The sequence below is a fragment of the Dasypus novemcinctus genome, chromosome 26, assembly GCF_030445035.2.
Source record: "Dasypus novemcinctus isolate mDasNov1 chromosome 26, mDasNov1.1.hap2, whole genome shotgun sequence".
Lineage (NCBI taxonomy): Eukaryota > Metazoa > Chordata > Mammalia > Cingulata > Dasypodidae > Dasypus > Dasypus novemcinctus.
In genome coordinates this window covers 12,723,936-13,012,293 of record NC_080698.1, presented here as the reverse complement: position 1 = coordinate 13,012,293, position 288,358 = coordinate 12,723,936, and the positions used below count along the sequence as shown (strand labels likewise).

Here is a 288,358-nt window from a genome sequence, read left to right as displayed (position 1 = left end):
CTTTTATATCTGGTTCTTGCCTCAGTGCTCGAGCAAGTACTTCTAAGACAATGTTAAATAGCAGGGGAGAGAGTGGGCATCCTTGTCTTGTTCCTGACTTTAGAGGGAAGGATTTTAGGATTTCTCCATTCTAAAAGATGTTGGCTGTAGGTTTTTCATATATACTCTTTATCATGTTCAAAAAATTTCCTTGTATTCTGATCTTTTGGAGTTTTTTTTTATCAAGAAAGGGTGCTGTATTTTGTTAAATGCTTTTTCTGCATCTATGGATATAATCATGTGATTTTTTTCCTTCAATCTGTTTATATGGTGTATTACATTGATTGATTTTCTTATGTTGAACCTTCCTTGCATACCTGGAATGAATCCCACTTGGTCGTGGTGTATAATTCATTTAATGTGTTGTTGAATACGATTAGCAAGTATTTTGTTAAGTATTTTTGCATCTAGGTTCATTAGAGAAATTGGTCTGTAATTTTCCTTTCTTGTGGTGTCTTTGTTTGGCTTTGGTACTAGGGTAATGTTGGCATCATAGAAGGAGTTCGGCAATGTTCCTTCTGTTTTGATTTTTTGGAAGAGTTTCAGCAGGATTGGTGTTAGTTCTTTCCAGAATGTTTTGTAGAATTCACCTGTGAAGCCTTCTGGTCCTGGGCTCTTCTTAGTTGGGAGGTTTTTAATGACTGATTCTATCTCTTTACTTGTGATTGGTTTGTTGAGATCATCAATTTCTTCTTTCATCATTATAGGCTGCTTATGTGTTTCTAGGAATTTGTCCATTTCCTCTGAATGGTCATTTTTGTTGGAATGTAGTTTTTCAAAGTACCCTCTTATGATAGTCTTTATTTCTGTGGGGTCAGTGGTAATATCTCCTTTCTCATTTCTTATTTTGTGTATTTGCATCTTCTCTCTTTTTTCCTTTGTTAGTCTCGCTAAAGGTTTGTCAATTTTGTTGATCTTCTCAAAAAACCAGCTCTTGGTCTTGTTTATCTTTTCAAGTGCTTTCTTATTTTCTATTTCATTTAGTTCTGCTCTTATCTTTGTTATTTCCGTCCTTCTTCTCCCTGTTGGACTACTTTGTTGTTTTTTTTCCTAATTCCTCCAAATGTGCAGTTAGTTCTTCAATTTTTGCTCTTTCTTCTTTTTTGATATATGAATTTATGGCTATAAATTTCCCTCTCAGTACTGTTTTATTTATTTTTAAAAGATGCATAGATCACACAAAATGTTACATTAAAAAATACAGGAGGTTCCTATATGCCCCACTCCCCACACTCCCCACTTTTTCCACATCAAAAACTTCTTTCATACAGCATGGTATTGGCATAAGGAGAGACATATAGACCAATGGAATCGAATTGAAAGCTCTGATATAGAATCTCACATATACAACCACATAATATTCGATAAAGCCACCAAACCCTCTCAACTGGGAGAGAGTGGCCTATTCAACAAATGGTGTCTGGAGAACTGGATAGCCATATGTAGAAGAATGAAAGAGGATTACCATCTCACACCTTATACAAAGATCAACTCAAGATGGATCAAAGACCTAAATATAAGAGCCAAGACCATAAAAACCTTAGAAAGCAGTGTAGGGAAACATCTACAGGACCTTGTAATAGGTAATGGATTTATGAATATCTCACCAAAAGCACGAGCAGCAAAAGAACTAATAGATAAATGGGACTTCCTCAAAATTAAAGCCTTCTGCACCTCAAAGGAGTTTGTCAAGAAAGTAAAAAGGGAGCCCACACAGTGGGAGAAAATATTTGGCAATCATATATCTGATAAGAAACTTATAACTTGCATATATAAAGAACTCCTACATCTTGAAAATAAAAAGATAAACAATCCATTTAAAAAATGGGAAAAAGACTTAAACAGACACTTCTCCGAAGAAGAAATACAAATGGCAAGAAAGCACATGAAAAAATGTTCCAAATCTCTAGCTATCAGGGAAATGCAAATCAAAACCACAATGAGATACCATCTTACACCCATAAGATTGGCAGCTATGAAAAAAACAGAAGAATACAAGTGCTGGAGAGGATGTGAAGGAAGGGGAACACTCATCCACTGCTGGTGGGAATGCAGAAGGATCCAACCATTCTGGAGAACAGTATGGCGGTTTCTCAAAAAACTAGCCATAGATTTGCCATATGACCCAGCAATACCACTGCTGGGAATATACCCAGCAGAACTGAAAACAAGAACACAAACCAATATATGTACACCAATGTTCATAGCAGCATTGTTCACCATTGCCAAAAGTTGGAATCAACCCAAATGCCCATCAACAGACGAGTGGATCAATAAAATGTGGTATATACACACAATGGAATACTACTCGGCTGTAAGAACAAACACACTACAAACACATGTGATAACATGGATGAATCTTGAGAACCTTATGTTGAGTGAAGCAACCCAGACATTGAAGGACAAATACTACATGACCTCAATGATATGAAATAAACAAGCTGCCCTAGATAGCAAGAGACTGAACGATAGGCTTGCAGGAAATCGGAGGGTGGAGGAAGGATATGAGCCGATGTCTGCAGGGGTGGAATTTAAGACGAGATGGTGGTAAGTATGAACACAAAGAAGAGATAAAAGGGGGGCAAGGGGTTGCCTTTGCTTGGGGCTTTGCGGGTTTGAGGGTGGCTGGGGAGGGACGGGTGGGTAACGTTGCCCAAAAGTGGGGGGAGGGAGGGGTAGCATACGAACCAGGAGAGGGTCAGGTGTTGGTGGAGAGTAAAATGCCGAGAAAATCATATCAAAATATAATAAAGAGGGTTACCTGTTTAGAATGCTCGGAGGGGAGGGTCTGATGCAGGACGGGCTCCTGGGGAATGTCTAAATGCTCATTCTGCCAGAGTGGGTGACACCATGGGGTAGAAACCCAAGTAGTGAGAGTGGGGGTGGACCCACATCCTGGGGAGGACTAATGCCATCCAATAGAGGGAACTGTATCCCTCGAGAGAAAGGGTGGCTCCCAGGGCATTGGGGCAGTTGAGCAAGTTAGGCCCTGAACACTATTCCATCTATCTCTGGAAGTGGCTCCTCAGGAAACGGAGGTTGGCTATCACTGAGGGCACCAAGGTGGAAGGGAAAATGGACGTTAAATGTGTGGAACCAAAGTAAATGGGGGGTAAGAGAGGAGTTTCTTGAGAGTACACAAGGATGGATATAAAACATGTAATATTACACCATAACATATAGGAGATGACAGACTGATAATGTAAACCATAATGTAAAACATAGGATAACTAAAAATGTAAAGAACTGTGTATCCTAAAGTATGCACCATAATGTAAACACAGATGTCACCTTGTTAGAAAGCTAATGTCTCAGACTCTGTACATCACTTTAAGTAAATATGATATGAATAGGGCGTAAGAGTATCACTGTGGAAGGGAAAAGGTTTTCTGGTGGATGTGTGGGAGTGCTGTATATTATATATATACATTGCTGTGGTCTAGGACTCCTGTGAAGAAAAGCTGAATAATTAGGGGGGGGGGGGGGAAAAAGAAAAAAATAGGATGTGGAATTTTTTCAAGTCAACATTCTTTATCTAAGTTCTTTATCTAACTTTATCCAAGTTCTTTATCTATCCTTTAAACTCATCGCTATATGCCATTCCCTAGTAAGGGACCATGACATTATATTGGGCTTCAAATTTCGGGGAGTTCTGGATCACAGAGTGTTTCAACAATGGCAATGGAGGGATACTGGTATGGGATACCAATGACAGGTGATATATGACTGACAGGGAGCTGTACAGAACATATGTCCAGGGTGCATGGTAATGTTTGGATATACTCATAGTGGCAACAATTAAAAACCACAGTAGGGGGGGTACTGGGTTCCTGGCCAGTGGTGCTCTGGCGTGGTCCCTAGGGGAGCAGCGACAGTCTCCCAGGTACAGTGGTGGGGACCGGGAGGGAGTGAGGGTTCAACAGTGAGCCCCTGATACTAATGACTATGCTTGTGAGCTGATAAACCCAAAATAATAACAAGGCCTAGAGCAACTTTGTGCCTGGGAATTTCCTTCTGTCAGCCTTCATGTTACTCAAATGTGGCCAGTCTCGAAGCCAAACTCAGCATGTAAATGCAATGCCTTCCCCCCAGCGTGGGACATGACACCCGGGGATGAGCCTCCCTGGCAACGAGGGACCACTATCAACTACCAACTGATGATGCAACTGGAAAATGACCTTATACGGAAGGTTCAATGCGGATCAGCAGAATATCCATGTCTACATAAAATACCATGACTTTAAAATGCTGTTTGACCTAAAGTAAGGGGGAAATGGAAAGGAGAAATGAGTTTATATGGCTACGAGTTTCTAAAAAAGAGTCTGGAGGCTGGCAGAAGGTTTGCCCTCATGCACAACTGAGCAGAGTCAGAGAGACAGATAAAGCAGATACAACCCCCAGATATTAGTTCCTTTGAGGGCTAAAGAGACCCATGGGAGTTATGGTCATGGCCGATGGGGTTAACTACCAGGGCAGATGGCCCCTCTTTGGAAATGGTGTTTATGTGTGATGAATCTGGACTCAGATGGGATCTCCCTTCATAAGACTTTCATGCTAATGTGCTGGAGGTGCAGTTAATGTTGGGGTTTAAGATATATTTAGGGGATTTGAATCTCTGGACTGACAATGTGATAGCCAGATCCTGAGCCTCAACAGACTCCAGCACCTACAATCTGATTTATTGGACTTACCACACTCAGCTAAGATGGAGGTGAAGAAGGACAACCACCACACCATGGAGCCTAGAGTGATTACAACTGAAAATGGGAGGATTGCATCCAGCATCCAGGTGGAATCTGAGCCTCCTCTTGACATAAAGGTGCAATGGACACAACCAATCCAGTGTCCACATAGAAGAGGTGGCATTGGATTGGGAAAAGTGGACATAATGGACAAAGGGTATGGGGAAAGGCAGGAAGAGATGAGAGGTGGAGGCGTCTTCGGGACATGGAGCTGCCCTGGATGGTGCTTCAGAGGTAATCACCGGACATTGTAAATCCTCACAGGGCCTACATGATGGAATAGAGGAGAGTATGGGCCATGATGTGAACCAATGTATATGAGGTGCAGAGGTGCCCAAAGATGTACTTACCAAATCCAATGGATGTGTCATGATGATGGGAACGAGTGTTATTGGGGGGGGGGAGAGGGGGGGTGGGGGGGTGGGGTTGAATGGGACCTCACATATATATTTTTAATGTAATATTATTACAAAGTCAATAAAAAATAAAAAAATTAAAAAAAAAAAAAAGCTTCTTTCATTAGGGTGGTACATTCATTGCAATTGATGAATACACTTTGGAGCACTGCGACACAGCACTGATTATAGTTTACATTGTAGTTTACACTCTCTCCTTGTCCATTCAGTGGGTTATAGCAGAATATATAATGTCCTGCATCTGTCCCTGCAATATCATTCAGGACAACTCCAGGTCCCGAATATGCTCCCATATCACACTTCCTTTTCCCTCTCCCTGCCTTCAGCAACTCCTGTGGCCACTGTCTCCACATCAATGATATAAATACTTACTCTTAATTGAGGAGGGCTGGAGAAGAGATATATATAGGATATTTCTTTTTTTTTTTAATTCTTTTTGAGATATATTTTTGGATACTTCATTTTTCCTTAATACTTTCTTATTTATAATCTATCTGGGTCAATAACTAAAGTCACAATAATTCTAAAGTAGAATACCAGTAAGTTCACTCTAATCCATTTTTTTCTTATTCCCTCCTTCCCTCCCCCCAACCCGCTATCTGCTCTCTGTGTCCATTTGCTGTGTGTTCTTCTCTGTTGTATTCTCTTTAGGTGGCTCTGGAAACCAATCCTGGGACCTTCCGGAGTGGGAGAGAGGTGGTCATTCTCTTGATCCACTTCAGCTCCCTAGTTCACTGCGTCTCATATTGTCTCTTCTCTGTGTCTCTTTTTTGTTGTGTCATCTTGCTGCATCAGTTCTCCGTGTGGGCAGCACCACTCCTGGACCACCTGCCTCCTGTGCGGGGTAGCACTCCTTGCACAGGGGCCACTCCTTGCATGAGGGGCACACCCCTTTTGGGGCAACACTCCTTGCATGTGGCAGCACTCCACATGGGCCAGCTCACCGCATGGGCCAGGAGGCCCTGGGTATCGAACCCTGGACCTCCTATGTGGTAGGCGGAAGTTCTATCCGTTGAGTCATGCATGCTCCCTCTAATCCATATTTTAGTCCTCCATCCTGAGGATCTGGGGTGGCAATGCCCACTCTACCTCTCAATTGAGAGGGGCTTCAATCCCACATGGCTGGTGGATGGGACTCTTGTGCCCGCAGCTGTAGACTTTCACTTCCTTGGTGCGGTGGTCATCCATCTGCACCTCCTTGTCAGCTGACCTGGGTAAGTCCAATGAACTGGAGGGTAGGTGCTGCAACACCGCTGAGGCTCAGGACCCAGCTGGCATGTGGACAACTGAAAGATTCAAGTCTCCTGGGCAAACACTAACCCTAGCACCGACCACAGTTCAATAAAAGGGACAGGGAAACGGACTTGGCCCAGTGGTTAGGGCATCCGTCTACCACATGGGAGGTCCATGGTTCAAACCCCGGGCCTCCTTGACCTGTGTGGAGCTGGCCCATGCGCAGTGCTGATGTGTGCAAGGAGTGCCCTGCCATGCAGGGGTGTCCCCTGCGTAGGGGAGCCCCACGCGCAAGGAGCGCGCCCCGTAAGGAGAGCCGCCCAGTGTGAAAGAAAGTGCAGTCTGCCCAGGAATGGCGCTGCCCACACTTCCTGTGCGACTGACGACAACAGAAGCGGACAAAGAAACAAGACGCAGCAAATAGACACAGAGGGCAGACAACGGGGGGGGGGGGGGGGGGGGCGGGAATTAAATAAATAAACAAATCTTTTAATAAATAAATAAAAGGGACAAAAGATTATGTGTAGAGAAGTCACATCTGAGTCCAACTCCATCGCACTCAGGAGCACAAATTCCAAAGCACAAATCCCACTGGCAAGACACTGAACTCCAGAGCCATCTGTCATGACCTTAGGACATGGGTGTCTCCGTAGCCCTCAGGAGAACCACTACCTGGGGTTGTATCTACTTTGTATGTATCTGAGATCCTGCTGAGATGTGCATAAGTGTGACTCCTCTGATGACCTCCTGACTCATTTTGAAGTCTCTTAGACATATAAATTCATGTGTTTTTTAGCCATTTATATTTCCTCTTTGGGGAAGTGTCTATTCAAGTCTTTTGCCTATTTTTAAATTGGGTTGTTGGTATTTTTATTGTTGAGTTGTAGGATTTCTTCATATAGTTTGGATATTAAACCTTTGTTGGATATGTGGGTTCCAAACATATTCTCCCATTGAGTAGGTTGTCTTTCCACTTTCTTGAAAAAGTGCTTTTTAATTTTAACGAGGTCTCATTTATCTATTTTTTCTTTTGTTGCCCGTGCTTTGGATATAAAGACTAAGAAACCATTGCCTACCACATAATCTTGAAGATACTTTCCTAAATTTTCTTCCAGGAGTCTTATAGTCCTGGTTCTTCTAGAGAGGTCTTTGATGCTTCTGGAGTTAATTTTTGTGAATGGTGTGAGATAAGGGTTTTCTTTCATTTTTTTTCCATATGGATATCCAGTCTCCCAGCATAGTTTGTTGTAGAGACTATTCTTTTATAATTGAGTGGACTTGGAAGCCTTGACAAATATCAATTGTTCATAATTGTGAGGTTCTATTTCTAAACTCAATTTAATTCCATTGGTTGATATAGCTATATACCAATGGCATGCTATTTTGACCACTGAAGCTTTGTAATATGCTTCAGAGTCAGGAAGTGTGAGTCCTCCAACTTCATTCTTCTTTTTCAAGATGTTTTTGGGTATTCAGGTCCATTTACTCCTCCAAATATTTTGATAATTGGCTTTTCCATTTTTGCAAAGTAGGCTGTTGGGATTTTGATTTTGATTGTGTTGAATCTGTAAATCAATTTGGAAAGAACTGGCATCTTAATGATATTTAGTTTACCAATCCATGAACAGGAAATGTCCTATTTATTTAGATCTTCTTTGATTTCTTTTAGCAATATTTTGTAGTTTTCTATATACAAATCCTTTACATCCTCGGTTAAATTTGTTCCTAGGTATTTGATTCTTTTAGTTGCTATTGTAAATGAATTTATTTCTTTATATCCTCTTTGGATTGTTCATTACTAGCATTTAGAAACACCACTGAATTTTACATGTTGATCTTTCATCCCACCACTTTGTTGAACTTGTTAGCTGTAGTAGCTTTGCTGTAGATTTTTTCAGGTTTTTGTGTATACAGGTTCATGTCATCAGCAAATAGAGAACATTTTATTCTTCCTTTCCAGTTTGGATGCCTTTTATTTCTTTTTCTTGTCTAAGTGCTCTGGCTAGAACTTCTGGCACAATTCTTTAAAACAGCAGTTTTATTGAGATACATTCACATACCATACAATCTATCCAAAGTGTACAATCAATGGTTTTTAGTATAATCACAATGTTGTGCATTCATCACTCCACAAATTTTTAGAACAATTTCATTACTGCAAAAAGAAAAACTCCATAACCATTAGCAGTCACCTCTCAATCCCATTAGCCTTCCCCAGTCCTACATAACCACTAATCTAATACCATCTTTATAAATTGGTTTTTATTTACACTTTATATAAATGGAATCATACAATATGTGGTACTTTGTGCCTGGTTATTTTTACTTAGCATAATGTGTTTTCCCCCCTAATGTTAACATCTTGTAACATTGACATATATTTGTTCAGTTTCAAAGAGAAAACAGTCTTATATATGTAATATTATCCATATTCATATTTCACATGTGGTTTTACTATGCTATACAGTCTTATTTTACATTTTTTAGCTTTCCTTCTAGTAATATAAATGACATTAGACTTTTCCTTTCAACCACTGTCATACCCATATAATAGCAATGCTTGTAACAAACACTATGATGTGCTTTCACCATTTCTACTCATTTCCAAACATTTGCAAACAACTTTTTACCAATCCTGTACAGATTAACACTTCACTTTCCATTCTCTAACCTTGTCCTTGTTCTATTTTCTGGTCACCAATATTCTAGTTATTAACTCCATGAGTGTATACAATATATTTAGTTCATAATAGCAAAATCATACAGTATTTGTCCTTTGTGTCTGGCTTGCTTCACTCAACATAAAATGTTCCATATTCATCCATGTTGTCATATGTTGTCATATGTTGACTTCCATGTTGACTTCATTTCTTCTTATAAATGCACAATATTCCATCTTGTCTATACACCACAGTTTGCTTACCCATTCATTGACTGATGGACATCTTGATTGTTTCCATCTTTTGGCAATTGTGAATAACACCACTATGAACATTGGTGTGCAGATTCCTGTTTGTGTCACTGTTCACAATTCTTCTAGGTATGTACCTAGTAGTGGTATTTCAGGGTCATATGGCAAGTCTATATTCAACTTCCTTAGGAATTGCTGAACAGCCCTCCATAGTGGCTGTACCATTCTACATTCCCACCAACAATGAATAAGTGTTCCTATCTTCCCACATCTTCTCCAACACTTGTAGTTTTCTGTCTTTTTAATAGTGACATTCTAATAGGTGCTAAAATGATATCTCATTGTGGCTTTGATTTGCATTTCCCCAATAGCTAGTGATGTTAAGTATTTTTTTCATGTTGTTTTTTTTGCCGTTGGTATTTCTTCTTTGGGCAAATGTCTATTCAAGTCTTTTGTCCATTTTAAAAGCAGGTCATTTGTCTTTTTATTGTTGAGTTATAGCATCTTTTTATATCATGAATATTAAACCCTTAGTAGATATGTCATTTCCAAATAGTTTCTCTCATTAAGTCAGCTACCTTTTCACCTTTTTGACCAAAGTTCTTTGAGTTGCAAAAGTGTTTAATTTTGAGGAGGTACCATTTATCTCTTTTTTCTTTTGTTGTTCATGCTTTGGGCATAAGATCATAGAAATCGAGGAACAGAGTATGGATTAGAGTGGACTTACTGATATTCTTTTCATGAACTATTGTAATTAGTAATCGAAGAAAATGTGGCATTGGTGTGGAGAAAGTGGCCATGGTGGCTGCTGGGGGTAAGGAGTGGGAGGAAGAGATGAGATGTGGGGGTGTTTTCGGGACTTGGAGTTGTCTTGGGTGGTGCTTGTATGTCCTCCCATGGCCCACTGGGTGGACTGTGGGAGAGTGTGGGCTATGATGTGGACCATTGACCATGAGGTGCAGTGGTGCTCAGAGATGTATTCACCAAGTGCAATGAATGTCTCATGATGATGGAGGAGATTGTTGTTATGGGGAGGAGTGGGGTGAGGGGGGTGGGGAGTATATAGGGACCTCATATTTTTTGAATGTAATATTAAAAAAATAAAGACAAAAAAAAAAAGATCATAGAAACCACCACCTACCACAAGATCTTGAATATGTTTCCCTACATTTTCTTCTAGTAGTTTTATGGTCCTGGCATTTATATTTAGGTCTTTGATCCATTTTGAGTTGGTTCTTGTATAGGAATTGAGATAGGGTTTCTCTTTCATTCTTTTGGTTATGGATAGCCAGTTCTTCCAGCACCACTTGTTGAAGAGATTGTTTTGTTCCATTAACATGGACTTGGTAGGTTTATCAAAAACCAATTGGTTGGAGAGGTGAGAGCTTATTTCTGGACTCTCAATTAATTCCACTGATCAATGTGTCTATTTTTATATCAATATGCTGTTTTTTGACCACTGTAGCTTTGCAATATATTTCAAGGTCAGGCAATGAAAGTCCTCCCACATCGCTCTTCTTTTTCAGTATGCTTTTGGCTATTTGGAAGTACTGTCCCTTCCAAATAAATTTTGTAATCGCCTTTTCTATTTCTGTAAAGTAGGTGGTTGGAATTTTGATTGGTATTGCATTGAATTTATAAATCAGTTTGGGTAGGATTGACATCTTCACAATATTTAGTCTTCCAGTCCATGAAAACAGAATGTCTTTACATTTGTTTAGGTCTTCATTAATTTCTTTTAGCAGTGTTTTGTAATTTTCTGTATATTGGTCCTGTACTTCTTTGATTAAATTGATTCCTAAGAATTTGATTCCTTTTGCTGCTATTGGAAATGGATATTTTCCCCTGATTTCATCCTCAGATTGTTCAATATTAATGTACAGAAATATTGTTGATTTTTGGGGGGTTGATTTTGTATCCTGCCACTCACTGAACTTATTAGTTCAAGTATGTTTGCTGTAGACATTTCAGAATTTTCGAAATAAAGGATCATGTCATCCATGAATAGTGAGAGTTTCATCTCCTCTTTTTCTGTTTGGATACCTTTTATGTATATTTTCTTAATTAATTGCTCTAGCTAGAATGTATAGCACAATATTGAGTAACAGCAGTGATAGCAGGCCTCCTTGTCTTGTTCTTAATGTGTAGTACCATATGATAGTTCATTGCCACTAGCAAGGTAGAGAGCGAGCCCCTCCAGCCCTAATTAGGGAAGTGGCACCTGGACAGGTATCAGGTCATGTTCTTGGTGTGAGACCATCCACACACTGCCCTCTGGTCTGAGGGAAGCACTGGGGTTCAGAAGTCCCTGCCACAATTTCCTCTTAACCCTTTCACCCTCCCAAGCCTTAACAGTGAGGGGGCATCCCCTCCATGCAAACTGCTATGGCACCTCAAAACCAGTGATGCAGCCAGGGTTAGCAACCCCTCCTTTTGCTGTGCCCCTTGTTTCTGTTGCACTCTGTTCCAAGTCTATAGGTTACCATGTGTCCCATTCATCGTGACTGGTGGCACAATTCTTAATGTCCAGAGGAGGTCATCTAATTGCTAAAGAAATGTAAAATCTCTTGCAATGTGCTTGGCTTTAACTAAAGTGCAGCCTCATACACAAAGGTGCTTGTCCGCAGTTCCCGGGGACCTGGACACTCCCTAAGGGTGACCTGCCATAGCTTTGGGGGATGCTAGTCCAGGCCCCTCCGAGGTCAGTTAGGACACCCTTGTCCGTGTTTCCTTTAGTTCCTTGACCCTATTTAAGAAAATCAATCTATGGTAATTGATTAGTAATTCCAATAAATGAGTTGCTAAAACAAATACCATATAATGTGTTTATGTAAACAATGGGATTTTATTGACTCACACTTCCGAGGCAAGGTGAGGTCCAAAAACTGAGGCATCAGCAAGGCGATGATTTCTTCCAGAAGACCATGGGACTCTGGGGCTGGCTGGCAACTATCCTGTCCGTGGCTCTTCTGTCACATGGCAATACACATGGCAGCCTCTACTGGCTTTCCGTCTGATTTTGAGTTTCTCTACAAAGGATTCCATTTATCCAGCTTAAATCCCAGCCTGATTCAGTGGGGCCACACCTTAACTGAAGCAACATCTTGTAGTGTTGTTTTACAATGGGTCCACACTCTCCCGAATGTGGGCTAAGACCAAGAACGTGTCCAAACTGGGGTACACAGTTCAATTTACCACATACACACACATTGCATGCACATGCGCACTCTGGCTGTTCTCTTACATCACTCAGTTTTATTTTCTCCAGGGAACATACCATGCTCTGCCATTATCTTATTTGTGCAATGTTTGCTAAAGTAGAGCCTGCCTCTCGACATTTGGCTTAACTGCTTCTAAGGAAACTTGGTCTTATTCACTCCAGGAACCAAAGTCTGGAACGGGGCTTGGCTCAGACCACCCCCAAATATTTATTGGGAAGAAAACTAGGTCCTATGTGTGAAAAAACCAGGTAGGCACAGGCAAGTGAGGTGTAGGAGTGCCCAAGAGCCTCTAGGAGGCCAAGGGGCTGACTTGAGGTCATGGTCAGAGCCACACTGTCCCCTCTGCCCATCTGAGGACTAGGGTGACAAATTCATCCTGGTCTGCCTGGGATGTCCAGGTATCAAATTGAAAGTCTGCATTTTGGGGACCTCCTCCAACACAGCAAACCAGGAAGGTGGGTCACCCTATGTGGACCCTCCTCAGGAGAGAAAAGGTCTCAAATTCCACCTTACACAAATCTTTCACACCAGAATATAGTTTACCTTGATCACATTACACCTTCTGCCTCAGCCCATAAAGACGCTGTCTCAACATCTCCTTCTCTTCCTTTTTCTTATTCTTGGCCTTTCCCTCTGCAAGTCTCTCTCTCTGTCCTTTACTCACCAGTTCTCTGCTTCTCAATCTCTCTCTCTTTTACCCTTATCTCGCTCGTCCCTTTGTGTCTTTGACTTTCTGCCGTGCCTCATTTCTTGTTCCGCTGCTGTGTCCTTCACCATCTCTAGATTTAGAGGCTACATCCCTGCCTTCCAAAGTGCCTCCTCTCTCTGACCAATCATCCTAACTGTTAATGCTGATCATGGACCTGTTTCCCTCTAAAGTTTGTTTCATGCTCTTCTCTGCTCTGTCTTACAGTTCTCCAGGCTCTCTTGCCTTCTGGTGCTCACGTAAGAGACAATCATTGAAAACTGGAAGGTAGGAGGGAGAGAGAATCCAAGGTATCCTCCTCTCATTCTCTCTCTGTTTCAGGGAGCCCTCTGGGGGTGGCTGCCTCTCTTCATAGCTCTGGATTCCCCAGACAGCCCCTCCCTCTGAGAGTCCATGTGCTGCTGAGCAGGCCTCGTGGCTCCAGCTTCTGCCAGGGCCCTGGGCTCCTGGGCTCTGGTGACACCACCTCCTCCCTTTGTGTCTCCAGCCTTAAGGAAAACAGTGGTGGCTTCTGCTATTGCTAATCTCAGGGGTGTTTCTCCATCATCCCTCATTAGAATTCTCAGCTTTTTCAGCCTGTGTTTTCTCCAATTGTCTCTACTAAATTCCTTCTTTTTGAAATACCTATGGTAGTTGTGAATTTCTGAGTGGCCATTGACTGAAAGAAATACTGCTTTCCATGAAAGCGACTCCAGGTGAGAAGGATGATGCAGAAAACTCTGTGAGGCCAGTGGTGGCATGGATACAAGTTTGTAGGAGTTCTGGGAGAACAGCGTGGCCCTGTGGGGCAGGTATGCCAAGGAACATTCCCTCGGGGCAGAGGGAGAAGCCCTATGCCCAGGTGTTGCTCAAATCCTCAGGAGGAGTGGAAGAGGGCGTGAGGCTTACTGGGCTGGAGCCCCTCAGGCTGGGCAGGGCTGGGGAGTACTGCTTTCCCAGGCCCCTGGGTTCTGATGCAGGCTAGCAGATTAAGGAATCAATAGACATATCTGGAACCTGGCAAGAAACAAATGGCCATGAATACCCCACAAGATGGCTGCTGGAAGAAACTGCGAGAACCCCTATTCAGATGAGCTTTCCTCTGGAAGGCAGGAAAAGCCCTGGATATTCTCTGGGGGTCTTATCATTGGGCCATCCCAGGGGATTGATGGGTGGGATGACCAATCAAAACAGCAAACAACTGGGACTCCTCCTCCAACATTGGCAAAGGGACAGAGTAATTAATGGTTTAAAGAGCAAATGCAAGAGCCAAAGCAGCCCTGTTTTTGTCTTTACCCTTGCCTGGAACAGCGTGCAAGTAAACCTGGGGATCTGTGATCTGTAATGGGGAATTGTGGTCTGTAAATCAGCCCTCTTTATCTCTTTCCAGCCCCTTTCCTCTCTACCTGGGACCCATAATCTTCTATTTTCTCCCATTTCTCTTTCCTCCCTTCCTTAATAAATTACTGGCCTAACTAAACTGGCTTGCACTTAAAATTCATTTTTTGTAGCTTAGCCAAGAACCTAGAAAAAAATCCGGCAACAGTTCCTCACTGTCCTGGCCATCCGGGGACACCCCAGATCCTGCAAAATCACCTTGGGCAGGACGAAAGGGAGCTGGGGGTGGACCCTTGAGGCAAAGACATGGGCTGAGGACCCTCAAGATCCAGAAGAGCATCTTCACAGAACTGACAATTATCCATCAGGGGAATGAAGTAAGTAGGAAGAAATAACAGGAAATCATCAGGAAGCACTTCACACTTTGCAAAGTAACTTCCCATTTGACACCTGGCTGGTTCCTCTCAACCACATGATGACACAGGCCGAGCGGAAATTAGGAGCAGAGAAACTGCTATTCGAGGGCAAAGCCCGGCTGTCAAGGCAGATTGCTGGGCTCCAGGGGCCAGCGCTGCCTTTCTCAGCTGTGTGACCACACGAAGCCTTTACACTGTCATCAGTCAAATGGGGGAATAATTGTTCTGCCCTTTGGAGTTGTCTGCATTTAAAAAATGACCCATATGAAGGGCTCAGCACACTGGAGGCTCCCAGTGTTTGTTTTAGGATAGTATTGTGGGACAGAAGTTGGTGTGGTGATGGGTTCCCTGAAGAAATTCCCTCCCTTATTTGGGCAAAATATTTGGGGACTAAAAAGAAGGAGATGAGACTGGGAGAAGCACTTCACCTGTGCTGAACAGGCCGAGGTGTTACGCCTGGGGACTCGGGTATTTTGGAGAAGTGACGACTTTTCTTATTCGCCCCACCCTGCCACACAGCAGGACTATCCGCGGTAGGAAGGGGAGCGAGCTGTGTCTTACCCCACTTCCTAGAAACCTATTTGCAACAGCTTATTGGAGAGTGAGATCCCAGTGAGGGTGGGCTTGGCGGGCCCGTGGCCTGCGCACGCTGCCCCCTGGGTCCCCGCGCAGAGGGACTTTGAGCTTGAGGGAAGGCTCTGCTCCACAGCCTTGAGCAAGAAGCCTGGTTTTCCCGTTCTGCATTGGCCTCACTAATGACGTAGCCACCGTACGCCAGGGAAGAAGTGGGGGAAGAAGAGACTGCGGCCAAGGAGGGCGAGCAGGTGTGCGGGGCATGCTGGCGCAGCTCTGACTGCTCCGTCTGAATGGGCTTTTCCACAAAGGCTCCTAGGGTCTTGTTAGACCTTTCTGAGGGCAGTTGCTCCGAGGGCATTTACCTACTGCTGTCTCCCACCTCCTGCCCCACATGGGTTAGTGCCCCTCCCGCCCTGCAGGCACCTTCAGCAACGTCTGGAGCAGCCAGGCCCAAGCCCCGCCACCCCCGGCTCCACCTGAGACGGGGAGCGGGAGCAGCCAGGGCCCTTGGAGCCTGCCACCGTCTTGCCGGCTGCGGAGATGCCCCATGGAGGGGTCATCGTGGCAGAGGCCGGGTAGAGCCTTCACAGGGCGGCTGGGGCAGAACAAGCGCCAAGGGCCCCAGAGGCAGGGGGCGTGCAGAGGGTGAGGGTGACAGGTAAGAGGCGTCTCCGTGAAACAGAGAATTATGACGATTAAAAACTAACCAGGAGTCATCCTAAATGATATTGCAGGGACAGATGCTGGACATTATATATCCTGCCATAACCCACTGAATGGACTGGGGGAGAGTACAAATTACAACATAAACTATAATCCGTGTGGAGCAGCAGTGCTCCAAAATGTGTTCACCAAGTGCAATGAATGTGCCACAGTGATGGGGGAGGTTGATGTAGGAGGAGTGGGGTGGGGTATGGAGTACATGGGAACCTCTTATACTTTTCTTAATGTAATATTTTTTATGATCTATGCATCTTAAAAAAAAAGGGCAATTAAATAGAAGAATTTTTAAAAAACACGCCCCCAAAAAACCACCAAAAACTAACCAGGAGAGCGAAGGTGACGTGCACACTAAGCACAACTCAGAGGCTCAAGTATAAGTAAATCTTTACAAACACATGTGTATTTAATCTTCCTGTTGTCAGGGGCAAAGCGTTATCTATTCAGAGCAGAAAACAGGGACGTTGAGGCTCCCTGTGGTTTGCCTCAGTATATTAGGAGAAAATTGATGGAAATCTTCAGGATAGGTCAGGGATTATGTAAAAATTCCCAATGTTACTTTAAGTTCTGGCCCAATCAGACGATTCAGATGTAGTCTTTTACTTTTAGGTGTTTGTACGTTTCTTGGTATGAAATAGCATTGATCTGTTTCTGCTTGAACTTTTTCCCCCCCAAAGCCTCCTTTACCCTCTAAGTAAAAAATGAATTTGGGAAATAAGTTAAAACTGTCTTCTTATTCAGAGATTGGAAAACGCTTGCCTGCAAACACTTCAGTGTGTATTTCCCAAGAACACGGACATAAGGACATTCTTTTACACAACTCTAGCTTTGTAATACCCAAGGCCAAATATGTTTAATATAGTTACAGAATTTAAAATGAATTAAAGTGTATAAGATTAAAACAACCTGTAATTATGAAAACACCATTATCCTTCAAACTTCAAGCAATTAAGCAGGAAATTACTGTACTAAAACAAGCTCCAAGCAATTAGGACGAAAAGTTCTATTAGATTAAATTATATTTTACATCACAAAGTTTTATCTGTAAACTTCTTTGCAGGCAGCTTTCAATTTTGCTCCATATGGTAGCGTACTTGCCCACAGGAGCTGGACAGCCCAGCCCTGGTTGCGTGCCCTCCGTGCCGCTGGACGTTCCACAGGGGTGCGGACGTCTTGCCCGGACCTGGAAATCTGCACAAGGTTGGACGGCCCCAACGTGTTTTCCATCTTCACGCTTGGCTGAGTCTCCCCATGCAGGCATCAAAAGAAAGCATCTTCGACTGCTGTGTGATTGGATGGAAGAGTTTCTTGGTGCCTTAGTTTACCACACCGTTCTCACAAATACCACTCACGGGGTGGCTTGAATGACAAGCTCCCAGTTTCAGGGGCTGGAAGTCAGATCACGGCGTCAGCACGGCTCCAATCCTTGAAATCAGTTTAGGGACGGGCTTGCTGCAGCCGTGGGGCCCCCTGGCTTGTCTCTGTGCCTCTGTCACGTGATGGTCTCCCTCTGCTTGCCTAGTCTTCCGGCTTCTGTGGCTTCTGGCCTCACCCTGTGGCCTTTTCTGACTTGTGAGTCTGACTTCCTTCTACTTGAGGACTTAAGGTCCATCCCTATTCAGTGGGGCCTCAGCAAATCTAAAAGAACTCTCCAAAAGGCCCTGTTTACACATGAGTTCACACCACAGGGGCGTGGATAGAGATGAGAACTTGTCTCACCTTGAGGGTATATAATTCAACCAACACACTTGGGAAAGGTCTGTTTTACCTTCTCTAACCTTTTTAATACCTTGTCTTTGTTTATTGCCAGAGCTCCTAGGTCTCCAAACAAACTGAACAGGCTTCCTTCTTTGTAATTTCTGGCACTGAATAAATTCAAACTCATAGCAAAGTTGCAAATAACCCCCTATACCCTTCAACGAGATTCACCAGGTTTTACATTTTTGTAACAATGACTGTTGTAGCAGTTTGATTTGGTTATGAATTCCAAAAATAGATATTGGATTATGTTTGTAAACTCGTCTATACCTGGGTGTGATTAAGTTATGATTAGGGTTTTGATTGGGCCATGTCATTAGGGCGTTGAGTCCGCACGCCTTGGTGCGTGAGGACTCACAGATAAAAGACATGGCAAAGGACAGTTTTGGAGCTTTTGATGTGAGGGTACTTAATGCTGGAGTATTGATGTTGGAGTTTGATGCTGAAGTCTTAATCTGGAGCCCTGGGAAGTAAGCACAAAGAGGAAAGAGAAGCAAGCCCTAGGAAGAGAGGAACCCTGAGCCTAGAAAGAAGCATTCTCTGGGAAGAGAGAAACCCTGAGCTCAGACAGAAGACCCAGGAAGAAAGGAACCCAGGAAGCCTGAATCCTGGCAGATGTTGGCAGCCAACTTGCTCCAACATGTGGAAATAGACTTTGGTGAGGGAAGTAACCTATGCTTTATGGCCTGGTATCTGTAAGCTCCTACCCCAAATAAATACCCTTTATAAAAGCCAACTGGCTTCTGATATTTTCATCAGCACCCCTTTGACTGACTAATATAACTGTATTATTCTAATATATACCTATATGATTTTTTCTGAACCATTTGAGAATAAGTTGCAACCATAAATCTCCCTTGCCTTCAAACACTTCAGTGTATATTTCCCAAGGACAAGGACATAGGGTCATTCTTTTACATAACTATAGCACAATTTTCAAAATCAGTAAAATGTAATATTATTACAGTACTATTATTTGATCCACAATTCCTGGTCGAATTTTGCAGATTGTCTCAATAGTGTCCTTTCTAGCTATTTCTTTCTGGTGCAGATGCTATCTAGGATCATGTATTGTATTTGATTGTCACATCTCTTTTATTTCCTTTGATCTATAGTACTTCTTCAGCCTTCTTTGACTTTCCTGATATGAAATTCTTCAACAGTAGAAACCAATGACTTTGTCCGCTGAACCTTGATTACAGTTCTCTGATGTTCTCTCATGATTAGAATATGGTGTTTCCTTTTGGTAGGAATACTTCATAAATGATGTGCTCTTCTCACTGCATGCTGCCAGGAGGCACATGATGTTGGTGATGTTAACTTTGATCACTTGGTTAAGCTGGTGTCTGCCAAGCCTCTCTACTGGTTATTTTGCCATCTGTGTTTAATAAAAAAGTTAGTGGGGAAGTACCTTGAGTTGGTAAAATTATGCTTTTCTTAATCAAACATTAACCCATTATACCACACTAATGAAAGAAGTTGTTGATGTGGGAGGAGTACGGGGTGTGGGGAGTGGGGTATATGGGAACCGCTTATATATTTTAATGTAACCTTTTGTGTGATTTATGTATCTTTTAAAAAAAGGTAATAATTTTAAAAAGTAAAAAAAAAAAAATCCAAAACATTAACCCCCTAATTTTAGCATTCATTGATGATTCCTGCCTTAATCAGTTAGGATAGTTGCAAATGATAATTTTCTAGTTCCATTCCTTCTACATGTACTAGTTGGCATTCTCCTCAAAGAAACAGATTTCTCTTCTCCCCTATTCATTCATTCATTCATTTATTAAGTTTTTATTAATAGTATATATTCCTGGGTTCTTATTCAGTGGGTTATAACCTGCTAATGTCATTATTTGTTTTGATGCTCAAATGTCCCCAGATTTGACCAGTGTGAACCTTTAAAGCTGGTTCCTTTTCACAGCAAGTTCATGCTCTTTGGCAAGACAAGGTGTCTCTGAGGGGATTGTGGGAACATGGCCGACGGGTAGACAGGTAAAGCTTAGCTCTTACTCAAACAACTGAGAGGGAGTCAAGGGCTGCCTTGGTGAGTTGCTTCAGGGTACAACAGACCAGGACACTCCTTTACAACTAACAGGAGAGTTGGGGACAGAGAGGAGGAAGCTGAAATAGCAAACTGTGAGTTATTGATCCTCCAGGCTGCTTGGGAGGGGCTCATCTCCCCCATCCCTGAGATATCAGGCGAAGGTAAAACTCCTGGCAAAAGGTATCTGACGAAGGAGACAGACTTCTTCCTCCCTGCCAGCACCTCAAAATATATAGAGAGTGGGGCGGTGGTGGGGGCAGGGGTGTGCTTAGAGTCATCTCGGAGGGTGCTAGAATAAAAAGGAAGCCAGTGAAAAATCTTGAGTTTCTCCCACCTGTGGATGGAAGTGGCACTTATACCCCACCCTCAGGACAAACAGCCTACATGGAGCCACCGGTTCCTCCCACAGTGTGGCAGCAAAGCCAGGAGTTCTGAACCGCAGGAGAAACCCAAATCCGGCACTCAAGAGAAGTGGAGGAACAGATTTATTATGCGCTGGCCCAGAGGAGAGTTAATCTCCAAATTCTGAGTCCCGTTTCTCAGTTTCCATAGGTTTATATAGGATTTCATGTGGGATCAGCATGACTTTTGCTCATTGGCTAATGTGTGGCTGGGTGAAATTTGCAAGCGGGGTTACAGAAGCACAATGCTGGTGCAAGACCGTGCTTTCACAGGCTGATTTACACAAGTGGGAGCAGGAGCCATTTGTTTGATATCCTCCTGCTAGGCCATGCTTTCACAGGGGCAGGAGTGACTCGTTAGATATTTTTGAAGGTTATGTTTTTTATTGCTCAACATTTCCCCCCTTTTGATGCCCCTAAAAGTTTTTTTATGGGGCATCACTTATGCTAAATGGCTTATATTCTCTTAGGGCCAGAACTCTTGCTGTTGCTCTTTGGGTTAATGTTGTTTCAATGAATCTGATAAGGGCATTGACTATGCAGGGGCCAAATGTGACTAACATGAGTAAAGTGATCAGGGAAACTACTAGGGGCAGGAGCCAAGAGGACCATTGTCCCAGATCCCAGATCTATGACTCCTCTATTTCCTTTTTTTTCCCCCTGAATCCAGTCTTGTAGCTCTTTTACTTTGGTATAAACTATTCCTGACTGGTTGACAGAGTAACTGCATTCTTCCCCGAGCAAGATCCTGTCAATAGGTCTGCTGTCGATAGGTCTAAGGCTCTCCTGTTTTGCAGGGCTACTATGGCTAGTGAGTTGACTTGGCTCTGGAGGGAGACTAGGGAGTCAGCAGCTCATTCTATGTCCTTGTTTAATTCTTGGAAGAATTTGTAATAAAAGTTGAGGGAAGAACCCAATCCTCCCAGTCCAGTTCCTATTTCTGTGCCTATACCTGCTCCTATGAGGGTGCTGGTGAGCAGAGCTCATTTGGCCCCTCTCAGTGCAGGTTTAGGGCTTGCTCTGGTTCATTTTTGGTGTGCACCAACACTTCTGGTGTTAAGAACACCGTGATGCAACTCCCTGTCCAATTGGCTTCTAAGCATCTATACGCAGTGACTTTGCACAGGAAGAACGATCGCGGGAGGTTACACAGGGTCAGGTTGTTGGTTAGGGTTTTATTGGTAGTACATAGGCTTGCAGGGGTGGTCCTGACTGATTACATTGCCTTCTGGGTTTATTGTTACATTGTTTTTATTGCCTTCTGAGAGAACTAGGATGTTGAGGGCCATAGGGCCAATAGCGGCGATTACAGTTTTAGTTTTAGTTAAGGTTTGGTTGGGGGTCAACCCCAGAGGAGATGGGGTGCCTATAAAGGTTTTCCTTGAGAGGGGCAGACGCAACCAACAGGTGTTAGAGTCTGGGCGAGCATTAAGGAGGAGGGTATAAGTGGTATTGATTAGCCGCTCCCCCTGCTGAACAGGGGCTAAGAGCTGAGTAAGGTTTTGGAGTTCTGCGAGTTTTACCCGCTGATATTTGGGGCCTTCGGCTAGTTGGACGAGTTTGGAGCAGACCTGTTCTAAGAATTTTTCCTGGGCTTGGTCCTGCACCCCTCCCCCACTGGACATGCCTACTCGTGGGATTTAGGTCCAGCATACAGTCTCCCTTGGGGTACCCCAGGTTTTGTAACAGCTCCAGTATTTCATTGTGCCTGTCCAGAACTTTTGCCTGTTTTCTGAACTTAGGGTAACAGCTAGGATATCATAACACCTTGCTGGCACATAGGAGTAATAATTAAAGGCAGGGACAGGAGACCATTGTCCCTTGAGCTGCTTTAGCCTCTGTATCGCAGTGAATATGATGGCCTTGTAGCACCCGGTACAGTGGGGTAGAGGGTGGCAGTGGCCCCAAGCCAAGGGAACAAAAACAATTTAAAGTAGCAAAGCATCCTACAAGACAAAAGTACATTATTAAGATTAGTGTCTTTTCAGCTACGCTCCAGTCTCTGGGAGCTGTCGCTGCTAGTCTAGTCCCAAACAGTAAGCCGAGCAGTTCGAAGAGGAGTAGGAACCACAGGGAACAGGAGTCCATCTAGTCAGGTGATGGCGATTCTTAGAGGCTCTGGGCAATTTGGATTTTCAAGGGACAGTCAGGTACAGGGTGAGTTGTCCAGTTGTCTTGTTTTTTATTGGAGTGTGCCCTTTTAACTCTAGTATGATGAATCCAAGGGGCAATACCTGAAACTTTGAGAGCAGTGGGGGTTACAAGGATTACAGTATGTGGGCCCATCCAGGGGGGCTGGAGGGCTCCTTTTTCCAGTCTTTTACCCAAACTAGGTCTCCAGGTAAGTGTGGCTGTACTGGGTGGCCTAATGGGATGGGATCCCGAGACAGGACAGTTTTGTGTATTTGGGCCAGGGTTTTTCCCAACTGCTGGAGGGTGGTGTCCTGGCCAGTTTTTCCTAGGAGTCTGAGATTTCCCTGGAAGATTTGAATAATTGGGGATGGTCATCCAAACAGAATTTCAAAAGGCAAATAGCCTGAGGGCCTGGGGGTGCATCCAACTTTCAGCAGATCTACCCACGGGTGTCACTTTCCTGACAGAACTTGGCAGAGGTGGTTTTGAGGGTTGGATTGCTCTTGGACAGTGGCTGCTATGAAAGCCAGGCCATTGTCGCTGCCTGTGGACAAGGGTATCCTGTGCCGGGGAGCTATTCTCAGAGCAAAGCTTTAGTCACTTTTCTTGCTTTTCAGTGCGGGTGGGGAAGGCTTCGACCCAGCCCGAGAAGGTGCCAATTATTACCAGTAAGTACCTATACCCTCGACTTGGTTTTATTTCTGTGAAGTCTGTTGTTAAGTTTTTAAAAGGGGCGGTTCCTGTGTGTTGGTTGCGGGCCACGGCCTGGGGACCTGGGGAGGGGTTGTTTTTAGCAGAGGTTTGGCAACGGCTGCTAACAGTGGAGCAGAGCAAGGTCATCCGGGCAACGTAGTAATATTTCCTGGGCAGGGCTCCTAAAGCAGTCTTCCCCAGGTGGGTGAGCTGGTGGTATGGCTGAACCACGATGTAGGCGGCCCCCTTTGGGATGAAGGCTCAGCTATCCGGGAATAACCCATTTCCCGCTGCGGTTTGGTGCCCTCCTTTTCTCTTTGCCCACTTCCGTTTCTCCCGGGTATAGTTTAGTTTTTTAATGTGTTGCCCTAAAGAGGCAGGTGAGGCACCGGTGGTGGGACTTGCAGTTTGAGGGCTTCCTTGGCTGCCCATCAAGCTGCTTCACTGGCTAGTGCATTTCCTTTAGTAACCACATCCATTCCTTTTTTTTTTTTTTTTAATTGATTTTGTAAAAATATTACATAAAAAAAATATATATGAGGTCCCATTCAACCCCCCCACCCCCACCCCACTACTCCCCCCCCAGCAACACTCATTCCCATCATCATGACACATCCATTGCATTTGGTAAGTACATCTCTGGGCATCTCTGCACCTCATGGTCAATGGTCCACATCATGGCCCATACTCTCCCCCATTCCATCCAGTGGGCCCTGGGAGGATTTACAATGTCCGGTGATTGCCCCTGCAGCACCATCCAGGGCAACTCTAAGTCCCAAAGGTGCCTCCACATCTCATCTCTTCCTGCCATTCCCCATACCCATCAACCACCATGTCCACTTTTCCCACTCCAATTGCCACCTTTTCTCTGTGGACCTTGGATTGGTTGTGTCTGTTGCACCTCTATGTCAAGAGGAGGCTCAGATTCCACATGGATACTGGATGCAATCCTCCTCCTTTCAGTTGTAGGCACTCTAGGCTCCATGGTGTGGTGGTTGTCCTTCTTCAACTCCATCTTAGCTGAGTGAGGTGAGTCCAATAAATCAGATTGTAGGAGCTGAAGTCTGTTGAGGCTCAGGGCCTGGCTATCATATTGTCAGTCCAGAGATTCAAACCCCCTAAATATATCTTAAACCCCAACACCAACTACAATTCCAGTAAAGTAGCATGAAAGTCTTATGAAAAGAGATCCCATCTGAGTCCAGTTTCATCACGCAGAAACACCAGCTCCAAAGAAGGGCCATCTGACATGGCAGTGAACCCCATCTGCCATGACCATAGAGCCTGTGGGTCTCTTTAGCCCTCAAAGGAAACAATACCTGGGGTTGTATCTACTTTATCTGTCTCTTAGACTCTGCTCAGTTGTGCATAAGGGCAATCCTTCTGACAGCCTCCAGACTCTTTTTTAGAGACTTGTAGCCATATAAACTCATTTCTCCTTTCCATTTCCCCCTTACATTAGGTCAAACAGCATTTTAAAGTCATGTTATTATATGTAGACAGGGATATTCTGCTGATCCGCATTGAACCTTCAATTCAAGGTCATTTTCCAGTTGCAATATCAGTTAGTACTTGATAGTGATCCCTCGGTGCCAGGGAGGCTCATCCCTGGGTGTCATGTCCCACGCTGAGGGGAAGGCATTGCATTTACATGCTGAGTTTGGCTTTGAGACTGGCCACATTTGAGTAACATGAAGGCTGTCAGGAGGAAATTCCCAGGCACAGTGCTGCTCTAGGCCTTGTTCTTATTTCAGGCATATAGGCTCACAAGCATAGTCATTAGTATCATGCTCTCACTGTTGGACCCTCATTCCTTCCTGGTCCTTACCGTTGCACCTGGGGGACTGCCGCTGCTCCCCTAGGGACCATGACAGAGCAACCCCGGCCAGGAACCCAGTACCCCCCCAGCTGTAGTTTTTAATTGTTGCCACTATGAGTATATCCAAACATTACCATGCACCCTGGACATATGCCCTGTATAGCTCCCTGTCAGCCATATATCACCTGTCAATAGTATCCTATACCAGTATTCCTCCACTACCATTGTTGAACCACTCTGTGATCCAAAACTTCCTGAAAATTGAAGCCCAATATAATGTCAGGATCCCTTACTAGTAAAATGGCGTATAGTGATGGGTTTAAAGGTTAGATATAGAATACGTGTTGACTTGGAAAAATTCTACATCCTATCTTTTTCTTTTTCTTTTTCCCCTAATTATTGAACTTCTCTTTACAAGAGCCCTAGACCACAGTAATTCATATATACAATATACAGTACTCCCACACATCCACCATAAAACCTTTTCCCTTCCACAGCGATAGTCTTATAACTTATTCATATCATATTTACTTAAAGTGATGTAGAGACTCTGAGACAATAGCTTTCAAACAAGGTGACATCTGTGCTTATATTGTGGTCCATACTTTAGGATATACAGTTTTCTAAATTTTTAGTTATCCTATGTTTTACATTATGGTTTACATTATTAGTCTGTCGTCCCCTGTATGTTTATGGTGTAATATTACATGTTTTATATCCATCCTTGTGTACTTTTGCGAAACTCCTCTCTCACCCCACATTTACTTTGGTTCCACACATTTAACATCCATTTTCCCATCCCCTTGGTGCCCACAGTGACAGCCAACCTCCGTTTCCTGAGGAGCCACGTCCAGAGATACTTGCAACAGTGTTCAGGGCCTAACTTGCTTAACTGCCCCAATGCCCTGGGAGCCACCCTTTCTCTCGAGAGATACAGTTCCCTCTATTTTATGGCATTAGTCCTCCCCAGGATGTGGGTCCACCCCCACTCTCACTACTTGGGTCTCTACCCAATGGTACCACCCACTCTGGCAAAATGAGTATTCAGACATTCCCCAGGAGCCTGTCCCGCATCAGACCATCCCCTCCAAGCATCCTAAACAGGTAACCCTCTTAATTATATTTTGATATGATTATCTCAGCATTTTACTCTCAACCAACACCTGACACTCTCCTATGTTCGTATGCTACCCCTCCCTCCCCCCACTTTTTGGGCAATATTACCCATCCGCCCATCCCCAGCACCCCTCAAACCCGCAAAGCCACCCCCAAAGGCAACCCCTTGCCCCCATTTTATCTCTTCTTTGTGTTCATACTTACCGCCAGCTCATCATAAATTCCACCCCTGCAGACGTCGGCTCACATCGTTCCTCCACCCCTCGATTTCCTGTAAGCCTATCGTTCAGTCTCTAGCTCTCTGAGGCAGCTTTCTTATTTTATATCATTGAGGTCATGTAGTATTTGTCCTTCAATGCCTGGGTTGCTTCACTCAACATAAGGTTCTCAAGATTCATCCATGTTATCACGTGTGTTTGTAGTGTATTTGTTCTTACAGCCGAGTAGTATTCCATTGTGTGTATATAGCACATTTTATTGATCCACTCATCTGTTGATGGGCATTTGGATTGATTCCAACTTTTGGCGATAGTGAACAATGCTGCTATGAACATTGGTGTACATATATCGGTTTGTGTCTTTGTTTTCAGTTCTGCTGGGTATATACCCAGCAGTGGTATTGCTGGGTCCTATGGCAAATCTATGGTTAGTTTTTTGAGAAACTGCCAAACTGTCCTCCAGAATGGTTGTATCCTTCTGCATTCCCACCAGCAGTGGATGAGTGTTCCCCTTTCTTCACATCCTCTCCAGCATTTGTATTCTTCTGTTTTTTTCATAGCTGCCAATCTTATGGGAGAAAGATGGTATCTCATTGTAGTTTTGATTTGCATTTCCCTGATAGCTAGAGATTTGGAGCATTTTTTCATGTGCTTTTTAGCCATTTGTATTTCTTCTTCGGAGAAGTGTCTGTTTAAATCTTTTTCCCATTTTTTAAATGGGTTGTTTATCTTTTTATTTTCAAGATATAGGAGTTCTTTATATATGCAAGTTATAAGTCTCTTATCAGATATATGGTTGCCAAATAATTTCTCCCACTGTGTGGGCTCCCTTTTTACTTTCTTGACAAACTCCTTTGAGGTGCAGAAAGCTTTAATTTTGAGGAAGTCCCATTTATCTATTAGTTCTTTTGCTGCTCGTGCTTTTGGTGTGATATTCATGAATCCATTTCCTATTACAAGGTCCTGTAGATGTTTCCCTACACTGCTTTCCAAGGTCTTTATGGTCTTGGCTCTTATATTTAGGTCTTTGATCCATCTTGAGTTGATCTTTGTATAAGGTGTGAGATGGTAATCCTCTTTCATTCTTCTACATATGGATATCCAGTTCTCCAGGCACCATTTGTTGAATAGGCCACTCTCTCCCAATTGAGAGGGTTTGGTGGCTTTATTGAATATTATATGGCTATATATGTGAGGTTCTATGTCAGAGCTTTCAATTAGATTCCATTGGTCTGTGTGTCTCTCCTTATGCCAATACCATGCTGTTTTCACTACTGTAGCTTTGTAGTATGTTTTGAAGTCAGGTAGTGTGATTCCTCCAATTTCGTTTTTCTTTTTCAATATGTCTTTGGCTCTTCAGGGCCTCTTTCCTTTCGAAATAAATTTCATAGTTAGTTTTTCTAGTTCCTTAAAGAAGGCTGTGTTGATTTTTATTGGGATTGCATTGAATGTGTAGATCAGTTTTGGTAGAATAGACATCTTAATAATATTCAGTCTTCCTATCCATGAACAAGGAATATTCTTCCATTTATTTAGGTCTTCTTTGATTTCCTTGAACAGTCTTGTATAGTTCTCGGTGTATAAGTTTTTTACATCTTTAGTTAAATTTATTCCTAAGCATTTGATTTTTTTAATTTATTATTGTAAATGGTATTTGTTTCTTGATTTCCTCCTGATCTTGCTCATTATTGGTGTACAGAAATGATACTGATTTTTGCACATTGATCTTATAACCTGCGACTTTACTAAACTTATTTATGAGTTCTAGAAGCTTTGTTGTAGATCTCTCAGGGTTTTCTATGTATAGGATCATGTCATCTGCAAATAATGAAATTTTGACTTCTTCCTTTCCAATTTGAATGCCTTTTATATCTGGTTCTTGCCTCAGTGCTCGAGCAAGTACTTCTAAGACAATGTTAAATAGCAGGGGAGAGAGTGGGCATCCTTGTCTTGTTCCTGACTTTAGAGGAAAGGATTTTAGGATTTCTCCATTCTAAAAGATGTTGGCTGTAGGTTTTTCATATATACTCTTTATCATGTTCAAAAAATTTCCTTGTTCCAATCTTTTGGAGTGTTTTTATCAAGAAAGGGTGCTGTATTTTGTCAAATGCTTTTTCTGCATCTATAGATATAATCATGTGATTTTTTTCCTTCAATCTGTTTATATGGTGTATTACATTGATTGCTTTTCTTATGTTGAACCATCCTTGCATACCTGGAATGAATCCCATTTGGTCGTGGTGTATAATTCGTTTAACGTGTTGTTGAATACAATTAGCAAGTATTTTGTTAAGTATTTTTGCGTCTAGGTTCATTAGAGAAATTGGTCTGTAATTTTCCTTTCTTGTGGTATCTTTGTTTGGCTTTGGTACTAGGGTAATGTTGGCATCATGGAAGGAGTTCGGCAATGTTCCTTCTGTTTCAATTTTTTGGAATAGTTTCAGCAGGATTGGTGTTAGTTCTTTCCGGAATGTTTTGTAGAATTCACCTGTGAAGCCGTCTGGCCCTGGGCTCTTCTTAGTTGGGAGATTTTTAATGACTGATTCTATCTCTCTGCTTGTGTTTGGTTTGTTAAGATCACCAATTTCTTCTTTTGTCAATATGGGTTGCTTATGTGTTTCTAGGAATTTGTCCATTTCCTCTAAATTGTCATTTTTGTTGGAATATAGTTTTTCAAAGTATCCTCTTCTGATAGTCTTTATTTCTGTGGGGTCAGTGGTGATATCTTCTTTCTCATTTCTCATTTTGTGTATTTGCATCTTCTCTCTTTTTTTCTTTGTTAGTCTCGCTAAAGGTTTGTCAATTTTGTTGATCTTCTCAAAAAACCAGCTCTTGGTCTTGTTTATCTTTTCAAGTGCTTTCTTATTTTCTATTTCATTTAGTTCTGCTCTTGTCTTTGTTATTTCCTTCCTTCTTCTTCCTGTTGGGTTACTTTGTTGTTGTTTTTCTAATTCCTTCAAATGTGCAGTTAGTTCTTCAATTTTTGCTCTTTCTTCTTTTTTGATATATGAATTAATGGCTATAAATTTCCCTATCAGTACTGCTTTTGCTGCATCCCATAAATTTTGGTATGTTGTGTTATCATTATCATTTGTTTCAAGGTAGTCATTGATTTCTTTTGAGATTTCCTCTTTGACCCACTGTTTTTCTAAGAGTGTGCTGTTTAATTTCTGAATCGTGGTGTGAAATCTGGGCCTCTGTCCCTTGCAAATTTCAGCTTGACTCCACTGTGGTCAGAGATATTGTTTTGTATGATTTCAATCTTACTGAATTCATTCAGCCTTTCTTTGTGGCCTAGCATATGGTCTATCTTGGAGAATGATCCATGTGCGCTTGAGAAAAATGCATATCCTGCTGTGTTTGGGTGTAATGATCTATATATGTCTATTAGATCCAGCTCCTCTAATATACTGTTCAAATGTTTTGTTTCTTTGGTGATTCTCTTTTGAGATGTTCTGTCCAAGGTAGATAGTGGTGTATTAAAATCCCCCACTATAATTGTAGATGCATCTATTGTTTCACTTAGATTTTCCAGCGTTTGCCTCACGTATTTAGAGGCACCTTTGTTAGGAGCATAAATATCTGATTGTTCGATCTTCTTGACAGATTTTCCTTTTCACTAAAATGTAGTATTCTTCTTTGTCTCTTACTCTGTTCCTTTCTGATGTCCCTGGCATTGGATGATGGCAACTCGGCTTGGGTTCCAGACTGCCTCCAATAGTTGACGGATTTCTTCTTTATTTTTGACTTCTTTTCCCCCTGCAGTTAGGAGTCCCCTCTCCTTATAAATTGCTCCATGGATATGTACAGTAGCGCATGCATACTTAGAAGTAGTGTAAATGTTTGCTATTTGCCCAATTGTAGGGCCTGACTTAGTGCCCAGGGTTCTGCTCGCTGTGCAGACCACCCTGTAGGTAGGGGAGCTGCTCCCACTACTTGTTCACCTGTGCTCACTGCGTATCCAGCAAGCCTTTCTCCATCTCTGATAAAACTGCTGGTGTCTGTGAGTAGGGTTTGGTCTGGGCAAGGAAGTGACCTGTTCTGGAGGTCAGGGCAACTGGCATACACTTATTCCACTGCTTCTGCGCAGTTGTGTCAGGAGTTCCTTTTTCAGTTGGCAGGAAAGTGGCAGGATTCAGGGTGCACACGGTTTCTACTGTTATCCTGGCGTTTCCGCAAAGCAGGCCTTGGTAATGAGTGAGCCTGGGGTTGGATAGCCAACGGTGACCGTGTGAGTTCATTAAAGTGGTGACAGCATGTGGCACCATGACATGAATGACTTGCCCAAGAGTGAGCTTGTTGGTTTCTTTGACAAGGGCTGCTGTTGCTGCTAAAGCCCTCAGGCAGGGAGGCCACCGGCAGCGACAGGATCTAACTGTTCTGATGGATGGGCAATAGGTCTCCGCAGGGGCTGACTGTTTGAGTGAGGACTCCTAGGGTCACCTTGTTTTTCTTGCACAAAAACAGGTTAAAGTCCCAAGATACATCTGGACGTCCTAGAGCAGGGGCTCGGCTGAGCTGTTTTTTTAATTTCTTCAAAGGCTTTCTGTTGGGTTATACTCCAGAAGAGGGGTTCTTTTTCTGAGCCTGTGAGGACTTCGTAAAGGGGTTTAGCCATAGCCACAAAACCGGGGATCCAGATGCGACAGAATTCTGCTGCCCCTAGAAATTCACGGAGCTTTCTTTTAGTGGTAGGTGTGGGGATAGTGCAAATTACCTCCTTTTGTTCCAGTCCTAGTGTCCGGTGCCCTTTTGAAATGACGAACCCTAGATACTTAACCTGTTGCAGGCAAATCTGAGCCTTTTCCAGAGACACTTCATAGCCAGTTTGCATTAGAACTTGTAGAAGAGCCCGAGTTCCTTGCCAGCAATTTTCTTCTGTCTCGCTAGCCAGCAGACGGTCATCTATGTACTGAAGGAGACTACAATTTAAGCTTTCCCATGGGTAAGAAGCCAGATCCGCCACCAGGGCTTCTCTAAAAAGGGTGGGAGAGTTCTTGAAGCCCTGCGGGAGTCCAGTCCAAGGTAACTGAGTCTTTTGTTGAGTCCTGGGATTCTCCCATTCAAAAGCAAACAGTTCCTGGCTCTGGGGAGCCACCGAAGGCAGAAAAAATCATCCTTTAAATCCAGACAGGCAAACTAGGCAGCCCCAGGTGGTCGTTGCCCCATTAAGGTGTATGGGATAGGAACTACTGGGTGCAGGTGACTGCAGCATTGTTGACCGCCCGCAAGTCTTGGACGGGTTGATATCTCAACCTGTCATGTCTTTTCACTGGCAGCAGCAGAGTATTCCAGGGCGACTGGCTTTCGATCAAGATCCCTTCTTTCCTTAGTGGTTTATGTGTTTGACCATGTCCAATTGTGCCTCACGGGGGATCGGGTATTGCCTTTGTTGGACTGGGGTGGCCCCAGGTTTTAGGTCTATGATGAGAGGGGCATGGTTCCAGGCCATTCCTGGTGAATTCTTTTCAGCCAGACCTCAGGGTACAGTTCTAATAGCCTCTCTGGATTTTGACTTGACGTTTCCTCTTCGTGCAGTCTCCATTCCTCACTCCAGGGAATGGTGACAAGGAGGGAGAGGCTGGTCCCGAGGCTTAAACTTGTTGACCCCTCAGGTCTAAAGGTGATCTGGCCTCCCAGTTTAGTTAGAAGGTCTCTGCCCAACAGGGGAACTGGGCACTCAGGTAGATACAGAAATTCGTGGGTTACTTCGTGGCCACCCAACTGGCAGGTTCTGGGCTGGCAGAAAGGCTGCTGCTGGACTGATTTCCAGTTGCCCCTATGAGGTTAGCTGTCTTTCCACTAAAGGGGGCAACTGGCATGGTTACTACTGAATATTCGGCTCCAGTATCTACCGTGAAAGTCACTGGTTGGTCCCCAGTGTTTACTTTGACCATGGGCTCATGGGGGCTGAGTTCTAGTAAGCCTGGTCACCCCTATTCGGAGTTGAGTTCCGCTAGCCCAACCGGGTGGTCCTGGGGTTCTGATGTGGGCTATGGGTGGGAGGCTCTTTGTCTCTTCAGAGATCACCTAAACTATCTGTGACTTGTGGGTGTGGGATGATAAAAGACTGCAGTCCTGCCCTTGGTGAGCAGGAAACAGTTTAACAATGCAAGGTCTATAAACTTTAAGTATTCAGGGGAAATGCAAACCAAATATGCTAAAAGCTTATCGAATGCCTGAGGTCCATGCTAAAAGCTTACCTAAGATGTGGAAATATATGCTAATTCAAGCCTATTGAGAACTGAAACAAAAGGACCATTTGGCCTTTCCTCTCTGTATAAAAGGGACTGAAAAATCTTCTTTGGGGCTCGAGATTGAAACAGAAAGTTCCCGAGTCTGGCCAGCCATCAATAAACCATTTTTCCTTCTCAAAATCATTCCTGAGTCCTGGCCTCTCTATACTCAAATAATTGAACCTCTCTCAAATTCTACAACATTTTTGGCGACCACGAAGGGACAACAAATGAAGGCCAGAGACGGTAGCATTTTGCTGCCCCTTCCAAATCCCCGAGGAAGCCGGGAGGACTTGGGTGAACCCCAAATCTGGGCGCCCCTGGATTAAATTTAATCCAGAAAAGATGTGGGCTCTGCCAGAGTCTTCCCGACAAAAATCGAGGGCAATGGAAGTTCTGAAGAGAAAGATTCTGGGAACGAAAAAGAACTCCGAACATGGAAGAAGGTAAGACTCCCCGGGTGAGCACAGTCTGGAAGGCCCTAGCTTTAATTGCTAGGAAGGGGAGGCTGATCACCTTCCAAGAGAACGCTAGTAGCCCCAGAAAGTTGGGGGGAAACCATTCTCTCTAGGCTTGGGAAAAGGAGAAAAACCGGGGAAAAGCCCTGGTGTTTTGGGTTTGTCTAACTGCATGTTAGAATCTGGTACTGGTCTTATATCCACTAAAGGAGTGGAGTCTTGATTTTAATAGGAAGGACTGTTTACAGGTTTCAGTCCTAATGTCCTGGAGAAAAACCGGGAAAAAGCCCTGGTGTTTTGGGTTTGTCTAACTGCATATTAGAATCTGGTACTAGTCTTATATCCACTAAAGGAGTGGAGGCTTGATTTTAATAAAAAGGGATGTTTATAGGTTCAAGTCCTAACGTCCTGGAAATTGGTCTAGATTAAAAAAACAAAAAACAAAAAACAAAAAAACAAAACTTGGTTACAGGAAAATGGATCGGCTTTTCTAGTGGAGCTTGGTCTGGGTGCAAAGTTTAAACAGTGGAAAAAGTCTAGCTGAAATCTTTTGTTATGGTGCTAAATTGTGAATGAATTCGCTTTATACCAAATGTTAAGTGTTCTGAGGTTTGTGATGGCTGTGGGGGCAGCCACGGTGAAAAAAAATATATATAAACTTGTGGGTCAGATTAGTGACCTTTGCGCTTCTGACTGTGTTAGCTCAATGCTAGTGTTGGAGTTGTGTCCTTATGTAAAGTAGAATGCAGTAGAGCTAGAACCCTCCCTTGCCATTGGCAAGGGGGTGAAATGATTATGGGGCAAAATTGAGGAGTCTGGATGTTTGCGCAGGCTCTGCTGTCTTGTCTCTGGTCTGCCCCTTTGCCGGGGCTTGAAGGCCATCTGTATCTGTGTCTGCGCCACACACCCCAGTTTATTGGGGCTGCCCCAGTCAGGGTGGCTGGGTCCCCTGGAGAGTTGCCGAATTTGAGTAGGTTCTGTCTGCCCATTTTGGCCTGAAAGCTGGAAAGGGGGGAGCGGCTTGCCCCTTTCCAGTGAGTCCACACCTTCTATTCATAAGCCGCATTCCTGTTTGATTGTTGTGTACCCGACTGCCTGGAAGGGGGGGAAGTGAAGGGGGTGAAAAGCAGAACCAGAATAAATGCAGTAAAGTTCCCTCCATAGGGTGTCAAAGCCAAAATACATTTGCATTCTGCCCAGGTTCTTAGAAGGTATTGTAGTAACTTTAAGTAAGAGGATGTGTTCTGTGAAGGTAAAATTTGTCTTAAGGGTATAAATAATTACAAAAGTTTTACAAAGCATTGTTTAAATTAAGGTATTTAAATGGCTAATTGCAGAAAGTCATTATTAAACAAAAACTGAATTGATAATAATACTAATAAAAGGTAATTTTATAACAAATTTATTTGGCAGCCAGCCTCCCCTGCCAACTTGCTTCCAAAGAAACTGTTTCTGGTATTACATGCTACTAAGTATTTAAAGTGAAGAAAAGTTCATTATTTTAACAAGCTTGTTTAGTATTAATGGCAATTATATGTTGTAAGAAGTTTGCCAGGTAACTTAGTATGTGGGATATATAGAATGTGTTTTTATTGTTAAGGAAGATGATTTTGTCCTAAGATAAAATGATTGATTATTGGAAAGAGTAGAGTGTGGGACAAAACCTGAATGAATACTGAAATTGTAGAAGGTTTGTGGAAGGAAAATTTTTATGATTAAAATTGAGTAAGATCAATATACAAAGAAAATCTGTTTTATCAAAATAGCTTCTTGTGCTTTAACCTCATCATTTCCTCAGTGTTTGAAAAAGAAAGGGTTTTCTCTTTTAAAGAACATTATATTCTAGAAATCAAATCCTGAAAAGTAGCTTTTTATTTCAAACTAACTGCAAGAGATATATTCTTTTACCTTAAAAGGTGTTACAAAATTAACAGTTTTTAAAAAAATTAATAAAAACTGTAACTAAGTTAAAATCATTTATAAATGCATTTATATTATAAAACAGTGGAAAGATAATAACTGAAATTATAGCTGGGTGAATTTAGCCTGAAATTATTATTTAAGTGTAAACTCTAAACTTAACCTGTCCTTAGTTTATGGTTACTTCAAGCCTAACCTCACCCCTTGCCTTTGCCTATGGTTATTTCATAATAGCTTCTGCCCTACAGGCCGGAGAAGAGCTGGGACATCACTGTCTCCTGTGTCCTGGTATTAGTAACCCTTTCTCTCATGAATTCAAGTGTAAACTAAATAAATTGCTGCCTGATGGAATAAGGTTAAATGACCATTGGAGTTTTATTATCTCCAAAATCAAAAAGGGGGGTGGAGGGGGAGAAGTCTCCTGCCTTGACGGTCAGTGTTCCTAAGAGTGGCAATTCATGAGAGAAACCAGTCTGTCTCCCTGAGGCTTCAAATAGCCTCAGTAAATAAATATAAAATTAACCTTGTTGCTTATCCAAAATTCTGCTAAATTCAAAGTAAAATATAAAGTTCTGAAACAAAAAATAGTGCTAAAGCATTGAGAACATTTTGGTTACAATCCATTAATTAAGAAAGAAAATTCTTGTGTAAAACTGCATAGTCATAGCATAAAACTGCACAGTCATAGTGCAAATTAAGAAGAGTTTCAGGAGTCTTTGAAATGTTTTGCAGTCACACTTGTTTTGTAAGAATTAGAAGTTTAAAGTAACTAAAGTTATGTTTTTGTGTCAAACTATTCGTGTCTGCCTATTTGCTCAAATTGTTGAAGTTAAATATGCAGTTATAAGTAATATATATTTTGGGACCCCAAATTAAGCTAAACAGTATATAAAATAATGCAAATTATAAGTAATATCAATGAGTTTTGTTTCTGTGTCTAACTCTTTGTGTCTGCCCATTTGCTCAGTGTATGTCTTCATACATCAGGATAGTAATATCAAATTAACAAATGAAAATTCTTAAAAGAGCTCTATTCAAATTGTTAATTAAATATGCAGTTATATATGTAAATAAATATTCTTAAAGCCCAAATTAAACTAAGCAGGATGAAAAAGTCATAGAAATCTGATTATAGAAACAATTGGGAAAGGTCCTCCTCTTTGCAAGAGCTTTAAAGGCAAGACTAGGTATGGCAGATTAAATAAACCTATCTACTAGGCTAGGGAATTAAGAATCAGTTTGCCTGGTAATTTCCCAGTTTAAACCTTTTGTCAGCCATAAAATGTAAACAAACAAACAAACAAAGATTAGGTTAGTTTTCACATAAAAGAAAAAAAATGTTGATTGGTGTAACCTGGCGGCCTGCTGCCTCAGTCTCCCACTCCTGGGTTGGACAGCAGTGGAGGAGACCAGTTTAGGCCAGTCCTATGGGCAGTGGAAGGATGCCCAAGAAGGAGCTAAGTCAGTGCCATTTCACCACTAAATTCTATTCCTTATTTGACAAAGGGGAGCAGGTAAAAACTAAAACGGTTGGAATGTGATAGAGGAAGCAGTTAAATCACAAACTTTTGCGTGGGAAAGTTAGATTTCAGATAGCTGTAACTTCTGAAGTATCCAATCTATGGAAAAACAGAGGAAGAGCTTGCGTGCTAGGCTTAGGGGTATAAATTGTGTTGTTTTTCTTTGTTCGGGGCACCAGCCATATCTGGCTCTGCACCCCTTCTTGCAAGACTGAGAATAAATTCTTTTCTTCTCCACAATCTGGTGAGCCTTATTTTCTTCCAGAAGATTTCTTTCCAACAAAATAAAGGTAATTAGTGGCTCTATTAACAAATTTCAGTAAGTAAAAGAAAGTCCATAAAAACTATGGAGAGATCTTTCCTGGTTATGATTAAAAAAATTAAGTAATTGTGTAATGTGTTTTAAAACCTGGTAGTCAGTATGCTTTTAAATTATTAATTTTCATAACTTAAACAAAGAAAAGAAGTTTTTAGCTTCCTGTAAGGGAAAAAGAGAACATTCCTTGCATAAACTATTATGGTTTCAATTTTATTTAACTTGAATGTAATCTCCCATAGTTAATTTATAAACTAAATTAATATTATATGTACGAAATCTTTAGAGTAATGAAAATTTTAAGTTCACATTGGTGAAATTAGGCTAAAGGAAAAAGATTGTAGATATGCTCTCTTAAGTAAATAGAGTAAATTTCTTTCATTGGTAATTGTAATTTAGTAAGTTTATTTAAATATGAGGTGGCTAGTCAATGTGGTTATAGTCAATTATAAAGAGTTTGTAAAACATCTTCCAAACTGAAAATGTTTAAATAGTTCTAGTTCTAGAAGTCATTGTTAACTAAAAAACTTAGATTAGTATTGGTAGCAGAAATAACTTCGTGATAATAAAACCTGTCTGAAGGCCACTGCAAAGTACACATTTAAGTAAATGGTAATAAAAAGTTATCTTGATTATATTGGAAATATTCTGTTTTCATTTTAACAATGAAAAATAATTTTTTCCCCTTTATTACTGAAGTAAAGTACCTACTGTTATCTTCATGGTAAAATTGTGTAAGTAAACAGTCATTTAATATATGATATGTTGCATTAAATTGTTTAAAATATATATATAAAAACAAGGAATAAACTTGAACATTATCAAACTCTTTTGTGCATTCAAACTAGGCCTTGTATACATTGCATTTTGCCTCTCCATGTGAGTTTATTGGCTAGGCTTGTCACTGACCCCTCAATTAAAAATATTTGCTATATCAGCCTCTGGTTCTGCTCCTGAAGTCGATGGGAACTATGTTGCAGTTTCAAGCTCCTGCAGCAGCCAATAATGACTCGGTACAGCCAAGTGTACAATGGATATCACCTCCAGACTGGCACTGTTCCATAGTGCCAGAGAGCACTATGCACCAGGCTAGTAGAATACTGGAAAATCTAAGATCAAGGATGCTGCGACTTGCTTACTGCATTGAACATGCTAAGTGGAGCCATGATAATAAGATACTGTAAGTGAAACTTAAACACAATTGGCATTATGGCCTGCTCTCATGGAGAGATAACATGTAAAGTATTACAAACCTGAAACTCAAAACTAATAATTGCAACTCTGAATCCTTATGCATTAAGTAATACATTAGTTAATATTAAGTGCTGTACTTTTATCCTGTACTAAATATATGCCTAATAATTATTACGTTATCTTTTCTATTTTGGATCAAGTGCAGAAGTATATTAGACATGTTAAATTCCTGGTAAAATCATTTTCTAAACAGTTAATAAACATGTCTATAGAATAAGGTGGCAGTCTCAGCCAGTCTCAGTCAACTTCTATATTCTACTGTACTCTGCTGTGTAGCAAAGGTGAGGCTTGCTTGCTGATGGTGAGTCACCTATTGAACAAGTCAAAATTGCTAGAAATTGTACAATTAAAACCAAGGTGTAAAAAAATCTTTATTCTGTAGTTCTGATCACTCCCACAGGTGAAAACGAAGAGAATTTCCAACTTAGTGTTCTAATCCTGAGTGAAGCCAGTTGCCTTAGGAGTGTCAGTTGACCAGGAGCATCTGACAGAGCGAATGAGTGCCAATCATTGAACAGCTTGGAATGTGTCTTCAGACAAAGCTAAGTGTCTGTTGCAATTTATCTCTAAAGATGAATAACCTAAAAAAGAATATATATTCTGTTCCCACCAGCTTTTAAGAAGGAGTGCCTAACCTTGTCTACCTCTGTAATCCAATGTCCTCTTCTAAAAATGGGTATTCCAAATTTTTAATTAAGTTTGTTTCTTTCAGAGTGAACATCTTATTAACCATATGAAAACTTCATCCAACTTCATACAGAATGCCAGACCCATCTTCCTCCAGTTAAAATAAATTAAGAGTTTTACACCTTATTAGGCAATGACTACAGCCCATGGCCAGCAGGAAGCAGTTACAGAAAAGAGATCATCTCCCTTCAGCACCCCTTTTAAATTAAAGGTGTAAACTCTTCAAGGGTAAAATAAAATTAATAGATGGATCTGGAACCTGACTGGAAATCCATGTGAGGGCCGGTGGCCGCAGGATGACTGCAGGAGGCCCCCGCCCCAGGATTCTGCTGTCCAGATGAAAACTTCTAAACTTTTAAAAACAGTCCTAGATGCTACACTAAAGATTGATAAATAATCAATCAAAACAACAAACAGCCATCCACCTCATAGCTCCAACAGTAATTATGCCAAAGCTTAGCAAGTTAAACTTTGGCAAAGGGGGGAAATGATGTGGGCTATGGGTGGGAGGCTCTTTGTCTCTTCAGAGATCACCTAAACTATCTGTGACTTGTGGGTGTGGGATGATAAAAGACTGCAGTCCTGCCCTTGGTGAGCAGGAAACAGTTTAACAATGCAAGGTCTATAAACTTTAAGTATTCAGGGGAAATGCAAACCAAATATGCTAAAAGCTTATCGAATGCCTGAGGTCCATGCTAAAAGCTTACCTAAGATGTGGAAATATATTCTAATTCAAGCCTATTGAGAACTGAAACAAAAGGACCATTTGGCCTTTCCTCTCTGTATAAAAGGGACTAAAAAATCTTGTTCAGGGCTCAGGATTGAAACAGAAAGTTCCTGAGTCCGGCCGGCCATCAATAAACCATTTTTCCTTCTCAAAATCATTCCTGAGTCCTGGCCTCTCTATACTCAAATAATTGAACCTCTCTCAAATTCTTCAACAGTTCAGGCCGGCATTGTCCTCTGGGAGCATTTCCCTTGTTAGTCCGGCCTTTCTGTGGGAATTCATTTCCCCAGTGTTCAGCTTGTTTACAGTGAGCACATTGATCTCCTGCAAGGGCGCTCTCTTGTAGGTATTTCCCCCTTTTCAGGGTGGCCTTCCTTGACTGGTCAGGTCTGAATTCCCTAGGGCTGCTTCTAACAGGGAGACCTGCTGATTCATTAGCTTCTTTGCTAACCTTTCAGCAGTTTCCTTCCAAGTGATGAATACTTTCTTTGCGACTTCCAGGAGCTGGGAGATGTTCATCCCTGCGAACCCGTCTAGCTTCTGAACTTTCCATCTGATCTGGCACAGCCTGGGCAACAAAAGCTGCATTGACCATCCCCTGGCTTTCTCGGGCCTCTGGGTCGAAGGGGGTATAGATCCTGAAGGCCTTGTAAAGTCCCTTATAGAAATCTCCTGGAGGTTCTTCAGGCTTTGAGTGATGGAGGCCATTTTGGACATGTTTGTGGGCCACCTTGCTCCTTCCCGTACCCCTCTGATGGGGCTTCTCCATACCGCTGAAGGGCAGCCCGCCCCTGATCTGTGTTAGAGTTCCAGGCTGGTTGAGCTTCCAATGCCATCTTTTGGGCCCATTCCTGTATCTCCAAGACACCTGCGGGGCCTGTTCTCACAGCCACTTTCTGGCCTCGGTGGCCCCTGCGTCTCTCCTCCATACTGAACAGGGTTAGGAGGAGCTGGCGGCAATCCTCCCAAGTGAGGCGGTGGGTTTGGAAAATGGACTCCATGAGGTCGATGAGAGCCTGAGACTTTTCTGAATATGAAGCGGTGTGGTGTTTCTAGTTTAAAAGCTCTGCAGTTGTGAAAGGTTGATGAAACAGGAGTGGCCTCCTAGGTTGGACAGTGCCATATGCACCAGTCTGGGCTGGGCTCTGTGTTTCACGGAGGGGCATCTGAAGTGCAGGCTGTGCAGACCAAAGTTTTCTTGCCAAAGGGGTCTCAGGATCCCCCTCACAGGAGGCTGATGGGCCTGGGGAGACTGAAGGTGGAGGAATCTCTGGGAGATCTGCTTGTGGAGGCTCTGGGACAGGGAGATGTCCTAGAATGACTGAAACATACAGTAAGGGTAAGGTGTCTTCCTCTGGAGGTCCTTGTAGAATAATAGGTTTTCAGGGTTTGGCTATTTGAGCTACTAGGACCCTACTCTGACCTTCTGTCCAACACAGAATTAGACCCAAGGGGGCAGGATTTGGGTGATTTCTAACCAAGAATTGATGTAGGGAAACTGATCAGGGTGGCTGGGGGTCCCAGTGACTACATGCCAAACTGTGTGCACCTTGGTTACATCTAGGGCTCCTTCTGAGGGCCAGTCTACACCAAATGTGGGTCATTCCAACTCACACAAGGTCCGGAGAGTTCCAGGGGACATACGGACACCATAATCCCCAGAAAAGCCTTTCTTGAAGTTTTTTAACATACACTCTAAGACTGTGAGTTTGGACTGTGATGATCCCATCCCTGAACCATGTTGCAGGACAAACAAAGGAGGGGGGCCCCTCACGAGGCCACTCAGATGCCCACCTGTCTGTGTCTCTTGCGAGAACTTAGGCTCGTCTAAGCTAAGGCATCTGTGTAGAGTCCAGATTAGCCGTTATGCCGTAGAATGCATGTTGGGGCCCACTCGGACTCCGTAGCGCAGGCCGTGGAGTCACATTCATTCACTCAATCACTCAGAGGTTACACAGTCCGACCCAAGGGACTGCCCTATCCTGGAATCTCAAATCTCAAGATTTTGGGAGGTGATCAGTCTCCCCTTCCGTCTGGAGATGGGCCTGACTGGGACTCAGAACCCCGGCTTTTATCTTTCTGAGGTTTTCTGATTTTATTCAATCCACCTCTCCATCGAGTGAGGCCGGGGTGGAGGCCGCAGCCCATAGGGATCCCTGAAGAAGGCCCTGTCAAGGGGACAGGTGGCGCCGCCTCATTTGTGTGGAGATCTCTGCCTGCCACACCCACCAGTCCCAAACCGAGGCTCAAAGGGCCGGCATGGTTGGGTTTCCTGGTCAGGGAACCAAATGTTGCAGCAAAGCCAGAAGAACTGAACTGCAGAAAAAACCCAAATCTGGCACTCGGGAGAAGTGGAGGAACAGGTTTATTATGTGCGGGCCCAGAGGAGAGTCAATCTCCAAAGTCTGAGCCCTGTTTTTCAGTCTCCATAGCTTTATATAGGACTTCCTGTGGGGTCAGCGTGACTTTTACTCATTGGCTAACGCGTTGCTAGGTGAAATTTTGCAAGTGGGGTTACAGCAGCAGAATGCAGGTACAAGGCCATGCTTTTGCAGGCTGATTTACAGAAGGGGGAGCAGGAGTGGTTTGTTAGATTACAGAAGTGGGGGGCAGGAGTCATTCATTTGATACCGTCCTGTTAGGCCAGGTTTTCACAGGCCGATTTACAGAAGTAGGGGCAGGAGTGACTCGTTAGATATTTTGGCAAGGTTATGCTTTTTATTTCTCAACCAAAGGAGTGTGGTGACAACCTCCCTGGAGGGGTCTGAGAGGGTGAGAGGGGTCTCTTTGTGGTTATTTTAGCCAGCTGAGTCCCTCTTGGGGCTGACGCAGCAGGGATCGGGAAGGGGGATCTCCTCAGGCAGGCTGCCACACCTAGCAGCCTAGTAAATAGCGAAGGCACATGAGAAAGGAGGCAGAGGTAACAGGGAGGGAATAGGGGCTGACAGCTTTCTGAAAAGCCTTGCTAGCCTAAGAAGGCACATTAGCTCAGCAGAAGAGCCCCTGCCTAGCATATACAAGGTCTCCAGTTTGATCCCCAGCTCCTCTCTCTGAGAAGTAATAGAAGGTTATCAAGCAGCTAGTGAAACTATGACAGGGAACATATTAACATCCTCTTTGTATTAGCATTTATTGGAGCTCTTATTAAAAAAAAAAAGGTTCCTTTTTTACTTCCCTTATTTTACTCATTAAAACCTTGCTAAAACCTACAGAGGACAGGCTGCAGGGTGATTGACTTTTGAATAGCAACAGCCTGAGAAGATCACAAGGATCCCAAGAGCAAAGGCTGCTTTTCCCATGTTTATCTTGACTTTTTAATCCTTTTCTTTTTTTCTTCCTCTTTTATTTTTCTTTTTTTTTAAAAAAACAAAACAAAAATGAGCAACTGCTGTCTTGATTTCTTATTGTTATATCCCCCTTCCTTTGTTTCTCTGTTTCTGTTTGTTAGTCTTTTCTCTTTTTGTTTTGTTTCCCAATTTTCTCTATCTATGCTATATCTTTTCCCTCCTTCATCCTTATATTTTCTGTTTTCTGTTGTTGTTCTTTCATTCCACCTCTTAGGGCTTGGTCTTCAATTTTTCTTGTACTCATTTCTCACTCTCTCCTACTCTCTCCATGTTATATTCTCTCTCTCTCTCTCTCTCTCTCTCTCTCTCTCTCTCTCTCTCTTACCCCTTTTCCCTTTCTCTTTTCTTTTCTCTTCTACTTTTTCTTTTCTCCTCTTCTCATAATTCTGGACTTTTAATTCATTCTCTATTTTTCTCCATTCTGTTCCATGTTCCATTTTTTCTATACCAGTTCTCCAATCTTATTCTTCTGTACATCTTTCTTGGGTTAATTATTCAATTACCTATGTCTTGTATGGTCCCTCTCCCACCTTTGACTATTTTCACTACTATTACTTGTCTTCTCTTCCTATCTCCTCCTATTTTTCTGGTACTAATTTTTTTTCAAGGGAACATAGACAATGGCAAAGAAATAGAATAAGAGGATTGAAGTGTCAAAGTGAAACCTTACCACACTCAAAAATAACAAAGTAAAACCATAGAGCAGAGAGAGAAGCCAATCAACTGAATAAACACACCAAGATAAACAGATGACTAGAGACCCAAGAAAACAAAACAAAAACAAGCCATACTAAGAAACAGGAAGACATGTCCCAGTCCAACGAACAAACTAAAAACAAAGAGGAGATGCAGAATATCGAACAACTGATCAGAGCTGTCCAAATATCATGAATCAGCTTAATGAAGTGAAGGAAGAGATTAAGGATATTAAGAAGTCAGTAGGAGAACATACTGAAGAAATTATAACATACATAAAAAGATAACAGATATGATGGTGATGAATGGCACAATCCAAGACATAAAAAATAAAATGGAAGCATACAACAGCAGATTTGAACAGGCAGAGCAAAGAATTAGTGATGTGGAAGACAGTACATCTGAAATCAAACAGGAAATAGAAGAGATAGATAAAAAGAAAAAATCCAGCAGGGACCCAGGGACTTGAATGAAAACATGAAATGCACAAACATACACATTTTAGGCACCCCAGAGGGAGAAGAAAGGGAAAGGGGACAGCAGGAGTGTTAGAGGAAATAATGGCTGAAAATTTCCCAACCCTATGATGGAGATGGATGTACATATCCAAGAAGCACAGTGGACCCCAAAGAGAGAATACTGAAAACAGCAAGAGAAAAGAGAAACATCATATATAAGGGAAGCTCAATAAAATTAAGTGCTGATTTCTCATCTGAAACAGTGGAAGCAAGAAGGCAGTGGCATGACATAATTAAGGAACTAAAATAAAAATACTTCCAGTTAAGAATTCTCTATCCAGCAAAACTGGATATGAGGGAGAGTTCAAAATATTCACAGATAAACAGAATCTAAGAGAGTATGTCAATAAGAAACCTGCACTTCATGAAATACTAAAGGGAGTTCTGAGGGTCGAAAGGAAAAAACAGGAAAGAAAGAGTTGGAGGAGAGTGTAAGAACAACTAAAAACACAAAAAGTAATAAAAACAATATATGACATACATAAACACAAATAAAATATGACTAATCTAAGTAATTCCATGACAATAATAACATTGAATGTTAATGGACTAAACTCATCAGTCAAGAGACAATGACTAGCAGAATGAATAAGGAAATATGACCCATCTATATGTTATCTACAAGAAACCCCCCTTAGACCCAGGATACAAGAAAGCTGAAAGTGAAGGGTGGGAAAACAATTTTACGAGCAAACAATAAAAAAGGGCGGGAGTAGCTATACTAATATCATACAAAATAGACTTTAAATGCAAAACTATTGTAAGAGGGAAAGATAGACATTATATATTAATAAAAGGGGTAATCTTTCAAGAAGAAAAAACAATCATAAACATTTACACACCTAACCAGGGTGCCTCAGAATACATGAGGCAAACATTGGAAAAACTAAGTGGAGAAATAGATGCCTCTACAATTACAGTGGGAGACTTTAATACACCATTAGCACCATTAGACTGAACATCTTGTCAGAGAATCAATAAAGAAGCAAAGACTTTGAATAATACATTAGAGGAGTTGGATCTAATAGACATATACAGAACACTACACCCAAATACAGCAGGATATATTCTTCGAGTGCACATAGATCATTCTCCAAGATAGACCACATGCTAGGCCACAGAACAACTCTCAATGAATTCAGAAAGATTGAAGTTATACAAAGTAATTTCTCTCACCACAGTAGAATGAGGCTGGAAATCAGTAAGGTCCAGGGAATCAGATTAGGCACAAAGATATGGAAGTTAAGTAAACCTTAGACAAAGAGTGGGTCAAGGAAGAAAGTGCAGAAGAAATCAGTAACTGCCTTGAAATGAATGAAAATGACAACACAACATATCAAAACCTATGGGAAACAGCAAAAGTGGTGCCGAGAGGGAAATTCATAGCCATAAATGTATTTATCAAAAAAGAAGAAAGAGCTAAAATCATCAAAGACCTAACGTATACCTGGAGGAATTTGTAAAAGGAAAACAAAGTAACCCCAAGGGAAGTGGAAAGAAAGAAATAACAAAGATTAGAGTAGATCTAAATGAAATAAAAAATAAGAAAAAGTAGAAAAAATAAACAATACCAAAAGCTGGTTCTTCGAGAATATCAATGAAATTGACAAACCCCTAGTAGACTAACAAAGAAAAAAATAGAGAAGATGCAAATACACAAAATAATAAATGAGGAAGGGGATATCACCACTGACTCCACCAAAATAAAGAGTACCATTAGAGGGTACTTAGAAAAATTATATGCCAACAAGATGGATACTTTAGAGGAAATGGACAAATTCCTTGACACACACAAGCAGCCTACATTGTTGAAAGAAGAAATTGATGAAATCAACAGACCAATCACAAGTAGTGAGATAGAATCAGTCATCAAAAATCTCCCAACTAAGAAGAGCCAGGACCAGATGGGCTTCACAGGTGAATTCTACCAAACATTCCAGAAAGAACTAACACCAATCCTGCTTAAACTCTTCCAAAAAAATAGAAGTGGAAGGAACATTGCCTAACTCATTCACTGCCTAACTCATTCTATGACACCAACATACCCTATACCAAAGCCAAACAAAGATATCAGAAGAAAGGAAAAGTATAGACCAATCTCTCTAGTGAAACTAAATGCTAAAATCCTCAACAATACACTTGGTAATCATATTCAACAACACATCAAATGAATTACACACCATGATCAAGTGGGCTTCATCTCTGGTATACAAGGATGGTTCAATATAAGAAAATCAATCCATGTTATGCAGCACACAAACAGACTGAAAGAAAAAAAAATCACATAATCACCTCTATAGATGCAGAAAAAGCATTAGACAAAATACAGCAAACTTTTCTGATAAAAACACTACAAAAGATAGGTATAGAAGGAAATTTCCTCAACATGATAAAGGGTGTATTTGAAAAATCCACAGCGAACATCATATACAATGGTGAAATCCTAAAAGCTTTCCCTCTAAGACCTGGAACAAGACAAGGACGCCCACTATCACCCATCCTATTTAACATTGTATTAGATGTACTTTCTTGAGCACTTAGGCAAGAAAAAGATATAAAAACCATCCAAATTGGAAAGAAAAAAGTAAAAACTCACTATTTGCAGACAATATGATCCTATACATAGTCCTGAGAAATCTACAACAAAGCTTTTAGAGCTTATAAATGAGTTCGGTAAAGTCCCAGATTTTAAGATCAATGTGAAAAATCAGTAACGTTTCTGTACACCAATAATGAGCAATCTGAGGAGGAAATCAGGAGAAAAATACCTTTTACAATAGCAACTAAAAGAATCAAATACCTAGGAATAATTTAACTAGAGATGTAAATAACTTACATGCAGAAAATGACACAACACTGTTAAAGGAAGTCAAAGAAGAATTAAATAAATGGAAGAATATTCCCTGTTCATGGGTAGGAAGACTAAACATCATTAAGATGTCTATTCTACCCAAACTGATATATGGATTGAACAGAATCCTAATAAAAATCAATACATCATTTTTTACTGAATTAGAAAAACTAACTATGAAATTTATTTGGAAGTGCAAGAGGCCCCAAATAGCCAAAGACATATTTAAAAAGAAAAATGAAATCGGAGGAATCACACTACCTGACTTTAAAACAGACTACATTTTGTGTGATCTATGTATCTTTTAAAAATAAATATAAAACATATTTAAAAAAACATACTACAAAGCCACAATGGTCAAAACTTCACAGTATTGGCACAAGGATATACATACTTATCAATGGAATTGAATCAAGAGTTCTGATATAGATCCTCACATATACAGTTATCTGATACTTGACAAGGCTACTCAACTGGGAGAAAATGGCCTCTTCAACAAATGGTGCTTGGAGAACTGGATATCCATATGCAAAAGAGTGAGAGAGGAATACCATCTCACATCTTAAACAAAAATTAACTCAAGATGGATCAAAAATCTAACTATAAGAGTCAAGACCATAAAGACCTTGGAAGTTACTATAGGGAAACATCTATAGGACCTTGTAATAGGAAATGATTTCATGAACTTCACGCTGAAAGCACAAGCAGTGAAAGAAAAAATAGATCTCCTCAAAATTAAAAACTTTTGCACCTCAAAGGAGTTTGTCAAGAAAGTGAAAAGGCAGCCTACCGAATGGGAGAAAATATTTGATAACCATATATCTCACAGGAGTCTATTGTTTATCTCATACGAAGAAATCCTACACCTTGAAAATAAAAAGACAACCCATTTTAAAACTGGGCAAGTGATTTGTTTTGTTTTTTAATTGATTTTTTTAAAAATTATTTTTCTCCCCTTCCCCAACCCCCTAGTTGTCTGCTCTCTGTGTCCATTCATTGTGTGTTTTTCTGTGACCGCTTGCATTCTTGTCAGTGGCACCAGGAATCTGTGTCTTTTTTTGTTGTGTCATCTTGCTGCGTTAGCTGTCCGTGTGTGCGGTGCCATTCCTGGGCAGGCTGCACTTTTTTTGTGCTGGGTGGCTCTCCTTACGGGGTGCACTCCTTGTGCATGGGGCTCCCCTGCATGGGGGACACCCTGTGTGGCAGTTCATCACATGGGTCAGGGAGGCCCTGGGTTTGAACCTTGAACCTCCCATGTGGTAGGCAAATGTCCTATCCGTTGGGCCAAATCCACATCCCAAGTGATTTGGATAGACACTTCTCCAAAGAAGAAATACAAATGGCTAAAAAGCACATGAAAAGATTTTCAACATCACTAGCTACTAGGGAATTGCAAATCAAAACTACAATGAGATACCATCTTACATCCATTAGACTGGCAGCTATTAAAAAAACAGAGGACTACAAGTGTTGGAGAGGATACAGAAAAATGGGAACCATCATCCTCTGCTGGTGGGAATGTAGAATGGTGCAGCCATTGTGGAGGACAGTGTGGTGGTTCCTCAAAAAAATGAGTACAGATCTGCCATATGATCCAGCAATTCCACTGCTGGGTATATACCCAGAACAATTGAAAGCAAGGACATGAACAGATATATGCACACCAATGTTCATAGTGGCATTATTCACTACTGCCAAAAGTTGGAATCAACCCAAATGCCCATAAACTGATGAATGGACAAACAAAATGTGGTGTATACATACAGTGGAATATTACTCAGCTGTAAGAAGGAATACAGTACTAACACATGTGATATCATGGATGAATCTTGAGGACCTTAGGTTGAGTGATGCAAGCCAGACATTGAAGGACAAATACTACATGACCTCACTGATATAAATTAAGAAAACTGACCAGACTCACAGAGCTAAAGCACGGAAGACAGGTTTACAGGAAAGAGAAAGGGAGAAGAAGGTTGTGAGACAAAGCCCATATGGGTGAAATCTATGACAAGGTGCAAATGTGTAGTTGTGCAGTGAAAGGACATGACAGGTGTATAGTGACAATATTGGGTTGGGTGGTACAGGTTTGTCAGGAGGGTAGGGTGGGGAGGGTGGGCTGGATGGTCCATGGAACTGGGGCTAGGGTTGGGGGATTGAGCAGGTAAACTCGAGATTGTACCTGGATGCTAAAATCCTTAACAAAATATTGCTAATCATATTCAATAACACATCAAATGATTTATACACCATGGTTGTACTTGGTTGAAATTACAGTGTCAGGAATGCTCATTTGGCAATATGACAAGGAAGGGTTAGGGTGTTGGATGGGGGGCATCAGGCCAGGGTGCACCTGGGGCAAGCTTTTAGGAAGCGTGTGAGTGATCATTTTGACATAGTGTGTTTCTTCAGTGGGTAGAGAACCACATAATGAGCGGGAAAGTTTTGGAGACCCATCCTAGGGAGGCCTGCTATGTTCTCAGAGGGAGAGGAGTCACTTGAGAGCATCAGTGGTGCCTAATAGGGGAGGACAAATCAGTGTGTCAAGCCCTCAGTGAAGATGCAAGGAACTATGAATCTTGTTCTTCAAGGAGCAAAGCCTGGTGGTCGCTGTGGGCCTGAAGGGGAGGGAGAGAGAGGACTAAAACAGATGGAACAGGGGGCATTTTGGAGGCAGCAGAAGTGTTCTGCATGATCTTGCAATGATGGATACAGACTATATTAAATTTTATTGGATTTTATAAAAGTATATGGTCCAAGGGAAGCAGATGTGGCTCAAATGATAGAGTTTCCACCCACCATATGGGAGGAACTGGGTTCAATCTTGGGGCCTCCTGGTGAAGAATAAGAAAAGAATGTGTGCCCGTGTGGCAAGCCAGTGCCCACATGAGTGCCCATGTGGTGAGCCAGTACCTGCATGAGTGCCCAACGTGAGTGCCCGCATGGTGAGCCAGTGCCACGTGCAAGTGAGTCACGCAGCAAGATGATGACACATCAAAAGAGAGACAAGGGGAGAGTGAAGGTGAAGCATGGCAGAAACCAGGAATTGAGGTGGCACAATTGATAGGGAGCCTCTCTCCCCATCAGAGGTCTCCAGGATCAAATCCTGGTGAATCCTAGAGGAGAGAAAGTGAGAAGGGAAGACAACACAGACAACAAAAACAGTAGGGTGGGAGGAGAGAAAGGGGGAAAATAAATAAATCTTTAAAAAATAAAAATAAAGTATATGGTCCAAAATGTAAACCATAACGTGAACCCATTGACCAATGGTGAACCCATTGACTATGTTTCAAAGTTTGTGTAGCAGTTGTAACAAAAGTACCATCCACACATAAAATGTTATTGATGGGGGAAAGGTGGAGGATGTTGGGTATATGGGAATTCCCTGTATTCTGTACATGACTCTACTGTGACCTAAAACTTCTTTGAAGAAAGAATTTAAAAAAAAAAGTGAGACACTGGGGGAATAAGTGGAAGATAATGACACTGTACGTACAGGACAATATTCTTACAGTGATGAAAGGCAAAACGTCAAAAAAAGGTTTTTTCTTAATATTTTTTAATTTTTTAATATCCTAATTTAAAAATATATTATTTTATTTTTACTTTTTATTAATTTTTCTGTATTTTACTTCTTATGTATAAAACTCATTATTATTTCATTTTCTTATTCCATGTGGCTATATTATTGACTTCATTCTTGAAGGGGTTTTAGATCACAGAAGGGTTACAACTGTGGCAGGGGAGGATCATTGGTGTGGGGTGTCAGTGAGGGGGGACACATGGGAGGAAGTTCACCTGGGTATACATATAAGGCATATAAATGTGTTCAAAGTTTCATGGGGCATTGTCACAGTGGGTGGAGGTTCATACAATAACCAAAAAAACATCAGATTCCCATCTGGGGGAGCTCTGCCACATTCTCTAATGGAACAGCAAGAATGACCCAAGTAGAAGGACAATGACTTGTGAAGGGGGATGGTCCACTGAAGGACCCTTGATATTGATGACTATGCTTATGAGCCTTTGCTCTTGAAATTGAAACTTAGCCTAGTGATGTAGTGTGACTAAGAGTTACCTATTGGGAGCCTCCTTGATGCTCATATGTGGCCTCTCTCTAAGTCAAACTCAGCATATGAAAGGAATAACTTCCCCCAGTGTGGGACATGATTTCCAGAGATAAACCTCCCTGGCACCAAAGGATTGCTACCAAGTACCAACAAGGAATGCATCTGTGAAAAAAAAAGAAAAAGACCTTGACCAAAAGGGGGAAAAGCTAAGGACAAATGCGGTCACCCCTCGGGCTGAAGTGTGGTTTGCTGGCCTGGCGGGGGAGCGGCCGCGGTAGGCCTAATTCCGCTGCCCCCATAATAGGGTGGTTGGTCGGGCCCACCGCCACCCCTGAAGGAAGCTTGGCATGGGCGCAGAGTGCCCTCGGGTCTCCCCTTCTTGGCAGCCATGCTTCCGCGGCCGCCCCTCCTCCCGGATGGCGCCACACGATGCCTGTGGGGCGGCACCCTTCTTCTTCTTTCTCCCTGTGCAGGCGCAGGGCGGAAAATTCCAGTCTGCCCTTTTCCCCTCCCCCGACAGCAGCAACAGCCAGGCGTGGGCGGGAAACTCAAGTCTGCCCTCTACCCCAGCAACAGCAGCCACCAATCCCTAAACCCTGCCCCTTCCCCCAGCAACAGCGACAGCCAATCCCTAACCACCACCCCTCCCCTGCCCAGCACCTCCCACTGACCTTTCTCCGGCAACCAATCGGAGCAGGGCGTGGCTTCGACCAATCAGCCTTCCCCAGCCCCTATAAAACTGTTGCCTCTCCCTCAATAAAGTTGGACTTGCGTGTTTACCTTGTCTCTGCGGTAGTTCTTCTGCCGTGCGCCCTCCAGTCCTGAGAGCCCCCGACAAGGGCCTGGCCTCCCTTGTCCCCAGTTCGTCGCCTGATTCTCCGGGCGACCCCCTCGTCGCCGGCTTCGCCGGGCGACCCCGTCAGCCGAACTGCGCAACCCCTGTGAGACCGATCCCTCGTCTGCTGCCGGACCGACCCCTCGTCCCAAGCTGGACCGACCCCTCGTCCGCAGCCAGACCCCACCTCTACCGACTGAGCAAGCCGTCGCAGACAAATGAGTTTGTATGGCTAAGAGACTTCAAAGTGAGTTGGGAGGTCATCCCAGAGGTAGTGCTTATGCACATCTCAACAGGATTACATTGACAGTCAAAGTAGATACTACCCCAAATAGGGAAGCTCCTCAGGAATATGGAGACATTCAGACCCTATAGTCAGAGCAGGCAGCTCAGGAATTTGGCTCCTTTATAGTGGGCCCTAATCTGGTATTTATGCTCCCCAGTGTGACAGAGTTAGACTCAGCAGTGGTTTCCCTGTGCATGGCTCTTCTGTTTCTATTCGAGCCTATAATTAGTCTAGAGTTGGTAGGTGTACATCCAAGAGACTGAAATCATTGGGCTGTCCGTGTGCCAGCTGAGACCAGAATCTCAACAGGGTTACAACACCTACTCTCCAGTTCAATGGACTCACCCAGGACAACTAACAGGGAGGAGATGATGGACAACATACCAGGGAACCGAGAGTGTCTACAACTGCAAGTAAAAGAGTCCTATCCTTTGGATGTACGGGATAGAAGCCCCCCTCAATTAATGGTGGAGTGGGCATCACCATCCCAAGTCCTCAGTATTAGGAAACCAACTGTGGACTAAAATAAACTTACTAATATTCTACTATAGACTTATTTTGATTCTAGCAATGGAAGAAATGCCATTGTTGTGGAGGTAGTGACCCATGGATGTTCTGGGGTTAGGGAGAGAGAAAAGTAGGTGTAATAGGAAGGCATTTTTAGGATTTGGGAATTATCCTGAAACATTATAATGACAGATACAGGCCACTATATAGCTGGCCATAACCTACAGAGTCGAATGGGAGAAAGTGTAAACTACAATTTAAATTATAATCCATGCTTAGTGGAAATGTTCCAAAATATGTTTATCAATTGCAATGAATCTACCACACTGATGAAAGATGTTGCTAATGTGGGAAAATATGAGAAATGTGAGAAATGGGGCATTGGGAATCCCCTATATATTCTCTGTAACATTTATGTAATCAAAGTATCTTTTAAAAAATAAAAAAAGTGAAACAAAAACAATAAAACAAATTGTCCCCAAATTATCATGGACTTTCCCTGCCTTAGCCTTGGAATCAGCCATTTTTCCAAGCAATACTCATTCTTTTTAGTGGGGAATGGGATTTGGCTTTTTCTTTTGCACTAGAGATTTTTTTTTTTAAGTAGTGCTTTAGTTGCATTTTATTAATCTTTGATGTATCCTTTCATTGCCATTTATTTTAAATATTTCTTAATTTCCCTTCTTTTTTAAACTTTAAAAAAATTTGTTTATTTTCAAGAAACTTTAGATTACTTATATGTTAAATAAAAAATATAGGGGGATTCTCATATGCCCCACTCCCTCCCATTCCCACATTTTCCCACATTAACAACATCCTTCATTAGCATGGTACATTTGTTACAATTGATGAACACATATTGAGGCACTGTCATTTACTGTAGATTATAGTTTACACTCTGTCCTGCATAATTTTGTATGTTATGACAAAATATACAATGGCCTGTATCCGTCATTCCATATGGATTACTGAGAAGCATGTTATTTAATTCCCAAGTATTTGGGGATTTTTAAAGATATATTATTGTTACTCATTTCTAACTTAATTTTGTTGTAGTCAGAGAACATACTCTAAGATTTCAATCTTTTGAAATTTGAGACATGTTCTTGAAATGGTTGTGTATTCTATAGTTGGTGAGTATAATTTCTATAAATATTAAGTAGGTCAAATTCATTGATACTTTTGTTCAGATTTTCTGTATCTTTAGAGTGTGGGTGTGGGTGTGTACTTGTACTATCATTTACTGAAAGAAGATAGTTGAAATTTTGTACCATGGTTATGGATTAGTCTATTTATCTCTTTGGATCTGTCCATTTTTCTTTATTAATTTTAAACCTCTGTTATTTGGTACACATGCATTTAGAATTATGGCTTTCTGATCAGTTGACCTGTTTGCCATGGTGAAATTTCTGTCTCATAATATGCTTTGCTTAAACACTACTTTGATATGAACTGCGCCATGCCACCTTTCTTATTCTTGCTATTTGCAGTTTGCCCATTTCTACCTTTTTTGCATTCAGCCTATCTGTATCTTTATATTTAAAGTGCAGTTCTGGTGCGCACTTTATAATCAGGTCTTCATTATTTATCCAATCATGTTATCTCTGTTTTTAATTGAAATTCTCAATGTATTTACAAATAATGTAATTATTGATATAGTTAGGTTTAAGTCTACCATCTTGCTATTTGTTTTCCATTTCTCCATCCTGTTTTTTTAGTTTCTATGTTGTTCTTTCCTGACTTCATTTGGGCTAATAAAATATTTTCTGGCATTATTTCTTTGAATATTCCCTCTGCCCTTTTCTCTATTTCTTCTCCTTCTGGCACCCCCATAATGCATATGTTGTTGTGTTTTATGGTGTCCCACATGTGTCTTAAACTCTGTTCACTTTTTTTCATTCTTTCTGTTTCCTTTTGCTTATCAGCCTGAATCATTTCTATTGACTTAACTTCAAGTTCAATGCTTCTTTCTCCTGCCAGTTCCAGTGTGCTGTTGAAGCCCCCTAGGGAACTTTTTATTTTATGAACCATGGTTTTCAATTCAGGTAGTGCTGTTTGGTTCCTTTTAATATTTCTGTCTCTTCATTGAGATTCTCATGTGTTCATTCATCATTTTGTTGATATCCTACAGTTCTTTCTCTGTGGTTTCCGTTATCTCCTTGAGCGTATTGCAGATTATTTTTTAAATCTGTCTGATATCCAAAAGCTGGTCTTCATTGTTGGTTTCTGAATTATCTTGATCCTTTTAATAGGCTATCATTTCCTATTTCATTGGTTGCCTTGTAATCTTTTGTTGCACACTGTACATTGTAATATTTTAATGAGCTAACTGTGGGATTTAGACCCTGAGCTGTCTGTTCTTTAAGTTTAAATATAGATAGTGATATGACAGAGATTTCCCTAAGTGCCAGGTACTAGCAAAAACAAACAAATTAATGCAAAAAACACCTTTCACATGCTTTTCAAATTGGCTTTGCATTGGCCGGTGTTCTGAGTTAGCGCTCCTATCAAGAAGATTAGCCTGAGGCAAAAGTGAAGTGCAGAGCCTCTCGGTCTTTTCTGAGTGTTTCTTTTCTGGGCTTTTGCTTGCTTGTGCCCTTAGGAATTCCCCCATGTACAGGAGTTCAAATGCCCTCTCTACTCCCTAGAATATAGATTTACCTCCTTCCCAGATGCCCTATTATATTTCTTAAAGCAGCTGATCCTTTGCCCCAGGTCTCTTTTACTAAATTGTTTTTCATATTGACCCAACTGTTTGCAAGTCACTTCTCTGGGAGGAAGAGAGAAGTTTCCTGGCTCAGTCCCTCTGAAACAGAGCCGAGATCACGGTGGGCACACAGGCTGGCTCCACCTCACCCTGGGAAGGGAATGGCAGAGGGTCCTGCAGGGCAGCAGGACTTTCTCCTATGGCTTTCGAAGCTGTGTTTTCTTAATTTGGCATTCACCCAGCTACTAAGCCCTTTACTGTTTTCCATAGTTTTGAATAGGAATACTATCTCTAAGAGTCCTCTGCCCCTGAGGGGCTTTGGAATGGCCACGCTCAGAGCCAGACCCCAGCAATCTGAAGTAGCTGATGAAGGACCTCAGGGAACTAGGCAGATTAGAAAGACAGGGGACTCTCTTCTCTCCCAGAAAAATAGCTAGAGGACAGGCAGAAATGGTTTGGGAAATAATGCTCTATGTTTAGGACACAAGGGGAAGCTGGGACACCACTGAGAAAAGAGAGGGGCATAGGAAATAAATCTCATGGAAAGACCATGAGTAAAACCTGCAGTGGGAGCCACCAGCACCCTTCCCCCACCCTATGGATCAGACAATATTGAATTCTCTGGCCTTTGGCCAGTGACTAGAAACAGGGGGCCATGGAAATCAACCTCCCCAGGAAATGGGAGAGAGAGGGACACAGCCTAAGGATTATGCAGCTCTTGGACAACAAATTTGGTCTGCTATGTACCATGAGCCTTTCCAGGCTGGCAAGGCCACCCCATTGTTTGCCCTGGGAGCAGGCACAGGACTAAAGAGACCCAACCTTCTCAATCACTGTCTCTACTGACAGGACTGGTTGTCGAGGACACAGAGGGGAGTGGAATTAGTTCCCATCTGGGAAAGGGGAGGGGCTGCCAGCAAAGGTTGGAGAATAGCTCTGAGAAAGTTTGAATTGCAAAGCTCTGAATAGCCTCCGGGCAGGACCCACTGTCACGACCCACTGTCACAATGGTTTGGTTTATGGTGTGTGTAGCCAAGAATATGCTCCCCCCAGTCTTTGAACTGAGAGGGCTGCTGAAGAGCGCCATCTGCAGGTGGACCAAGGAATTGCACATGAGGATATTAAAACTAAGAGGCTTATTCCGGCCTTTATAGCCTTCCTCCCCAAAGCCCTTGGAAGCACATCTGTAACCCACTAATGAGTCCATGGCCCAGATTTGAGAAACTAACAGGGACAATCCTGAAGAACTAGAACAGGTTGAACCAAGAATCAAAGAACGGCAATAACACCTGTATATTCCTATGAAAGAGGGAGGAATTGAGCATCAGAGTAAATTCACCATCATATTCTTTGTATTAGTCAGCCCATGGGTGCTGATGCAAAGTACCAGAAATCTGTTGGCTTTTATACAGGGTGTCTATCGGGGTAAAAGCTTACAGTTACAAGGCTCTAAAGAGTCCAACTCAGGCTGCTTTCTCATCAAAGTCAGTTGCCATATGTTGAAGCAAGAGAGTGGGTGATCTCTGCCTGGTCTTTCCTTCCTTCTTCCTCTTAAGGCTCCATGGACCCAGCTTCTTCTGATCTCAGCTCTAGGCTCACAAAGGACTCATTTCTTTTCTTTTTTAAGATTTATTTATTTTTATTTCTCTCCCCTTTCCTCTCCTCCCCAGTTGTCTGTTCTCTGTGTCCATTTGCTGTATGTTCATGTTTGTATTCTTGTCAGCAGCACTGGGAATCTGTGTCTCTTTTTGTTGCATCATCTTGCTGTGTCAGCTCTCCATGCGTGCGGCCCCACTCCTGGGCAGGCTGCACTTTTTTGCCCTGGGTGGCTCTCCATACGGGGCGTGTTCCTTGCGCATGGAGCTCCCCTACGTGGGGGACACCCCTTAGTGGCACAGCACTCCTTGCGCTCATCAGCACTGCGCAAGGGCCAGCTCATCACACGAGTAAGGAGGCCCTGCGTTTGAACCCTGGACCTCCCATGTGGTAGGCAGACACTCTTTCAGTTGAGCCAAAACCACTTCCCAGGACTCATTTCTTTGTGGGCCTTTCCAGCTGCTCAGCTGCTCTCTTCTCAGCTGCAAAGTATCAGGTAAAGGGTTCATCTCTCTGGGGCTCCATGATCAAAACTGACGAAGTTCTCTCATCTGGCAACTATGCGGCTCTCTCTGTTCTTGTGTGTCTTCTTGAGTGAGTGTCCATTTATCTCAGTCCAGCAAGGGGGCAGGGACACAACCTTGAGTTATGTCCTACTGAGGTATTCATATAAAAACCCTTATCTTAACAGGTAATTTAAGCAAAGACATCTCAGGTGAATCTAAGTCAATCAAAGGGGATCACACCCAGAGGAACAGACCAGTTTACAAACACAATCCTCATTGTGGGATTTCACCAATAAATTCTCAAACTGCCACAGACATGAAGAAGATACTGAGTGAGCACAAAGAAGAATTAGAAAACCTGAACAGAAAAATAGCAGAGCTTATGGAAATGAAAGACACCACAGACAAGATAAAAAACACATTAGAGGCATACAACAGCAGACTTGAAATGATAACATAAAGAATAAGTGTAAGAAAAGACAGAAGAGCTGAAATTGAAGAGAGAGAAGAGCAGAGAGAGAAAAGAATGGAAAAAATGGAGCAGGGGGTCAGAGATTTGAATGATAACACAAAGTGCAACAACATACATTCTATGGGCGTTCCAGAAGAAGAGAAGGGAAAAGGGGCAGAAAGAGTATTTGAGGAAATAATAGGTGAAAATTTCCCAACTCTCATGAAAGAAATGAATTTACATGTCCAAGAAGCACAGTGTATCCTAATTAGTATAAGTGCGAATAGACCTAGTCTAAGACATATACTATTCAGAATGCCAAATGTCAAAGATAAAGGGAAAATTCTGAGAGAAGCAAGGGAGAAGCAAACCATTACACACAAGGGATGCCTAGTAAGAATGCAGATTTCTCATCAGAAACCATGGAGGTGAGAAGACAGTGGTATGGTGTAATTACAATACTGTATTAGTCAGTCAGATGGGTGCTGATGCAAAATACCAGAAATCTGTTGACTTTCATAAAGGGTATTTATTTGAGGTAGAAGCTTACCATTATCAGGCCATAGAGCATAAGTTACTTCCCTCACCAGTCTATTGCCATGTGTTGGAGCAAGATGGCTACCATTGTTTGCCTTCCTCTTCTTCTTGAGGCTCTATGGTTCCAGCTTCTTCCAATATCAGCTGTAGGCTAGGCTAAGTCTTGTTTCTCTCCTGGGGACTGATTTTCTCCAGGCTCAGCTGCTCAGGGCTCTGGTCTCTGCAGTGCAAACTATCAGATGAATGGCTCATCCCTCTTCCTGGGGCCTCCACCATGTCTAATGGGTCCTTTCTCTTTCCTCATGACCAAGCTCCTCTGTGTGCTTAGTCCAACCTCCCTTCTCTGTGGTGTGGTTTCTCTGTGAGCACCCACCCACCAAGGGGGCGTGGACTCAATGTCCTACTGATGTGACCTAGTTAAAGCCTCAATCATTATTTAATCAAGTAAAAGAGAAACCTCTGAATCCAATATAATCTAATATGCCCAGAGGAAGAAACCAGTTCACAAACATAATCCAGTATCTATTTTGGGAAATCATAATATAACTTCTATAGATACTGAAAGAGGAAAATTGCCAGCTGAGAATTCTTTATGCAGCAAAATTATCATTCAAATATGACGGTGAGTTTAAAATATTCACAAACAGAAACTAAAGGGAGTTTGTAAAGAAGAATCTGCATTATGGGAAGCATTAAAGGGGACTTATGAGGGAAAAAAAGGAACATTAAAAAAGAGAAGAAGAGAAAAAAAGAACTAAAAAAAAAAAAAAAAAAAAAAAAGAGGCTTACAGCCAAAAAGAAAAAGACAGGAGAGAGAAGCTTGGAGGAAAGTATAGAAGGCAAGAATATCAGAAAGATAACAAAAACAGTAAAAAAAACAAATGAAAATAAGATATTACATATGAAAACCAAAGAATAAAATTGTAGAAGTAAATAATGCATTTACAATAATATCATTGAATGTGAATGGCTTAAAATTCCCAATCAAAAGATATAGGCTGGGGAGTGGGTATAACTCAGTGATTGAGTGTCAGCTTCCCATTTATGAGGTCCTGGGTTCAATCCCTGGTATCTCCTAAAAAAAAAAAGATACAAGCTGACAGTACGGATAAAAAAATATGAGCCATCCATATGCTGCCTATAAGAGACTCACCTTAGACCCAGGGATACAAATCAGCTGAAAGTAAAGGTTGGAAAAAGATACTCCATGTAAATGGTAACCAAAATATAACTGGGGTAGCTTATATAATATCAGTCAAAACAGACTTTAAATGCAAAAGAGTTATGAGATACAGAAGGCCATTATGCATTAATAAAAGGGACAATTAACCAGGAAGAAATAAGTCATAAGTATATATACACCTAACCAGGGTGCCCCAAAATACATGAGGCAAACTCTGGTAAAAGTAAAGAGAGAAATAGACATCTCTGCAATCATAGCTGAGACTTCAGCATACCACTCACATCATTAGAACAACTAGACAGAAGATCAGCAAAGAAACAGAACATGAACAATAAGATTACATTGCCAAAGGTACTGCCAATGCAAAATACCAAAAATCTGTTGGCTTTATAAAGGGTATTTATCTGGGGTAAAAGCTTACAGTTACTATGCTGTAAAAAATCCAAGTCAAAGTTGCCTTCTCACCAAAATCAGTTACCATGTGCTGAAGCAGGATGGTGGCTGATCTCTGACTGGTCTCTGCCGTCCCCTCTAGGCTTCCTCTTTCTTGAGGTTCTTCTCCTTGCCCATTTCAGCTGCAGGCTGGCATAGGACTTCCTGTATCAATCTCAGGTGTTCTACCCAATCTCGGCTGTAAGCGATTCGGCAACATGACTCATCTCTCCCCTGGAATTTATCTGTTTAAGCCTTCTTCTTTCTGTCACATGGCTGGATCAAAAATGACAGAGCTTGGGTAGAAGATGTGGCTCAATCAGCTGGGCACCTGCCTACCTCATGGGGTGTCCTGGGTTCTGGTCCCAGTGCCTCCTAAATAGTCAAGCAGATGCTGCACCTGCCCCAATGAGCTAGATGCCACACCCACCACAACGACACGGCCCCTGCTGCAACGTTCTTGATGCCACACCACTGAAATAAGCAGATGACTAAACAAGCAGATGTCACAAGCCAGTAGATGCCACAGTCCACAGGGCAATCGCCTCCCATGTGGAAGGCCCTGGATTTGGTTCCTGGTACTTTCTGGAGAAGGTGAGCAAAAAATGAGCATGCGAGAGAACTATCTGGGGGAGGGGAGGATAAATAAGAAAAGTAAAAGATAAAAGTAAAATAAATAAATAAATCTTAAAAAATAAAAGACCAAGCTCTCTCTTCCCATGTGTCTGTCTGGGTGTGTTCATATAAATCAGACCCAGCAAGGGAGCCTGGACTCAACCTGAGTCAAATCAAAAGCCTGATATTAACAGGTAATCTAATCAAAGACACCTCAGCTGAATTTAATGCAGTCAAAGAGTTTCACACCCAGAGGAACAGATTACTTTACAAACATAATCTTTCTCTTTTTGGGATTCATAAATAATCTCAAGCTGCCACAATGTTAAGCAACCTAGACTTAACAAACACATACAGAACGCTGTATATTTTCTTCTCAAGTGCTCATGGGTCTTTCTCCAGGATAGGCCACATGTTAGGTCACAAGGCAGGTCTCAATAAATATAAAAAGGCTGAAATTACACAAGTTCCTTCTCAGATCACAATGGAATGAAAGTGGAAATCAATAATCGAGAGGAAAAAGGTAAATTCACAAATGTGTGGAGACTGAACAACACACTCCTAAACAATCAGTGGGTCAAAGGAGAAGTTAGTAAATATATTGAGGGGAATGAAAACAAGAACACAACTTATCAAAACTTACAGGATAGGGAAACGGATTTGGCTCAACTGATAGGGCATCCACCTACCACATAGGAGGTCTAAGGTTCAAACCCAGGGCCTCCTGACCCATGTGGTGAGCAGGCCCTGTGCAGTGCTGATGCACACAAAGAGCGCCGTGCCATGCAGGCGTGTCCCCGTGTAGTGGAGCCCCATGTGCAAGGAGTGTACCCCACAAGGAAAGTCCACCCATGTGAAAAAACCACAGCCTGCCCAGGAATGGCATTGCACATACGGAGAGCTGACACAACGTGATGACACAACAAAGAGACACAGATTCCTGGTGCTGCTGACAAGAATGCAAGCAGACAGAGAAGAACATGCAGGGAATGGACACAAGAGAGCAGATGATGGGGGGGATGGGGGAAGAGAAATACATAAATAATACATAAATCTTTAAAAAAAAACCTTACAAGATAGAGCAAGGCAGTCTTGAGAGGCAAACTGATAGCCCAAAATGCCTATATTAGAAAAGAAGAAAGAGCTAAAATCAAAGATCTAACTGAACAACTAGAAAAAGAACAGTAAACCATTCCCAAAGCAAGCAGAAGGAAGGAAATAATAAAGATTAGAGCAGAAGTAAATGAAATTGTGAGCAACAACAACAACAAAGAAAAAACAATAGAGAAAATCAACAAAACCGAAAGCTGGATCTTTGAGAAGATCAATAAAATTGACAAACACTGAGCTAGGCTAACAAAGAAAAAAGAGAGAAGACACAAAGAAATAAAATCAGAAATGAAAGGGGGGGTAAGTTGACTACCCTATGGGGGAAAAAAGGATCATAAAGATATTTTGAGAAACTGTATGCCAACAAACTAGACAACCTAGATGAAATGTATAAATTCCTAAAAACACACAAACTACATTACTCTGCAAGAACTACAAGAACCTAACAAACCAACCACATTTAAAGAGATTGAATTAGTCATCAAAAATCTCCCAAAAAAGAAAAGCCCAGGACCAGATGGTGTCACAGGAGAATTCTACCAAGCATTTTGAGAAGAATTAACACCAATCCTGTTTAAACTCTTCTAAAAAGTTGAAGAGGAGGGAAAATTATCCCAAACATTTTTTGAAATCAACATCACCCTATAGCAAAGCCAGATAAAGATATTACAAGAAAAGAAAATTATAGACCAATCTCTCTAATGGACACAGAAGCAAAAATTCTCAACAAAGTACTCACAAATAGAATCCAACAACATATCAAAAGAATTACACACCACAATCAAGTGGGATTTATTCCTGGTATGCAAGGTTGGTTCAACATAAGAAAATCAACCAATGTAATACATCACATTAACAAACTGAAGGAAAAAAACCAAACACATGACCATCTCAATTGATACAGAAAAGGCATTTGACAAAAAGCCAGCATGCTTTTTTGATAAAAACACTTCAGAAGATAGGAAGAGAAGGAAAATTCCTCAATATGATAAAAAGCACATATGAGGGGAAGCAGCTGTGGCTCCATCAGTTGGGCTCCCATCTACCACAGGGGAGGCCCTGGGTTCATGTCCTGGGGCCTCCTTGCGAAGGCAGGATCGCCTGCACGCTGCGGAGAGCTGCTGACCCAGGCGCCGTGGAGTGCTGCCCGGCCTGCCAGTGCCGTGGGGTGCCGCCCGGCCCGCCTGCGCCATGGAGGACTCAGCAAGGTGATGCAACAGAAAGGGAGGCAAGCAAAAATGCAGAAGAGCACACAGTGAATGGATGCAGAGAGCAGACAGCAAGCAAGCCACAAAGGGAGGTGGGAAATAAATAAAATAAAAATATAAATGCAAACAGAAGAACACACAGAAAATGGACACAGAGAGCAGACAGCACACAAAAAGCCACAAGGGGTGGGGGATAAAAAAAAAAGGCATATATGAAAAACCCACAGCCTACCTCATCCTCAATGGGGAAAGTGTAAAATCTTTCCCTCTAAGATTGGGAACAAGACAAGTATGCTCACTCTCACAACTGTTACTCAATATTATGCTAGAAGTTCTAGCTAGAGCAATTAGACAAGAAAAAAAGGCATCCAAATAATAAAAGAGGGAGTAAAGGCAAGTGAATGTGGCTCAAGCAGTTGGGCACCTGCCTCCCACATGGGCAGTCCCAGGTTTGGTTCCCTGTGCCTCCTAAAAGAAGACGAGCAGATGCAACCAGCAGGAAGTGGATGCCATTCAAGCAGTTGGGCACCACATGGGAGGGCCTGGGTTCAGTTCCTGAAAGGATATTTGAAAAACTGAATAAAAAAGTAACAGAGCTCATGGGAGTGAAAGACATGATAGGTGAGATAAAAAACACATTAGTGGGGGGCCCGGGCGCAGGCAGCTAAGCTGCACTAGGGCTGCTGCACCAGCTGTGTGGTGGCCGGTTCCAGCATCACCACTAACCGGGCTGCTCGCCTCCTGCCCAGACGGCCAGCCTGGAGCCTGCAGCACTTCCTGCGCCAGGACCCCTGCAGTCGCCCCAACCTAGCATGCCTTTCATTCCCTTGAGCTCTGTTACTTTCTTATTCAGGTTCTCAAGTACTCTTTGTGCTCACTCAGTGTCTTCTTGATGTCCTTTATCTCTTTAGCCATATTGTCTTTCAACTCATGAATCTGATTTTGGAAATTTGTGTGCATCTTGTTGATTAGTTGTCTCAAATCCTGTGTGTCTTCTGGGGCTTTGATATATTCCTTTTCTTGGGCCATTTCTTCCATTTTCTTTTTTCTTTTTTTTTTTTAAAGATTTTATTTTATTTATTTATTTAATTCCCCTCCCCTCCCCCGGTTGTCTGTTTTCTGTGTCTTTTTGCTGCGTCTTGTTTCTTTGTCTGCTTCTGTTGTCGTCAATGGCGTGGGAAGTGTGGGCGGCACCATTCCTGGGCAGGCTGCTCCCTCCTTCGCGCTAGGCGGCTCTCCTTATGGGTGCACTCCTTGAGCGTGGGGCTCCCCTACGCGGGGGACACCCCTATGTGGCATGGGACTCCTTGTGTACATCAGCACTGCACATGGGCCAGCTCCACATGGGTCAAGGAGGCCCGGGGCTTGAACCACGGACCTCCCATGTGGTAGAGGGACGCCCTAACCACTGGGCCAAAGTCTGTTTCCCTCTTCCATTTTCTTAGTATGGCTTGTAATTTTGTGCTGATGTCCAGGCATCTGATTATGATGGTGAGTTCACTCAGATGATCTGTTTCTCTCTCTTTTGTAGGGTGTGAATGATGGGAGACTGCATGTTGCTACTGTTCTTTGATTTGTGGTTCATCCTGTTTTGGGCCTTTAGGATTGTCCCTACTACTTGCTCAAATCTTGGCCATGGACGCAAGAATGGGTTGTAGACCCACTTCGTAGGGCCTTGGGGAGGAAAAATGCTGGGAAAAGTTTCTCTTATTTCTTTTTTTGTTTTTAAGATTTATTTTATTTATTCCCCCCATTCCCCCCGTTCCCCCTGTTGCCTGCTCTCTGTGTCCATGCACTGTGTGTTCTTCTGTGTCTGCTTGTATTCTCATTAGGTGGCTCTGGAAACCAATCCTGGGACCTTCCAGACTAGGAGAGATGTGATTACTCTCTTGTACTACTCAACTCCCTGTTCTGCTGCATCTTCTTATTTTCTTTCCTCTGTGTCTCTTGTTGCATCATCTTGCCGTGCCAGCTCTCCACATCGGTTGGGACTCCTGTGTGTGTGTGTGGGGATTTCCTGTGCTGGGCGGCATTCCTACACAGGGTAGCACTCTGACAAGGGGCGGCATTCCCGTGTGGGCTGGCACTCCACGAGGGCCAGCTCACTGCATGGGCCAGCTTGCCCTCACCAGGAAGCCCTGGGCATCGAACCCTGGACCTCCTATATGGCAGAGAGGAGCCCAATTGGTTGAGCCACATCAGTTTCCCTCTATTGTGTTTTTAATCTCACTTATTTTGCCTTTCATTCCCACAAGCACTGTTATTTTTTTTCTATCCAGGATTTCAGATTTTTCTTTGTGCTCTCAACAGTGTCTTCTGAATGTTTTAATGTCTTTAGTCATGATGTCCTTCAACTTCATGATTGGATTTAGGAGATTTGTATGAACCTCATTGATTAGCTGTTTCAAGTCCTGTGTCTCTTCCTTTTTCTTTGCTGATGTCTAGGCATCTGATTCTGATGCTGAGTTTACTCAGATCTGCAATTTCTCTCTTCTGTTAAGTAGCTGTTTGTTACCACTCTTCTTTGACTCTTGGTTCAAATTGTTCTAGATTTTGGATTGCCCCTATTTAGCTGCTCAAACCAGGGCTAAGGACCCGGTAATGGGGTGCAGGCCAATTTCCAAGGGCCTTGGAGAGCATGGTAGTAAAGGCACCTGCTTGCCTCTTACTTATTAGTTTTTTCCTTTCCATGCACTTTTCTGGTCTGGCCAGCAGATGGTGCTCTTTGGCAGACGGCTCAGATCAGATCCCAGGTGGTAGGGGTAATGTATTCAGTGAAACTCCTCGAGCATGCAGGTGATACAGAAGCAATGTCCTCAGGGCTGGCCAAGCCTCACATCAGATTTTCTCAGAAGCCGTTCTCCACCTGCACCCTCCCACCCTCTGCCTCCTCAGCAACTAGCCCAGAACAGTAGGGAGGGTGTTTAAGGAGGTGTTCTCATTAGCTCCCTGCCAGCTCTCAGTGCAAACGATGTCACAACCCCACCCAGCCTGGAAATATGCAACCCCTCCAGTAGAGCAGAACAAGTTTGCTGGCCAAATTCTGAATTTTCTGTAGGCTGTGTCCCTCCCTTTCCTCTTTCTTGGGAAAGAGGACCCTGACACCCCTCAGTTCAGCTATTGCAGTCCTCAGCCACTGCAGTACTCAGGCTGCTCTTTATTCCACGTGGAAGGATGGGTCTCCGCTGCCACTTTTTTAGCTCTACTCATGGGATTTTTTTTTTTTTTTTGAGGTACTGGGACTAGAGATTGAACCAGGACCTTGTATATGGGAAACCTGGGTAACTGGTGCTCAACCACTGAGCCACACCAGCTCCCAGGAGTTGTTTTACTTTGTTTTGTTTATCGAGTTTGCTTGCTTGTTTTTGTTTGTTCTATGCATGGGAAGCAGGAGCATAACCATTTAAGCTACGTTTGCTTCACCTCATGGGATTTTTTTTTAATCCTCCCTGTCCCTTGCGGCTTTTTGCTTGCTGTCTGCTTTTCTGTGTTGCTGTACATTCTTCTTAGTCTGTATTTATTTTTATTTATTCTGCTGCTGTCTGCTCTCTGTGTCCATTTGCTGCGAATTCTCTCCTGCTTTATTGCTGGTCTCTCTCTTTTTTTTTTATTTATAGATTTCTTTATTTATTTCTCTCCCCTCCCCCCCACCCGGGTTGTCTGGTCTCGTGTCTATTTGCTGCATCTTCTTCTTTGTTCACTTCTGTTGTTGTCAGCGGCATGGGAATCTGTGTGGGTTTTTTTTGTTGTTGTTGTTTTTGTTGCATCATCTTGTTGTGTCAGCTCTCCGTGTGTGCGGCGCCATTCCTGGGCAGGCTGCACTTTCTCTCACACTGGGTGGCTCTCCTTATGGGGCGCACTCCTTGCACGTGGGGCTCCCCTACACGGGGGACACCCCTGCGTGGCAGGGCACTCCTTGCACGCATCAGCACTGTGCATGGGCCAGCTGCACACGGATCAAGGAGGCCTGAGGTTTGAACTGCGGACCTCCCACGTGGTAGGCAGACGCCCTAACCGCTGGGCCAAGTCTGCCGCCATGGTCTCTCTTTTTGTTGCATCACCTTGCTGAGTCAGCGCTCTGTGGTGCCTGCATACCAGGTGGCTCTCCGAACCATGTGGGCCAGCCTGCCTTCACAAGGAGGCCCCGGGACGCAAACCCAGGGCCTCCCACATGGTAGACGGGAGCCCAACTGATTGGGCCACAGCGCTTCCCTCACCTCATGGGATTTTTCAGCTAGTTGAGAGTCTTTTCCTCTGCCTGTCTCTCTTCTATGTAGTGTCTCCCTTCCCCTGGTGTCCTGAGCCCCAGAGCAGCCCTCCAGGCAGTCTCAACCTGTCCTCTAGCTATCTTTCCTGACTTTATTAAATGTATTTAATAAATTATTAATATTAAAAATTATTAAATTTAATTCACTTTTCTCATCCCTGTGATGCTTCAGCATCAGTAGTTTTGGATTGGATTACGCCGACTATTTATCTTATAGAGATGTTAAAGGTGACGGGTATTTACGTATTGGTGAGAGGTGATGGTCAATGGGAGTCACTATAGGTTTTTGAAGAATACACAAGTCCTCCAGCAGAGGCAGAGGGAGACACTGTATGACGTACGTTGTGGTTTTGCAAGTAATGTTTGGCTTCCCATAGGGTTTGTGTGCACCTCAGGGAGGTGTCCCAATTGTGGTGGTGTTTATCACTCATGGTCTGACAATAAATTCTTGTTGTTTAGGCCAGGCCATATTGTGGCATTTATCATAGCAGCCCTGGCAAACCAAGATACCAGTATTGTTGTCATTGTCTACATCCTCCTCCTCTTCTTTTTCCTCTTCTTCTTCTGTAACAGTTTCGTTGAGACATAATTCCATATCATATAATTCCCACACTTAAAATCTATTCTTTAATAGTTTTAAGTGTATTCGAGGGTTGTGCAACCATCAGCAGTCAATTTTACCACATGTCTAATACCTCAAAAAGAAATCTCGTTCAGGAGTCAACATGGCAGTGTAAGATGTCTCCTGAAAAAACCTCGCCAGAGATTCAGAGAATAAAAAGACAAATCCCACTTGCCTAGAACTCTGGAGGATGGTAGAGACTGGCAAAGCATTCCACAAATGCTGAATTGAAGAAAAAAGAAAGATATCAGGAAGGGAATTTCCATCCTGGTTCCACCATCTGCTTCTCTTCCCCTCACTCATTCCTACACAGCTCGGGAGTTGCTCAGAGGCAGTGGCCTGGGGTCCCTCCCAAAAGGTACATAGAGTATAAAGCCACTCCCTTTGGTGAGTTACAACCCCTTGCATATCCAAGCAAAGGGCACAAGTCCATAGAGACCCAGAGTGGAACACAAGGCACTGAGGAGTGCTGCGTACAAAAGAGCGTCCAGGGAGAGGGAGCGAAAGACCATGGTGGAATGGTGGCTGGAAAGTGGTGCACTGGCTCAATCCAGTTTCTGTTGGCTGCATCACCTAAATATAGAATGGGCTTTTCTAGAGTGACCCACCTTACTGGATTCACACCATCTGGCTCCCTAGAGTAGGACACTGTAAAAGGAAGAAATCAGAGGCAGAAAAGCCTCACAGAGAAAAAAAAGTGTGTGTGGGGGGTGTTAAGCTGAACTTCAGTAAGACAGGAGGGTCCCATAACCAAAAAGTATAAGAAAAATAAACGAGGGAGAGAATTTAAACAAATGATAGGAGCTGGGGAGTGTTTTCTGCACAAAAACAAACAGAACAGATTAAGATTCTTGGAGAAGGAACAGAAGAAAGAAAGCTTTATCATGGAGGTGAAACAATAACACAAAGAGTGCAATTTAAAAACCGTACTGCCTATCCAGGACAAGAATCAGATGAAGAAGAGCTGAGAAACTCTGATCAGTGAAACATGGGCTATTATAAAGGCCTAAATTAAGTTGGACCAAGCCTCAAAGAAGAGCCTTAACACAAAGCCAGTCAACAATAACATCTAGACAGAGGGAGGAACTGACCTTCAGAATTGACTTATCAAGATAATCAGATGCCCAGACCTCAGCAAAAAATTAAAGGCACACTGAGAAATAGAACAGGAAGAAATGTCCCAGTCAAAGGAATAAATAAGAGCTTTGAGGAGACACAGATTTTGGGAAAATAATCCAAGTAGCTTGAACAAATCTCCAAAATCAATTCAAGGAGACTGGGGAAAATATGACTAAAGAGATAAAAGATATTAAGAAAATGTATGAGCATAAAGAAGATTTTGAAAGTATAAAAAAATAACAGAAATTACTGGGATGAAAGGCAAAATTTTAGAGATTTAAAATTTATTAGAGAGAAGAAGAACAGGTGGCCACAGAGAGTGACTGAAATATCTGTTCTTTAGGCCAGGATTGCGGAAGTGTGATGCAATTTGCCAAGCCCACTCTGCAGATGGCTGGACCACAGACACGAGCTCCTCACCACTCTCCTCTCTGCTGCTTCCCTGAGTGGAGCCTGTGCCTGTCTCATTCTGCCTCATTCCATGGAGGGAAGGCAGCACCCTGTTCCTGAGGAGGGGCTGGATAGCTGCAGCAGTGGCAGCAGCTGCCTGGGACCCCAACCTTGGCTCCTGGCCAAGCAGCGGTGGAGGCCATAGTGGTACAACCAGGACTGAAGGTGGACACAGTCAGTGTGGCACAGAGGTGGCAAAGGCAGATATACCAGTATTAATGGAAAAGTAACTAGAACTTACTCTGATGAAAAAATCAAGGACCATTAAGCAACATCATGCAGGAGAAACCTTTGCTTTCAAATGAAGTTACCAACATTTAGAATTTCTATTTATTCTAAAGTTCCCTTAACTACTAATCAGAGAAGGAAGGAACCTGCTAAGAGATCACTAAATACTAAATTTCTACTATAGAAATAAATGAGATGTTTCCATAAATGGCTTTCAATAAAGTGAGACTGAAGAGACAGGTGCTATCTCTGGAAAACATAGTTACTCCATTCCCCTGGAGCATGAAATTTGACCATATCAGTTTTGAAGACTCATTATGAATAAAGAAGTCTCCCAAGGGGAACATCCAGGGAAGACGGCAGAGTAGAAGCTCTAGGACTCAGTCCCTCCTCCAAAACAGCTAGTAAACAGGCAGGAACTGTATGAAAGAACAGTTCTGGGGATCAGGAGACCACAAGAACACTTTACAGCATCCGGGAAAGAGCAGGAGGAAGAGATTAATAAATTGCAGTAAATAACTGTGAGTAGCATTCTCCGTGCCATGACTTGCCAGTGCCCATTACCCACTCTCATGGCAAGCTACCTAGGGATCCATTCTCAGGTTAGCTGAAACTGTCCAGAAAGGGATGTAAAAACCCACTTCCCCAAGAACATGGTTAGTCAGAGCTGAGCACTGATCAGGCTTTTGATTAGTGAATTAAATTGCTGGGTACTGGCTCTGAACAAGTATTTCAACCCACCCTGGAGGAAGGCAGCAGAAGCCACTGTTTAAACCTGACCCTGTGCAGGGGTGGAGGCAGAGAAGAATAAGTTGAGCCAAGTGTCAAAGAAGTGTCTTAACACAAAGTCAGTCAACAATAATACCCTTGGCAAGCGGTAGAAACTGAACTTCAAAATAAAGTCATCAAGATAACCAGGCACTGTGTGAGCATAAAGAAAAATTTGAAAGCATAAAAAGAAACATAAGAGAAATGATGGGAATGAAAGACACAATAGAAGAGACTGAAAATAACTAAAGGCATACAACAACAGATTTGAAAAGGCAGAAGAAAGAATCAGCAACCTAGAAGACAGGACAATTGAAATCCTACAGACAGAAGAAGAGATGGTGAAAAGAATGGAAAATATTGAGCAGCGTCTCAAGGATTTCAATGACAGCATGAAGTGCACAAATATACATGTCATGGGTGTCCCAGAAAGAGAAGAGGTGGGAAAAGGTGCAGAAAGAATATTTGAGGAAATAATGGTTGAAATTTTCCCTACTCTTGTGAAAGACAAATATATATGTCCAAGAAGTACAAAGTACTCCAAACAGAATAAACCCTGATATACCTACTCTGTGACACATACTAACTGGAATGTCAAATGCCAAAGATAAAGAGAGAATCCTGGAAACAGTAAGAGAAAAGTGATTCATCACATACAAGGGAACTGCAATAACTTAGTGCAGATTTCTCTTCAGAAATCATGGAGGCAGGAAGGTATTGTATGATATATTTAAGGTACTGAAAGAGAAAAACTGCCAGCAAAAATTTATTTATCTAGCAAAACTATCCTTCAAAAATTAGGGAGAGTTTAAAATATGTACAGATAAATAGAAACTGAGGGAGTTCATAAACAAGAGACCTGCCTTACAAGAAATACTGAAGGAGATCTACAGGTTGAAAGGAAAAGACTGGAGAGAGGTTTGGAGAAGTTTAGAAATGAAGATGATCAGTAAGGATAATAAAAGAGTAGGCGAAGAGCCTATGGGGGGGGGGAAAGATAAGATGTGTGACAAGACAGAGGTTAAAATGAGTACAGTAAGTACTGCCTTTACAGTAATAAGATTGAATATTAATGGATTAAATTCCACAAGCCAAAGACACAAATTGGCAAAAAGGATAAAAATTATGATCCAACTATATCCTGTTCACCTTAGACCCAAAGACACAAATGGGTTGAAAGTGAAATGCTGGAAAAAGATTTTCCATGAAAACAGTAAACAAAAAAGAAGCTGGAGCACTTATACTAATATCAGACAAAGTAGACTTTAAATGCAAAACTGTTATGAGAGACAAAGAAGGACACTGTAGACTAATAAAAGGGGCAATCCACCTAGTAGAAATGACAATCATAAATATTCATTTATGAATATTTTCATAAATATTCATGCACTTAATTATGGTGTCCCAATATACATGAGACAAAACAAAAGGGAGAAATAGATGTTCTACAATAATAATAATAGTTGGAGACTTCAAAACATCACTCTCATCGATAGATAGAACACCTAGGCAGAGGATCAATAAGGAAACAGGGCAATTGACTAAGATGATAAATGACTAGACCGAACAGGATATACAGAACATTGCACCTCAAAGAGCAGGGTGTACATTCTTTTCAAGTGCAGATGGATCATTTTCCAGGATAGACCACATATTGGGTCAAAAACAAGTCTGAATAAATTTTAAATGATTGAAATTATACAAAACATTTTCTCTAACCATAATGGAATGAAGTCTGAAATCAATAACAGGTGAAAATGGAAAAATTCATTAATATATGGAAGTTGAGCAACACAGTATTAATCAATCAGTGGATCAAAGAAGAAATTGCAAGAGAAATCAGTAAATATCTTGAGAAGAATGAAAACAATAACACAACAATCAAAACATATGGAATGCAGCAAAGGCATTGCTGAGAGGAAAATTACAGCTGCCCAAATACAGTAAAAAGGAACAGGGAGCGGATGTGGCTCACGGTGTTGAGTACCTGCCTCCCACATGGGAAGTCCCGGGTTCAGTTCCTGCTGCCTCCTGAAAAAACAAAAACAAATAACAAGGAAAACACAAATGGAAAAATAAATCAGGGAAGCCGATGTGGCTCAGTAGTTGAGGGCCAGCTTCCCTTATATGAGGTTTTGGGTCCAGTCTCTGGACCAGGTACCCCCAAATAACAACAACAAACAAACAAAAAAACACAAAGAGATAAAATCAAAGACCTTCTTGCACAACTGGAGGAACAAGAACAAGAACAGCAAAATAATCCCCAAGCAAGCAGAACAAAATAATTAACAAAAATTACAGCATAAATAAATGAAATTGAGAATAGAACAACAATAGTGAGAATTAACAAAACAAAAATTGGTTCTTTGAGAAGATCCATAAAGTTGACAAACCCTTAGCTAGACTGATGAGGGAGAAAAGACAAAGTTGAACAGAGACGTTACTAGTGACCCCTGCAGAAATTGAAAGGATCTAAAGAGGATAATATTATGGACAACAGTGTGCCAACAAATTAGAAAACCTACATGAAATGGACACATTTCTAGAAACAAACAGACTACGCTGACCCTAGAAGAACTCGACAGACCAAACACAAGTGAAGAGACTGAATCAGGCATCAAAAACCTCCAGCAAGAAAAAGCCCAGGACCAGATGGATTCACAGGTGAATTCTAACAATTATTACAAGAAGAATTAATACTAATCATGTTCAAACTCTTCAAATAAATTGAAGAGGAGGGAACACTACCTAACTCATTCTGTGAAGCCAACATTACCTAACTACCAAAGCCAGGAAAAGATAACTACAGTCCAATTTCTCTTACGAATATAGATGCAAAAATTTGGAACAAAGTACTTGCAAATTGAATCCAACAGCACATCAAAAGAATTGTACACCATGCTCACCTGGGTTTTAACCCAGGTATGCAAAGATGGTTCAACATAAGAAAATCAATGAATGTAATACACCACAGTAACAATGCAAAGGGGGAAATTCATACAATCATTTCAATTGATGCAGAAAAGGTATATGACAAAATTCAACATCCTTCCTTGATAAAAACACTTAAACAATAGGAACTGAAGGAAACTTCCTCAACATGATAAAGGGCATGTATGAAAAAGCCACAGCTAATATCATACTCTATGGTGAAATATTGAAAGCTTTCCCTCTAACATCAGGAACAGACAAGGATGCCCTCTGTCACTGCTGTTATTCAATATTATGCTATAAGTTCTATCTAGAGCAATTAGACAAGGGGAAAAAAAGGCATCCAAATAGAAAAAGAGGAAGTAAAATTCTCACTATTTGTGGATGACTTGATCCTTTATTTAGAAAATTCTGAAATGTCTACAACAAAGCTACTTGAGTTAATAAGTTCAGTAGAACGGCAGGATAAAAGATCAACACAAAAAATCAGTAATGTTTCTGCACGTTAGTATTTAGCAATCTGAGGAGGAAATCAGGGGAAAATATCCCCTTACAATAGCAACAAAAAGACAGAAATACCTACAAATTAGTTTAACCAAAGAAGCGAAGGACCTATATACAGAAAACTGCAAAAACACTGTTAAAATAAATCAGTGAAGACCTAAACAAATAGCCTGTGTTCATGGATTGGAAGACTGAATATTGTGAAGATGTCAACCCTACCCAAACTGATTTATAGATTTAATGCAATACAAGTCAAAATTCTAACAGCTACTTTATAGAAATAGAAAAAGCAATTATCAAATTTCTTTGAAAGGGAAAGTGCTCCCAAATAGCCAAAAGAAGAGTGAAGTGGGAGGACTTTCACTGCCTGACCTTGAAACAAATTACAAAGCTACAATGGTCAAAACAGCATGGTATTGGCATAAAGATAGACACATCGATCAGCAAAATAGAACTGAGAGTCCAGAAATAAACCTTCACCTCTCTGGCCAACTGTTTTTGACAAACCTACCAAGGTCATGGTCTAATGGGACAAAACAGTCTTTTCAACAAATGGTCCTGGGAGAACTGGATATCCATAGCCAAAAGAATGAAAGACAGGAAGCAGATGTGGCTTAAGCAGTTGGGTGCCCACCTACCACACGGAAGGTCTCAGGCTTGGTTCCCAGTGCCTCCTGAAGAAGATGAGCAAGACAACAAGCTGATACAATGGGCTGTTGTGGTTAGCTGACACAACAAGATGACATGAGATGACACAATGAGGAGACACAACAAGGAAACACAATGAGAGACACAACAAGCAGGGCGCAGAGGTGGCTCAAGTGATCAGGCCCCTCCCTTCCACATGGGAGGTCCCGGTTTGGTTCCTGGTGCCTCCTTAAAAGAAAAGGAGCAGACACAGAACGCACACAATGAATAGACACAGAGAGCAGATAGTGAGTACAAACAATAGGGGTGGAGGGAGAAATAAATTAAATAAATCATTAAAACAAAGAAAAAAGAATGAAAGAAACCCTATCTCACTTCCTATACAAGAACCAACTCAAAATGAATCAAAGACCTAAATATAAATGCCAGGACCATAAAACTAAGAAGAAAATGTAAGGAAACATCTTCAAGATCTTGTGCTAGCTGGTGGTTATACCCAAAGCATGAGCAACAAAAGAAAAAATAGATAAATGTGACCTCCTCAAAATAAATACTTCTGCGACTTTTTCTTTAAAGATTTATTTATTTATTATTTATTTATTTCTCTCCCCTTTGCCCTGCCCCGCCCCGCCCCGCCCCGCCCCGCCCGGCCGAGTTGTCTGTTCTGTGTCCATTTGCTGCGTGTTCTCCTTTTTGTCCGCTTCTGTTGTCGTCAGCAGCATGGGAATCTGTGTTTCTTTTTCTTGCGTCATCTTGTGTCAGCTCTCCGTGTGTGCAGTGCTATTCTTGGGCAGGTTGCACTTTCTTTCGCTCTGGGTGGCTCTCTTTACGGGGTGCACTCCTTGTGTGTGGGGCTCCCCTACATGGGGGACACCCCTGCGTGGCTGGGCATTCCTTGCACACATCAGCACTGTGCGTGGGCCAGCTCCACACGGGTCAAGGAGGCCCAGGGCTTGAACTGCGGACCTCCCATGTGGTAGACGGACGCCCTATCCACTGGGCCAAGTCTGCTTCCCTCAAAGGACTTTGTTAAAAGGGTGGAAAGGTGACCAACTCAATGGGAGAAAATATTTGGAAATCACATATTCAATAAGGGATTAATATCCATGATATATAAAGTGATCCTACAATTCAACAATAAAAAGTCAAATGACAAGATTAAAACTTGGGCAAAAGACCCAAATAAACATTTATTTAAAGAAGAAATAGAAATGGTGAAAAAACACAAGAAAAAATGTTTAACTTCTCTAGCAATTAGAGAAATGTAAATCAAAGCTATCATGCATTATCATTTCACACCTCTGGAATGGCCACTATTAAAAAGACAGAAAACTCTTAAGTGTTGAAGAGGATGGGGGAGATAGGAACACTTATTCACTGTTGGTGGGAATGTGGAATGGTACAGCCACTGTGGAAGTCTGTTTGGCAGTTCGTAAGGAGATTAGATATAGATCTACCACGTGACCCAGCAATACCACTACTGGGTATATACCTAGAAGAACTGTGAACAGCAACACAAACAGACATCTGCCCACTGATCTTTATAGTGGAGTTATTCACAATTGCCAAAAGATGGAAACAACCAAGGTGTCCTTCAACTGAAGAATGGGTAAACAAATGGGTATAGACAAGATGGACTATTATGCAGCTGTAAGAAGGAATGAAGTCATGAAGCATATGACAACACGGGTGAACCTGAAGCACTTAATGTTGAGTGAAGCAAACCAGACACAAAAGGACAAATACTGTATGATTTTGTTATTATGAACTAAATATATTGTATAAACTCATGGAGTTAATAGCTAGAATATAAGTCACTAGAAAATAGAATGAGGTTAGAGAATGGAAAGCTGAGAAATCTGTGCAGAAATCTGTGCAGCATTGGTGAAAATTTGTTTGGAAATGTTTGGAAATGAATAGAAATGGTGAAAGCACTTTACAGTGTTTGCAACGAGTGTTGCTATTATATGGGTATACGAGGGGTTGAAAGGGAAAGTATAAGGTCATGTATAATACTAGAGGAAAGCTAAAAAATATAACATGGGAATATATAGCATAGTAAAACCACATGTGAAATATAAATATGGATATTGCATATATGCGACTGTTTTTCTTTGAAACTGAACAAGTGTATGTTAATGTTACAAGATGTTAATACAAGTGAAAAAACATTATGTTAAGTAAAAGAAACAAGACACAAAGGAGTGCATATTGTATGATTCTATTTATATAAAATGTAAATATAAATCAATTTATAAAGATGGGATTAGATTAGTGGTTATATAGGGCTGGGGAAGGCTAGAGGGTTTGAGTTGTGACTGCTAAAGGGTGTGGAGTTTTTCCTTTTGGAGTAATGAAATTTTTCTAAAATTTTTGGGGGTGATAAGTGCACAACACTGTGATTATACTAAAAGCCACTGATTGTATACTTCAGGTAGATTGTATGGTATGTGAATATATCTTAATATAATGGATTTTTGAAATTGTGCTAGAAGTTCTAGGCAGAGGAGTTAGACAAGAAAAAGCATCCAAATTGGAAAGGAAGAATAAAATGTTCACAGTTTGTAGATGACATGAGCCTATATATAGAAAGTCCTGAAAAATCTACAACAAAGCTGCTACAGCTAATACATGAGTTTGGCAAAGTGGTGGAATATAAAATCAATATGCAAAATTTAGTAGTGTTTCAAACACTAGTAATGAACAATCTGAATAGGAAATCAAGAGAAAATATTTATTTACAAAAGTAACTAAAAGAACCAAATACCTAGGAATAAATTTAACTGAGGATGTAAAGGACCTATATACAAAAAACTACAAAATATTGCTAAAAGAAATCAAAGAAGACCTAAATAAATACAAGGACATTCCCTGTTCATGGATTGGTAGACTAAATATCATTAAGATGGCAGTTCTTTCCAAATTGATTTACAGATTCAACACAATCAAAATCGAAATCCCAACAGCCTACTTTTCAAAAATGGAAAAGCCAATTATCAAACATTTTTGGAGGGGTAAATGGCCCTGAATACCCAAAAACATCTTGAAAAAGAAGAATGAAGTTGGAGGACTCACACTTCCTGACTTTGAAACATTTTACAAAGCTTCAGTGGTCAAAATAGCATGGCATTAACATAAGCATAGATATATAGACCAATAGAATTGAATTGAGAGCTTATTAAACAGAACCTCACAATTATCGCCAATTGATATTAGACAAGGCTTCCAAGTCCACTCAATTGTGAAACAATAGTCTCTACAACAAACAAAGCTGGGAGAATGGATAGCCATATGCAAAAGAATGAAAGAGGATCCCCTATCTCACAACATACATGAAACATAACACAAGATGGATCAAAGACCTTAATAGAAGAACTAGGACTACAAAACTCCTGGAAGAAAATTTAGGGGAGCATCTTCAAGATCATGTGGTAGACAATGGCTTCTTAGACTTTACACCCAAAGCACGAGCAACAAAAGAAAAAATAGATAAATGGGACCTCATTAAAATAAAAAACGTTCGTGCCTCAAAGTACCTTTTCAAGAAAGTGGAAAGACAACCTATAAAATAGGAGAATATATTTGGAAACCACATATCTGACAAGCATTTAATATCCAAAGTATATGAAGAAATCTCACAACTCAATAATAGAAATACAAAGAATCCAGTTAAGAATTGGGCAAAAGACTTGAATAGACACTTCTCCAAAGAGGAAGTATAAATGACTGAAAAGCAGATGAAAAGATGCTCAACATCACTATCTATTAGGGAAATGCAAATCAAACCACAATGAGACACCATTTCACAGCAAATAGAATGGTCACCATAAAAAAAAAAAAGAAAACAACCAAAAACAACAGAAAACTACAAATGTTGGAAAAAGCAAAAACAACAGAAACTACAAAAGTTGGAGAGGATGTGGAGAAATAGGAGCACTAGTCATTGCTGGTGGGAAGGTATAACAGTGTAGTCGCAGGGGTAGACAGTCTGGCAGTTCCTCAGGAAGCTAAGCAAGAATTACCATATGATCCAGCAATCCCACGAGTAGGTACATATGCAGAAGAACTGAAAGCAGAGATCTGAACAGATATTTGCACATGTATGTTCATAACAGCATTATTCACAACCACCCAAAGATGGAAGCAATCCAGGTGTCCATCAAATGATGAATGGATAAACAAATATTATATATATTAGGTTGGTGCAAAAGTAATTGCGGTTTTGCATTCTTGAAATTTGCCTTTTGATGTTGGCATACATTCTTAAATAAAAGCGATTATGTCGTATGCCAGTTTTAAAAATTATGACTTATTACTTGCTGTTTATATTTATTTCAGACTATGGGAACGATGTTAGACAAAAAACAAATTCAGACGATTTTCTTAAAATTTGAGTTCAAAATGGGTCATAAAGCAGCAGAGACAATTCGCAACATCAACTGTGGGAAACAAAAGCATGTTGTTTCCATGGAAGCAAGTTACTTCTTTGACCACTGAGTCATGCTGTCTCCATAGCTATACGTGCAGGTCATAAATCTAGCAAGGAGATGTGTACATTCAGGTGGAACGAGGACTAGGTAGAATGGAACAACCTGGACAACAAGATTTATGGGTATGTTTTCTCAACAATATAATAGAACATTGAAATTTTGAACTTTGAATTATAATTGTAGCATTTGATCCATTGTGTTACACAGGTTGAGGAAATGGGAATAGTTAGCTAGAATAGTTGCTGGTTCTCACGATTGCTTGGGGTATATAAAGAAGCCCCTGAGATTAATAAACTTGTCTGATGAGCTCGAGGCTTCAATGCTCTCAGATCCCCTGATCCCAATCTCTCTTTGTCTTTCATTCCCGATACCCTTTGTGTCCAAGACTCCGACAATCAACAGCACATTTTGTTCAGGAACTGCTAATGAACATGCAGTGCAGTGGTGGTTCAAGAAATTTTGCAAAGGAGATGAGAGCCTTGAAGTTGAAGAGCGCAGTGGCCAGCCATTGGAAGATGATAACGACAAACAGAGGACAATCATAAAAGCTGATCCTCTTACAACTACACGAGATGTTCCCGAAGAACTCAACATTTACCATTCTATGGTTGTTTGGCATTTGAAGCAAATTGGAAAGGTGGAAAGGCTCAATAAGTGGGTGCCTCTTGAGCTGACTTGAAATTTGAAAAATTGTCATTTTGAAGTGTTATCTTCTTATTCTATGCAACAACGAACCGTTTCTCAATCAGATTGTGACTGGTGATGAAAAGTGGATTTTACACAACAACCAGTGATGACCAGCTCAGTGGTTGGACTGAGAAGCTCCAAAGCACTTCCCAAAGCCAAACTTGCACCAAAAAAAAAGGTCATGGTCACTCTTTGGGGTCTGCTGCCACTACAGCGTTCTGAATCCCAGCAAAACCATTACATCTGAGAAGTTGCTCAGCAAATTGATGAGATGCAACAAAAACTGCAATGCCTGCAGCTACAATTCTTCTCCACAACAACACTCGACCATGTCACACTACCAAAGCTTCAAAAGTTGAACGAATTGGACTACACAGTTTTGCCTCATCCCCCATATTCACCTGACCTCTCACCAACCGACTACCACTTCTTCAAGCATCTCAACATTTTTTTGTGGGGAAAACACTTCCACAACCAGCAGGATGCAGAAAATGCATTTCAAGAGTTCATGGAATCCCGTGGCACAGATTTTTACGCTACAGGAATAAACAGACATTTCTCATTGGCAAAATGTATTGATTGTAATGGTTCCTATTTTGATTAATAAAGATGTTTGACCTTAGTTATAATGATTTAAAATTCATGGTCTGAAACCATAACTCCTTTTATACCAACCTAATACATATGATGGAATAGATGAAATATTTTTCAGCTGTAAAAGGAATGAGTCTGGAGGCATGCACCAACATGGAAGAATCTTGAGGACTTTTGTTGGGTGAAATAAGCCAGACACAAAAGGACAAGATTGTATGATTTCACTGTTATGATCTAATTATAATAAGCAAATTCATAGACATATCATTTCATACAATATTTAATAACAGTGGTGACAGTGGGCATCCTTATCTTGTTCTAGATCTTGGAAACTGTTCAGTCTATCACCACTGAGTATGATGTAAGCTGTGGGTTTTTCATATGTGCCTTTTATCATGTTGAGTAAGTTTCTTTCAATTCCTATTTTTGAAGTGTTTTTATTAAGGACAGAAGCTGGATTCTGTCAAATGCCTTTTCTGCATCAATCAAGATGATCTTGTGCTTTTTGCTCTTCAGTTTGTTAATGTGGTCTATTACATTATTTGATTTTCTTATGTTGAACCACCCTTGTATACCCAGGATAAAACCCACTTGATCCTGGTGCATAATTCTTTTTTTTAATTTTAGAAATGGCCATGGATTGAACCCAGGACCTCCTACATGGGAAGCAGGTGCTCAATCAGTGAGCTATATCTGGTCTCTGTTATTCTATCTTATTTCATCTCCATTCAACTATTGAGCCATGTAGTGAGTTTTAAATTTCACCTATTGGTTTTTTCAGTTCTATAATTTCCATTTGGTTATTTATTTATTTTTTAAAAATATTTATTTATTTATTTCTCTCCTGTTCCCCCACCCCAGTTGTCTGTTCTGTGTGTCTATTTGCTGCGTGTTCTTCTTTGTCCGCTTCTGTTGTTGTCAGCAGCAGAGGAATCTGTGTTTCTTTTTCTTGCGTCATCTTGTTGTGTCAGCTCTCCGTGTGTGCGGTGCTATTCTTGGGCAGGTTGCACTTTCTTTCGCTCTGGGTGGCTCTCCTTACGGGGCACACTCCTTGTGCATGGGGCTCCCCTACGCCGGGGACACCCCTCCGTGGCACGGCACTCCTTGCGTGCATCAGTACTGCGCATGGGCCAGCTCCGCACAGGTCAAGGAGGCCCGGGGTTTGAACCGTGGACCTCCCATGTGGTAGACAGACGCCCCAACCACTGGACAAAGTCCGCTTCCCGATTTGGTTATTTTTTACAGCTGCTATTTCTTTGGTGAGGTTTCTATTTTTCTAATTGTTTCACAGGAATTTTTAAAAACTGTTGAAGCAATTTTGTTGTGGCTGCTTTAAACATTAAGTCAGGTAGTTCCAACATCTGATTCAATTCAGCTACATCTGATCATCTTTTCTCATTAAAGTTGTGATCTTCCTCATTCTTGGTATGATCAGTGGTTTCCTCCTAGTGTATCCTAGACATGTTGGATATTATGTTAGGAGACTTTTGATGATATTTAAATCTACTGTTTTATCAGGCAGAATCCTGCTCAGATTTAACATATTAAGATTCTGGCCTTCTTATGTGGGCTGCAAAGGCAGTTTACTTTTCTGAGCCCTTTCAATGCTACTCATGTATACTTCATTCTTCTGGTTCCTCTTGACCTCATGCAAGATTCCTCCAGTGTCACATGCAAGGCAGAAGGCACTTCCCTAGATCACCTGATGTCCTTAGATGGGGGTGGGGTTTGCTGGACCTCGAGGAAGGAGAACAGTTATTAGGCCCATATACATATTCTATGATATTAAGAAATTATTGTAAGGAAGTGGACTTGGCTCAGTGGATAGGGCGTCTGTCTACCACATGGGAGGTCCGTGGTTCAAACCCCGGGCCTCCTTGACCCGTGTGCAGCTGGCCCACATGTAGTGCTGATGTGCACAAGGAGTGCCGTGCCACACAGGGGTGTCCCCCCGCGTAGGGGTGTCCCCCACGTAGGGGAGCCCCACGTGCAAGGAGTGCACCCGTAAGGAGAGCCGCTCAGTGTGAAAAAAGTTCAGCCTGACCAGGAATGGCACCGTGCATACAGAAAGCTGATGCAGTAAGATGACACAAAAACAAAGAGATACAGATTCCCATGCCGCTGATAAAAACAGAAGTGGAGAAAAAGAAGGAACACGCAGCAAATGGACACAGAGAACAGACAACTGGGGTGGGGGAGGGGAGAAGGGGAAAGAAATAAATTAAAAAATTTTTTTTTTGTTAATGAGGTGGTAGGAAGATGGGAGTCCAGTCTTCTCTTAAGTGTGTGGTAGCATCATCATCTGAGTGCAAGGGGGAAGAAATGGAGGTGGACATTGGAGAGGAGATAGAAATGGAAATGCAAACATACTAGAGAAATTTACTAGGAAAATTTTCCAGTTGAGATCTGTAGTCATGAATATAATCTGCAACCACGCATCATGGTTGTTGGTTTTGTTCCAGTCATGCTTGATTCTTCTGCAGGCACAAAACTATAAGATGGTTGGGTTTATTCTACACAGGTTTACAAATAGAAAGAACCAAGGGCAGTCAAGTTTTGCAGGGGAGTGATTATAACAATAGAATCAGAACTGGGTAAAGAAAGATGTAAGGGTGTCACAGCTGCAAAAAAAAAAAACCACAAAAAACAAAAATAGGAAGAAGCACTAGATTGGAAAACTTTATCACATTTGAAGAAATGTTCGATTAGGAGTATTAGAAAGGTGAACTGGAAAGAAAGAAGGAAGGAATCAGAGAATAGAATACTAGAAAAAACAATTTGGGCAATAGTAGAATTAATGGTAATTGTGATGTCTAGAGCTACACTGTTCAATAGAGTAACCACTTGCCAAATTCCTCAGTCACAGCAGCCACATAGCTAGTGCTCCACAACCATGTGTGTCTACTGGCCACCAAATTGGACAACACAGATACATAACATTTCCAACACCACAGAAATTTCTATTGAATAGCACTACATTAGTTTGACCACGCGAGTGAGTGGCTGAGGACAGCAGAAAAGTTTTATTAGAGGTGGGAAGTAAGGAGAGTGATGGGGACCTCTTGGCTAATGATAAACTTTTATCACCAATGGAGACAAGAGAAGAAGTGGGGTTAATATTGGAGGGAGTATTGTTTGTCACACAGCCCTTTGGGAGAGGGGTTCTGGTGAGGGAATTGTGGAGACACAGTTGAGGTGTCCTGAACTTCTGTTTTCTGCTAGTGCCCAGGGCCATCAACTGCCCATCAGCACCCCCAGTCTTATGCACCACCAAGGCCAGTCTTCCCTCCTTTATCTGTGGCTCCATTGTGCTGCTCCCAGGAGAGTCAGACAAATATTGGCATTCACTCCAGATGCTTACCAAAGAGGAAACTGAGGCATTTCAGATCCCAGCTGACCGTGGACCCAGGCCAACAGAGAAGAGCCTCAGAGTCCAGTCTCATGTGTGAGTGATTCCCAGAGAGGTGCAGCCCACCCATCTCATCTCCCAGGTAAGAACACAGAATGGGCCAGGACTGGGAACTTGGAACTCTGGCTCTGCCATGTATCAGGGTACACCAAGGCCTCAGTTTCTGTTTTAAATAGCCATTGCCAATTCAGTGCAGAATCTATGGGCAAAGGGGACAAACTTCACTGAAGTTCTTTTCTAGGGAATAGAGGAAATAGCAATGCCTAAATCCTAAGATTCGTAGGAGATGGGGGAGCCCACGAGACACACCAGACCAGGTTAAACCTTTAATGGGAACAGAGGACAAAAGCATTTAGGGGTTGATCATCTCAATGTGCAACTGCAAGTGAGTGGTTGTGACCACACAGTGGCCCCGGAGGAAAGCACAGGTCGGGCAGGTGTTGTGTTTCCAGTGGCACCGAATGACGTAGATGGCATCGAGCACCTGGCAGTATCGCCAGTGGATGCGCCACATACGGACCAAAGACTGTAGCTTGACCACGGCCCTCTCTTTCTCTGCGTAGGCAATCAGGGCTGCCTGCCTCTTCTTCTCCAGCTGCCTCGCCAGCACCAGCCTCCACCAGCACTGAATGATCCAGGCTCTGAGGGCCGCGTGCAGCAGCGTCCGGCGCACCAAGGTACCACGCCACCAGGCCTGGATCTGCGTGGCTGCTTTCATTAAGCGTTTCTATTCAGAGATAAAAGAGGCCAATCAGAGAATTGCCTACTACCAGGTGCCAGGAAGGGTGTGAGTTCACTTAAGAGTCTGCCCTTCTTCAGACAGTTCAAGGACTGAATTAGCTGTATGGACTTGGAACCAGGAGATCAGAGTGGTGACTCATTTCTGCCACGGTGGACAATATCACCTTACCCTCAGTGTGATAGCATCCTCGCCTTGGCTATAGGTGCATGGATGGAGGTAAAAACCACTAGTAAGTACAAGGGTGCGTTGCTGCTGTGAGGGACTTTGTTAGTCATATTCCACCCCTTCAGTCCTCATTGGGTTTGGGAGGTTTGGCCTATACTTTTGCCTAGTTAATCTCGGCTAGTTCCAGTCCCAAACCACCAGTGGCTGACTTCTCCCTGCCACAACAATGTAGATTGATGCTCTGGGGTTTTCAGCACCCTCACCCTGTAATTTACTCGCAGCCTTCCCATATTCTACTCTATCTCAGAGCCTCCACCTTCTCACCTCCCAGCCCATGCATTTGTTGATGTTTTCTTTCAATTTCCCCAATCACTCCATGACACAGTTGGACTCAGACCCGGATAGCCCAGGCTAAGGAGATGTGGGGAATGAGCCATACTGAGGTGACTCTGGCTTAGTTTAGAAACAATCCCACACCTTCAGGACATAGGGATTAATGTTCTGGGTTTCTCTAGCTACATGGAGATGCTACATACCTTTTTTTGTTGTTTCTCCTTTAATGCCAGCTGCCATTCTATTGTTTCTTCAATATTCTCAATGTCTATTACAATTAGGTAGCCATCGACCTATAATCAGAATTGAATGGGAAGCTCATGGCTCAGTTAAGACTGCTGTTCCTCCCCATGGCTCCACACAAAGGCAGCCACTGGCTTGGAATCCCCTCTTTTCCCAAGACCTATAAAGTCCATCAGGATTCCCATCCACCTATTAGCCTCCTGGTAGATCTGGCCATGTTGCTTACACAAAATCGAATCCCCATGGCTTGTCTCTAGATGGTCTGCTAGCCCTGATCTCTCTGGTTCCCAAAGTCTGGCATGAATAAAATGACTGAGTGAAAGAGATATGAGTTAACAATTGCACCTATGACATAGGGCTTAGGACCCCTGCCACAGAGTAAGTCTTCCTCAGAAACTACTTGGTTGCAACTTATAACTTCTATCTACTTACTTTGTGTCAGAGATGTGCCAGAGCCCAGGGTGCAAATATGGGGCCCTTGAGTACCATTCTGCATCAGTTCTCCTCTGAGACCCATCCATACCTTCTTGTCATTCTCAATCATGCAGAGAGCAGAAGGGACCAAGGCCAGACGCCCCCATCCAGTTTCACATTGCCTTCTCAGATTAGGTATTTGTCTTTCCTTGACTCAGGTTTCAGTATCTCAGCACATTGTAAATTAGAAAAAGGAGACAAACAAACATGCTGAATCTGGAATGCAGGAAATTAAACATAAAAAATTGAATGAATGAAAAAGAAAACTAAACCTGGGTAGTGGAAAAGATGTGATGTGGGGGCATTTTCGGGGGTTGGAGTTGCCCTGGGTGGTGCTGCAGGGACAGTTAACAGACATTGTATGTCCTCCCATGGCCCACTGGGTGAACTGTGGGAGAGTGTGGGCTATGGTGTGGCCCATTGACCGTGAGGTGCAGCAGTGCTCAGAGATGTATTCTCCGGGTGCAGTGAGTGTCTCATGATGATGGAGGAGATTGTTGTTATGGGTGGAGGAGTGGGGTGAGGAGGGTGGGGGTATATGGGGGCCTCATAATTTTTTAATGTAACATTAAAAAATAAAGACAAAAAAAAAGGTGTTAAAGATTAAACTTCTTGCTGTGGGCCCCAAGGGAAGGGGAAAATGGATGTTGTATGGATGGAACCAAGGTAAATGTGGGGGTAAGAGAGGAGTTTCATGAGAGTACACAAGGATGGATATAAAACATGGATATAAAACATGTAATATTACACCAAAAACACATAGGGGACGACAGACTAATAATGTAAACCATAATGTAAAACATAGGATAACTAAAAATTTAGAAAACTGTATATCCTAAAGTATGGACCACAATGTAAGCACAGATGTCACCTTGTTTGAAAGCTATTGTCTCAGAGTCTGTTCATCAGTTTAAGTAAATATGATATGAATAAGTTATAAGAATATCGCTGTGGAAGGGAAAAGGTTTTATTGTGGATGTGTGGGAGTACTGTATATTGTATATATGAATTACTGTGATCTAAGGCTCTTGTGAAGAGAAGCTCAATAATTAGGAAAAAAGAAAAGAAAAAGATAGGATGTAGAATTTTTCCAAATCAATACGTATTCTGTATCTAACCTTTAAACCCATCTCTATATTCCATTTTACTAGTAAGGGATCCTGATGTTATATTGGACTTCACTTTTCAGGAAGTTTTGGATCACAGAGTGGTTCAACAATGGCAGTGGAGGAATACTGGTATAGGATGTTATTGACAGGTGATATATGGTTGACAGGCAGTTATACAGGGCATATGTCCAGGGTGCATGGTAATGTTTGGATATACTCATTAGTGGAAACAATTAAAAACAACAGCTTGGGGGGTACTGGGTTCCTGGCCGAGGGTGCTCTGTCGTGGTCTCTAGGGGAGCAGCGGCAGTCCCCCAGGTGCAATGGTAAGGACCAGGAAGGAAGGAGGGTCCAACAGTGAGCCCCTGATACTAATGACTATGCTTGTGAGCCTATACGCCTTAAATAAGAACAAGAGCAGCACTGTGCCTAGGAGTTTCCTCCTGATAGCCTTCATGTTACTCAAATGTGGCCAGTCTCAAAGCCAAACTCAGCATGTAAATGCAATGCATTCCCCCCAGTGTGGGACATGACACCCAGGGATGAGCCTCCCTGGCACTGAGGGATCACTACCAAGTACCAGCTGATGATGCAACTAGAAAATGACCTTGAATTAAAGGTTCAACGTGGACCAGCAGAATATCCCTGTCTACATACAATAACAGGAGTTTAAAATGCTGTTTGACCTAATGTAAGGGGGAAATGGAAAGGAGAAATGAGTTTATATGGCTATGAGTCTCTAAAAAAGAGTCTGGAGGTTGTCAGAAGGATTGCCCTTGTGCACACCTGAGCAGAGTCTCAGAGACAGATAAAGTAGATACAACCCCAGGTATTGGTTCTTTTGAGGGCTAAAGAGACCCACAGGTTCTATGGTCATGGCAGATGGGGTTCACTGCCATGCCAGTTGGCCCTTCTTTGGAGCTGGTGTTTCTGCGTGATGGAGCTGGACACAGATAGGATCTCTTTTCACAAGACTTTCATGCTACTTTACTGGAATTGTAGTTGATACTGGGGTTTAAGATATATTTAGGGGATTTGAATCTCTGGACTGACAATATGATAGCCAGGCCCAGAGCCTCAACAGACTTCAACTCCTACACTCTGATTTATTGGACTTACCCCTCTCAGCTAACATGGAGTTGAAGAAGGTTAACCACCACACCATGGAGCCTAGAGTGTCTACAACTGAAAGCAGGAGGAGTGCATCCAGTATCCATGTGGAATCTAAGCCTCCTCTTGACATAGATGTGCAATGGACACAACCAATCCAAGGTCCACAGAGAAAATGTGGCATTGGTGTGGGAAAAGTGGCCATGGTGGCTGCTGGATGTGGGGAATGGGAGGAAGAGATGAGATGTGGAGGCATTTTCGGGACTTGGAGTTGTCCTGGGTGGTGCTTCAGGAACAATTACCGGACATTGTAGATCCTCCCAGGGCCCGCTGGATGGAACGTGGGAGAGTGTGGGCTATGGTGTGGGCCATTGACCATGGGGTGCAGCGATGCCCGGAGATGTATGTACCAAATGCAATGGATATGTTATGATGATGGGGGGGAGTGTTGCTGTGGGGGAGTGGTGGGGTGGGGGCAGCGGGGTTGAATGGGACCTCATATTTTTTGAATGTAGTATTTTTAAAAAATGAATAAAAAAATTTAAAAAAAAAGATTAAACTTCTTGAACCTGAGCAAAACAAAACAAAACTGACAGAGAAAACAGTTGTGGAAATGAAAACGTTAAAATAACCAATGAGAGATAAAAATAAACTTGAAAATATTATACCTACAAAGTTGAAAACCAGGAGTTTTATGTGCCCATTGTTCACCCCTGGAATGGCCAAACAGAGAAACTGGCTGATGTTCGCTGGCCAGGTCATTTTGTCTGATTGGCTGTTTGGTGCCTCTTCCAATATGGAGGCTCTCTGGTGGGTAGTAACATGTGCTATGAAGACCTTTATACTTGGTTCACGCTCCCACAGGTCTAGCAACCTGCCTTTACCCCAGAACTCATTGTCTTGATCTTCCAATCTTTTACCTTGTAGGCTTTTTGGCCCCTAACCAACCCACTTACCACTAAATATAAGGCTGAATATACTTAACGTCAGGTGACTTCTGTTTCCACACAATGTGAATGACAAGATGCCTACCTCAAGCTCTGCCCTTTAGGAGAATTTCTTCTCACCCCCATATTTAAAGGCCTGTCCTGAGTGAGGCTATAATACAGCCTCAGGCCACTTTGCCTTGCACCCACAAAGTGAGCCAACCCTTCAAAGAATCAACGTTGGGATTTTTACGCCTCCATAATTGGGTCTTTAGGGAATTTCTGTGCATACATGGGTGTGAGCTAAGGGAAAGAAACTGATGCAATAGTGCTAGATGAGGTCTGGGCTATCTGCTCATGCAACATTCTTGTGCCCTTCAGCCGTTAATACTCACCAAGGGTGTACCAGATGTACCACTTCCATCTTAGTATGGATTGATGCTGAGACCACTCAACACTGTGACTTGAGGAGTCGGATAGAACCCAGGTCATGATGGGCATTTCTGATTGTGTGGTCCCTTGGAGTTATGTGGTTGGACACTCCATCTCTATCATGGCCCAGTGACACACCAGGAGCTATTTTTCAAAAGGCGTCCAATTCACTGCAGGTGGCATGGAATTGATCCAGGCCCCTAAGAATGTACTGCGATTCAATCAATGGGACTTGCCATAAACTTCATGTAGCATTTTTTCCCACCATCATTACAAGTATATTCTAATACTGTAAGAGGTACCAGATAATATATCCCATGTGGGAAGGCCACTTACACCACAGCCCAGACCTGCTACAGAACTCTTTCCTACCTTGGGTCTCACTCAAAGCTGGAATCCATCTAAGTCCCCTGGAGTATGGATCAGTGCATTACTCCCAAATGTGAAACATACTGTTTCTAGAACCCAAAGAGACTTCAGATAGCCCACTTTGTTCTTCATGATGGGAGATGCAAGATACAATAAATTGTTCTTTACTTTGGAGGGGATGCCCCAGTATGTCTCAGCCCATGTGGTGGAGCCCTGAATCTTCATAGTGCTTATTTACCATCTTCTGGAGTGCATGTGTCTTACTAGAGCTTGCAATATAGTTGCCAGTACTTGCTCATCTAGGTTGATTGGCAGGATGTCATCAATATAGTAGAGCAGTGCAATGTCCAGATAGTCAAGATCTCTTTGGAGTATCTTATAGCCCTGGGCCAAGACAGTAAAAGGTATACTGTTACCTATTACAAGTGGTATTGACCTTTGTGATAGGAATGGAAAAGGATGTACTTGATGGATCAATGGCTGAATAATATGGACCTGAAGCAATGCTAATTTGCTCAACAATATGTTACATATGGTATAATCGAGACTACTAACTGGTTGAGTTGTGGTCCACTGTCATCCTATGTTACTTGCCTAGTTTTGACTGGAGCCAAATGGTGAAATAAGTGGAAATTTAATGAGGACCATTACCCCATTGCAATAATCTCTGCCATTCTTCCTGGGATGTAATTTTAGTTTTGAATTATTTTCTTAGTCAGGACAGCAGGTAGTTTCAGAGACTTCCACGCGGCCTTTCTCACTAGGTTATCTCTTACCCCATATGCTTTGGAACCAATGTGGGTGCTGTGCCTACTCCCAAGTATGTCCATTCCAGTTGTACATTGCGATCTGGGGAAGTAGTCATGTGGGGGAGGGGGCTATGGACCCAGTGGATGCAACATGGGACCTTCATTTATTACTTGGCTTCCATGTGCTTCCATTCTAACATGGAGGTCATGATGATGGCTGGGTCCCGAGGTATCTACATCAATAGACTTGGCATCCTTTATCCTTGCCTTACTGTATGGTCACCTTTAGAGAAGAACTGGGAAAATCATTACCATGTACACTTGCTATTGTGTTATAGCATCCTTCTTTCTGGGAAATAGGTATCAGATCTTGATTAAAAGCTGTCAGATCTTAAACTGGCTCAGGTCCAAAAATTTGGAAAGGTTTGTGACTTTTCATTAGAGTAGTGGCTCTCAGCCTCCTGGTAATCTAGCTTTGATTTTTTTCTGATTGAAAATATTGAGGATACTCTGGTTGGCTACTTGTATAAGTTCACCATGTTCATCTCTAGAGTTCTCTGTGAGTCAGCACCCTGGCTGCTACTCCACTTTGGCCATTTATCATGATAATTTCATCACCAGGCTTCTGCCAGATGCATGCTGCCACCTGCCTCTGTTGTTTCAGGATCTTATTATACACACTGCTTTCGTTGAGCCCAATTCTATAAGGGCATCTCTTACCATTTAGTCCTTGCCTACCATGGACAGCCAATATCATGCTTTTTTTCCCCTTCCAATTGTATTTTTATTTCAAAGTTCAAATTTATGGCACAAATTTACAATACAAAAGTTTGTTCTCTCCATTCTTTTTTTCCCCCACAACATTGACAAACTTGCCCTTATAAACAAAGTACAATAATTACCAAGAACAAAGGCTTAAAAATCCATCAGTGGGAAACAGATGTGACTCAAGCAATTGGGACCCTGTTTACCACATGGGAGGTCCAGGGTATGATTCCCAGAGCCTCCTAATGAAGGCAAGGCGGTCTGCATGGTGAACTGGCCTGAGCAGAGAGCTGGCCCATGCAAAGTGCTGGCCTGCACAGAGTGCCAGCCTGCATGGCAAGCGGGCCCAAGTGGAGAGCTGGCTCCTCAAGATGACACAACAAAAAGAGACACAGAGGAGAAACAATAAGAGATGCAGCTGGCTCCTCAAGATGACACAACAAAAAGAGACACAGAGGAGAAATAATAAGAGATGCAGCAGACCAGGGAGTTAAGGTGGCGCAAGAGATTGAGCACCTCTCTCCCACTCTGGAAGGTCCCAGGATTGGTTCCCAGTGCCCCCTAAAGAGAAAACAAGCAGACACAGAAAAACACACAGCAAATGAACACAGAGAGCAGGCAATGGAGGGGCGGGGGGAAGGAGGGGAAGGAGAAATAAATAAATCTTTTGTAAAAAGTTTATCTTTGGAAGTGGCTGTGGCTCAATCAGTTGGGCTCCTGTCTACCATGTGGGAGGCCCTGGGCTCCTTGTGAAAGCAGGCTCGCCACACACCACAGAGTGCTGCCTAGCCTGCAAGCTCCGCGGAGAGCTGACTAAGCAAGGTGACACAACGAAAAAGGGAGACAAGCAAAAAAATGCAGAAGAGTGCAGTGAACGGACACAGAGAGCAGACAGCAAGCAAGCTGCAAGGCAGGGAGGGGAAATTAATAAAATAAGTACAGACACAGAAAAACACGCAACGAAAGGACACAGAGAGCAGACAGCTCCCAAAAACAGCCGTGATGGGGAGGGGACTAAAAAAAATTATCTTTGGGGAGTGGATGTAGCTCAAGTGGTTGAGAGCCTGTTTCCCATATACGAGGTCCTGGCTTTGATCCCTGGTATTTCCTAAAAACAAAACAAACAAAAAAACCAACTCTCATTGGGTAGCAGATGTAGCTCAGTGGTTGAGCACCTGCTTTCCAAGCATGAGGTCCTGGGTTCAATCCCAATACCTTTTAAGGAAAAAAAAATAGTTAATCTTTGGAAAATGATCCAGGCTTATATATAGAAAATTATATACTTAAATGTCTAAACTGTATACTAAAGATTAAAGATTATTATTTAAGATTTTCAGAAAAACAATGCTTTGTATATTGCACAGTTCTAAAATTTGGGAGGATTAACTTGAAAGCTCTATGCATATTATGATAAGCTAATTTTACTTTACCTAATAAGAAAGTGAATTTTTGGAAACTGTGCTGATATTTAAGGTCACCATTGGAAATAATGTGGTGTTTTATCCTTTAGCATTCTAATTTCCAAACAAACCAACCCTACATATGTAGCCAAAGTATTAGGAAGCTCTCAACCAGCATGGCACCCACAATTGTTGAAAGAACAACAGCTATGGCTCCTGCGTGTAGTTTTCCACAGCTTAATAATAATAGCACTAAAGACACCAGACAGAAATGTTACAGAAAAGCACCAGGTTTAATACCTTATAAAATATAAATGGAACATGAGCATTCCTGTAAGATACAACTCAAGTGTCAAAATTGAATGATAAATGTAATTGGATAATCATTATAATGAAAAAGTCTAGTTGGTTAAAAAACAACATAAATGATAAAAATATTTTATATTAAACCATAAAAGATAAAAAGTATTTAAAAATGTGCAACAAAACTCTAGCCACTAAGTTTAAACCTTGATTTACAAAAGTAAATATACATACACAATCTTTACATTTTACATATTTGTTATTTTTACATGCTCTTTACTAGTAGGGCAACGGAAAACAAGAAGAGGTACTCTTTCAACCATTTATACACAGAAAAAAATCAATGGGGGGGGGGAGGTGGTAGAAAGCAGAAGTAGCAGCTAAAACAGGAAAAGACAAGGCCTTTATTAGTGGAATCATCAGACAGACCTCACCACACCAGCAAGATAGGGAACAAGCAGTTTTCACTTCAAGACGTCAGTGCAGGGACTCAGTATCCCTATCTGAAAAGAATGGTAAATAACAGATTTCTGGAGGTAAATAACCAATTTCTGGTGAACTCACTTAGGTGTTAATAAGACATCTGTCCAGGATGTGAAAAGTCATAGCACAGCTCACGCAGGGACCATCCTGAAAGTTACAGACATCCAACGGTTTTTAGTTCTTAACACAAGGGCCAATATTTAAAGCATAAAATGCTTAATTCCAGTGTTCAGCCCATTGTTATCAAAAGCTGTTTATAAGAGGCCTCAATACTGATAGTAAACCGAAGACATTAAAGCTACCAAAATCTGTAATGGTCACAATGATGTGGCCTCCCCTGTTGAGTCCAAGTCATTTGCTTTCTGAGAACACTGCAGAGATGTCAGGCGGATGTACTTCATCTCTCAAACAACGTGGAATCTCCCTCGTTCTCCATCCAGCTTAATCTCCAGCCATCTTCTCAAGGTGTGACAATTTACTCTTTCACTGCTTGCAATACTTCTTTTCCTTTTGAAATCTGCAGATCCCTTAACTTGCCTGAGTCTATTGTATTCAGCTGCAGCCCTGCATCTTCACTCTCTTCTCTATAGTCACCCAGGTCTTTATCCAGAGAGTTCTTTATAGATCTCACCAAGTTCGGCCTGTAAGTTCCTGTATTCCTGCAGGCCAGTGGCAACATTTCTCTTGCAGAGGGGTCTTGGCTGACCTGAAGGAGTAGGTGGAGAGTCCCTGGCCCAGGCCTCCCCCAGCTCATCGCTCGCCGCCCGTCGTGTAGTCCATTTCCCTGTGGTCTTGCTCTGTTCTCTTTGACTTTCCTGCTCTTCCCTCCGTGGGAGCCCTTTACCAAGGTGCTTCATAGTTACCACCGCTGCTGTCACGAGGCTGCCTGAGGGCATCCACGAGTGGAGTCACTTCAGGCACCAGTGTTGATTTACAGGAAGAATCCGGATATGACCGACCGTCATTCACGTTACATTGGGAGGTTTGCCATGGAACTGTCAACTCTCTTCACAAAGTCAGATGGTGGGAGCATGTCGTGTGAGCCTGCAGAAACGTTTTAACCCACTCTTTGACATAGGGTGGTTTTTGTCCCATGAAATATTTCACTTGTCTTACTGGTTCATCTTTCTTTGAGTTTTCATAGCAAAGAAAATTGTTAAAGCAAAAGTCACAATATTCATGAGACCCTGTGCAATGGCAATGGCCTTTTGGGGATCCACCACACAGAAGTGATGCAAATACTGATCCACGTAGAGTCCAGTAGCTGCAGGTGTAGAAAAGTATTTGCAGAGAGCATAAATCTGAGAACTGAACATAGATCCAGAAGCCTGGGCTGTTGGGTTGACTCCCATTATATACAGCATTGTGGCAAAAAACACCGGAATGCCCAGGACAGCTCTCACTATTATCACAGTCAAGTAATACCTTCCTGTTCTGAATATTTCAGATTTATAATGCTGGTAACAAATATCACTGATGCTGCAATGAAACAAAAGGCAGCCATAGCCAGTAGGAAGCCCTCTGCCACTCTCAGAGCTGTGTACCATAGTCATAACCATAGCCATAAGTGTTACAGTTCCCTCTCACTAGGTTTGCAATAATTCACAAGCTATGACTCAGTTCTCCCTGACATGCATTGAGGAAAGACAAGTCCCCCCCACCCCGCCTACATTTCTGCAAGCACAGCACTTCTCCAAAGGTTGAAGAAAGAAACTACGTGGAAATGGGAGTAAAGGGAGATAGAGACCTTCACTCCCAGATCAAAGCACCGCCTGCTCCTCAAGCATTCCAAGAAAACATAACGCCCTAACCCACTACCCTCTAGCCACACAAGGGAAAATTGTCATCTCTAAGGCTTCCTATAGAAGCCTTATAAGGCTCCCTCCCACCCACCAACTATCATATCCCTGCCTAGAAATGTCCTGTATAAATTCTAATCCCCATTTCCAGGGATGGGCTGGTCTTTTCTTCAGACCCCCTCCATTGGGAGAGCTTCCCAATAAAGTTTCTGCCAGCAATCATCAGTCTCTGTGTCCCAGTGGGCACCCCCTTTTCTCTAACTTTTGGTGCCAAAACTTGTGACTGGGGTCACATTGAAACTGACTGATTGTTGACCAATCTTCCCCTGCCATGGCTGCATGCCCATCCAACACCGGACATCGAATCTCTGTGGGGTGAGTTAAGAATTTCTATGCCGGAGGATCCTGCTTTCTCTCTCTTTTTCTGTTGTCCAGAACAAGTCACCAAAAGCATCCTAGTACTGAGCCAGTGAACCTCACTGTCCCTGAGGGCCACGGAGGGTGGAAGGCCTGCGTCCTCACGGGAAGCAACCCCTTGGCTCCAGAGATGTCTGGCTCCAAGCGCGGTTTCCCATTTCCTTGGCTATTTCTGACTGATTTGGGGATGCCTGTCTCACTCAGAACCTCCCCTGTCCTAGAGATCCTTAGTCTCACCCAAACCACCTAAAATGGGGAATTCAATTTTGGCACCCCCCAAAACCACACTTCTGGGCTGTCTCTTTCATAATCTTAAAACTCTGTACCGAGAAGGAGACATCAGACCTAAAAAGCTCATTTTCTATTCAACCTCTGTGTAGCTGTTATACAAATTGGACATAAAAGTCAATATGGCTAGAAAATGGCACTTTTGATTTCCAAGTTCTCTAAGACTTAGAGAATTTTATGCAGCACAACAGCAGGTGGTCAGAGATCCCTTACATACAGGCATTCCTTTTCCTTCCTTTCCCCCCTCTGCCAATCCTGTTCTTCCTACCAAATTCTTCTTTTACACCAGAAACCTCCTTAGAAATCTTCCTCCTCATCACTCCCACCCCCTGAAACTTCTGAACACTCCAACTCTGATCCCTCAGCTCATGCCCCCCAGCTCCTCCTTCAAATAACCCTCCAGCATTATCCCTAAACTCCCCCTCCACCCCTTCCTCCTCCTCTCCCTCATCACCACTGCCTTCTACCCTTCCCTTCTCCCCTCCTCATACTCGCTCGTGGGGACTACCTCCCCTCCTTCTGTGCCCAGCCCTCCACCACCACCAGGCTCCTAACTCCACACAGATGCCAGCTCCTCTCTTACCTCTCTGCGAAGTAGCAGGAGCTGAAGGAAGGGTTAGCATACACGTTCCTTTCTTACTCTCAGCTTTAGCCAGATAGAGGACTGGTTAGGATCTTTCTCTGAAAACCTCTACATCATTCTTTCCACCTGTCTATCCCCAGAAGAAAAAGAATGTATTTGATTTGCAGCCCAAACCCTTGCAAATACCCTAAACCAACAAAATGCTGTCAACAGACCTGTCAGAGCCACAGCAGTTCCCTGGGAAAAAAAACAAGCTGCAAATCCTCCACCCTCCAGAGTTCCCAGCAGGCCCCTCACTCCAGACAAGTACAAAAGAAACCCCCACCAAGGCCATGGTTCAAATGCAAAAAGCCTGGGCACTGGGCCAAGTAGTGCCCAACCCACAACCTCCTCCAGGGCTGTGCGAGCAAGGAATCCACTGGAAGTCTGATTGTCCCCAGGCCTCTCAAGGCAAAAGGGCATTGGCTACCCAGTCGGACCCAACTCCCTGCTTCAACCTCCCAGACCTTCTAAAACTGGAAACCGATGATTGAAGGTGCCCAGGAACCACACAGGCCCTCATAGCCCACCTCCAAAGCAGAACCTCAGGTAACTGTGATGATGGCCAGTTCTTATTAATACAGAAACCACTTACTCTGCCCTTCCCAGAGTCCCTAAACCCTTAACTCCTCAACCTCAACAGTGGAAGTCACTAGGATAGTTTCAGTTTCACAACCCCTCTTTTACCATACCCACTAAGAAGCCATCTCTTCACCCACTCCCTCCCTTCTCTGCTCCCCCTTTTTCCACCAAACTCTGTCAATCCTGACATCTAAAATACTGAAATTTCTGTCATTGCAGCCCATCACAAACCAGTCACTATTCAAATAAAAAATCCTACCCAAATCCCATTCAAACCCCAATATCCTGTCCCTCTCGATACCCTGCAAATTATCAAACCTACAATTACTTAACTCTTGTAAGAAAGCTTTCAGCTTACTCCTGAAGTTTAACTGTACTCCTAAAAAGTAATAATCCAAAATATTTGTGTTAAATATCTGTCTATCTAAACTGTTAAATTAAAACTTACCTGCATTTATACTGCTCAAACATTTCTAGCTGGTTGCTGATTACTAATAAAAATATTTTCAAGAACAAGCTTGCATTTTACAGACAACACTGATTCCAGGAAAAATCTTAAAAGCAGTAAAATCAGAAATGTAAAGTAATAAAAAGCTTAGAAACATTCATACCAAAAGAGTAAGAAATATAAGTCAAATTGGTGACCTTTATGTTTCTGTTAGTGTGTCTAATAAAATCATTAGTCTGACAAATTTGTTTAATTTTGATGGCAATTTTATGCTATAAGGAGTTTTCTTTGAAAGTTTCCAAAGCTGTTTTGGTAACTTAAATATGAAAGGTATTTAGAATGTGTTGTTTTCTTTGTATTAAAGAAAAAGAAAGTAATTTTGTCCTAAGATAAAAGGACTGGGAAGCTGACTTGGTCCAATGGATAGGGCGTCCGTCTACCACATGGAGGTCCGCAGTTCAAATCCTGGGCTTCCTTGACCTGTGTGGAGCTGGCCCACACGCAGAGCTGATGCGTGCAAGGAGTGCCATGCCACGCAGGGGTGACCCCTGCATAGGGGATCCCCATGCACAAAGAGTGCACCCCATAAGGAAAGCCGCCTAGTGCAAAAGAAAGTGCAGCCTGCCCAAGAATGGCACCACACACATGGAGAGCTGACACAACAAGATGATGCAACAAAAAGAAACACAGATTCCCGGTGTCGCTGATAAGGATAGAAGCGATCACAGAAGAACACACAGCAAATGGACACAGAGAGCAGACAACTGGGGGGGAGGAGGGGAGAGAAAAAAATTATAAAAAAAAAAGGACTGGTTATTAAGAAAGAATAGATTTTTTGGGGGGGCAAGATGGCATCTGAGTAAGTATACCGTCGTTATCTCTCTTACAAAAGACCGGCTTTGTGGTGACAGAGTCCTACCGGAGCATGCTGTTTTGGGAAACTGCAGGATGGGAGGTATCTGGACATAGACCTGGAGAGACTGCAGCAGAATTGGTGTTTGCTCAAGGTAGAACTGTGGGTTTCTAACACTGAACGTGGAAGCCGTGGGAAGGTAAGAGCCACAGTGTTCACTGAGAACTGCTGGTCATGGGGCAGAGTTTCCAAGCCCTGTGTCCCCTAGATGGGTGAACCCCAAGCCTGTGTCCCCTGAACCCCCGTGTTCCACACTAAATACACTGAGTCCACATTCTCCCGGGCCTCTGTTTCCCGAGCCCAGCACTCCCGGAAATCTGGCATTGTCCTACCCCTCTGGACGCAGACTAACTCCGGAAATGGGAGAGTTTAGGTGGGAGGTGCAGAGGGGCCAAGGAGTGCAGGTTCAATTTTCTGCACCCCCCCCCCTTTTTATTGAGTTTGGAGGAGATATTAGCTGACTTGGGGAGAGCCTAGGAATAGAGAAGAGGCGAATCTGGTGAGAGAGCCCAATTTACCTAAATGCCCTGGGATAGGAAACTTGGTCTGCGAGAAGGTGGAGTCAGAAAATTAACCAGCCCCCTTGCAGCACACCTAAGGGAGACGGACGGTAAGACATGCTTTACAGACTTCCAATAGCATATTTAGGGTTCCTGGCAAGGGGTGGGTGCTCTCTTGAGAAATTAAGAGTCATTATTTTCTCAAGTGAGTTGGTTCACCAGAGACCCATTTGAATTTCCTATAGGAGCCCTCACACAGCCTTCCTGCTGCCTTGGGAGAGAAGGAAGTGAGGAAGGGAGAAAGAGGGAAGGTCAGACTCCGAAGCAGTTTATTCAATTGCAAAGAGTATTCTTTGCCTGAGGCCTTGTCTGGTCTTTTTTGTTGGTCTGTTTTCTTGTTTTTTCTTCCTTTATATCCTCCCCCACTGCCCTTTTTTTCCTTTTTCTTTTTTCTCACCTCTTTCTGTTTTTTTTTCCTTCTCTCTTTCTTTCTCCTTCCCCCCCCCCCCCCCCTTTTTTACTTTTTTTATATTAGTACTGCAGGCAATAGTTCTTATTTGCTGTGCTTCCTCATCCTCAATTTTCTCTTTTCTGTGTGTACTGATTTTGGCTACCAATGCTATCCCCTTTCCTTTACATCATTCTCTCCTCCATCATTTATTGTTTCTCTTACATTCCACCTCTCTCTGTTTAACCCCCAATATTTCTGACTTTTTATCTCTAATACCTCTAACCTGTTTTCTATCATTTATTCACTGTTTATGTTATTGTCCTCCCTTTTCTTTTTCCCTCTCTCCTAATCACACTGACCTTTTAATTCATAGTATATTCTCCCCATATTCAGTTTAATATCTCATTATAGGTACTCCACTCTTTTACGATTATAACTATACACAGCTTCCATGAATTCTATATCCATTCTCCTAGATCTCATATGGTTCTTCTGTTAACACTCACTATCAATGGTACTATTATATTTTTCTTTTCTTACCCCTTTTGCTTTCTCTGGACCTAATATTTTCCTTCAAGGGAACTGAGCCAACAACAAGGAAATAGAATAAGAAGAAAACATTGACAAAGAGAAGACTTAACACGCACACAAAAGCAACAACTAATTAAACCCCGAGGCTAGAATAAGAAGATAATCAACGGAATAAACCCAACAAGATAAAATGATGGTCAGGCAGCAACAAAAAACTACAGACCATACCAATAATCAGGAAAACGCGGCCCAATACAATGAACAAACTAAAAACCAGGAAGAGAAGTGGAACACCAAACAAGTAATTAAAGCTCTCAAAATATGTGTCATGGACCAATTCAATGAAGTGAAGGAAGAGATTAAGCATATGAAGAAAATACTTGGAGAGCATACAGAAGAAATTGTGATCATGCACAAAAAGATCACAGAGATGATGGGGATCAATAGCACAATCCAAGAAATGAAAAATACACTCTCAGTGAATAACAGCAGATTTAAAGAGGCAGAGGAAAGAATTAGTGATGTGGAAGACAGTACATCTGAAATCAAACAGATAGTAGAATTAATCGATAAAAAGATAGAAAAAATCCAGCAGGTACTTAGGGACTTGAATGACAAAGCAAAACACACAAAAATATGCATTATAGGCATCCCAGAAGGAGAAGAGAAGGGGAAGGGGACAGAAGGGGTGTTGGAGGAAATAATGGCTGAAAACTTCCCAAACCTATTGAGGGAGATGGATGTACATGTCCAGGAAGCGCAACGCACCCTGAACAGCATAAACCCCAACAGGCCTACCCCAAGACATATACTTGTCAAATTATCCAATGCACAAGACAAAAAGAAAATACTAAAAGCAGCAAGAGAAAAGAGAACCATCACATACAAGGGAGGCTCCATAAGATTAAGTGCTGATCTCTCATCTGAAACCATGGAGGCAAGAAGGCAGTGGTATGACATAGTCAAAGTACTAAAAGAAAAGAATTTCCAACCAAGAATACTCTATCCAGCTAAACTAGCATTCAAAAATGATGGAGAGTTCAAAATATTCACAGATAAACAGAAATTGAAAGAGTATGCCAACAAGAAACCTGCCCTCAAGAAATACTAATGGGAGTTCTGCAGGAGGAAAGAAACAAACAGGAGAGACAGAGTTGGAGGAGAGTGTAAGAACAACTAAAACTACAAAAAGAGGGAAAAAAATCAAACAACATAAGACAAACACAAATCCAAAGAAAATATGGCTAATATAAGTAATTCCTTGAAAGTAATAATACTAAATGTCAATGGATTAAACTCACCAGTTAAGAGACACAGACTGGAAGATTGGATAAGAAAATATGACCCATCTGTATGTTGTCTACAGGGAACTCATCTTAGATCCAGGGATTCAAGGAGGTTGAAAGTGAATGGCTGGAAAACAATCTTCCAAGCAAACAATAACCAAAAAAGGGCAGGAGTAGCTATATTAATATCAGACAAAATAGACTTTAAATGCAAAACAATTGTGAGAGACAAAGATGGACACTACATATTAGTGAAAGGGATAATCTTTCAGAAAAGAACAAACAATCATAAACATTTATGCTCCTAACAAGGGCACCTCCAAATACGTGAGGCAAACACTGGAAAAACTAAGTGAAAGAATAGATGCCTCTACAATTATAATGGAGGACTTTAATACACCACTATCAACTTTGGACAGAACATCTCAAAAGAGAATCAATAAAGAAACAAAAACTTTGGACTGTATATTAGAGGAGCTGGACTTAATAGACATATACAGAACATTACATCCAAATACAGCAGGATATACATTTTTCTCAAGTGCACATGGATCATTCTCCAAGATAGACCATATGCTAGGCCACAAAGAAAGTCTCAATGAATTCAGAAAGATCAAAGTCATACAAAATAATTTCTCTGACCACAGTGGAGTGAAGCTGGAAATCTGCAAGGGCCGGAGGCCCAGATTTTGCAACAAGATGCCGAAATTAAACAGCACACTCTTAGAAAAACAGTGGGTCAAGCAGGAAATCTCAAAAGAAATCAGTTAACTACCCTGAAACTAATGAAAATGACAACACAATGTATCAAAACTTATGGGATGCAGCAAAAGCTATACTGAGAGGGAAATTTATAGCCATAAATTCATACATCAAAAAAAGAAGAATGAGCTAAAATTGAAGAATTAAACGCACACTTGGAGGAATCAGTAAAAAAACAACAAAGTAACCCCAAAGGAAGAAGAAAGAAATAACAAAGATAAGAGCAGAACTAAATGAAATACAAAATAAGAAAGCACTTGAAAGATAAACAAAACCAAGAGCTAGTTCTTTGAGAAGATGAATAAAATTGACAAACCCTTAGCTAGACTAACAAAGAAAAAAAGAGAGAAGATGCAAATACACAAAATAGGAAACGAGAAAGGAGATATCACCACTGACCCCACAGAAATAAAGACTGTCATAAGAGGATACTTTGAAAAACTATATTTCAACAAGAAAATGGACAAATTCCTAGATTTAGAGAAAATGGACAAATTCCTAGAAACACATAAGCAGCCTCTATTGATGAAAGAAGAAATTGACGATCTCAACAAACCAATCACAAGTAAAGAGATAGAATCAGTCATTTGAAACCTCCCAACTAAGAAGAGCCCTGGGCCAGGTGGCTTCACAGGTGAATTCTACAAAACATTCCAGAAAGAACTAACACCAGTCTTGCTGAAACTCTTCCAAAAAACCGAAACAGAAGGAACATTGCCTAACTCATTCTATGATGCCAACATTACCCTAGTACCAAAGCCAAATGAAGACACCATAGAATGGAAAATTACAGACCAATTTCTCTGATGGACCTAGGAGCAAAAATCCTCAAAAAATACTTGCTAATCGTATTCAACAACACATTAAATGAATTATACATCATGACCAAGTGGGATTCATTCCGGGTGTGCAAGGATGTTTCAACATAAGAAAATCAATCAATATAATACATCATATAAACAGATTGAAGGAAAAAAAATCACAAGATCATATCTACAGATGCAGAAAAGCATTTGACAAAATACAGCACCTTTTCTTGATAAAAACACTACAAAAGATTGGAATACAAGGACATTTTCTGAACATGATAAAGGGTATATATGAAAAACCCACAGCCAACGTCATTTACAATGGTGAAATACTAAAATCTTTCCCTCTAATATCAGGAACAAGACAAGGATGCCCACTATTACCCCTTCTATTTAACATTGTCTTAGAAGTACTTACTCGAGCACTGAGGCAAGAACAAGACATAAAAGGCATCCAAATTGGAAAGGAAGAAGTCAAAAATTCATTATTTGCAGATGACACGATCCTATACATAGAAAACCCTGAGAAGTCTACAACAAAGCTTTTAGAACTCATAAATCAGTTCAGTACAGTCACAGGTTATAAAATCAATGTGCAAAAATCAGTAGCATTTCTGCACACCAATAATGAGCAATTTCAGGAGGAAATCAAGAAACAAATACCATTTACAATAGTAAATTAAAAAATACCTAGGAATAAATTTATACACAGAAAACTATACAACACTGTTCAAGGAAGCCAAAGAAGACTTAAATAAATGGAAGAATATTTCCTGTTCATGGAGAGTGTAGGGTGGCACCATGTGGGAGCGCGGCGACAGCAAGGGTCGGCTCGTCTCCAGGCGCCGGTGCGAGTCGGACCCGGGTGGCGGGAACGGGCATTAAGGCCCTCCGCTTGGGGTTCAGGCGTATTGCCCGCCCCTCTGCCCAGCTGCACCCGCTTCCCCCTCGGTGGCCTAACCCCGCCTCTCCCCCAAGGGCCACCGTCGCGCCATGACAGCCCCGCCTCACTGCCGCCGAGAACCCTGGCTACCCGGTCTTCTGCCCGCAACCAGTGATGCACCCCTGCATGAACCTATCAGCCGTCTGCCGCCCCCCGGCCACGCCCCCTGCCCCTCCCCCATCTTCGCCCTATATTAACCACTGTACTTCCTGAATAAATCAGACTTGCGCACAGATCCTGGTCTCCTTGGTAGTCTTCTTCCTACCGCGCGTCCTCCGCACCTTGCCGGCCCCGGAGCGCCTTCTCGGAAGGCCCCTCCGTGTGTTGCAGCCCTCCGCCCGAGCCCACACCGCCCCTGCAGCAGCCCTCTGGGCGAGCCCACACTGTGACAGAGAGGAAGACTAAATATTATTAAGATGTCTATCCTACCAACACTGATCTATATGTTCACTGCAATCCCAATAAACTTCAACATAGCATTGTTTAATGAACTAGAAAAATTAGCTATGAAATTTATTTGGAAAGGAAAGAGGCCCCGAATAGCCAAAGATATATTGAAAAAGAAAAATGAAATAGGAGGAATCACATTACCTGACTTCAAAACATACTACAAAGCTACAGTAGTGAAAATAGCATGGTATTGGCACAAGGATAGACATACTGATCAATGGAACTGAATTGAGAGTTCTGATATAGATCCTCAAGTATACAGTCATATAATATTTGATAAGGCCACCAAACCCTCTCAACTAGGAGAGAATAGCCTCTTCAACAAATGGTGCCTGGAGAACTGGATATCCATATGTAAAAGAATGAAAGAGGATTACTAACTCACACCTTATACAAAAATCAACTCAAGATGGATCGAAGACCTAAATATAAGAGCTAAGACCAAAAAGACTTTGGAAAGCAATGTTGGGAACCATCTACAGGACCTTGTATAGGAAATGGCTTCATGAACTTCACACCCAAAGCACAAATAGCCAAAGAACAAATAGATAAATGGGACTTCCTCAAAATTAAAGCCTTCTGCACCTCAAAGGAGTTTGTCATGAACATGAAAAGAGGACCTACACAATGGGAGAAAATATTTGGTAACCATATATCTGATAGGAGACTTATATCCTGCACATATAAAGAACTCCTATATCTTGAAAATAAAAAGATAAGCAACCCATTTAAAAAATGGGAAGAAGATCTAAACAGACACCTCTCCAAAGAAGAAATACAAATGGCTAAAAAGCACATGAAAAAATGCTCCAAATCTTTAGCTATCAGGGAAATGCCAATCAAAACTACAATGACATACCATCTTACTCCCATAAGATTGGCAGCTATGAAAAAAACAGAAGACTACAAATGCTGAAGAGGATGTGGAGGAATGGGAACACTCATCCACTGCTGGTGGGAATGCAGAAGGATCCAGCCATTCTGGAGGACAGTTTGGCAGTTTCTCAAAAAACTAGCTGTAGACTTGCCATATGACCCAGCAATTCCACTGCTGGGTATATATCCAGTAGAACAGAAAACAAGGACACAAACTGATATATGCACACCAATGTTCATAGCAGCATTGTTCACTATTGCCAAAAGTTGGAATCAACCCAAATGCCCATCAACAGATGAATGGATAAATAAAATGTGGTATATACATACAGTGGAATACTACTCAGCTGTAAGAACGAATATACTACAAACACATGTGATAACATGGTTGAATCTTGAGAACCTTATGCTGAGAGAAGCAACCCAGGCATTGAAGGACAAATACTACATGACCTCAATGATATCCAATAAGTAAAGCAAGCTGCCTCAGAGAGCTAGAGACTGGATGATTGGCCTAAAGGAATTTTGGGGGTAGAGGAAAGTTGCTGACACCTACATGGGTGAAATCTATGATAAGCTGGAGGTAAGTATTTGTACAGGGAGTGGATAAAATGGGGGCATAGGGATCCCTTGGGTGGGGCTTTGTAGGCTTGAGGGGGCTAGGGAGGGGAGGATGGGTAATATGGCCCAAGAAATTGGGGGGAGGCTGGGGGAACATATGAACATAGGAGATTGTCAGGTATGGGTTAGAGTATAATGTTGAGAAAACTTTTTCAAAAATATAATAAGGAAGAATTACCTGTTTAAGATGCTTAAGAGGGGAGAATCTGACATAGGACAGATTTCTAGAGAGTATGTGAGTGCTCATTTTGTCATAGTGGGTTATATCATTGTATGGAGACCCATACAATGAGAGTGAAGATATACCCACATCCTGGGGAGTTCTGATGTTCTCAAATAAAGGGAATTGTATCTCCCAAGAGAAATGGTGGCTCCCAATGCATTAGGGCAGTTGAGCATGTCAAGCCCTCAACATTCTTGCAAGTATCTCTGAACATGGCCCTTCAAGCAATGAAGAGTGATTATCGCTGTGGGCCCTGAGAGGAGGGGGAAAGAGGTGTTGAATAGGTGGAATCAGTGTAGCTGTGGGACAATGGAAGTGTTCCACAAGATTATGCAAGGATGGATATAGGACATGTTAAATTACACCAAGAATGTATAGGGGCATATAGGCTAAAATGTAAATCATAATGTAAAACATAAGATAACTAAAAATTTAGAAAATTGTATAGTCTAAAATATAAACCATAATGTAAACCCAAGTGTAACCTTGTTTGAAAGTTATTGTCCCAATATCTGTACATCAGTTGCAGTAAATATAGTATGAACATGTAAAAAGATTATTGCTGGGGAGGGGACAAAGTGTCTGATGTTGAATATGTGGGAGTACCGTATATTGTATATATGAATTACTGTGGTCTAAAACTTTTGTGAAGACAAGCTTAATAATTAGAAAAAAAAAAGAAAGAAAATATGTAGACACTAAGGAAGAGATGGAAGAAGTTGCCTTGCCAATGTGCATACAGGGCAACACTTATTGCAGTGATGGAAGGCAAAACATCAAAAACAAAGCTTTTTCATTTTTAAATTTTTGATACCCAAATTTATTTTTACTTTAATTTTTCTAAATTAGTATGTATTCTATATCTAACCTTTAAACCCATTACTATATTCCATTTTACTATTAATGGAAACTGGCAATATATTGTGCTTCATTTTCAGGGAGGTTTTGGGCCACAGAGGGGTTCGATGGTGGCAGGGGAGGAATACTGGTGTGGGGGGGTTATTGGTAGGGGGCGCATGATTGGGAGGGAGTTCTCCAGGGCATATGTGTGGGGAGCATAAAATATTTGGATATTTTCATAGTGGTTACAGTTGGGAACAACGGCTGGGGGAGTGCTGAGCTCCTGGCTGGGGGAGCTCTGTCGCATTCCCTAATGGAACAGTAACAATACCCTGAGTGCAATGGCTAAGACCAATAAGGGATTATGCTCCAACAATGAGCCCTTGATGCTAATGACTATGCTTGTGGGCCTGAAATAAGAACTAGGCCTAGAGCTGCAGGGTGCCTAAGAGTTACCTCCTGAGTGCCTCCATGTTGCTCAAATGTGGCCAGTCTCGAAGCCAAACTCAGCATGTAAATGCATTGCCTTTCCCCCAGTGTGGGACATGACTCCTGGGGATGAGCCTCCCTGCCACTGAGGGATTACTACCAAGTACCAGCTGATGATTTGTCTGGAGAACGACCTTGAATAAAAGGGTCAACTCAGACCAGCAGAATATCTCAGCCTACTTGTAACATCAGGAGTTTTGACCATGAATAAAAGGGGGAAATAGAAAGGACAAATGAGTTTATATGGCTATGAGTCTCCAAAAAAGAGCTGGGAGGTCATCAGAGGGGTCACCCTTACGCACACCTCAGCAGAGTCCCAGAGACAGGTAAAGTAGATACAACCCCAGGTATTGGTTCTTGTGAGGGCTACAGAGACCCACAGGTTCTATGGTCATGGCAGATGGACTTCAGTGCCATGTCAGTTGGCCCTACTTTGGAGTTTGTGTCCCTGAGTGTGATGGAGTTGAACTCAGATGTGATCTTTGTTCACAAGCCTCTCTTGTCACTTTTACCGGGCCTGTGGTTGGTGCTGGGTTTTAGTGTATACTCAGGGGACCTGAATCTCTGGACTGTCCATGTGATAGCCAGGCCCTGAGCCTCAACAGGCTTTCAGCTTCTGCCCTTTGGTTTATTGGACTTACCCCAGCCAGCTAACAGGGAGCTGAAGAAGGTCAACCACCACACCAGGGAGCCAAGAGTGCCTACAATTGCATCCATAATCCAAGTGGAATCTAAGCAACCTCTTGATACAGAGGTGGAGTGGACATAACCATCCCAGGGTCCACAGAATGGAGAATTGAGTATGGATTAGAGTGGACTTACCGATATTCTATTCTGGAACTAATGTGATTAGTAATGGAAGTAAATGTAGCATTGAGATGGAGAAAGTGGCCATGGTAGCTGCTGAGGGTGGGGAGTGGGAAGAAGAGATGTGTTGTGGGGGCATTTTCAGGACTTGGAGTTGTCCTGGGTGGAAATTCAGGGACGGTTACTGGACATAGTATGTCCTTCCATGGCTCACTGTGTGGACTGGGGGAGAGTGAAAACTATAATGTGGACCATTGACCATGTGGTGCAGCAGTACTCAGGGATGTATTCACCAAGTGCAATGAATGTCCCATGATGATGGAGGAGATTGTTGTGATGGGAGGAGTGGAGTTAGGGGGGGTGGGTGGGGGGGTATACGGGGACCTCATATTTTTTAATGTAACATTAAAAATAATAATTAAAAAAGTTTAAAAAATCATTATTTTATGATTTATACTGAAAAATTTATCACTAAACAATACTATATCTGGAATTTGCTTCTAAATAATGAGGGGCAAATGGGGGAGGGACATATGGGATTCACTGTACTGTTCTACTTTTGTCTACATTTGAGATTTTTATAAATAAAAAGTTAAAATTAAAAAAGAAAGAAAGAATAAAATGTGGAACAAAACCTGAATGAATACAGAAAGCATAGAAGGTGTGCAGAAAAGGAAGTTTTATGGTTAAAGTTGAATAAGATTTTTTGGGTCTATATGTAAAGTTTTTTTTTAAGTTTTATTTTATTTTTTCTCTCCCCTTCCCCTTGTTGTCTGCTCTCTGTGTCTATTCGCTGTGTGCTCTTCTGCATCCACTTGCATTGTCAGGCAGCACCAGGAAATCGCATCTCTTTTTTGTTGCATCATCTTGTTGTGTCAGCTCTCTGTGTGTGTGGTGCCATCTTCCTGATACATGACAATCAGTATCAACCCCTGCAGAACCTGAAACCACAGCCCACTGGACAAGATGGAAGGGAACTTTTCTCCGCCTCTTGACAGCAGGAAGTAGCTAGATAGAGCCGATGCCCCAAATTCTCACCCTCCCATCCTCCCATCCTGCCCAGTACTGTATGCCCCAATACCCAGGTCCCCCAACATATATATATATATAAAACCAAAGAGTTAAGAATGTTAGAGGTTATCTCTCATTAGGTTTGCAATAATTAAGAAGCTATGACTCAGTGCCCCCTGACATGCATTAAAGAAAGACACCCTACCCCACCCCCCAACTGCTTAAACCTATGTGTCTGAAAGCACAGCACTTCCTCAAAGGTTGAATAAAGAAACCACGTGAAAGCAGGAGTAAAGGGAGATAGAGACCTTCACTCCCTCCAGATCAAAGTGCCACCTGCTTCTCCAGCATTCCAAGAAAACCTAGCTCCCTAAACCACAACCCTCTGGCCATATAAGGGAAACTTTTTACCTCTAGGGCTTCCTATTGGCCCTGGCACCTTACTCAAATCCTTGACCCCCTCCCACTGCCTATCATTTCCCCGCCTAGGAATGTCCTGTATAAATTCAAATCCCCACTTTCCAGGGGTGGGCTAAAATCTATTCTTCAGACCCCCTCCATTAGGAGAGCTTCCCAATAGAGTTTCTGCCAGCAATCATCAGTCTCCATGTCCCAGTGAGTCCCCTTTTCTCTTAACAGTAACTGTAGCCATAGCCACTTCCATAGCCACTAAAGCTACTTGCTCCATATGGCTAGACTGAGCCACCTCCCATTAAAGCAGTGCCATAGGCTCTTCCCCAGGCAAGTGTGGAGGCAACATGGGCAAATATGGGAGTGCACATCATGATAATGAGTATCAACAGAATCTGAATCAATCCTGCAGGGAAGGTCCACTTGTCGATGTGAGGAATTTCATCTTCTGGTTAGATAGAAAACGCTGGCTAAGAGAGCATTGGCCGAACATTCATCTCTCCACCAGATATGTCCTTGCTTGCTGCATAATGACTTGTTCTGAATTCATCAGGTCTGTAAGGAGGTGGGCTTTCAAATGCCCTCGATGGCATGGCAGATGTCAATGGTCACCTGAAGGCAGGATGAGCAACTCCTCACAGCTCCCAAGTCAAGCCAACCTGGAAATTTGCCTCCTCGCCATGCCAGTCCAAGTCATTTCCCAGGTAGACAGTTTTCCAGGGAGCCCCAGGGCTGGTCTAAGGATGCTGGGGCTTCTTCTCATGGCCTATTGCCTAATCTGGGACACACGGGTCTTGGCTTTGTTCTTCCATCCCGAAGGAGCCTTCCTGCTACTAAGTAAAGAAGCCATTTTCCCCCTCAATCACCTCTCGCTACACACTTCTTCCAACATGGGCAACATGTCCACTGCTGGTGGGTGGGGCTGGCTCTTCTTGGAGGTCCCTGAATAGATGACCTGGCCCAGAGCAGGTCCTGACTTGAGCACTCGCTGGACCCCGTCACCCTGGGCAGGGTTTGCCCACACTCACCAAGCAGGGACTGCCCAGAGGCAAAGCAGCCCACCTGGCCATTGCCTTTTTGTTGAGGGTGAGAATCCCACTAATGGACTTCTTATTGATGGCAGGCCCCTTCACCAGTACATTCCTTATGATGTGATAAGCCAGAATGTTCTCTACGCTCTCCTACCCCATGTACTCAACTGGAAGGTTTTCTGGCCTTACATAAAGCTATCCACTCTCCTGTACCTACTTGTTGAACCCTTCAGGTCTCCTTCACTCTATCCAAGAAAGTTCTGGAATTTTTACTTCACTTAGTGTGGCCATGGCTTTGTCCAAGATTCTAAGAGCTATCCAGGTTGTGTGTCGGCACTGCCTCCCAGGATTGATTCCAACAGAACCTTCCACCCTGCGCAAATCCACACTATGTTCCTTACAGGAACTGATAGTATTGCCAGTCTGGGTTGCCTGCTCTGCCTTGGCCAGCACGATTCTCCAAAAGCACAGAGGGTTCATTTACTAACAGAAGACCCATATAGCCTAGGCTTGGGTCAAGCAGCCCACTTTACAGGAGAAGAAATGCAGCGATGGGCACAGAAACATGATAGCCAAGTGAGACTACCTTGTCGTCTAAAAGCTGCTAACCTAAGAGAAGGTCGGTATGCCCTCTTGAAGGTATAGCAAGCAGAATAAAAGAAATAATAAATATCTGAGGAAGGAAATCAATAACATAGAAAAGAGATAAACAGAAAATAAAAGCAAAAGTTGATAATCCACTAGTTAGCTGGGCTAAAAAAAGAGGAGAGAAGACAGTAATAACAAAATCAGGATGAATTTTGTTACCAACTGTATAGAAATGAAAAAGATGTGAGAGGACATTATGAATAACTTTATGCCAACATATTAGACAATGGAGATGAAATGGGCAAATTCCAAGAGAGATAAAAATGATCAAAGCTGACAAGTAAATCAATTGAATTGGTAATTAAAACCTTCCCACAAGAAAAGTCCAGATGTAGTTGGCTTCAGTGATGAAGTTCATAAAATATTTCAAGAAGAAGCAACACCAATCCAATGCAAAGGTTTTGTGTAATAGAGTGGGACACCTCCCAACTCATTCTCTGGGGCCAGTATAACTCTGGCACAAATGCCAGACAGAGACATCATGAGAAAGAAAAGTACAGATCCACATTCCTCATAAATATGGATGAAAAAAAAACTTCAAAAAGTGTTAGCAAGCCCAACCCAAGAATATATAAAAGGAATTATATACTATGACCAAGTGGGATTTATTCTAGAAATGCAGAGCTCGTTTAACACTGAATACCAGTTACTGTAATGCACCATATTAAGATGATGAAAGACCAAAAAGAGAGATCTCATAGATGCAGATTAACCATTTGATAAAGCTCAGCAATCATGCATGATATATATATATATATATATATACATATTTTAAAATCTCTCAAGCAATTAGGATAGAAAGAAACTCTTAAACTTGCTAAAGAACACCTACAAAAAACCAGTAGCTAGTATCATACTTACAGGAAAAATGGAATGCTTTTTTCTTCATATTGGGAACTAAGCAAGGATGTTCTCTCTCACCACTTCAACTCAATATGCTGCTGGCAGTTCTAATCCATGAAATTAGCCTAGAAAGAGCACCTGAAGACATACATGCTGGAAAGGAAGAAATAAAACTTTCCCAACTTATGATATATATGGTTGTTTATTTGAAAAATCTCAGGGACTCTAAAAACAGAAAAAAAGAAAAAAACTTCTAGAACTAAAAAGTGACTTTAGCATAATACAAGGTCAATGCACAAAATTCAGTTGTATTCCTATATATGATAAATGAACAGTTGGAAACCAAAAATACCACACACTAACCAAGCAAATGGGAAAAGACAGAACTCCTGTCTTTCTGCGCATCCTCCATCCCAGCTGCATCGCCACCGCATCTCCCCACCTTCCCCACTGGTGAAATGAATTAACTGACTTTGCCTCCCTCTGAGGTCATTCTCTCTCCACTTCCACTTTGCTCTTCTGCCCAACATTCCCTCTTATCTTGCAAAATTTTAACCTTGCAATCTCATTGTTTCTCCAAATCAGTTTCCTTCCTATCAGCATATGAAGAACTCCCCAACATTAAAGTCTTTTTAAAAAAATTTATTTATTTATTTCTCTCCCCTTCCCCCCCATCCCACTCTGGTTGTCTGTTCTCTGTGTCTATTTGCTGTATCTTCTTCGTTGTCCACTTCTGTTGTTGTCAGTGGCACGGGAATCTGTGTTTCTTTTTGTTGTGTCAGCTCTCCATGTGGGCAGCGCCATTCTTAGGCAGGCTGCACTTTCTGTCGTGCAGGGCAGCTCTCCTTACAGGGCACACTCCTTGCGCGTGGGGCTCCCCTACACGGGGGACACCCCTGCGTGGCAGGGCACTCCTTGCGCGCATCAGCACTGCGCATGGGCCAGCTTCACACGGGTCAAGGAGGCCCGGGGTTTGAACCACAGACCTCCCATGTGGTAGACAGACGCCCTAACCACTGGGCCAAGTCCGCTTCCCTCATTAAAGTCTTTTGTTGACCACCTCCTGGTCTTTCCTTTGTTCTTCCTCATAGAAAAACATGTCATTGTATCCACTTCTACTTACCCCATTCCCTACTAAACCCACTCCAGTAGGACTCCCTCCACAAATCCACAAGGTTATTGTGAGAGGTTGTTTGCAAAAATGGCCAAAATTATTTTCTTCCTTGGGTCCATGACCCTTTGCAATGCGACTTAGTAGCTCCAAGTCTGTGGTGACATCACCATCTGAGGTTTAGAGAAGAGGGAGAGTTGCACATTTGAAGAGAGAGGAGAGAATGTGAACTATTTGACTCAAAAAGCAAACTTCTAACTTCTGTAGACATTCAAGATTTGTTTTCCTTCAGTAAAGTTGAGCTCTTCTGGTGCAGTAACACAGTAGGTGGAGTGTTGAGTTAATCCAAGGAGGGAGAGAGGGCCGATGGTGGTAAAATGGTAAGCGCATGCACAATGGACAATGGACTCTAAGCCGGGATGTGAGAGGATGATGGTATGATGGACAGTAAAACACTGGTAAAGTCAACTTGGGATCAGGACTGAAGAAACACTTGAACTGGACCATAAGAATCAGTGAGCCTACAGCAGAGGTCTGCAGACTTTGTGTGTAAGGGTCAGAGAGTGAGTATTTTAGGGTTGCTGTCATACAGTTCTGTCACATACAGTTCTGTCTGACTGAGCAAGAGACAGGGGGAAGGAGAGTGTGGGTCATGATTCAAATATACCAGACTCTTGTTGTTCTGAATTTGGGTGATTTTCTTGAATAATTGTTCTTCATTTTCTTTATGCCCTTGGAACCAAATTCAGAGAATTTAAATATTCCTGTGTGCACTCATATGTGTGTGTAAGTATAAATAAACACTTTTAACCAGTTTCACTGGGGAGTGCGACAATTGAGCTCAACACACTCTTATGCCAAAAGTCATCTTGAAAGGAACAAATTCAGCATTTGGTTCATCTTTTCTGCCCATGACCTCGATTAGCACCACTATCCAAGGGTTTAGCAAGAGTTAGATTCACTGAATCACATTCCCTTGGACCAAGGGATCCGCTGTATAGCAAAGAGTATCTTACAGTAGGCAGTGGTCCTATCATATACCTCACCACCCAAAATTACCTGGTGTCATAGAGACATTGAAAGGTTTTTAAAAAATTATGTGTTTCAATAAGGATGTCAACTCTATAGAACAGAGTTGAGAACAGAGGGGTAACCATTGGATTTGGCCAGTTGTAATATTGATCAGTGTAGTCTCAACGGAGTGGGGAGGATAGAAATGATTGGGATAGGTTGAGGAGAAAATGGGAGGAACAGAAGTGGGAACAAATACAGTGCATGTTTTGTTATGAGGAGGAGCAAAGATCTGAAACAGAAGTTGGTCCAGGAAGTAATTCTAAAGATGGGTGAGGTTGATATTGATCTGTGGATAGAAGGGTTAGAAATTCAAGGTTAAATACTTTGATAAGGCAGCATGGTAGTGGAGAGGTTGGACTTGATATGCATGAAGACACTTCATTCATTTCAACTGGAGAGAAGGCTACAAGGGTAGTCCAGATGCACCTGGAATGAGGACTGGGGTGGTAAGAAGATGGGAGTCCAGTTTTCTCTTATGTCCTCAGTTAAGTGTGTGGTGACATCATCATCTGAGTTCAAGGGGAAAATAAGTGGAGCTGGACATTTGGACAGAGGGTAGAAATGGAAATGCAAACATACCAGAGACATTTACTGGGGAAATTTTCCAATTAAGATCTGTAGTCATGAATGTAATCTGGGACCATGCATCATGGTTGTTTGTTTTGTTCCAGCCATGCTATGTTCTTCTGTTTTTCTGCAAACACAGAACTGGAAGATGGTTGGGTTTATCCCACACAGGTTTACAGATATGAAGAAACAAGGCAAGTCAAGTTTTGCAGGGGAGTGATCATAACAACAGAACCTGAACAGGGTAAAGAAGGATGTGAGGGTGTCATAGGAGAAAAAAATATAGGAAGAGTCAATAGACTGGAAAACCTTATAACATCTGAAGAAATGTTCAATTAGGAGTATTAGAAAAGTTAACTGGAAAGGAAGAAGGAAGGAATCAGAGAATAGAATACTAGAAAAAGTGATTTGGGCAATAGTAAAAGTAATGGTAATAGTGATATCTAGAGCCATACTATACAATAGAGTAACCACTTGCCAAATTCCTCAGTCACAGCAGCCACATAGCAAGTGCTCCACAACCATATATGTTGAGTGTCTACCAAACTGGACAGCACAGATACATAACATTTCCAACACCACAGAAAGTTCTATTGAACAGCACTACATTAGTCTGAACATGGGAGTGAGGGGTTAAGGATAGCAAAAAAGTTTTATTAGAGGTGGGAAGTAGGGACAGTGATGGTGGCATCTTGGCTAATGATAAGCTTATCACCAATGGAGACAAGAGAAGGAGTGGGGTTAATATTGGAGGGAGCACTATTTGTCACACAGCGCTTTTGGAGAGGGGTTCTGGTGAGGGAATTGTGGAGACAGAACTGAGGTGTCCTGAACTTCTGTTTTCTACTAGTGCCCAGGGCCATCAACTGCCCATCAGCATGCCCAGCCTCATGTACCGCTAAGGCCAGGTTTCCTTCCTTTGTCTGTGGCTACATTGCGCTGCTCCCAGGAGAGTCAGCCAATTGTTGGCATTCACTCCAGATGCTTACCAAAGAGGAAACTGAGATATTTCAGATCCCAGCTGACTTTGGACCCAGGCCAACAGAGAAGAGCCTCAGAGTTCATTCTCATGTGAGCAATGCCCAGAGAGATGCAGTCCACCCATCTCAGCTCCCAGGTAAGAACACAGAATGGGCCAGGACTGGGAACTTGGAATTCTGGCTCTGCCAATATCAGGGTACACCAGGGCCTCAGTTTCTGTTTTGAGTGACACATGGCCATAGCAGTCTAGAACAGGGTCTATGGGCAAAGGGGACAAACTTCACTGAAAATCTTTCAAGAGATAGATAAAAAGCAATGCCTAAGTCCCAAGATTCCTAGGAGATGGGGGAGTCCAACACATCAGACCAGGTTAGACAGGAGACACCAGTCTTCAGAGGTTGGTGACCTCAATGTGGAACTGCAAGTGAGTTGTTGTGACCACACAGTTTCCCTGGAGGGATGCACAAGTTGGGCAGGTGCTGTGTTTCCGGTGGCACCAAATGACACAGATGGCATCGAGCACCTGGCAGTATCACCAGTGGATGAACCACATACGGATCAAAGATTGGAGCTTGACCACCGCCCTCTCTTTCTCTGTATAGGCAATCAGGGCTGCCTGCCTCTTCTTCTTCAGCTGCCTTGCCAGCACCAGCCTCCACCAGCACTGAATGATCCAGACCCTGAGGGCGGCGTGCAGCAGTGTCCAGCGCACCAAGGTACCACAACACCAGGCCTGGATCTGTGTGGCTGCTTTCTATTCAGAGGTAAAAGAGGCCACTCACAGAACTTCCTACAACCAGCCGCCAGGAAGGACGTGAGTTCTCTTAAGAGTCTGCCCTTCTTCAGACAGTTCAAGGACTGAGTTAGCTGCATGGACAGTTCAAGGACTGAGTTAGCTGCATGGACTTGGATCCAGATCAGAGTGGTGATTCATTTCTGCCACGGTGGACACATCACCTTACCCTCAGTGTGACAGCATCCTCGCCTTGACGATAGGTGCACGGATCGAGGTAAAAACCACTAGTAAGTACAAGGGTGCGTTGCTGCTGTGAGGGACTTTGTTAGTCATTTTCCACCCCTTCAGTGCTCATTGGGTTTGGGAGGTTTGGCCTATACTTTTGCCTAGTTAATCTCGGCTAGTTCCAGTCCCAAACCACCAGTGGCTGACTTCTCCCTGCCACAACAATGTAGATTGATGCTCTGGGGTTTTCAGCACCCTCACCCTGTAATTTACTCGCAGCCTTCCCATATTCTACTCTATCTCAGAGCCTCCACCTTCTCACCTCCCAGCCCATGCATTTGTTGATGTTTTCTTTCAATTTCCCCAATCACTCCATGACACAGTTGGACTCAGACCTGGAGAGCCCGGGCTGAGGAGATGGGGAATGAGCCACATTAAGATGACTCTTGCTTAGTTTTGAAACAATTTCATATCCTCAGGACACAAAAGATTAATGTTCTGGGTTTCTCTAACTACATGGAGATGCTACATACCTTTTTTGTTGTTTCTGATTTGATGCCAGCTGCCATTCTATTGTTTCTTCAATATTCGCCATGTCTATTACAATTAGGTAGCCCTCGACCTATCATCAGAATTGAATAGGAACCTCATGGCTCAGTTAAGACTGCTGTTCCTCCCCATGGCTCCACACAAAGGCAGCCACTTGCTCAGAATCCCCTCTTTTTCCAAGACCTATAAAGTCCATCATGATTCCCATCCACCCATTAGCCTCCTGGTAGATCTGGCCATGTTGCTTACACAAAATCGGAACCCCATAGCTTGTCTCTAGATGGTCCGCTAGCCCTGATCTCTCTGGTTTCCAAAGTCTGGCATGAATAAAATAACTGAGGGGAAGAGATGTGAGTTAACAATTGCACCTATGACAGGGCTTAGGACCCCTGCCATACAGTAAGCCTTCCTCAGAAACAACTTGGTTGCAACTTGTAACTCCTATCTACCTAATTTGTGTCAGAGATGTGCCAAATCCCAGGGCACAAATATGGGGCCCTCGAGTACCATTCTGCACCAATTCTTCTCCCCTGAGGCCCACTGACAGCTCCTTATCATTCTCCATCCCTCAGAGAGCAGGAGGGGCCAAAGCCAAATGTCCCCATCCAGTTTCACATTACCTTCTCAGATTTAGGCATTTTCTGCCCTTCCTTGACTCAGTATCTCAGAACATTGTAAGAATTAAACATAAAAAATTAAGTGAATGAAATAGAAAACAAAACCTGGGTAGTAGAAAAATCAGTGTAAAAGGTGTTAAAGATGAAACTTCCTGAACCTGAGCAAAACAAAACAAAACTGACAGAGAAACCAATGTGGGAATGAAAAAGTCAAAATAACCAATGAGAGATTAAAATAGACTTGAGAATATTATAATAACAGAGTTGAACCAAGAGTTTTATGTGCCTGTTGTTCACCCTGGAATGGTCAGTGACAGAAACTGCCTGATGTTCGCTGGCCAAGTCATTTTGTCTGATTGGTTGTTGGGTGCCTCTTTCATTTGGAGGCTCTCTGGTGGGTATTAACATGTGCTATGAGGACCTTTACAGTGTATTCACACTTCAATAGGTCCAAATGCCTTTATCCCAGAACTCATTGTACTGATCTTCCAGTCTTTCCCCTGGTAGACCTTTTGATCCTAATCAACGGACCAACCCACTTACCATTAAATATAAGGCTGAATATATTTAATCTCAGGTGACTTCTATTTCCATACAATGTGAAGGACAAAGTGCCTACCTCCAGCTCTGCCCTTTGGGAGAATTTCTTCTCACCTCCATATTTAAAGCCTCAGACCACTTTTACCTTGTGACCACATACTGAGCCAACCCATCAAAGAATCAATGCCAGGATTTTTCCTCCTCCATAATTGGGTCTTTAGGGAACTCCTTTGCATACATGGGTGTGCGCTAAGGGAGAGACATTGATGCTGTAGTGCTGGATTGTTAGAAAGAAATCTTCTTCTGGAAGAAAATAAGGCTCACCTGATTGTGGAGAAGAAAAGAATTTATTCTCAATCTTGCAAGAAGGGGCACACAACCAGAAAACGTGGCTGGCGCGCTGAACAAAGAAAAATGACACCATTTATACCCCTAAGCCTAGCACGCAAGCCCTCCCTCTGTTTCTACATAGATTGGATACTTCAGAAGTTACAGCCTATCCGAGACGATCTAACTTTCCCGCGCAAAAGTTTGTGATTAACCGCTTCCCCCATCACATTCCAACCATTTTAGTTTTTACCTGCTCCCCTTTGCCAAATAAGGAATGGAATTTAGTGCTGAATTGGTATTGACTTAGCTCTTTCTTGGGCAATCTTTTTTTACTGCCTATAGGACTGGCTTAAGCTGGTTTCCTTTGTTGCTGTTTAATCCAGGAGTGGGAGACTGAGGCAGTAGGCTGCCAGGTTACATTAATTAATATTTTCTTCCTTTATGTGAAAACTAAACTAATCTTCATTTCTTACAGGATGACTTGGAGGTCTGGGCTATTTTCTCATAGAGCGTTCTTGAGTTCTCCAGACATGTTCATACTCAGCCAGATGTACCACTTCCATCTTAGGATGGATTGATGTTGAGTCTACTCAACACTGTGACTTGATGAGTCTGACAGCACCCAGGACATGATGGGCATTTCTGATTCTGTGGTTCCTTGGAGTTACGTGGTTGGACACTCCATCTCTATCATGGCCCAGTGACACACCAGGAGCTCTTTTTCAAAAGGCGTCCAATTCACTGTGGGTGACATGGAATTGATCCAGGCCCCTAAGAATGTACTGCGATTCAATCAATGGGACTTGCCATAAACTTCATGTAGCATTTTTTCCCACCATCATTACAAGTATATTCTAATACTGTAAGAGGTACCAGATAATATATCCCATGTGGGAAAGCCACTTACACCACAGCCCAGACCTGCTACAGAACTCTTTCCTACCTTGGGTCTCACTCAAAGCTGGAATCCATCTAAGTCCCCTGGAGTATGGGTCAGTGCATTCCTCCCAGACGTGAAACATACTGTTTCTAGAGCCCAAAGAGGCTCCAGATAGTCCACTTTGTTCTTCATGATGGGACATGCAAGACACAATAAATTGTCCTTTACTTTGGAGGGAATGCCCCATTATGTCTCAGCCCATGAGGTGGAGCCCTGAATCTTCACAGTGCTTATTTACCATCTTCTGGAGAGCATGTGTCTTACTGAAGCTTGCAATATAGTTGCCAGTACTTGCTCATCTAGGTTGCTTGGCATGATGCCATCAATATAGTAGAGCAGTGGAACGTCCAGCCAGTCTAGGTCTCTTTGGAGTATATTATAGCCCTGGGTTTAGACAGTAAAAGGTATACTGTTGCCTATTACAAGTGATATTGAACTTTGTGATAGGGATGGAAAAGAATGTACTTGATGGATCAATGGCTGAATAATATGTACCTGAAGCAATGCTAATTTGCTCAACAATATGCTACATATGGTATAGTCGAGACTACTAACTGGTTGAGTTGTGGTCCACTGTCATCCTATGTTACTTGCCTAGTTTTGACTGGAGCCAAGTGGTGAAATAAGTGGAAATTTAATGAGGACCATCACCCCCTGGCAATAATCTCTGCCATTCTTCCTGGGACGTAATTTTAGTTTTGAATTATTTTCTTAGTCGGGACGGCAGGTAGTTTCAGAGACTTCCATGTGGCCTTTCTCACTAGGTTATCTCTTACCCCATACGCCTTGGAACCAACGTGGGTGCTGTGCCTACTCCCAAGTATGTCCATTCCAGTTGTACATTGCGATCTGGGGAAGTAGTCATGTGGTGGTGGTGGTGGGGCCTATGGACCCAGTGGATGCAATATGGGACCTTCATTTATTACTTGGCTTCCATGTGCTTCCACTCTAACATGGAGGTCATGATGATGGCTGGGTCCCGACGTATCTACATCAATAGACTTGGCATCCTGTATCCTTGCCTTACTGTATGGTTACCTTTAGAGAAGAACTGGGAAAATCATTACCATGTACACCTGCTATTGTGTTATAGCATCCTTCTTTCTGGGGAATAGGTATCTGATCTTGATTAAAAGCTGTCAGATCTTAAACTGATTCAGATCCAGAAATTGGATAAGTGTTTGTGACTTTTCATTGGCATAGTGGCTCTCAGTTTCCTGGTAATCTAGCTTTGATTTTTCCTGATTGGAAATATTGAGAATACTCTGGTTGCCTACACATCTGTCTTGTACAGGTTCACCCTGTTCACCTCTACTGCCCTCTGTGGGTCAGCACCCTGGCTGCTACTCCACTTTGGCATTTATCATGATAATTACACCACCAGGCTTGGGACAGATGCATGCTGCCACCTGCCTCTGCTATTTCAGGATCTTATTATACACATTGCTCTCCCTGAGCCCAATTCTATAAGGGCATCTCTTACCATTTAGTCCTTGCCTACCATGGACAGTCAATACTGAGGGTTTTTTCCCTTCCAATTTTGTTTTTCATTTCAAGTTCAATTTTATGGCACAAATTTACAATACAATTTATTCTCTCCTCTCATTGTTTTTTTTCCCAGAACATTTGCAAACTTGTCTTCATTAACAAGTATTAATACAATGACTTACAGGAACAAAAGCTTAAAAATTGAACAGTGGAGAGTGAACATAGCTCAAGCAGTTGAGAGCCTGCTTCCTACGTAGGAGGTCCTGCGTTCAGACCCCAATGCCTCCTAAAAAAAAAATAGCAACAAAAAAGCAGAGCAGGGTGTTGGTGGAGGGTGGATGCATGGGATCCCTGTATGGTGTTATGCGTGTTTGCTTTGTAGGTTCACAGCTTTTATTATGCACTTATTTGTTTGTGTATGTTCATATATAAATGATATAAAGATAATAATTGGATTGGTTAGGGGGAAAATAATTTGTTTAGTAGTAATATTTTGACAATGCTCTTTGATCATTAGTTAGAAAGGTTTAAAAACAAGTTTTTGGTGGTAGGGTGAGATGTTATATATGTTTGATGTTATATATGTTTGTTTTGTAAGTTCACAACTATTGTATACTTATCATTTATATATGTTTATGTATGAGTGATATATTTCAATAAATTTTTAAAAAAATTAAAAAACCAAAAAAACAAAAAACCAGAAACCAACTCTCATTGAGTAGCAGATGAAGCTCATTTGCTGAGTGCCTGCTTTCTATGCACAAGGTCCTGAAGTTCAATCCTGATACCTCCTAAGGAAAAAAAATTTATCTTTGGAAAATGATCCAGTCTCATATATAAAAAAGTATATACTTAAATGTTTAAACTGTACACTAAAGATAAGTTTAAAGATTATTATTAAAGATATTCAGAAAAACAAACTGTGTAAGTGCTGTGAAAGTGCACAGTTCTAAAAGTTGGGAGGATGATCACAATTAACTTTCAAGCTCTATGTGCAGTATTATAAGCTAATTTTACTTTACCTAAAAAGAAAGTGAATTTTTTGAAAACCACACTGAGTTTATGGTCACCATTGGAAATAATAATGTCATGTTTTATCCCATAGCCTTCTATTTCCAGACAAACCAGCCTTCATATAGCTGAAATATTAGGAAGCTCTCAACCAGCACAGTACCCACAATTGTTGAAAGAACAACAGCTATGGCTCCTGTGTGTAGTTTTCCACATAACAGTACTAAATACACCAGACAGAAATGTTGCAGAAAAGCACCAGGTTTAATACCTTATAAAACATAAATGGAACATGAGCATTCCCGTAAGATACAACTCAAGTTGAAATTGAATGATAAATGTTATTGGATAGTCGTTATAATGAAAAAGTCTAGTTGGTTAAAAAACAACATAAAAGATAAAAATATTTTGTTTTAAACCATAAAAGATAAAAAGTATTTTAAAATGTGCAACAAAATTCTAGCCACTAAGTTTAAACTTTGATTTAAAAAAGTAATTATACATATACAATCTTTACACTTTATGTATTTGTTATTTTTACATGAGTGTTATTAGTAGGGCAATGGAAAACAAGAAGAGGTACTCTTTCAACCATTTATACACAGAAAAAATCAATGGGGGAGGGGTGGTAGAATGCTAAAGTAGCAGCTAAAACAGGAAAGGACAAGGACTTTATTAGTGGAGCCAATGAACAGACTTCACCACACCTGCAAGCTAGGAAACAAGCAGTTTTCACTTCAAGACATCAGTGCAGGGACCCAGTGTCCTTATCTGAAAAGAATGGTAAATAATAGATTTCAGGAGTATTGCCAGGAGGGCGAATGCATTTAGGTGTTAATAGGACATCTGTCCAGGGTGTGAAAGGTCATTGCACAGTTCATGCCGGGGCTTCTTTAAAGTTATAAACCTCCAACGGTTTTTAGTTCTTAACACAAGTGTTACAGCAGAGAAAGGTCAGGTGTACATGATACTGAAGGCCAGGATGTGAGAAGCTGAGAAAGATTTATTAACAACCAGCTGAGCTCAGCAGACTCCTGTCCTAATAAAAAGCCAAGCCCTGAATAGGATTTTTGGGTCCCTTTATTAGGGGAGGTAGGAGTGGGGAGTCAAACGGTGCTTATATGCAAAAGGATCATTTTTGTTACTTTCTTAGAGTTTCAAGTGTTTTATCTGAGTACCAGACAGGTCTTGCATTAACATATATCCCTCACATTCCAGGTAAACTTGAATTAACATATATCCTCCAGGTAAGCTTGAATTAACACATATCCCCCACATTCCAGGCAAGCTTGAATTAATACATATAGTTTGCATCCTCCCTGAATATCCAAAGCCTGTAGAGCTTATACCCTTCAATTGGCTTTCCAGGAAGAAGGCATACTTGGATGTAGAATAAGTTTGAATTTATGCACAGGCCATATTACTTCCCCCTTTTGATGCCTGCTTAAGGTTATTGAGCTTTGGCATCACTATTGTCAGAGTCTCTCTGGACTGACTGATATGTATATAGAGCCATGAGATGGGCAGCTGTCTGCGTTTTTGCTATACTATTTATTAGGGTGCATATCCTGTTTACAATGAAAGGGAGGAGAGAAGGAAGTATGATACATCCTCCTATAAGGAAAACAATTATTCCCACTAGAAGCTTGAAATTGTCTGCTATTGACTGCCAGTTTCCAAAGGGATTACTTAAATCTCATCCATTCCAGGTCTGCATTGGAACATGAGCAATTTTTACCATTTTGCTTATAATTTCATCGATAACCTTTCCAGTGCTGTCTAGTTCAAGGCAGCAATTAGAGAGATTGAATTTTCCACAAACTTCCCCTTCAGCTGCCAGGAGATAGTCTAGGGCAAGAAGGTTTTGATAGATAGCATTTCTGAATTTAGTTTGCTGTTGGGCTAGTAGAGCATGGGCAGTTTCATTAGTTATTATTTCTACCATGGCTTGTAAGCAGATGATTCGGTTTAGCATATAGATAGGGGTTCGATAACCCCACGTGCCATCCTCTGCCCAAGTTGCTGGCCCATAGTACTGGATTATACGCTCAGGGGGCCATTCTTCACCTCCCCAGGTAATGACAGCCCTTTTTGATATACTGGTTGCCTCAGCTCTTACCCTTCTGCTAAGGGAATGAGGAAGAAGGACCTTTATTGTACCGGGCATACAAGTATCACACCTATTTCAGGAAAGTTCTTGGAAGTGACTTTTCCACAAATCCAGTACAGACTGTTAGGGGCAATAAAGGGGCCCTTTGCGGTGGAGTTCCACACTGTGATTAATTTGGGGAAAATGTGATTTATGAGAATGAGGTCAGATTCATTCCATGTTTCCCAAGTCTCTGTTGTATTGGTGCTGTAATTTTGCAATTTTCCTTGCGTACATGTTAGGTTTCTAACAGATATAAAGGAGTTTAGACAGGCCCTTGAAGTACAGTATTTTCCTATGACATTAGTTTGCAAGGGCCACATACTATCTCGGGGGGCAGCTGGAAGGACAGTTTCATTATATGGTTGGCCGTAATTGTATTCTCTAGTTTCCCAGGGCCATTGGTCTCCCATACTAGTACCTCCACATACATAGCACAAAAAGACATTTAAGGCTGCCCCTAGTACTTCAGCTAGGTTTATAAAGAGGTTTTTTTGCTGCTTGTGGAATGGAAAAGGACTTCTCCATTTTTTCATACAAGGAGTATAACAGAGTGGGCTTTACTTGTGAGTGGCTGTTCCCAATACCAACCCAGCTGTAGGCTCCTGGGTCTATTCCTTTACCGCCAATGTGGAGGCCCATTTGGACTCCCTGAGTCTGCCAGGGTTCAGGGTTTGGGATGGTGAAGTTTAAGGGGTTACACTGACCACGTGGACAGTTAGTCGGGGCCTTTGCTTTGGTGGGGATGGCTGTTTGTTTAGTTGTGCCTGTGTTCCAGGTGGCCCAGGTGACCCAGGACCAGTAGGGGCAGTAGTATGTGCCTATGTACTTGCACCAGAAGCCCCCTCCTCGGGCTGCACTTTTCATTTCTGGAGCGCACATACACTTATTGTTATGAGTATATTTCTGCTCCCAGCTGAGCCCTCCACATTTGGTGTTCCATGGTATCCTGGAGTCTATAACTTGACATGCGTCAAATAGGAGCGACACTCATTGGTTCCGGCTAGTGATTGGGGTGGAGTTAAGTAGCTCCCCGTTTTGATTAAATGCTCTTATTTCCCTGTTATGGGAGACTGTTGGGGGCTTGAAGTCATAACAGGTTATTCGGCCGGATATGTTACACTCTAGGAGATTCTCTGAAACTGGCAGGTAGTTATATGGCCCTTGCAGGTGTAATGGCCATGATATATTAATGTGGTATTGACATGGGCCCCTGGTCGCACTTCTTGGATATATGGCTTACACTCTGTGGTGCCGACCTGGGACCAGGGGAGGTGCCGACCTGGGATCAGGGCTAGGAGTAGGGAAAATAACCAAAGCGGCATTGTAATTGGGATTAAACCAGATTTCTACTCTTCGGTTATGGGTAGACCAATCAGCTTCTGGGGTGTGACTGGAGCAGAGCTCAGTGTTCCATCCTCAACCTTCAGCCATGCATGGACCAGTCAGCTTCTGGGGTGTGACTGGAGCAGGGCTTGGTGTTTTGTTCTTTCACAAGATGAGTTTGGTTGAGTTGTGGGTATCTGGAATAAAGGTCCAGGACCCTGAGGCAGCTCACTTGACCCAACTATGGTGTATCCACAGGATGATTTCAGCTACTTTAACTGCACTGGGGTGGATAAAATGACAAGATAGGGTCCTCGCCATCGAGGGATTAGTGGAGCTGATTTCCATCTTTGACCCAGACTGCATCTCCCAGCTTGTACAGGTGTATGGAGCTGCGTAAGTTAATGGGGCTAGGGTGAAGGTAATGAGTTCGGCTTTTTGTGCTGAGGTGTTACTCAGGAGGCGCTGGGCCTCCACTGTGGTTTCAGAGGTTCCTACAGTGTATCCCGCTTGCCAGTCACTGCCCTGAATAAAGCTACTCCCATCCATGAATAACTCCATGTCGGGATTTGGTAGTGGCTGGTCTTGGAGGTCCGGCTGGCTGGAATACACTTCTTGCAATGTTTCCAGGCAGTTATGGGTTGGAATTCCCAGTTTGATGGGTCGCAGGGTAGCAGGATTTAGGGTTTTTTAAATAAGTTCCAGTTAGGCAGATGGATTTTCACATGATAGGGTTTGATATTTAACCAGGTAGCTGTTTGTAAGCCGTTGTGTTCCTTTGGCTTCTAAGATAGCAATTACTGCATGCAGACCCTGAACAATTATAGGCTGCCCAAAAGTTAAGTTTATGGCTTCTAGTGTTAGCAGTGCTGCAGCTGCTACAGTTTGCAGGCATGAGGGCCATCCCTGGGCTACAATGTCCAGCTGTTTGGATAGATGGGCTACAGGTCTTTGCCAGGAACCCAGGTATTGAGTGAGTACTCCTACTGCTATGCTTTGGTGATTATGGACATATAGGTAGAACAGATTACTGAGATCTGAAAGCCCGAGGCTCGGTGCTTCCATCAAAGCCTGCTTGAGAGTGCTGAAAGCATTTTTTTCTGTGGGCTTTCCCAGAGCAGGGGATCACGATCCTCCGCCTTTTTGGCTTCATACAAAGGGCACGTGAGGGCCCCAAAATTGGGGGTCCAAATGCCGCAGATTCCAGACGCTCTGAGGAATTCTCACAACTTAGGGTGAGTGCTGGGTTCAGGGAGGCTACAGATTGCCTCCTTTCTTTCAAGTCCCAATTCATGGAGTCCCTGTGCTAGATATTTGACCTGAGATAGGCAGATAAGGGCTTTTTTCTTGGACACCCGATACCCCTTTTGTTGCAGATGTTTTAAGAGGTCATGGGTTCCGCTAGCACAGTCTTGGTAGGAGGGCCTTCTGAGGATGAGGTCATCTATATATTGGAGGAGAAAACAATTATGGCTTTCTGGTTTAAAGGATTTAAGATCACTGGCCAGGGCTTGTCTGAAAATACTGGGCACATTTTTAAATCCCTGAGGGAGATGTGTCCAGGTTAGCTGTTGGGTTTTCGCCAGATCTCAGATTGTCCCACATAAAGTTGAAAATCGGTTGACTCCAGGGCACTGTTCGAATGCAAAAGAAAGTGTCTTTAAGATCCAGGCATGAAAAGTAGATTGCTGATGAGGGTATCAAGCTGAGGAGAGTGTAAGGACTGAGGACCGCCGGGTGTAGGGTTATTATCGCTGAGTTTACTGCTCGCAAGTCCTGGACCGGGTGGTAATCCCCATCAGCCTTTTTAACTGGGAGGAGTGGGGTATTCCATGGAGACTGGCATGGCGTTAGTATGCCTTCATTCAGCAATCTCTGAATATGTAGCCGGATTTTTCTTGCTCTTCATGTGGAACTGGATGTTGCTTTATGCTCATTGGGCTGGCTGTGGGCTTTATTTCAACAATAATTGGAGGAATGTTGTGTGCCATCCCCAGTGGGATGCCTTTTGCCCACACTTTAGGTACATCTTCGAAGGGGAGCTGTGTGGCTGTAGATTGGCCAGCTTTGCTGAGGCAGAACAGTCTCCATCCCTCCTGCAGAGGGAGTGTTTGCTCTCTTTTCAGAGGGTTTGGTGGTCCTGGTGTTATATGGATTGCCCCATGGCGTTAAAGGTAATTTGAGCCTGTAGTTTAGACAGCAGGTCCTGACCCAGAAGGGGACAGGGCATTCTGGGAGGTACAGGAACTCGTGAGTGACTTCTTTACCCCAATGTTACACGTCCTGGCTTGGAGGAAGGGCCACTGGGTGCTTTTACCAGTTGCCCCTATGATAGTGCCTTGTCTTTTTGATAATGGCCTTGGTTATTACAGAGTGTTGAACCCCAGTGTTGACCATCATATGTATGGTGCGGCCCCCAATTTGGACCCCAACCATAGGCTCTGTGTGGCTGAGAGAATAGGAGCCTGATCTGTCCTAATAATCTCCATCAGAGTCCTTTATTCTTGCAAGTCTGATGAGCTGACTTGCAGGTTTTCTTTCTGAATTTTTGTGAACCCAGGGTTTAGTTTGTGATGTTCTGCTTGCTCTCCTGGCTAATACTTTGGCCACTTTTTTGGGGGCAACGGGGTGGGTGGCCTGTTGGGGCACTCCTGTTTCCAGTGCCCCTCCTCCGTGCAGTACGTGCACTCATTTCACCCTAGGGGTGGGCCCCTTCCCCTCCTTGGGGCAGGGGTTTCCCAGTTTACTTTACTTGACACAGAATTGCTTCTTTTGACTATTGCTGCTGGAAGAAGGTCTGCTTTCTTTTCCATTTTCTGGCTTTCCTCCCTCCTGGTTTCTATATCACAGTTGACATAAAACTTGGTGGCTCCCTCCGTGAGCTGGGAAATATTCATACCAGTGAACCCATCTAACTTCTGTAATTTTCTTCAGATGCCAGCCTGTGATTGGGCAATGAATGCTGCATTGACCATTGTTTGGTTTTTGGGAGCATCTGGGTTAAAATGGGTGAATACATGAAATCCTTGCACAGTCTCTCATAGAAGTGAGCCAGATTTTCATTGAGAGTCTGTAGGACTTGGGTGGTTTTCACCATGTTTACTGCTTTTTGACTCCCAGCTCTGAACCCTTCAACTAAGGCCCTATGGAAAGTTTCTGGTTGGTTAAGTCCTGTTGTGTCATTGGGATCCCATTGGGATCCTCATCTGGGAACTGTGTGCAGGCATATTGGTCACTGTCCAGGGTTCCCTTAGGTGGGTGCTCTTTGAGCCAGTTAGAGCCCCTTGTGTGACTCATGTTCTCTCCTCAAAGTTGAGTAAGGTCATGATGAGTTGTTTACAATCAGCCCAGGTGGGTTTGTGGGTCTGTATGATGGACTGGAAGAGGTCCATCATGGCCTGAGGCTTCTCCGAGTATGGTGGGGTGGTTCTTCCAGTTAAAGAGGTTGGTGGAGTGAAGAGTTGGTACATGAATGCTCGGTTTCCTCCTTGAATCTGGCCATCTGCATCATAGTAAATTGGAGCTTGGGCTTCATGGAGAGGTAATTTGTAGGGCAGCCTTCTCCCTGCTCCACCTGTCTTTGGGGCTCCCCTGGTCTGAGTTGTCATCTTTCAGGGACTCCTTCCTGACTGATGGTTGGCATGACACTGCTGGGGGCAAATGGCTGCGGGGGCACACTTCCCAGTGGGAATGGTGACAAAGACAGCTGTGGAGGCTGCGGGGATGCACTGCTCAGGGAAATTGAATCATCCCCATTCCTCAGCACTGGCGTGGTAGGAGCTATTGCATAAAGGGACAGGAGGTCATTTTCATCTGGCCTTCTAGAATGGGTGGGTTGGCACTGGGTTTGGGACTCACTTCATCTGGACCCTTTCCACGGTGCTTGTTTGGCCTGGTTCCTGGGACAGCACTTCTGGGCTTTTATTTGTATCAGGCAAGTCTTGGCTTCTTTAGTCATACATTTCCCTAATCAGGGTGGACTATGACTCACAGCATCCTGCCAGGCATTGATATAGAGGAACTGGTCAGCATGCCCTGGTTTTCCACATACTACGTCATAGACTTTACAGATGATCCAGGGGTCAAAGATGCCCTCCTGGGGCCAGCCCATGCCAAAATTTGGCCACTCTAATTCACAAAGCATTCTAAGCTTTCCTGGCTGGAATTTTATGCTGTATACATCTCCATGGAATGCTCAGGGAAAGTTTTTCAGCATGCAACCTAACGGGGTCCTACTTTGTGTGTTTTCCCATGTTTCCACCCTGACACTGCACAACACTCACTCAGCCTTTTGCTTCATCCATCTCTGGCTGCGCCCCTTGTGGGAGCTTATGGCACCTCTTAGCCTTAACAGGTCAGTGCAAGCCCCTGACTCAGAAGAGTGTCCCTTTGGAGGGAGACCATCCAGACTGCCCTTCACCAGATGAAGTCACCATGGAACTGTGGATCGGGACTCCGCACTCATCCCACAGAAGTGTATCTCTGCTTCTCACTCAGTCTCCACAATCACAGGCACACAACCACCCTCTTTCCTTTCTCGGACCTAGAGAAATCGGCTTCCTCCCTTCTGAGGAGTACTGGGTCTTCTTTGGGAGTTGATCAGGCTTCCCTCCTTGTTTTTCAGAATTAGGCTTTTCCTGCACTATGCCCCCAGGAGGATCTTACCTGTCTGGCATGCGGAAATTCTTGTTTCATTCTCAGGGTCTCTTTCAAACCCTCCAATGCATCCATGAGGACTCTGGAAGAGTCAAAAACCTCTTTCAGGACTAAGGAGAGTCCAGGGGCGCCCAGGGCTGGGGCTCACCCAGGCCCTTCCAGCCTTCTCAGAGACATCCAGGAGGGGCAATCAACTGTTGCCGCCTCTGGCCTTCTCAGGGTATCCTGGACAAGCCCCCAGGGATGTTGTAGTAGAGAAAAATCAGGTGTACATGGTATTGAAGGCCAGGATGCGAGCAGCTGAGAAGAAAGATTTGTTAACAGCTGGTTGGCCTCGGCAGACTGCTATTCCAATAAACAATGAAGCCCCAAATAGGATTTTTGGGTCCCTTTTATACAGAGGAGGTAGGAATGGGGAGTCAAATGGTGCTTTTATGCAAAAGGACATTTTTTTGTTGGTTTCTTAGAGTTTCAAGTGTTTTATCTGAGTACAAGATAGGTCTTGCATTAACATATATGCCCCACATTCCAGGTAAGCTTGAAATAACACATACCCCCCACATTCCAAGGAAGCTTGAATTAACACATATAGTTTGCATCCTCCCTGAATATCCAAAGCCTATAGAGCTTTCTGGGACCTAGGCATACTTGGATATAGAATAAGTTTGAATTTATGCATAGGCCATATTACAAGAACCAATGTTTAATGCATAAAATCCTTAATTGTTCATCCCATTGTTATCAAAAGCTATTTATGAAAGACTTCAATACTGACATTAAGCTGATGATATTAAAGCTACGAAAATCTCTAATTGTCACAATGATGCGACCTCCCTGTTGGGGTCCAAATCATTTGCCTTCTGAGAACACTGCAGAGATGTCAGGTGGATGCATCTCATCTCTCAAACAATGTGGTATCTCCCTTGTTTTCTATCCATCTTAATCTTCAACCGTCTTCTCAAGGTGTGACAATTTACTCTTCCACTGCTTGCAAAACTTCTTTTTCTTTTGAAATCTGCAGATCCCTTAACTTGCCTGAGTCTATTGTATTCAGCTGCAGCTCTGCATCTTCACTTTCTTCTGTATAGTCACCCAGGTCTTTATCCAGAGAGTTCTTTATAGATCACACCAAGTTCTGCTTCTAAGTTCCCGTATTCTTGCAGGCCAGTGGCAACATTTCTCTTCAGAGGGGTCTTTGCTGACCTGAAGGGGTAGGTGGAGAGTCCCTGGCCCAGGCCTCCTCCAGCTCATCGTATGCTCATCTGTCGTGTAGTCCATTTCACTGTGGTCTTGCTCTGTCCTCTTTGAGTTTCCTGCTATTCCCTCCATGGGAGTCCTTTTCCAAGGTGCCTCGTAGTTACCACTGGTGCTGTAACGAGGCTGCCTGAGGGCATCCACGAGTGGAGTCACTTCAGGCACCAGTGTTGATTTACAGGAAGAATCCGGGTATGACTGACCGTCATTCACGTTACCATTGGGAGGTTTGCCATGGAACTGTCAACTCTCTTCACAAAGTCAGATGGTGGGAGCATGTCGTGTGAGTCTGCAGAAACGTTTTAACCTACTATTCGACATAGGGTGGTTTTTGTCCCATGAAATATTTCACTTGTCTTACTGGTTCATCTTTCTTTGAGTTTTCACAGCAAAGAAAATTGTTAAAGCAAAAGTCACAATATTCATGAGACCCTATGCAATGGCAATGGCCTCTTGGGGATCCACCACACAGAAGTGATGCAAATACTGATCCACGTAGAGTCCAGTAGCTGCAGGTGTAGAAAAGTGTTTGCAGAGAGCATAAATCTGAGAACTAAACATAGATCCAGAAGCCTGGGCTGTTGGGTTGACTCTCATTATATACAACATTGTGGCAATAAACACCAGAATGCCCAGGACAGCACTCACTATTATCACACTCAAGTAATAACTTCTTGTTCTGGATACTTCCGATCTTATAATGCTGGTAACAAATATCACTGATCCTACAACGAGACAAAAGGCAGCCATAGCCAGTAGGAAGCCCTCTGCCACTCTCAGAGCTCCGTAGCTTCTCCCATAGTCATAACCATAGCCATACCACTTCCACAGCCACCAAAGCCATTTGCTCCATATGACTAGACTGAGCCACCTCCCATAAAGCAGTGCCATAGGCTCTGTCCCAGACAAGTGTGGAGGCAACGTGGGTAAGTATGGCAGTGCATATCATGAAAATGAGCATCTACAGAATCCAAATCACTCCTAGAGGGGAAGTCCACTTGTAGATGTGAAGAATTGCATTTTCTGGGCAGAAAGAAAATGCTGGCTGAAATAGCATTGGTTGAATGTGCATCTCTCCATCACATATGTCTTTGCTTGGTGCATAATGACTTGTTCTGAATTCATCAGGTCGGTAAGGAGGTGGACTTTCAAATGGCCTCAATGGCATGGCAGATGTCAAGGGTCACATGAAGTTAGGATGAGCAACTCCTTAGAGCTCCCAAGACAAGCCAATCTGGAAAGCTGCCTCTGCACCACCCCAGCCTGAGTCATTTCCCACATGGGCAGTTTGCCCAGGGAGCCCTAGGGCTGGTCTAAGGAGGATGGGGCTTCTTCTCATGGCCTACTGCCTAATCTGGGACACAAGGGTCTCAGATTTGTCTTCCATCCCAAAGGAGCCTTCCAGCCTTAAAATACAGAAGCCATTTTCCCCCTCAACCACCTCTCCCTACATACTTCTTCCAGCACGGGCAACATGCCCACTGCTGGTGGGTGGGGCTGGCCCTTCCTGGAGGTCCCTGAATAGATGACCTGGCCCAGAGCAGGTCCTGACTTGAGCACTCGCTGGACCCCGTGACCCCGGGCAGGGTTTGCCCACACTCACCAAGCAGGGACTGCCCAGAGGCAAAGCAGCCGACCTGGCCATTGCCTTTTCGTCGAGGATGAGAATCCCAATAATGGACTTCTTATTGATGGCAGGCCCCTTCAGTACATTTCTTATAATGTGATAAGCAGAATGTTCTCTGGTCTCTCCTACCACAAATACTCAGCTGGAGGGTTTTCTGGCCTTACATTAATCTCTCTGCTCTCGTGTACCTACTTGTTGAACCCTTCAGGCCTCCTTCACTCTATCCATGAAAGTTCTGGAATTCTTACCTCACTTAGTGTGGCCATGGCTTTATCCAAGATTCTAAGAGCTATCCAGGTTGTATGTCAGCCCTGCCTCCCAGGATTGACTCCACCAGACCCTTCCACCCTGGGCGAATCCACACTATGTTCCTTACAGGAACCGATAGTATTGCCGGTCTGGGTTGCCTGCTCTGCCTTGGTCAGCACGATTCTCCAAAAGCACAGAGGGTTCGTTTACTAACAGAAGACCCATATAGCCTAGGCTTGGGCCAAGCAACCCACTTTACAGGAGAAGAAATGCAGCGATGGGCACAGAAACATGATAGCCAAGTGAGACTACCTTGTCGTCCAAAAGCTGCTAACCTAAGAGAAGGTCAGTATGCCCTCTTGAAGGTATAGCAAGCAGAATAAAAGGAATAATAAATATCTGAGGAAGGAAATCAATAACATAGAAAAGAGATAAACAGAAAATAAAAACAAAAGTTGATAAACCACTAGTTAGCTGGGCCAAAAAAAGAAGAGAGAAGACAGTAATAACAAAATCAGGATGAAACAAAGGTCACTACTACCAACTGTATAGAAATGAAAAAGACATGAGAGGACATTTTGAATAACTTTATGCCAACATATTAGACAATGGAGATGAAATCGGCAAATTCTTAGAGAGATAAAAGTGATCAAAGCTGACAAGTAAATTAATTCAATTGGTAATTGAAACCTTCCCACAAAGAAAAGTCCAGATGCAATTGGCTTCTCTGATGAAGTTCATAAAATATTTCAAGAAGAAATATACCAATCCAACACAAAGGTTTTGTGTAATAGAGTGGGGACACCTCCCAACTCATTCTCTGGGGCCAGTATAACCCTGGCACCTTGCCAGACAGAGACAAAATGTGAAAGGAAAGCTATAGATTCACATTCCTCATAAATATGGATGAAAAAAAACTTTAAAATGTGTTACTGGGAGCCGAAATGGCTCAGTGGTTGAGTGATAGCTTCTCATATATGAGGTTCCAGGTTCAATCCCCTGGAACCTCAAAATAAAAAAAGAGGAAAAAAAAATTCAAAGGTATTAGCAAACCATCCCAAAAACATGTAAAAAGAATTATATACCAGGATCAAGTGAGATTTATCCTAGATGTGCAGAGCTGGTTTAACACTGAATACCAGTTACTGTAATGTACTGTATTAAGACAGTAAAAGACAATACAAAGAGAGAGCTCTATAGATGCAGATAAACCATTTGACAAAGCTCAGCAATGATTAAAAAAAAAACTCAAGAAATCAGGAATAGAAAGAAACTTCCTAAACTTGCTAAAGGACACCTGTGGGGAACCAGTAGCTAGTATCATACCTACTGAAAAAATGGAATGTTTTCTTCATCATATTGGAAACTAAACAAGGATGTTCTCTCTTACCACGTCAACTCAATATGATATTGGAGGTTCTACTCAGTGAAATGAGACTAGAAGGAGTAACAGAAGGCATACATATTGGAAAGGAAGAAATAAAACTTTCCCAACTTGTGGTACATATGATTGTTTATGTAAAAAATCTCAGGAACTCTAAAAACAGAAAAACAAAAAACTTCTAGAACTAAAAAGTGACTTTACCATAATACAAGGTCAATACACAAAATTCAGTTGTATTCCTATATGTGATAAATGAACAGTTGGAAAACAAAAATACCACACACTTAACCAAGCAAATGGGAAGAGACAGAAACCCTGTCTTCCTGCCCATCCTCCATCCCACCACATCTCCCCACCTTCCCCACTGGTGAAATGAATTAACTGTCTCTGACCCCATCTGAGGCCACTCTTTCTCTCTACTTGGCTCCTTCACCCAACATTCCCTCTCACCTTTGCAAAGATTTTAACCCTGCAGTCTCATTGTTTCTCCAAATCAGTTTCCTTCCCATCAGCACATGAAGAGCTCCTCATGATTAAAGTCTTTTGTTGACCACCTCCTGGTCCTTCCTTTGTTCTTCCTCATAGAAAAACTTGTCATTGTATCTACTTCCACTTCCCCCGTTCCCTACTAAACCCACTCCAGTGGGAGTCCCCTAACAAATCCACAAGGTTATAGTGAGCAATTGTTTGCAAAAATGGCTAAAATTATTTTCTTCCTTGTGTCCATGACCCTTTGCAATGCGACTTTTTTAAACACTTTTCAAAATTAAATTTAATAGATCACAAATAACGTTATGTTAAAAAACATAAGAGATTCCCATGTAACCCACTTCCCACCCCCACCCCCATCATTTTTGTAAATCATAGTTTTTTGAAGATATATACATCTCAAAAAATGTTACATTAAAAAACTTAAAAGGTTCCCGTATACCCCCCACCTCCCCACCCCACTCCTCCGAAACCAACAACCTCCCTCATCATTGTGGCACACACATTACACTCGGTGAATATATTTTGGAGCACTGCTGCACCACATGGATAATAGTTTACCCTGTAGTTTGCACTCTCCCCCAGTACATTCAGTGGGTTATGGCAGGATATATAAAATCTAGCATCTGACACTGCAATATCATTTAGGACAACCCCAAGTCCAAAAAATGCCCCCAAATCACATCTCTTCTTTCCTCTCCCTGACCTCAGCAACTACTGTGGCAACTGTCTCCACCTCAATGCTACAATTTCTTCTATTACCAGTCACAATATTTTTATAGTAGAATATCAGTAAGTCCACTCTATTCCATATTTTATTCCCCCATTCTGTGGACCCTGAGATGGTGATGTCCATTCTACCTCTAGATCAAGAAGGGGCTTAGATTACACATGGATGATGAATGCAATTCTCCTGCTTGCAGTTGTAGGCACTCTTGATTTCCTGGTGTGGTGGTTGACCATCTTCACCTCTCTGTTAGCTGACCTGGGTAAGTCCAACAAACCAGAGAGTAGGAATTGCAACTCTGCTGAGGTTCAGGGTCCAGCTGACATATGCGCAGTCCAGGATCAAGTCCCCTTAGTATACACCATTCCTAGTGCCAACCACAGGTTCAATAAAAGTGACAGAAGAGGCATGTGTAGAAAGGTCACATCTGAATTCAACTCCATCACACTCAGGAGCACAGATTCCAAAGTAGGGCCCACTGACATGGCACAGAACTCCAAATCCATCTACCTTGACCATATACCCTGTGGGTCTCCATAGCCTTCAGGAGAACCAGTATCTGGGGTTGTATCTCTTTTGGCTTTTTCCGGGGTTCTGCTGAGGTTTGCGTAAACAGAACCCCTCTGATGACCTTCAGACTCTTTTTTGAAGACTCAGCTGTAAAACCTCATTTGTCTTTACCATTCCCCCCCTTTATTCTAGGTCAAAAAGCATGATCCTACATGTAGGCTGAGATATTCTACTAGTCTGAGTTGACCCTTTTATTCAAGGTCTCTTTCTAGTTACATCACCAGCTAGTGATTGGTAGTTATCTCTCGTCACCAGGGAGGCTCATCCCCGGGAGTCATGTCCCACGTTGGGGGGAAGGTAATGCAATTTACATGCTGAGTTTGGCTTAGAGAGTGGCCACATTTGAGCAACATGGAGATTGTCAGAAGGTAACGCTTAGGCACCCTGCAGCTCTAGGCCTAGTTCATATTTCAGGCTCATTAGCATAGTCATCAGTATCAAGGGCCCATCATTGGATCATCCTTCCTTGTTGATCTTTGCTGTTGCACTTGGGAGATTATTGCTGTTTCACTGGGAAATGTAACAGAGCTCCCCTAGGTAGGAACTCAGCACTCTGTCAGTTGTTGTTTGTAATTGTAACTACTATGAAAATACCCAACATATACCAGAACATTTTTATGTCTCCTATATATGCCCTGGAGAACTCCCTCCCACCCATGTGCCTCCCCATCAATAATATCCCACACCAGTATTCCTCGCCTGCCATAGTTGAACCTCTCTGTGGTCCAAAACTTCTTCAACAATGAAACCTAATACAATGCCAAATTCAATTAATAGGAAATTGAAATATAGTGATGAGTTTAAAGTTTAGAAATGGAATACATACTAATTTAGAAATACTAAAAAAAAGTAAAAATCACTTGGTGTATTTAAAAAATGAAAAATATTATAACGCTTTCTTATTAATGTTTTGCCTTGCAATGCAACTTTGTAGCTCCAAGTCTGTGGTGACATCACCATCTGAGGTTTAGAGAAGAGGGAGAGTTGCACATTTGAAGAAAGAGGAGAGAATGTGAACTCTTTGACCAAAAAGCAAACTTCTAACTTCTGTAGACATTCAAGATTTGTTTTCCTTCAGTAAAGTTCAGCTCTTCTGGTACAATAACACAGTAGGTGGAGTGTTGAGTTAATCCAAGGAGAGAGGGCTGATGATGGTAAAATGGTAAGCACATGCACAATGGACAATAAAATCTAAGGTGGGGTGTGAGAGGATGATGGTATGATGGACAGTAAAACACTGATAGAGTGAACTTGGGATCAGGACTGAAGAAACACTTGAACTGGGCCATAATAATCAGTGGGCCTATAGCAGGGGTCTGCAGGTATAAGGGTCAGAGAGTAAGTATTTTAGGTTTGCTGTCATACAGTTCTGTCACAACCACGCAACGCTGCCAGTGTAGTGTGAAAGCAGCCATGGACAGCTCAGGGCTTAATTGTGTTCCAGTTAAATCATACTCACAAAAACAGGGTGCAGGACACATTTGGCCTGCAGGCCATAGTTTGTTCCCTCTGCCCTGAAGGAAAGAAGGTAGCAGGCAGACACTGAGGCGGTTGAAATTAATATTGGTCACTTATGCATGATGAAAAGCCTAGGGCAATGCTCACTGCCGTGTGGCCTGGGACCAGAAGGCTTGTGTCCGTTGTTTGAGCTGTTTGTTACCAGAAAGGTAAGTACAGAGGTTGAGAATAAACATTCAGAAACTTTTATAGCAATTTGAAATAATGATGATTTTATGTATTTTCAATCTAAGAATTAACAATAAGTTTATACCTAGTATGTTTATACCTAGTATGTTTATACCTAGTATGTTTATTTTTTCCATACTTTATTTTTACTGGGTTTCACAAAACAATTGGTCTGTGATGAACTGGACATTTACAAGAGAAAAGGTCCTTTGCCTGGCACCTTGAGAAGCAGCGGTCTAAGGTGTGAGCGTGGCATTTGGGGGCATCCCCCCCGTCATGTTGAAGTCCCCAGGAATGGTGCACTTGTGGGACGGAGCTTTAGCAGTGGGAGCCCTAGTGGTGCCCAGCACCTGGAGAAGTCCTGAGGAGGGAGGCAGAGCCGAGGCTCCCCACGAGCATGCTAACTATTATTTCCCAAAGGGCATCACTTGCTGCTTGCAAAACCTTGCACCCCGTCATCACTAAGCCAGACTCTGAGCTTTCTCTGGGCTGCACGGCTTCCGGGAGAGTCGGCCAAGTGCTGACTTCTGAGGACTTTCCAAAGAGAAAGCAAGTCTGTTTTAGCCCCAGAAAACTGCTGGCCTCAGAGGCAACTCTCCTGTGAGGAGGTCCTCGGGGTCTTAAGACAAGAAGCTCCCCCCACCCAGCCCCACTTCAGGTGTAGACACAGGAATGGGGCCGGGGCTGTGAATGGGATACCGACTCTGCCTTGGGTGGCAGGTTCTGATTTGGAAATAGTCATTGGCCTGCGCCCATGTCGGTCCAGAACAGGGGCCATGGGTCCTCGGAGGGTGGGGGGTACCTGTCCTGAAGCCTCTCCCCTAGAGGAGGAGCAGACAGCAGGGTGAACCCCTGGGGTCCCCGCAATTGTGGAAGAAGGGGAGACACACGGACCTGGCCAGACGTTTACTGGGGCAAGGGAGCCAGTCCCCCCACCCCCAGGCCCTTCAGACTGATAGGATTTCAACATGGAACTGGATGCGGTTGGAAGGGACTTGGTACTGAAACTGGAAAAAGTCCTGGCTCGGGAGGGCGAGGCAGTCCTGCGGGGCCTGCAGCACGCAGAGCGCATTGCACACGCGGCAGTAGCGTTGCTGGCACTGCCACATGCGAACCCAGGACTGCAGCCTGACCGCCGCCTGCTCCTGGATTATGTAGCTCCTCAGCAGGGCCTGCGTCCGCTTCTGCGCCCACCTCTGCGTGACCGTCCTCCACCAGCGCTGAATCACCCAGGCCCTCAGGGCGGCAGCCAGCAGGGCCCGGCGCACCAGGGTGCCGCGCCACCAGGCCTGGATCGCCTCGGCCGCCTGGGTCTCTTTTTCAAGACGCTTCTGTTTTGCGATACGCGCCTGGCCGAGCAGAGCAGAGGCCTTGCTGGGGCGTTCTCGCCACCAGCCGCAGCCCGGGGTCGGCCACAAGGACACCTCCCTCTCCACATCAGGCCTTCCCGGGCGGCCCTCAGGACACGGAACACCTGGTCAGGTCTGCCTCTGCGCCCGTCCTGTCCCTGACCATGGACCACCTCGAGGGGCAGTGTCCTCATCTGTGAGGCAGGATGCGCTCGCCCACAGACCTCACAGGTGCGTGGAGCAAGGGGAAGCACCTACTGAGCCAGAAGCCTCCACGTGGGTGGGAGGAGGCCCGGGGTCCCCCTAAGTGAGCCCTGGACCCACCAGCCCCTCCTGCCCTTTCGAGCCTCCTGCACCCATGACGACAGGTCTTGGCACTGGGCCCGAGTCTCAGCCCAAACTGTAGCCCGTGATGCTGCCACTGGCTGCCCCCTGGGGCCACAGCCCTCACCGCCCCCTCGGAATTCCAGCACGACCCTCTGGGTCTCCCCCGGGGGCTCCAGGCGGCCACCTGCCTCTCTGCCTCCCCATTTCCCGCTGCCCCGTGCTGCGCCCTCCGCGTGGCCTGCCCACCCCCTGGTCGCTCGCCCCTCCACCACCTCGCTCCACACCTAACTCAGCCCACCCAGGATGGGGCCTTTTCTGGGACAGGAGAGCAAGACTGAGCCAAACCCTGCGGGAACAGATGGATCCCCGCTGCCTGCCCCGGGTCAGCGCGGCAGTGATGTGGGGTTCCCCCGCCGGGCCCCGCCTACCTGCTGCCTCTGCCTCTCTATCAGTGTTAGCTCGATATCTGGACCAAAGTTCTGCAATCAGAATGTTGGGGGGCAGGTGAGGGCCAGCGCCTGCGCCCAGCCCCTCAGCCCAGCTCCCCTTTCTTTCCAGGGTCCTATGATGTCTCCTTGCTGCCCTCTGCTGGGGGCAGGTCCCGCCTCAGGGGTGGCTCTGATGGAGTCTTACACAGCAGTTATTGCCCATGGCTGGGGACAGTGGCTCAGGTGTTCATACCCCTCCGGTGCCGGTGCCCCCAGCCTGGCGGGCACAGGAGGCTGCAGGAGGAGACAGCGTGACGTCACAAGGGCAGCTGTGACAGGGACCAGGCTGCCTTCTGCAGGCGCGGAGCTGCTGGGTAAAGAGGGAGTCCCCACCCATTTCCCCCTGCAGGGAGGCGCGGAGTCCCCCGTGCAACCTGGGCCCGCGGCCTGTGTGTCCTGCCCCAGGAGGAGCCCGCCCGGCCTCACTGCTGCGGGGAGCAGGGCCGCGGGGCAGGGGGCCACGGCCTTCCCGCGCTGGCCTGGCAGCTCCCGGCCCTGTCCTCTTTGCCAAGGTCCCCTTGCCCTTGCGCTGGGAGTAGGAACGCCCCTCTTCCAGGGGGCCGAGGAAGGGCCGGTGGAGGGCTCAGCCCATCTCTCACCCCTGCCTCCTGCGCCCTCACGCCCAGGCCTTCTGGGGCCGCTGGCCGGCGCTTAGCCTGACAGAGCTCATTCCCTAAAACCAAACTCAGCCCCCACCCTGCGTCTGATCTCAGGGGCCGGAGCCATCCCAGCAGGGCCACGGTGGAGATGGTGCCCCTGCCACTGTAGCCCCCTCTGCGGTGGCAGGGGCCGGCCGACTTCTGGGGTGCAGGGTTGCTGGCGGGACAAGGGCGGGGCAGAGAGCTGGAGATGCCCGATGGGCAGGTCGTTGCCGCCCGCAAGGTGGGGTGGGGCGCTCTGGGGACTTGGGTGACCTGCCAGGGGTTCTGGCCTCAGGAGTGCCCTGAACAAGCCTCAGTGAAAGGGGCACTCAGACGTGGGGTGCAGGGTCCCCAGCTGCCACGGGCTGTGAGCTGGGCGGCCTGCTCCCCTCCCCGTCCCACTGCCGTGTCTGGCAGCCCTGCTCCTGTCTCCCTGTTCCCTGCAGCGTTCCTCAGGGTCCTGGGTGCACCAATCCCGGATCCAGCACCCCCTCCAGGGGCCCAGCGTTCCTGAGGCAGCCACCAGGAGGGGTGGGCTCGGCTGGCCCAGGACAGGCCTGGATGGTAATGGAGGGGGGGGGGGCGCAGCTCTCAGCGTAGTGGGTGGTGGGCGCCTCCTGCACCCCAGGGTGACCTCTCTTTCCTGCCGCTTGGCCGCCTCCCTCAGCGCGTGGTCCTCACCCTGTGCTCCTGCCTTCAACCTTGGACGCTCCCAGCCCTGCTGGCAGGGGGCCTCACCCTCATCCCGCTGCCTCCAGGCAGGGCACCTGGATCCCCACCCACCCCCAGGTCCCCATCGCCAGGCAAGACCCTGTCCCCCTCCAGTCCCCTTGTAGGGGGCCCAAGGGTAACTGCTCCCCTCCTTGCCGCCTCCCTCACTGGGGCCTCCTACTGCCTTCAGGCACCCGAGGCACAAGGGGTGGGAGCGCAGGACCATGGCTCCAGACACCTGCTTAGGAGAGGGCGGGGCAGGAGGGGCGCAGGCAGGAGGAGGTCACGGCCCTGAGCACACCCGGGGCGAACCCAGGACCGGTGGGTCTCACGTCATGGGGAGTGCCAGAGGGGGCGGGGGTCTCCAGGACAGATCCAGTGGCCGTCGGTGCTGCTTGGCACATGATGCAGTCGGCCATGTGGGCCGGGGCAGGAGCAGCCGGGAACTCCAAGAGAGAACGCGCTGGCCCTGTTGTGTGTTTGGGTTTATTGGTGTCCATTTATACAAGTTCTTGTCTTAAAGACTCAGAGTTATTCAGGCTTGTTTTAAAAGCCAGCAGTCTCTGGCAGGGCCCCGTCTCTCCACCCCATTTCCTAGCCGTGTTCTCTCCACTCAGCTCTGTGGCACTTCCTCTCACTGTGTCTCCGGTAGTGTCTCCATCGATCAGCTGCTAAAACAACTGCCACACAACGGTTTGGCTTCTCCAACAGGAAGTTAGTGGCTCATAGTTTTGAGTCTGGGAAAAATCCAACATTGAGGCACATCAAGGCGATGCTTTTTCTATGAAGGTGGTGGCATTCTGTGTCTGGCTGTCGGCGATTCTTGGTTCTTAGCTTTTCTGTCACATGGCAATGCAGTGGCAAAGCCTTCCTTTTTTCCTCTGAGTTCCACGTGACTTCCAGCTTCTTCCTGAAGCTTTCTCTGCATGGCTTCTCTATAAGGCCTCTGGTAATAGGATGAAGACCCATCCTGATTCAGTTGGCCACACCTTCACTAAAAATGACATCTTCCAAAGGTTAAGGTGGGTCACACCCCAGGAATGGATTAAGGGTAAGAATGCATCTTTTCTGGGGTGCATAGCACAATCTACCGCAGTAGCATGCTGGCCTTGCCTCTTCCTGATGTCTCTATTTCAGGGCCTTAGCGATCAACCTCTCACCTCAAGATGACAATTTAGCTTTCTTTTTTTTTTTTTTTTTTTTTTATTCATTTTTTAAAAATATTACATTCAAAAAATATGAGGTCCCATTCAACCCCACCGCCCCCATTCCCCACTCCCTCCACAGCAACACTCTCTCCCATCATCATGACACATCCATTGCATTTGGTAAGTACATCTCTGGGCATCGCTGCACCTTATGGTCAATGGTCCACATCATAGCCCACACTCTCCCACGTTCCATCCAGTGGGCCCTGGGAGGATCTACAATGTCTAGTAATTGTCCCTGAAGCACTACCCAGGACAACTCCAAGTCCCGAAAACGCCTCCACATCTCATCTCTTCCTCCCATTCCCCGCACCCAGCAGCCACCATGGCCACTTTTCCCACACCAATGCCACATTTTCTCTGTGGACCTTGGATTTGTTGTGTCCATTGCACATCTGTGTCAAGAGGAGGCTTAGATTCCACATGGATACTGGATGCAATCCTCCTGCTTTCAGTTGTAGGCACTCTAGGCTCCATGGTGTGGTGGTTAACATTCTTCAACTCCATGTTAGTTGAGTGGGGTAAGTCCAATAAATCAGAGTGTAGGAGCTGAAGTCTGTTGAGGCTCAGGGCCTGGCTATCATATTGTAGATGACAATTTAGCTTTCTGACCCACCTCTAACAAGCCCACTTCTTGGCCCCTCATCATCCCATTGTGCTTATTTGTAGTTTAGGTCAGCTCATGACGTGGCGCTCAGGTCACAGTGACTATGGGAGTGCTGCAGGAGTGTGCCCTGGAGCCCAAACTGGTTTCCTTTCTTTTCCTGCACAACGTTGTAAAAGCACTTTCATTGTGAACATATTTCAACATATGCCAAAGTCAACAGACCAAATAATGGCTCCATGATGGTCTGTGTTTTCCTCCTCTGTCCCATGGATAAATGGATTTCTAAACCTCCCCAATTACTCTCTGCACACATAGTAGGGACACTGCTATGATGAGCGCCACCCCTGGTGTCTCTGCAGCTGAGAGAAGAGACCTCTGAGGGACCTACCACATGGCCTTGCTGAGTCCCAGGACAGGTGGTTTCTGCAGGCCACTAAACCTGGCAGTCTGCGTCCCCAGAGGCAGCAGCAGGCTACCTGTGTCCATCCCTTCATCTGCTCATACAGAAGATGTAAAGTGGTATCACCTTGCCCTTTGAATTTGCCGTTGTTGCCACTTTTATTCTCTGGTTCGGATGGACCTCAGTATGAAGAAACACAACCTCAGTACAATTAAACTTCATTTAATCACTGCTCAGTATTGAACTCGAACCTGGTCAGGGCAACGATGGACATGCCCCCTGGTGTTGCTGCACAAGCCTAGCCGAGGCACAAGTCTGGCTGAGGCACCAGCCTGGCACCGGTGGAAGTGCCTTCAGGGTTATAGCTCAAGCCTGGGCCAAGGCACAAGCCTGGCTGGTGGAAGAACACGGTTTGGCATTGCAGCTCGACTTGGTGTGCGATGTTCGTTGTCACAGCTTGTCTTGGTATGCTCACAGCTCAGCTCACCAGCTTGACTTGCTTTTCAGTTTGGCTCAGTGTTTGCAGCTCAATGTTCCCCTGACCAGGGCAAAGATGGAAAAACCCTCAGGGCTTCAGAGCCGCTCTTGATAGAGTCTAGCTGTGTCTCTCTACCTGATGGAGCCCCACCTGGTGCAATACTTCGATTGCTCAATCAGTGGTTCCAAGCAAGGGCATTGGTTAGGGTTTCAAAACCAGATTATCATATTATGTAAATAGGATATCCTAACTGGGAGATGCTGATTGGCTATTAAAGCAATGGATTTTATTGGTTGAAATTCTCTGTGGCAGTTTGATATAGTTATGAATTCCAAAAATGAATATTGGATTATGTTTGTAAACTGGTCTTTATCTGGACATGAGTAAATTATGATCAGGGCTTTGATTGGGCCACGTCAGTAGAGTGTTGAGTCCCTGCCCCTTGGTGGGTGGGAACTCACAGAAAAAAGACATGGTGCAGCAGATTGATATTATTGATGAATTCCAAAAAGAAATATTGGGTTATCTTTATAAACTGATCTTTTCCTCTGGGCATATTAGATTATATTGGATTCATAGGTTTACTTGATTAAGTAATTATGTAACCCTCTTGTGCCAGTAGGGTGTTGAGTCTCCGCCCTTTGGTGGGTGGGAACTCACAGATAAAAAGCATGGCAAAGGACAGAGTTAGGAGTTGTTGATGTTGGAGTTTTGATGTTGGAGTTTGAGGTTGAAGTCTTACACTGGAGCCCTGGGAAGAGAGGAACTCTAAGCCTGGAAAGAAGCAAGCCCTGGGAACAGAGGAACCCAGGAAGCCTGAACCCTCGCAGACGTCGGCAGTCATCTTGCTCCAACACGTGAAAATAGACTTTGGTGAGGGAAGTATCTTTTGCTTTATGGCCTGGTATCTCTAAGCGCACACTCCAAATAAAAACCCTTTATAAAAACAAACCAATTTCTGATATTTTGCATCAGCACCCCTTTGGCTGACTAATACACATGGCCAAAGAAGAAAGTTGAAGGTTTTTGCTGTTGGAGTTTTGATGCTGGTGTTTTGAACTGGAACCCTGGGAAGTAAGCACACAGAGAAAAGAGAAGCAAGCCCTGGGCAGAGACTACCTGAGCCAGGAGAAGAACACAGAGCAATAGAGACGGCTCCTTAGACATGGCAGAAACCCCATGGAGAGAGACAGAGCCATTAGCCTGATAGTCTACAGCTGACCTTGTGGAGAAAACAGAGGATCTGAGCCTGGAGAGAAGCAAGACCCAGGAAGAGAGGAACCCAGGAAGCCTGAATCCTGGTAGACGTCGGCAGCCATCTTGCTCCAACATGTGGGGAAAGACCTTGTTGAGGGAAGTGACTTATGCTTTATGGCCTGGTATCTGTAAGCTCCTACCCAAAATAAAAACCCTTTATAAAAACCAACCAATTTCTGGTATTTTGCATCAGCACCTCTTTGGCTAATACACTCTCCTACCCTATTGGCTGACTCAGGATCCCTCTTTCTATTGGTTAATTCAGGATCCCTCTGCCTGGGGGTCCCAGGCTCAGTTACCTGCTCACTCCTTCATTTGCTTTCTTCTGACCACCAGGGACATTGAGCAGTTTGTGGTTCTCTTTTGTTTTAATTAGAGAAGTCATAAGTTTACGGAAAAATCATGTAGAGAAATTCAGTGTTCCCATACCATCCTATTATTAACTTTGTATTAATGTGGTGTCTTTATTACAATTAATGGACAAAAATTATAATTGTACTATTAATATAATCCATAGTTTGTATTGGAGTGTTCTTCCCCATATACCAATCTATTATTAACACCTTGCATTACTGTGGTACATTTTTTATAATTCATGAAAGAACATTTTATAATTGTGCTATTAACTATAGTCCATCATTTACAATACAGTTCACTGTGTTAAACAGTCCTATATTTTTTCTTTTCTTTTTTATTCTAGTAACATATATACATATATATATACTTTGGACCACATTCACACATATAATTCAGTGCTGTTAATTTCCCTCACAATGTTGTTCTGCCATCACCATCATCCATTTCCAAAACTTTATAATCAGTTCAAATGGAAATTCTGTACAATTTAAGCATTCACGCCCCATTGCCTACCCTCAGTCCCTGGTAACCTATATTCTAGATTCTAACTGTGAGTTTACTTATTTTAATTATTCATATCAGTGAGATTATATTATATATGTCCTTTTGTGTCTGCCTTATTTCACTCAACATTATGTCTTCAAGGTTCATCCACGTTGGTACATTCATCAGAGCTTCATTCCTTTTTAATGTTGAATAAGACTCCACTGTATGTATATATACCACATTTTGTTTATCCATTCATTGCTTGATGGACACTAGGGTTGGTTCCATCTTTTGGCAATTGTGAATAATGCCACTATGAAAATTGATGCACAAACAATTGTTCAGTTGCTGCTTTCAATTCTTTTAGGTGTATATCTAGTAGAGGAATTGCTGGGTTCTATGGTATTCTATACTTAGAACTTTCTGAGGAACCACCGAAGTGTCTTCCACAGCAGCTTCGTGATTTCACATTCCCACCAGCAAAGGCGAGTGTTCCAATTTCTCTGCATCCTCTCCAACACGTGAATTTTCTGTTTGTTTTTTTTTAATAGTAACCATTCCAGTGGAGGCGAAGTGCTATTCAATGTATTTTTTATTTGCATTTCCCTAACAGCTAATGATGTTGAGCATCTTTTCATGCACTTTTTTCTTCTTTTTTTATAATTAATTTTTAAAATTTATTTTCATTTTTAAATAAGTTTTAGATTACATAAATGTTACATAAAAGATACAAGGGATTCCCATATACCCCACTCCCTTCCCCTCCCACACTTTCCCACATTAACAACATCCTTCATTATTGTGGTACATTTGTTACAATTGATGAGCCCACACTGAAGCATTGCTACTAAGTATGGACTACAGTTTACTTATAGTTTACACTTTGTCCTGCACAATTTTGTAAGTTATGACAAAATATACAATGATCTGTATTCATCACTGCAATGTCATGCAGGACAATTCCAAAGTCCCAAAAATGCCCCCATCTCCCATCTCCCATCCCTCTGGTGGCCACTGCCTTTGCATCAATGATAAGAGATATTCATTGCCAGAATAATAATAAATCTCTAGTAGAATAATAATAAGTCTATTTTAGTCCATTGTTCATTCCCCAATCTTGAGGATTTGGGGATGGTGATGCCTACTCTGCTTCTAATTGAGAGGGGATATTGCAACTCTCCTGAAATTCAGGGCTCAACCGGCACATGGACAGACCAGATTCAAATCTCTGGAACATATATTTGTCAAGTTTAGTGCTAATTATGGGTTCAAATAAAAGGGACAGAATAACCACATGCAGAGAACCTATAATTGAGTCTAACTCTGTTACACTGGGGAACATTAATTCCAAAGTAAGGCCCACTGACAAGGTGCTGAATTCCCAAACTGTCTGCCCTGCTTTTATTTTCTGGATATCTCTGATTTGAGTTGCATTGAATCTGTAAATCATTTTAGGTAGAATTGACATCTTAACAATATCTAGTCTTCCAATCCATGAGTAAGGAATGCCTTTCCATTTATTTAGGTCTTTGATTTCTTTTAGCAAGGTTTTGTAGTTTTCCCTGTATAAATCCTTTACATCCTTTTTATGTGTAGTCTTAGATATTTGACTCTTTTAGTTGCTATTGTAAATGGAAGTTTTTTTTCTTGATTTCTTTTTCTGATTGTCCGTTAATAATAAATAGCATAGAAACACTACTGATTTTTGCCTGTTGATCCTGTACCTTACCACATTCCTGAATTTTTTTTTAGCTCTGGTAGCTTTGTTGTAGGTTTTGCAGGACTTATTATATATAGGATTATGTTATCTGCATATAGTGAGTTTTACTTCTTCCTTTCCAAATTGGATGCATATTATTTCTTTTCTTTTCTTTTCTCTTCTTTTCTCTTCTTTTCTCTTCTTTTCTCTTCTTTTCTCTTCTTTTCTCTTCTTTTCTTTTCTTTTCTTTTCTTTTCTTTTCTTTTCTTTTCTTTTCTTTTCTTTTCTTTTCTTTTCTTTTCTTTTCTTTTCTTTTCTTTTCTTTTCTTTTCTTTTCTTTTCTTTTCTTTTCTTTTTTTGTAACTGTTCTGGATAGAACTTCTAATACAATGCTGAAAATCAGTGGTGATTTCTACTGGCATCCTTGTCTTGTTCCAGATCTTAGACTTAGAGGAAGGCTTTCAGTCTGTCACCATTGAGTATGATGTCAGGTGTGGGTTTTTCATATATGCCCTTCATCATGTTGAGGAAGTTTCTTTCTATTCCTAAGTGTTTTTATCAAGAAAAGGTGCTGGATTTTGCCAATCGCCTTTTCTATATCAATTGAAATGATCATGTGTTTTTGCCCCTTGTTTGTTAATGTGGTGTATTATATAAACTGATTTTCTGATGTTGAACCACCCTTGCATAACTGGGATAAATCTCACTTGATCATAGTGTATAATTCTTTTAATGTGTTATCAGATTCAATTTGCTAATATTTTTTGAGGATTTTGGCATCTATATTCATAAGAGAAATTTTTCTGTAATTTTCTTTTCTTGTACTATCTTTCTCTGGCTTTGGTATGATGATGATGTTAGCTTCATAGAATGAGTTAGGTTCAATTTTTTTTTGAAAAGTTTGAGCAGGATTGGTATGAATTCTTACTGAAAGTTTTGGTAGAATTCCGCTGTGAAGTCATCTGATGATCCTGGGATTTTCTTTATTGGGAAGTTTTTAATGACCAATTCAATCTCTTTACTTGTAGTTGGTCTGTTGAGATCTTCTTTTTCTTTTAGAGTTGGTGTAGGTCGTTTGTGTGTTTCTAGGAATTTGTCCATTTCATCTAGGTTGTCTAATTTGTTGGCATACAGTTATTCATAGTATCCTCTTATGATCCTTTTTATTTCTGTGGATTGATTATTAATGTCCCCCCTCTGACTCCTTCCTCCCTCTCTCACTCCCTCCGCCCCCTTCTTTCCTTCCTTCCTTCCTTCCTTTTGTTCTTTTTGAAATACCAGGGTCGGGGATTGAACCTGGGACATCATATGTGGGAAGCTGGTGCTCAATCAGGACTCTAATTTGGTTTTTTCATTTGTTGGTTTTGTTCTTTTACGAGGTACAAGGGATCAAACTCAGGACTTTGTACATGGGAAGCAGGCACTCACTTGAGCCACATCTGCTCCCCCCACTTGGACTTTTTTTTTTTTTCATCTTTTTTTTCTTTGTCAGTGTAGCTAAGGGTTTGTTGATTTTATTGATCTTTTCAGAAAATGAACTTCTGGCTTTCTTAACGCTCTCTTTGTTTTTTAGTCTCTATTTCATTTATTTCTGCTCTAATCTCTTTTATTTCTTTCCTTCTGCTTGCTTTGGAAATAAGTTGTTGCTCTTTTTCTAGTTCTTCCAAGTGTGAAGTGAGGTCCTTGATTTTAACTCTTTCTTCTTTTTTAATATAAGCATTTAGGGCTATAAATTTCCCTCTCAGCACTGCCTTGACTGTATGCCATAAGTTTTGGTATGTTGTGCTCTGATTTTCATTCATCTCAAGATACTTACTAATCTCCCTTGTAATTTCTTCTTTGACCCACTGGTTGTTTAAGAATGTGTTATTTAGGGGAGCTGATGTGGCTCAGTGGTTGAGTGCCAGCTTTCACATATGAGGTCCCGGGTTCAATCGCCAGCCCCAAAACCTTAAAAAAAAAAAAAAAAAAAAAAAGAATGTGTTATTTAACTTCCATATATCTCTGGATTTTCCAGTTCTCCACCTAGTATTGATTTCCAATTTCATTCCATTATGATCAGAGAAGATGCTTTGTATTATTTCAATCTTTTTAAATTTATCAAGACTTCTTTTGTGACTCAACATGTGGTTTATCCTGGAGAATAATCCATGCACACTTGAGAAGAATGTATATCCTTCTGTTTTGGGTTGCAATGTTCTGTATATGTCTGTTAGCTCTAGTTCATTTATCATGTATTCAAGTTCTTTCTATCCTTATTAATCTTCTGTCTAGATGATCTGTCTATTGATGAGAGTGTTGCATTGAGGTCTCCAACTATTATTGTAGAAACATCCGTTTCTTCCTTCAGTGTGCCAGTGTTTGACTCATGTGTTTTTGGTCACTGTAGTTAAGTGCATAATGTTTATAATTGTTATTTCTTCCTGGTGGATTGATCATTTTATTAATATATGGTGTCCTTCTTTGTCTCTTGACTTAAAGTCTATTTTGACCAATATTAGTATAGCTGTCCCAGCTCTTTTTTTGTTGTTGTTGTTGTTACTATTTGCATGAGATAGCTTTTTCCATCCTTTCACTTCCAACTGATCTTTGTCTTTGGGTCTAAGGTGAGTCTCTTGTAAACATATAGTTGGATCATGGTTTTTTATCCATTCTGCCATTCTGTGTCTTTTGAGTGGGGAGTATAATCCATTAACATTCAGTATTATTACTGTAAAGGCAGTATTTACTTAAGTCATTTTGTCCTTTTGTTTTTATGTCATATCTTTTTTGTCTCTCTTTTCTTACATTGCAACCTCCTTTTCTATGTATGTGATCTTTTGTGATGTTTCTGACTGATCCCTTTCTCATTTTTTTCTGTATATTTTTAAAATACTTTCTTTGTTGTTACTCTGGGCTTCATATTATACAACCTATATCTATAGCTTACTAATGTGAAAAGATACCAAGTTAGCTTCAATAGCATACATGCTCTCTACTTCTGTAACCCTCTGTTTCTCCTCTATGTTGTTTTTATCCCATATTACCTCTTCATATTTTGCATGTCCTTTATCAGGAAATATGACTTTTTCTTGTTCAATTGTATTCTGACTCATACAGGAATTAAAGAGTAGAGTTGTATATTAAGGACACAGTATTTTGGGTTCTGCATTTACCCTTTTAGTTGCTCTTACTGATAATCTTCATTTCTTCACACCACTTCAAGCACTCTCTCCTGTCTTTTTCTTTCAACCTGCAGAACTCCCTTTAGTATTTCTTGTAGGGCAGGTCTTTTGTTGATGAACTCTCTAAGTTTATGTTTATCTGTGAATATTTAAAATTCTCCCTCATTTTTTGAAAGACAGTTTGCTAGATAAAGAATTTTTGGTTGAAGTTTTTCTCTTTCAGTACCATAAATATATCACAACACTGCCTTCTTATCTCCATAGCTTCTGATAAGAAATCTGCATTTATTCTTACTGAGGATCCATTGTATGTAATTAATTGCTTTTTTCTGGCTGCTTTCAGAATTCTCTATCTTTGATAGCTGACATTCTGATTAGTATGCATCTGAGAAAATGTCTCTTAGGATTTATATATTTATTTGGAAAAATTTTGGCCAATATTTCCCCAAATATTCTTTCTATTCCATTTTCCTTCTCTTCTCCTTCTGGGACACCCATGATACATATGTTTGCATACTTCATGATGTCACTCAAATACCTGATATCCTACTCAATTTTCTTCTATTCTTTTCTCTTTCTCTTCTTACTGTATGATTTCAATTGTCCTGTCTTGTAGATCACTGATTCTTTTTTCTGCCTGTTCAAATATGCTATCGTATGCCTCTAGTGTATTTTTTAATCTCCATTATTGTGTCTTTCATTGCCGTAATTTCTGTTATATTTCTTTTTAAACTTTAAACTTTCTTCTTTATGCTCACACATTGTCTTCTTAATATCCTTTATTTCTTTGTCCTTATTTTCCTTCATCTCCTTGAATTGATTTAGGAGATGTGTTTGAACTTCTGTGAATAATTGTTCCAAATTCTGAATCTACTCTGAAGTTTTAATTTTTTCCCTTGACTGAGCCATAACTTCCTATTTCTTAGTATGGCTTGTAAGTTTTTGCTGATGTCTCAGTATCTGATTATTTTTATATGTTGGCTTTGAAGATCAGTTTCTCCCCCTTGACTTGCTTTTCTGGCTGATTGGCTTTCGTTAAGGCTCTTCTTTGATGCTTGGTCCAATTTATATTGGACCTTTAAAGAAGCTCATGTTTAAATGTTTAGATTTTTTTCAGCTATTTTCACCTGATTCTTACACTGGATTATGGTACGATTTTTAAGATTGTGCTTTTTGTGCAATTGTTTCACTTCCAAGAGAAATTTCCTTGACCCTGTTCCTTCTTTGGGAATCTTGACCTATTCTGTTCATGTTTGTGCAGAATTTTCTCTCCAGGTCCTGTGACTGATTTAAATTCTCTCCCTCACTCAGTGCCACATTTTCCTTACACTTCTCAGTGCAGTTTCTTACCAACCCCCACCTTTTTTTTCCATGAGTTTTTCTGTCTCTGGTTTCTTCTCTGGTAGGGTATCCCATCATAGGGACCCAGATAGGGTCAATCCAAAAAGGTCCATTTTGGTTTTAGGTGGTCCAGCAAACAGACTGGATTGAGTGTGCACATATCTTGCCAAGCATTCCATCAAGCCTCTCACTATCTTTTTTTGCTGGGGGCACTTTTGTATTGGCACTCCTCAGCTGCCTGCATTCTACCTGGGCCTCTGTGGACTTAAGTCCCTATGCCTGGATATGTGTAGGGTTGTAACTCACAGCTTTGAATGGCCCTACGGTCTGTATCTGCAGCAGGAGGGACTGGGGCCGTGTTGCCTCAGTGAGACTCCTAAGTTGCATGGGACTGAGTGAGGGTGAGGAGTCTTGATTAGCAGGTCTGGGATGAAAATCTCCTACCTCAGTTTAGAGATTATTTTTCTTTTTCTTTGATTCAGAATTTGTAGAGTCATTCTTCAGGCTCTTTCATCTTCCTGAGTTCCAAAGAAGTGGAATGTGTCTATTTATTCATTGATTTTGAGGGGAGACTTTTCCAGGGGAAAATGCTGCCATGTTGATGACATCACTCAGCTTGTGATTCTTAAGGGTGAGTCCTGGGGCTCTGGTCTTGGCACAGCCTCTCTCTGGTTGAGAGAACCGGGGCAAGCCCTTCAGCCTCTTTGAGTCTGTTTCCTCCTGGGTAAAGTGGTGATGGCAATACAGTTCCTACTTCATTGAGCTGTTGTGGGAATCCATCTCAGTAAGTCTTTAGAACAATGTGGGATCCCTAACACTGATCAGCATCTCTTCAGCTCTTCTACTATGTCTTGGCCTTTTGGAGTCTCTTTGTGTAAACTGCCTGATCCTGTGCTTGGCCTATTTTTCAACTGGATCCTCATCATTCTCTTGTTGATTTGTTTGGCTTCTTTGGATAACACTTTCCTGGATAAAAATGTTGTGAATATCCTTTCCCAGTCTTTCATCTGTCTGCTAACTTTTTCCATGATGCCATCCATTCCGCACATATCTTTAATTTCAACATGGTCAAATCCATCCATTTTTCTTTTTTAATTGTGCCACTGGCATTCTTTTGTCCAACCAAGTGTATATTTTCCTATTATTATAATTATCTTTTACATTGAAGTTTTTAACATTTTATTTTGATGTTTTTATAAAAGAAATTCTTGCTCATAGCTTTCTAAAATTCATTCCTCGAAGCTTATAATTACTTTTAAACCCAGGACCCTCCTGATTTATTCTGTTCCATAACAGATGTCCCCTTACTCACTAAACAATTTAGTTTCCTAGATATTAAACTTCTCTGTGAAGTTTATTAGGAAGATACATTGAAATTGCCTATTTTTATAATCTATCTAACAGTTCTTAGAATAAATTATTTATGTTGCCCAACTCTACAACTAACCTGGTATGATAACTTGACTTTAATTCCTATGTGAATCTAGACCCCTGCGTTCCTGCCCCTGGTCTGTTGACATGATGTTGACGATGGCATTGGATGGCTTGACTAGGGCCTTGCTAACACTCATGGACAAACCCTGCAGTAATAGTTTTCACTGTCTACCGTTTGCAGAGCTTACATGGGTATTACAGTACCTATAGGAACTATAGTAAACAGCAATTTCAGTCTCAAAAAAACCAACTTAGCTTTCCCACCCTTCTGTCCTCCTCTCAGTATGCTTATAGCACCATTTTTTGTTGTTAAATAAGAGTGTAATGTTTTCAAAACCATATGTATATTGTTCATAGCTCAGAAACAGTATATTATGATTACATTTCCTGTCAGGAACTTCTTGTTTGTGTTTCCTGGAGTTAATAATTACCATGTTTTCCAGGAATTCATCTCCAAAATTTTCACAAAAACTCAGAAAATCAATTTCATTTTTTCCTAGAACCCTGCTTATTTCCCTCCAATCTGGATTAGCTGTTCTCTCATCAAGCCAGAGCACTCTTTCACCATGCCCATCAGAATTTTCTTCCCCTCTCTTTTTAATGAGTCCCCTACTTACTGGATTTCATGTGTGTCCATCAGGGTTTAGTCAGGGATGTTTTCAGCTTCACCCAGAGACAGTAACACAGTCCAACACACCACACCTTCCTCTTTCTTGGGTTTAGTTCATCATTTTGATAAAGCATGTCCCATGATAGCTTCCTAAGAGGAAAAGGATGCAATTTTTTTAGAAAACCACATGTCTGAAAGTGACTTTGTTCTACACATAAATATGATCAATAATTTTGCTGAGTATAAAATTCTAGATAGGAAGTATTTTTAATTCAAAATTTGAAGATGTTGCTCCATTTTCTTATAATATTCTGATATCCTTCTGATTCCTTAGTCTATGGGAGGTGGCTTATTTTTTCCTTTCTAAAAGCTCTTGAGATCTTCTCCTTATTGTTGATATTCACAAATTGCAGGACTACCTAACTTTATATGTGGGTGTGTGTTTTTTCCATTCATAGTGTTGGGCACCTGATTAGTTTTTCAGTTTAAAAATTTATCCTTCATGGGAAGCGGCTGTTGGTCAATCAGGTGGGCTCCCACCTACCATGTGGGAAGCCCTGGGTTCGTGCCCCAGGGCCTTCTTGTGAAGGCAGGCTCACCCACACGCTGCGGAGAGCCGCCCACCTGTAAGCGCCATGGAGCACCAACTCAGCAAGGTGACACAACAACAACAAAAAAGGGAGACAAGCAAAACCACAGAAGAGTGTGCAACAAATGGACACAGAGAGCAGACAGCAAGCAAGACGCAAGGGGGGAGGTTAAAAAAATTCATCCTTCAATTCTGGATAAAAAAGTTTATTGAGGGGAGCAGATGTAGCTCAGTGGTTGAGCCCCTGCTTCCCATGTATGAGGTCCTGGCTGGGTTCAATCCCCAGTACCACCAAAAAAAAAAGTTTACTGAGTTCTTTCTCTGATAATTTCAACCCCTCAATGCTCTCACTTTTCTATCTATAGAAATCCTATGGTCGGACCATAGGTTGGTTCTCTAATTTTATAATATTTTCTGTGTTATTTTCCATCTCCTTTTTTCCCACTTTCGGGAAGATTTTCTCTACTTTAGTTGTTTTGCTTTTTTTTTTAGATTTATTTTCTTATTTATTTCTCTCCCCTTCCCTCCTCCCACCATTGTCTGCTCTCTGTGTCCATTCTCTTTGTGTTCTTCTGTGTCTGCTTGCAATGTCAGCAGCACCGGGAATCTGTGTCTCTTTTTGTTGCATTATGTTGCTGCTTCAGCAGCACCACTCCTGGGCAGGCTGTGCTTTTTTTGCATGGGGCAGCTCAATGCAGGGTGCACTCCTTGCGCAGTGGGCTCCCCTACATGGGGAACACCCCTGCATGGTATGACACTCCTTGTACGTGGCAGCACTGCATGTGGTCCAGCTCACCACGTGGCTAGGAGGCCCTGGATTTGAACCCTGGACCTCCCATATGGTAGGCAGAAACTCTATCAGTTGAGCCACATCTGCTTCCCTACTTTAGTTTTTTAAGAGTCTTAACTTTCAAGAGCTCTTCCCTGTTCCTTGAATATTTTTTTCTTTTTATAGCACCCTGATCTTATTTAATTTAATTGAAATAGATTAAAATTTAATTGAAATTTTAAAGCCTCTGCTTTAAAGCCTTTGCCCATTCATGTTTGCCCTCTTGCACTTTGGTCATCACCATGGCAAGAATGTGCCCAGGTAGCCTGCTGGAATGAGGAGAAGGAAGAGGCATGTAGCACTGAGCTGCCCCAGCCAAGCCACCCCAGCTGAACCCAGCCCCCATCAGTGTACCACTGACGTTTCAGGGAGTTTGTTACACAGCATGAGTGTAGCAATAATTGACTGGTGCAGAGTCTGTTTCCCAGAGAAGATTCCTACAACTTCAGGTCAGAGAGTAGGAGAATGGAACTTGATTGCCATCCTTCTGGCTTTTTGCACTTTTGGTTATCCTTTCCCTATTCTTTCTTCTATACTCTCCTCCAGCCTCTCTCCTGTTTTTTTCTTTTAGGTTCTAAGGCTTCCGTTAATATTTCTGCAAAGGTGGGTTCTTTTTTGCAAACTTTCTTAGTTTCTTTTGTTTATGAATATTTTATACTCACCTTCATAGTTGAAGGATAATTTTTCTGGGTAAAGAATTCTCAGCTGGCAGTTTTTCTTTTTCAGTATCCTGGTTGTATTATATCACTCTCATCTCAACTTCATGGTTTCTGAAAAGAAATCCTCACTAAATCTTACTTGGCATCCATTGTATATGATGGTTTGCTTCTCCCTTGCTGCTCTGAGAATTTTATCTTTATTTGACATTTGACATTCTGAGTAGTATTTGTCTTGGAGTAGGTCTATTTAGATTTATTCTGATGGTGTTATGGTGCACTTCTTGGACATGTAAGTTCATTTTTTTCATGAGAGTTGGGAAATTTTCAGCTATTATTTCCTCAAGTACTCTTTCTGCCCCTTTTTCCTTCTCTTCTCCCTCTGGAACTCCCATGACACATACATTGCTGCATTTTGTGTTTTCATTCAACTCTCTGAGCTCCTGTCTTGCCCTGGGCCCTACTTGGGAATTTGTGTTCCTGAATGTGATGGAGTTGGACTCAGATGTGACCTCTCTACACCTGCCTCTTCTGTCACTTTTACTGAACCTGTGGTTGGTACTGGGGTTTGTGTATGCTCAGAAGACTTGAATCTCTGAACTGTCCATGTTCCAGCTGGGCCCTGAGCCTCAGCAGAGTTGCAACTTCTACTCTCAGGTCACTGGGCTTACCCAGGTCAGCCGACAGGGAGGTGAAAATGGTCAACCACCACACAGGGAACTGAGAGTGTCTACAACTGCAAGCAGGAGAATCGCATCCATCAGCCATGTGACATCTAAGCTCCCTTTCGATTTAGAGGTGGGGTGGACATCGCCATCCCAGGGTCCACATGATGGAGGACTATAATATGGATTGGAGTGGACTTGCTGGTATTCTACTATAGAACTGTTGTGGTTCTAGCAATGGAAGTAATTGTATTAGTGATGTGCCTTACTGATGACAGGAGATGTTGATATGGGAGGTGCAGGGGTGGAGGAGTGGGGAGTGGGTTACATGAGAAGGGAACCTCTTATTTTTTTTAACGTAACATTTTGTGTGATTTATTTATCTTCTTAAAAAAGACAATAATCTATAAAAATAAATATAAAAAATATTTAAAAAAATATCTCCCAGCAAAGAAAAGTGAAGACCAGATGGCTTCACAGGTGAACTCTACCAAGCGTTTCAAAAAAAACAACACCAATCCTGTTTAAATTCTTCCAAAAAATTGAAGAGGAGAGAAAATTACCCAACACATTTTATGAAGCTAAATCACCCTAATACCAAAGCCAGATAAAGATACTATAAGAAAAGAAAATTACAGACCAATCTAATGAACATACATGCCAAAAATCTCAGCAAAATACTTGCAAATCAAATCCAACAGCACATCAAAAGATTCACACATCACAACCAAGTAGGATTTATTCCTGGTATGCAAAGCTGTTTCAACATAAGGAAATCGATGTACTCCATCACATTAACAAATTGAAGGGGAAAACACATGATCATCTCAATCGATGCAGAAAAAGCACTTGACAAAATCCAGCATCCTTTTTTGATAAAAAACACTTCAAACGATAGGAATAGAAGGCAAATTCCTCAATCTGATAAAAGGCATGTATGAAAAACCCACAATCAATATAGTACTTGTTAGAGGTTTGCAATAATTAACAAGCTCAGTTTCCCCTGATATGCACTGGGGAAAGGCTACCCCCATCCCCCATGAGCCTAGTGTCCAAGGGCACGGCACTTCCCCACAGGTTAATAAGAAACCACATAGAGACGGGAGTAAAGGGAAATGGAAACCTTCCCAACCTGCACATCAGAGGGAGATAAAATCCCTACAGATCAAAGAAACATCTGCTCCTGTAGCAGTCCAAGAAACCATAACTCCCTAACCCACTATCTTCTAGTCACTATCAGGAAAAATTTCCACCTCTAGGGTTTGCTATTGGCCCCTGCACTTCACTCGGATCCTCAACCCCCTCCCACCAACTATCATTCCCCCGCCTAGGAAAGTTCTGTATAAGTTCAAGTTGCCCCTCTTCCAAGGAGGGGCTGAAGTCTGTTCTTCAGACCCCCTCTGTTGGGAGAGCTTCTCCATAAATCTTTCTTTGTCTATAGTCATATCAGTCTCCGAGTCCCACCCAGTAAGTGCTGTGTTTTCTCCAACATATGGTGCCAAAAGCCTGGGACTGGGGTCATGTTGAGACTAATCGACTAGGGAGGAGTCTCCCCTCTGCCCCGGCCAAACACCCATCCAACACTGGACATCAAATCTCGGCTGGGTGAGTCAAGGATTTCGCCGGAGGATCCTGCTGCCTCTCTCTCTCTCCTTTTCCGCTGTCCAGGACAACCCACTGGGAAAACCTAGCGCTAGGTCAGGATCCTCACCGTTCCCAAGGGTCAGGCGGCAGTAGGCCTGCGTCCTTGTGGGAAGAAACCCATTGGCTCCTGAGATGTCTGGCTCTGAGAGCGGTTTCCCGTTTCCTTGGAGATATCTGAGTGATTCGGGGATGCCTGTCTCACTCAAATCTCCCCCGTCCTAGAGGTCCTTAGTCTCACCCCAACCACCTAAAATGGGGAATTCAATTTTGGCTCCCCCAAAATCCACACCTCTGAGCTGTCTCCTTCCTAACCTTAAAATTCTATACCCGGAAGGAGATATCAGATCTAAAAAACTCATTTTCTGTTCAACCTCTGTGTGGCCTCAATACAGACTGGACAATGGAAGCCAATGGCCAAAAGACAGCACTTTTAATTTCCAAGTTCTCCAAGACTTAGAGAACTTTATGCAGCACCGTGGCAGATGGCCAGAGAGCCCTTCATTCAGGCATTTTCCTGTCTTCGAAATCGCCCCTCCCTCTGCCAGTCCTGTTCTTCCTGCCTAATTCTTCTTTTACACCAGAAACCTCCTCAGAAATCTCCTCCTCAACAACTCCTCCCCCTAAAACTTCTGAAAACTCTGACTTTGATCCCTCAGATCACGCTCCTCCTGTGCTTCCTCCCTATAATCCTCCAGTGTTATCCCTGAGCTCGCCCTCCATCCCATCTTCCTCCCCCTTCATCACCGCCGCCCTCTACCCCTCCCTTCTCTCCTCCTCACACTCGCTCGCGAGGACTACCTCCCCCTCCTTCTGCACCGCGCCCTCCTCCTCTGCCAGCACAAGGCTCCTAACTCCACACACACGCCAGTCCTCTCTTGCCCTCCGGGAGGCAGCAGGAGCTGAAGGGATAGTCAGAGCACACGTTCCTTTCTCACGCTCAGATTTAAGCCAAATAGAGGACCCGTTAGGATCTTTCTCTGAAAACCCCGCTACATGCATCAAAGAATTTCAACACCTCGCTCGCTCGTATGACCTCACATATCAGGACTCATACGTTATCCTTACCTCCTCTACAACTCCAGAGGAAAAAAAACCGTATTTGGGCTGGAGCTACCATGCAGATGCCATGCATACTCAGGATCCCAAAGGCATCCGGCCGGTCCCACTGCAGTTCCCACCACTAACCCCTCCTGGGATTACCAACCAGACTCCACTGACCTTGCTCGTATGGCCCGTTTCTTAACCTGCATAATAGAGGGCATGAAAAGGCTGCTCTTAAGGCAGTTAATTATGATAAAATTAAAGAAATCTCACAGAAACCTCATGAAAATCCAGCGCTCTTTGTGAACAGATTAACCGAGCCTCTCTTTAAATATACTAATTTAAATCCTGACTTGGACTCTGGTCAACTATATTTACATACCCACTTCATTACCCAATCTTATCCCGATATTAAAAAAAAAACTACAACCCCCTCAGAAAGACCTAATTAAAGCTGCCTCCAAGGTCTTTAACAATAGAGAGGAGGAAGCCAAATTGGAAAAGTATAAGCGAGATCAGGTTAAAGCCTCCCTCCTTGCTGCTGCCCTCAAGAACAGTTCTCGAAAATCCCCCTCCCTCTTCCTCCCCTCGGCCACCACCCGGACCCTGTTTCAAGTGTGGAAAGGAAGAGCACTGGGCACATTCCTAATCCAAGACCCCCATCTACACCTTGCCGGGTGTGTCAGCACAAGGGTCACTGGAAGTCGGACTGTCCTGAAAACCCTGTTTCCAGGAGAGTTCCTCCAGCACACCCTACAGATCCGGAGCCAAGATCTTCCTTTCCAGACCTTCTGGGACTGACAGAAGACGGTTGACGGTCCCGGGTTCCGAACAGCCCCACATCTCCATCAGGGAGTCTGAACCGAGGGCTACCATCAAGGTTGGAGGTAAGCCAATCTCCTTTTTAATTGACACGGGGGCCATATATTCAGCCCTCCTAGAACATTCAGGACCTTTATCTACTTCCTCTATCTCTATTGTGGGAGTTGATGCATCCCTTCTTCTCCTTTAATTACCAAACCACTCATATGCTCAATAGAAACTCATACGTTTTCCCACCAATTCCTCATAATCCATACCTGCCCGTCCCCACCTCTAGGTCATGATATACTGTCTAAACTCCACTCCTCCATTTCCTTTACGCTCCCATCCTCCCTAAACAACTTCCTTCTTCTCCTGTCTACCTCACCTCCCCCTCCCAGCTCCCTGCTGACATTCCCCCTGTACTGCAAACAGAAGTTCCTCCCCAGGTCTGGAACACCAGCTCCCTTCAGTCGCATCACACCATCCCCCTGTCAAAATAGTCTTAAGAAATCCTCATCTTTCACAGATATTCCTCAATATCCCCTATCCATCACTGCCCGACAAGGCTGGAAACCTACCATTGACAAACTCTGTAATGCTGGCCTTCTACGTCCAACTCACTCACCCTTCAATACTCCGATTCTATCATTAAAAAGCCCAATGGAAGTTATCATCTTGTGCAAAACCTTAGAACTATTAATGAAGCCACACAGCCTAGTGTTCCCCTGGTTCCTAACCCATACAATCTTCTGTCCCACACACCCCCTCAAACTACACACTATACTGTAATTGACCTCAAAGATGCCTTTTTCACTATTCCCCTAGACAAAATTTCACAAGGCATTTTTGCCTTTACATGGGCAGATCCTGAAAACCCTCTAAATCCCCAACAATTAACATGGACAGTTCTGCCCCAGGGCTTTAGAGATAGTCCCCATATCTTTGGACAGGACCTACACCAAGATCTCTGATCTTCAACTCCCCTCCAGTACCCTTCTCCGATATGCTGATGACCTCCTCCTTTGTAGCCCCTCCTTACAAACCTCTAGAACCCACTATCACCCTGCTTAACTTTCTCGGTAATACGGAATATCGGATTTCCCCAAGCAAAGGCCAATTTTTAAAATCTGAAGTAACCTGTCTAGGACTCCACCATTCCCCCTGACATAAACATCTAACTGCAGATGGAATCCAGCTCATCAAAAGTTATCCTCTTCCACAGACTAAAGCAAACCTCCTTTCTTTCCTAGGGCTTGTCAACTTTTTCTGTCTCTGGATTCCAAACTTTGGACCTATATCTAAACCCCTTTACCAAGCTGCTTCTGGCAACTTCCACGAGCCACTTGATCACCCCCTATCATTCAAACATCCCTTCAATCAGCTTTAAAAAGTCCTATTAACTGCACCTGCTCTAGCTCTCCCCAGCCCCTCCAAATCTTTCTCTCTCTACGTAGATGCCAGACAAGGATATGACCTAGGAATCTTAACGCAGCCACACGGCCCTCATAACCGAGTCACTGCCTCCTTCTCCAAACAGCTAGATCCCGTAACTCTGGGCTGGCCCACCTGCCTCTAAGTCCATGCTGCGGCTTCTCTCCTAGTTTAAGAAAGTTTTAAACTATCCCCAATAAATCATCTTGATGTTTTTTCTTCGCATTCCCTATCTCCTCTTTTAACTCACAAAGCTACTGCATCTATCTCCTCTACCCGTCTTCAAACCCTTCATGCAACTCTTCTACAAAACCCCGGCGTCTTCTTACACCATTGTCCTCCTCTCAATCCTGTCACCCTCCTCCCCATTGATCCCAACCCATCCCCGGAAACACTGGACACAGATTACACTCATAATTGTAGTGATGTGCTTAATCTCCTCGCTAAACCTCTTCCCAATATTCCAGATTCTCCTCTTCCTAATCCTACTCACACATGGTTTATTGATGCCAGCTCCACTAAATAATTCCTCCCAGGCTGGATACGCTATTGTTACCTTAACTGACACCATTGAATCGGGTCCCCTCCCACCCGGCACAACCTCACAACAAGCTGAGCTTATAGCCCTCACCAGAGCACTAGTCAGAGGCAAAGGGCAAGCCCTAAACTAAACATCTACACTGACTCCAAATATTCATACCACATCCTACACTCACACGCCCCATCTGGCGGGAGAGAGGGTTCCTAACTGCTAACGGATCTCCATTGTAAATAAAGACCTCATCCTACAATTACTCAACGCGGCCTCACTTCCAACCCAAGCTGCTATAATTCACTGCAAAGGGCACCAAAAATCAAATTCCCCCATATCTGTTGGCAATAATTGAGCCGATGCTGAAGCCAAAGCACAGGATACCAAACCCTACTTAAGTGCACACACCACTATCACACCCATTCTCCTAGCACTCCCATATCCTGCTTCCCCTTATACAACTGAAGAAACCTCAAAGCTTCCCCTTATGGGAGCAAAACAAATTGAAGGATGGTTCATGAAAGACGGAAAAATTCTTTTACCTGAATTGCAAAAACATAACATTCTCACTTCTTTACACAATCAATACCATGTAGGACACAAACCACTCTCATTATTCTTATCTAATTCTCTACATTGTCCTGAGCTCTCAAAACTCTTAAAAATAATTCCAAAAAACTGTTCTCTTTGCCAACAAACTAATATCCATGGAAATTCTACTTCTCTCTTTTAAAACACACCAGTATAGAGGCTCCAAACCAGGACAAGATTGGCAATTAGACTTCACTCACATGCCACCAATTTAAAAAAATTAAATATCTCTTAGTCCTCATAGACACCTTTTCTGGGTGGGTTGAAGCATTCCCAGTAACCTCAGAAGGGGTAGACGTTGTTGTTAAAATCCTATTAACAGAAATCATTCCCAGATTTGGCTTCCCTCTTCCCTGCAGTCAGACAACTGAACGGCTTTTACTTCACAAATCATGCAAGGGATCTGTAGTGCCCTAGGAATAACTTGGAAATGACATATCCCCTACAGGCCCCAATCTTCTGCAAAGGTTGAGGGTATGAATGGAATCTTAAAACAACACTTAACCAACTTAGCAATGCAGATACAAGCTCCTTGGGCTGAACTCCTACCCTTAGCTCTCACTAAAAGCCAAATCCTTCCACAAAACCACATTTCCTTAGCCCCTTTGAAATCATGTATGGACGCCCCTTCACCTTCACTAACATTTCTTCTCAGCCATCAGATTTCCAAAGTAACCTGCTTGGATTAACCCAAATGCGAACACTCCTCCTTCAGCTAACTGACTCCACACTTCCTGCACCAGAACCTTCTGCTTCCTCCCTATTTATTCACCCGGGCGACTGGGTGTACCTAAAAACCTTACATCCTAAACTCTTAACCCCAAAATGGACAGGTCTTTTCTTGTTCTTCTAACCATTCCCACTGCAGCAAAACTTCTAAACTTTCCATCACGGATACACTTTTCTAGACTGAAACCTGCCCCACCACCTCCTGAGAACAGTAAAACATCAGTCCTGAAACTGCAGATAAGTACAACCCTAAAACTTCAGATAAGTATACCTGCGAACCTCTCAGAAACCTACGACTGAGGCTCAGGAAAGACAGAGATGACAAAACCCAAAAAACAAACTTCTCACAACACCAACTCAATGATACAAAAAGCCGACACCTTTTGTTGTAATATTCTCTCCACACACTTAACTAACTCTGTCATCCCCTCTACCCTTTCTATTGAGCAATACCTCGACATCATTCAAGACCTGTGGTTACAAGATCTTTCTCTTTTTTACAGAAGAGAAATCCTCTTCTTCTCTTTTATCACCCTCTTCCTTTTCTTTACTGACTAAAGTCCCTCTGCAATGAATGTTCTATATTTTACCCTTCCACTCCTCTTTGTTCTAACCACTCAAAAAGCCCCTTATCATCCCCTTCCAAACACCATCCAAACCATAGCAACTGCAGTTAGCCCCTCCGATGGTTGGATATGCCCTGAGCACACCCACTCTGAAACTATATCCTTACTTGCCTTTCCTCTAAGTCCAGAAACTCTCCTACGTGTCCACCTGCAATACACTGGTGTTGGAGGCCGATGGGTTACAATCCCCACCCCCCCCCCACCCCTCAGCCCCCCCCCAAGTTTACCAGAATGCGAAGATATACTTATCCTCCTTCAGGCCTTAAACATCTCTCATTTAGGAGAAAATTCAAATTCTATTGGTATGGTCACAGTCCTAATGAATAAACTTTTTTATGCTTTAAATACATCTCCACACGACTTTATGCAACTAATTTAGGACATATTCCCACTACATCTTGTAATCATACCTTGCACTTTAACACTACCACACTGCACTGGCACGCAGATTTAAAAATGCCAAACAAGTCTCTTAATTCAACTCTATTTTGGAATGACTCAGGCATCAATCAAACACAACCTACACAAATAAGCAATAAAAATTGTAGTGAAAATGTACTGTGCTTCAATAGCTTTCACAAACAAACCGAGTTATTTGGAGTAGGAACACAATCAGGACAATTATACATTTTAACCAGGTTAAAATCTGCAAAAAAACTAAAAAAATTTCCTCATTTTTCTTTTCTGAAATCTTCTCTGTCAAACTAACCTAACTTATAATACTTCCAAACCCCACTACTCTCCTTTATGTGTTAATGTAGTATACAGCCGGAGCCCAACTATTCAGCTTCCCCAATCACCTGCATGCCAATCTTGTTCCCTCAGGCCCCTCAATGGCACTAACACTTGCAGGCACAGGTTTCTCTTTTCTGTGTGGTAATACTGCCTATCTAATACTCCCTACCGTATGGATGGGAACTTACACTATAATATCTATTTTTCCTAATGCCACCATCCTAAAACCCCAAGAAATGGCCTCTTCTGGACAGATACCTAATCTTGGTTCCTTTCTTGAAACTTCACTTCAACCTCAAAAATGAAATGAACAAAAGAAAAGGCATTTCTTAGAAACCAGAATTTGGATATCATGCCCATGACAATCTGATCTTAGAAAAACCTGCTATAGGACACACTACCTTCCGCAGCCTATTTTAGTTTGCAGGAATCCCACTATTAGAGCGATCAATTTTAAACATTTCTCTCCAACTACAACTATCCTGGAATGCAACCATGCAGGCCATAGACAGTCAGCATTAGAAATAAATATTCTAGCTTCAGTTGTCATGCAAAATAGAAGAACTTTGGATGTTCTCACAGAAGCCATGGGAGGCACCTGTGCAATCATAAATGAAACTTGTTGTTTTTACATTAATAGAACTGGTCAGGTAGAAGAAAACCTTAAAGCCCTGAAAGAAAACATAGAAATCATTCAGAAAGCCCGAGATAATAACTATGGAGATCAGTCATGGCTATCCTCATTCCTTTCTTATTTTTCTTCACCCTTAAAATCAATCCTTTTACCCATTATAACACCATTATTAACAATATTGCTGCTGCTTCTTTTTGGTCCTTGTCTCTTACAGCTTCTTGTCCGATTCATATACCGAATTGTACAGTAAATAACCCAGGAGTACGTAAACGGCGTCTTTCTGCTGTGTGAACAATAATATTAACCCCTGCGGGACCTGAAACCCCAGCCCACTGTACAGGATGGAAGGGAACTTCTTTTCTCCACCCCTTGACAGAAGGAATAGCCAGACCGAACTGACACCGCAAATCCCCTCACCTCCCATCCTGCCCAGTACCTTATACCCCAATACCCAGGTCCCCCTATATATATATATATAAACAAAGAGTTAGGAATGTTAGAGGTTTGCTATAATTTAACAAGCTGTAGCTCAGTTTCCCCTGATATGCACTGGGGAAAGGCTACTACCCCCATCCCCCATAAGCCTACATGTCCAAGGGCCTGGTGCTTCCCCACAGGTTAAACAAAGAAACCACATAGAGACGGGAGTAAAGGGAAATGGAAACCTTCCCTACCTACATATCAGAGGGAGATAAAATTCCTACAGAACAAAGAAGCATCTACTCCTGCAGCATTCCAAGAATCCATAACTCCCTAATCCATAATCTCCTAGTCACTATCAGGAAAAATTTCCACCTCTAGGGTTTGCCATTGGTCCCTGCACTTCACTCGGACCTTCAACCCCCTCCCACAAACTATCATTTTTGGAAAGTTCTGTATAAGTTTAAGTTCCCCGCTTCCAAGGGGGCTGAAGTCGAAGTCTGTTCTTCAGACCCCCTCCATTGGGAGAGCTTCTCAATAAATCTTTCTTTGTCTGTAGTCATATTGGTCTCTGTCCCAGTAAGCGCCGTATTTTCTCCAACAGTACTCAATGGGAAAATGTTGAAAGCTTTCCCTCTAAAATCAGGAACAAGTCAAGGATACCCACTGTCACCATTTTTTTCAATATTGTACCAGAAGTTCTAATTAGGGCAATTAGACAAGAAATAAAATATTAGGGCATTCAATTGGAAAAGAGAAAGTAAAACTCTCACTGTTTGCAGATGACGTGATCCTGTACTTAGAAGATCCTGACATATCCATGACAAAGCTACTTGACTCATAAATGAGTTCAGCAAAGTGGCAGGATACAAGATCAACATGCAAAAATCAGTAATGTTTTTGTACTACTAGTACTGAACAATCTGAGGAGGATATCAGGGGGAAAATTCCATATTCAATAGCAACAAAAAGACTCAAATACCTAGGAGTTAATTTAGCCAAAGAAGTACAGGACCTACAGAAAACAAGACAATGCTAAAAGAAATTTTAAAAGACCTACACAAATGGAAAGACATTGTGTTCATGGATTGGAAGAATAAATATCATGAAGAGGTCAATCTTACCCAAATCGCTTTATAGATTTCACTGCACTACCAATCAAAATCCCAACAGTTTACTTTACAGAGTTAGAAAAGGCAATTACCAGATTCATTTGGAAGGGAAAGTGCACTGGAATAGCCAAAAGCATTCTAAAAAAGAAGAGCAATGTGGGAAGTATTTCACTGCCTGACCTTGAAACATATTACAAAGCTATAGTGGTCAAACAGCACGGTACTGGCATAAAGATAGACATGTCAATCAGTGGGATAGAATTGAGGGGAAGCGGATGTAGCTCAACTGATAGTGCATCCTCTTACCATATGGAGGGTCTAGGGTTTGATACCCAGGGCCTCCTGACCTGTGTAGTAAGCTGGCCCACACGCGGTGCTGCTGCGTGCAAGGAGTACAGTGCCACACAGGGGTGCCCCTGCGTAGGGGTGCCCCATGCACAAGGAGTGCACTCTGCAAGGAGAGCCACCCCACGTGAAAAAAGCGCAGCCTGCCCAGGAGTGGCACTGCACACATGGAGTGCTGATGCAGCAAGATGACCCAACAAAAAAGAGATGCAGTTTCCCAGTGCCACCTGACAATGCAAGCAGAAGCAGAAGAACACATAGCGAATGGACATGGAGAGCAGACAACGGGGGGGAAGGGGAGAGAAATAAATAAAATAAATTTAAAAATAATAATAATTGAGAACCCAGAAATAAACCCCCGCCTATAAAGTCACCTGGTTTTTGACAAACGTACCAAGTTAATGAGACAAAACAGTCTCTTCAACAAATGGTGCTAGGACAACTGGATAACCAAAAGAATGATAAAGGACCCTATCTCCCTCCCTATACATAAATCACCTCAAAGTGGATCAAAGACCTAAATATTAAAACCAGGGCCATAAAACTACTAGAAGAAAATGTAGGGGAAACATCTTCAAGACCTTGTAGAGGGTGGTGGTTTCTTGGACCTTATACCCAAAGCACATGCAACTACAACAACAAAATAGATGGGACCTCCTCAAAATTAAACACTTTTGCACCTCACAGAACTTTGTCAAAAGGGTAAAAATGCAGCCAATTCAATGGGAGAAAATATTTGGAAATCACATATCCAATAAAGGCTTAATAGCCAGGATATATAATGAGATGTTACAACTCAACAATCAAAAGACAAATGACCCAATTTAAAAATGGGCAAAAGACTTGAATAGACATTTCTCCAAAGAAGAAATACAAATGGCAAAAACACATGAAAGAATGCTCAACATCACTCATGATTAGGGAAATGCTAATCAAAACTACAATGAGCTGTCATTTCACACCTGTCCAAATGGCCACTATAAAAAAGAAAGAGAACTACAAGTGTTGGAGAGGATGTGGGCAGATAGGAACACTTATTCACTGTTGGTGGGAATGCAGAATGGCACAGCCACTGGGGAGCACTGTTGGGCAATTCCTAAAGAAGTTGAATATAGAGTTGCCATGTGACCCTGCAATACCACTACTGGATATATACCCAGAAGAACTGAGAGCAGTGACACAAACAGACATCTGCACACCAACGTTCATGGCAGCATTATTCACGATTCCCAAAAGTTGGAAACAACCCAGGTGACAATCAACCAATGAATGGATAAACAAACTTTGGTCTATTCACGCGATGGAATGTTATGCATCTACAAGGAATGAAGTTGTAAAGCATATGACAACATGGATGAACCTGCAGGACATTATGTTGAGCGAAGCAAGCCAGACACAAAAGGAAAATACTGTATGATTGCATTACTATGAACCAAACATATTCTGTAACATACGGTATAATTTTAAAAATTTTAATAGGTATTCAATACATTTAATTGAGAATGTGTGTTTTTTATTCAACTGTGTTTTCTTTTTAATTTTTAATTTTTTATATTTTCAATTATTAAATGTGCAAAATAAAACTTAAAAAAAATGAAAAAAGAGTTAATAATAGGGTGAAAGACAAAAAGATAAAGGGGAACTAGAAAAAGGGGCAGAGAGAGAGAGAGGCAGAGATGGAGCGACATGGGCAGATGAAATGGGGAGGCAATAGCAGGTTTTCAGGCCCACTACCAGGCTCACAAGCACAAACACCAACTCAGAAACATCCCCAGACGCAAATATTATCCCAAAGGGCTGTGGAAACGTTTGGATACGATGGTTCTGGGCTGGCTGGCCTAGAGGAATGTGCAGGGCTGGTGGGACAGTTGTTTCTAGGGGAGAAGGACTTGAACCAGGTGCAAGAGCAGGTCCCAGACCTGAAAAGGCCCACGGGTTCCTTCACCCCAAACCTGCTCACTGAGCACTCCCTACGCTGCAGGCGCTGTCCTAGGTCTGGGAAACGGAGCACTGAACTCAGAGTCCCTGCAGTCCCGGAGCTTGCCGGGGAAAACGAAAAACAGACAAACGATGAGATGAGACAACCTTGGGTAGTCACGAGGGCTGTGGAAGCAGAGAAGCGCGTCAGGAGCTAGAGCATCCCGGGGTGGGCAGAGAGCTACTTAGGAGGTCAAGGCCTCCAGGAGGAGGTGAGCGGGACAAGAGACCACCCTGCTGGAGTGAGAGCGCCCCCTGGAGGAAGACGCTCCTGGGCGAGTCCGAGCGCTGTGCGCCGAAAGCGGAACGTGCCGGGGGTGTCTGACAAACAGCAGCACGTCCAGGGAGCGCAGGGGAGGGCGCCTTGTGGGACGTGAGCTCAGCGAGACGGCCAGGGCTGGAGCACAGGGCAGTGCGGACCACGGGGAGGGCTTTCAACTCTGCTCTAAAGGAAAGGGGAAGCCTTGGAAGGACTCGGCAAAGGCAGCACGGCCTCCTGCCGCGCAAGGCCAGAGAGCGCCACTGCGTAGACCCCGCGTGGCCGAGGCTCCCTGGAGTGCACCCTCGGGACCCCCTCCTGCCTCTGGAGACACGGCTGACCAATCACAGGTCCGCTTGTCCTGCACCGGGCTCTGGAAATCCTCCTGCACACGGGGCTCCCAACACCCCTGCTGCTGCTTCAGAGCCGACTTGTGTGATGCCACGTACTTGTCCCCATTAGCTCGGACAGTGACCTCCTGAAAAGCAAGTCTGATGAAGAGGCTGGGAGACGGGGTAGAGCAGACTTGGTCTCTCCTTTATTGGAAGGGGTACGCTTTGTGTCACCCGACAAGCCTGGGCGCCCAGCGAGATTTCCAGCTGCAGGTTGAGCTGTTTCTCTTTGAGCTCGTAGTGGCCCTGGATAAGGCCGCGGGTGTGGCAGTTTCGCCAGCGCCAGTAGGCCTGGATGATGCGGGCGGCGCTGAGCAGGCGGCAGTAGCGCCTGCGGATGCGCCACATGCGCACCCAGGCCTGCAGGCGCACGGCCGCGCGCTCCTGCTGCGCGAAGAACTCGAGCGCCGCGCGCCGCCGCCGCTCGCGCTCCCTCGCCAGCTTCTGCCGCCACCAGCTCTGGATGACCCAGGCGCTGAGGGCCGCGTGCAGCAGCGTCCTGCGCACCAGGGTGCCGCGCCACCAGGCCTGCAGGAGCACGACCGCCTCCTCCTTCGTTCTGGTCTTCACTTTGGGCTCTGTAAAAGGAAGGAGAGGACGCTTGTGGCCCGAGGAAACCCGCAGGTTCTAGCCCGGGCGGGAAGCCGCTCTGATCCCCCAGAAACCATCCCCCATCCTCCAGAACCCAGGGGCTCTGGGTGTCCAGCCTCGGGCACTCTCTGGTTAATGGCCATGGCCACATCACCTTGACCCCTGACCCTCAGTGAGCCCATCTGGAAAATGGGTCCAGCAGCACTCGCTACCTCAGCCAGCCTTGCATGTGCAAGAACGCCGCGACCCTGGGCTAGAGATGGCGCCCCTACGCCCCTGCACCTCTGCACCCCTGCGCCCCTGCGCCCCTGCGCCCCTGTGCCCCTGCACCTCTGCACCCCTGCGCCCCTGCGCCCGCGCCCGACTGGGATTCAGTCCCTTCCCTTCAGGCCCCCTCACCTGCCGGGAAATGGCAATTTTTGTCCCCCTGCCCTCTCATCCCTGACTTCAGGTCACACCACAACCTGCTGCCTCCCCTCTGCCACACCAAAGTGTTAGAAGCTTCCTCCGCACACAGCCTTGTTAGCAGCTTGTACTCATCCACCCACCCAAGAGTGCAAAAACACACACACACTTCTAGACACCGGCTTCCCACACCTTGGCTCTTGCTTCCCCAGGGACAGTCCCCTCCTCGCAGCCCCCAGCTCTATGTAGTCTGGGCCCACGTGCCTCTGCCTCCCTCCTCGCCACCCTCCAGATCTCAGCAAGACCCACATCCCTCAGCCTAAGAGGGAAATGCGGGCGGACGGCAGCCAGGAGGGGTCAATCCTTCCTTCCAGCGCTGTGTAGTGACATTCGGCTGGTTTGCCTGCGACACCCTTAGTTTCACCTGCTGGTCGGGTGTAGTCTGACAAGTGGCCCTTTCAACTCACTGAAGCATCTTTTTTTGGATGACAACGTACGTAGCCCCTGGCCCTGGAGTCACCACCCCGGATCCCTAGGGTCTGAGATGTCACAGGTCAAGGTGTCCCCAGCACCGTGGAGCCTGTACCCATCTACCCATGGAAGAGGGGAGGGTGGTGATGGTGGTGTGGGTGGGGGTGTGGGGGTGCAGTCGCTTCCTCTCCTCTCCTTTCCTCCTTCAAGCTCTGCTCTATCAATGTGATTTCATCAGGACCCTCAACAGTCATTCAAAAAGGGGTTTCTGTCCTTCTCTAATCTAAGCTTTTTGGGAGAAGCCTGGGAGAAGCTCAGTGCCCTTCCCACCCTTCAGAGCCAAGGCCACCACAGACTCAGCTTCCAGGCCCTTCCTGGGACCGCACACGTGGAGGGGCCCTGCTTGAGGTGGCCCCCTCAGCTAGCTGGGGTGCAGCTGGCCGTCCCTTGCACAGCGTTGAGTGCTCATGCGCTGGGATGAAAGGCTCAAATCCCCACGTCTGCCGGCTACTGAATTACCCATAGTGAGGGGCAAGTTGGTTCCATGCCCCTCAGGTCTGCGCGCCTCCAGCTGCGGCCCCGACAGGGAGAGGGAGGAGGGAGCCGGCGATGATGTCACAAGGGCAGCTATGACACAGGCGCCGGATGGCTCCCGAGAGTCAGGCCATCCTAAAGAAAAGCTAAAAGACTTGCCCTGTCTTTCCTGCCAGGGACCAGAGGCCTAGCTCAAAAGACACCCCCCCCCCCCCCCAGCGACTGAGCCTTGACACAAGGTGTATAACAATACGCAGCAGCACCTGCCTGGTTTTCATTAAATGGATTTCAGGTCATTTAACGTGACGGTTAGGAAGAGTGAGTTTGCTCTCCACGTGCTGATGTAGAAGGGAATCCAGGACTCAGGAAGCTGAACAAATCAAGGAGATCCCAGAATATGCACCTACTTAAAGGCATGTGAATGCATTGTTTTTAACGTGGGAACTAGAAAGATACAAGCGGTGAACTTTAACAACAGTCCTCCCTGACAGATAGTGGAATTGGGGACAGGGTTAACTCCCTCACTGTGGGTGAACCTCCCACATCTGGTCCTTCAAAAGCACCAGTGATGAGCCTCCTGGGAGAGCAGGGCCCCTGCAGGCCAGGGAACCCACGAGGCCCCACCCCAGCCTGGCCCCTTCTCAGGCTCCAGGGCCCCGACTGCTCTCCTGTCTCCTCTTTCCGAGGGCCTCGAGGCCCAGCAGATGGGCGCAGGCGGCCAGTCAGAAGCTGGTCCCCCTGCCTGCTCCTGGCCTCTGAAGACCCACCTGCAGCCACCGGGTCAGTGCTGAGCAGAAAGGCCACTGGCCAAGACCCAGGGGTCAGTTTGAGGCCCTGGTGTCCCCTCAGACTCACAGCCCCAGTGGTCCTGAGCAGTGACGTTGGGTAGGATGAGGGTGGGGGCAGTGGGGCGAATTGTAGGAATAAGGAGACCATTGAGCCTGGGGGCATTAGTAGAAATTTAAGGGGATGGGGGACATGGGTAAGACAGGAGGGGTGGAGGACACGGTGGGTGGTTATGTGGGTCAGGGAAGGAGCAGGCAGTGTCCCTTTGAAGGTAGTAGTCTTGGTCAGGCCGCTGGAGACCCTCCCAGCATAGCATCTCCAGCAATCTGGCTCCAGGGTCATCCTGGAGACCCCATTTCCCTGCTCGTAGTGTAACCAACGGTGACAGGAACCTGACCCCACAGATGGTGAAACTAAGGCACAAAGACTGCGTGACTTGCTCTGGTCTCACAGCTGACCGGTCACAGGGCGGCACTTGGTCCCAGCTCAGCTGCACGCGGAGGCTTTGCCCTAGACAGCCTTGCCTTGCGGACTCCAGCCCTCCATGCTCTCCCAGTGCTTCTGAGGCTCGTTGTTTCTAGACGACTGCCAGCTCTCCAGGGCCGTAACGTCCTTACCGGAGGAGAAGGCAGACCGTAAGAGCACGCACGGTGCGGACCTGCCTGTGTGCAGCAGGAAGGACAGCTCTCACCCAGGTGCTGGGCTCAGGCGCGGGAATAAAATGGGAACTTTGTGGGCCATGGCACTGTTCTCTAATTTGACAGTGATGGTGGTCGCATGGGTATAGAAACAAAATGGAGGAATAAAATATGGATTAGAGTGGACTTATGATATTCTACTATAAAACTTTTGTGACGACTAATAGAAAAAATTGTATCATTGATGGGGAGAAAGTGGCCACAGTAGTTGCTGAGGGCAGGGAGTGGGAAGAAGAGATGTGATGAGGGGCCATTTTTGGGACTTTGGAGTTGTCATAAAAGATATTGCACGGTCAGATGCTGGATATTATATATCCTGCCATAGCCCACTGAATGTACCAGGGGAGAGTGTGAACTACAGAGTAAATTATTATCCACATGGTGCAGCAGTGCTCAAAAAAAAAAAAAAAATCAATGAATCATATGCTAAAATGGACATGTTATCATGTATGCAAATTAAACCTCAATGAAAGTTATTTAAAGCCCTATATTCATCTTCTTACAATACCAAGCGCCTCCCCCTGGGGTCTGAGTTGTGTCTGGGGTGTAGGGAGGGATGGAGCTCCCAGTGCTGCCAAGGTCAGGGAAGGTCCCACAACTGGAGGCCGGGGGAGCTGGGCTGGAGCCCAGGAAGGAGGGAGACCAGCCCAGGGAGGAGTTCTAGGGCCCGGGTGGTGGGGGACATGGAGAGCCCCTGGTCGGGGAGGGCACTGGGGCCTTGAGTGTCACAGACCAGCTCAGACTCAAGCCAGTGGGCAGGCAGGAGCCACCACAGCAGCTGAGAAGCAGAGTGACACCATCCCAGGGGAAGTATGTGGAGGGGCTGTGCAAGGACCAGGGGTGACTAAGGTGGGATGACAACATTTTTAAAAAGTTTTTTAAAATCAATTTTATTGATACATATTAATAAAGCATGCAAATCATCCAAGGTGTACAGTCAGTGGTATTTGGTATAATCACATACGTGTGCACATGGAGGAAAAGAGTATTTATTAGAGTGGATTTACTGGTGTTCTGCTGGGGAACTATTGTGATTAGTAAGGGAAGAAATTGTAGTAGTGATGTGGAGAGGGTGGCCACGGTGGCTGCTGGTGGGAGGGAGACGGAAGAAGAGATATGGTGTGGGGGCATTTTCAGGATTTGGAGTTGTCTTGGGTGGTGCTGCAGGGACGGATGCTGGACATTGTGTGTCCTGCCATGGCCCACTGGGTGGACTGGGGGAGAGTGTGGACCACAATGTGGACCACTGGCCATGTGGTGCAGTGGTGCTCCAGAATGTATTCACGAGGTGCAGTGGCTGTGCTACGATGATGAAAGCGGTTGTTGATGTGGGAGGGGTGGGGTGGGTGGGGTGGGGGGTATATGGGGACCTCATATTTTTTAAATGTAACATTTAAAAGAAAACAAGAAGAAAAAAATATTTTAAAAATGAGCTTCAGTATGCTCTAGGAGAGGAAGGAAAATACAGAGAAATAACTAAAGGATATCAGAAAAAAATGAATGAATAAAAGAGTCTCAATAAAGAGATGGAGGGAAGCAGATTTGGCTCAATGGATAGAGTGTCCACCTACCACATGGGAGGTCCAGAGTTCAAACCCAGGGCCTCCTGACCCATGTGGTGAGCTGGCCCACGCGCAATGCTGATGCATGCAAGGAGTGCCATGCCATGGAAGGATGTCCCCCTCATAGGGGAGCCCCACGCACAAGGATTGCATCCCGTAAGGAGAGCTGCCCAGTGAGAAAAAATTGCAGCCTACCCAGGGTGGCACCACACACATGGAGAGCTGATGCAGCAAGATGATGCAGACACAGATGCCGGGTGCCACTGACAAGAATACAAGCAGACACAGAAGAACACACAGTGAATGGACACAGAGAGCAGACAACTGGCGGGGGGAGGGGGGGGCGGGCGGGCAGAGAAGGGGAGAGAAATAAATTTAAAAATTAAAAAAAAGAGATGGAAGTTTTTAAAAGGACCAAACAGATCTACTGGAGTTGGAGAACACAATACTGAAATGAAAAACTCACAGGAAGCTTTCAAAAACAGATAGGAGCTGGCAGAAGCAAGAATCAGGAAACCCGAAGACAAAACAATGAAAATGAGTCAGGCTGAAGACCAGAGAAAGGGAGAATTAGAAAAAGCACAGGTAGCCTGAGAGCCCTATGGGACACCATCAATTATGCAGCTATGGGAGTCCCAGAGGGAGAGGAAGGAGAGAAAGGAGTAGAAGGAATTTCCAAAAAAATGACATCAGTTGAAGAGTTGAGGGTCAAAAAATGTGGAAGACTTAAAAAAACTAAATAGCCAAATGGCGAAAGAAAGTTCTGAATAATCAGTAGTTTCTTTAAATGAAACGACTTAACTCCCTAGTTTAAAAGGCAGAGGTTGGTAGGATGGATTTTTTAAAAAAAGTGTGACCCAGTTATATGCAGCTTACAAGTGATTCACTTTATTTTTTTTTTAAGATTTATTTTTTATTTATTTCTCTCCCTTCATCCCCCCAGCCCCCCCAATGTCTGCTCTCTGTGTCAATTTTCTGCATGTTCTTCTGTGTTCACTTGCATTCTTGTCAGGTGGCACTGGGAATCTGTGTCTCCTTTTATTGCATCATCTTGCTGTGTCAGCTCTCCATGTGTGCAGTGCCACTCCTGGGCAGGCTGTGCTTTTCACGCTGGGTGGCTTTCCTTGTGTGGTGCACTCCTTGCATGTGGGGCACCCCTATGCGGGGGGCACCCCTGAGTGCCACAACACTCCTTGCATGCATCAGCACTGCACATGGGCCAGCTCACCACAAGGGTCAGGAGGCCCTGGGTATCGAACCCTGGACCTCCCATATGGTAGGTGGACGCTCTATCAGTTGAGCCACATCTGCTTCCCTACAAGTGATTCACTTTAAATTCAAAGACACAGATAGGCTAAAAGTGAAAGAATGGAAAAAAAAATATTGCCATGAAATTAGTAAACAAGAGAGCTGAGATAACTCTGCTGATAATAGATGAAATAGACAGTCGCATATAGCAAAATGTTAAAAATGGGGGTGGGAAGTCTATTTTCTGCATGATCTTTCTGTAAACTTACAACTTCTCTAGTGGAACTTAATTTTTTTTAAAAAAAGCATATGCATTTGCTTTAGGTTTCTGAGATACTGATAACATTTTATATTTTGATATGGGTAGTGGTTACTTTTGTAAAAATCAGGCTGCATGCTTGAAATCTGTGAACTTTGTAGCATATAAGTAATGTTTCAATAAAAAGTTTTCCATACCTGAGAAAAATAACAAGTAAAATTATTTGGATTTTTAAAAAGTAGACTTTAACTCAAAAACTGTTACAAGGGACAAAGATCATTATATTCTGATAAAGGTGTCAATTCAACAAGAAGACATAACATTATGTTACATATATGCACCTAACAGCAGAGCTCCAAAATATATGAAGCAAATATTGACAGATTTGAAGGGAGAAATAGATGGCTCTACATTAATAGTAGGATACTTTTATACACTATTTTCAATAATAAATAGAACATCTAAACAGAAGATTGAGAAGAAAATAGATTTGACTGATACTCAAAACCAAAACTAGACCTAATAGAAATATATAGAACATTTCTTCCAACAGCAGCAGAATACACATTCTTCTCTAGTACACATTGATCATTCTCCAGGATAGGCCACATCTTAAGTCACAAAACAAGTCTCAATAAATTCAACAATATTGAAATCATATGGTGTATCTCCTCCAAATATAATGGAATGAAAGTAGAAATCAATAACAGAGAGAAATGAAAATTCATAAATATGTGGAAATTAAATAATGTCCTCATAAACAACCAATGAGTCAAAGAAGTCACAAGGGAAATGAGGAAATATCTTGAAGCAAACAAAATGAAAACAAAACATCAAAACTTATGGGATGCAGCAAAAGCAGTGCTGAGGGGGGGAGGATTTAAACCTTTAACTATGTACATTTAAAAAGAAGAAAGTTCTTTCTCTTCAACGAGGCAGCCAAGAGGCAGGTGCAGATATGCAGAACTTCCTGAAGACCCTAACGGGCAAGACCATTACCCTTGAGGTCAAGCCCAGCGATACCACTGAGAAAGATGAGGCCAAAATCCAAGACCAGAAAGGCATTCTGCCAGACCTGCAGCTTCTCACTGCTGCAGACAAACAGCTAGAGGACAGCTGCATTCTCCCAGACTACAACATCCAGGAGTCCACTCTGCACCCCCACTCCATCTCTGGGGCAGCATCGTTGAGCTTTCCCTCCACCACTCCCCCAGAAGTACAACTGTGAGAAGATGATCTGCCGCAAGTGTTACCCTTGCCTACACTCCGGTGCTGTCAATTGCCACAAGGAGAAATGCAACCACGCCAACAACCCGCACCCCAGGAAGAATGTGAAATAAAACCCTTCTTCATGGCTCCTTCCCAACCCCTGTGGTCCTAAGCTCTTCATAGAGTTCCCCTTTAGACAACTAGAACAGTGTAAAAAAAGATCTTAAATCAGAGAACCAACCTCAAAACTGAAAAATCTAGAAAAAGAAGAGCAAATTATACCCAAAATGAGCAGTAGGAAGGAAATAACAAAGATTAGAATGGAGATAAATGAAAGAGAGGATTTTTTTTTAATGGAGAGGACCAACAAAATCAAAAGTTGGTTCTGTGAAAAGATCGCCATCCCAGGGTCCACAGAATGGAGGAATAAAATATGGACTAGAGTGGACTTACTAATATTCTACTATAAAACTATTGATGAGTAATGGAAGAAATTTCAGCATTGAGGTGGAGAAAGTGGCCACAGTAGTTGCTGAGAGCAGGGAGAGGGTAGTAGAGATGTGATGTGGGGGAACTTTTGGGATTTTGAGTTGTCCTTAATGGTACTGCAGGGTCAGATGCTGGAACTTATAGATCCTGCCATAACCCACAGTATCTACTGGGGGAGAGTGAGAACTACAGGGTAAACTATTATCTGTGTAGTGCAGCAGTGCCCCAAAATGTGTTCACCGAGTGCGATGAGTGCACCGCAATGATGAGGGAGGTTGTTGGTGTGGGAGGAGTGGGGTGGGGAGATGGGGGGTATACGGGAACCTCTTATATTATTTAGTGTAACATTTTTTTGTGTGATTTATATATCTTCAAAAAAATACAATTTACATAAATGATGTGGTGGGGGGTGGGAGTGGGTTATATAGGAAACTCTTATGTTTCTTGTTTTTTTTAACGTTTTTTAATGACATTCTGTGGGCAAGCCGCCGACACCTTGTTAGACGTAGGAAAACCTCTCTAACTATAAGGCCTTTGGGGTTCCACCCAAAAGATGGCGCCGAGGCATGTGGCGGACATGCCCGGGTCGGAAATCTGCCTTCCCCCCAGCAACTAAAGCACATGAACCAATCAGCCTCGCTAAATTAGCATAGCCAGTAAGCTGCTTGCACGTTGCCTCATGGTCTATAAAAGCTACTACACTTCCTCAATAAATCAGACCTGCGCCACCAGCCTGCGTCTCCAGAGCGGTTACTGTGTGTTGTCTTGCTCTGTTCGTCCTTACCTCTTTGGGAGCCGAGCCGCTGGACGGCACCGCAACAACATTCCTTGTGATCTATTAACTTTAATAAAAATAAAATAAAATAAAAAAAGAACCTATGGCCAAATAAGGTCACAGGTACCAAGGGCTAGGACTTCAACATACCTTTTGAGGGAACACAGTTCAACCCACAACAAGCAAATAAAATATGAAAAAAAAAGGGGTTATCACTGCCAACCCCAAAGAAATAAAAAGGACCGTAAGATGATATTACAAATATATACCTACAAACTAGATAACCTAGATGAAATGGAGAAATTCCTAGAAATACAAATTATGTATACTGTCAAGAAGAAATAGAAGATTTCAACAAACCAATAACAAGTAAAAAGATTGAGTCAGTTATCAAAAACCTCCCAACAAAGATAAACCCAGGACTAAATGGCTTCGCAGGGAAATTTTACCAAACAGTCCAAGAAGAATTAATGCCAATCCTGCTCAAACTTAAAAAAAAAAAAAAAATAGAAGAGACAAGAACACTTCCTAACTAATTCCATGAGGCCAACATCACAGGCATACCAAAACCAGATAAAGATACTACGAGAAAAGAAAATTACAGTCCAATTTCTCTTATGAATATAGATGCAAAGTCCTCAACAAAATACTAGCAAACCAAATCCAACAGCACATTAAAATAATAATACACCATGATAAGTGGGTATTTTCGCAGGTATGCAAGGATGGTTCAACACAAGAAAATCAAGATATGTCATACACCACATTAACAGACTGAAGGGGGGGACGACGACACATAATCACCCCAATTGACACACAAAAAAAGGCATTTGACAAAATCCAGCACCCCTTCTTGATAAAAACACTTAGGAAAATAGGAAGAGAAGAAAACTTTCTCAACATGATAAAGGGCATATATGAAAACCCACACCTAACATCATAATTAATGGTGAAAGACTGCCAGCTTTCCCTCTAAGATCTGGAACAAGACAAGGATGCCCATTGCCACACCATTATTCGACATTGTAGTGGAAGTTCTAGCTGGAGCAATTAGGCAAGATAACAAAATAAAAGACATCCAAATTGAAAAAGAAGAGGCAAAACTTTCCCTGTTTGCAGATGAAATGATCCTATGTACAGAAAATCCCCAAAAAATCCACAACAAAGCTCCTAGAACTAATAAATTAATTCAGCAAAGTAGTAGGTACCTGATCAACACACAAAAATTAGTAGTGTTTCTATACACCAGTAATGAAGAGATAGAGGAAGAAATCAAGAAAAAAATTGCATTTACAATAGCAACTAAAAAAATCAAATATCTAAGACTACATCTAACTAAGTATGTAAAGTACTTATACACACAAAACTACAAAATATTGCAAAAAGAAAATTTAAAGGATAAATAAATGGAAGGACATTCCATGTTTATGAATTGGAAGACTAAATATTGTTAAGGTGCCAATTCTACCCAAAGCAATTTATAGATTTAATGTAATCCCTATCAAAATTCCAACAACCTTCTTTGCAGAAATAGAAAAGCCAATCATCAAATGGAAGGATAAGGGGCCCTGAATAGCAAAAACATCTTGCAAAAGAAGATAGATGTAGATAGATGATAGATAGAAATAGATGATATGGCCATGTGGCAAGTCAGAGGACTCATACTTTGTGATTTTAAAGCTTTTCGACAAAGCGACAGTGATCCAAACAGCATTATACTGGCACAAAAACAGGCATATAGAACAATGGAATTGAATCGAGGGTTCAGAAATAAACCTTCATGTCTAACACAATTGATTTTTTTGTAAAAGTATCAGTTCCACTCAACTGGGAAAAAAGAGTCTCTTTAAAAAATGATACTGGGAAAATTGGTTGGATATCCACATGCAGAAGAATGAAGGTGGAACCCTACCATACCATATACAAAAATTAAGTCAAGATGGATGAAAGAGTGGGAGAGAGAGAGTAAACTACAATGTATAATCTGTGCTCAGTGGAAATGCTCCAAAATGTGCTCATCAATTGCAATGAATATACCACACTAATGAAAGAAGTTGTTAATGTGGGGAAAAGTGGGAGGTGTGGGGATTAGGGCATATGAGTATCCTGTATATTTTTTATGTATTATTTTATATAATCTATATATCTTTTAAAAATAAATAAAAATATATTTTTATAAATTAAAAAAAATTTAATAAAAAAAAAAGATGAATCAAAGACCTAAATATAAATATAAGACCTAAATATAAAACTCCTGGAAGAAAACACAGGAAGCACCTTGTGTTAGGTAATAGCTTCTTAGTCTTTGCACCCAGAGCACAAGCAAAAAAAGAAAAAATTGATAAATCAAAAGAAAAACGAAATTGGAGGAATCACACTACCTGACTTCAAAACATACTACAAAGCTACGGTGGTGAAAACAGCATGGTATTGGCATAAGGAGAGACACATAGACCAATGGAATCGAATTGAAAGCTCTGATATAGAACCTCACATATACAGCCACATAATATTCGATAAAGCCACCAAACCCTCTCAACTGGGAGAGAGTGGCCTATTCAACAAATGGTGTCTGGAGAACTGGATAGCCATATGTAGAAGAATGAAAGAGGATTACCATCTCACACCTTATACAAAGATCAACTCAAGATGGATCAAAGACCTAAATATAAGAGCCAAGACCATAAAAACCTTAGAAAGCAGTGTAGGGAAACATCTACAGGACCTTGTAATAGGAAATGGATTTATGAATATCTCACCAAAAGCACGAGCAGCAAAAGAACTAATAGATAAATGGGACTACCTCAAAATTAAAGCCTTCTGCACCTCAAAGGAGTTTGTCAAGAAAGTAAAAAGGGAGCCCACACAGTGGGAGAAAATATTTGGCAATCATATATCTGATAAGAAACTTATAACGTGCATATATAAAGAACTTCTATATCTTGAAAATAAAAAGATAAACAACCCATTTAAAAAATGGGAAAAAGACTTAAACAGACACTTCTCCGAAGAAGAAATACAAATGGCAAAAAAGCACATGAAAAAATGTTCCAAATCTCTAGCTATCAGGGAAATGCAAATCAAAACTACAATGAGATACCATCTTACACCCATAAGATTGGCAGCTATGAAAAAAACAGAAGAATACAAGTGCTGGAGAGGATGTGAAGGAAGGGGAACACTCATCCACTGCTGGTGGGAATGCAGAAGGATCCAACCATTCTGGAGGACAATATAGCGGTTTCTCAAAAAACTAGCCATAGATTTGCCATATGACCCAGCAATACCACTGCTGGGTATATACCCAGCAGAACTGAAAACAAGGACACAAACCGATATATGTACACCAATGTTCATAGCAGCATTGTTCACTATTGCCAAAAGTTGGAATCAACCCAAATGCCCATCAACAGATGAGTGGATCAATAAAATGTGGTATATACACACAATGGAATACTACTCGGCTGTAAGAACAAACACACTACAAACACATGTGATAACATGGATGAATCTTGAGAACCTTATGTTGAGTGAAGCAACCCAGACATTGAAGGACAAATACTACATGACCTCAATGATATGAAATAAACAAGCTGCCCTAGATAGCAAGAGACTGAACGATAGGCTTACAGGAAATCGGAGGGTGGAGGAAGGATATGAGCCGATGTCTGCAGGGGTGGAATTTAAGATGAGATGGTGGTAAGTATGAACACAAAGAAGAGATAAAAGGGGGGCAAGGGGTTGCCTTTGGTTGGGGCTTTGCGGGTTTGAGGGTGGCTGGGGAGGGACGGATGGGTAACATTGCCCAAAAGTGGGGGGAGGGAGGGGTAGCATACGAACACAGGAGAGGGTCAGGTGTTGGTGGAGAGTAAAATGCCGAGAAAATCATACCAAAATATAATAAAGAGGGTTACCTGTTTAGAATGCTCGGAGGGGAGGGTCTGATGCAGGACGGGCTCCTGGGGAATGTCTAAATGCTCATTCTGCCAGAGTGGGTGTCACCATGGGGTAGAAACCCAAGTAGTGAGAGTGGGGGTGGACCCACATCCTGGGGAGGACTAATGCCACCAAATAGAGGGAACTGTATCCCTCGAGAGAAAGGGTGGCTCCCAGGGCATTGGGGCAGTTGAGCAAGTTAGGCCCTGAACACTATTCCATCTATCTCTGGAAGTGGCTCCTCAGGAAACGGAGGTTGGCTGTCACTGTGGGCACCAAGGTGGAAGGGAAAATGGACGTTAAATGTGTGGAACCAAGGTAAATGGGGGGTAAGAGAGGAGTTTCTTGAGAGTACATAAGGATGGATATAAAACATGTAATAATACACCATAACATATAGGAGATGACAGACTGATAATGTAAACCATAATGTAAAACATAGGATAACTAAGAATGTAAAGAACTATGTATCCTAAAGTATGCACCATAATGTAAGCACAGATGTCACCTTGTTAGAAAGCTAATGTCTCAGACTCTGTACATCACGTTAAGTAAATATGATGTGAATAGGGTGTATGAGTATCGCTGTGGAAGGAAAAAGGTTTTGTGGTGGATGTATGGGAGTGCTGTATATTATATATATGCATTGCTGTGGTCTAGGACTCCTGTGAAGAGAAGCTGAATAATTAGGGGGGGGGAAAAAAAAAAAAAAGAAAAAGATAGGATGTAGAATTTTTTCAAGTCAACATTCTTTATCTAAGTTCTTTATCTAACTTTATCCAAGTTCTTTATCTAACCTTTAAACCCATCGCTATATGCCATTCCCTAGTAAGGGACCATGACATTATATTGGGCTTCAAATTTCGGGGAGTTCTGGATCACAGAGTGTTTCAACAGTGGCAATGGAGGGATACTGGTATGGGATACCAAAGACAGGTGATATATGGCTGACAGGGAGCTGTACAGAACATATGTCCAGGGTGCATGGTAATGTTTGGATATACTCATAGTGGCAACAATTGAAAACCACAGCAGGGGGGGTACTGGGTTCCTGGCCAGTGGTGCTCTGTCGTGGTCCCTAGGGGAGCAGCAACAGTCTCCCAGGTACAGCGGCGGGGACCGGGAGGGAGTGAGGGTTCAACAGTGAGCCCCTGATGCTAATGACTATGCTTGTGAGCTGATAAGCCTAAAATAAGAACAAGGCCTAGAGCAACATTGTGCCTGGGAATTTCCTCCTGTCAGCCTTCATGTTACTCAAATGTGGCCAGTCTCGAAGCCAAATTCAGCATATAAATGCAATGCCTTCCCCCCAGCGTGGGACATGACACCCAGGGATGAGCCTCCCTGGCACCGAGGGACCACTATCAACTACCAACTGATGATGCAACTGGAAAATGACCTTATACGGAAGGTTCAATGCGGATCAGCAGAATATCCCTGTCTACATAAAATAACATGACTTTAAAAGGCTGTTTGACCTAAAGTAAGGGGGAAATGGAAAGGAGAAATGAGTTTATATGGCTACGAGTTTCTAAAAAAGAGTCTGGAGGCTGGCAGAAGGATTGCCCTCATGCACAACTGAGCAGAGTCAGAGAGACAGATAAAACAGATACAACCCCCAGATATTGGTTCCTTTGAGGGCTAAAGAGACCCATGGGAGTTATGGTCATGGCCGATGGGGTTAACTACCAGGTCAGATGGCCCCTCTTTGGAAATGGTGTTTATGTGTGATGAATCTGGACTCAGATGGGATCTTCCTTCATAAGACTTTCATGCTAATGTGCTGGAGGTGCAGTTAATGTTGGGGTTTAAGATATATTTAGGGGATTTGAATCTCTGGACTGGCAAGGTGATAGCCAGGTCCTGAGCCTCAACAGACTCCAGCACCTACAATCTGATTTATTGGACTTACCACACTCAGCTAAGATGGAGTTGAAGAAGGACAACCACCACACCATGGAGCCTAGAGTGATTACAACTGAAAGTGGGAGGATTGCATCCAGCATCCAGGTGGAATCTGAGCCTCCTCTTGACATAGAGGTGCAATGGACACAACCAATCCAATGTCCACATAGAAGAGGTGGCATTGGATTGGGAAAAGTGGACATGGTGGCTGATGGGTATGGGGAAAGGCAGGAAGAGATGAGAGGTGGAGGCGTCTTTGGGACATGGAGCAGCCCTGGATGGTGCTTCAGAGGCAATCACCGGACATTTTAAATCCTCACAGGGCCCACTGGATGGAATGGAGGAGAGTATGGGCCATGATGTGGACGATTGACTATGAGGTGCAGAGGTGCCCAAAGATGTACCCACCAAATCCAATGGATGTGTCATGATGATGGGAATGAGTGTTGCTGGGGGGGGGGGGAGAGGTGGGGTGGGGGGGTGGGGTTGAATGGGACCTCACATATATATTTTTAATGTAATATTATTACAAAGTCAATAAAAAAATTTAAAAAAAAATTTAAAATGTGTGTTCATTAAAGGACTTCATCATGAATGTAAAATGACAACCTACACAGTGGGAGAAAATATTTGGAAGCAACATTTCCCATTGGATTAAATTTCCAAAATACATAAAGAAATCCTACAACTCAGCAACAAAAAGACAGCCCAATTAAAAATGGATCAAAAACCTAAATAAACATTTCTTCAAAGAAGATATACGAAAGGCCAAAAAGCATATGAAAAGATGCTCAAAATCCTTAGCCATCAAGGAAATGCAAATCAAAACCACAATGAGATACCATTTCACACCCTGTCAAAGGGCTACAAATTTTAAAAAAGGAAAATAACAAGTATTTGAAAGGATGTGGAGAAATAGGAACACTCATTCATTGTTGGTGGGAATGTAAAATGGTGTAGTCACTGTGGAAGACAGTTTGGCAGTTCCTCAGAAAGTTAAATATAGGTGTATTAGTCAGCCAAAGGGGTGCTGATGCAAAATACCAGAAATTGGTAGGTTTTTATGAAACTATTTATTTGGGGTAGGAGCCTACAGATACCAGGCCATAAAGCACAAATTACGTCCCTCACCAAAGTCTATTTTCATGTGTTGGAGCAAGATGGCTGCTGACATCTGTGAGGGTTCAGGCTTCCTGGGTTCCTCTCTCCCCAGGGCTTGCTTCTTCCTGGACTAAGGGTTCCTCTCTTCCTGGGGCTTGCTTCTCTTTCCTCTGTGAGCTTACTTCCCAGGGCTCCAGCTTAAGGTTTCAGCATCAAACTCCAGCATCAGAACTCCAACATCAAAAACCCTCAACTCTTCTAGGAAAATATAATGTAACAAAAATGACCTCTAGAAACACGGAAAGTTTAAAAGAACAATTTCCATAGAATACATAGTTAGCAAAGGGATACCTCCACCTAGCCTCCCAGTGTGGGGGTGGGGTGAGAAGCAACAGCGGGGTCATATGATTTCACAGGGAAATTCTATCAAATCTTTAAGGACCAGATAATTCAAATGCAAATTAAACTGCTCAAGATAACATAAAACAAAACAAACAAACAAACAAAAAAACCCTCATCTCTGTCCTTTGCCATGTCTTTTATCTAATGCCCTAATGATGTGGCCCAATCAAAGCCCTAATCATAATTTAATCACACCTAGGTACAGACCAGATTACAAACATAATCTAATATCTATTTTTGGAATTCATAGCCTTATCAAACTGTTACAGTGGGAAATCCCCCTTCTAGATATAAATCCCAAGAATTGAAAGCTGGGACTCAAATATCAAAAGATACTTGCATGGAGCAGATGTAGCTTAAGTGGTTGAGCACCTGTTTCCCATTGTACAAGGTCCTGGGTTCAATCCTCGATACCTCCTAAAAAGACACTTTTTAAAAAATCACAAAATATATTTGCACACTGATATTCATACTGTCATTATTTACAATTGTGAAAAGATGGGAGCAACCCAAGTGTCCGTCAACCAGTTAACGGATAAACAAATGTGATATATATACACAATGAATATTATTCACCCATAAAAAAGACTGAAGTTCTGATACCTGTGACAACACGGATGACCCTTGAAGACATGACGTTGAAATAAGCCAGACACAAAGGGCAAATATTGTATGAGCTGACTGATACGAAATAATTAGAATAAGCATGATCATAAAGTCAGAAACTAGAATTTATTTTACCAGGTGTCGGGGTGGGGTAGGGATAGGAAGTTAATGTTTAAATTGCAGTTTCTATTTGAGATGATGGAAAAGTTTTGGAAATGGATGGTGGTGACGGTAAACACAACATTGTGAACATAAAATAACAGCACTGAAATACATATTTGAATGTGGTTAAAATGGAAATTTTAGGTTGTACATGTTACTAGAAAGAAAAGATTCACTGTACAACACAGTGAACCTTAAACCATGGATTATAGTTAATAGAACAATCATTTTTAAAATGCGATTTCATCAATTGCAACAAGTGTACCACACTGATGAAGGTGTTAATAGGGTGGCATATGGGAACACTGTATTTCATACATGGTTTTTCTGGAAACCTACAAGTTCTCTAACAAAACAAAGTAATGATAAATCAATGGCTAGGTATTGCTAATGTATAAATACGTAATTTTGACAAGAACTACATAAAGTGGGGCAATCAGGGGTATAGGAACATAGTTGCATGTATGCTGTTGAAGTTAAGGTGTTAACAAAACAAATGGCATTATTATAGATATGGGATGTCAAAGGAGGGAGAAGGGATGGTTAATGCATAATGGGCACAGGGTTTCTGTTTGGGATAATGGGAAAGTTCTGGTGACAAATGTGGTGAGGGTAACACAGCACTGTGAATGTGATTTATCCCACTGAATTCTGTGCTTGGAAGTGGTTGAAATGGGAAAGTTCGTTTTGTATATATGTTTCCACAGTTTAAAAAGAGAGAGAGAGAGAAATTCAAGAGACAATAACAACTAAAGACAATATACCCAGACCGCATCTACTAACGGAGGAGAAGGTGCTTCATTTTGGGACTATGAAAAGAAGTGGACTGTAGACATCAGCTTTCTTTCAACATTAAGTTCTTAAACTTAATACCTGTACATAGTGGTTTCTTACGTGACTAGCCTTGTTCTGAAAAATGTACATAGAAGTATTACGTTCAAGGAGCATGATGTATACAATGTACTCTCAAAGGCTTAAAAAATAAAGAGATGAACACAGATGTAGACAGATGATAGATATAAACAGATGATGTGGCAAATGTGGAAAAATTCTTAAAAGTTGGTGAATCTGGGTATCTGGGAATTTTCTGTCTAGGCTGGTGTTTTTGCAACTTTCCTATTAAGTTTGAAATTCTTTCCAAATAATTTTTTAAAAAACCTAAATAAACAACTTTGTTTTTTAAAAAGGAAGAGAAGGGTCAGAGGGCCAAACCACAGCCCCCACTGCGGCAGCCGGTCCTGAGACCATCGCTCGCACTCGGTTTCCCCTTCCTCCAGCCCCTTTCCAAACTCCCCTGTCCTTGGGCAGCACCTCTGTGGGCGCAGCAGCAGGAAGGGCAGGGGCGCGACCCAGCCCTCCCCCCTGAGGGCTCGAAGCCCCTGGCCACCATGTGCTGCTCAGGCCGGCCGTGATTGCTCTACTTTTTAATTTAGTTACACCTGGGCAGGGGGCGCCCCCAGGGGTCCCAGAGAATCACCCGAGCTGCCTTCCCAGTCTCCACTGCCCTGGTGGGGCGGCCGCCCCACCTCCTCCTGATGCTCTTGCCGGGCTCCCCCATGGCTGCTGGTCTCCTGGCACAAGGCCTCTGAGTGCCCAGGTCACAGCCCAGAAGGGATCCCTGGTGAGCGTCCTCCCTTCCTAGACTCAGGCCCTGCGGTTAGACGGAGGCTCGAGTGGCAGAGACAGAAGCACAGCTTCCCCTGGTGGGCACCGGGGAGGGGTGGTAAGCGGGACCCCTGCGACTCCACGACAGACGCCCAGACGTCTCCGTTCTGCCCAGGAGGGACTCGGCAGCGTGGGACGGCACCGACCTGGGCACGGGTTGGCACGCTGCAGCCCACAGGCCACATACAGCCTGCGGCCTGCTCGTGTACATCCCATGAACTAAGAATTGTTTTTATATTTTTTAATGGTTGAAAAAATTCTTACGAATAATATTTCATGGGACATAAAAATTAGATGAAATTCAAATCTCAGTGTACTTTCACTGATTGGCTTGTGTATTGTCTAGAGCTGAATTTGCGCTACAGCAACAGAGTTGAATGGTTGTGACAGAGACTGCATGGGGGGACCCTCATCATGTCCACTGCTGCTCTGTGCACAACAAATCACAGAGGCACAGTAATAACTCAGCAGTGTTTTGAGAGCCACACGTATCACCATACTGTGGCTTTTTTTATTTTAAGATATATTTATTTATTTCTCCTCCCCCCCCCCCCGGTTGTCTGTTCTCTGTGTCTATTTGCTGTGTCTTTTGTCCGCTTCTGTTGTCGTCAGCAGCACGGGAATCTGTGTTTCTTTTCGTTGCGTCATCTTGCTGTGTCAGCTCTCCGTGTGTGCGGCACCATTCCTGGGCAGGCTGCACCTTCTTTCGCGTTGGGCGGCTCTCTTTATGGGGTGCACTCCTTGTGCATGGGGCTCCCCTATGTGGGGGACACCCTTGTGTGGCAGGGCACTCCTTGCGCGCATCAGCACTGCGCCTGGGCCAGCTCCACACGGGTCAAGGAGGCCTGGGGCTTGAACCATGGACCTCCCATGTGGTAGACGGACGCCCTAACCACTGGGCCAAGCCCGCTGCCCACTGTGGCTTTTTTTAACAGTGCATACCCATCATGTCAAAAGAAAGGAAGAGGGAAGCAGATTTGGCTCAACTCATAGAGCATCCACCTACCACATGGGAGGTCCAGGGTTCAAACCCAGGGCCTCCTGCCCCGTAGGGTGAGCTGGCCCATGAGCAGTGCTGATGTGCACAAGGAGTGCCGTGCCATGCAGGGGTGTCCCCCATGTGGGGGAGCCCCACGTCCAAGGAGTGTACCCCATAAGGAGAGCCACCCAGTATGGAAAAAAAATGTGCAGCCTGCCCAGGAGTGGCGCCACACACATGGAGAGCTGATGCAGCAAGATGACACAACAAAAAAGAGACACAGATTCCCAGTACCGCTGACAAGCATACAAACAGACACAGAAGAACACACAGCAAATGGACACAGGGAGCAGACAACAGGGGTGGGGGAAGGGGAGAGAAATAAACAAAAAATAAATCTTTTAAAAAAAAAAAGGAAGGAGGAAAAAGTGGCCTTTAAATGTCATACCCTTTTTTTCTCCCCGAGGTACTGGGACAGGGGATTGAACCCAGGACCTCGTATTTGGGAGGCTGGCACTCAACTGCTTGAGCCACATTCACTCCCCCTAAATGGCATACTTTTAAGAGGCTGTGGTATGTGGATTATTTAGCTGAATTAAATGGCAATGCATTGTGTTTATTAGGCAAAGACCTTAGGGCCATGCGATACAATGTTATGCACTGACATTATCAGACACAGCAATCCACAGTACTCCTAACTCCCAGGGAACTAATGACGAGAAAACTCAGAGAAATTTATGAATGGAATAGCTCATCACAGCAACATTTATTCACAAAAAGAAAAAAGAAAAAAAAGAAAATGAGGATGTAAGCAAAGTAAGTTTCCAAGCAGCTCATTTGTTAGTCAAGCAAGGAAAGTTGTTTAGCAGTGGTGAGTTTATTACATCTTGTTAGATTAAAGCAGCCAAAGTCATGTTCAGAGAAAATAAACTTCTTTAAGACTATTAGCCTTTCAGTGAGGCCCAATGAGACTAACTGCTCAAGGAGTGGAGGACATTGGGAACAGCATCGACAGTCAAGTTCAAAACAAGGCAAATGATTTTGTGTGTTTTTCCTCACTCTTGATGAGTTGAAAGATGTTACCGGTACAAATATCAGCTGCTGTTTATTTGAGGGGCCAATGCCAAGATTGAAGTAACTGAGAAATTAGCCTCTGAGAATATTCTATGGAAAAAAAAAATACATGTGACAATATTTTCAAAGTTAAGAAAACACTAATTTAGTACAAATTTAAGTGAAACTTATGTGATACAACTGAGAGTGGTGAAAACATGTATATATCAGATAAAAGGTTTAGTTGGACAAATTTCCAAATTTGTGAAAATGTAAGGTACTTAAGCCTCTACGGTTATTCATTGTACTTTTCATCATCTGATACTTGGTGGAAAATATTTGTATCTATGGCATTACTGAACCAGAAATGTCAATTGCAAACTTCACTTGCCTTTGTTCTAAAACTTTTGGTCATTTATAGAGGTGAATACTCTGAGTACCCAACCACAGAGTTGGCTTAGCTGTGTTCAAAGGCTTAGCTGTGATAAAGTCCTATTGAGATTTTTTTTTTTAGCTCAGGGTCAACATTGAAATTTTTCTGAATGAGAAGAATTGCCTTCAACTATTATTATCAAACACTGAATGACACTGGGAATAAGCTATTGCCACAGACTCTATAGCTCTTAATGAATTAAAACTGAAATTAAAGGGTATATCAATGCTTATATGTGAAACATACAGTAGTAGAGTCATTTTGACAAGTTTGAACCATAAGTGATGTCAAGCTGCTTAATACACTTTCTAAACTATCAAAATTAACACAAGAAATGAGATCCCCATTCCCACAGATTTATAGTGGATGTGTTTTCTGAGTTCAAACTATAGTATCAACAGCACTTTTTGGACTTTCGTGCAAGTACAAAGGGAATTTCCATGTTTTTAAGTCTATTATCTACACAATTGCAGAGCTCAAAGTAATTAATCTATAATGTAACAATATGCTTATAGAACACTATAAATGCCTTTCACGTGACAAATATAAATAATTAAGCTCATATGCTCCTGGATCAATGTCATTATTTGGCAATATCAAATATTTCACACAGTAGCTATTGTGAAAAGGCATTTTCAAAGATGAAGCATGTAAGATCTCATTACAGATCAGCATTAATAGATTAACATTTGCAATTGATTTTTTTTTTTAGGAGGTACCAGGAATTGAACCCAGGACCTCATACATGGGAAGCAGATGCTCAACTGCTTGAGCTACTTGCACTCCCCTGCAACTCATTTCTTTTTTTAAGTACCAGGGGCCAGGGCTTGAACCTGGGACTTCCTATGTAGGAAGCAGGTCCTCAACCGCTTAAGCCACATCCTCTCCCTGTGATTTTGATGATAGAGACCACGTTCAGCCCCAGCTGAGCAACACATCGTTCACACACACAGACCTTCAAACTGCATTCTTCTCATTAGTAGTCCTGCATTTACCAAAAAAAAAATTGTTCTCAATTATTAATATTATATATTAACTTCACCAATAAAAATTTTGCAGTTTGTTTCCTCTGTTATATAACTACCTACACAAAATATCATTGCTTCTGCCTCTTGGCCACGAAGCCTATAATATTTATTATCTGGCCTTTTAGTGGGCAAGTTTGCCGACTGCATTTCCCTAATGCTTAATGATGTTGAACATCTTTTCATGTGCTTATTTGCCACCCATGTATCCTCTTTAGTAATATGTCTCTTAAGTTTTAGACATAGTCTAGCTGGGCTGTTTGTTTTCTTTCTGATGACTTCTGCGAATCCTTGATGTACTGTGGATACAAGTCTTTGTCAGCGTGGTAGTGTTTCAGATTGCTGAAGGCTGCCAAAGCAAATGGGTTGGCTTTTACAATGGGGGGCTATTAGGTTGCAAGCTTACAGTTCTGAGGCATGAAAATGCCCAAATCAAGCCTCAGCAGGTGATGCTTCTCCCCGAGGACCGGCCGCGGGGGTCCCGGGTCCCTCTGGCGCCCGGCAGGGCACACGGCGAGGCGCGCTGCAGCATCTGCCCGGCTCTGCCTCCTCCAGGCTCCTTTGCCCTCAGCTTCCAGCTATGCCATCTGGGGCTTTCTCTCTCAGCAGTTGGTGTGTCTATTTTTACAAAAATGGAAAACTAGTTTCCTCTTGTCCTTCCCTTTCCTTCCTCCCTGAATAACAGCAGTCCTAAAGTCGTGAGGGTGGGCCGTGCCGTGCAAGACCGCCTGAGGGAGGAGAGGCGCGGTGTGGGGCGCGGACCCCAGGCAGGCCGGGGAGGGCGTTGGCGACGGAGGCCGCCCAGCGAGGGACCCCGGCAGGGGGAGAACGGAGGCCACACAGGGGGTCAAGTTCACGCGGATAGTGGGTTCCTGCCTCGAGCAGGACAAGAGAGCGTGACAGGTGGTGGAGGCCAGCAGAAGCTCAACAAAGAAGATATCCTCCCAGAGGGCGGCCTGACATCTCATGCAGGCCCATGCTGGGGAGGCGGCGGCAGTGACATGGATGGCAGTGTGATGGCCAGGCTGTGTCAGCTCAGCCAGGTAATGGTGCCCAGCTGTCCAGTCAAGCAAGCATGGGCTCCCTGCAATCCAAGGGCATTTCATGGACTTCAGTCATCAGTGAGTTGATTGCACAGGTGGCTGGTTACGTCTACAATCAGCTGAGACTGTCGTCAGCCGTCAGTGACGTCTCATCCAAGCAGCTGAAGGCCTTAAACATGGGAAGTGGTTTCAGCATTCAGAGAGAATCCCCTTCTCTACCTCAAAGGGCCAGCCTCTCCTGGGAACGCATCAGGGACCTTCGGCTGAGCCCCTGGTCTGCAGCCTGCCTTGCAGAATCTGGGCGTGGGCGTTCCTACAGTCGCGGGAGAGAATTTTTAAAAACCTCACACTATTTACAGCGCTCTCCGGTTGGATCTGTTTCTCTAGAGAATCCTGACTAACCCACAGGCCACTGTGGGGAGCTGCAGCCTGGGCCTCCGGAGGGGAATGGCCCAGCCGGGGTCTGAGCCCAAGCAGGGTGGAGACCGTGTCCACGTGGGGGAGAGGCCGGCGGGGGCGTGGGAGATGGGCTACATATACGGAAGCGCCAGTAAGAAAATGTATTAAGGATAATGGGAACCAGCCATTCACTCTCAGAAAAAGAAATTAGACATACGGAGAGGAGGAAACTAGAATGAACTGATTTTCAATGGGTTTGGAGTGTGAACTCATAAGTAGAATTAAAAACAGATATGAATGTGTTTACTTGTGTGTACACGAGCATATATTCCCTCACTCTGTCGGCTAAGAGGGCCTGGGACCTCGTTGTGATCAGGTGGGCCCCCCACTCAACCCAGCAAATGTGTTTAGCTCTACTGCCGATTGCGGGGGGGGGGGTTGCTTTTGTTTGTTTTTTAGGAGGTGCGGGTGACTGAACACGGGACCTCGTACACGTGAAGCATGCGCTCAACCCCTGAGCTCCACCAGCTCCGCTCAGCTGCCAGTTTGGTAGGCGGCTTTCTCGGTCTTGTTGCTGGTGCTGAATTTTGATGGTGCTTGGCTTTCGCCCTGGAAGGAGGGGATCATTAGCCCCAGGTCACAGCTCAGGAAACGGGCTCAGCAGGGGCACTGCTCCTCCTCACCCCACCGCGGTGGCCGCAGCGCCAGGGTTCTGACCTCGGCCACCTGGCTCCAAAGCCCTTGCTGTCTGCTTGACACACCCAACGCCAGACAGACCAGGGGAGAAGAGAAGAACCCTGCAGAGCGGAAGGGCGAGAGCCCCAACCACAGGGCGGGAACCGAGGAGCAGAGCCAGGAACGGAGCTCACGCGGGGCGCAGGCACAGGCAGGGAGACGAGGGGGGCTGGGGCGCCGGCTCCTGAGCGCGCAGCCTTGACGGGGAGTACCCCAAGATCCCGGACCCCGCCCTCAGCAGGAGCCATGGGACTGCAGAGTCCGGATGGACAGAGGGACAGCCTAGCCTTGAGCTCTTTGTGCCCCTTTATTGTCACGGCGCCCCAGCCCCAGCCAGGGCAGCTTTCCACAGGAAGACGCCGTCAGAGGAGCCAGGCGGGCGGGCCAGCCCTTGTAGAGCCTGGGCAAGGGGCGGGCAAAGCCGCGACCTTCGTGACTCCCACGAGGGTCCCGCCCAGCAGGGGGTGCCTGGTCGCCCCGCCCCGCCCCGAGGAGCCCGCCCTCCCCTGGCCAGGTCTGGAGGAGGAAGAGGCCAGCCTCCGCGGCGCGAAGGGCGAGGGCAGGAGGAGTCTGATGTGGCAATGTGGACTCGCGCTTTGCCAGCTTCCTCTCTGGCTCCCAGATTCCCATCTGGAGGCGAGCGTGAGACGGGGCCCCAGACGGGCAAAGACCCAGAACCACGCGGCTGGGGGGTGGGGGTTGGAACAGGGCCCAAGCACCTGAACCCGGGTGACAAATGCGCTTCCAGTGCCATCAGCGCCACCACCCCCTCCCCTCGGAGTCTATCTATGCAGCCCCCAGGCCACCATTCACAAAGAGGCCCCCTGAGCAGGCCCCGGGCGCCCCTCTGCCCCAGCTCTCCTGCCCACGCAGACGCTGCTCGTCGGTCGCTTAGGATCCAGCTCCACGCAAGGCCAGCTGGAAGCCTCAGCGCCCGCACGCGCGACGCCGAGGATCTGCCGTCAGCGCCCCGACCCCTGAGCTCGCGGGACAGCCGGCGGCGGAGGCACATCGCCGCTTTACTGGGCGGGGAATACACTCGGTCACGATGCACGGCCCCGAGCCCAGCAACACCTCCAGCTCGAGGTGCAGGTGGTTAGCTGTGACTTTGTAGTGGCCCTTCAGGAAACCGCGGCAGGCACAGGAGTGGCCGCGCCAGTGGGCCTGGGGGACGCGCCCCGCGCGGAGCAAGTGGCAGGAGCGCCGGGGACGCGCCACGTGCGCGCCCAGGCCTGCAGCCGCGCCGCCGCCTGTTCCCGGCGCAGGAAGGTCTAGAGCGCCGCGCGCCGCCGCTTCTCCAGCTCCCGCAGCGGCTTCTCCCTCCACCAGCTCTGGATGACCCAGACGCTGAGGGCGGCGTGCAGCAGCGTGCGGCGCAGCCGGGTGCCGCGCCACCAGGCCTGGATCTTTACGACTTGCAGAGCAGCATCCCCAGGGGGCTTGTCTCTTCTTCTGATGAGCTGCAGGCCGAGGAAGGACACTCAAGGGCTGTTTCCCACCCGTCTCTGCCCCAGGGTGCGCCAGGCAGGGCTCCTGGTCCTTTCGTCAACGACTGCCCGTTCCTCCCCGGGGGGCGCGCTGGCCAGTGCACTGGCTGGAGCCAGAAGCCCGGGCGGTGTCCTGTCTCTGCCACTCTCTGGTTAAGGCAGAGGCACACATCCTCCTGCCCCCCAAGCTGCGGTGTTCACATCTGTAAAACGTGTACCCCAGCACTTGCTGCCACGCCCAGGTTTACGTTTTAGGAAGGACAGGCTAGGACAAAAGGGTTACCCCTGGGGACCCAGCCGCTTCCCCTCCGCCCCCACCACCTGCTGGGAAGCGGCATCCTTTGTCCTGCCTGCCCTCTCTTCCCAGGCTCCAGCTCACATCCACCACCCACTCTCTGTCTGTCCCATGGTGGTTTTAAAAGTCTCCCCCCCTCATTGCGTCTGACACCTTTCTTAGCTCTTCCCCACCTTCATTGTCCTGACTTTTGCGGTTAATAAGCCAATCTCTACACACTGGCTCCAAAGCACACTCACACAATTTTCACCCAGCCCCATTGCCCAAACCCTGGCTGTTCCAGTCCACAAGCACAGCGCCCACCCCCAGCCCCAGCCCTGTGGGATAGGGGGCCGTACTTTTCTGAATTTCTTATCTATTAACATCTGCGTCTCAACCAGGTCGACATCGTCAGCCTGAAAGGAAGCAGGAGGAGAGAGCAGACAAGGATGAGTTGATCCCCGTCCTTGGCTCTGGCCCCTACAAAACACACCAGCCACACAGCAGGACCAAGAGGCCCGTACCATCCGAGACCGGGCGCCCCCACCTCGGCCTTTTCCTTCACGGTCAGCTGCCCTGCCCGCTGAGGCTGGCCTTGGGCAGGCTGCTCAGTCATACTTTCAGGCTGCTCTTCCTCCTATAATCAGCATTTAGGGCACAGGCATGAGTGAGGCTGAGCCCCCTCGAGTCAGAACCCCAGCCCCTACCCCACCCATGGCTCCTGGCCTTCCCAGTCTCCAGCCGCAGGGAGGCCCCTTGTCCTGGGAGGGGCATCCCCAACCAGCCTGGTTTCCTCTTTCTCACCATCGTTCACACATGGGTGGGTGTAGATGGTACAAACCCCCTCTGGTCTGTGTGCCCGGCCATGACCCGGGCAGGCAGAGGGGGGGCGGGAGGCCTGTTATGTCACAAGGGGACCTATGACTCGGGTCCCAGGATGACTCTCCAGAGTGGAGCTCCCTCCAGGGAAAAGACAAAACTGCTGCCAGAAGTGACCAAGGCCCTGATTGCAAAGAGCAGAGACACCGGCCCACTGGTGCAAAGGTGTGCAAAGGTAGTCCTGCCATTGGCAATAACATTCAACTGTGATATGGGGGAAGCAGATGTGGCTCAAGAGTTTGAGCTCCCGCCTACCACATGGGAGGTCCCTGGTTTGGTTCCCAGTGCCTCCTACAGAAGACAGTGAGGTAGCGCAACAGACAGGTGCGGCAAGCTGACACAACAAGATGACACAACAAGAGACACAAGAAGAAAAAACATAATGAGACACAACAAATGGAACAGAGGTTTTCGGTGGTTTCTAAAGAAGACAGCGAGCTGACACAAAAGGCAGGAGCAGCAAGCTAACACAACAAAATGACACAACAAGATACACAGGGAGGGAAAACACAAGAGACACAACAAAGCAGGGAGTGGAGATTGCTCAAGCAATTAGGTGCCTCTCTCCCACATGGGAGGTCCTGGGTTCAGTTTCCAGTGCCCCCAAAAGAAACAAGGAATATGAACAGACATGGTGAGTGCAAATAATGAGGGGATGGGGAGAAATAAATTTAAAAAGTCTTTTAAAATTGTAATATGGGATTTATGAGATGCTTTACAGTCCACACTAACTATATAACTGTTGAAGATAATGAATTTAATTTCTATGTACTGATGAGGAAATGTATCCAAGATATAAGTGGAAAATATGAAGATCACTATGATCCCATTTACGAAATAACTTTACATAAATAAAACTGGCTACATAATTACACAGATGTTCTAAATGCATATTTTAAAAAGGTAGATAAAAGAAAATGTTACCACCAATTACATTTGAAGTGGACTCAAATTACTGACCTGTGCAGGACTCATCCAGAGTGACCCGGAACCCCAAGACGCCCCCAGCACCAGCCTGGCCCCTTTGCAGGCTCAAAAGGCCTCCCCAGGGCCAAGGCCACAGGCAGGAATGGGTGCCGGGCCCACTCTGCCTGCTCCTGGCCTCTGAGCCCAGGAGCCGCCGGGTCAGTGCTGAAAGGCCGCCAGCTGAGACCCGGGGGTCAGTCTGAGGCCACGGTCTCCTGTCAGAGCCTTGTCCCCGGGGTCACTCATTGTGTAGAGCGAGTCCAGGGGAGGCCAGGGTGGGGCTGCAAGAAGAATGCAGGGAAAAGGGGAGTGCAGTGCAGTAAGCGACAGGGAAGGCCTGACAGCGGCAGCTGTGTGTGTTTGAGCATGATGACGACGTGTGGTTCCCGTGGCAAGACTAAGCTGTTTTGTTTTAAGATTTATTTTATTTTTCTCCCCTTCCCCCGCATCGTCTGCTCTCTGTGTTCATCGCTGTGTGTTTTTCTGCGTCTGCTTGCATTATCTGGCGGCACTGGGAAACTGCGTCTCATTTTTGTTGCATCATCTTGCTGCGTCAGTTCTCCGTGGGCGGGCTGCGCCTTTTTTTTTTCACGCGGGGCCTCTCTCCTTGCAGGATGCACTCCTTGCATGTGGGGCACCCCTACACAGGGGCACCCCTGCAAGGCATGGCACTCCTTGCACCTGTCAGCGCTCCGCGTGGGCCAGCTCACCACATGAGTCAGGAGGCCCGGGGCATCGAACCCTGGACCCTCCATATGGTAGACAGACACTCTATCAGTTGAGCCACGTCTGCTTCCCAAGACTAATCTGTTTGTGAACCTCCACGAACACTCAACAAAAGCCTGACCTGGAAGGACAACCCCTAAATGGCGGGCAGCAGCTTACTGAGAGGTTAGATCCAAAACTGATTACTGATCAGAATATGTGAAGGAACCTCACATCCCACAAAGACCAAGAAGACCTGGCACCATCGAGAGAGGAAATAAGAGAGCACCAAGGCAGGTCAAGGCAAAGAAGGGTTTCCCTCAGGAAGAATCAGGAAAGAGGGAGAGACGCCACTTCCTGAGAATAGCAGAGAGTTCCAGTTCCTGTCAGGATGGGTAAGATCACAAAAATCTATTGCTATACCTCATAGCAATAAGAAAACTGAATAAGCTTAATGCAGAAATAAAAGTAATATTAATAAACTAATTAAAGCTGCCTTTAAATTCATTGAAGAGCCGTGGATACAGAGAAGCCTAAATGAACTAAATTCCAGAGTGGGACTGCCTTTTTCTAGTTGCACAGAGATTAGTAGCTTCTTTCATGCCGATGGATATTTACTGAGTCTTTAGACACAGAAACGTGGAGGAATGAGCCTGCCACATGCACCGGGATTTTGCTAGATCGAGGAGAAGCCAGAACTGAGAATGGCTGCAAACGAGCTGCGGAGCTGACTGGAATCGGGAGAAGTCCCACACTGAGCAGAAGTCCTCTGCCACCACCGTCCTCCCTCCTGGAAGCTGGGGCCAGCCTGAGAGCAGAGAGACAGCGCCAGCCTCAGAGCGCTGCGACTCCACGGTTCTGCTGCAGAGGGGGGTCTGCTCCCACCCTCAAGGCATTTGAACCGAGGGGAGCACTTGTGGAGGTCCCCACTGCCTCCTAGAAAACAAACAAACAACAAGCAAAACAAACGAAAAACCCGTGGCCCCATGTTGAGTGCAGGCTTCCCACATACAAGGTCCTGGGTTCAATCTCCAGCCCCCACTACCTTAAAAAAAAAAAAAGACATCTGAACTGAGATGGACAGAAACTAACTTGGTAACCTCCTCCCAGCCCAAATGAGCTCCTGATTAGTTGAAAACTACCTATCCCAATCTCTATTGCTTTTCTCCAAAATGCTCAGCATACAATTAAAAAAAATGAAGCATGAAGAAGCAGGAAAATCTGACCTGTAATCAAAAGAAAGAAAATCGAGCAAGATGGCAGACAAAGAAGGTTCAAAATCCCATCTTCCCACAGAAATATTGCAAAACAAGCAGAAATTGGCAGAACCAACTTTCTCAGAACTCTGGAAAACAAAGGTTTACAGCAACCAAGTGAATGGTTAAACCAGAAATGGGCAATTTAAAAATGGTAGGAAAGTCTCGGGATGCTTTTACTAGTCCTTCCACCACCCACTCCCTGGTTTAGGGCAACGGCAGCTCATTCTTTCCTGGGGATCTCTGGGAGAGAAGAGGACACTCATCCACAGACTGAGTGAGCACTGGCTCAGCCTGCCACCAGGCAGCCTGAAGGACTGATCCAAGACACTCCTCTCCATGTCATCTGTCCCAGAACTCACTCTGGATGATGAAACAGCAGGCGTGGCCACTAAAACACTGCGAGAAAACAAACAGCCACCTGGGGCAAAAGATGGCATGGTAGAGACACACAAGAGAAGGCTTGGAGCCCAGGGAGAAAGGCTGCAGAGAATTTCCTGGGGCGAGTGGAGCACTGGAGTATGTCTATGGAGGGAAGATGCATGCTCAGGAAGAAATCAAATGAAAAAGACGCCTACAGCCTCCAACAAGAAGAGGGAAAAAGAAGCAAATTCTAGGGAATTTCAAATCTTACTACAAAGCTACAGTAATCAAAACAGTGTAGTACTAGTATAAGGATAGATATATAGACCAAGGAAATGGAATTGAGAGTCCAGAGATAAACCATCATATCTATGGCCAATTGATTTTTGGCAAGGGTGACAAGTCCACTCAATGGGAAAAGAATAGTCTTTTCAATAAATGGTGCTGGGAAGATTGGATATTCACATGTAAAAGAAAGAAATTAGATCCCCTACTCACCCCATGTACAAAAATGAACTAAAAATGAATCAATAACATAAACATAGGTAAAGCCATAAAACTCTTGTAAGAAGACATGGGGGAAATCTTCAATATCTTGTACTTGCCAATGGATTCTTAGATGACACCAAAAGCATGGGAAATAAAAGAAAAACTAGATAAAACTAGATAAAATTAATTTTGTCAAAATTAAAAACATTCATACATCATAGGACATTATCAAGTAACTGAAAAGACAAACTACAGGTTGGGAGAAAATAGTTGCAAATCATATATCTGATAAAGGTTTAATATCCAGAATACAAAGAACTCCTACAACTAATAAACTGGAGACACATAACGCAATTAAAAATGGGGAAAAGGCTTGAATAGACATTTCTCCAGAGAAGAAATACAAATGGCCAATAAGCCCATGAAAAGATAATATAATAATAAATAACAATTGTTGATAAGGATGTGGAGAAATTGGAACCCTTGTGTAAGGCTGATGAAAACAAAATGGTTCAGCCGCTATGGAAAACAGTTTGGCAGTTCCTCAAAAAAATTAAACATAGAAATACCACATAATACCAGCAATCCTACTCCTAGGCATATTCCCGAAAGAACTGAAAGCAGGAACTCAAACAGATACGGGTACACCAATGTTCATAATAGCACTATACACAATGGCCAAAAAGTGGAGCCAATCCAAATATCCACTGACAGATGACTGGATGAGCAAAATATGGTATATCCAATGGTGAACTACTATTCAGCCACAGAAAGGAATGAAATTCTGATGCATGGAAGAACCTTGAAAACAGTATGCTAGGTGAAATATGTCAGACACAAAGTGTAACATATGTTGCATGATTCCACGTCTACGAAATATCTGGAATAAGCAAGTTCATAGAGACATAAAGTATATTAGAGGTTACCCAGGGCTGGGAGGAGCGAGGATGGGGAGTTATTGCTTAATGGGTACAGAGTTTTCATTTGGGCTAGAGGAAAAGTTTTGGCAATATATAGTGGTGATGGCAGCACAACATTGTAAATGTAAGTAATGCCACTGAATTATACACTTAATAGTGGTTAAAATGGCAACTTTCATTATATTATATTTTCACAATAAAAAAGTAAGAAAAGGGATGAACCTGGAGGACATTATGTTGAGTGTAACAAGCCAGACTCACAAGGACAAATACTATATGGTTGTATTACTACGAACCAAATATATTGCGTAACATATTGTATGATTCAAAAAAAATTTATAGGGAAGTGGATGTGTTTCAAGTGATAAGGCCTCCACCTACTAAATGGGAGGACCAGGGTTCAATCCCTGGGGCCTCCTGGTGAAAAAAAGGAAGAGAAAGAGTGCCTGTGCAGCGAGCCAGTGCCCGCGTGGCGAGCCAAGTACCTGCATGGTGAGCCAAGTGCCCATGTAGTGAGCCGAGTGCCTGCATGGTGAGCCAAGTGCCCATGTAGTGAGCCGAGTGCCTGCATGGTGAGCCAGTGCCCATGTAGTGAGCCGAGTGCCTGCAAGGTGAGCCAGTGCCCGCGTGGCGAGCCAAGTACCTGCATGGTGAGCCAAGTGCCCATGTAGTGAGCCGAGTGCCTGCATGGTGAGCCAAGTGCCCGGACGGTGAGCTGAGTGCCCATGCGAGTCCCTACACAGCAAGCCAAATGTCCACATGAGTGCCCACATGGTGAGCCAGTGCCCGTGCAGTGAGCCAGTGCCTGTGCAAGTGAGTCACGCAGCAAGATGATGACACCACGAAAAGAGAGATGAAGGGGAGAATCAAGGTGAAGCACAGCAGAGACAAGGAACCGAGGTGGTGCAATTGGCAAGGAACCTCTCTCCATATCAGAGGTACCCAGGATCAAATCTCAGTGAATCCTACAGGAGAAAGATGAGAAGACAAAAAGAGAAATAGATACAGAAGATCACACGGTAAATGGACACAGACAGCAAAAACAGCAGGGGGGGAGGGAGTGGGAGGGGAAGAAAAATTTATGTATATCCAGTACATGTAAAATATAAATAAATAAAAATTTTTAAAAAGAAAAAAATCAATAGAAGCAGACACACGGATGATTCATATGCTAGAATTAGCAAAGACTGTAAAATAACAAATATACATGTTATAATGACTGTAGAGGAAAAAGTAGACAAAATGGATGGATATATGGAAGACAAATGGAAACTCTAAAAAACAAATAGAAGAAATAAATGGAATATGTGGGAATTCTAAAATAGAAAAATACAATATCCAAAATAAATCATTTATTGGAAAGGGTAACAAAAGAAAGGACTGTTCAATTCAAAAACAGTTCAAAAATTACACTAACATGAAAAATACAAATAAAACACATATAGGCACAAACATAGCCAAATTGTTGAAAACCAATAATAAAGAGAAAATCTTAACAAAGAAACCAAAGAAAGAGGTCACATTACATTTAGGGGGAAAAAATAAAAATTACAGCTGACTTTTCATTAGAAACAAATGGAAGCCAGAAGAAAATGGAATGACACTATAGAGTACTGAAAGAAATTGACTGAAAGTCAATCTAAAGTTCTATACCAAGAGAAAATATCCTTCAAAAATAAAGATATGTAAAAAAGGCAAAAAGGTCTGCTCTCACCACTTTTGTTTAGTAAAGTGATAGTCCCAGCCAGTGCAAGAGAACAAAAATAGGGAATAAAACCCTTAAGATTTTTAAAGAAATAAAACTGTTATTAACAGACAACATGATTATGTACATAAAAATTTTCAAAGAAATCTACAAAGAGAAAAAAACTACTAGAACTTATAAGGGAATTTATCCAGACTGCAAGATACAAGGGCACCATATGAAAATCAGCTATTTTTCTTTATATAAAAATGAAGAGTTGGGAAAATAAATTTGTAAAAACATATAATCATAGGAAAAACAAAGTGTCTTGGAATAACAAAAAACGGGCAAGACCGCTACACCAAAATCTACAAAATGTTGCTGAGGAAAATTAAAGAAGACCTAAATAAACACCATGGTAGTGGCTGGGAAGACTCATCATTAAGCTAGCGATTCACCCCAAATTGCTCTTTTAGATTTAATGTAATCCCAATCAAAACCCCAGCAGGTTTTTTTGTTGAAAATGGCAAGCTAAATCTAAAATTATGTGGAAATGTGAAGGACCTAGAATAGCCAGACTATTTTTGAAATAGAAGTGCAAAGTTGAAGGACTGACATGCTCTCATTTCAAGACTTACTATAAAGTTACAGTAATCAGGGCAGTGTGGCTTTAGTGTAAGAAGCAGCAAACAGATCAATGAAAAGTCTAGAAAGTCCAGAAATAGATGCACATTTATACAGTCTATTGATGTTTTAAATTTACCAAAATAATTTGATGCAAAAAGGAAATGCATTTTTCAACAACAAAAAAATAGAATCTTCACTCTTATCTAACAACATAGATAAAAAATTAATGCAAGATGACCTAAACACAAGAGTGAAAACTATAAAAGCTTCTCAAAGAAAACCTATGAGAATAACTTTTTGACTCTGGAGTTCACAAAATTAGCAATTAGGACACAGAAAGCACTTACTATAAAAAAGTGATAAATTAGAGTTTGTCAAAATTAAAATTTTCCGTTCAGCAAAATGAACCAGGCAAGCAGATTTAGCTCAATGGATAGTGTCCACCTACGACATGGGAGGTCCTGGGTTCAAACCCAGGGCCTCCTGACCTGTGTGGTGAGCTGGCCCACGTGCAGTGCTGATGTGCGCAAGGAATGCCATGCCACGCAGGGGTGTCCCCCATGTAAGGGAGCCCCATGTGCAAGGAGTGTGCATCGTAAGGAAAGCCACCCAGCATGAAAAAAGTGCTGATGCAGCAAGATGATGCAACAAAGAGAGACACAGATACCCAGTGCCACTGACAAGAATACAAGTGGACACAGAAGAACACACAACAAATGGACACAGAAAGCAGACCACTGGGAGGCGGGGAAGAGGAGAGAAATAAAATAAAAAATAAATCTTTAAAAAAAAATGCACTACTTTAAAAAGCTATAAACTGGGAAGCAGATGTGGCTCAAGCGACTGAGCTCCTGCCTACCACATGGGATGTCCTAGGTTCAGTTTCCTGTGCCTCCTAAAGAAGATAAGCAAGACAACAAGCTGACACAACAAAAGACGCAAGGAGGAAAACATAATAAAAGACACAACAAAGCAGGGAGTGGAGGTGGCTCAAGTGATTAGGTGCCTCCCTCCCACATTGAAGGTTCCAAGTTCAGTTCCTGGTGCCTCCTAGAAAAAGGAAAACAAGCACACAGCCAGCACAAAAACAATGAGGTGGTGGGGAGAAATAAAAAATAAAATAAACCTTTAAAAACAAACAAACTGTAAACTGGGAGAAAATACTTAAAATACATACATCTGACAAAGGACTCATATCCAGAATATAAAGAGGTTCTACAACTCACTAATAAAAAGACAAGCAACCAATAAAAGCAGACAAAAGGCTTAAACTGATACTTTCTAAAAGAAACTATACACCTGGCCACTAAGGCCATGAAAATCTGCTCAGCATCATCAGTCATTAGGGAAAGGCAAAATTCAAACACCACTTTAGGGAAGCAGACGTGGCTCAACAAAACTCAGTGCTTTACACACACATTAGAAAGGCTAAAATGAAAAGAAAACAACAACAAAGAACACCAAATGTTGTCAAGGATGTAGAGTAAATGAAATTCATATACTTCTGATGATACAACCAATTTATAAATTAGTTTCACTGTTTCTTATAAAATTAAGCATCCCAGCAGTTCACTTCTAGATGTTTACCCAAGAGAAATGAAAACAAATGTTCACAAAGAGACTTGAACTAGGATGCTCATAGCATTATATTCATAATAGCCAAACACTGGAAACAATTCAAATGTCTATAAACAGGAGAATGGGTAAACAAATTTTGGTATACTCATAAAGTGAAATACTCTTTGGCAATAAAATGCAAAGAACTAATGTTACATGTGGGTAAATATCACAGATATTATGTTGAGCAAAAAAGGCAAACAAAACGTAACATTATATAATTCCATTTATATGAGGATTTTAAACATGTAAAACTATAATAACAAATCAGAGCAGTAGTTGCCTTTCAGATGGAGGCTAGGAGAGGAAGACTGATTTGAAATTTTAGTAGAAATGTTCTGTATCTTGGGAAGTGGATGTGGCTCAAGTGATAGGGCTTCCGCCTACCATATGGGAGGACCCAGATTCAATCCCTGGGGCCTCCTTGTAAAAAAAAAAGTTCTATATCTTGATGGGGTTTGGATTATGGGATATATGCATTTGTCAAAACTCATTTAACCGCACACTTAAGAGCTCTTCATTACACTGTACATAAGTTACACCTCATTTCTTCTTTGAAGATGAAATAAAAACATTTTCAAATAAGTTGAAATAATTTATCACCAGCGAATGCATATTACAAGAAATGCTAAAGGAAGATCCCAGATGAAATATATTCTACTTTTCTTCTCTTAAATTCTAAAAATATGATCGTTTTTATGGCATTGTCTTGCATGGTTTTCAAAGAATGTGAAAGTAACATTGGACAACTATTACATAAGAGGGGGGTAAAGGAACCTATATGGTTGTTAATTTTCTACATTTTTTTTTAGAAGTTTCTGTTTCACTTTGTTTTTTTATTTCTCTCCTCTTTCCCCCCACCCCAGCTGTCTGCTCTCCGTGTCCATTCGCTGTGTGTTCTTCTGTGTCTGCTTGCATTCTTGTCAGTGGCACCAGGAATCTGTGTCTCTTTTTGTTGCGTCATCTTGCTGTGTCAGCTCTCCATCTACGCAGACCCACTCCTGGGCAGGCTGCACTTTTTTCGTGCAGAGCGGCACTCCTTACGGGGCGCACTCCTTACATGTGGGGTTCCCCTATGCGGGGGAAACCCCTGTATGGCACTGCACTCCTTGTGTGCATCAGCACTGCATGTGGGCCAGCTTCACCACGTGGCTCAGGAGGCCCTGGGTTTGAACTTGGACCTCCCATGTGGTAGGCAGATGCTCTATTCATTCAGCCAAATCCACTTCCCTCTACATTTTACTTAAAGTAGTTATACATTAACTCCAAGAAAACTGTGAAAGGTCAAGTATATATACATATTAAAATCCCTAAAGCAAACATTAAAAATAATAATACAAATAAACATAGTAAAAAATCTAAAAGATAAATCAAAATAGAACACTAAAATATACTCAAATAGTCCAAAAGAAGGCAAAAATGGGGAACTGGGGGAAAAAACAGAGAGAACCTACACAAAAAAAGAATAAAATGTAGACTTAAATCAATAATTACATTAAGTGTGAACAGCCTAAATATGCCAATTAAAAGACAGATATTTGAAAGGAAGCTAGAGGATAATCTAGGGACTGTATAATATGGTGATTTTGGTGGTGGATGAAGATTGTGGTTAATAGTACAAATAAAAGAATGTCCTTCTATTACAAGGTATTAAGAATATGGTGAGGGGAGCAGGTGTAGCTGATTGAGCACCTGCTTACCATGTATAAGGTCCCGGGTTCAAGCCACAGTACCTCCTAAAACAAAAAAAAGTGATGCATGGAAAAAAATACAACTAATGTAACTTATGGACTACAGTTAACAGTAATACTGTAATAATTTTTACAGCAATGACAAAGAAGATACTATATCAATTCTAAGGGTCAACAATGGCCTATAAGGAGTATTCCCTTTGGAGTAACGAAAACGTTCTAAAATTAACTAAGGTGATGACAGCACAACTCTGTGACGAAACTGAGAGCCACTGAATGTACACTTTGAATTGTTCAAGGCATGGGACTGTATAATACAGTGAATCCTGTGATAGATGATGGACTATGGCTAACAAGACAAATAAGTGAACATTTCTCATGACCTATAACAAATACACCATACTAATACAAGGTGTTAACAATAGGAATATATGGAAAAAATATACTAAATGTAAGCTATGGACCATAGTTAGAGTGGTAATAGTCTGATGATGTTCTCCCATAATCTGTACCATATATTCCATAACAATGTGTAAGGTGTTGGTGGAGGGCTGATATATGAGAATTTGGCACATTCTGCATGATTGTATTGTAAGCTCACAACTTCTCTAATAAAAAATGTATTAAAAAAAAAAAAGGATGGAACCTCTGTTTCCCCCAAGATGGAGTAAAAATGGCTGGTTTACCTTCCCACCTGAAACAACTAAAAACTGGACAAAACACAGAAAACAATGGTTTTCAAGACATTGGAAATCAGACAATAAAGAAAAGTGATTCCCACGAGATGAAAAACAAACAAGGTGAACCCTATGTTGCCACAGCGCACTGCCTGGAGAGTTGCCAGGCAACTGCGCTGGAAGGGAGAGCTAAAGAAGATACAAAGAGGTAAAATATGAGAATGAAAAAGAAGGTCAAAATTCTTAGCAAAAGGGAAATGCTGATTAAAACCTCAATTAGATACCACAACACACGTATCAAAATGCCTAAAACTAAGACAACTCAGCTGTACCAAGTGTTCTGGGGATGCACAGTATCTCAAACTCTTATTTACCACTCATGAGAATGAAAGGGTACAACAACCTTGGAAAACTTTTTTTTTTTTTTTGAGCAAATTTATTTATTGTCTTTTTTTACGATAGTTTCTTAATTCATTTCACTTACCTACCACGAGACCCTGCTTCTCCACTCCCAAGTGTTGGCCCAAGAGAAGTGAAAGCATCTGTCCACGTGAAGACTCCAGCACTGACGCTCAGGGCACCTTTATCTGCAATAGCCAGAATCTTGAAAAAACTCAAATATGAACGAATAAACAAAAAAGTGGCATACTATCAATTGCCAATAACATAATAGTGACAGAAAGATCAGTGGTTGCCTGGGATGGGGTGGGAGGTGCAGGAGGAGTGGGAAGAAGGGATTAGGCAGGGACTGGAGGAAACACTTTGGAGTGATGAATGTGTGCATCATCTTGGAGGTATATATAAACGTGCGCGCTTCAAATATGTGCATTTCATTGTATGTCTAACTACACCTGAATATCCTTGTTTTTAAAAAGAACACATTAATTTGACTGAGATTCAGGGACCAGGAATCTATGCTGTTCCCAAAACTGCATCTCAGTCCCCATGTGTTGGTTATCTATGCTGTGTAAAAAAGTACTCTGAAACTATACATTTATGGAATTCTATTCCGCAAGAAAAAGGCATACACTCTTGATAAATGGAACAATATGAATGAATCTCAAAATAAATTTGCCATATGAAAGAAGCCAAGCAAAAAGTATATACTGTATTATTTCATTTATATAAAATTCTAGAAAAAAGTAAAAGATATTCCACGCAAGCACTAATCAAAATAAAGCTGGAATGGCTTCTTAAATCAGAAAAACTAGAATTAGAAAAACGACCAGGGGTAAGGAGCTGCGTGAGGGGCTGAGCCTCGCGGAGCCGGGCAAGGGTACAGCGCAGGGATACAGGAGGCACGGGCCCCGCAGGCTCCTGGCTGGCCCGAGGCAGAGGTGCCAGTGTTCCGGGCCTCTCCCCACTCTCCACCCCTCTCCAGAGTTCCCCGCTCCTTCAGGAAGGGGTGAGAGGGAGGGGTCAGATCAGCACTCTGAATACCCCCCCAACCCTGCAGAGGAGGGAGCGCAGGGCTCCTGGGGTGAGCTGTGCTGAGACGGCCCTCCCCATCGGCCCTGCCTCGGGCATTTCTGCAGCAGCAGGCCCACCTGACTCCAGGCACGTGGCCTCCACAGCAGACCCTGGCACAGGTGCCCTCCCCAAAGGATCCCGGGGGTTGACGTGGCGTATGCCACTTCCTGGGGAAAACCACGGCCCTTCCGCGGGTGTCCACTGCAGTCCTTCTGATTCAACGCATTCCTGTGAGCTGCCTCTTCCCTCCCCGGGGAAGGTGTGCCCGGATGCTGAGCAGTGCAGGCACACAGCAGGTGCTAAATAAACCCTCGGTGAGCGAGTGAGTGAAGGGAATTGGTGCCTGTATCTGTAATTAGCTTCTCCAGGGAGACCCAAAGCGCTCAGGCCGCTGGCCCTTCCCTCCGTTTCCAGGGACAGGTCTCCCTGAGCCCAGCGGCCCCGTCGGGGGCGTGGGAGTGAACGGGAAGGGGCTGGGGTGGGACTGAGGGGGCTCTGCGGGGAGGAGGGTGACAGCTGCCAGGACAAGGGCGACGCAGGGAAGCAGGGCGGGCAGAGCCAGGGAATGTGGTAAACGGGATGGAGCCGTGGTGGGCCACGGGGTGGGCAGGCAGTGCGGGAGCCTGCCTGTGCCCCTGCTGTTGTCCTCTTCCCCCACGTCTCCAGTCGGGAGGCACGAGGAGGTAGACCTCAGAGGAAGAGCCCCGAGTGGGCCCTGGACCCCAGGACCACGAGTGGTGGCTTCCCCCAAAAGCCTCTCCCATCGTCCTGGTGCTGCCCCAGCCCTGGGTGACCGAGTGTGCCCACCGGGGAAGAGGCCTGCCTCAAGGGACATGCTGGCACCTCCTGGGCCTCAGAGCTCTCCTGTGTGGCCGTGGATGGAGGGACTTTTAGAGGCTCTTACACTCATGGGCTATGTGGCTTATTTAGAGTCTAGAGATAACCCAAACGAGGGCCCAGGCTAGCTCCACTCTCCCTCTCCCTGTGTCCTGACTTAACCTTCCAATTAAGTACCCATATTCCTGTTAGACTATTATTAGTCGGGCACCACTCTGCCGCACGTGACAGAAAGCTGGCTTAGGAGGGGAGGACGGCCGGCACAGCACAGGGGGCCGCAGAGGCTCAGACCCCAGCACCCAGGGCTTCTCACTCGCTCGCCAGCTGTGGCTGCCTCTTGGCTCTCTGCCCAGAAGATCCCGTCCCAGCCCCGTGCTGGCAGCATGGACGCCAGCCATTCCCACCTCGTCTTCAGAGCTGCTTCTCCTCCGCAGGGTTCTGAACAAAGTCCCCAGATGGAGTCCAGCTGGCCTAACCAGATCCATGTGCCCTCCCCGGAAATGATTCCTACGGTTCTGGAAAGGTGGTACAACAGCCGGGCCAGGGCCCCGCCCACCCTGGACAGGGTGTAGTCGGCACCCCAGGGTCAGAGGGCTTCACAGCCGTGTTGGAAAGCACATATAAAAACACACGGGCATGCCCTTCAATTTGTAAAACCTTTCCACTCTCCCGTACCGCCCAGAGTCCAGCAACCCTGCCAAGACATGAACCATTCATTGCCATTAATCCAGAAAACACCTCCTGTACCTTCAATGACATCCATACACGTGCAGCCTGTTCTGCTTTCTATCACTACACACCATTTTTGCAACTTTTTTATAATTCATAAAAATGAAATAAAAAAACACAACAAAAGCCATGCAGCAGTAAGCGCAAGGCCCGCTCAGCCTGTCTACCAGACGTGGCAAGCGTGACGCACCCGCAGCTACGCTCCCGCCTCCCACCTGCTCTGGCGGGCCAGGCCTTACTGTCCGGTACAAGTCCCTGCTGTCCACCATGCCGGCCCTTTCCCTTTCCTCCCACACCCAGCCGTCAGCAAGGCCCCAGCCCACCCTCCAAACGCGGCCTGGTCTCCCCACTTCCCTCGCCGTTACTTAGCTGCTACTACTACAGCTTCCTAACGGCCCCCTGCACCCCAGCCCCTCCACCCAGTCATCTCCCCACACAGCGGCCACAGGTGCTCGGGGGTTTCGCCGTAAACCAGACCACATGGCTCTGGTCACTCCATCCCTGCCTCTTCCTCCGAGGCCGTCAGAGTTTGACATTGCCTCCAGCAGGTTCTCCACCTGCCCAGGAGCAAGACTGCAGCTCTGGCCAGAGAGGCCATGCTCTGGACCAGGCAGTAGATGGGGACGACTGCAGAAACAGCTCGCTTCTGTCCCCTTGCAGCCTGACTCTGCAGTTCCTCCCATCAAGAGGTGGAGACTCTCCCTTGGATCTGGCCCTACCTGTGACTCGCTTTGGCCAGCAGAACGTGCCAGACCCAAGCCAGGGCCTCTAGATGCCTTGCACACTTCCACTAGCTCTCCTGAAACCTGTCTAGGTACAAACAAGCCTGGACTAGGCTGCAGGAGGATGAGAAGCCACACAGGGAGTCCAGTTGTCCCACCCCACAGCTGACTGCAGAAGCACGAGCTCAGCTGAGCCCTGAGGAGACCCAGCTGACCCAGAGGCCCGTGAGCAACACCGGTTCTCAGCCACTATCTACCAGCGTGGTTTCACTGCAGGAAGTAAGCGATGGAGACAGGACATCTCCCAGCAGAGAGCTGGCGGGAAGCTCTCGTGTCCTCACGGAACAGCCCGATTTGGCCCAAGGCACCAGGTTTGCTGCTGCAGCTGCTGCTCGAGCACCCTGCTCCACTAAGGACGCCCCGGCTGACCGAGGCTGAGCAGAACAGCAGCCAGGGAAGAAGTCATGTTCCGTCCCAACCCCAAGGGTGCTCATTTCTGGACTTTGATTCCTCACTGGGAACGTACAGAGGGGCACTCAGCACGGCTTCCGGTTACTGAGGGGCTATTTTCATGCCATCGCTGGCCTAAGGGATCATCTTGGGGATCTACAGGAAACAAGACGGCTGGGCCCTACCTGAAGCAGGACAGAGAGTGAACTTCAACACCCTCTCATCCGTTTCGGGATTTTTGGGGGCTCCATCTTAACCTGAGCCCTCCGGCTCCAGGAGGATGAAAGCAGGAGCAGGGGAGCCTAAGGGGGGCCTCGCGAGCAGGGAGCAGGAGGGACCCCTGTGGCTCGGCTGTCAAGCCCGATGGTTGGGAGAGCCCAAGACCGAGAGCAGAGGATGTCACGCACTGCTGTCCAGGCTCCTCCCCGCCTCGCCGGCTTTGTGGAGCAGGAGTGAACTGTCCAGGAGGTGGAATCAGAGGGGACATTTGCCACGTGGGCCAGGCGGGGTCACTGCCATGACAGGTGCTGCAGCCGGCTCTGTCATCTAGCCAGAGGGCAGCGCTCTCTCCAGCTCTGACCCAGGCAGTCACCCCCCAGCACAAGGCCCCTCCCCGCTCCAGAGCCCACCTGGGGGGAGCGTGCCCCTGCAGACCCGGCTGCCGTCCGTTCGGTTCTCAGACCCCAGAGCTGAGCCCCACACAAATCTGGACACCCTAGACTTCTTGGTTGGGGGATGAGCCGCTCCCCTCGGAGGCCCAGGGAGGTGGGTGGGCAGCTGGCCTGACGAGACCACAAGAGGTACTCGGGGACCAGGAGTCAGCTGAGGTCTCCGGCCCCAAGTTCCTGGGAAAAGATAAAAGCCCTCGGGCCAGCGCGGGGCAGGGGCGATTGGAGCCCTGTCCCTCCCCAACCCCTGGTCCCCGCCACCCCCAAGAAGCTGCAGGAGACAGGCTCGAAAGGGGAGACTTTTATACAAAGAGGATGGGGCACACCAGGAAGGACTTAAATAAGGGGAGGAAGCGGGTCAGGAGCCGGCAGCGGGGGGCCCGGGGGCTCTGCGGAGGGGGATGATGCACACAGAGTTCCGCGCCTCTTTGATGCGCCACCATCAGCCAAGCCTGTGGGGGGTGGGGGGGGCAAACACGGATGGGGACTATGATAAGAAGAGCAACTGAGGCCGGGCCCCTCCTTACTCCCCACCAGCTTGCCCGCCGTGTGCCCACCTACCCAGGAGCGGCCCCGGCCCTCCAGCCTTACCCCAGTGCCCCGCCCACCTACCTCCTTTGCCACCGACTTCTGCAGCTTGCCCCTCTGCTCGAGCTGCACGGAGGGGAGAGGGGTGAGAGCCGGGAGCAGGCCGAGCCCCCGCCCCGGCCCCCACACCCTCTCTCCACACTCACCACATCTTCCTTCAGCCGCCCCGCCACCTGGTCCTCCTCGAACGAGCGGGCCTCGGCCTTCTCCTCCTCTGTCCACGACAGACAGGGCCACGTAAACCAGGCGGAGACCCCACTGTGCTCCTCCCAACCCCACTCTGCCGCACCCCAAAGCTGAGCCCCACACTCTTGGCTGTGTTCTGTGGGAAGTTCGGGCTACCTCAGGCAGCAGGGAGGGCAGGCTGGAGGGTCTCCTCCCCGCAGACTACTGTCCCAAGTCCGTCCCCACAGATCTGGCCACCCCAGGAGGCCCCTCAGAGCTCCTGGCCAGCCCCCACAGGGCAGCCAGCACCACCAAGCCTCGCAGCCCCAGGGACCTGCACCCTCACCCGTAAGGTGGCGAGGCGGCAGGCGAGCGTAGGCCCAGGCCCTGCCCTCCCTCCCCACACAGGGGCTCACCCTGCTGCCTCAGCTGCTCAAGGTAGAGCTTGGCCAAGCGCAGCTTCTTCTCCTGTGCAGTCTCCTCCAGCTCCTCCTCCTCCTCTTCCTCGGTCTTTCTTGGAGCCAGGCTGTGGGTGGGAGGGGCTGGTGTGAGGCACTCGGACCATGCTCTTCAGTGCCCTCCCTGCCATCGGATGCTCCCCTCCCCATCCCTACCAGGCATCCTGGCCAACGATTCCACGTACAGGAAACTGGAGGGCGTGAGTTACCAAAGTGAAAGGGCTGCCCAGTACCCAGCAGAAGGTGAGAACTGTGCCAACATCCAAAGCGATCACCGTCAACTCTCTCAACTGGGGGAGAGCATGGATTCTACAGCCTTCCAGAGAAAAATCAGGTCACAAAACAAAGGCTCAGGAATCAAATGGCTTCAGACAACTCAACTGCAACACTGAGAATGAAGACGACAAAGGAACCCTACACGTGAAACTCGGAAGAAAATGCTAGCCCCTGGAACACCCTGCCCCATTACGCCATCAATGAGGAATGAAAATGCTGTCAGATGTGCAAGATGTCACAAGATTAGTCCTCCCCTCCTTCAAGAAAGATGGACGATGTGCTCGCCAAACAAGGTGAACTAGGAACAGGAAAGAGAAAATCCAATAGAGAGAGCAGAGAAGGCAGATCCTGGGATGACAACCGGCCTCACACACGGAGAACAGCCAGTCCAGAGCCCATCAGAGGAAAGAAGCAGACACATTTAGGGCTGTCACCACTTCCACCCCTGCTGCCCCAGCACCATCCTTTACCCCCAGGGCAGGGTGCAAGAGGCAATCTTAACTGTCTTGGCTGTACCTTGTGCTGGTGAAGTTCTTGCTTTCCCCTCCATGATCTACATCTGAATCAAGCTGAGGGCTCTCGCTTTACTCCGAGAAGTGAGTCCTGCCAGGACCTTCTCCCGGGAGCAGGAGGTAAGTCACCGGCTCTCAGAAGCAGGAAAGCCAGGGCAGCCTGCTCCCTCTGAACACATGCCTGCAGTATCCAGTCCCTGGCAGGTGCCCCAACTGTGTTTCCCAGGACTCTCATGATCTTGCCCATAACTTCTCAGAAGGAGCCTTGTAAAGTCTCAAGAAGCCAAGGCCATACCATGCCCCAGAGATGGACACTGGCGGCCCTGTGTCCATCAAGCCTTCTGCCAACAGTTGAAACTTCTACTGGAGTTTATCCCAACTAAGCAATCTATTGCTTAGCATTTACACACAAGAAACAGAACACTTGAGAACAGCAAGGGATATATGCACTGTATGACTCTGGTCATATGACATTCTGGGAAAGGCAAAATTCTAGGGACAGTGGTAACTCGGGGATTGGGGAGAAGAGGCTGACCACAAGAACACAGAGGAATTGGGGGTGGGGGGGTGGTGAGGGAACCATTCTGTGTCTTTATTGTGCAGGTAAAAAACTATGTGTTTGTCAAAATTCACAGAACTGTACACACAAAAAACGGCAATTAACTCTGTTTCTTTGAGCAGATTAAGACTAACACAAACCCAATTTCATTAATAGAATTTCTAAAACCAACTCAAAAGGAAGGCACCAAGATTCACTGGTGTTGGATATGAAAGTCTCCACCCACCCCAGTCAAGTCTCGCCGTTTGGAGTCCTGCAGAACGCCCCACGCCCTTCACTGCAGGTCTCAGTGGCCTCTCCCTGGGGCCGGGGACCCTCTTCACACGGAGATCCCACAGACACAGGAGAATAAAATCCTCGGAGCCAGAAACTGAAGGAAAGAGTCACGAGCTTGTTCTAGGTCCCTACGACTGAGTATGCACGAGTGCCGTGAGCCTGGTTCCCTGCCACTAGGGGACGGACAACAGCTCACCTCTCGCTCTCAGAGTCGCTGGAGATCTCCTCGTTCATCTTGCCGCCACCCTTGGCCTTGCTCCTGTCCCCAGAAGAGTCGGCCTGGGAATTACATGATCCTTTCCTCGGTCAAGGGTCCCGACTGCCACGGCACTGGCCAAGGGTCCCTGCCAATCCTTCGAGCGCCCCGGGACTGGAAGAGACGGTAGCCCCGGCTCAAGAGCAAGGCCTTAAACCAGGCCTTGGCCGGCGGAGAGACCCGCCAGTTGGGCCGGGCTTACCGGCCGGGGGTCCAGGGGCTCCGCACGGGGAGACCGCGGTCCCGGCAGCGGAACTGGCCCCGACCCGCGGGAGCGCCACGCTTACCTTTCGCCGCCGCTTGCTGGCTCCCGCCCCGGCCCCGAACCCCGAGGCCGGCTTCCCCCGCTTTCGAGCGGCCGCTGTCGCCGACAGGAGGCCCGGGTAAGTTCGGCAGCAGCAGCCCCGCACTCACGTGGCGACTGAGCCCCCGCGGGCCCGCCAGCCTCGGCCCCTGATAGGCTGCCACCCCGGCGGGCCCCGCCCCCGGCGCACGGCCGCTTCCGCAGGCTGCCACGCCCCCGCGCGCCCATTGGGCAGGCGCCCGGGCCGGCCCCTCCGAGGGCTCCCATAGGCTGCCGCGCCAGCCCCGCCGGGGAAGCCGGCCTCTCCCAGGCGCTTTCGGAGGGCGACCGAGGCGCGTGCGCACTGCCGCTGGCTGAGGTCTAATGCGGGTGGAACCAGGGGGCCCTCTGCTGTGGTCGCGTCCCTTGGCCGCTGGGGGCGGCAGAGAGGTGGGTTCCGCCTTTGGGGAGTGACTCCTTCGGGTCTGGAGCAGGGACGCCGGGTTCAACCAGCCTGGCACTGGAATCGGGGAAATTCAGGCAGCCTCGAGGAGAGGAAGGCGGTGCCCTGCACCCCGGCCCAAGGTCACTGGGCAACCGATGCCGCGTGCCCCAGACCAGACGAACAGCGCTAATGGCACGGCAGTCCCCGGGCCTTTGCTGTGTCCCGATCAAGTGTCCACCTACTCACGGGGCAGGCGTGGCCCGCTGACTCTGGTGTCCAGATAGCTGGAATCTACCCTCCCCCCCCCCCCCCCCCCGTCCCCCTCCCGCCCAGCTCTTCCCCGCCTCTGGCGATTGCCGGGAAGTCCCTCCCTAAGTCACGCCTAAGACTCACAAAGAGCTGCCAGCGGGAGCCAGGGACCTGGTACTGCCCTGGGAGGCTCACGCAGCAGTTCTGATACCAGGCCTGGTGGCAGCCACCTCTCCCAGCTCCCTGCTTCTCTTAGGTGAGTGCCCTATGGCCCCGCTTACAGCCTGGGCAGGGCAGGGCAGGGCAGAGCTGGGTGGGGCTGGCCCCTGCCTTCTGAGAGTCCAAGGCTACTGGTCTGAGACCTTGGGCAGCACCCCAACACTCGTGGGCCAGTTGGGAAGGGCTGCTGTATGATGGCTGTCTGCCCCCGGGTGGGGGGGAGGGGGCAGCTCTGGCTCCCTGGGAGCTGCTGCCCCTCCAGCGCCAACCTCCCCCATCTCTGGTGACTCAGCCCAACAACCATGCCATGTCTGACCTAGCTGGGAAAAGGGGAGGGACCGGCACAAGTGCCCAGCCAGCGCTCTGAAGGGAGGAGCCCCGAAGTAGGAGGGGGAGAGTCTCCTCTCACTTCCCTACCTCCTGGGAAACGAAGAGAGTAGATCTGGGGTGCAGTGAGCAAGATTTTGCCCAGGGCTGGGACAGCTGGAGCAGAGGGAGGCAGTGGGAGACCACCAGTGGGGCCCAGGTGGACAGGTGGGGTGTGGAGGCCGTGGAGGCTGAGAGCCCCCTCTGTGCCCCAGGACAGCCATGGCTCCAAAGCGCAAGCCTGCAGTGCAGAGTGGGGGCCCTCAGAAGAAGAGGGGGCAGCAGGGGGCGGAGGAGGAGGACATCTTCCGCTCCACGGCAGAGGCCCTCAAGGCTGCGCCCGCAGAGAAGCGCATAATCCGTGTGGACCCTGTGTGCCCACTCAGCCGCAGCGCCAGCACCCAGGTGAGCCCGCAGCGCTGTCAGGCCAGAGCCTGCCTCCGCACAGGTGCAGACACACCCTTGGGGCTCCCCTCTGGCCCAGTAGCTCAAGGTTCCTACAAGCTCTGCATCAAGGCCGTGTTTTCCCCAGAACCCCGAAGGCGGGGCAGTATCCTGTCAGACCCAGGTAGGCCATTCTGCCCTTCAGATCCCAGCACTCGCCCACGTCCCCTCAAACTAGCCCCACAGAGTAGGGCCATGGCCCCCTCAAGCCTCCCAGGACAGGGCTGTGGCCTGTCCAGAACCCCAAACCTCAGCTTCCCCGGCCCAGGGTCGAGCCTGTCCTCCCAGCGCCTGCCCCTACCCTATGCCAGCTTGTAGCCACGTCCCCTCAGACTGTGGCCCTCGGGCACAGCCCTGGGCTCTCGAGCCTTCCAAGACGGGGCCTACTTGGACCCCGGTGCAGTCAGACCCTCTGTATTAGTCAGCGAAAGGGGTGCTGATGCAAAATACCAGAAATCGGTTGGTTTAAAGGGTATTTATTTGGGTAGGAGCTTACAGATACCAGTCCATAAAGCATAAGTTACTTCCCTCACCGAAGTCTATTTGGAGCAAGATGGCTGCCGACGTCTGCGAGGGGTCAGGCTTCCCGGGTTCCTGCGGTCCTGGGGCTGGCTTTTCTCTGGGTTCAAGGGTCCTTCCTTCCTGGGGCTGGCTTCTCTTTCCTCTGGGAGCCTACTTGCTGGGGCTCCAGCTTAAGTCTTCAGCATCAAACTTCAACATCAAAACTCCAACATTAAAAGTCCTCAACTCTGTCCTTTGCCATGCCTTTTATCTGTGAGTCCCCACCCCTTGGTGCCCTAATCATCACTCAATCATGCCCAGGTACAGATCAGATTACAAATATAATGCAATAGTTCTTTTTGGAATCCATCAATTATATGAAACTGCTACACCCTGGGTGGCAGCGGGGCGCCCTGCCCTGCCGGTGGGCGGCCCAGGCAGCGTGCTCCCCCACGCCCTCGCCAGGTGCACGAGGACTACGACTGCACCCTGAACCAGACCAACATCGGGAGCAACAACAACAAGTTCTACATCATCCAGCTGCTGGAAGGGGACGAACGCTTCAGCTGCTGGAACCGCTGGGGCCGCGTGGTGAGCGCCGCCCGTGCCCGCCTCGCCCCCACCGCTGCCCCCTTGGCGCGTGGCTCCTCTCGCCAGGTCCACGCAGTCGACCAGGCCTCAAGGCCCGGGCTGCCGCCTGTCCCCCCACCCCCCGACTGACGGGGGCGCGCGGCCCCGGGGCTCATGGTGGGCATGTGGTGGTGCACCGCTGAGGGCTCTCGCTTGCAGGGAGAGGTGGGCCAGTCAAAGCTCAGCCCCTTCACGTCGCTGGAGGATGCAAAGAAGGACTTTGAGAAGAAGTTTCGGGAAAAGACCAAGAACAGCTGGGCCGAGCGGGACCGTTTCGTGGCCCACCCCGGCAAGTACACACTTATCGAGGTGCAGGGAGAGGAAGAGGCCCAGGAAGCCGTGGTGAAGGTGAAGTGGCCAGGGAGGCCGGGGAGCCCTGGGCCAAGGGTGGGGGCTCCTCGGGGACCCTGAGCTGATAGGGCTGTGCCCCTGCCCAGCCGCGCCTCAGGCACCCGCTCTCTGGCCTGCGCCCTCTGCCACAGGTGGACGCAGGCCCACCCAAGACCGTGGCTCTCAAGGTGCTGCCCTGCTCCCTGGACCCGGCCACGCAGAAGCTCATCACCAACATCTTCAGCAAGGAGATGTTCCAGAACGCCATGGCCCTCATGCACCTGGGTGAGGGGCCAGGCCCAGGCAGGGGCCTTGGGGGGCAGGGCCGCTGGGCTGACCCCACGCTCGCCCGTCACGCTCGCCCGTTCCCCAGATGTGAAGAAGATGCCCCTGGGAAAGCTGAGCAAGCAGCAGATCGCCCGGGGCTTCGAGGCCCTGGAGGCGCTGGAGGCGGCCCTGAGCGCCCCCGCGGCGAGCGGCCGCAGCCTGGAGGAGCTGGCCTCCCGCTTCTACACCGTCATCCCCCACAACTTCGGCCGCAGCCGGCCTTTCCCAATCGACACCCCCGAGCTTCTGCAGGCCAAGAAGGACATGCTGCTGGTGAGGGCTGGCAGGAGGGCAGGCGGGCAGACTTGGCAAGGGAGACGAGGGCCAGGGGGCCCAGGAGGCCTGGACAGATGGACTGCACGGGGCAGGCCGGAAGGCAGGGGAAGGGAAGGCCAGACGGAGGGGGGGTCGGCAGGAGGGGAGAGGGCCCTGGGGTCTAGCGGCAGGCACGCTGCCTGGGCCTGTCATCCCAGGTGCTGGCGGACATCGAGCTGGCCCAGACCCTGCAGGCGGCGCCTGAGGAGGAGGAGGAGACAGTGGAGGAGGTGGTGCCACACCCGCTGGACCGAGACTACCAGCTCCTCAAATGCCAGCTCCAGCTGCTGGACTCGGAGGCCCGCGAGTACAAGGTGGGCGGCCCCGCCGAGAGCCAGCAGCGGGCACTGTCTTCTGCCCACCTGCCCCCGCCGTGCCCAGCACAGTCCCTTGCCCGGGACCTCTCCCCCTGTCTCTAGGACCTGGGGGGCTGGGAGGACTTAGTTCAGGGGTCCCCTAGCCTTGGCCCCAGCTGCCACTGTCCCCACAGGTGATTCAGACCTACTTAGAACAGACTGGCAACAGCTACAGGTGCCCAGTTCTTCAGCATGTTTGGAAAGTGAACCGAGAAGGGGAGGTAAGGGAGCGCCTCGCCGACCCACGCCCCCTCCACGCCATCCCCAGGAGGTGAGCTCGGCTCATCTGCCCCTTGGCCAGCCTGCTCAGCAGCTCTGACCACATGCCACCAGGCCTCGGTCTCTGAGCAGCAGGCAGAGGCGCCCAAGCCCTGGGATGGGGTGACTCTCCTGGCCCCTCTCCCTCGCAGGGAGACAGGTTCCGGGCCCACTCCAAGCTGGGTAATCGGCGGCTGCTGTGGCATGGCACCAACGTGGCTGTGGTGGCCGCCATCCTCACCAGCGGGCTCCGCATCATGCCACACTCTGGCGGCCGCGTCGGCAAGGGCATCTACTTCGCCTCGGAGAACAGCAAGTCAGCTGGCTATGGTAGGCAGTCCTCAGGCTGGCCCCAGGCAGGGGGTGGTGGGCCAGGGATGGTGGGCTGGGGGGGAGGATGGGATGGGCCAGGGTGGTGGGCGGTCCTCAGGCCAGCCCCGGGCGGGGGGTGGTGGTTGTGGGTGGTCCTCGGGCCAGCCCCGGGCTGGGGGTGGTGGGCCGGGGGTGGTGGTGGGCTGTGGTGGGCCGTCCTGGGACCAGCCCTGGGCCCCAGGTGGTCAGGTGCTCGGGCCAGCTCCAGGCTGGAGTGGTGGGCCTGGGGCCAGCCCGGGGACCGGGGGTGGAGACACTCAGGTCAGCGGGCCCACTCCTCGCCTCTGGGAACCTGGCGTGCGACCACGTTCTCCACGGACGGGAGTGCTCAGGGGGCCTTCTGGAGTTTGGCGGGACTCAGAGGGCGTGCCTGGTGGTCAAGGGTGGCTTCCTGGAAGAGGCGATGCAGTCAGGATGAGCGAGTCAACCAGACCTGGCGGGGTGCAGAGCCTTCATGGCAGAGCAGCAGTGGGGACAGGCACAGAGGGTGGGAGGGCCCTGACCCCGAAGCTTGGAGCCAATGCCTGGCAGGGGCAGGGGGCCCCGGGCCTGGGAGGATCAAGGGAGCCTTATCCAGGGAGCCGTGGGGAGCCCGAGTGGACTGCGCAAAGCAGGTCTCGATGGCTGCCGCGGTGGGGAGGGTGGAAGAGGGTCAGAGCAGAGGCTGCAAGGAGGCTGTGCTCGCCCCCAGCCAGCTGCGGGGGGCCCAGCCCAGGGCAGGGCGAGGTGGGACGGCAGCAGGTGGGAAAGGGCCGGAGATGTCGCTGGTGAGCCCCAAGTTTCTCACCAAGAGGACGATCACTGAGGTGCTCCCCCAAACCAGATCCTCAGTCCACCCTCCTGGCCAAGAGAACAGGATCATCCAAGGGCTGGTGGGCGGAAGGCCCGGGGTGGCCAGAGTTGCCCCAGGCCAAGGGGGCCACAAGGAGGGCAGAGGAGGAAGAGCCTAAGAGGTGGCTCGGGGGTGGCAGGAGAGCCAGTGCGAGGGGGTCTCAGGGTAGGGGGGCAGAGGACGCCAATGGGAAAGACAGCAGAGCAGGCCAGGGCGAAAAGGGCCCGGGTTTGGCCACTGGGAGGCCACGGCCGACCTTGGTGAGGGCAGCAGTGGGGGCAGAGGCCTGCCTGCAGGGGCAAGGAGTGAGGGAGAGAGGTGGGACGGGGCACAGCCAGGCAGGGCCTGTCCTTAGGGCTGAAGGGACAGCGAGCACTGTCCTGGGCTGCGGACACAGGAGGAGGTGACAGCACAGCGGGGAGGCGGGCAGGGGGGCCGAGCCGCCCACCTCTGAGCCTCCCCATGTCCCCCAGTCACTGGCATGTCCTGCGGGACCGACCACATTGGCTACATGTTCCTGGGCGAGGTGGCCCTGGGCCGGGAGCACCACATCACCGTGGACGAGCCCAGCTTGAAGACGCCGCCCCCTGGATTCCACAGCGTCATCGCCCGAGGCCACACAGAGCCTGGTGAGTCCCCGGGAGCTGGACAGGCCTGAGGGCAGAGGGAGGCTTGGGATAGGGGTCCCCGGGGCACTGCCAGAGAGGAGGCGAGTAGGGAAGGGACTGTGGGGAGGGACAAAGTTAAGAAGCAGGCTTCCTCCCTGCAGTTACTCACATACTCATTCAACAGACACTCACTGAGGGACATCCTGGAGGCCTTCAAAGGAGGGGTGTCACTGAGTGTTGATGAATGAGGAGTTACTTAGCAGAGAGGTGGAGCAGGATACTCCAAGCAGAAGGCCCAGCCTGTGCAACGGCTTGGCGGTGGGTGAGGTGGGACCGAGCAGGCGTCCTCTGCAGCAGAATTGGGGAGCAAAGGGGACAGGACTGGCCCTGGGCCTTCCCTCAGCCTGCCTGTCTCTGATAGGACCAAGAATCAGTGACTCTTAGGTCACCCATGACCCCTGCTCTGCCCTACAGATCCAACTCAGGACACAGAGCTGGAGCTGGATGGGCAGCGGGTGGCAGTGCCCCAGGGCCAGCCTGTCCCCTGCCCGGAGTTCAGCAGCTCCAGCTTCTCCCAGAGCGAGTACCTCATCTACAGCGAGAGCCAGTGCCACCTGCGCTACTTGCTGCAGCTGCGACTCTGAGCTGCCCCCGAGGCCCTGCTGGGGGGTAGACCGTGCTCTTCAATCTTCCTGCCCAGCTCAGTGGTCCCCGCCCCTTCCCTCTGTCCTGTTACCTGGCTCGTGGCCCGGTCCCTGGAGTCTCCTGTGGGCGTGGCGGGGCGCTTGGCGTCACCACCTGGGCACTGACACAGCAGTCTATCCAAGGCCTTGCGGTTTGAGGGGCACAGGCCGAGAGTGGGCCAGAGCCCGCCTCCCCGTAGGCTGCCCGCCAGGCCCCGGCCGAGCACCCGGGAGGCAGGCGATCCTTCGGCCGCGCACAGGGGTTTACTAAACGCTGTGTTCTCCTGCCTCCGGCCTCTGCTTGTCTGTGCCGCAGCGGCATCAGCCTCGGCTTCCCATCCCTCCCTGGTGACTGACCAGGCGGCTGCCCTGGCCCCATGCCCAAGGGCGAGCCCTCGCCGGGGTTGATGCCACTGTCTGTGTCCATCCCCAGAACCACCTGCCTTCTCTAGTAACGGAGCCTTCAGAGAGGACCCTCCCCGTCAGCTCAGAGCTGTTCTTCATTTGGGCCCCACCTGGCGATTCGTGGCTTCTTCTCGTGGGCCCGTGGCCTTCTGTGATAGACACTCCTGCCCGTTGCCAGGAGAAGCAGGCGCTTGGTCCTGCCTTGGTGCCAGACATCCATACTCTTCTGAGTATCATAAACCAGTTGAGCACGTGGCGGGGGGCACAGGGGTGGTGCCCGGCTCTGCAGGCATGAACGGAGGCTGTGCAGGGACTCCACAGCCAGCGGGCAGCCCGGCCTTCACTCAGCAGCCCTTCCACAAGCCAGGGGCAGGTGCTGGAGGCCGGCCAGGTCCAGTCCAGGACCACACATTTGCGTTTAGTCCCAGGTGCCTTTAGTCTCCTTTAATCTGGAACGTTCCTCAGCCTAGTCTTCCCTCTTCATCACTTCATCATTTAACACTCTTGGGCAGTGCAGGCCAGTTTTTCTGTAGAATGTCTCTCACTTTGGATTTGTCTGATGCTTCCTCATGATCAAGTTCAGGTATCGCAGTTTAGACAGGAATACTACCTAGATGACGTGTCCTCGGGGCATTATATCAGGAGGGACGTGTCCGGTTCATGAAGGTGGCCCACCAAGTTTCTCCACTGTAAACTTACCCTTTCTCTCCTTTGTGATTTCTCAGTAATCTGTGGGAAAATATTTTGAGTGTGTGTACCTCCCATTCCTCATCAAACTTGCCCCTACTGCCTTTAACACATATTGCTGATTTTACCTGCAGTTACCTGAATCAATTTTTGCGAAGATGTTTGCAAATGATGGTTACCTAACTCCATCATTTCTTTTCCATTTATTCATTAGTATCCTTATCTATCTATTTATCATATATGGATTTAGGATGGACTCATGGATTCTTATTTTATTCATTGGATTATAATCCTTGTTGTTATTATTTATTTTGATCTTCACAATGGCCCAGATTTTGCCAGTAGAAGCTCCTTCAAGCAGGTTTCTGTCCCTGTCATATTTCAAGGACCTGTCTGGCGTAACAATATGCTCCAGGCTCACCTTGCACAAACCTGAACTCAGCCATTTCGCTAAGGAGCCCTGGTTCCTGGGAGCAAGAAATGTATTTAGAATCCAGGATCTGGGCAGTCAGTATGTTCCTTGGCACTGGAGTGTCACTGCTTTACTGCAGCAAAGAGAGCTGGGAAATATGCGCATGTAAACAGTAAGCACACGCAGTGCCCTCTAGTTCTCCAATTCCAGTCCAACACCACCGGGTTCTCCCATCGGTCCTCAATTCCATATTTATCTCTCTCTCTTCTGACTGTAAGAAGCTCCATCAACATCAATAAATGTACTGATTTGCTAAAGCCTACACAAAGAGAAGTTTCGGACTTGCTACCCCCATATCATTGTGAAAAATAAACTTTCTAAGCAGAGCTCAAGATTTACTCGTGGATCTGTCTTCAGACTGAAGGTCAGTGGTCAGAGTAACCGTTTGCACACGGGTCTTTATGTCTCAGTGGGGCTCTGTTAGTCACTCTGCATACAGGTAGGTTCATTTGTTTCTGCTTAAATTCACGAATAAGAGATTTTCCTGTCTTCGATGATGTACTTTTTAAAAATATGTAGACATTAACATATTCCTAAAAGGTTCAAACGGTATTAAAACGTGTGCTCAGCAGAGGACCCGCCCTCCTCCCGACCCTTTTACTGGGTTCCCACCCCCTGGAGAGAGCCAATTTCATTCGTTTCTGGCTTATCCTCCCCAAGTTTCTTTTTGCAAAAACAAAACCAAAAGATATACTACAAAGTGGGTTTGGGGGGGGGGGTTGTTTGTTTTTTTAAGATTTATTTATTTCTCTCCACCCCCCCCCCCAGTGTTTTCGTGTTTACTTTACTGGAGAGATTTTGGGGGCAGCGTGTGCCCCCCCCGCCCCTCCCCCCAGGTCAGTCGCTCCCGGTGGCTCCCAGTCCACTCTCCTCACGTCGCGTGCTGCTCCCTCGGGCCACACTCGTGGCTGGGCAGGGAGACAGGAAGGAGTCAGTCCTCTGTCCTCTGAACAAAGTCCTCACAAGATCCCGCTCCACCCCCTAGAGGCCGACGCCGGCAGCAGGCTGTGGCCACGCCCCGCGAGGGCGCTAGGGAGCAGGTCGCCGCGGCTCAGCTGTGTCACCCGGGACTCCTCCCCTCTCAGGGCCTGGTTTCTCACCTGAACGGTGGAAAGCTGGCCCGGGGCCCTTCCAGTTCCAGCAGGAAAGGCCGCCGCGGCCCCGCCTGCTCCGCGAGCGTCTGTGCGGCGCTGAGCGTGGGCCCGCGGCGGCCTCCTGCGGCCACGGCTTCCGCTCCAGCGAGCGCGCATGGAGCCGCGTGAAGATGAAAACGTAACCCTGGGTGGGGGAGTGCTGGCATTCAAATTAAGCCCGTAAAAGGATGAGCGTGATGGGAATGTTACAGCAAAGCCAGGATTCCTGAACCACAGAAACTCACAACCGGCACTACAGAAAGGTGGATGGACAATTTTATTTTATTTTATTTTTTTTTAATATTTATTTATTATTATTATTATTTTTTAATTACATTAAAAAAAATATATGAGGTCCCATTCAACCCCACCGCCCCCGCCCCCCACTCCCCCCACAGCAACACTCTCTCCCATCATCGTGATACATCCATTGCACCTGGTAAGTTCATCTCTGAGCATCACTGCACCCCATAGTCAATGGTCCACATCATAGCCCAGACTCTCTCACGTTCCATCCAGTGGGCCCTGGGGGGATCTACAGTGTCCCGTAATTGTCCGTGAAGCACTATCCAGGACAACTCCACGTCCCGAAAACGCCTCCACATCTCATCTCTTCCTCCCGTTCCCCACACCCAGCAGCCCCCATGGCTACCGTTCCCACACCCATTCCACATTTTCTCTGTGGACATTGGATTGGTTGTGTCCATTGCACACGACAATTTTAGTATGTGCGGGCCCAGAGGAGAGTCAGTCTCCAAATTCTGCGCCCCGTTTTTCAGTTTTCATAGGTTTATATAGGATTTCAGGTGGAATCAGCATAACCTTTGTTCATTGGCTAATGCAAAATCTTGCAAGCAGGGGGGTTACAGAGGTACAATGCAACTGCAAGGTTGGGGGCTGATTTACAGAAGAGGGTTTTTTTTTGGGGGGGGTTAGTTTTTTTTTTAAGATTTATTTATTTCTTAAATAAATAAAGATATCGTTTGATATCTTTCTACTAGGCCATGCTTTCACAGGCTGATTTACAGAAACAGGGGCAGGAGTTATTTATTTGATATTCTCCTGCAAGGCCATGCCCTCACAGACCGAGCCACAGAAGCGGGGGCAGGAGGGCCTTGTTAGATATTTTGCAAGGTTATGCTTTTTATTCCTCAACAATCCCACCTCTGACGCCCCTATACACTTTTTATAGGGCGTCACTTATGGTAAGTGGAAAAACGACTAAAGGTAGTAAAGCATTCTACAAGACACAAGTACACTATTAAGATTAGTGTCCTTTCAGCTACACTTAAGTCTCTGGGAGCTGTGGCTGCCAGTCCAGTCCCAAACAGCAAGCTGAGCAGTCCAAACAGATGTAGGACCCAAAGGGAATAGAAGCTTATCTAGTCAGGTGATGGTATTCTCGGTGGCTTCCGGGCAATTCGGATATTCAAGGGACAGTCAGGTACGGGGTGAGTTGTCCAGTTGTTTTATTTCTTGTTGGAGTGTGCCCTTTTAGCTCTAGTATGATGAATCCAAGGGCCAATACCTGAAACTTTGAGAGCAGTGGGGGTTACATGGATAACAGTATGTGGACCCATCCAGGTAGATTGGAGGGGCTCTTTTTCAGTTTTTGTGACACATACTATTAAATAATTACAACCATGATGATCAACATTGTACTTTTGTCTGATATTATGCTGAAACATTTGTAGATTTCCGGGAATTTTGTATACTTTTTAAGTATTCATATGAGCTTTTTACTCATATAACTTTATTTGACAGAGGGTTAAATAATCTTTTTAATTTTATAACACTTTCAAACATTTTCCATTCAACTTATATTAAAAGAAAAGAGCAAATCTTTTTGCAATAGTTTGAAATAAAAAGATATTTTTCAGGATCCGATTTTGAGAAAGCAGGTTTGAACATCATGTACCTTAAAAAGAGATGAGACTTTTTTCTTCTTAGAAAACCAAAGAAATGATAAGGTTAAAGTACAAGAAGTTATTCTGATAAAACAGACCTTTGTTGTATACTGATTATTCAGGAGAAAAATTCTTTATAAACTTTTACTAAAACAGACTAATGACTTGAGAAACTTTGTCACACTAACAGAGAAAGAACAAAATTTTAACTTTGTATCAGTATACTATTTGATACTAAAGCTTTAAAAATTTTATAGATAGACCCATTAAATCTTACTTAACTTTAACCATAAAAATTCCTTTTTTACAAACCTTCTGTGCTTTCTGTATTCCTTCAGGTTTTGATCCACATTTTACTATTTCTTAATAACCAATCATTTTATCTTAGGACAAAATTATTTTCTGTTTCCATAATAATACAAACATGTTTTATACACCCTACATACATAAGTTACCAAATGACTTTGAAAACTGTCCCCAAGCAAACCTCTTACAACGTACAATTACCATCAAAGCTAAATAAACTTGTCAAAATAGTGATTCGGTTTGGTTATATGCAAATATAACTTTTTATTTTAAATACCTTTTGGCATGTAATACTAGAAACAGTCTTTTAGAAACAAGTTGACAGGGGAGGCTGGCCGCCAACAAGCTTCCTTGTTATAAAATTACTTTCTGTTATTATTATTAATTCAGGGTTTTGGGGTTTGTTTTTTGTTTTTTTTTTACCCAAATTATGTTTCCTAATGGGATGGGATCCCGAGACAGGACAGTTTTGTGTATTTGGGCTAGGGTTTTTTAACTGCTGGAGGATAGAATCCAGTTTTTCCTACAAGCCTGAGATTTTTCTTGAAGGTTTAAATAATTGGGGGTGGTTGTTTAAACAGAACTTCAAAAGGTGAAGAAGCCTGAGGGTGCGGGGGTGCAGTCAGACTTTAAGGAGGGCTAATAAGAGTAGATTTACTCACAGGAGACCAGTTTTTATTTATTTTTTTACAGACCTTGGCTAGGGTGGTTTTGAGGGTTTGACTTATGTGTTTTACTTTCCTTGAGGTGTGGGACCTATATGCTGTGTGGAGTTTTTACTTAATTCCTAACATTTTGCTAGCTCTTGGACGAGAGCCAACACGAGAGCTGGGCCATTGTTGCTGCTTGTGCATAAAGGTATCCCGTGCTGGGGAACTGTTTCTCGGAGCAAAGCTTTAGTTACTTTTTGTTCTTCAGTGTGGGCAGGAAAGGTCTTGACCCAGCCCGAGGAGGTGCACATTATTACTAAGAAGCACCTATCCCTCTGACCTGGTTTCACTTCTGCAAAGCCCGTTGTTAAGTTTTTAAAAGGGTCAGTTCCCGTGTATTGGATGCGGTCGGGGCCTGGGGGCCCGGGGAGGGGCTGCTCTCAGCGCAGGTTTGGCACCGGCTGCCAGCAGTGGTGCAGAGGGAGGTCATCCGGGTGATATAGCAATATTTTCTGAGCAAGATCTTTAAAGCAGTTTTTTTTTAAGTGGGTGAGCTGGTGGTATTGTTGAACAAGGGTGTAGGTGGCACCCTGTGGGATGAAGACTCGGCCATCCGGGAGTAGCCAGCCCCCCTCTAGGGTCTGGTGTCCCTCCCCTTCCTTGCCCACTCCCACTTCCCCTGGGTATAGTTCAGTCTTTCAATGCACTGTTTTAAAAGGGACAGGTGAGACACCAGTGGCGGGGCTGCAGCTCGAGGGCCCCCGTGGTTGCCCGTTGAGCCACCCCATCGGCCAGTGCATTTCCCCAGCAATTGCATCCGTTTTCCTCTGATGCTCCCGACAGCGCATGACAGCGATCCTGCCTGGCCTCCAGACCGCCCTCAGCAGTTGAAGGATTTTCCTTTTTTTCCTACAGTTAGGAGTCCCTTCTCCTTATAAATTGCTCCATGGATATGGACAGCAGTGAATGCATACTCAGAGTTAGTGCAAAGGTTCACCTTTTGCCCAGTGGCCACTTGTAGGTTTGAGTCAGTGTCCAGAGATGGCTTGCTGTGCAGACCACCCCCAGGTGGGAGCCGCCTTCACTACTTATTCAGCTACGGTGACTGCGCACTTAGGAAGCCACTTCTCATTTCTGACAAAACCACTGCCATTTGTGAACAGGGTTTATCTGGGCAAGGAAATGGCCTGTCCTGGAGGCTGGGGCAGCTGGCACATACCTTCTTGTCACTTTTGCGCAGTTGCACCCAGGAGATCCTTTCAGTCGACAGGAGAGTGGCAGGATTTAAGAAAAGAGGTGGGGGCGTTTTGTTTGTGTGTTTTTGTTTTAAGTTCTGTGGGAGCTGAGTCCAAGTTAATTGAGTCCTTTAAATCCAGACCTGTAAACCAGGTGGCCCTAGGCGGTGCTGGCTGCAGCGGGGAGTTCCGGGGTGAAGTGTTCCCCCCTTTTCAGGGTGACCTTTCTCAATTGGTTGGGTCTGGATTTTCAAGGCTGCTGCTAACAGGGAGACCTGCTGTTTCATTTGCTTTTTCCCCTCAGCAGTTTTGTAAGTTTTTGTTTGATGTCCAGTGCCACCTGGACGACGAGAGCTGCGTTGACCATTCTCTGGCTTTCTGGGGCTTCTGGGTCGAAGGGGGTATAAATCTTAAAGGCTTTGAAAAGTTGCTCATAAAAACCTTCTGGAGGCTCTTCAGGCTTTTGAGTGACGGAAGCTGTTTTGGACACGTTGTGGCTGCCTCTCTCCTTTCCTGTACCCCTGAGGAGGGCTTCTCGACCCCGCTGAAGGGCAGCTGCCCCTGAGCTGTGTGACAGTCCCAGGCCGGGTGGGCTTCTGGTGCCACCTCTCGGGCCCATTCCTCTGGCTCCAAGACACCTGCGGGGCCTGTTCTCACAGCCACTTTCTGGCCTCGGTGGCTCCTGCATCTCTCCTCCATATTGAGCAGGGTTAGGAGTTGGCAGCAATCCTCCCAAGTGAGGCGGTGGGTTTGGAAAATGGACTCCATGAGGTCGATAAGAGCCTGAAGCTTTTCTGAATATGAAGGGTGTGGTGCTTCCAGTTTAAAAGCTCTGCAGTTGTGAGAGGCTGATAAAACAGGATTGGCCTCCTGGGTTGGACAGTCCCATCTGCACCCATCTGGGCTGAACCCTGTGTTTCCTGGAGGGGCATCCGAAACACAGGCTGTGTGGACCAAAGTCTTCTTGCCAAAGGGGTCTCAGGATCTCCCTCAGCCTTCCGGGGAGCCCTAAGGTGGAGGAGTCTCTGGGAGATCTGCCTGTAGAGGCTCCAGGGCAGGGAGATGCCCTGGAATGACTGAAACATACGGCAGGGGTAAAGTGTCTTCCTCCAGAGGTCCTTGCACAATAATAGGTTTTCAAGGTCTGGCCGTCTGAGCTACTAGGACCCTGCCTCTCTGACCCTTCCTTTTAACATAGAATCGAACCTAAGGGGACAAGGTTTGGGCAATTTTTAACCAGGAATTGATGTAGGGAACCCATTCAGGGTGGCTGGGGGTCCCAGTGACTACATGCCAAACTGCGTGCACCTTGGTTACATCTAGGGTTCCTTCTGAGGGCCAGTCTACACCAAACGTGGGTCATTCCAACTCACACAAGGTCCGGAGAGTTCCAGGGGACATACGGACACCATCATCCCCAGAAAAGCCTTTCTTGAAGTTTTTTATCATACACTCTAAGACTGTGAGTTTGGACTGTGATGATCCCATCCCTGAACCATGTCGCAGGACAAACAAAGGAGGGGGGCCCCTCACGAGGCCGTTCAGATGCCCGCCTGTCTGCGTCTCTCGCAAGAACTTAGGCTTGTCCTAGCTAAGGCGTCTGTATAGAGTCTGGATCAGCCGTTATGCCGTATGACGTAGCCGTGGAGTGCAGGTTGGGGCCCACTCGGACTCCGTAGTGCAGCCCGGGGAGCCACAGACTCTACCAGCAGAGGCAAGCCTCTGCAGCCCCCATTCATTTACTTAATCACTCAGAGGTTACACAGTCCCACCCAAGGGACTGCTCTATCCTGGAATCTCGAGTCTTGAGATTTTGGGAGGTGATCACTCTCCCCTTCCATCCAGGGATGGGCCTGACTGGGACTCAGAACCCCGGGTTTTACCTTTCTGAGGTTTTCTGATGTTGTTCAATCCACCTCTCCATCGAGTGAGGCCGGGGTGGAGGACGCAGCCCATAGGGATCCGCGAAGAAGGCCCTGTCAAGGGGACAGGTGGCGCCGCCTCATTTGTGTGGAGATCTCTGCCTGCCACACCCACCAGTCCCAAACCGAGGCTCAAAGGGCCGGCGTGGTTGGGTTTCCCGGTCGGGGAACCAAATGTAACAGCAAAGCCAGGAAAACTGAACCACAGAAGAAACCCAAATCTGGCACTCAGGAGAAGTGCAGGAACAGGTTATTATGCACGGGTCCAGAGGAGAGTCAGTTTCCAAATTCTGAGCCCCATTTTTCAGTTTCCATAGGTTTATATAGGATTTCCTGTGGGATCAACATGACTTTTGCTCATTGGCTAACGTGTTGCTAGATTAAATTTTGCAAGCAGGGTTATAGAAGCAGAATGTAGGTGCAAGGCTGTGCTTTCACAGAGTGATTTACAGAAGAGGAGGGGCAGGAGTGATTTGTTAGATTATGGAAGTGGGGGGCAGGAGTCATTCATTTGATATCCTCCTGTTAGGCCAGGTTTTCTCAGGCTGATTTACAGAAGCGGGGGCAAGAGTGACTCGTTAGATATTTTTTCAAGGTTATGCTTTTTATTTCTCAACCAAAGGAGTGTGGTGACAACCTCCCTGGAGGGGTCTGAGAGGGTGAGAGGGGTCTCTTTGTGGTTATTTTAGCCAGCTGAGTCCCTCTTGGGTGTCAGAGGGGATCCTAATGCAGCAGGGATCAGGGAGAGGGATCTCTTCAGGCAGGCTGCCACACCTAGCAGCCTAGTAAAGAGCAGAAGGCATATGAGAAAGGAGGCAGAGATAACAGGGAGGGAATAGGGGCTGACAGCTTTCTGAAAAGCCCTGCTAGCCTAAGAAGGCACTAGCTTAGCAGAAGAGCTCCTGCTTAGCATATACAAGGTCTCCAGTTTGATCCCCAGCTCCTCTCTCTGAGAAGCAATAGAAGGTTATCAAGCAGCCAGTGAAACTTTATGACAGGGAACATATTAACATCCTCTTTGTAGCTTTTATTGGATCGCTTATTTTTTTTAAAAAAAGTTTCCTTTTTTCCTTTCCTTATTTTACTCATTAAAACCTGGCTTAAAACCTGCAGAGGACAGGCTGCAGGGTGATTGACCTTTTTTTTTTTTAATTCATTTTTTAAAAAATATTACATTAAAAAAATATGAGGTCCCCATTCACCCACCGCCCCCACCCCACCATTCCCCCCACAGTAACACTCTCCCCCATCATCATGACACATCCATTGCATCTGGCGAGTACATCTCTGAGCATCCCTGCACCCCATGGCCTGTGGTCCACACCATAGCCCACACTCTCCCACGTTCCATCCAGTGGGCCATGAGAGGACATACAAAGTCCGGCAATTGTCCCTGCAGCACCACCCCGGACAACTCCAAATCCCGAAAATGCCCCAGCATCTCATCTCTTCCTCCCATTCCCTGCACCCAGCAGCCAACATGGCACTTTTTCCATACCAATGCCACGTTTTCTCGATTATTAACCACAATAGTTCATGAATAGAATATCATTAAGTCCACTCTAATTCTTACTGTATTCCTCCTTCCTGTGGACCTTGGCTTGGTTGTGTCCATTCCACATCTATGTCAAGAGGGGGCTTAGATTCCACATGGATACTGGATGCAATCCTCCCGCTTTCAGTTGTAGGCACTCTAGGCTCCATGGTGTGGTGGTTGACGTTCTTCAACTCCATGTTAGCTGAGTGGGGTAAGTCCAATAAATCAGAGTGTAGGAGCTGAAGTCTGTTGAGGCTCAGGGCCTGGCTATCATATTGTCAGTCCAGAGATTCAAATCCCCTAGATATATCTTAAATCCCAGCACCAACTACAATTCCAGTAAAGTAGCATGAAAGGCTTGTGAAAAGAGATCCCATCTGAGTCCAGCTCCATCATGGAGAAACACCAGCTCCAAAGAAGGGCCAACTGACATGGCAGTGAACTCCATCTGCCATGACCATAGAACCTGTGAGTCTCTTTAGCCCTCAAAAGAACCACTACCTGGGCTTATATCTACTTTATGTGTCTCTGAGACTCTGCTCAGGTGTGCATAAGGGCAATCCTTCTGACAACCTCCAGACTCTTTTTTAGAGACCTTTAGCCATTTAAACTCATTTGTCCTTTCCATTTCTCCCTTACTTTAGGTCAAACAGCATTTTTCACTCCTGTTATTATATGTAGACAGGAATATTCTGCTGGTCCACGTTGAACCTTTAATTCAAGGTCATTTTCTAGTTACGTCATCAGCTGGTACTTGGTAGTGATCCCTTGGTGCCAGGGAGGCTCATCCCCGGGTGTGATGTCCCACGCTAAGGGGAATGCATTGCATTTACATGCTGAGTTTGGCTTTGAGACTGGCCACATTTGAGTAACACAGAGGCTGTCAGGAGGGAACTCTTAGGCACAGTGCTGCTCTAGGCCTTGTTCTTATTTCAGGTGTATAGGCTCACAAGCATAGTCATTAGTATCAGCGGCTCACTGTTGGACCCTCATTCCTTCCTGGTCCTTGCCGTTGCACCTGGGGGACTGCCGCTGCTCCCCTAGGGACCATGACAGAGCCCCCCCACCCCCCTGGCCAGGAACCCAGTACCCCCCCCAGCTGTTGTTTTTAATTGTTTCCACTATGACTATATCCAAACATTTCCATGCACCCTGGACATAATGCCCTGTATAACTCCCTGTCAACCATATGTCCCCTGTCAATAGCATCCCATACCAGTATTCCTCCGCTGCCATTGTTGAACCATTCTGTGATCCAAAACTTCTTGAAAAGTGAAGCCCAATATAATGTCAGGTTCCCTTACTAGTAAAATGGAATATAGCGATGAGTTTAAAGGTTAGATATAGAATACATATTGATTTGGAAAAATTCTACATCCTATCTTTTTCTTCTCTTTTTTCCTAATTATTGAGCTTCTCTTCACAAGAGCCATAGATCACAGTAATTCATATATACAATATGCAGTACTCCCACATATCCATTATAAAACCTTTTCCCTTCCACAGTGATAATCTTTTAACTTATTCATATCATATTTACTGAAACTGATGTATAGATATTGAGACAATAGCTTTCAAACAAGGTAACATTTGTGTATACATTGTGGTTTATACTTTAGGCTATACAGTTTTCTAAATTTTTTAGTTATCCTATGTTTTACATTATGGTTTACATTATTAGTCTGTCGTCCCCTATATGTTTTTGGTGTAATAGTACATGTTTTATGTCCATCCTTGTGTACTCTTGTGAAACACTTCTTTTGCCCTCACATTTACTTTGGTTCCATCTATTCAATATCTATTTCCCCCTCCCCTTGGGGCCCACAGTGACAGTCAATCTTCATTTCTTGAGGAGCCATGTTCAGAGATACTTGCAACAGTGTTGAGGGCTTGACATGCTCAACTGCCCTAATGCCCTGGGAACCACCCTTTCTCTTGAGAGATACAGTTCCCTCTATTTGATGGCATTTGTCCTCCCCAGGATATGGGTCTACCTTCACTCTCATTATATGGGTCTCTACCCAATGGTATAACCACTCTGGCGAAATGAGCATTCAGATATTCCCTAGGAGTCTGTCCTGCGTCAGATTATCCCCTTTGAGTATCTTAAACAGGTAACTTTCCTAATTATATTTTGAAAAGGTTTTCTCAGCATTATACTCTCAACCAACACCTGACAATCTCCTATGTTCGTATGTTGCCCCACCCTCCCCCTAATTTCTTGGGCAATATTACCCTTCCGCCCATCCCTAGCCTCCCTCAAACCCGCAAAGCCCCACCCAAAGGTAACCCTATGCCCTCATTTTATCTCTTCCTTGTACACATACTTACCTCCAGCTTATCATAGATTTCACCCATGTAGATGTCAGCTCACATCCTTCCTCTACCCCCCAAATTCCTGTAAGCCTATCTTCCAGTCTCTGGCTCTCCGAGGCAGCTTGCTTATTTCATATCATTGAGGTCATGTAGTATTTGTCCTTCAATGCCTGGGTTGCTTCACTCAACATAAGGTTCTCAAGATTCATCCATGTTATCACATGTGTTTGTAGTGTATTTGTTCTTAAAGCTGAGTAGTATTCCATTGTGTGTATATAGCACATTTTATTGATCCACTCATCTGTTGATGGGCATTTGGGTTGATTTCAACTTTCGGCGATAGTGAACAATGCTGCTATGAACATTGGTGTACATATATCGGTTTGTGTCCTTGTTTTCAGTTCTGCTGGGTATACACCCAGCAGTGGTATTGCTGGGTCATATGGCAAATCTATGGTTAGTTTTTTGAGAAACCACCATACTGTCCTCCAGAATGGTTGGATCCTTCTGCATTCCCACCAGCAGTGGATGAGTGTTCCCATTTCTTCACATCCTCTCCAACATTTGTATTCTTCTGTTTTTTTTCATAGCTGCCAATCTTATGGGAGTAAGATGGTATCTCATTGTAGTTTTGATTTGCATTTCCCTGATAGCTAAAGATTTGGAGCATTTTTTCATGTGCTTTTTAGCCATTTGTATTTCTTCTTTGGAGAAGTGTCTGTTTAAATCTTTTTCCCATTTTTTAAATGGGTTGTTCATCTTTTTATTTTCAAGATATAGGAGTTCTTTATATATGCACGTTATAAGTCTCTTATCGGATATATGGTTGCCAAATATTTTCTCCCATTGTGTTGGTTTCCTTTTTACTTTCTTGACAAACTCCTTTGAGGTGCAGAAGGCTTTAATTGTGAGGAAGTCCCATTTATCTATTTGTTCTTTTGCTGTTTGTGCTTTTGGTGTGATGTTCATGAAGTCATTTCCTATTACAAGGTCTTGTAGATGTTTCCCTACACTGCTTTCCAAGGTCTTTATGGTCTTGGCTCTTATATTTAGGCCTTTGATCCATCTTGAGTTGATCTTTGTATAAGGTGTGAGATGGTAATCCTCTTTCATTCTTCTACATATGGATATCCAGTTCTCCAGGCACCATTTGTTGAACAGGACATTCTCTTCCAGTTGAGAGGGTTTGGTGGCTTTATCGAATATTATATGGCTATATATATGTGGTTCTATATCAGAACTTTCAATTCAATTCCATTGGTCTGTGTGTCTCTCCTTATGCCAGTACCATGCTGTTTTCACTACTGTAGCTTTGTAGTATGTTTTGAAGTCAGGTTGTGTGATTCCTCCAATTTTGTTTTTCTTTTTCAATATGTCTTTGGCTATTTGGGGCCTCTTTCCTTTCCAAATAAATTCCATAGTTAGTTTTTCTAGTTCCTTAAAGAAGGCTGTGTTGATTTTTATTTGGATTGCATTGAATGTGTAGATCAGCTTTGGTAGGATAGACATCTTAATAATATTTAGTCTTCCCATCCATGAACAAGGAATATTCTTCCATTTATTTAGGTCTTCTTTGATTTCCTTGAACATTCTTGTGTAGTTCTCGGTGTATAAGTTTTTTACATCTTTAGTTAAATTTATTCCTAAATATTTGATTTTTTAATTTACTATTGTGAATGGTATTTGTTTCTTGATTTCCTCCTGATCTTGCTCATTATTGGTGTACAGAAATGCTACTGATTTTTGCGCATTGATCTTATAACCTGTGACTTTACTAAACTCATTTGTGAGTTCTAGAAGCTTTGTTGTAGACCTCTCAGGGTTTTCTATGTATAGGATCATGTCATCTGTAAATAATGAAATTTTGACTTCTTCCTTTCCAATTTGAATGCCTTTTATATCTGGTTCTTGCCTCAGTGCTCGAGCAAGTACTTCTAAGACAATGTTAAATAGAAGGGGAGAGAGTGGGCATCCTTGTCTTGTTCCTGACTTTAGAGGGAAGGATTTTAGGATTTCTCCATTCTAAAAGATGTTGGCTGTAGGTTTTTCATATATACTCTTTATCATGTTCAAAAAATTTCCTTGTTCCAATCTTTTGGAGTGTTTTTATCAAGAAAGGGTGCTGTATTTTGTCAAATGCTTTTTCTGCATCTATAGATATAATCATGTGATTTTTTTCCTTCAATCTGTTTATATGGTGTATTACATTGATTGCTTTTCTTATGTTGAACCATCCTTGCATACCTGGAATAAATCCCACTTGGTCGTGGTGTATAATTCGTTTAATGTGTTGTTGAATATGATTAGCAAGTATTTTGTTAAGTATTTTTGTGTCTAGGTTCATTAGAGAAATTGGTCTGTATTTTCCTTTCTTGTGGTGTCTTTGTTTGGCTTTGGTACTAGGGTAATGTTGGTATCATAGAAGGAGTTAGGCAATGTTCCTTCTGTTTTGATATTTTGGAAGAGTTTCAGCAGGATTGGTGTTAGTTCTTTCTGGAATGTTTTGTAGAATTCACCTGTGAAGCCGAGTGGCCCTGGACTCTTCTTAGTTGGGAGGTTTTTAATGACTGATTCTATCTCTTTACTTGTGATTGTTTTGTTGCGATCATCAATTTCTTCTTTTGTCAATATAGGCTGCTTATGTGTTTCTAGGAATTTGTCCATTTCCTCTGAATTGTCATTTTTGTTGGAATATAGTTTTTCAAAGTATCCTCTTATGATAGTCTTTATTTCTGTGGGGTCAGTGGTCATATCGCCTTTCTCATTTCTTATTTTGTGTATTTGCATCTTCTCTCTTTTTTTCTTTGTTAGTCTCGCTAAAGGTTTGTCAATTTTGTTGATCTTCTCAAAAAACCAGCTCTTGGTCTTGTTTATCTTTTCAAGTGCTTTCTTATTTTCTATTTCATTTAGTTCTGCTCTTATCTTTGTTATTTCCTTCCTTCTTCTTCCTGTGGGATTACTTTGTTGTTTTTTTTCTAATTCTTCCAAATGTGCTGATAGTTCTTCAATTTTTGCTCTTTCTTCTTTTCTGATGTATGAATTTATGGCTATAAATTTCCCTCTCAGTACTGCTTTTGCTGCATCCCATAAATTTTGGTATGTTGTGTTATCATTATCATTTGTTTCAAGGTAGTCATTGATTTCTTTTGAGAGTTCCTCTTTGACCCACTGTTTTTCTAAGAGTGTGCTGTTTAATTTCCGTATCTTGGTGTGAAATCTGGGCCTCTGGCCCTTGCAGATTTCCAGCTTCACTCCACTGTGGTCAGAGATATTATTTTGTATGATTTTGATCTTTCTGAATTCATTAAGCTTTTCTTTGTGGCCTAGCATATGGTCTATCTTGGAGAATGATCCATGTGCACTTGAGAAAAAATGTATATCCTGCTGTGTTTGGTTGTAATGATCTGTATATGTCTATTAGATCCAGCTCCTCTAATATACTGTTCAAATATTTTGTTTCTTTAGTGTTTCTCTTTTGAGATGTTCTGTCCAGAGTTGATAGTGGTGTATTAAAATCCCCCACTATAATTGTAGATGCATCTATTCTTTCACTTAGTTTTTCCATTGTTTGCCTCATGTATTTAGAGGCGCCCTTGTTAGGAGCATAAATATTTATGATTGTTCGATCTTCTTGACAGATTGTCCCTTTCACTAAAATGTAGTATCCTTCTTTGTCTCTCACAATTGTTTCACATTTAAAGTCTATTTTGTCTGATATTAATATAGCTACTCCTGCCTTTTTTTGGTTATTGTTTGCTCGTAAGATTGTTTTCCAACCATTCACTTTCAGCCTCCATGAATCTCTGGGTCTAAGATGTGACTCTTGTAGACAGCATATAGATGGGCCATATTTCCTTATCCAATGTCCCAGTCAGAATCTTTTGATAGGTGAGTTTATCCATTGACATTCAGTGTTATTACTTTCAAGGAATTATTTATGTTAGCCATATTTTGATTGGACTTGTGTTTGTCATATTTTGTTTGTTTGTTTGTTTTTCTTCTGTTTTTGTCTTTTTTGTTGCTCTTACACTCTCCTCCAACTCTGCCTGTCCTGTTTTTTCCTTTCTTCCCGCACAACTCCCTTTAGAATTTCTTGAAGGGGAGGTTTCTTGTTGGCATAGTCCTTCAGTTTCTTTTTATCTGTGAATATTTTGAATTCTCCATCATTTTTGAATGCTAGTTTAGCTGGATAGAGTATTCTTAGTTGGAAATTTTTTTCTTTTAGTACTTTGACTATATCATACCACTGCCTTCTTGCCTCCATGGTTTCAGATGAGAAATCAGCACTTAATCTTATGGAGCTTCCCTTGTATGTGATGGTTTTCTTTTTTCTTGCTGCTTTTAGAATTTTCTCTTTCTCTTGAGCATTGGATAATTTTACAAGTATATGTCTTGGGGTGGGCCTGTTGGGGTTTATGATGTTTGGGGTGTGCTGTGCTTCTTGGATATGTACATCTGTCTCTTTCAGTAGATTTGGGAAGTTTTCAGCCATTATTTCCTGCAACACTCCTTCTGACCCCTTTCCCTTCTCTTCTCCTTCTGGGATGCCTAAAATACATATGTTTGTGCATTTTGCATTGTCATTCAGGTCCCTAAGTCCTAGCTGGATTTTTTTATATTTTTTTATCAATCAATTCTACTATCTGTTTGATTTCCGATGTACTGTCTTCCACATTGCTAATTCCCTGCTCTGCCTCTTCTAATCTGCTGCTATTGGCTGCGAGTGTATTTTTGATTTCTTGAACTGTGGTGTTCATTCCAAGTGTTGTCTTCATATTGTTAACCTCTTCCTTTACTTCATTAAATTTGTCTGTGATATATATTCTGAGATCTTTAATTACTTGTGCGAAGTTCTGCTCCCCTTCCTGGTTTTTAGTTTGTTCATTGGATTCAGCCATGTTTTCCTGATTACTGGTTTGGTTTGTAGATTTTTGTTGCTGTCTGGTCATCATTTTATCTTGACGGGTTTAATCAGTTCCTTAGCTTCTTTGTCTAGTCTTGGGGATTAATTAGCTGTTGTTTTTGCATAAGTGTTATATCTTCTCTTTGTCACTTTGTTCTTCATATTCTAGTTTCTTGTTGCTGGGTGAGTTCACTTTGAAGGAAAGTATTAGGACCAGGGAAAGGCAATTGTGTAAGAAAGGAAAATGTGTAAAGTAGTATTGGTAATAAATGTTAACAGAGCAACAATATGAGATCTGGGAGGATGGATATTAGATTCATGTAAGTTGTGTAGAGTTATAGCAGTAAGTAGAGTACCTATAATGAGGTAGTTGACTGAATATGGGAGGAATATGGTATAAATTAGAAAGCTAGAGTTTTCATGAGAGAGGGAAGGAGAAAAGAAAGGCAATAGTTTCGAGAGTGGATAAAAGAAAACAAAACAAAGGTATTAGAAATTAAGAGTTAGACACTTTGGGGATCAATGAAAGGGAGGTGGAATATAGGAGAGACAGTAGATGATGGAGGATATCAAGATGTGGGGGAAAGGGGATAGTGTAGGTAGCCAAAATCAATTCACACAGAAATGAGGCAACGGAGGATGAGGAAACCCAGCAAATGTGAGGTGTTTCCTGCAGCACTTATTGTATAATTAAGATAAAATAAAATAAGAAGAAAATGAGGGACAAGAGAGAAAGGAAAAAAAAAAAAAGACTTTGGGAGGTACAATGGGAAAAAAGACTAGGAGATAATGCAATGTTAGCAATCAGGGCAATAAAAAATAAAAAAAATTTTTAAAATTAAAAAAACAAAACAAAAAAACAAAAAAGAAAAAACGCAAACGTTGAGGGCTAGGACATTCGACGACCTCAGATGGACCTCAGGGCGTGGTGGATTCAGGGATGGAAAGTCTGTGATATTGCAGACTTAAGAAGTGTGAGTCTTTGAGGTGTGGGCCACCAGGGTTTAGGGGACACAGACCTGGCAACCTCAAATCTGGTTAACAGGGAGCCTGGGAGCACTGCAGTGCAACACAGCCTTCAGGGATCCCCGCAGCTGGGTGCCAGCCCTATGGGGGAGGTCACATCCGCAATCTCTGACCTATGTGTCAGAACCCCGCAATTCACCCTCTCACTAGGGTCTCCTCTGTGGCTGTATCACGAATTCGACATCAGGACAGCTCCCGCCCTGCAATCACCCAAAACAGCCACCTGGGGGCGCCTCTACACTGCAGCCAATTTAATGACACTGCAGATCAGCAGCCAGGCCCAGGGGGCGGGGCTCCAGCCGGAAGCGCCTATATCAGTGTCTGAAACCGAAATTCCCACGCCTCGCAAAAGAGTCCCCTAATCGGCTTCCAGACATCTCCCACCCTGCAGGGCCCTGAACCAGCCTCCTGGTGATGTCTCTTTATTGTGAGCAATTTAAGGCTGCTGCACATCGGCAGCCGGCTTTGGGGGTGGGGCTCTAGCCGGAAGCGCTATTATTGGTGTCAGAAATCAAAAATTTCCCCCCTTGCACAAAACTCCCCTCTGTCTCCCCAAATCTGTCTGCGAAGGCCTCCTGCCCTGTTAGCCCCCCAATAGCCTCAGGGCTTATGAATTCCCCAGTACCGCAGAGCCTCCAGGAATTGCCGCTGTGGTTCCAGTGCCACGGCTCCGCCCACCCCAGGAGGGAGCGACCCGCGCAGCCATCACCTCTGTGTAAGAGAGCCTCAATTTTATCTTATACACGAATTTTCTCTGTTACCTTCCCACCAAATCGATGTCCAGACAACTCCTGCCCTGCAAAATCCTGAAACAGCCTGGTCCTGAAGAATTTCCAACGCTGCCCAGCCGCTTCTTTGCAGGAGAGACACTCAGGTGCGCTCACTCAACCACCGTCTTGCCCCGCCTAAAGAGTCAGAGTCCATTTTTAAGTGAATGATGCCCAGAGATGTGCAGCCCACCCATCTCAGCTCCCAGGTAAAAACACAGAATGGGGCCAGGACTGGAAATTTGGAACTCTGGCTCTGCCATATATCAGGGTACACCAGGGCCTCAGTTTCTGTTTTTAATGTCCATGCACAGTCCAGTGCAGGGTCTATGGGCAAAGGGAACAAACTTCACTGAAGTTCTTTTCTAGGGAATAGAGGAATTAGCGATACCTAAAGCCTAAGATTCCTGAGAGATGAGGGAGTCCATGACACACAGCAGGCCAGGTTAGACCATTAATGGGGACAGAGGACACTAGCATTCAGGGCTTCATCATCTCAATGTGCAACTGCAAGTGAGTGGTTTGAGCACACAGTGGCCCCAGAGAAAAGCACAAGTCGGACAGGTGCTGTGTTTCCAGTGGCACCGAATGACGTAGATGGCATTGAGCACCTGGCAATATCGCCAGTGGATGCGCCACATACGGACCAAAGACTGTAGCTTGACCACTGCCCTCTTTTTCTCTGCGTAGGCAATCAGGGCTGCCTGTCTTTTCTTCTCCAGCTGCCTCGCCAGCACCAGCCTCCACCAGCACTGAATGATCCAGGCTCTGAGGGCCACGTGTAGCAGCATCTGGCCCACCAAGGTACCACGCCACCAGGCCTGGATCTGCGTGGCTGCTTTCATTAAGCGTTTCTATTCAGAGATAAAAGAGGCCAATCAGAGAATTGCCTACTACCAGGTGCCAGGAAGGGTGTGAGTTCACTTAAGAGTCTGCCCTTCTTCAGACAGTTCAAGGACTGAGTTAGCTGCATGGACTTGGAGCCAGTAGATCAGAGTGGTGACTCATTTCTGCCACTGTGGACACATCACCTTACCCTCAGTGTGACAGCATCCTCGCCTTGGCTATGGGTGCACGGATCGAGGTAAAAAACCATTAGTAAGTACAAGGGTGCGTTGCTGCTGTGAGGGACTTTGTTAGTCATTTTCCACCCCTTCAGTCCTCATTGGGTTTGGGAGGTTTGGCCTATACTTTTGCCTAGTTAATCTCGGCTAGTTCCAGTCCCAAACCACCAGTGGCTGACTTCTCCCTGCCACAACAATGTAGATTGATGCTCTGGGGTTTTCAGCACCCTCACCCTGTAATTTACTCGCAGCCTTCCCATATTCTACTCTATCTCAGAGCCTCCACCTTCTCACCTCCCAGCCCATGCATTTGTTGATGTTTTCTTTCAATTTCCCCAATCACTCCATGACACAGTTGGACTCAGACCTGGAGAGCCCAGGCTAAGGAGATGTGGGGAATGAGCCATACTGAGGTGACTCTGGCTTAGTTTAGAAACAACCCCACACCCTCAGGATACAGGGATTAATGTGCTGGGTTTCTCTAACTGCATGGAGATTCTACATACCTTTTTTGTTGTTTCTCCTCTAATTTCAGGTGCTGTTCTACTATTTCTTCAATATCCTCAATTTCAGTTATAGTTAAATTGCCATCGACCTATAATCAGAATTGAATGGGAAGCTCATGGCTCAGTTAAGACTGCTGTTCCTCCCCATGGCTCCACACAAAGGCAGCCACTGGCTCGGAATCCCCTCTTTTCCCAAGGCCTATAAAGTCCATCAGGATTCCCATCCACCCTTTAGCCTCCTGGTAGATCTGGCCATGTTGCTGACACAAAATCGAATCCCCATGGCTTGTCTCTAGATGGTCCACTAGCCCTGATCTCTCTGGTTCCCAAAGTCTGGCATGAATAAAATGACTGAGGGGAAGAGATATGAGTTAACAATTGTACCTATGACATAGGGCTTAGGACCCCTGCCACACAGTAAGTCTTCCTCAGAAACAACTGGTGGCAACTTGTAACTCCTGTCTACCTACTTTGTGTCAGAGATGTGCCAGAGTCCAGGGTGCAAATATGGGGCCCTCGAGTACCATTCTGCACCAATTCTTCTCCCCAGAGGCCCTTCCACAGTCCTTTGTCATTCTCAATCACTTGGAGAGCAGGAGGGACAAAAGCCAGATGTCCCCATCCAGTTTCACATTGCCTACTCAGATTTAGGCATTTTGTCTTTCCTTGACTCAGGTTTCAGTATCTCAGCACATCATAATTAGAAAAAGGAGACAAACAAACCCGCTGAATCTGGAATACAGGAAATTAAACATAAAAAAATTGAATGAATGAAATAGAAACCTAAACCTGGGTAGTGGAAAAGTCCATTTAAAAGGTATTAAAGATTGAGCTTCCTAAATCTGAGCAAAACAAAATAAAACTGACAGGGAAAAGAGATGTGGAAATGAAAAAGTCAAAATAACCAATGAGAGATAAAAATAAGCGAGAATATTATAACAACAAAGTTGAAAACAAAGAGTTTTATGTGCCTGTTGTTCACTCCTGGGATGGCCAAACACAAAAATTGGCTGATGTTCGCTGGCCAAGTCATTTTGTCTGATTGGCTGTTGGGTGCCTCTTTCATTTGGAGGCTCTCTGGTGGGTAGTAACATGTGCTATGAGGACCTTTACAGTGTATTCACACTTCAATAGGTCCAAATGCCTTTATCCCAGAACTCATTGTACTGATCTTCCAATCTTTCCCCTGGTAGGCCTTTTGGCCCTAACCAACGGACCAACCCACTTACCACTAAATATAAGGCTGAATATATTTAACCTCAGATGACTTCTTTTTCTGCACACTGTAAAGGACAAGATGCCTACCTTAAGCTCTGCCCTTTGGGAGAATTTCTTCTTACCTCGATATTTAAAGGCCTGACCTGAGTGAGGTATAATACAACCTCAGGCCATTTTTGCCTTGCACCCACATACTGAGCCAACCCATCAAAGAATCAATATCAGGATTTTTCCTTCTCCATAATTGGGTCTTTAGGGAACTCCTTTGCATACATGGGTGTGCGCTAAGGCAGAGACACTGACGCAATAGTGCTGGATGACATGGAGGTCTAAGCTATTGGCTCATGCAGCACTCTTGTGCCCTCCAGCCCTGTTCATACTCAGCCAAGGATGTACCCAATGTACCACTTCCATCTTAGGATGGATTGATGCTGAGTCCACTCAACACTGTGACTTGATCGGTCTGACAGCACCCAGGTCATGATGGTCATTTCTGACTGTGTGGTTACTTGGAGTTACATGGTTGGACACTCCATCTCTATCATGGCCCAGTGACACACCAGGAGCTGTTTTTCAAAAGGCATCCAATTCACTGTAGGTGGCATGGAATTGATCCATACCTCTAAGAGTGTACTGTGATTCAATCAATGGGACTTGCCATAAACTTCACATGCATTTTTTCCCACCATCATTATAAGTATATTCTAGTATCATAAGAGCTACCAAATAATATGCCCCATGTGGGAGAGCCACTTACACCACAGCCCAGACCTGCTACAGAACTCTTTCCTACCTTGGGTCTCACTCAAAGCTAGAATCCATCTAAGTCCCCTGGAGTATGGGTCAGTGCATTCCTCCCAGATGTGAAACATACTGTTTCTAGAGCCCAAAGAGGCTCCAGATAGTCCACTTTGTTTGTCATGATGGGAGATGGAAGATACAATAAATTGTCCTTTACTTTGAAGGGAATGCCCCAGTATGTCTCAGCCCATGAGGTGGAGCCCTGAATCTTCACAGTGCTTATTTACCATCTTCTGGAGTGCATGTGTCTTACTGAAGCTTGCAATTTAGTTGCCAGTACTTGCTCATCTAGTTTGATTGGCAGGATGCCATCAATATAGTAGAGGTGCAATGTCCAGCCAGTCTAGGTCTCTTTGGAGTATACTACAGCCCTGGGCCAAGAGAGTAAAAGGTATACTGTTGCCTGTTACAAGTGGTATTGAACTTTGTGATAGGGATGGAAAAGAATGTACTTGATGCATCAATGGCTGAATATCATGTACCTGAAGCAATGCTAATCTGCCCGACAATGTGCTACATATGGTGCAGTCAGGAACTGGTTGAGTTTTGCTCCACTGTCATCGTATGTTACTTGCCTAGTTTTGACTGGAGCCAAATGGTGAACTTAGTGGAAATTTAATGAGGACCATCACCTCATGGCAATAATCTTTGCCATTCTTCCTGGGATGTAATTTTAGTTTTGAATTATTTTCTTAGTCAGGATGACAGGTAGTTTCAGAGACTTCCATGTGGCCTTTCTCACTAGGTTATCTCTTACCCCATACTCCTTGGAACCAGTGTGGGTGCTGTGCCTACTCCCAAGTATGTCCATTCCAGTTGTACATTGTGATCTGGGGAAGTAGTCATGTGGTGGGGGGGGGGGGGGTGGCCTATGGACCCAGTGGATGCAACATGGGACCTTCATTTATTACTTGGCTTCCATGTGCTTCCACTCTAACATGGAGGTCATGATGATGGCTGGGTCCCAAGGTATCTACATCAATAGACTTGGCATCCTTTATCCTTGCCTTACTGTATGGTCACCTTTAGAGAAGAACTGGGAAAATCATTACCATGTACACTTACTGTTGTGTTGCAGCATCCTTCTTTCTGAGGAGTAGGTATCAGATCTTGACTAAAAGCTGTCAGATCTTAAACTGGTTCAGATCTAAAAATTGGATAAGGGTTTGTGACTTTTCACTGGAGTAGTGGCTCTCAGCCTCCCGGTAATCTAGCTTTAATTTTTTCTGACTGAAAATGTTGAGGATACTCTGGTTGCCTATACATCTCTCTTGTACAGGTTCACCCTGTTCACCTCTACTGCCCTCTGTGGGTCAGCACCCTGGCTGCTACTCCACTTTGGCATTTATCATGATAATTACACCACCAGGCTTGGGACAGATGCATGCTGCCACCTGCCTCTGCTACTTCAGGATCTTGTTATACACATTGCTCTCCCTGAGCCCAATTCTATAAGGGCATCTCTTACCATTTAGTCCTTGCCTACCATGGACAGTCAATACTGAGGGTTTTTTCCCTTCCAATTTTGTTTTTTATTTCAGGTTCAATTTTATGGCACAAATTTACAATACAAACAATTTCTTCTCTTCTTTCATTGTGTTGTTTTTTTTTCCAGAACATTCATAAACTTGCCTTCATACACCAGTATTAATATGATGACTTACAGGAACAAAGGTTTAAAAATCAAACAGTGGAGAGGGAACATAGCTCAAGCAGTTGAGAGCCTGAGCCCCAGCGCCTCCTAAAAAAAAATAGCAACAAAAATCAGAGCAGAGTGTTGGTGGAGGTTTGATGTGTGGGACCCCTGTATGGTGTTATGCGTGTTTGCTTTGTAGGCTCACAGCTTTTATTATGCACTCATTTGAGTATGTTCATATATAAATGATAAGATAATAATAATCGGATTGGTTAGGGGAAAATTACTTTGTTTCATAGTAATATTTTGACAATGCTCTTTAATCATTAGTTAAAAAGGTTTAAAAACAATGCAAGTTATTGGTGGTAGGGTGAGATGTTATATATGTTTGTTTTATGTTACATATGCTTGTTTTGTATGTTCACAACTACTATACACTTATCATTTATTTATGTATGTTTATGTATGAGTGATATATTTCGATGAATTTTTTTAAAAATTTAAAAAACGAAAAACAAAAAAACACAGAAACCAACTCTCATTGGGTAGCAGATGTAGCTCAGTTGTTAAGCACCTGCTTTCCATGCACGAGTTCCTGAGTTCAATCCTGATACCTCCTAAGGAAAAATAAGTTTATCTTTGGAAAATGATCCAGGCTCATATATAAAAAATTATATCCTTAAATGTCTAAACTGTATACTAGAGATTAGTTTAAAGATTATTATTAAAGATTTTCAGAAAAATAAACTATATAAGTGCACAGTTCTAAAAGTTGGGAGGATGATCACAATTAACTTGCAAGCTCTATGTGCAGTATTATAAGCTAATTTTGCTTTACCTAATAAGAAAGAGAATCTTTGAAAAGCACACTGAGTTTAAGGTCAACATTGGAAATAATGTGGTGTTTTATCCCATAGCCTTCTATTTCCAGACAAACCAGCCTTAATATAGCCGAAGTATGAGGAAGCTCTCAACCAACACAGCACACACAATCGTTTAAAGAACAACAGCTAAGGCTCCTGCGTGTAGTTTCCACAGCTTAGTAGTAACAGCACTAAAGACACCAGACAGAAAAGTTACAGAAAAGCACCAGATTTAATACCTTATAAAACATAAACAGAACATGAGCATTCCTGTAAGATATAACTCAAGTCAAAATTGAATGATAAATGTTATTGGATAATCATTATAATAAAAAAGTCTAGTTGGTTAAAAAACAACATAAAAGATGAAAATATTTTATCTTAAACCATAAAAGATAAAAAGTATTGTAAAATGTGCAACAAAATTCTAGCCACTAAGTTTAAACTTTGATTTTAAAAAAGTAAATATATATACACAATCTTTACATTTTACGTATTTGTTATTTTTACATGATCTTTACTAGTAGGGCAACGGAAAACAAGAAGAGGTACTCTTTCAAGCATTTGTATACAGTAAAAATCAATGGGGGAGTGGTAGAATGTTAAAGTAGTGGCTGAAACAAGAAAGGACAAGGACTTTATTAGTGGAGCCATCAAACAGACTTCACCAAAACTGCAAGCTAGGAAACAAGCAGTTTTCACTTCAAGATGTCAGTGCAGGGACTCAGTGTCCTTATCTGAAAAGAATGGTAAATAACAGATTTCAGGAGTGTTGCCAGGAGGGTGAGCCCACTTAGGTGTTAATAAGACATCTGTCCAGGATGTGAAAGGTCATAGCACAGCTCATGCTGAGACCTTCCTTAAAGTTACAAACCTTCAACAGTTTTTAGTTCTTAACACAAGTGTTGTAGCAGAGAGAGGTCGGGTATACGTGGTATTGAAGGCCAAGATGTGAGAAACTGAAAAGGAAAATTTATTAACAACCAGCTGAGCTCAGCAGACTCCTGTCCTAATAAAAAACCAAGCCCTAAATAGGATTTTTGGGTCCCTTTTATATAGAGGATGTAGGAATGGGGAGTCAAATTGTGCTTATATGCAAAAGGACCTTTTTTTTTAGTTTCTTAGAGTTTCAAGTGTTTTATCTGAGTACCAGATAGGTCTTGCATTAACATAAATCCCCCACATTCCGAGTAAGCTTGAATTAACACGTATCCTCCAGGTAAGCTTGAATTAATACATACCTCCCACATTCCAGGTAAGCTTGAATTAACACATATAGTTTGCATCCTCCCTGAATATCCAAAGCCTATAGAGCTTATACCTCTCAATTGGCTTTCTGGGAAGTAGGCATACTTAGATATAGAATAAGTTTGAATTTATGCACATGCCATATTACTTCTCCCCTTTGATGTCTGCTTAAGTTATTAAGCTTCCACATCACTATTGTCAGAGTCTCTCTGGACTGACTGGTGTGTATATAGAGCCATGAGATGGGCAACTGCCTGCGTTTTTACTATACTATTTTTAAGGCGCGTATCCTGTTCATGATGAAAGGGAGGAGACAAGGAAGTATGGTGCATCCTCCTATGAGGAAGGCAATTATTCCCACTAGAAGCTTGAAATTGTCTGCTATTGACTGCCAGTTTCCAAATGGATTACTTAAATCCCATCCATTCCAGGTCTGCACTGGAACATGAGCAATTTTTACCATTTTGCTTGTAATTTCATCGATAACCTTTCCAGTGCTGTCTAGTTCAAGGCAGCAATTAGAGAGATTGAATTTTCCACAAATTTCCCCTTCAGCTGCCAGGAGATAGACTAGGGCGAGACGGTTTTGATAGATAGTGTTTCTGAATTTAGTTTGCTGTTGGGCTAGTAAGTTTAGAGCATGGGCAGTTTCATTAGTTATTATTTCTACCATGGCTTGTAAGTGGATGATTTGGTTTAGCATATAGATAGGGGTTTGATAACCCCACGTGCCATCCTCTGCCCAAGTTGCTGGCCCATAGTACTGGATTATACGCTCAGGGGGCCATTCTTTGCCTCCCTAGGTAATGACAGCCCTTTTTTCTCTTATGTTTTGATATACTGGTGGCCTCAGTTCTTTCCCTTCTGCTAAGGGAATGAGGAAGAAGGAGGGTTTTCTTGTACCGAACATATAAGTACCATACCAGTTTCAGGAAGGTTCTTGGAAGTGACTTTTCCACAAATCCAGTACAGACTGTTAGGGGCAATAAAGGGGCCCTTCGTGGTGGAGTTCCACACTGTGATTAATTTGGGGAAAGTGTGATTTATGAGAATGAGGTCAGATTCATTCCATGTGCCCCAAGTCTCTGTTGTATTGGTGCTATAATTTTGGAATTTTCCTCACATACATGTTAGGTTTCCAACAGATATAAAGGAGTTTAGACAGGCCCTTGAAGCACAGTATTTTCCTATGACATTAGTTTGTAAGGGCCACATACTATCTCGGGGGGCAGCTGGGAGGACAGTTTCATTATATGGTTGGCTGTAATTGTATTCTCTAGTTTCCCAGGGCCATTGGTCTCCCATACTAGTACCTCCACATACATAGCACAAAAAGACATTTACTACTTCAGCTAGGTTTATAAAGAGGTTTATTTTGCTGCCTCTTCTGAATGGAAAAGGACTTTTCTATTTCTTCATATAAAGAGTATAACAGAGTGGGCTTTACTTGTGAGTGGCTGTTCCCAATACCCAACACAGCTGTAGGCTCCTGGGTCTATTCCTTTACCGCCAATGTGGAGGCCCATTTGGACTCCCTGAGTCTGCCAGGGTTCAGGGTTTGGGATGGTGAAGTTTAAGGGGTTACATTGACCACATGGACAGTTAGTCGGGGCCTTTGCTTTGGTGGGGATGGCTGTTTGTTTAGTTGTGCCTGTGTTCCAGGTGGCCCAGGTGACCCAGGACCAGTAGGGGCAGTAGTATGCGCCTATGTACTTGCACCAGAAGCCCCCTCCTCGGGCTGCACTTTTCATTTCTGGAGCGCACATACACTTATTGTTATGAGTATATTTCTGCTCCCAGCTGAGCCCTCCACATTTGGTGTTCCATGGTATCCTGGAGTCTATAACTTGACATGCGTCAAATAGGAGTGACACTTGTTGGTTCCGGCTAGTGACTGGGGTGGAGTTAAGTAGCTCCCCATTTTGATTAAATGCTCTTATTTCCCATTTATGGGAGACTGTTGGGGGCTTGTGGTCATAGCAGGTTATTTGGCCAGATACGTTACAGACACGCTAGGAGATTCCCTGAAACTGGCAGGTGGTTATATGGCCCTTGCGGGTGTAATGGCTGTGATATATTTATGTGGTATTGACATGGGCCCCATTCGCACTTCTTGGATACATGGCTTACACTCTGTGGTGCCGACCTGGGACCAGGAGAGGGTCAGGGCTAGGAGAAGGAAAATAACTGAAGGGGCATTGTAACTGGGATTAAACCAGATTCCTACTCTTCAGCTATGCATTGACCAGTCTGCTTCTGGGGTGTGACTGGAGCAGGGCTTGGTGTTTTGTTCTTTCCCAAAATGAGCTTGGTTTAGTTGTGGGTATCTGGAATAAAGGTCCAGGACTCTGGGGACTCTGGGGTAGCTCGCTTGACCCGACTATGGTGTATCCACGGGGTGATTTCAGCTACTTTAACTGCACTGGGGTGAATAAAATGACAAGACAGAGTCCTTGCCATCGAGGGGTTAGTGGAGCTGATTTCCAATCTTTGACCCAGACTGCATTTCCTGGCTTGTACGGGTGTATGGAGCTGCTTAAACTAAGGGGGGCCCTTTCTTGGGCCCAGTAGTAGAGGTTTCGTAGGGTTTTTCCTAAGCTGATCATTTGCTGAACTACTGATAAGTTTCCTCTTTCTCTGAGATCCCCTTCTGTATATCAGATTAAGGGGGTTGGGCTCCCAAAGAGGATTTCATAAGGGGTTAGGTTTAGCTTTTGGCTTGGGCTGGCCCGAACTTGGAGGAGAGCACTCAGGAGTACTTGCACCCATGTTAGCCCAGTTCCTTGGCAAATTTTGGCACTATAAGTTTTTATTGTATGGTTCATTCATTCTACTTTTCCAGAGCTTTGAGGATTGTGGAACTTTGGCCACTTATTCAGGTTTTTCTGTTTGAGTAGGGAAAACTTCCAACCAACCGGAAAAGGTGCAAACGAGGACTAGGAGGTATTTGTAGCTTCCGTATCATGGCATTTCAGTGAAATCATCTGCTAGATCTTTGAGAGGCATATTGCCAATTCTTTGGACTCCTGGGCCTCCTGTGGGTCCCTGGTGAGGGTTATTCTTTGCACATGTCATGCACCACTGGTATTTGGCATGGGTGATAGTGGCTAGACTTGGGATGTAGAAGTATTTTTCTTTAAGATGGGTTTTTCCCAAGTGTGTATTTTTGTGGTAGTCTCGAACTATGGTTGAGGCTAATATTCGAGGTACGACTATTCTATGATCGGGCAGTGTCCACCACCCGTTTGCTCCTTGCATCCTGCTCTCGGAGAGTATCCACTTTCTCTTGGCTTGAGTATATTGCGTTCCCAGTGATTCAGAGGCTTGAGGATGAGAGCAGGCAGTGTGTACTGGAGTTTCTGATAATTAAGAGGTTGAGGAATGAGGGCAGCAGCCAGGTTTTCAGCTAGGTATCCTTCCTGCGCGGCTCTTTTTGCTTCAGCTTCTGCGCTCCGATTTCCTTGAGCGATGGGGCTGTGGCTTGTCTGGTGTCCCTTGCAGTGCATCACGGCCACTTTGATGGGCTCCCAAACAGCTTCTAGTCATTCCAGAATCTTTGTGCCATATTTAATGTTATTTCCTCCCAAGTTAATGAGTCCTTTTTGTTTGTATAAGACTCCATGCATGTGCAGGGTAAGGAAGGTATATTTGGAGTCTGTGTAGATGTTAACCTTGGCCCCAGTCATGAATTGTAGGGCTCGGGAAAGGGCCATGAGTTTGGCTTTTTGTGCTGAGGTGTTATGCAGGAGTGTCTGGGCCTCCACTGTGGTTTTGGAGGTTACTAAGTGTATCCCGCTTGCCGGTCACTGCCCTGAATATAGCTACTCCCATGCATGAAGAACTCCATGTCAGCATTTGGTAGTGGCTGGTCTTGGAGGTCCAGCTGGCTGGAATACACTTCTTGCAATGTTTCCAGGCAGTCATGGGTTGGAATTCCCAGCTTGATGGGTAGCAGGGTAGCAGGATTTAGGGTTTTTACAAGTTCCAGTAGGATAGATGGGTTTTCACATAATAAGGTTTGATATTTAACCAGGTGGCTGTTTGTAAGCCAGTGTGTTCCTTTGGCTTCTAAGATAGCAATTACTGCATGTGGACCGCAAACAATTATAGGCTGCCCAAGAGTTAATTTTATGGCTTCTAGTGTTAGCATTGCTGCATCTGTTACAGCATGCAGGCAGGCGGGCCATTCCTGGGCTACAGTGTCCAGTTGCTTGGATAGATAAGCTACAGGTCTTTGCCAGGAACCCAGGTATTGAGTGAGTACTCCTACTGCTATGCCTTGGCAATTATGGATATATAGGTAAAACAGTTTACTGAGATCTGGAAGCCTGAGACTCGGTGTTTCCATCAGAGCCTTCTTAAGAGTGGTGAAAGTGTTTTTCTGAGGGCTTTCCCAGAGCAGGGGATCACAATCCTCCCCCTTTGTGGCTTCATACAAAGGGCGTGTGAAGACCCCAAAATTGGGGATCCAAATATGGCAGAATCCAGCTACTCTGAGGAATTCTCCCAACTTTCAGTGAGTGCTGGGTTCAGGGAGGCTATAGATTGCCTTCTTTCTTTCAAGTCCCAATTCACAGAGACCCTGTGCTATTTCATAACCTAGATATTTGACCTGAGGTAGGCAGATTTGGGCTTTTTCCTTGGACACTCGATACCCCTTTTGTTGCAGATGTTTTAAGAGGCCATGGGTTCCTCTAGCACAGTCTTGGTAGGTGGGACTTCTGAGGATGGGATCATCTATATATTGGAGGAGAAAACACTTATGGCTTTCTGGTTTAAAGGATTTAAGATCACTGGCCAGGGCTTGTCCGAAAGTACTGGGCATATTTTAAAATCCCTGAGGGAGCCGTGTCCAGGTTAGCTGTTGGTTTTCTCCAGATCTCGGATTGTCCCACATAAAGTTGAAAATTAGTTGACCCTGGGGCGCTGTTCGAATGCAGCAGAAGGTGTCTTTAAGATCCAGGCATGAAAAGTAGATTGCCAATGAGGGTATCAAGCTGAGGAGAGTGTAAGGATTGGGGACCGCCGGGTGTAGGGTTATTACCGCTGAGTTGACTGCTTGCAAGTCCTGGACCGGGCGGTAATCCCCATCAGCCCATTTAACCAGGAAGAGATGGGTATTCCATGGAGACTGGCATGGTATTAGTATGCCTTCATTCAGCAATCTCTGAATATGTAGCTGGATTTTTCTTGCATTTCATGTGGAACTGGATATTGCTTTATGCATTGGGCTGACTGTGGGCTTTATTTCAACAATAATTGGAGGAATGTTATGTGCCATCTCCGTTGAGCTACCCTCTGCCCATACTTCAGGTACATCTTTTAAGGAGAGCTGTGTGGCCATAGATTGGCCAGCTTCACTGAGGCAGAACAGTCTCCATCCCTCCTGCAGAGGGAGGGTTTGCGCTATTTTCAGAGGGTTTGGTGGTCCCAGTGTTAATGTGGATTGCCTAGTGGCATCAAAGTTAATCTGAACCTGTGGTTTAGACAGCAGGTCCCGACCCAGGAGGGGACCGGGCATTGTAGGAGGTACAGGAACTCATGAGTGACTTCTTTACCACAATATTACAGGTCCTGGCTTGGAGGAAGGGCCACTGGGTGCTTTTACCAGTTGCTCCTATGATAGTGCCTTGTCTTTTTGATAATGGCCTTGGTTATTACAGAGTGTTGAGCCCCAGTGTTGACCATCATATGTATGGTGTGGCCCCCAATTTGGACTCCAACCATAGGCTCTGTGTGGCTGAGAGAATAGGAACCTGGTCTGTCCTAATAATCTCCATCAGAGTCCTTTATTCCCACAAGTCTGATGAGCTGATTTGCAGGTTTTCCTTCTGAATTTCTGTGAACCCACGGCTTAGTTTGTGATGTTCTGCTTGCTCTCCTGGCTAATGCTTTGGCTGCTTTTTTGGGAGTGATGGGTCGAGTGGCCTGTTGGGGCACTCCTGTTTCCAGCGCCCCTCCTCCGTGCAGTACGTGCACTCATTTCACCCTAGGGGTGAGCCCTTCCCGTCCTTCGGGCAGGGATTTTGAAGTTTACTTTCCTTGACACAGGATTGCTTCTTTCAACTATTGCTGCTGTGAGAAGGTCTGCTTTCTTTTTCATTTTCCAGTTTTCCTCCCTCCTGGTTTCTATATCATGTTTGACATAAACCTTGGTGGCTCCCTCCATGACCTGGGAAATATTCATAACAGCGAACCCATCTAACTTCTGTAGGTTTCTTTAGGTGTCAACCTGTGAATGGGCAACAAATGCTGCATTGACTTTTGGGAGCATCTGGGTTAAAGGCGGTGAATAAAGGGGGTGAATGCACAGTCTCTCATAGAATTGAGCCAGATTTTCATTGAGTCTGTAGGACTGGGTGGTTTTCACCCTGTTTACTGCTTTTTGGCTCCCAGCTCTGAACCCTTCAACCAAGGCCCTATGGAAAGTTTCTAGTTGGTTAAGCCTTGTCATGTCTTTGGGATCCCATTGGGATCCTCATCTGGGAACTGTGTGCAGGCATCTTGGGTCACTGTCCAGGGTTCCTTCAGGTGGGTGATCTTTTGAGCCAGTTAGAGCCCCTTGTGTGACTCATGTTCTCTCCTTGAAGTTGAATAAGTTCATGATGAGTTGCTTACAATCAGCCCAGGTGGCTTTGTGGGTCTGTATAATGGACTGAGGCTTCTCCAAGTATGGTAGGGTGTGGCTCTTCCAGTTAAAGAGGTCAGTAGAGTGAAGGGTTGGTACATGAATATTCGGTTTCCTCCTTGAATCTGGCTATCTGCATCATAACAAATTAGAGCTTGGGCTTCATGGAGAGGTAACTGTAGGGCAGCCTTCTCCCTGCTCCACCTGTCTTTGGGGCTCCCTGGTCTGAGTTGTCATCTTTCAGGGACTCCTTCCTGACTGATGGTTGCCACTACACTGCCAGGGGCAAACGGCTGTGGGGGCGCATTTCCCAGTGGGAATGGTGACAAAGACAGCTGTGGAGGCTGTGGGGATGCACTGCTCAGGGAAATTGAATCATCCCCACTCCTCAGCACTGGCGTGGTAGGAGCAATTGCATAAGGTGGTGGGAGGTCATTTTTTTCTGGCCCTTCTAATGGGTGGGTCAGCACTGGATTGGGGGCTCACTTCATCTGGACCCTTTGCATGGTGCTTGTTTGGCCTGGTCGCTGGGACAACACTTCTGGGCTTTTGCATCAGGCAAATCATGGCTTCTTTAGTCATACATTTCCCTAACCAGGGTGGACTTTGACTCACAGCATCCTGCCAGGCATTGATGTAGGGGAACTGGTCAGGGTGCCCTGGTTTTCTGGTTACTATGTTGTGGACTTTACAGATGATCCAGGGGTCAAAGTGCCCTGCTGGGGCCAGCACATGCCAAAAGTCAGCCACGCTAATTCCCAAAGCATTCTAAGCTTTTCTGGCTGGAACTTTATGCTGTTTACATCTCCATGGAATGCTCAGGGAAAGTTTTTCATCATGCAACCTAACGGGGTCCTACTTTGTGTGTTTCCCATGTTTCCACCCTGTGTTGATGCTGTACAACACTCACTCAGCCTTTTGCTTCGTATGTTTCCAGCCGTGTCCCTTGTGGGAGCTTACGGTACCTCTTAGCCTTAACAGGTCAGTACAAGCCCCCAACTCAGAAGAGGGTCCTTTTGCAAGGAGGCCTTCCAGATCACCCTTGACCAGATGTCACCATGGAACTGTGGATCGAGACTCCGCGCTCGCCCCACAGAAGTGTGTCTCTGCTTCTCATTCAGTCTCCACAATCACATGCACACAACCACCCTCTTTCCTTTCTCGGACCTAGAGAAGACGGCTTCCTCCCTTCTCCTCAGGAGTACTGGGTCTCCTTCCGGAGTTGATCAGGCTCCCTTCCTTGTTTTTCAGAATTAGGCTTTTCCTGCACTATGCCCCCAGGGGTGTCTTACCTGTCTGGTAGGCAGAGTGCCTTGCTTCATTCTCAGGTTCTCTTTTGAACCCTCTAGTGCCTCCAGTTTCTCCAGGAGGGCTCTGGAAGAGTCCACAAACCTCTTTCAGGACTAAGGGCAGCCCTGGGGCACCCAGGACTGGGGTTCGCCTGGGCCCTCCCAGACTTCTTGGAGATGTCCGGAAGGGGCAATCAACTGTTGCTGCCTCTGGCCTTCTCAGCATATCCTGGACATGCCCCCAGGGATGTTGTAGCAGAAAGAAGTCAGGTGTACACGGTATTGAAGGCCAGGACATGAGAAGCTGAGAAGGAAGATTTGTAAACAGCTGGCCAGGCTTGGCAGACTCCTGTCCCAATAAAAAAATGAAGCTCCAAGTAGGATTTTTGGGTCCCTTTTATACAAAGGATGTAGGAGTGAGGAGTTAAATGGTGCTTTTATGCAAAAGGACATTTTTTTGTTAGTTTCATAGAGTTTCAAATGTTTTATCTGAGTACAAGATAGGTCTTTCATTAACATAAATCCCCTACATTCCAGGTAAGCTTGAATTAATACATACTTCCCACATTCCAGGTAAGTTTGAATTAATTAACACATATAGTTAGCATTCTCCCTGAATATCCAAAGCCTATAGAGCCTAACCTCTCAATTGACTTTCTGGGAGCTAGGCATATTTGGATATAGAATAACTTTGAATTTACGCACAGGCAATATTACAAGAACCAATGTTTAATGCATAAAATATTTAATTGGAATGTTCAGCTCATTGTTATCAAAAGCTTTTTATAAAAGACTACAATATTGATATTAAACTGATGATACTAAAGCTACCAAAATCTGTAATGGTCACAATGATGTGGTCTCCCCTGTTGGAGCCCAAATCATTTGCCTTCTGAAAACACTGCAGAGATGTCAAGCGGATGTACCTCATCTCTCACACAACATGGAATCTCCCTTGTTTTCTGCCCACCTTAATCTCCAACCATCTTCTCGAGGTGTGACAATTTACTCTTCCACTGTTTGCAATATTTTTTTTTCTTTTGGAATCTGCAGATCCCTTAACTTGCTTGAGTCTATTGTATTCAGGTGCAACCTTGCATCTTCACTTTCTTCTGTACAGTCACCCCGGTCTTTATCCGGAGAGTTCTTTATAGATCTCACCAAGTTCTGCTTGTAAGTTCTTATATTCCTGCAGGCCAGTGGCAACATTTCTCTTGCAGAGGGGTCTTGGCTGACTGGAAGGGGTAGGTGGAGAGTCCCTGGCCCAGGCCTCCCCCAGCTCATCGCTCGCCGCCCGTCGTGTAGTCCATTTCCCTGTGGTCTTGCTCTGTCCTCTTTGACTTTCCTGCTCTTCCCTCCATGGGAGTCCTTTTCCAAGGTGCCTCATAGTTACCACTGCTGCTGTCATGAGGCTGCCTGAGGCATCCACGGGTGAAGTCACTTCAGGCACCAGTGTCGATTTACAGGAAGAATCCGGGTATGACCGACTGTCATTCACATTACCATTGGGAGGTTTGCCATGGAACTGTCAACTCTCTCCACAAAGTCAGATGGTGGGGAGCATGTCGTGTGAGCCTGCAGAAACGTTTTAACCTACTATTCGACATAGGGTGGTCCTTTCACCACAATAATTTCACTTGTCTTACTGGTTCATCTTTCTTTGAGTTTTCATAGCAAAGAAAATTGTTAAAGCAAAAGCCACAATATCCATGAAACCCTGTGCAATGGCAATGGCCTTTTGGGGATCCACCACACAGAAGTGATGCAAATACTGATCCACATAGAGTCCAGGAGCTGCAGGTGTAGAAAAGTGTTTGCAGAGAGCATAAATCTGAGACCTGAACATAGATCCAGAAGCCCGGGCTGTTGGGTTGACTCCCATTAAATACAGCATTGTGGCAAAAAACACCAGACTGCCCAGGACAGCTCTCACTATTACCACAGTCAAGTAATACCTTCTTGTTCTGGATACTTCAGATCTTATAATGCTGCTAACAAATATCACTGATGCTGAAATGAAACAAAAAGCAGCCATAGCCAGTAGAAAGCCCTCTGCTGCTCTCAGAGCTCTGTAGCCTCCCCCATAGTCATAACCATAGCCATACCACTTCCATAACCACCAAAGCGACTTGTTCCATATGGCTAGGCTGAGCCACCTCCCATTAAAGCAGTACCATAGGCTCTGTTCCAGGCAAGTGTGGAGGCAACATGGGTAAATATGGAAGTGCACATCATGATAATGAACATCTACAGAATCCAAATCACTCCTGGAGAGGAGGTCAACTTGTCGATGTGAGACATTGCATTGTCTGTGCAGAAAAAAAAAAACGCTGGCTGAGAGAGCATTGGCTGAATGTGCATCTCTCCATCAGATATGTCCTTGCTTGGTACATCACTTGTTCTGAATTCATCAGATCTGTAAGGAGGTGGACTTTCAAATGGCCTTGATGGCACGCAGATGTCAACGGTCACCTGAAGTCAGAATGGCAACTCCTTACAGCTCCCAAGACAAGTCAACCTGGAAAACTGCCTCTGCACCTCCCAAGCCTGAGTCATTTCCCACATGGGCAGTTTGCCTAGGGAGCCTCAGGGCTGGTCTAAGGATGCTGGGACTTCTTCTCAGACCTGCTGCCTAATCTGGGACATGAGGGTCTCGGCTTTGCTCTTCCATCCCAAAGGAGCCTTCCGGCCCTAAAGTACTAAAGCCATTTTCCCCCTCAACCACCTCTTCACACACACTTCCTCCAACATGGGCAACATGTCCACTGGTGGTGGGTGGGGATGGCCCTTCCTGGAGGTCTCTGAATAGATGACCCAGCCCAGAGCAGGTCCTGACTTCAGCACTCACCAGACCCTGTGACCCCAGGCAGGGTTCACCTGTGCTTACCGAGCAGGGACTGCCCAGAGGCAGAGCAGCCTACCTGGCCATTGCCTTTTTGTCTAGAGTGAGAATCCCAGTAATGGGCTTTTATTGTTGGGTCCCTTTCACCAGTGCATTCCTTATGATGTGATAAACAGAATGTTCTCTGGGCTCTCCTACCACATGTACTCAACTGGAGGGTTGTCTGTCCTTGCATAAATCTCTCTACTCTCCTCATATACCTACTTATTGAAAGCTTCAGGTCTCCTTCACTCTACCCATGAAAGTTCTGGAATTTTTACTTCACTTAGTGTGGCCATGGCTTTGTCCAAGATTCTAAGAGCTATGCAGGTTGTGTGTCAGCACTGCCACCCAGGATTGATTCCACCAGACCCTTCCACCCTGGGCCAATCCACACTATGTTCCTTACAGGAACCGATAGTATTGCCGTTCTGGCTTGCCTGCTCTGCCTTGACTAACAGAACTCTCCAAAAGCACAGAGGGTTAATTTACTAACCGAAAACCCATATATCCTAAGCTTGGGCCAAGCAGCCCACTTTACAGGAGAAGAAATGCAGCAGTGGGCACAGAAACACGATAGCCAAGCAAGACTACCTTGTCGTCCAAAAGCTGCTAACCTAAGAGAAGGTCGGTATGCCCTCTTGAAGGTATAGCAAGCAGAATAAAAGAAATAATAAATATCTGAGGAAGGAAATCAATAACATAGAAAACAGATAAACAAAAAATAAAAACAAAAGTTGATAAACCACTAGTTAGGTGGGCTAAAAAAAGAAGAGAGAAGACAGTAATAACAAAATCATGATGAAACAACGGTCACTACTACCAACTCTATAGAAATGAAAAAGACGTGAGAGGATATTATGAATAACTTTATGCCAACATATTAGACAATGGAGACGAAATGGGCAAATTCCTAGAGAGAGAAAAATGATCAAAGCTGACAAATAAATCAATTAATTGATAATTAAAACCTTCCCACAAAGAAAAGTCCAGATGCAGTTGGCTTCACTGATGAAGTTCATAAAATATTTGAAGAAGGAATAATACCAATCCAACACAAAGGTTTTCTGTAAGAGTGGGGACACCTCCCAACTCATTCTCTGGGGCCAGTATAACCCTGAAACCAATGCCAGACAGAGACATCATGCAAAACGGAAACTATAGATTCACATTCCTCATAAATACAGATGAAAAAAAACCTTAAAACGTGTTATTGGAAGCCCATGTGGCTTAGTGGTTGAGTGCCGGCTTCCCATATATGAGGTTCCAGGTTCAATCCCTGGCCCTGGAACCTCAAAAGAAAAAAAAGGAAGAAAAAAAAAATTCAAAAGTGTTAGCAAACAATCCCAACAGCATATAAAAAGGATTATATGCTATGACCAAGTGAGATTTATACTAGATGTGCAGAGCTGGTTTAAGACCTGAATACCAGTTACTCTACTGCACCATACTCAGACAATAAAAGGCAATACAAAGAAAGAGCTCTATCAATGCAGATAAACCATTTGACAAAGCTAGCAATCATGCATGACTGACAAAAATAAAGCAACTCTCAAGGAATTAGGAATAGAAAGAAACTCCTTCAACTTGCTAAAGGACACCTACAGGAAACCAGTAGCTAGTATCATACTTACAGAAAAAATGGAATGCTTTCTTCCTCATATTGGGAACTAAGCAAGGATGTTCTTTCTCACCACTTCAACTCAGTATGCTACTGGAGGTTCTACTTGGTAAAATGGGACTAGAAAGAACACCTGAAGACATACAGACTGGAAAGGAAGAAATAAAACTTTCCCAACTTATGGTACATGATCGTTTATGTAAAAAATCTCAGGGACTCTAAAAACAGAAAAAAAACAAAAAACTTCTACAACTAAAAAGTGACTTTAACATAATACAAGGTCAATACACAAAATTCAGCTGTATTCCTATATTCGATAAATGAGCAGTTGGAAACCAAAAATACCACACACTTAACCAAGCAAATGGGAAGAGAGAGAACCCTTGTCTTCCTGCCCATCGCCACCGCATCTCCCCACCTTCCCCACTGGTGAAATTAATTGACTGTCTTTGCCCCATCTGAGGCCACTCTCTCTCTCCCCTTTGCTCTTCACCCAACATTCCCTCTCACCTTTGCAAAGATTTTAACCCTGCAGTCTCATTGTTTCTCCAAATCAGTTTCCTTCCCATCAGCACATGAAGAGCTCTCCGTCATTAAAGTCTTTCGTTGACCACCTCCTGGTCCTTCCTTTGTTCTTCCTCATAAAAAAAACATGTCATTGTATCCACTTCCACTGCCCCCATTCCTGCTAAACCCATTCCAGTAGGTCTCCCCCCACAAATCCACAAGGTTTTTGTGAGAGATTATTTGCTAAACATGGCCAAATTATTTCCTTCCTTGTGTCCCTGACCATTTGCAATGTGGCTTTTTTAACACTTTTTAAAATTGAATTTAATAGATCATAAAGAATGTTACATTAAAAAAACATAAGCGGTTCCCATGTAACCCACTTCCCACCCCCCACCCCGATCATTTTTGTAAATTGTATTTTTTTGAAGATATATACATCGCAAAAAATGTTACATTAAAAAACGTAAGAGTTTCCCATATAACCCCACCCCCATCTGCACTCCTCCCACACTACCAACTTTCCCATCATTGTGGCACACTCATTGCACTCGGTGAACATATTTTGGAGCACTACCCGCACCACATGGATAATAGTTTACCCTGTAGTTCACACTCTACCCCAGTACATTCAGTGGGTTATGGCAGGATATATAATGTCCAGGATGTGACCCTGCAATATCATTTAGGACAACTCCAAGTCCCCAAAATGCCCCCACATCACATCTCTTCTTCCCTCTCCCTGATCTCAGTAACTACTGTGGCGACTTTCTCCACCTCAATGCTGCAATTTCTTCTATTCCTAGTCACAATAGTTTTATAGTAAAATATCAGTAAATCCACTCTAATCCATATTTTATTCATCCATTCTGTTGACCTTGGGATGGTGATGTCCACTCCCCCTCTAGATCAAGAAGGGGCTTAGATTCCACATGGATGATGAATGCAATTCTTCTGCTTGCTGTTGTAGGCACTCTCGTTTCCCTAGTGTGGTGGTTGACCATTTTCACCTCCCTGTTAGTGACCTGGGTAAGTCCAACAAACCAGAGAGTAGAAGTTGCAACTCTGCTGAGGCTCAGAGCCCAGATGGCACATGGGCAGTCCAGAGATTCAAGGCCCCTGAGTATACCCCATCCCTAGCACCAACCACAGGTTCAGTAAAAGTGACAGAAGAGGCATGTGTAGAAAAGTCACATGTGAGTCCATGTGCTCCATCACACTCAGGACCACAAATTCCAAAGTAGGGCTCACTGACATGGCACAGGACTCCAAATCCATCTGCCCTGGCCATATACCCTGTGAGTCTCCTTAGTCCTCAGGAGAACCAGTACATAGGGTTGTATCTACTTTGGCTTTTTCTGGGGTCCTGCTGAGGTGCATGTAAAGGTGACCCCTCTGATGACCTCCTGACTCTTTTTTGAAGCCTCTTAGCCACATAAACTCATTTGTCTTTGCCATTTCCCCCTTTTATTCAAGGTCAAAAAGCAGTTTTTAACACATGATCCTACATGTAGGCTGAGATATTCTGCTAGTCTGAGTTGACCCTTTAATTCAAGGTCTCTTTCTAGTTGCATCACCAGCTAGTGATAGGTAGTAATCCCTTGGTGCCAGGGAGAGTCATCCCCAGGAGTCATGTCCCATGCTGGCAGGAAGGTAATGCATTTACATGCTGAGTTTGAATTAGAGAGTGGCCACATTTGAGCAACATGGAGGCACTCAGGACATAACTTTTGGGCACCCTCCAGCTCTAGGCCTAGTGCATATTTCAAGCACTCAGACTCATCAGCATAGTCATCAGTATCAAGGGCCCATTATTGGATCATCCTTCTTTGGTCTTTGCTATTGCACTTGGGAGATTATTGCTGTTTCATTGGGGAATGCAACAGAGCTTCTCTGGGTAGGACTCAGCACTCTGTCAGTTGTCATTTGTAACTGAAACTACTATGAAAATACCCAACATATATCAGAACATTTTTATGTCTCCTATATACGCCCTGGAGAACTCCCTTCCACCCATGTGCCCCCCATCAGTAACAACCCACATCAGTGTTCCTCCCTTTCCATAGCTGAACCTCACTGTGGTCCAAAACTTCAACAATGAAGCCTAATATAATGCCAAATTCAATTAATAGGAAAATGAAATACAGTGATGGGTTTAAAGTTTAGAAATAGAATACATACTAATTTAGAAATACTAAAATAAACTAAAAATAATTTGGTGTCTTAAAAACGAAAAATATTATAAAGCTTTGTTAGTAATGCTTTGCCTTACAATGCAACTTTGTAGCTCCAAGTCTGTGGACATCACCATCTGAGGTTTAGAGAAGAGGGAGAGCTGCACATTTGAAGAGAGAGGAGAGAATGTGAAATCTTTGACTCGAAAGGAAAATTCTAACTTCTCAGACATTCAAGATTTGTTTTCCTTCAGTAAAGTTCAGCTTTTCTGGTGCAATAACACAGTAGGTGGAGCACTGAGTTAATCCAAGGAGGGAGAGAGGGCCGATGGTGGTAAAATGGTAAGCGCATGCACAATGGACAATGGAATCTAAGCCGGGAAGTGAAAGGATGGTGGTATGATGGACAGTAAAACACTGACAAGAACAACTTGGAGTCAGGACTGAAGAAACACTTGAACTGGACCAAAAGAATCAGCGGGCCTACAGCAGAGGTCTGCAGACTTTGTGTGTAAGGGTCAGATATGACTATTTTAGGTTTGCTGTCATACAGTTCCGTCACAACCACGCAACCTGCCAGGTAACCCTTACTCACAAAAACAGGGTGCAAGCCACATTTGACCTGCAGGCTGTGCTTTGGTCACCACTGCCCTGAAGGAAAGGAGGTAGTGATCAGACACTGAGGCAGTTGAAATTAATATTGGTCACATATGTATGATGAAAAAGCCTAGGGCAATGCTCACTGCCGTGTGGCCTGGGACCGGAAGGCTTGTGTCCATTGTTTGAGCTGTTTGTTACCAGAAAGGTAAGTACAGAGGTTGAGAATAAACATTCAGGAACTTTTATAGCAATTTGAATAATAATGATTTTACGTATTTTCAATCTAAGAATTAACAATAAGTTTATACCTAGTATGTTTATTTTTTCCATACTTTATTTTTATTGGGTTTCACAAAACAATTGGTCTGTGATGAACTGGACATTTACAAAAGAAAAGGTCCTTTGCCTGGCACCTTGAGAAGCAGCGGTCTAGGGTGTGAGCGTGGCATTTGGGGGCATCCTCCCCGTCATGCTGAAGTCCCCAAGAATGGTGCAGTGGGAGCCCTAGTGGTGCCCAGCACCTGGAGAAGTCCTGAGGAGGGAGGCAGAGCCGAGGCTCCCCACGAGCATGCTAACTGTTATTTCCCAAAGGGCATCTCTTACTGCTTGCAAAACCTTGCACCCCGTCATCACTAAGCCAGACTCTGAGCTTTCTCTGGGCTGCACGGCTTCCGGGAGAGTCGGCCAAGTGCTGACTTCTGAGGACTTTCCAAAGAGAAAGCAAGCCTGTTTTAGCCCCAGAAAACTGCTGGCCTCAGAGGCAACTCTCCTGTGAGGAGGTCCTCGGGGTCTTAAGACAAGAAGCGCCCCCCCACCCAGCCCCACTTCAGGTGTAGACACAGGAATGGGGCCGGGGCTGTGAATGGGATACCGGCTCTGCCTTGGGTCGCAGGTTCTGATTTGGAAATAGTCATTGGCCTGCGCCCATGTCGGTCCAGAACAGGGGCCATGGGAGCTGGGAGGGTGGGGGGGGTACCTGTCCTGAGTCTCTCCCCTAGAGGAGGAGCAGACAGCAGGGCGAACCCCTGGGGTCCCCACAATTGTGGAAGAAGGGGAGACACACAGACCTGGCCAGACGTTTACTGGGGCAAGGGAGCCAGTCTCCCCACCCCAGGCCCTTCAGACTGATAGGATTTCAACATGGAACTGGACGCGGTTGGAAGGGACTTGGTACTGAAACTGGAAAAAGTCATCGCTCGGGAGGGCGAGGCAGCCCCGCGGGGCCTGCAGCACGCAGAGCGTGTTGCACACGCGGCAGTAGCGTTGCTGGCACTGCCACATGCGAACCCAGGACTGCAGCCTGACCGCCGCCTGCTCCTGGATTATGTAGCTCCTCAGCAGGGCCTGCGTCCGCTTCTGCGCCCACCTCTGCGTGACCGTCCTCCACCAGCGCTGAATCACCCAGGCCCTCAGGGCGGCAGCCAGCAGGGCCCGGCGCACCAGGGTGCCGCGCCACCAGGCCTGGATCGCCTCGGCCGCCTGGGTCTCTTTTTCAAGACGCTTCTGTTTTGCGATACGCGCCTGGCCGAGCAGAGCAGAGGCCTTGCTGGGGCGTTCTCGCCACCAGCCGCAGCCCGGGGTCGGCCACAAGGACACCTCCCTCTTCACATCAGGCCTTCCCGGGTGGCCCTCAGGACACAGAACACCTGGTCAGGTCTGCCTCTGCGCCCGTCCTGTCCCTGGCCACGGACCACCTCAAGGGGCAGTGTCCTCATCTGTGAGGCAGGACGCGCTCGCCCGCAGACCTCACAGGTGCGTGGAGCAAGGGAAGCACCTACTGAGCCAGAAGGCCCCACGTGGGTGGGAGGAGGCCCGGGGTCCCCCTAAGTGAGCCCTGGACCCACCAGCCCCTCCTGCCTTCTTGAGCCTCCTGCACCCATGAGGACGGGCCTCGGCACTGGGCCCGAGTCTCAGCCCAAACTGTAGCCCGTGATGCTGCCACCGGCTGCCCCCTGGGGCCACAGCCCTCACTGCCCCCTCGGATTTCCACCACGATCCTCTGGGTCTCCCCTGGGGGCTCCAGGCAGCCACCTGCCTCTCTGCCTCCCCATTTCCCGCTGCCCCGTGCTGCACCCTCCGCGTGGCCTGCCCACCCCCTGGTCGCTCGCCCCTCTACCACCTCGCTCCACACCTAACTCAGCCTACCCAGGATGGGGCCTTTTCTGGGACAGGAGAGCAAGACTGAGCCAAACCCTGCGGGAACAGATGGATCCCCGCTGCCTGCCCCGGGTCAGCGCGGCAGTGATGTGGGGTTCCCCCGCCGGGCCCCGCCTACCTGCTGCCTCTGCCTCTCTATCAGTGTTAGCTCGATATCTGGACCAAAGTTCCGCAATCAGAATGTTGGGGGGCAGGTGAAGGCCAGCACCTGCGCCCAGCCCCTCAGCCCAGCTCCCCGTTCTTTCCAGGGTCCTATGATGTCGCCTTGCTGCCCTCTGCCGGGGGCAGGTGCCGCCTCGGGGTGGCTCTGACGGAGTCTTACACAGCAGTTATTGCCCATGGCTGGGGACAGTGGCTCAGGTGTTCACACCCCTCCGGTGCTGGTGCCCCCGGCCTGGCGGGCACAGGAGGCTGCAGGAGGAGACAGCGTGACGTCACAAGGGCAGCTGTGACAGGGACCGGGCTGCCTTCTGCAGGCGCGGAGCTGCTGGGTAAAGAGGGGGTCCTCGCCCATTTCCCCCTGCAGGGAGGCTTGGAGTCCCCGGTGCAACCTGGGCCCGCGGGCGTGTGTCCTGCCCCAGGAGGAGCCTGCCTGGCCTCGCCGCTGCGGGAAGCAGGGCTCGCGGGGCAGGGGGCCACATACTTCCCGCGCTGGCCTGGCAGCTCCTGGCCCTGTCCTCTTTGCCACGGTCCCCTTGTCCTTGCACAGAGTGTGGGAACGCCCCTCTTCCAGGGGGCCGAGGAAGGGCCGGTGGAGGGCTCAGCCCATCTCTCACCCCTGCCTCCTGCGCCCTCGCGCCCGGGCCTTCTGGGGCCGCTGGCCGGCGCTTAGCCTGACAGAGCTCATTCCCTAAAACCAAACTCAGCCCCCACCCTGCGTCTGATCTCAGGGGCCGGAGCCATCCCAGCAGGGCCACGGTGGAGATGGTGCCCCTGCCACTGTAGCCCCCTCTGCGGTGGCAGGGGCCGGCCGACTTCTGGGGTGCAGGGTTGCTGGCGGGACAAGGGCGGGGCAGAGAGCTGGGAGATGCCCGATGGGCAGGTCGTTGCCGCCCGCAAGGTGGGGTGGGGCGCTCTGGGGACTTGGGTGACCTGCCAGGGGTTCTGGCCTCAGGAGTGCCCTGAACAAGCCTCAGTGAAAGGGACACTCAGCCGTGGGGTGCAGGGTCCCCAGCTGCCACGGGCTGTGAGCTGGGCGGCCTGCTCCCCTCCCCGTCCCACTGCCGTGTCTGGCAGCCCTGCTCCCGTCTCCCTCTTCCCCTGCAGCGTTCCTCAGGGTCCTGGGTGCACCAATCCCGGATCCAGCACCCCCTCCAGGGGCCCAGCGTTCCTGAGGCAGCCACCAGGAGGGGTGGGCTCGGCTGGCCCAGGACAGGCCTGGATGGTAATGGAGGGGGGTGGGCAGCTCTCAGTGTAGTGGGTGGTGGGCGCTTCCTGCACCCTAAGGTGACCTCTCTTTCCTGCCACTTGACCGCCTCCCTCAGCGCATGGTCCTCACCCTGTGCTCCCGCCTTCAACCTTGGACGCTCCCAGCCCTGCTGGCAGGGGGCCTCACCCTCATCCCGCTGCCTCCAGGCAGGGCACCTGGATCCCCACCCACCCCCAGGTCCCCATCGCCAGGCAAGACCCTGCCCCCCTCCAGTCCCCTTGTAGGGGGCCCAAGGGTAACTGCTCCCCTCCTTGCCGCCTCCCTCACTGGGGCCTCCTACTGCCTTCAGGCACCCGAGGCACAAGGGGTGGGAGCGCAGGACCACGGCTCCAGACGCCTGCTTAGGAGAGGGCGGGGCAGGAGGGGCGCAGGCCGGAGGAGGTCACGGCCCTGAGCACACCCGGGGCGAACCCAGGACCCGTGGGTCTCACGTCATGGGGGGTGCCAGAGGGGCCCGGGGTCTCCAGGACGGATCCAGTGGCTGTCGGTGCCACTCAGCACATGGCGCAGTCGGCCATGCGGGCCGGGGCAGGAGCAGCCGGGGACTCCTAGGAGAGAACTAACTGACCCTTTTGTTTGTGTCTATTGGTGTCCACTTTGATACGTTCATATATATATATATACACAAATGGTCCCGTAAATGGGGAGGTCAGAGAGGAATAGGAAAGCTGTGGCCCCTGCAGGTGCACAGTTCAGCGTCACACATTTGACCATGGCCAGCTCCTGGTCAGCAGGGCCAGCGGTCAGGAAGAGGAGCTGGGCGCAGGCTGGAAGCCTCTGGACACCTCTGTACCTATCCACCTCCATATCTGACCTCAGAAAGACCTTCAGAGATTTATGTCTTCTGTTTTGCTTCTGCATCCCAAATCTCATGTAATTTCCTGTTTGCCTTTATGTCAGATCACCCAAGCCCATCAGGGAGCTCTGAGATGGAAGTTCCAGCTTTCCCGAGAGACAGTAACACAGTCCAGCACACGTCTTCCTCTTTCTTGGGTTTGGGCCATCATTTTGATAGAGCATGTCCCATGGTAGCTTCCTAAGAAAGAATGCAAGGATGTAAATTTTTAGACTTGCATGTCTGAGAATGACTTTGTTCTACCCTCACATATGATGGAAAATTTTGCTGAGTATGGAATTCTAGATTGGAAATATTTTTTTTCCCTCATAATTTTGAAGACTTAGTTCCACTGCCTTCTAGATGACTGATCCTCTGTCCACGGGAGGTGGCCTTTTTTTTTCCTCTGTGGAACTCTTAGGTTCTTCTCTTTATCTTTGATATTCAGAAATTACAGGATGAAATACCTTGATATGTGGGTGGGCTTTTTTTAATGTATATTCATAATATTGGGCACTTGATTAATCTTTCAGTTTAAAAACTTATCCTTAAATTCTTGATGTAAAACTTAAATATATTCTTTCTCTGATAATATCTACCCTTCAATTTTCTCATTTTTCTACTTATAAAAATCAGAATGGATTATGGATTGATTCTCTAATTTTCTAATATTTTCTATGCCATTTTCATCCCCTTATTTTTTCTTCTACTTATAAGATTTTTTCTTTTCTTTTTTTTAAAGAATCTTAGCTTTCAAGAGCTTTCCTGTTCTCTGAATATTCTCTTCTTATAGCACACTGCTCTTATTTCAAAAATTTGTTATCATTTCTTTTTGCACTAAGAATATTATAGCTGTTGCTTTTTGGAAAAAAAATTGCTCTCCAGTCCCCAGCATTGTCTTTCTTTTTAAGTTTTCTTTCTTTCTTCCTTCCTTCCTTCTTTCCTTCCTTTTTTCCTTCTTTCCTTTCTCCTTTCTCTCCTTCATTTCTGCCTCAGTCTTTCAGGTTAGAAGCTTTACACAAAGGTTGATGTTCCTTGGTAGTCTGTTTATATTTCAGAGTGGGGCACTACAATGTCCAAGAGAAGCTTGGGCATGGGTGAGGCAGGCTGACCGATGGCATGCAGTACAGGGTGTTAAGGTAATAAGGCTGCGAGGTGGGTTTTGATTCTGTGAGGGACCACAACCATCAGTATCTACTGGTTATTTCCTTGCAGCCTGTGATCAATGGCACTGGTGGCCCCTACAGTCACACTCTCTGCTATGGGCCTTTGCAGCTCCTCCTCCTAAGGAGCTGAATGGGTCTTCCTGGACCTAGGGTTTGACTGTGTGAGTTTCTTTGGCCACTAGAGTAAGGTAGAATGATGTGCAAGTTCTAGCCTTGGCTTTAAGGCTTTGCCCATTCACGTTCACTCTCTTGCACTTTGCTCATTACCATGGCAGGAGCATGGCCAGGTAGCCTGCTGGCATGAGAAGGAAGAGATGTGGCACTGAGCTACCCCAGCCGAGCCACCCCAACTGGATCCAGCCTCCATCAGTGTGCCACTGACGTTTCTGGGATTTATTACACAGCACAGTGTAGTAATAATTGACTGGTGCAGACTCTGTTTCCCAGAGAGGTCTCCTACAACTTCAGATTGGAGGGTAGGAAGCTGAAGAGGCACAGCAGCTGCAGGCCTTTCTATTCAGTCTGTACACTTTTAGTATGGTGCCTCGCTCCTGCCTTCAACTGTGCCTGGATTCCCCGAGTCCAGATGCTGTCTGGTTCAAACAATTCAGAAGAAAATCTCTCTTGAAGGAGGGTGTTGCCTGGCTATGCATGAAGAAGGGGAACAGGATGAAGGGGGAAGTTCAACAAGTCCATAAGTAGATGTTTATATCACACCACAGCATCATAGTAGCTGGTGCCTCAAGTGGAGTAGAGGGCAAGAGACAGACCTGCCGGCCCATCTATTCCTAACGCAGTTATTTAATGAACCTCCCATAGTTGCATGCTGCTGTCTTGTTGAAACAGGCAAATTTAATAATGCCAAATTTGGCTCATAAGTGGCCAATCCATGACTTAATTCACACCCAGGCAGTTGTAATTCTAGATTGGCTGATTTATCTGTTCAGCCACAGACCTTTGACTTTTCACCATGCCATGCAGCTATGAAAGAATGTTCTGCTCTTCTGGGCACATTAAGTGGGAGAGACTTCAATAAATATGGTCAAGAATTCCTAGGCACACCTTCTGCCAAGTTGCTAACTCAGAAACCCAGTTTCTTACAACCAATCACCTCCTCACCTTTGACTGTGTCTTAGCAAACTGACAAGCAAAAGTGGTGGTTTGTCGATTCACAAAACAGAGTTCCCAGAGCAGAGCCAGGAGTAGCTTCAGGCATGGCTGGATCCAGAGGCCCACAGGAGTCCTTAGGACTGGACTCTCTCTTTCCATCCCTTGGCTCTGTGTTCCTCTAGGCTTGCTCCATTTCTCAGTGAGCTTCTTCCATTTGGTGGCCTTTGGTGATGTGGAACTGCATGTAACACAGGAAGTCATGTTCTTAAAGCCAATTACACTTTGGGTGTAAGCCTATCGTAAGAAAATTTTGATGAGGTTACTTCAGTTAAAGCATGGGCCAGGGTGGGGCCTTAATCTTTCTACTAGAGTATTTTACAAACAGGATGAATGCAAGAGAGAGAGAAAGGCATGAACGCAAGAAGCTGAAAGCACTGAAACCCAGAAGAGAAGGGAGAGACCAGCAGATGTTGCCATGTGCCTTGCCATGTGGCAGAGGAGCCAAGGATGACCAGCAGCCAGTCTTTGGGGAAAAAAGCATTACCTTTGTGATGCCTTGATTTTGACATTCTCATGAAGTCAAACTGTAAGTTATTGAATTCCCATTGTTTAAAGCCAAACCATTTCATTGTATCTGTTTTCAGCAGCCGAGGAAACTAAAACATGGGCGCAGAAGCTCAGGATTCATAATTCCTCTGTTTTTGATAGTTACAACACAGCAGTAAGAAAATAAGTCTCATTGGCCTGGCTTGGGCCTTGTGCACATCCATGAACCAATACTGTGGCCAAGTGTGTAAAGTATCCTACTATTCCTTGACACCCTGTGCTAAGCCTGCGCTTAGTGCCCCTGACAGCTGGAGCAACCACATTCATGACTTCTCTGAGGTTTTTCCATCCTACCCTTCGGGGCTATTGGGAGTAGGAGGTAATCAGGGTTCAGAAGAGCAGATTTATGTCTGAGGACTGGCACGTATAAAACTAATGGTCTGTTCCAGCAACTTAGAGATCCAGAATTCCAGTGAGTTAGAGAAAGAGGAACAAGGAGACATGATATGAGAGATATTAAGAGCAGGAGGCAGACTGAAGGAAAATAATGAAGAAGGTAAAGAGTTAATTATTGAGTAAGAGACAAAAAGTGGGGAGTAGGAAAAGAGGCAGAGAGAGAGAGAGAGAGAGAGAGAGAGAGGCAGAGATGGAGCGACGTGGGCAGATGAAATGGGGAGGCAATAGCAGGTTTTCAGCCCCACTACCAGGCTCACAAGCACAAACACCAACTCAGAAACATCCCCAGACGCAAATATTATCCCAAAGGGCTGTGGAAACGTTTGGATACGATGGCTCTGGGCTGGCTAGCCTAGAGGAATGTGCAGGGCAGGTGGGACAGTTGTTTCTAGGGGAGAAGGACTTGAACCAGGTGCAAGAGCAGGTCCCAGGCCTGACCCACGGGTTCCTTCACCCCAAACCTGCTCACTGAGCACTTCCTACGCTGCAGGCGCTGTCCTAGGTCTGGGAAACGGAGCACTGAACTCAGAGTCCCTGCAGTTCCGGAACTTGCGGGGAAAAGGAAAAACAGACAAACGATGAGATGAGACAACCTTGGGTAGTCACGAGGGCTGTGGAAGCAGAGAAGCGCGTCAGGAGCTAGAGCATCCCGGGGTGGGCAGAGAGCTACTTAGGAGGTCAAGGCCTCCAGGAGGAGGTGAGCGGGACAAGAGACCACCCTGCTGGAGTGAGAGCGCCCCCTGGAGGAAGACGCTCCTGGGCGAGTCCGAGCGCAACGCGCCGAAAGCGGAACGTGCCTGGGGTGTCTGACAAACAGCAGCACGTCCAGGGAGCGCAGGGGAGGGCGCCTTGTGGGACGTGAGCTCAGCGAGACGGCCAGGGCTGGAGCACAGGGCAGTGCGGACCACGGGGAGGGCTTTCAACTCTGCTCTAAAGGAAAGGGGAAGCCTTGGAAGGACTCGGCAAAGGCAGCACGGCCTCCTGCCGCGCAAGGCCAGAGAGCGCCACTGCGTAGACCCCGCGTGGCCGAGGCTCCCTGGAGTGCACCCTCGGGACCCCCTCCTGCCTCTGGAGACACGGCTGACCAATCACAGGTCCGCTCGTCCTGCACGGGGCTCCCAACACCCCTGCTGCTACTTCAGAGCCGAGTTGTGCGATGCCACGTACTTGTCCCCATTAGCTCGAACAGTGACCTCCTGAAAAGCAAGTCTGATGAAGAGGCTGGGAGACGGGGTAGAGCAGACCTGGTCTCTCCTTTATTGGAAGGGGTACGCTTTGTGTCACCCGACAAGCCTGGGCGCCCAGCGAGATTTCCAGCTGCAGGTTGAGCTGTTTCTCTTTGAGCTCGTAGTGGCCCTGGATAAGGCCGCGGGTGTGGCAGTTTCGCCAGCGCCAGTAGGCCTGGATGATGCGGGCGGCGCTGAGCAGGCGGCAGTAGCGCCTGCGGATGCGCCACATGCGCACCCAGGCCTGCAGGCGCACGGCCGCGCGCTCCTGCTGCGCGAAGAACTCGAGCGCCGCGCGCCGCCGCCGCTCCCGCTCCCTCGCCAGCTTCTGCCGCCACCAGCTCTGGATGACCCAGGCGCTGAGGGCCGCGTGCAGCAGCGTCCTGCGCACCAGGGTGCCGCGCCACCAGGCCTGCAGGAGCACGACCGCCTCCTCCTTCGTTCTGGTCTTCACTTTGGGCTCTGTAAAAGGAAGGAGAGGACGCTTGTGGCCCGAGGAAACCCGCAGGTTCTAGCCCGGGCGGGAAGCCGCTCTGATCCCCCAGCGACCATCCCCCATCCTCCAGAACCCAGGGGCTCTGGGTGTCCAGCCTCGGGCACTCTCTGGTTAATGGCCATGGCCACATCACCTTGACCCCTGACCCTCAGTGAGCCCATCTGGAAAATGGGTCCAGCAGCACTCGCTACCTCAGCCAGCCTTGCATGTGCAAGAACGCCACGACCCTGGGCTAGAGATGGCGCCCCTGGACCCCTGCGCCCCTGCGCCCCTGCGCCCGAGTGGGATTCAGCCCCTTCCCTTCAGGCCCCCTCACCTGCCGGGAAATGGCAACTTTTGCCCCCTGCCCTCTCATCCCTGACTTCAGGTCACACCACAACCTGCTGCCTCCCCTCTACCACACCAAAGTGTTAGAAGCTTCCTCCACACACAGCCTTGTTAGCAGCTTGTACTCGTCCACCCACCCAAGAGTGCAAAAACACACGCACACTTCTAGACGCGGGCTTCCCACACCTTGGCTCTTGCTTCCCCAAGGACAGTCCCCACGTCGCAGCCCCCAGCTCTACGTAGTCTGGGCCCACGTGCCTCTGCCTCCCTCCTCGCCATCCTCCAGATCTCAGCAAGACCCACATCGCTTGGCCTAAGAGGGAAATGCGGGAGGACGGCAGCCAGGAGGGGTCAATCCTTCCTTCCAGCGCTGTGTAGTGACATTCGGCTGGTTTGCCTGCGACACCCTTAGTTTCACCTGCTGGTCGGGTGTAGTCTGACAAGTGGCCCTTTCAACTCACTGAAGCATCTTTTTTTGGATGACAAAGTACATGGCCCTCGACCCTGGGGTCACCACCCCGGATCCCTAGGGTCTGAGATGTCACAGGTCAAGGTGTCCCCAGCACCGTGGAGCCTGTACCCATCTACCCATGGAAGAGGGGAGGGTGGTGATGGTGGTGTGGGTGGGGCGTGGGGGTGCAGTCGCTTCCTCTCCTCTCCTTTGCTCCTTCAAGCTCTGCTCTATCAATGTGATTTCATCAGGACCCTCAACAGTCATTCGAAAAGGGGTTTCTGTCCTTCTCTAATCTAAGCTTTTTGGGAGAAGCCTGGGAGAAGCTCAGTGCCCTTCCCACCCTTCAGAGCCAAGGCCACCACAGACTCAGCTTCCAGGCCCTTCCTGGGACCGCACACGTGGAGGGGCCCTGCTTGAGGTGGCCCCCTCAGCTAGCTGGGGTGCAGCTGGCCGTCCCTTGCACAGCGTTGAGTGCTCATGCGCTGGGATGAAAGGCTCAAATCCCCACGTCTGCCGGCTACTGAATTACCCATAGTGAGGGGCAAGGTGGTTCCATGCCCCTCAGGTCTGCGCGCCTCCAGCTGCGGCCCCGACAGGGAGAGGGAGGAGGGAGCCGGCGATGATGTCACAAGGGCAGCTATGACACAGGCGCCGGATGGCTCCCGAGAGTCAGGCCATCCTAAAGAAAAGCTAGAAGATTTGTCCTGTCTTTCCTGCCAGTGACCAGAGCCCTGGCTCAAAAGACACCCCCCAGCGACTGAGCCTTGACACAAGGTGTATAACAATACGCAGCAGCACCTGCCTGGTTTTCATTAAATGGATTTCAGGTCATTTAACATGACGGTTAGGAAGAGTGAGTTTGCTCTCCACGTGCTGATGTAGAAGGGAATCCAGGACTCAGGAAGCTGAACAAATCAAGGAGATCCCAGAATATGCACCTACTTAAAGGCATGTGAATGCATTGTTTTTAATGTGGGGACTAGAAAGATACAAGCTGTGAACTTTAACAACAGTCCTCCCTGACAGAGATAGTGGAATTGGGGACAGGGTTAACTCCCTCACTGTGGGTGAACCTCCCACATCTGGTCCCATATACCCACACCCAACACCACCCCCACTCCTCACACATCAACACCCTCTTTCATCATTGTGGCACCTTCATTACATTTGGTGAATACATTTTGGAGCACTGCTGTACTGCATGGATTACAGTTTACACTGTGGTTTACACTCTCCCCCAGTCCATTCAGTGGGTTATGGCAGGATATATAATGTCCAGCATCTGTCCCTGCAATATCATTTAGGACAACACCAAGTCCCGAAAATGTCCCCACATCACATCTCTTCTTCCCTCTCCCAGCCTCCAGCAACTACCATGGCCACTGTCTCCATGACAATAATAAATTTCTTCCATTGCTAGAGTCACAGTATTTCTTTAATAGAAAACCAGTAAGTCCACTCTAATCCATTTTATTCCTCATCCTGTGGACCCTGGGATGGTGATGTCCACTCCACCTCTAAATTGAGAGGGGGCTTAGATTCCACATGACTGATGGATGCAATTCTCCTGCTTGCAGTTGTAGGCACTCTCAGTTCCCTGGTGTGGTGGTTGACCATCTTCACCTCCCTGTTAGCTGGCCTGGGTAAGTCCAATGAACTAGAGAGTAGGAGTTGCAACTCTGCTGAGGCTCAGGACCCAGTGGCAGATGGCCAGTCCAGAGAGTCAAGTCTCCAGAGTATATACCAACCCCAGTGCCAGCCACAGGTTCAGTAAAAGTGACAGAAGAGGCATGTATAGAAAGGTCACATCTGAGTTCAACTCCATCACACTCAGGAGCACAAATTCCAAAGTTGGGCCCACTGACAAGGCACTAAACTCCAGAGCCATCTGCCATGACCATAGAATCTGTCTCCATAGCCCCCTTAGGAACACCAGTACCTGGGGTTGTATTTACTTTGGCTATCTCTGGGATCTGCTGTGACGTGCATAAGTGTGACCCCTCTAATGACCCCCCAACTCATTTTGAAGTCTCTCAGCCTTGTAAACTCATTTATCTTTACCATTTCCCCCTTTTATTCAAGGTCTTTTTCTAGTGGCAATTCCAGCTGATGATTGATAGTAATCCCTCAGAGCCAGGGAGGCTCATTCCCAGGAGTCATGTCCCATAGTGGGGGGAAGGTAATGCATTTACATGCTGACTTTGGCTTAGAGAGTGGCAACATTTAAGCAACATGGAGGCTCTCAGGAGGTAACTCTTAGGCACCCTGCTGCTCTAGGCCTAGTTAAAATTTCAGGCACACAGGCTCATAAGCATAGTCATCAGTATCAAGGGCTCATCATTGAACCATCCTTCTTCACTGGTCTTTGCCCTTGCATTTGGGGGATTGTTGCTGTTCCATTGGGGAATGTGATAGAGCTCCCCTGGCTAGAAACTCAGCACTCCTTCAGTTGTTGTTTATAACTCTACCTACTATGACAATACCCAATGAATATTCAAACATTTTTATATACCCTGTGTACATGCCCTGGAGAACTACCTCCCAACCATGTGCCCCCCATCAATAACACCCCACACCAGTGTTCCTCCCCTGCCCTAGTTGAACCCCTCTGTGGTCCAAAACTTCTTCAAAAATGAAGCCTACTATATTTGCCAAATTCAAATAGTAGGAAAATGAAATAGTAATGATAGTTTAAGATTAGAAATAGAATACATACTAATTTAGAAAAACAAAAATAAGTAAAAAATAAATTGGGGTATTAAAAAATGAAAAATATCATAAAACTCTGTTTTTGACATTTTGCTTTTCATCACTGTAATAGGTGTTGCCCTATATGTCCAGTGGCAAGGCAATTTCTTTCATTCTTCCCTCAGAGTCTATATCCTTTTTTTTTTTTTAATTTTTAATTTTGTCTTCAAAAAAGTTTTAGATCACAGTAAAGTCACATATACAATATGGGGGGTTCCCATATATCCAACATCAAATCCTTTTCCCCCTTCCCCAGCAATAATCTTTTTACATGTTCATGATATATTTGCTGCAGATGATGTGCGGATATTGAAACATAGCTACCAAACATGGTTTCATTTTGGCTTACATTATGTTTTACATTTATGACTATACACTTTTATAAATTTTTGATGAAATTTAACATGTCCTATATCCATCATTGCACGATCTTGTGGAATACTTCCATTGTCCCCAGTTACCCCTGCTTTCATCTATTCTATTCCTCTCTCCCCCTCCCCTCAGGGCCCACAGTGACAATCAAGCTTCACTGCTTGAAAGACCAGATTCACAGATACTTGCAACAATGCTGAGGGCTTGACATACTAGATTGTCCTCCCCCATAGGGAGCCACCATTTCTCTCGAGAGACACCCTTCCCTATGTTTGAGAACATCAGGCCTCCCCAGGATGGGGGTCTACCTTCCCACATATTGTATGGGTCTACACCCAATGATATAACACACTATGACAAGATGAGCACTCACACACTTCCTAGAAACCTGCCTCTGTGCCAGATGCCCCCCATTAAGCACCTTAAACAAGTAACCTTTCCTTATTATATTTTCTGAAGAGTTTTCTCAACATTATAGTTTCAACCACATACCCGACAATCTTCCATGTTCCTCTGCTTCCAACTCTCCCCCCAATTCCTTGGGCTATCTGACCTATCCTCCCAACCCTAGTCCCCTCAAGCCTGCAAAGCCCCACCCAATAGTATCCCTATGCCCCTGTGTTATCCCTTCCTTCTACAATTACTCACCTCATAGATTTATCTTTATCATAGATTTCACTCAAGTAGGCATCAGCTCAAAACCTTCCTTTCCCCCTTAATTTCCTGTAAGCCTATCATTCAGTCTCTAGCTTTCTGAACAGCTTGGTTTGCTTATTTCATATCAGAGAGGTTATGTAGTATTTGTCCTTCAATTCCTGGCTTGATTCACTCAACATAAGGTCCTCAAGATTCATCCATGTTATCACATGTGTATGTACTGTGTTCCTTCTTATAGCTGAAGAGTATTCCATTGTGTGTCTATACCACATTTCATTTATCCATTCATCTATTCATGGACATTTGGGTTGAGTTCAACTTTGGCAATAGTGAATAATGCCACTATGAACATTGGTGTACATACATAGGTTTGTGTCCTTGTTTTCAGTTCTTCTGGGTATATAGCCAGCAGTGGAATTGCGAGGTCATATGGCAAATCTATAGGTAAGTTTTGAGGAACCACAAACTGTACTCCAGATTCTTCTGCATTCCTACCAGCCATGGATGAGGGTTCCCATTCCTCCACATCCTCTCCAACACTTGTAGTCTTCTGTTTTTTTAATAGCCACCAGTCTAATGGGTGTAAGATGGTATCTCATTATAGTTTTAATTTGCATTTCCCTAAGCTAGTGATTTTGAGCATTTTTTCATGTGCTTTTTAGCTATTTGTATTTCTTCTTTGGAGAACATCTGTTCAAGTCTCTTGCCCACTTTTTAAATGGGTTGTCTTTTTATTTTCAAGATATAGAATTTCTTTATATATGCAGGATATTAGTCTCCTATCAAATATATGGTTACCAAATAATTTCTCCCATGGGTAGGCTGTATTTGATCAGTATGTCTATCCTCGGGTCAATACCATGCTGTTTTGACCACTATAGCTTTGTAGTATGTTTTATTTTCTCTCTCTTTATATTTTTTGTTATATTAAAAAAATATAAGAGGTTCCCATATATCCCCCACCTCCCTCACCCTACTCCTCCCATATCAAAATCTCTTTCATCATCATGGGACATTCATTGCATTTGGCGAATACATTTTGGAGCACTGCTGCACCACATGGATAATGGTTTACATTGTAGTTTACACTCTCCCCCAGTCCACCCAGTGGGCCATGGTGATACATATAATGTCCAGCATCTGTCCCTGCAGTACCACCTAGGACAACTCCAAGTCCTGAAAATGCCCCAACATCATATCTCTTCTTCCCTCTCCCTACCCTCAGCAGCTACCGTGGCCACTTTCTCCACATCAATGCTACAAGTTCTTCCATTACTAATCACAATAGTTCCATAGTAGAATATCAGTAAGTCCACTTTAGTCCATACTCTATTCCTCCATCCTGTGGGCCCTGAGGTGGTTATATCCACTCTACCTCTATATTGAGGGGGGGCTTAGATTCCATGTGGATGATGGATGCAATTCTCCTGCTTGCAGTTGTAGGCAATCTTGGCTCCCTGATGTGATGGTTGACCTTCTTCACCTCCCTGTTAGCTGGCCAGGGTAAGTCCAATAAACTGGGTAGGAGTTGCAAGTCTGCTGAGGCTCAGGGCCTGGCTGTCACATGGACAGTCCAGAGATTCAGGTCTCCTGAGTTTATGATAGTCTTTATTTCTGTGGAGTCAGTGGCGACACTTCCTTTCTCACTTCTTATTTTGTGTATTTGCATCTTCTCTCTTTTTCTCTTTATTAGCCTAACTAAAGGTTTGTCAATTTTATTGATCTTCTCAAAGAACCAGCTCTTTGTTTTGTTTATTTTTTTTAGTGTTTTCTTATTTACTATTTCATTCAGTTTTGCTCTGATCTTTGTTATTTCTTTCTTTCTTGTTCCTTTGGGTTACTTTGTTGTTGTTTTTTACTAATTCCTCCGAGTGTGCAGTTATGTCTTCAATTTTAGCTCTTTCTTCTTTTTTGATGTATGAATTTATGGGTATGAATTTCCCTCTCAGTATAGCTTTTGCTGCAGCCCATAAGTTTTGATACATTGTGTTGTCATTTTCATTAGTTTCAAGGTAGTTAACTGAATTCTTTTGAGATTTTCTCCTTGACCCACTGTTTGTCTGAGAGTGTGTTGTTTAACTTCCATATCTTGGTGCCTGACCTGGTCTCTGGCCCTTGCAGATTTCCAGCTTCATTCCACTGTGGTCAGAGAAATTATTTTGTATGATTTCAATCTATCTGAATTTATTGAGATTTTCTCTGTGGCCTAACATGTAGTCTATCTTGAAGAATAATCCATGTGCCCTTGAGAAGAATGTATGTCCTGCTGTATTTGGGTGTAATGTTCTGTATATGTCTATTAGGTCCAGATCCTCTAATATATTGTTCAAAGTCTTTCTTTCTTTATTGATTGTCTGTTAAGAAGTTCTGTCCAATGGTAATAGTGGTGTATTATAGTCCCCCACTATAATTATAGAGGCATCTATTCCTTCACTTAGTTTTTCCAGTGTTTTTCCACTGGTTAGGAGCATAAATGTTTATGATTGTTCTTTCTTCTTGAAAGATTACCCCTTTTACTAATATGTAGTGTCAATCTTTGTCTCTCACAATAGTTTTGAATTTAAAGTCTATTTTGTTCAATATTAATACAGCTACTCCTGCCCTTTTTTGGTTATTTTTGCTTGTAAGATTGTTTTCCAGCCATGTGCTTTCAACCTCCTTGAATCCCTGAGTCTAAGAGGGGTTTCTTGTAAACAGCATATAGATGGGTCATATTTCCTTATCCAGTCTTCCAATCTGCATCATTTGACAAGTGAGTTTAATCCACTGACATTCAGTATTATTACTCTCAAGGAATTACATTAGTCATATTTTCCTTGGATTTGTGTATGTCATATGTTGGTTTTTTTCTCTTTTTGTCTTTTTAGTTGTTCTTACACTCTCCTCCAACTCTGTCCTGTTTTCTTCTTTCCTCCTGCAGAACTCCCTTTAGTATTTCTTGAAGGGCAAGTTTCTTCTTGGCATACTCTCTTAGTTTCTGGTAATCTGTGAATATTTTGATCTCTGTCATTTTTTTAATGCCAGCTTTGCTGGATAGAGTATTCTTGGCTGGAAATTCTTTTCTTTTAGTACCTTGACTCTGTCATACCACTGCCTTCTTGCTTCCATGGTTGCAGATCAGAAATCAACACTTAATCTTTTTGAGCTTCCCTAGTATGTGATGGTTCTCTTTTCTCTTGCTGCAATATTTTCTCTTTGTCTTGCGCATTGGATAATTTTTTTTCATTTTTGTAAATTGTATTTTTTGAGGATATAAACATCACAAAAAATGTTACACTAAAAAATATAAGAGGTTCCTGTATACACCCACCCCTCCCACCCCTGCATTGGATCATTTCACTAGTATATGTCTTGGGATAGGCCTGTTGGAATTTATGCTGTTTGGGGTGTGTTGTGTTTCCTAGACATGTACATCCATCTCCTTCAATAGGTTTGGGAATTTTTCAGTCATTATTTCCTCCAATACCCCTTCTGTCCCCTTTTCCTTCTCTTCCCCTTCTAGGATGCCTACAGCACATATGTTTGTGTGTTTTGTGTTGTCATTCAGGTCCCTAAGTCCCTGCTGGATTTTTTCTATCCTTTTATTGATCAATTCTACTATCTGTTTGATTTCAGATGTACTGTCTTCCACATCACTAATTCTTTCCTCTTCCTCTTTGAATCAACTGTTATTTGCTGAGTGTATTTTTTTTGTAACTGAATTCAATTTTATTTATTTATTTATTTTATTCTTTATTTTATTTTAAATGTTACATTAAAAAAAATATGAGGTCCTCATATACCCCTCACCCTTCCCACATCAACAACCTCTTCCATAATTGTGGCACATCCACTGCACCTGGCAAATACATTCTGGAGCACTGCTGCACCACATGGACTGTGGTCCACATTGTAGTCCACACCGTCCTCCAGTCCACCTAGGTCAACTCCAAATCCTGAAAATGCCCCCACACCATATCTCTTCTTCCGTCTCCCTACCATCAGCAGCCCCCATGGCCACCCTCTCCACATCACTATTACAATTTCTTCCCTTTTTAATCACAACAGTTCCCCAGCAGAACACCAGTAAGTCCACTCTAATCCATACTCTGTTCCTCCATCCTGTGGACCCTGGGATGGTTCTGTCCAGTCACCCTCACCCTCTACATCAAGATGGAGCTTAGATTCCACATGGATGAAGGTTGCAATTTAGGTGCTGTTTATGTGTGTTTGTGTGTTTTAAGACTTCTCTTTGACACTTTGTTCTTCTTATTCTATTTTCTTGTTGTTGTCTAAGTTCCCTTGGAGGAAAATATTAGGACCATGGAAAGCAAAAGAGGTAAGAAAAGAAAAAGTATAATAGTAGTATTGATAGTAAATATTAGTAGAGGAACCATGTGAGACCTAGGAGAATGAATATTAAACTCATGTAAGCTGTGTAGAGTTATAACAATTTAAAAAAGTGGAGTACCTACAATGAGATGGTAAACTGAATATGGAGAAGAATATAGTATAAATTAAAAGGCCAATGTGGTCAGGATAGAGGGAGAGAGAAAAGAAAGAACAATAACATAAAGAGTGGATAAAAGATAGAAAACAGAATAGAGGTGTTAGAAATAAAAAGTCAGAAAAATTGGGGGCAACACAAAGAGAGGTGGAATGTAAGAGAAACAATAGAGGATGGAAGATAGAAAGGTGTAAAGGAAAGGGGATAGCATTGGTAACCAAAATCAGTACACACACAAAAGAGGAAATCGAGGATGAGGAAGCAGAACAAATAAGAAACACTGCCTACAGCACCCATTAGAAAAAAAGAAAAAAAAAGAGAAAAAAGGGGGGAGGTAGTGGGGGGATAAAGAGGAAGGAAAGGCAAGAAAACAAACAAACAAACAAGACCAGACAAGGCCTCAAGCAAGGAGTCCTCTTTGCAACTGAATAAACTGCTTAGGAGTCTATCCTTCCCCCTTTCTCTTTTCCTCCCTTCCCTCTCTCCCAGGGCAGCAGGAAGCCCTGTGAGATCTCCCCTCCGAGATTCAGATGGGACCCTGGTGAACCAACTCTACACAGAAAATAATGACTCTTTGTCTCTTTGAGAGAGAGCACACACATTTCTGGGAACCCTAAATATGCTAGTGGAAGCCTACCAAGCAAGATCTACTGTCCCCCTTTCTTAGGTGTGTTGCACAGGACTAGTTCATTTCCTGACTCCACCTTCTCCCAGACCAATTTTCCCTATCCCAGGGCGTTTAGGTAAATTGGCTCTCTCAGCAAATTCACCTCTCCTCTCTTCCTAGCCTCTCCCCAAGCCAGCTGGCATGCTCCTTGAAGCTCAAAAAAAAAGGAAGGGATCAGAAAATTGAATCTGCACTCCTCAGGCCCCTCTGCACCCCTCAGCAGAACCCTGCCACTCCTGGTGGGCAAGGGGAATGCCAGTGTTTGGGAGTGCTGGATCCAGGGAACGTGGGCTTAGGGGAATGCAGGCTCAGGAAAAGCAGGTTCAGGGATCATGTGTTTGGGGAACAAGGCGCTCAGGAACACCACCATGTGACCAGCATTATTCAGGGAATGCTGTGGCTGTAAGCACTAGGGGAAGGGTTTAACTTTCCCACAGCTTCCGGCTCCAGTGCCAGAAACCCATGGTTTTAACTTGAGCAAGCACTCTTTTTGTCACACTCTCTCCAGGTCAATACTTAGATTACATAAATGTTACATAAAAAATACAGGAGAATCCCATATATCCAGCTCCATACCCTTCCTACATTTTCCCACATTAACAACATCCTTCATTAGTGTGATACATTTGTAACAAGTGATGAACACCTTTTGCAGCATTGCCATGAAGTGTGGGTGGTAGTTTACACTCTCTCCCACACAATTTTATCAGTTATTGCAAGATATATAATGGCCTGTATCTGTCATTGTAGTGTCATTCAGGACATTCCCAACTCTGGAAAATGCCACCATATTACACCTGTTTTTCCCGCTCCCTCCCTCAGAACCTCCAGTGCCCACTGCCTCCACAATGATATAAGTTCTTCCATTGCTAGAATCACAATAAGTCTATAGTAGAATACCAGTAAGTCTACACTAGTCCACCATTCATTCCCCAATTTGGAGGATTCTGGGATGGTAATGTGCATTCCATCTCTAATTGAGAGGGGGCTTTGATTCCATGGGGCAGATGGATGGACTATCTTGCTTGCAGTTGCAGACTCTCTCTGTTCCTTGGGATTGTAGTTGTCCATCATCATCTCCTTCTTAATTGTCCTGGGTGAGTCCAATGAACTGGAGAGTAGGCGTTGCAACTTTGTTGAGATTCAGGGCTCAGCTGGCATGTGGACAGCCCAAAGATTTAAGTCTCTTGGACATACACCTATTAACTCTAGTTAATAGATTCAAATAGAAGGAGCAGACCTAGGGAAACCACAATTACATTGAACTATGTCACACTGGGGAACATAAATTCCAAAGTAGGATCCAGTGACAGGGTGTCAAACTCCTGAGCTGTCTGCCCTGTCTATAGTGTCTGAATGTCTCCAGAGCCCTCAGGATCTCTGCTATTTGAGGTAGTATTTACTGTGGCAGTCAATGAGATCCTGCTGAGACATGCCTAAGTGTAACCTCTGGAATGACTTCCCAACTCACTTTGAAGACTTTTAGCCATATAAACTAATTTGTCTTTACTTTTTCCCCCTTTTAGCCAAGGTATTTTTCCAGTTGCATTGCCAGTTGGTGATTGGCCATAATCCCTTGGTGCCAGGGAGGCCCATGCCCAGGAGTCCTATCCCACACTGAGGGGAAGGTAACACATTTATATGCTGAGTTCAGCTTACAAAGAGGCCACATTTGAGCAACAAGGAGGCTCTCAGAAGGGAACACTTAGGCACTCTATAACACTAGGCTAAGTTTCTATTTCAAAAGCAAAGTTTCATAAGTACAGTCCTCAATATCAAGGGCTCGTCAGTGGACCATCCTCCTAAACTAGTCATGCCCCTGTACTCAGGGGATTCTTGCTATTCCATTAGAGAATGTGGCAGAACTCCCCAGGATGGGAATTCGACATTCTTGGAGTCATTGTGTGAATCTCCACCCATCATGACAATGCCCCATGAACATTTGAACACATTTATATGCCTTATAGGTATGCCCCAGGTGAATCTCCTCCCATGTACCCTCATCACTGACACCCCATACCATCAATCCTTCCTTGTCATACTTGTAACCCTACTGTGATCTAAAACTTCTTAAAAAATGAAGCCAACAAAATAACTAAATACAATTAATAAGAAAGTGAAATAATGATAGTTTTCAAAATAAGAAATAGAATTTTTAAAATTTAAAAATGATTTGTAATAATAAAAAATAATGAAGAAAAAAGGTTTTTTTGACATTATGTCTTTCACCACTGTAAGAACTGTTGTCTTGTATGTACATTGTCTTCTGCTTATTCCTCCGAAGAATAAGAAGCTTTAGTTTACAGAGAAGTCATGTACAGAATATATGGGATTCCCATATACCAAGCATTCTCCCCCCCCCTTTCCCCCTTTCCCCTATTAATAGCATTTTGCATGTGGATGGTACATTTGTTACAACTGATGTACAAAATATTGAAATATTGTTACTAATCATGATCAATGATTTACATTATGGTTTACATTTTGGACCATACACTTTTATAATTTTTGATGAAATTTATCATGGCCTGTATCCATCATTGCAAGATCATGTAGTACAATTCCATCGCCCCCAAAATGCTCCATATTCCATCCATTCTATTCCTTCCTCCACCTTCCCTCAGGACCCACAGCAACCAGCAAGCTCCACTCCTTGAAGAACAAGATTCATAGTTACTTGCAAGATTCATAGTTACATACTACCAGGCATTGCCTATGCTCTTGAGAAATTCCTGCCCCTCTATTTGAGAACATAGCAGGACACCCAGGATGGGAGTCTAACACCTTCCCACTTGTTATGTGGG

The 288,358-nt window shown here is 44.8% G+C and overlaps 6 protein-coding genes, 1 long non-coding RNA gene and 3 pseudogenes across 16 annotated transcripts; 1 reads left to right on the top strand and 9 right to left on the bottom strand.

Annotated features, from left to right (window-relative positions):
- Window positions 1-80,797: 80,797 nt before the first annotated feature.
- On the bottom strand, window positions 80,798-85,539 carry IQCF2 (IQ motif containing F2). The gene is made up of 3 exons (XM_058288724.1): window positions 85,482-85,539; window positions 85,216-85,305; window positions 80,798-84,499 (listed from the first exon to the last, which is right to left on the bottom strand). Exons 1-3 carry the CDS (start codon window positions 85,497-85,499, stop codon window positions 84,125-84,127), a joined length of 483 nt encoding a protein of 160 aa, XP_058144707.1. The 5' UTR covers window positions 85,500-85,539; the 3' UTR covers window positions 80,798-84,124.
- An 8,277-nt stretch (window positions 85,540-93,816) lies between these two features.
- LOC101442819 (occludin-like) lies at window positions 93,817-110,047 on the bottom strand (annotated as a pseudogene).
- Window positions 110,048-122,725: 12,678 nt separating this feature from the next.
- LOC139437622 (uncharacterized) lies at window positions 122,726-133,369 on the bottom strand. The gene is made up of 3 exons (XR_011647493.1): window positions 133,134-133,369; window positions 130,286-130,358; window positions 122,726-122,916 (listed from the first exon to the last, which is right to left on the bottom strand). It is a non-coding gene; the product is annotated as an uncharacterized lncRNA (long non-coding RNA).
- On the bottom strand, window positions 131,216-132,698 carry LOC101447744 (occludin-like; annotated as a pseudogene).
- Window positions 133,370-139,153: 5,784 nt separating the features above from the next.
- On the bottom strand, window positions 139,154-140,649 carry IQCF3 (IQ motif containing F3). The gene is made up of 3 exons (XM_058288723.1): window positions 140,572-140,649; window positions 140,367-140,417; window positions 139,154-139,611 (listed from the first exon to the last, which is right to left on the bottom strand). Exons 1-3 carry the CDS (start codon window positions 140,587-140,589, stop codon window positions 139,210-139,212), a joined length of 471 nt encoding a protein of 156 aa, XP_058144706.1. The 5' UTR covers window positions 140,590-140,649; the 3' UTR covers window positions 139,154-139,209.
- Window positions 140,650-154,826: 14,177 nt separating this feature from the next.
- On the bottom strand, window positions 154,827-217,356 carry LOC101442090 (U3 small nucleolar RNA-interacting protein 2-like). 8 transcript variants are annotated; one of them, XR_009183642.2, is made up of 8 exons: window positions 217,190-217,350; window positions 216,843-217,016; window positions 214,982-215,091; window positions 214,547-214,614; window positions 214,425-214,466; window positions 209,421-209,523; window positions 156,900-157,007; window positions 154,827-154,969 (listed from the first exon to the last, which is right to left on the bottom strand). XR_009183642.2 is itself a non-coding variant. In XM_058288722.2 (6 exons), exons 2-6 carry the CDS (start codon window positions 216,878-216,880, stop codon window positions 209,509-209,511), a joined length of 273 nt encoding a protein of 90 aa, XP_058144705.1. In that variant the 5' UTR covers window positions 216,881-217,016; window positions 217,190-217,350; the 3' UTR covers window positions 209,366-209,508. The 8 variants fall into 8 exon arrangements, 3 of the variants coding, with proteins under 3 accessions (XP_058144705.1, XP_058144704.1, XP_058144703.1); XR_009183639.2 differs by lacking the exons at window positions 154,827-154,969; window positions 156,900-157,007 and adding an exon at window positions 191,348-194,480; XR_009183640.2 differs by lacking the exons at window positions 154,827-154,969; window positions 156,900-157,007 and adding an exon at window positions 191,348-194,336.
- On the bottom strand, window positions 170,897-171,564 carry LOC101446878 (IQ domain-containing protein F5). Its single transcript, XM_058288113.1, has 2 exons — window positions 171,516-171,564; window positions 170,897-171,408 (listed from the first exon to the last, which is right to left on the bottom strand). The coding sequence occupies exons 1-2, from the start codon at window positions 171,562-171,564 to the stop codon at window positions 170,897-170,899; spliced, it is 561 nt and encodes a 186-aa protein (XP_058144096.1).
- Window positions 217,357-217,495: 139 nt separating the features above from the next.
- On the top strand, window positions 217,496-226,010 carry LOC101445522 (protein mono-ADP-ribosyltransferase PARP3-like). 3 transcript variants are annotated; one of them, XM_058288717.2, is made up of 11 exons: window positions 217,496-218,135; window positions 218,680-218,869; window positions 219,875-220,000; window positions 220,199-220,387; window positions 220,522-220,654; window positions 220,743-220,969; window positions 221,170-221,325; window positions 221,502-221,588; window positions 221,778-221,955; window positions 223,303-223,458; window positions 223,912-226,010. In XM_058288717.2, exons 2-11 carry the CDS (start codon window positions 218,687-218,689, stop codon window positions 224,079-224,081), a joined length of 1,605 nt encoding a protein of 534 aa, XP_058144700.1. In that variant the 5' UTR covers window positions 217,496-218,135; window positions 218,680-218,686; the 3' UTR covers window positions 224,082-226,010. The 3 variants fall into 3 exon arrangements, with proteins under 3 accessions (XP_058144700.1, XP_058144701.1, XP_058144702.1); XM_058288718.2 differs by having other exon boundaries at window positions 217,515-217,635; XM_058288719.1 differs by having other exon boundaries at window positions 217,536-218,135; window positions 218,685-218,869.
- Window positions 226,011-259,610: 33,600 nt separating this feature from the next.
- LOC101444630 (occludin pseudogene) lies at window positions 259,611-261,399 on the bottom strand (annotated as a pseudogene).
- A 13,898-nt stretch (window positions 261,400-275,297) lies between these two features.
- Window positions 275,298-277,235, bottom strand: LOC101443716 (IQ domain-containing protein F5-like). Its single transcript, XM_058288112.1, has 2 exons — window positions 277,154-277,235; window positions 275,298-275,809 (listed from the first exon to the last, which is right to left on the bottom strand). The coding sequence occupies exons 1-2, from the start codon at window positions 277,155-277,157 to the stop codon at window positions 275,298-275,300; spliced, it is 516 nt and encodes a 171-aa protein (XP_058144095.1). The 5' UTR covers window positions 277,158-277,235.
- Between the last annotated feature and the right edge of the window lie 11,123 nt (window positions 277,236-288,358).

Bases quoted from the DNA above. Each gene is read 5' to 3' on its own strand.
- IQCF2 (XM_058288724.1), bottom strand. The intron at 84,500-85,215 runs GTATGTAGCATC...ATCTCTGAATAG, and splicing joins AGGAGAAACAACAAAAAAAG to AAACGCTTAATGAAAGCAGC.
- IQCF3 (XM_058288723.1), bottom strand. The intron at 139,612-140,366 runs GTAGGCGGGGCC...CTGCTCGGCCAG, and splicing joins TAGAGAGGCAGAGGCAGCAG to GCGCGTATCGCAAAACAGAA.
- LOC101446878 (XM_058288113.1), bottom strand. From the start codon at position 171,564: ATGGCCATTAACCAGAGAGTGCCCGAGGCTGGACACCCAGAGCCCCTG. The intron at 171,409-171,515 runs GTTCTGGAGGAT...TTCCTTTTACAG, and splicing joins TGGACACCCAGAGCCCCTGG to AGCCCAAAGTGAAGACCAGA.
- LOC101442090 (XM_058288721.2), bottom strand. From the start codon at position 216,880: ATGAACGAGGAGATCTCCAGCGACTCTGAGAGCGAGAG. The intron at 215,092-216,842 runs GTGAGCTGTTGT...TCCCACCCACAG, and splicing joins AGCGACTCTGAGAGCGAGAG to CCTGGCTCCAAGAAAGACCG. The intron at 214,615-214,981 runs GTGAGCCCCTGT...TGTCGTGGACAG, and splicing joins TGAGCAGCTGAGGCAGCAGG to AGGAGGAGAAGGCCGAGGCC.
- LOC101445522 (XM_058288717.2), top strand. From the start codon at position 218,687: ATGGCTCCAAAGCGCAAGCCTGCAGTGCAGAGTGGGGGCCCTCAGAAG. The intron at 220,388-220,521 runs GTGAAGTGGCCA...CCTCTGCCACAG, and splicing joins CCCAGGAAGCCGTGGTGAAG to GTGGACGCAGGCCCACCCAA. The intron at 221,589-221,777 runs GTAAGGGAGCGC...TCTCCCTCGCAG, and splicing joins AAGTGAACCGAGAAGGGGAG to GGAGACAGGTTCCGGGCCCA.